General features: G+C 49.4%; 11 protein-coding genes and 1 pseudogene across 17 annotated transcripts; 9 read left to right on the plus strand and 3 right to left on the minus strand.

Annotated features, from left to right (window-relative positions):
* Positions 1-22,858: 22,858 nt before the first annotated feature.
* LOC308426151 (macrophage migration inhibitory factor-like) lies at positions 22,859-23,178 on the plus strand (annotated as a pseudogene). The gene has a single exon. The product of its transcript is annotated as a macrophage migration inhibitory factor-like (transcript).
* A 16,112-nt stretch (positions 23,179-39,290) lies between these two features.
* On the plus strand, positions 39,291-39,689 carry LOC308425062 (small ribosomal subunit protein eS12-like; the record flags this gene model as incomplete). The annotated part of the gene is made up of 1 exon (XM_080922261.1): positions 39,291-39,689. One exon carries the CDS (start codon positions 39,291-39,293, stop codon positions 39,687-39,689), a length of 399 nt encoding a protein of 132 aa, XP_080778387.1.
* A 13,952-nt stretch (positions 39,690-53,641) lies between these two features.
* TNRC6C (trinucleotide repeat containing adaptor 6C) lies at positions 53,642-145,658 on the plus strand. Of its 2 annotated transcripts, XM_080924356.1 has the most exons (22): positions 53,642-53,776; positions 91,213-91,312; positions 92,226-92,247; positions 101,651-101,977; positions 105,854-108,454; positions 116,743-116,955; positions 118,022-118,188; positions 120,069-120,149; positions 122,235-122,292; positions 123,496-123,638; positions 124,704-124,853; positions 125,655-125,792; positions 129,254-129,373; positions 131,190-131,273; positions 131,530-131,770; positions 135,465-135,632; positions 138,038-138,229; positions 138,665-138,808; positions 142,296-142,490; positions 143,183-143,253; positions 143,829-143,968; positions 144,517-145,658. In XM_080924356.1, exons 2-22 carry the CDS (start codon positions 91,250-91,252, stop codon positions 144,875-144,877), a joined length of 5,679 nt encoding a protein of 1,892 aa, XP_080780482.1. In that variant the 5' UTR covers positions 53,642-53,776; positions 91,213-91,249; the 3' UTR covers positions 144,878-145,658. The 2 variants fall into 2 exon arrangements, with proteins under 2 accessions (XP_080780482.1, XP_080780483.1); XM_080924357.1 differs by lacking the exons at positions 138,038-138,229; positions 138,665-138,808.
* Positions 145,659-149,967: 4,309 nt separating this feature from the next.
* TMC6 (transmembrane channel like 6) lies at positions 149,968-165,010 on the minus strand. 3 transcript variants are annotated; one of them, XM_080922592.1, is made up of 20 exons: positions 164,925-165,010; positions 163,592-163,713; positions 163,366-163,481; positions 163,142-163,237; positions 162,728-162,886; positions 160,635-160,740; positions 160,421-160,514; positions 159,990-160,247; positions 159,239-159,429; positions 157,860-158,004; positions 157,033-157,188; positions 156,602-156,753; positions 156,330-156,509; positions 154,182-154,277; positions 153,945-154,020; positions 153,011-153,144; positions 152,741-152,917; positions 152,559-152,637; positions 151,445-151,509; positions 149,968-150,247 (listed from the first exon to the last, which is right to left on the minus strand). In XM_080922592.1, the coding sequence occupies exons 2-20, from the start codon at positions 163,645-163,647 to the stop codon at positions 150,103-150,105; spliced, it is 2,481 nt and encodes an 826-aa protein (XP_080778718.1). In that variant the 5' UTR covers positions 163,648-163,713; positions 164,925-165,010; the 3' UTR covers positions 149,968-150,102. The 3 variants fall into 3 exon arrangements, with proteins under 3 accessions (XP_080778718.1, XP_080778717.1, XP_080778719.1); XM_080922591.1 differs by having other exon boundaries at positions 163,366-163,484; XM_080922593.1 differs by lacking the exons at positions 149,968-150,247; positions 151,445-151,509 and having other exon boundaries at positions 152,553-152,612; positions 163,366-163,484.
* Positions 165,011-167,353: 2,343 nt separating this feature from the next.
* TMC8 (transmembrane channel like 8) lies at positions 167,354-175,627 on the plus strand (the record flags this gene model as incomplete). Of its 2 annotated transcripts, none has more annotated exons than XM_080923007.1 (15): positions 167,354-167,541; positions 167,657-167,805; positions 168,009-168,158; positions 168,343-168,428; positions 169,008-169,144; positions 169,300-169,447; positions 170,186-170,356; positions 170,529-170,668; positions 173,055-173,178; positions 173,520-173,617; positions 173,739-173,922; positions 174,045-174,175; positions 174,265-174,423; positions 174,896-174,974; positions 175,373-175,627. In XM_080923007.1, the coding sequence occupies 15 exons, from the start codon at positions 167,393-167,395 to the stop codon at positions 175,625-175,627; spliced, it is 2,160 nt and encodes a 719-aa protein (XP_080779133.1). The 2 variants fall into 2 exon arrangements, with proteins under 2 accessions (XP_080779133.1, XP_080779132.1); XM_080923006.1 differs by having other exon boundaries at positions 167,393-167,541; positions 168,346-168,428.
* A 4,170-nt stretch (positions 175,628-179,797) lies between these two features.
* On the plus strand, positions 179,798-190,508 carry LOC308425267 (protein IL-40; the record flags this gene model as incomplete). The annotated part of the gene is made up of 6 exons (XM_080922484.1): positions 179,798-179,834; positions 180,558-180,587; positions 184,455-184,742; positions 186,764-187,033; positions 187,169-187,289; positions 190,496-190,508. 6 exons carry the CDS (start codon positions 179,798-179,800, stop codon positions 190,506-190,508), a joined length of 759 nt encoding a protein of 252 aa, XP_080778610.1.
* SYNGR2 (synaptogyrin 2) lies at positions 189,966-195,071 on the plus strand. 2 transcript variants are annotated; one of them, XM_080923832.1, is made up of 4 exons: positions 190,437-190,768; positions 193,202-193,439; positions 193,786-193,925; positions 194,020-195,071. In XM_080923832.1, exons 1-4 carry the CDS (start codon positions 190,670-190,672, stop codon positions 194,215-194,217), a joined length of 675 nt encoding a protein of 224 aa, XP_080779958.1. In that variant the 5' UTR covers positions 190,437-190,669; the 3' UTR covers positions 194,218-195,071. The 2 variants fall into 2 exon arrangements, with proteins under 2 accessions (XP_080779959.1, XP_080779958.1); XM_080923833.1 differs by lacking the exon at positions 193,786-193,925 and having other exon boundaries at positions 189,966-190,768.
* Positions 195,072-196,171: 1,100 nt separating this feature from the next.
* TK1 (thymidine kinase 1) lies at positions 196,172-204,368 on the minus strand (the record flags this gene model as incomplete). Its single annotated transcript, XM_080922793.1, has 7 exons — positions 196,172-196,663; positions 196,749-196,868; positions 197,382-197,471; positions 200,249-200,342; positions 203,251-203,361; positions 204,191-204,222; positions 204,303-204,368. The coding sequence occupies 7 exons, from the start codon at positions 204,366-204,368 to the stop codon at positions 196,478-196,480; spliced, it is 699 nt and encodes a 232-aa protein (XP_080778919.1). The 3' UTR covers positions 196,172-196,477.
* A 6,551-nt stretch (positions 204,369-210,919) lies between these two features.
* Positions 210,920-216,450, plus strand: AFMID (arylformamidase; the record flags this gene model as incomplete). Its single annotated transcript, XM_080923429.1, is given in 10 exon segments — positions 210,920-211,045; positions 211,049-211,190; positions 211,270-211,318; positions 213,642-213,727; positions 213,828-213,900; positions 213,995-214,092; positions 214,333-214,411; positions 214,501-214,642; positions 215,097-215,201; positions 216,384-216,450. Coding segments are annotated over 10 exon segments (933 nt in total). The 3' UTR covers positions 216,417-216,450.
* Positions 216,451-226,145: 9,695 nt separating this feature from the next.
* BIRC5 (baculoviral IAP repeat containing 5) lies at positions 226,146-232,523 on the plus strand. The gene is made up of 4 exons (XM_080924415.1): positions 226,146-226,281; positions 226,646-226,755; positions 229,588-229,705; positions 232,288-232,523. The coding sequence occupies exons 1-4, from the start codon at positions 226,171-226,173 to the stop codon at positions 232,375-232,377; spliced, it is 429 nt and encodes a 142-aa protein (XP_080780541.1). The 5' UTR covers positions 226,146-226,170; the 3' UTR covers positions 232,378-232,523.
* Positions 232,524-237,099: 4,576 nt separating this feature from the next.
* Positions 237,100-240,915, plus strand: TMEM235 (transmembrane protein 235; the record flags this gene model as incomplete). Its single annotated transcript, XM_080924431.1, has 4 exons — positions 237,100-237,271; positions 238,581-238,661; positions 239,160-239,297; positions 240,674-240,915. 4 exons carry the CDS (start codon positions 237,100-237,102, stop codon positions 240,913-240,915), a joined length of 633 nt encoding a protein of 210 aa, XP_080780557.1.
* Positions 240,916-244,079: 3,164 nt separating this feature from the next.
* Positions 244,080-249,003, minus strand: LOC308426401 (uncharacterized protein). Its single transcript, XM_080924142.1, has 7 exons — positions 248,797-249,003; positions 247,227-247,310; positions 246,451-246,539; positions 245,880-246,065; positions 245,510-245,647; positions 245,190-245,382; positions 244,080-244,771 (listed from the first exon to the last, which is right to left on the minus strand). The coding sequence occupies exons 1-7, from the start codon at positions 248,996-248,998 to the stop codon at positions 244,488-244,490; spliced, it is 1,176 nt and encodes a 391-aa protein (XP_080780268.1). The 5' UTR covers positions 248,999-249,003; the 3' UTR covers positions 244,080-244,487.
* Positions 249,004-283,007: the final 34,004 nt, after the last annotated feature.

Genomic DNA, 283,007 nt, shown 5'->3' on the forward strand with positions numbered 1-283,007 from the left:
GTGCTAACCAGAGAGGGGGAGGGGAGTAGAAAGGGAGGAAGGAGGGAGAGGAAGGGAGAGAAAAAGCTGGATATTTTCACTCCCTGCACCCTCTAAGGTCTCCTATGTCCCTCCTGATGGTCCTTTATGAGACTCTAGGTCACAGAGAGGAGAAAGTTGAAAACAAGCAGGAGGAGCTGCTGTAACTAGCCCCCCCCCCTCCATCCATCACAAAGACAGAGCCCTGGCCTCAAGAGTCCAGGGGGCTCCCCAGCAGGACAAAAGCCAACAAAGATGTCAGCAAGCACCATGAGTCTGTCTGTCACCACTTCCTGGGGTTGCTGTTGCTGCTGTTGCTGTGGTCTCTGATGGCTGGCCTTTTAAAGCAAAAAAAAAAAAAAAAAAAAAGGCCGGCAAGGGATGGGTGGTGACATCATTCCTTCGAGGCCCCTTACACACAGTCACACCGCCAAATTGCAAAGCTCACAACTTGGGAACAAACCGAGAGTAGAAAGGAGAAATACGCGGCCATGTGTGATTCCTGGAGACCCTGACATGTGTCTGACCCTAAGAGAATCTGACGGGAAAGGACCGCATTCGGGTGGGTTGACATAAGCCACAGGATGGGCGGGAGGCACTGTGGAGCCCTGAGGGAAAGGAGAGGGCTATTGAGCTTTTAGTGGAGGCTTTGCCACCTGTCCACGGTGTTAATTCAACAGACAAAATAGTGGAGAGGTACAGAAAAGGGAAGTTGATTTTGTTTTTCCCTGTGGCCAGCGAGATGATCCAGTAAGTCCAGCTTGGCAACCTGAGATGGATCCCCAGAACCCACAAATCTTTCCAGCTGTCCTCTGATCCCCTCCACACACACACCACTCTCCCTGGCCGGAAATAAATAAATGTAAGTTAGAAATAGAATCATATGAAAGGAACAGGTAAAGATCTAGTGACTCTCCCCCAAGTCCACCTTAAGGTCTGACATGAAATGTAGGTTTAAGTACAGGGCAAGAGGTCTGCAGAGTAACCGAAGGATTCTGGCTGAGGGATGGCTCCGTTCGGGTCAGAACCATCTCAGCTCTAGTGGGTCCGGCAAAGTGATCTGACCAAGTGTCAGAATCGTACGAAATCCCTTTCTGGGAAGCAAGTCTCTCCTCTGGGTGGCACCAGGGCTTCTGGTCCTCCCCCGACACGAGATTCTGAGGAATGCTAACTCTTTGGTGGTCCTTTGTTTCTACCGTCCATCTGGTAGGTAGCATGTTTGTCTCTCTTAGGGTACTCCCTCTGGACAACAGCCACATTTGACCTTGTGAGAGTAGGAGACATCCACACAGAGGCAACCTGAATGGATTAGTTAGGAGATGGGGCCAAGGCTGGAATCCTGGCCTCCTGGAAGGATCGTTGAGGTCAGGTTCAAGGAGCTGTTACATGCTCTGGACACTGAGTTTTGGTGACGGTAATGCCACTTTTTCCTGGCATCAGGCTCTGGGTGCTGAGAGGTACTCGGCCCACTGTCAGACCCTCCCCTAAGTGGCCACAGCTAAGGCGTAAATGGAAGGTGGGTCAGCCACACTGTCTGGGCCAGCCGGGACAGCACCCGTGGCTACCCGCCTCCCCTCCTCTCCGGCTTCTTTCCCTCCTCCTGTTCTTTGCTATCCACCCCCCACCCCAGGCTCCTTCTGCCCCACCAGAAGCCAAACCTGCAACCCTCTGGAAAGAGTGAAGGGAAGACCCCATCCAGAAATAATCTCACTCCAGATGAGAAACTAACTCTCCAATGACTGGAAACACGAAGAAGTTCTAATTTCACTATAAAGGCTTACTCAGCTTCTAACAGGAGCTCCCCTACAGAGATCAGCGGGATCCGAGACCTCCTGGGGAGCTGCTCACCACACTGAGTTTCCCTCAGCTCACAGTTCCTAAACTAGGACGCAGCATATTTAGGATGATACCACCCGGGCAGAGAGGGAGCGTCCTAAAGAAGGTCTGTGCTTGAGAATCGAGAATAACATGTATGGCTTTGGTGACAGCACTTGCAGCCATGGTGACACACAAGACCCCTTCTAGGACAGGACGTGGGGTAAGGCACAGAATGGAGCTCAGCACATCTCCAAATCTCCTCTGAGAAAGCCATCTAGCTACAGAGAGCAGGGTGTGGGGGACACTGGAGAGGTGGCTGAGAGGTCAGGTCCCAGTCCCCACGTGAGGTAGTTCATAACCACGTGTACGGTCAGCTCCTCTGCCCTGCGCTCACACTTACACAGAGACACACAATTTAAAAAGTGAAAATAAGCCAGGCCGTGGTGGCACACTCCTCTAACCCCAGCACTTGGGAGATAAAATGTCAAACATCACAGAGATTTGACTTTGAACAGCAGCTGTTCCCCCTGCTTGCCCCCCCCCCCCACCATAGCAAAGAGACCAACCGAGTCACTCAAAGCATATGGCCCCTCCCCGCCTCCTAGGTCCCTGACTGGGAAGTTCTAGTCGGGAGACAACTCATTTGCACACTCCCTCTCCCAGGCCCATTTCCACCTACTTTCCAGAAGCATCCTCAGGTGGAGAACTCCTCTGGTGCCTGGTGCTAGCTTGGGTTGTGTGGAAGATTGTGCCTGTCTGCTTGTTGATTGCTAGGGAGCTCAGTTGCTAGGGATTTGTCGAATAACGCCATGGTGTATTATTCACTAGTTCTGACCTGCCTGGAGGCATCATTTGCAGCTTGGCAAGAGAGGCTTTCTATCCTGTGGCCCTCTGACGTGCCTGGCAGTGTGAGAACACCTCGCAGAGTCCGGTAAGCCAGCAAGGCTGGCTGACTCCTATATCAGTGACCAGTCGAGCATGCATTTTTCCTCTTCCTTTGCCTTATGGGACTCCACAGTACTGAAGGGGGAGGGGAGGCCCTAGAGGAGTCTCAGGATGAGGTGAAACCTGCAGAAACCTGTCCCTCAGGTGAACCCAGTACCCAGAGCATCTTGGAGAACACAGCATGATGCTATCCTTCTGGCTGACAAAGAGGCGGAACCCTCAGAGACAGCAGAAACCTGTAGCATCTTACCTCATGTGATCCCACTGACCCCTGAGAGAAGGTCATGGGGAAGCCTGGAAAATAATGGGGACAGGCAGGAAGATGGGGTGCCATACCAAGGAGAGCCTGGGATTGGATTGAAGAGGAACAACCCTCCCCTTCCTGTGGCAAGTGGCTTGTGGGCAGGTTTGTGTGCGCCCCCCCACTACTGTAGAAGACAGCCATTGGCCTGGACAAGGAGGGGAACCCCAGCAGGACTCCCACCCAGAATGGAGCTTGTTTACCCCAGAGCTTTAAGCCAGGTACCAAACCAGATTTCCATCCCAAAGGACCAGCCAAGAGAACCAGCAAAGGCCACGGTAGGAAAGTCAAGAGCAGAGCTCAGGAATTGTGTCCCATCCGTCCAGAGCCAGTCAGGGCTCGGCCTTTGCCACTGCCATACCATCTTGCAAACAGCTTAGGTGGCATGTCCTGTGAGAGTGTTTATAAAGATCTCTGCCTAGCTCCACCCTCCTAGTCTCCAGCTAAGAGTTGGGCCCCCATGGCTTATTGACCTTTGACCTGGGATCACAGCTGGGGTCAAGTTCTCTATTTGTCTGCTTTATCTGACTTAATCTGACTCACTGTAAATGAGGAAAATAATTAATGATGGATATCTCACTGAACAAAATATCTTTCCCAGAGCTGGGAGTGGGGCGGGGTGGGGGGCAGACTTAGCTGTGTAAGTGCAAGGACCCAAGTTTAAATCCCTAGGACCTATGGAAAGCCAAGCATGGTTTTGTGCACTTGAAGCTCCAGTGTGGTGGCGAACAGGGAAGTGGATCCCCGAGGTTTGCTGGTGGTCAGGCAAGCTCCAGGGCCAGTGAGACACCTGGTCTCAAGGGAACAATGTGGAGACAATGGGCAGGACACTCAGCATCCTCCTCTCTGGCTTCTGCATGCACTTGTGAACCATGCACAACTACACGTGTGTTTGCATGCATATGCCACACATGAACACCAGAGAGAGAAAGAGGGGAGAGAGGAAGAATGTTTTCAAAAGACTCTATTCTCCCCCCCCCCCCCAATGAGTCTGTTAGCTGTGTATAGATTCTGGTGGGGATGAGCAAAGGCTCTTTCCACAGCAGGGCAGCTGGTCCGGTTGTGTGCAGATGTTGTGCAGGTAGCCACAGCTGCTATGCATTTAAAAGTACAGCGGCCACATCACGCCTGAAGCCACTGTCCCATGCATCTATTCTTTTCATTACCAGGGACAACTTTGGACCCTGCAACACATGGGCGTGGGAAAAACACGAGCCCTTTCTCTCTAACACTTGAACAGAGCCACGCCTGCTCAGGGTAGCTAGTGACCCCAGCTCTGAGAAGCTAGAGATGAGAATGTGGGAGTTCGCCAAGCCTGGCAACTCCAGACTTCCTTCCCCTGGGAGCGGTGGCAGAGCTCCCACCCTCCTGCCACCCCAAGCCCTGGCACGCCCAACCCTGGAGCTGGTGGACTGAGGACAGCCGCGTTCAAATTCACTGCCAATGATCCTTCCTAGGAAAGGTGAAGTACCTGGGGCCATGCCTGGGTGCCTGCAGTGCCTTCCATGGGCCTTGTCTCATCCCGAGAGGTATGCATGGGTAAAAAAATTGCCTCCCGGGCCCAAACCATTGGGAGAATTGCAGCCTGATTGGTCCATCCTGCCCATCTGTGACTCCTTGCCAAAGCAGCTACGTGCCCACTTCCAAGACTCTGCCCCAGCCTCTTCTTGCCTCCACACCTGCCCTCCCCTGAGCCTTAGCTCTTAGTGACTGTTAGGAAAAAGATAAAGAGAGTGGAGGGATATGTTCTATGGAGGGGTGGTGAGGTATGGGGAGTAGAAGGGGGTGCCTCTGGACGACCCATGTTGGGCATCCCTTCCCCCTGAGGGATGGTATAGTATAGAGTTTATTCAGGGCATGGGAAGAGTAGTAGAGGCAGACAGAAAGAGAAAGAGAGAGAGAGAGAGAAGTAGAGAAGTAGAGGCAGGCCATGAGCATGTGGGAGAGAGGAGGGACAAAGGGCAAGAGCAAAAAGGCAAGAGAGAGAGGTGGGGGCAAGCAGCCCCTTTTATAGTGCCAGGTAACTGTGGGGTGGAGCATATCTAGCTGTTGCCAGGTAACTGTGGGGCGGAGCATATCTAGCTGTTGCCAGGTAACTGTGGGGCGGAGCATATCTAGCTGTTGCCAGGTAACTGTGGGGCGGAGCATATCTAGCTGTTGCCAGGTAACTGTGGGGCGGAGCATATCTAGCTGTTGCCAGGTAACTGTGGGGCGGAGCATATCTAGCTGTTGCCAGGTAACTGTGGGGTGGAGCATATCTAGCTGTTGCCAGGTAACTGTGGGGCGGAGCATATCTAGCTGTTGCCAGGTAACTGTGGGGCGGAGTTTGAAAGAATCCTAACAGTGACCAAGGGAAGTTATCCGAAGGCATCTGAGTCCCACCCTGCTCTCTAGTCACTATTCACGTCCCCATCTTGTTCCAGGCACAAGGGCAGACTGGCTTGCTGTCACTGTGGACCATAGTGCAAAAACACAATAAAATACAGTGAGTGTTTTCTCAGGGGAAAAAAAATCCATTAGATGAGTTACTGTTGTAATTTAATAATGGGATGGGAAACTACAGCAAATTACCAAAGTATATAATTAAAGTAAATCTATTTTAAAGTCCTTTATTGCTTGATATTTCTCTTTCATCTCTCCTCCACACTGTAGCCCCACCCCTTCCCTTTCCTGCGCAGGAGGGGGATGGGAGTGATGGATGCTCATGGCACTTTACGCCTCAGCTGCAAGTTCCACTCTCATCTCGATTCTCACAGATGGACTGGGTGTGTGTGGTACCCCTGAGGTCAGTGCGGCTCCCTTCCAGGATGAGCTGGGATCTGCCACCCACAAGCACCCAGGACCGTCATTCCTGAAACCTAGAGGCTAGGGGCTGACTTTAGAACGAGGCATGAGCTGGAGAAATGGCTTAGTGCTTGCCTTACAATCATGAGGACCTGAGTTGGGATCCTCCGAATTCACAGGAAGAGCTGGGTGTGGCGTCCACACCCACCATTCCAGTGTTGGGACGAATCCCGGAGCTGCCTAGTCAGACAATCCACCCAAGTCAGTGGGCTGCAGGTTCAGTGAGAGACCCTGTCTCCTCAAATAATGCAAAGCGAAGCATCACTTAAGATGTGCAGTATTGGCACGTGCGCGTGCACGCGCACACACACACACACACTCACACACACACACATACACTCACACACACATACTCACACACACACATGAAAGGAATACCCTTCACACAGGGTAGATAGAAGCCGTTGACCTGCAGGCCTCAGATTTGCCAAAACTCTCCCATCTCCAAATGTTTTGTTTACACAGAGCAAGCAAATATGAGATACAGAAAGGTGAGAACTTACCCAGGATCTCACAGCAAAAAGGGGGGGAATGGGGTTAGGATTTGATCTCAAACACCCGACATCTGATCAGCTGAGTTCAGGAAGTGCCTCTGGGGTTGGAGTCTGGAGTTCTGGAGTCTGGGGTTGCAAGCAGAGGCTGGTCGGGTGTTACCATCTAGAATTCGGTGTGAGTAGGAGGGAGCCAGGCTGCATGGCACATGTGAAATTAAATCAGCGAGCTTGACATGTTAGCTGGTGACTGTAATTCCCGCACTCGGGAGGCTAAGGTGGAGTTTGGGGAAAGAGAGTTACTCTAGGTGTGACATTCGTCTGGATTACATGATAAAATCCAGTCTTAAAATAAAGAGGGGATGAATTACCTTCATCAGAAGTCCTGGGATATGTCACCGAAGGTCTCAGACTTTAAGATTAGAAAGGGGAGACTTCACAGCCCAGACTTCTGGGGACAGGAAGGACAGGAGGGGGGTCACCTAAGTATACACCACTTTAAGTAATCTCAGTGAAAAAAAAAAAAAAACAACAAAAAACATGGTTTTTTTGTTTTGTTTTTGTATACATCTCTTGTAGCCCAGGCTAGCCACAAACTCACTATGTAGCTGAGGATGGCCTTGTGCTTTTAGTTCCTCCTGTCTCTACCTCCCTAGCCCTGGGATTATGGGGCATGTCACCCTACCCAGTTTTATATGAAGATGAGATTGTAACTTAGAGCTTTTTGCACATGCTTACATCCCCAACCCAAAGAAAGAATGTTTATGGACCCCTCAAACTTAGAAAGATAAGTTTCCAGAGCCCCCAGATTGTCTACAAGAACCAAGTGGCCTGAACAGAGACAAAGTCTCATGCTACTGTGTTAGTATAGTGAGCAATTAGCCTTAGAGACAAAATAAAAAGTCCCCAAACTGCCAGCAAGTCTTGAGAAAGACCAGATGTTACCCAGAACCATCTCCCACATCAGCCAGCAGAGGTCCTGCCCTCCTGGCTGAGCACAGAACTGGACTTCTATGGAGAGGACCCAAGGAGCACCAGCCACTGCAAGAGGAAGGGAGAGAGTGGTTGCTTTAATAAGCTGAAGGCCTATGCAAATTAGATGTAAATTGCACCTTATGAGTTCCTGGATCTCTAGTCTTTCCTGGGCTGAGCCTCTGCAGCCTCCTCTGATTTCTAAGGACCATCTTCTCCTTCCAGCCCTTGTACATCAAAGACAGAACTCCAAGTACAACTCTGCCTCCTCCACAGCCTGCAGCCTGCGGCCCCACCCACCACGCCACTGGTACATTTTCCACTCCAGGACATGCCCAGTGCACAAAGGCCCCAGGAATGCTTGAGAACAGTGAGGGCAGGCACACACAAGTCCTTGAGACTCTTTGCTGTGTCAGGACGCTCTGGTGAACCCGGATGCTGTAATATATGTGGCATTCTCCACTGAGACATCCAAGGAACGGTGTAGGGCTGTTTCCGTGATGGAGAAAGAGAGCAGGATATGGAGCCAGAGGGAAGGAAGGAGAAGATTCATGGCTATGCTCAGGGGCAGGGATAAGACAAAATCAGGACAGGAGGGACCTGGAGTTCATGCCCAGACTCAAAGGTGTGACCCTTAGAGGAAAAGATGTGGAAGGTGAGGGAAAACAGGAAGGATCATGGGGAACATTCTCCTGCCCTAACCCCACAGCATGGCCGAGTCCAGCTGTCCTGGCCTTTGACCTAGTGAGGGCCTAGACGTCTCAAAAAGCCTTAGGTGGCCCCAGTTCTCTTCTGGGGGTCCTTAAAGTTGGTCAAGGATTCTCAAAAAGTGCTCCACACTCTTCACCCTTTACTGGGTCCCTTCCCCAGGCGCCTCTGTCACTTCTTTGTCTAAGAACAATGGGGGTTGGGGGAAGAGAATAAAGCAATCAGGTCAGGTGATTCTCGCCTCCCTTCTCGCCTTCTGACAACCTCCTAGCGGAGCCCAAAGTGACATCAGAGACCTGGGGGTTGGGGAGAAGGTGATGCTGCCACAGATAGCCCCTCCCCCAGGCTGGTGTCATCATCCTTACACCTGCTCTGTTGGTCTTTCCTCTCCAGAACAGCTCAGCAGCTGCAGCCCCACCAAGCTCTGAACAGACTCGATCATCAGGACCACCCAGATCACATGGACTTTCCTAAGGTGGCGGTGGGGGTGAGGGGTGGGGGGGGAGTGGGAAGCAGAGGCAGCCCACAGGGGGGACTGTGAGATATATCCCCTCTCCCTTCCCTGCCTGCCCACACCAGATCGGAGCTTGCTGCTGTTCTGTCTATTCTAAGGCCCGCCTCCCCATTTCTCCTTTGTGGGAGCCACCCTCCAGAGAGGGTGACCTTTGGCAGAAGCAAAGCCCTGAGCTACAAAAAAAGCTGACACCCTGTGGCCGAAAACTTCACACCAGCGATGTCCCTAGCTATACTGACCTCCGGTCAGCCCCTCTGAACAATGCAGGCCCTAGGAAAATGTTACGGACTGAACCATGTCTTCCCGAAACCCCGAAAGTCACAGTCTTACCTCACAGTGAGGCTGTGTGTAGAGGCAAACTCTTTAGATCATTAAAGCAGTACAGGAAGTCTTGAGGGCGGGGCTCTGTCTTTGGTACTATTCCTGGCCAATTTGACCGCATCTAGAGTTACCCAGGGTACCGACCTCAGCGCTTGTCTGTGAGAGGGCTTTGAGATTGGGTTACCTGAGGTAGGAAGACTGTCCCTGGATGTGGGCGGCACCGTTCCACAGGCTGCAGACCTGTGCTGGATAACAGGAGAAAGTAAGCTGAGTGCCTAGACTTATCTCTGCTTCCTGCCCACAGATGCTACATGAGCCCTTGCCTTGGGCTCGTCACCATGCCCGGACTGCACTCTCAAACTACGCACCAGAATAAATCCTTACTCCCTTAGGTTGTCTTGTAATCTCAACAGGAGAGGAGACAACAGGCAACCCCCGCCCCCGTTCCTCCCTCCTCCCTCTCCGCCATGAGATATCAATCGGCATCTGTGATTTCAGCCCCTAGCCTGTAGTATGTGATCAGGCAACCAATCAGATTAAAACCTACACCTTACATGCTTTTAGAACTAATTAACACAGACGTGGAAATGAGGATGACCCACTAGCCACAAATGAAGACTCCCAAGAAGATCATAGAAACTAGAGTCTGCTCATCCAAAGCCTGCAGGTCAAGGAAGGTCCTGATTGGTGGCTCAAGCACACATTTCCTGCAATTCTCCTGCCCACAGCTCACTTCTGGTGGGTCCACCTGGGCCAGAAGCTGCCAATATAGCTCCTGTTGTGTACACAGCCTAAGATGCATGCCTTTGGCCTATGAGGGGATAGAGTCAGAGAATGAAATGGATAATTTTGTCAACTTGACAGAATGGAGAATCAGCTACCAGACAATCCCCTGCAGCTGGGGTCCTGGACTGAACAAAATGGAGGAACAAAGCTAGGAACCAGCATTCCTCTCTCTGTTTCCTCACCGAGGACACCATGTGACCACCTGTCTCACACTCTGGCTTTCACACCATCCCCTGATGTCCTTGAACTGTGAACCAAACAACCCTTTCCCTCCCTAGGCTACTGGATCTTATCAGGAACAGGAAAATTATTTAATACAGAAAAGGTCACTTCCCAGGCTAGACCAGTTCTGAGCTACGCAAATCCACTGAAGAAGCACAAAGTTGGGCTGGAGAGATGGTTCAGTGGTTAAGAGCACTGACTAGAGACTCTTCTAGAAGTCCTGAGTTCAATTCCCAGCAACCACATAGTGGCTCACAACCATCTGTAATGAGATCTGATGCCCTCTTCAGATCTGTGTGTCTGAAGACAGCTATAGTGTACTAATATAAATAAAAAAATTAATAAATCTAAAAAGGCACCAAAGTCCCCAGGCTTTAGGAGGATGCCCCACCAGGGATCGCCTGGAAACCCTGCCCACTCCACATGCTGCAGGATGCTCGGACCTCATAAACAAGCAGATTGCAGAAATCTGCCCTATAGATCACACACCTATTAGAAGTAGGGATATGGGAGCTTAGTCAAGCTGGCCCTCTGGTTAGCTATTTGGTCTTATGCTTCCGCTTAATTTCTATGGGCTTCCATTTTTTTCCTCTGCAAAACACACAAAACCATGCCTTCCAGCTGGACCTTGCAGATGCCTTACGAGCTGTCCTAAAAGCTGGGGTCTCTCTGGAACCACAGGTTGAATATTTAGTTGGGTGGCTGCCTTATTCCTTTTATGAGCTACAGGGGGACCAGCACCAATTCCATCCTGTAAGTGGGAAACTTGGCCATGTGGTAGTTAGACCTTTACCCATCATCACCCAGCAAAGATGATAACTCTGGAGTCTTCTCCAGGAACCTGCTTCAGATCCTGTATCTCAGACATTGTTTCCCAGAGAGAGAGAGAGAGAGAGAGAGAGAGAGAGAGAGAGAGAGAGAGAGAAAGGGGGGGGGACCAGGGTGATTTCTGTCTTTTCACCATAGCTCACCACTTTGTGATCAACCTCCCACTACAGCTTAGGAGCTGCCAGATACTTTGTAACAAATGACCCTAAGACAATCAGCTTAAAACAAAATTCCCAGACACTTTGTAACAAATGACTCAGAGACCATGAGCTTAAAACGAAATAGGGTTCAGGGCTCAGGCATCCCACCAGATCTTCCACTTTGGGCTCTTAGGAAGCTGCCATCCTAGTCTGGATGGCTAATCATCTGAAAGGAAGATGTCTGTGGGTTCCTTGTGGACTGTGAGGCTGGCACTTTGTGGACTGTTGGGGCTGTTTCTTCGCTCAGATGGAGACCACCCTCTACTTCTAGCTGAATAGCCCCCTCCATCAGCAACTCAGAGCTTCTCCAGCCATTTTGTGAAAGCCAGCATGGAGTGGGGACCAGGAATGGCTACCATGTCCATTTGGTCAGGCACAGCCCCACCTCGAAACACAAAGGTGGCAGAAGTCATGGAGAATGAACTGCTGGCCACAGTGTGGTAATCACACAAGCATATCCCCAATTTCCAGATGCAGAAGGATGTCAAGAACAGGTGAAGGACCCACCCAGGCTCAACAGCTTTGATGTCCCTGAGCTGCATGGAGGTGGCTTGGTACCTGGCTAGCTGCAGCAGATCCAGAGGAGAAACCATATAACCTATAAATGCCCTGGAAGTCAGCCCTGGGCTACCGACTGTGGGAACCGTGAGGATGAAGCTTCCCTTACTACTGTAGTCCTGGAACCTGGTGTTGGCAGCTCTACGTAGTGAGGGGTGCAGACCAGCTGAGGATGTGCACATCAGTTGACAAGGACAGTGCTGTTGCTCCTGCCTCTACCCAAGTGGTCGTTGTGAGAAGGGAGGTGGTCAGGCCTCAGCTATACACCGCTGCGTCTTTCACACCTGGTTTCTTTTCCTTTTTTAAAAAAGTCTTTTTGTTGCTTCAAATTTGTTTTTAGTTATGTGTGTAAATGTGTGGTTGTGTACAGGCTTGTTTACCTGGGTACAGTGTCTGTGGTACTTTGACTTCGGTGTTGCTACCCCCGGAGCAGGAAAGTTGTTGCAAGCATCCTGACATGGGTGCTGGAGCTCAAGACCTCTGCAAGAACAGTATGTATTTTCAACCACTGAGCCATCTCCCTAGGCATCCCCTCCTGTGTGTGTGTGTGTGTGTGTGTGTGTGTTCTGTGTCTGTGCTAGAGGATGACCTTAGTTACTCTTCTTTGGGCCTAAAAACTCATGCACTGTCACCCCTGCCTTGGTCTTTGCTGCTGTTATTGTTTTCGATTGTGTACTGGCTGGTTTTGTGTCAACTTGACACAAGCTACAGTTATCAGAGAGAAAGGAGCCTCAGTTGAGGAAATGCCTCCATGAGATCCAGCTGTAAGGCATTTTCTCAACTAGTGATCAAGGGGGGAGGGCCCAGGCCATTGTGGGTGGTGCCATCCCTGGGGCTGGTAGACCTGGGTTCTATAAGAAAGCAAGCTGAGAAAGCCAGGGGAAGCAAGCCAGTAAGTAACATCCCTCCATGGCCTCTGCATCAGCTCCTGCTTCCTGACCTGTTTGAGTTCCAGTCCTGACTTCCTCTGGTGATGAACAGCAATGTGGAAGTGTAAGCTGAATAAACCCTTTCCTCCCCAACTTGCTTCTTGGTTGTGATTTTTGTGCAGGAATAGAAACCCTGACTAAAATAGCTGGGTTGTGAGCATGGAACTCAGGTCCCTGGGTTTGCAGGCAAGCACTTTACCAACTGAGTCATGTCTACAGCCACATTGTGAGTTTCTTCCTCACAAATGGCTGAGAATAAGGCCTCCAAGAAGACAGATCTGTTTCCTTGCCCACCTCACCTGGTTGGCCTCTCTGTTCTAGAATAGTTAAGTCCACTTGAAAGCTACAGGGGGCAGGTCAAATGTTGAAACTGCCTGGAGCCCAGACAAGCTCCCAAACTGAGCCTTAGAGGGTGGGAGGTAGAGAGGGTCTTTTGTTGGGAGAGACTCTGCAGTGGGAGAGGGGCAGTCTCCTTCCCTGAATAGAAAGTCTGCTGGTAGTGATATCTAATGAAGACTTTTATGATAGAAATGTAATTGTTAAAAAAAAAAACAAAACACTTTTTTTTTTTTTTTTTTTTTTTTTTTTTTTTTTTACATTCGGCTCAGAGCTTTCAATCCAAGAGCTCCTTCATTCCTCCATTCATGCCCTAAATAAGCCCTAATTAATCTCGAAGCTGGAAGAAAGGAGGCTAGATTGCAGCTTTCTCAGTAAGGACACACTTCATATTTTGGGGGAGTTTGAAGAGGCTCTCAAGCATTTCCCTCAGCGGTATTTTATCAGCGCTTCAGAGCGTCTTCATTAGGCTGCCGAGGTTGCTAATTGCATTACCATATTTTTAAGCCTCATAGGTGCGAGTCAGGCTTGACATCTCCCAAATTCTCCCAACTGTTTTCAAGTTTGGCTTCTCAGAGGCTCCTTGCACGGTTTGCCTCAGGCGCAAGGGAAGGCAACTGGTACCAATGGGGTGGGGGTGGGGTGCCGACTGGTGCCGATCAGCCTCTCACTTGTCAGAGAGAATGTGGCTACAGAATCAACCTGGTGGTGAGGCTGTGGCTCCAGTATTCAACAGAGGAAAGCCCCATGGTAGGAAAAATATATTTTCACCTACACTTTTTGGAGGTTTCAGTTTATGAATGATTATCTTTTTTGAAAGAATTATTTATTTTATGTATATGAATACACTGTCGCTGTCTTCAGACACACCAGAAGAGGGCATCGGATCCCATTACAGATGGTTGTGAGCCACCATGTGGTTGCTGGGAATTGAACTCAGGACCTCTGGAAGAGCAGCCAGTGCTCCTAACCATTGAGCCATCTCTCTCCAAACCCAGTAGGAAAGAATTAAAGGGGAAAGAAAGCATAGCTTTAAAAGTTAATGTCATCCTATGGAGGAAAAATATTTCCTTCAATACCCTCACCAAGGAGGAGGAAACAAAATGAGCCCATGTGTGCATGCATGCATGATTGTGGATAGAAAGAAACATATGTGCACACGTGTATTTACACAGACATAAATATCTGTGTGTGTGTATTTAGACAGATATAAAAATGTAGGCATATAGAAGATAGCTGTGCATATGTGTGTAGGTAGATTAAATACATATACATATATATGACTGTATTTAGGTGGATGTAAATATATGTGCATATATAAATACTTTATGTTTATATAGATATAACTATATGCATATATATGGATATCTATATATTGCGTATCTGTGAATGTAGATATATAGCAGAATATAAATGTGTATATATATTTATATAGATTTGAATATATGTAGATTCTGTATTAGTCATTTCTCTCATTGTTGTTACTAAATACTTGACAAGCATCAAATTAAGGGGCTGGTGAGGAGGCTCAGCAGCTAAGAGCACTTGCTTCTCTTGCAGAGGACCCAAGTTGGTCACACAAACCAAGCTACTCACAGCCTCCTATTAGCCAAGCTCCAAGGGACCTGACACCCTCTGGAGCCTTCACAGGTGCCCATGGAGCAGACACTAATGTTATAAGTACATAAAAACAAGTTTTTTTTTAGAAGATTCTTACAGGGGCTGGAGAGGTGGCTCAGCAGTTAAGAGGACTGATTGCTCTTCCAGAGGTCCTGAGTTCAACTCCCAACACCCACATGGTGGCTCACAACTGTCTGTAACTCCAGTTCCAGAGAATCCAATGCCCTCTTCTGGCTTCTGTAGATGCCGGGCATGAAAATGGTATACATATATACGCACATAGGCAAAACACCCGTACACTTAAACTTTTAAAAAGCAATGAAACTTTGAAGAGCAAAGAAAGGATAGAAAATGACTCTGGGCTATACATCTCAAGATCTGATACCCCAGAGAGCCACTTCCTCAGCTGGGCCCCACCTCATAAAGGTTTTTACAACCTCCCAAAACAGGACCAGCAGCTAGGATCTGAGTGGGAAGCTAGGCCAAGTCAGGTGACCTTCTGTGAGAGGTCAGGAGCCCCAACTCAGCTGCACAGTCCCAGACAGCTTCACCCCTCCAAGCATGCTTTGCCTATCCATCTGTAGGGTAGGGAGGTGATGTCTGCCCTACTGAGACAAGATGGTGAGATCATGTGGAAAACAGTAACTCCGTCCTGACCATTGGCCTCTCATAGGGCCCCCAGCCCCAGCGGTGGGGACCCCTCAGGGCCAGAAGCCCCTGCCAACACACAAAGCTGGGTCCTGCTGACCAGCACCATGGTGAGACAGAGACTGGTACAACCATTGCTACTCCCCAGAGTCACCCCAGAGTCTAAACACACCCTGTGGAGGTCAGCTCCCCACAGCACATCCATGTTGTCCTGGCCTCACCCTGGATCCCTGACCTACTAACAGCCACGAGGAGGCACCTGGCCGCCTACATTACTGAAGGGTCACCGGAGGTTCTGGTGCAGTTTCATGAGAACCCCTGAGAGCAGAGATTGAAGGGGTGCCCATGGCTGGACCAGGGGAGACAGACAAGCTGCCAACTTTGACTCTGGGAGAGTGAAAAGCCAGGTTTGCAGTGATTTAGAACAGAACAGACAATCCTTAGAATGAGAGGTCCCCCGACCTGAGAAGACAGCCAATACCCGTGGTAGAAGCTACTACCCCCCCCCCCCTGAGACTTACAGCCTAGGGTAGGACTCAGGCTTATGCTTTGAAATCCCGTTCTCTAAGGGACACCTGAGAGCTGAGCACTTCCTAGCCATGCCTTCTCTCACATCGGTTGCAAGGCCTCAGTGGACTAAATGCACAAGGCTTCTTGCATCTGCACAGCCCATGTCTGTGCCAAGGAACACCACTGGGTAGGTACCAGGTGAAAGGAAAGAGAGATGTCCGGTCGTGAGGAAATCTAACCTCCTCACACAGGGCACCAATGATGTGTATACAAGAAAGAAAAGATGACGTCCTGGGTTTCAGCACCAATGTTAGGAAAAAGATTGGGGGGGGGGGTAGGGAATATGGCCCATGGAGCTGTGGCAAGGCCTGGGAGCAAGGGAGATGCCTCTGGGGGACCCATGTTGGGAATCCCTTCACCCTGAAGGACCAGCCAGTTTATTCAGGTCATGGGAGGAGTTTAGAGGGTAGTGGAGAGAGAAGAGAGTAGAGAAGCAGAGGCCACCCATGAGCACGTGGAGAGAGGGGGGGAATCGGGAGAGGAGGGACAAGGTGGGGAGAGCAAGAGCGGGAGAGCAAAGAGCAGGAACACAAGAGAGAGAGGAGGGGGCAAGTAGCCCCCTTTTACAGTGTCAGGTCACTGGGACAGAGCATACCTGGCCATTGCCAGGTAACTGTGGGGTGGGTTTTACAGAATCCCAACACCAGGATCTCTCTTTTGAATTCACTGTCCCTGTAGTACAGTTTTCCTCAGCTCCTCCTTCCCTTCTCCCATGTGTTCCTGCTGAGTCCCAGCACCTCCCCTGGGTGGGCACCGCTCAGAGTTGGTGCTTGATAACTGTTTGGAACAATGAAATAAACATCTTCTCACAGGGACATGCACCAGTGGCCAACCAGGCTCCATCTCCCATCCCTTCCTGTCTCAAGGCAGGGGCACTCATCCTGCTCTGACCATACTACCCTCTTGCTCCTCTCTGCAGCTGCCCAGCCCCCAGGCTGCCCTCCAGAGTGAACCCCCCAGCCTACCCTCCACAGTGGAGGCAGCCATTAGACCTGTTGACAGACTTATGAATGGGACTTTCAAAAATGACAATTTGCATGCTTCTAAGATGACAGGCTTTTTAAAGGACATTCTGGAACTTTCCCTTTCTCAGGGTCTCTGGGTGCTGCCAATCCAGCAGTCTGCCTCTAGGTTCCAGGGAAACCGAGGATCAAATTTCATACCCCACTCAGAATGTATGATTTCTGTGATGGTCATCTGCTTTGGGGACCTCCAGAGACCACCCCAGTTTCATCTGTGAAATGAGAGAGTGATAACCCCAGCAGGCTGCTTCTCATGAAGAGTCACCTGCGCTCACCGTCGTGAAGGATTTGGAGCGAAGCTCGCCTGTGGCCTCAGTCATGATCGTCGTCGTCATTTTATGTGAGCAGGAAAAGAGATGCTGAGAGTCAGACACGGGAGAAGGTGGAGACAGACAGACAGATTCCCCAGAGCTCACTATTGGCCAGCTGGTCTAGACAAGTCTGCAAGTTCTGGGTCCGAGAGAGACCCTGCCTCAAACACTAAGCTGGAAATCAACTAGAGATGACACCTGATGTCACCTCTGGTCTGCACACGTGCACTTGCATGCTTATGTATGTGAGCACATAAATTAGTACACATACATATGTGTGTGTGTGTGTGTGAGAGAGAGAGAGAGAGAGACAGAGAGAGAGAGAGAGAGAGAGAGAGAGAGAGAGGAAGGAAGAGAGACAGAGAGAGAGAGAGAGAGACAGAGAGAGAGGAAGAAAGAAAGAAAGAAAGACAAGGAAATGCTGTTAGGAAATGCAATTCTGCATTGTAGCCAATCACAGTCCCTTAGCTCCTTCATGTAACCCCTCTAGGGGCTCACACTGTCCTTCAGCAAAGTCTTTCCAACCACTGCTGACTGGAGGTTTGCACTCCTGACTCCCACTGAGCCATTCATCCAACACCAACGGAGGGGAAGAGGGAAGAGGGAAGAGAGTCAACACAACTACTCCACCCCCCCCCAAAAAAGTGGCCCCAAATCAATTCAATTTGGCAGGACCAGTTTACACCTGCGTCCGGCAGCAGGTAGCCTGGGGTTTCAGGGCAAAATCTGAATGATAAATTCTGGAATTCGCCGCACTGGAGCTGACTTGCAGAGCTCGCTGTAGGGGCAGCCGCTGTGCTGGCGAGTGCCCTCGACTGGGGCCGCGTTACTGCAGACGTCTTACCCCATTCAACATTATTATCTCTTGAGGATCAAACAGCAGAGCAAGCACTGGAGCCCCTCCAGTGAGGCTGCCCGCACTTCGTACTCACAGCAGAGGAGAAAAGCCTTCTAGGACTTGTGAAAGCAACCAGAGCTGTGGGGTGGGGACAGGTACTTTAAAAAAGGGAACCAGCCAGCATGGGAGCCAAGGAAGAAAATATTTCATTTAGTGTGCGGTTAAGGGAGGAACCAATGCCTTCTCTCTCCCCCTCTTTCTCTCCTTCTCTCTCTCCTCTCCCAATATCCTCCACCACCACCCCCACACACACACACAAATCGTGTTTCTGTGTTTCGTGATGACTGAAATTATTCCTTACGGCTTTCAGAGCAAGAGAAGCCACCAGGGCTTCATCTGTTATGTTTATTCCGACGGAAATAAATCTCAGTCTTCACTGGGCCCAGGCCGGCTGGGGAATCCGGCTGGCCACACCCCTTACCACCAGTCACACCCCACCGCCACCCCAGCCCCTCCCTGTAAAATAGACCAAGACACACTTTGGCCTTATTGATCACCAGGCTGCTTCATTACCTCTGTGGGCCATAGATCAATAAGCTCTCGGCAACATAATAGACTTTTTAAGAAAATCAATTAGGCAGAATATTTTTTTTATTAGAATTGAGTGTGCATGGCCCTTGTGTGAGTGTGCTTTAACGGGTACAGCCCAGCTCCCTCCAAGAGCTGTCTTATAATGAGCGGGGCCAAGGCCAGGCTGAAAAGCACACAAGCAGTAATAGAAATGGGCTGAACTTGAGGCTGAAGCGAAGTCTCGGGGAAAGGATGGACCACTTACCACATTGTCTCGCTAGAGATCTGTGAGTAACCCCGCCTGATCCCTGCACATCCTTCTGTGGGCAAAAATCTGTGAGCATGGTCCGTTCATCTTGATTTTAAGAGCATGGAACTGAAGCTTCTTAGAAAGCTCAGACCAATGTCTGAATTTCCCATTCAGAAGGCAGAAGGAAGCTGGGCGGGCATAAACATGAAATACGACCAGGCTGTGGCTATCCAGATTTGGCACCGTGCCTCACTCGCATGCCTCTTCCCTGAGCCTGTGGAGAAGCACCTGGGGCTCTGGCAAGCCAGGCCCAGGCTCTGGGTGGAGAGGGGGAGGCTTCTGACACCTGCGGCACCCAGCCACTGGCTGCAAACATTTGGAAGTAGATGCAAATTAATAAACATGGGAGGGTTGCTTGTGTGTGCAAGTGCACACAAGCATGTGTCAATGCAGGACATCCCGACCCCCGGTGTCGTTCCTCGGGCACCTTCCACTTTTTGTTCGAGGCAAGGTCTCTCACGCATCTGGAAATCTGCTAAGTATATTGTGCTCCTAGTCAGCAAGGCGCAGGAATCCTCCTGTCTCCACCTCACCCACCCTGGGATTTCAAGTGCGAGGCACCCCAGTTGCCTTTTTACCTGGGTTCTCGTGGTCCTCACTCAGGTCCTCCTGTTTGCAAGGCAAGCCCTGACCTGGCAGAGCTGCCTCCCCCATCCCGTGGTTGGCAGCTCAGACCAGAAATCAAACCCAAAGGGTTTGAGCATCCACAGGGATGCCCAGAGGTTCTCAGCCGGCGGGCCCGACCCACCCACAGTTTCCTCTGCTGCCGCCCCCTCTCTGCTTTCTTCCTGGTCTACGGACAGTGCACATTTTAAAGGAGGGAGAGAAAGACAGATTCTCTTCTCCCTTCTAACAAGTCTGAGATAAACTACTCAAACAGCCGTTTTGACGCGGTATGAAGCCCAGCAGGAGGGGGGCCAGAAGTCCACAGCTCTGCCAAACTCAGGGAACCACGTGTCCCCGCCCGTGTAGAATAAATAACAAAGTCGTAAACTGCACAGGGGAGCCGAGCGCTGACATTTAAAATTCTCTCTCCGCTTTGTTCTCCTGGTTCATGTCATCAGAATACCGGGGCGGAATCATAGCTGTAATTTATGTCCGTTTCGAGGTGGATCTTATTGGCCGGCATTTCCTCCCGTCTGTGTCTGACTGTCTTAGGCCTGTGCTTAGGTAGCTCAGGCTCTTTTTCTGAGACTCCCTTCCTGCCTCAACCCTGGGCAATACAGAGAGTTTGATTGTGTGTTTGTCTGTGTATATATATATTTATGTGGTGTGTGTGTGTGTGTGTGTGTGTGTGGTGTGTGTATATGTATGGTATGTGTATATGGTGTGTGGTATGTGTGTATATATGTGTGTGGTGTGTATGTATATATGTGTGTGGTGTGTGTATGTGTGTATATATGTGTGTGTGGTATGTGTGTCTCTATGTGTGTACTGTGTGTATGTGTATATGTGGAGTGTGTGGTGTGTGTGTGGTATGTGTGGGTGTATATATGGTATGTGTGTATATGTGTGGTGTGTGTATGAGTATATATGTGTGTGTTTATAAGTATGTGTGTGTAGTGTGTAGATGAGTGGTGTATCCATGTGTATGGTGTATGTATTTGTGTGTGTATGTGTATTTGAGCTGTGTGTGTGTTGTATGTATGTCTCTATGTGTGTGTATGTATATATGTGAACTGTGTGTGTATGTATATTTGTGGAGTGTGTGTGTGTGTGTGTGGAGTATGTGTATGGGTGTGCCTCTAACATGTGGAGGTCAGAGGTCAACCCCACCCTCCGCTGTCACTCTTAGAGTGCTGTTCACCTTGTGTTTTGAAAAAGGGTCTCACTCTAGACTAGAACTCATCAGATGGGCTAGGCTAGGTAGTGAGTAAGATCCAGGGACCGGGCTATCTCAGCCTTTCCATTTCTGGGACTGTAAGTGCCACTACGCCTGGCATCTTTGCACTGGTACTGGGGACTCAACCCTAGTCCTTGGGCTTGCAGTTGAGCAAGCCCATCCTGCTGCTGTGGGCGTGGCCTGCAGTCACTGAGCCTGTGCTTTGGATTTTCTCTCATAAGCTCTCCCTTCTTTTCCTACCACACGTGTTTGTGTTTGTTTACCTTGGAGTTGGGAAGTTTGTAATTCAAAACCTGGATTGCAGTGAGAAGCTTAATTTCTCCCTGAAAGGTTAATAATAATAATAATAATAATAATCTGAAAGATTATCAGACAATTCTCAGGCCCAGGTGGAACTGCCTGGAGACCAGGATTTGTCTGAAATTGAGAGAATACCCCATCACTCTCTGCTGGTGTGACAGACAAACGGCTGTCTGCCTTGGCCTCCCTCCAGAGGGCAGTGTGAGGGAGCCTCCTGGGATGCTGGGATACATGCCCATTTTAGGGAAAGGAAAACAAGACCGTTAGAAAAACAGATAAGTGGAGGTCTCCTAGGTCCAGTGATTTGGGGGTGACCATCTCTAAGTTGCATGTATGAATTACATTTCTTCTGCTGTGGTCAAACACTCTGAACGAGACACCTAATAAAAGAAGCAGTTGGGTTCCCTGTTTCAGAGGGTTAGAGTCCATGATGGAGGAACAAAGGCAGGACAGTGGGAACAGCTGAGAGATCACATCCTGATCCGTAAGAAGAATGAGGCAAAGAGCATCCTGGGAGAAACCCCAAACCTTGCCTCAATGATACACATCCCCAACAAGGCCACACCCCCGATTCTTCCCAAACAGTTCCAACAACTGGAGACCATGTATTCAAATATCTGAGCCCAGGGGAAACACTATCATTCAAACCACCAGAGTCTTTAGTCCCAACAGACCTTATCGTAACTAGAAAGGATCTCAGCTACACACTGAACAAACCATCCAAAGAACCTTTTGCACTGAACCAAATTTAATGCCAGCCACACGGACCCTAGGTTCTGAGACTCTGTGGAACCCCACAAAGGAAGAAAACATCAGCCTTCCCTAATAAGCAAGGTAGAAATAAAACGTCCCTCTGTGTGTCCTGCTGGTACAGTCCTCCCTAGAGAACTCTAAAATTTTGTTTTGACAGGGCCTTACTAGGTATCCGTGGCTGATCTAGAGCTCACTGTGCTGACCAGGATAACATCAAACTCACAAAGATATGCCTGCCTCTACCTCTTGGGTGCCAGGATTAAAGACAAGCACTATACCTGGTGAGAACTCTTAATACTTACCTCTCAGAGAAGGGCTCTAGTAGACAGAGCATCATTCATTAAATGTACAAAGGGAGCTTCTATGTGCCTTGAGTCCCTCCAAGAAAATATCCCCAAGTTAGCCAGGACAAAGGTCTGTCTTCCAGGGGCCGGTGTTCAGTGAATGAGACTAACAAATACCTCCAAGACACAGGCTCCCAGCAAAGTGTGTCTAACTCACTGCTCAATCCCACCCCAGCCAGAAAACTCCCCTGAGTGTAACTTGCTTCAGCGAGTTTTCTGTTACTGTAACAAAATTTCTGCTACAAGGTAACTCTATAGAGAAATTTACTTAGCTCACAAATTTGGTTTTCTTTCAGGGTGCTGTTTGTTTATTGTTTGAGATGAGACTCTCCCTGTACTCCAGGCTGGTCTTGGAGTCAGCCCTGTCTCAGCCTCCCAAGTACTGAGAGACTGAGAGGCCAATAGTCCTTTCAGCTGTCCTGGGAAGGACTTCTGGGCTACATGACCTCATGGCAGAGCCCATCATGGTGGGCTGTGTATAAGAAGAGGTTCCATGTGGAGAGAGGGCCAAAGCATGGGAAACACACACACATACCAAGCCCCACCTCCCCACATCATCAGAGTGAGGACCAAGCTTCCAACACATGAGCCATTGGAGGGCACCTTCAAACCATGTCCAAACCATAGCCCGCTCCAGAACTTATATCATCCTCTATCGGGTTCAAAGAGATGCCTGTGTGGCACGCGTAGGGAATGACTTAGTTGGTAAAGCATGAGAGTCTGAGTTCTGATCCTCAGCACCCCATGCAAAAGGCCAGACATAGTGGTATATATCTATTATCCCAGTGTCTGGAAGACAGACAAATCTCAAAGATCAGTGGCCTCGCTGAATCAGTGTGCTCCAGGTTCAACGAGACACTACGTCTTAAAAAAAATAAAGGTGTAGTCGCCATGCTTTGCATGGTCCTCCAGAGCTCTCCCGCAGACTCTCCGCCACTATGCCTCTGTTCGTCGTGGACACCAATGTTCCCCGCGCCTCCGTGCCAGAGGTGCCGAGCTCACCCAGCAGCTGGCACAGGCCACCAGCAAACCCGCACTGCGCATTGCAGCGCACGTGGTCCCCGACCAGCTCATGACTTTTAGCCGCAGGAACGACCCCTGCGCCCTCTGCAGCCTGCACAGCATCGGCTAGATGGGTGGTGCCTAGAACCACAACTACAGCGAGCTGCAGTACGATCGCCTGCGCATCAGCCCGGTCTGGGTCTTCATCAACTATTACGACGTCAACGTGAGCTGGAACGGTTCCACCTTCGCTTGAATCCTGGCTTCACTTACCTGCACTGCTGTTCTTCCGGCCTTGCTGCGTCCTTCCTTCCGGTCGGGAGAAATAAATGGTTTAAGAGACAAAAAAAAGTGTGGCTTGTGAAGGTTTGAATGAGGAATGTCCTTCATTGGCTCATGTATTTATCTACTTGGTCTCTAGCAGGTGGCACTGCTTAGAGGAGGTTCTAGAACCTTCAGAATGTGGGCCCTTGTTGGAGATGGAGTTGGGCTTTGAGAGTGTATAACCTTGCCCTCCTGTCAATTCTCTCTCTCTCTCTCTCTCTCTCTCTCTCTCTCTCTCTCTCTCTCTCTCTCTCTCTCTCTCTCTCTCCACTAGTACTGGATATAACCTCACAGTCTCCTGCTCTGACATCAGAAGCCATGCCTCCCCAGCTTTGCAAACTCTCCTTCTGGAACCATAACAGAAGAAACTGGATTAAAGGGTGGAACACTTTAGATTAGAAAGGTTGAGAACCGCTGGCCTAGACTGTGTTTTGTCTTCTGTTGCACAACCATTTCTTTCCTCTGAGCTGGAAACAGTCTATCCTGCAGAGCAGATCTTAAACAGGGAGGTAAACAATTCAAAACAGATTCAGGAAGCCCCTGAAATTAACAAGATTCACTAGGCCCCTGCTTGTCAGAGTAAGCAATAAAAGCTCAGAGGAAGGCAAGCTAAACTGGAAAGAAGACTTTTGTGACCAGACTAGCAACATGGAAGAAGCAGAAACCAGCCAAGCTGCGAGGAAGAGGTTTAGACTGGACTCGGTCACTTAGGAAGGACTTCAATCTGCTGAGCTGCCTACAGGCTGTGCAGTGTGCTCCAGGTACTCAGCGTTTGGGAGCTGTCACCCCTCCTGGGGTGGGACTTGGTGACCCAGCTGTCTTTGAGTCAGCTCTGCTCCCGTAAGTAACCCCAATAAAACCTATTGGCTTACCAAGATGGACTTTTGTGGTATCCATACTTCAGTGTGTCATGAGATCTCTATCTGGGGTGAGCAGATATGTGTGCTACATCTCCCCAAGATAGGCTGTGTCCAACAACAACCTCCTCTTTACGCACAAGATGATTGGCGGGCTGAGCAAAGGTCCCAAAGGAATACACAGAACCTATTTCTACAGCCCTAAACTAAGCTGCTGCTCATATGGAAAAGAGAACCTTGCATACGTGATTAAAGTTGAAGATTCGGGCTTGAGGAAATGGCCCAGGAATTAAGAGTGCATACTGTTCTTACAGAGGACCTGAGTTTAGTTTGCAGCACCCGAGTTGGGCAGCTCACAATGACCTGTCACTCTAGCTCCAGGGGATCAAACACCCGCTTCTGAAACTTCAGGGCACCTGCCTGTACTCATGCACGTGTGCACACAATCAAAACTAAATTTAAAAAAAAAGTTGGGGATCACGAAAAGACTCTTGTGAAAAGGGCACACAGGGAACCTTAAGAGCAGACTCGGTGTCATCAAAAACTGAGATCTTAGCACAGAGAGAGAGGATGCAGCCATGAGCCGAGGAAGGCAGGCAAAGAGAGATGGGATTCGCCCCCAGGGAGGATAAAACCTGATTTTCTTCTGGGCAGCCAGGCAGTGGTTTAGCAGTGAGGTTCTCACCCAGCATGCACAAGTGTCAAGTTAAAATCCTAGCCCACTTCCAAGAGGCGCCCTTGCCTTTAGGACTAGAAGATGATACATTTTATTATCTCAGCAAGCAAGCTTTCAGTGACTTGATACATCAGCTGTAGTGAGCTCCTGTAGCAGTAAAGCAGGCCACACTCACCCTTCCCTTGATTTGCAATTTTTAACAATGATTTTAATAGAAGAATAAATTCTCATTTAAAGAATCAAATTCAATAAAACATTTCACGCGTGCACTAAAATTCGCATCTACGAAACATAAATATCTCTTGCCAGTCTGTGCTGTTTCATTGTTTTGAAGTTGAAACAGAAATAAAAGCTATGTGCATTCCTACAGATTGATGGGATCAGAGCCAAGCTCTGCTTCTTGGATGATGCCAGCCAGCACTGTTGTAGCTCACTTCCAACCCACATGGCTGCCTAAAGGTAGGGGAATGGGAGTCTGCAGGGGGGTTACACAGAGACACCCGGGGACTGAGGGGAGCCTCTAGCTACATAGACTGCAGGTCCTGAGTCCAATCCCTGGAACCATGTACAAAGGATGCAGAGGTACATCTGTAATCCCAGCACATCTACAGCAAGATAAGAGACAGACAAACAGAACCGCCAGACATCTCTAGGGCCAGCCCAGGGCACACAGCACACTGGCAGAAACAAAACGACACACACATACACACACAGCATGTGCAAACACACAAACATGCACGCATGCACGCACACACGCACAGGTGTCAAATGCACACACAAATAAATACATAATTATTTTTAAACATGTATTTGGTTTTGTTTTGGGGGAAAGGATCTCACTGTGTATCCCTGGTCAGCCTAGTATAGACTAATCTATACTGTCTATTAGTATAGACTAATCTATACTATTCTACTGTATAGACCAATCTGACCTGAACTCATAGAGCTCCACCTGCCTCTGCCTCCCCATGCTGAGATCAAAGGAATGAGCCACCATGCCTGGCTATTTTATTTTATTTTTTGTGTGTGTGTTTATGAATTTGTATATGTATGTCTTTGCGTGAATGTGTGTTTTTCTGTGTGTTTGTGCCTGTGTGTGTGCACATGTGTGAAGATGAATGTGTGCACATGTGTGTGAATGTGTGTTTTTCTGTGTATATGTGTATGCACATGTGTGTGAACATGAGTGTGTGTGTGTGTGTATGTGTGTGTGTGCATGAGTGCTCATGGAGCCCAGAAGAGAGTGTCAGATCCTTTAGGGCTGGGATTAGCTTGCAGCTTTGATTTGCCCAGGAGGAGTGCTGGGAACCAAATTCTGGTCCTCTGCAAAAGCGACAAGTGCTTGTAACCATTGAGCCATCTTTCCAACCTCAACAAATATTTTTTAGAGGCAAGCAGGGCAACCCCAACAGTCTCAAACCATGAGAACCTGCTTTCTAGAGGAACACAGGCAGCCATTCTGGTGTTAGGGGCCAAGATACATCATTTTAAAGTGTGCTAATTTGAAGCTTACATGTACACTAGACCTCCCGGAGGACATAACACTTTTTAGTGTGTAAACAACTGGTGTCCATCAGACGTGCTCTGATGTGTGTGGTGTTTAAGACAGAGCAGACCAGCGTTCCAAGCTTTTACTGTTGTTTTCAAACTTGCTCTGGGTACTGGGTGTTCACTTTGCTGACATGCGGTGTGGACAGCTCCCATGCCTGCCCCAGTACCACACAGGTTTCTCCCTATCCAGGAAGAAGGAAGGGCAGTCTCTTGGCTCAGAAGCTAAGCTTTCCTCTGGGAAAAAAGGTTGCCAGGGGCCCAGGGGGAACATTCAGGGGGCAGTGGTCTCTGGGGGGGTCATGGTGAGTGAACGTGTGGGCACCGGGCCAGGGGAAGAGGGAATTCCATGAAAAACCCCAAGCTTTTCATGAGAAGAGAACAGTGGGGATCCCTCCTCTACCCTACATAGAGCAACTTGCAAGGGAGTGATCGAAGGATCAGCTGATCTCCCAGTGGCAGATGGGTCCCCTTCTTCCTGGAACACCCAGCCTGCCGAGCCCGGCCTTCCTGATATCCCTGCTGAGGTTACCAATTCTCAGATCGACACACAGGCCTCCCCCCTATAGGAACAGGCCTCAGCCGGGGCTCCTGTCATGGGACACTTGCCTCTGACTGACCCTGCACACAGGACTGTCTGCCGTCTCCGGGCCTGTGCCTGAGCTGTGGAAAGATGAAGTCACCAGGAAGCGGAAACAGTAGACAGCAGGCCGCTCTGCTCAGCTTGGGCACCTGGCTTTTCCCTCTGAAGAATGCACATCACATCATCATAGTCACAACCTGCTCCCCCTCATCCCCAGTGCTCCAGGCTGCAGGAGAAAGTGTCTGTGGGCTCCCTGAGCAGGGCTACAAGGGGACATGGGTAAGGCACACCGTGTGTGCCCAGGGAAGCCAGTTATGATACTAAGTCTTCAACACACACACACACACACACACACACACACACACACACACACACACCACTAAGACAAAGGCTTTTAAATACAATCAAATGGCTTCCCACCTCGACATTATCTTGAACCCCTTTCCCAACCCAGTCCCACCCCTCAATCAGGAAGGGTTTTTACATACCCTTTGTGTTTTTAAATTTACATTTATTCACCTCTCTCTCTCTCTCTCTCTCTCTCTCTCTCTCTCTCTCTCTCTCTATGTATGTATGTATGTGTGTATGTATGTATGTGTGTGTGTGTGTGTGTGTTGTGTATCCTGACTTTGATCCTCTGGCTTCACCCACTGAGTTACCTTGACAATCTTTGACCTCTTCAGTTTGATTTAAGGAAAAGGGTCTCCAGATATAAATCAGGCTGCCCTGGAACTCACTAAGTAGACAGGCCTCAAACTCAGCGATCATCTCTCCCCAGCCTCCCCAGTGCTGAAATCATAGGCAAGAGCTGCCTCTCTGGGTGAAACTTGGGCCTTTTACTAAAGCTTTCTGGAAGGGTACTTTTTTCAGCCCCTTGGGGAGTTACTTATGGGCCTTAGGGAATACTTCAAGCGTCACCTGGGCCAGCACCTCATTCTGAATTGGACTGAAGTAAACTGGGTGGGATTGGGGAGCAGTGGGCAGAGGCACCTCCCACCCTGTCTGAATGCGAATCACCAGCAGCTCAAATGGGTGATCCTGCAGGACAGCAGGCAGGGTTCCCAGTGGGAGACGTTTGTCATTTCCACTCTTCAGATCGCGGCCTCTGTCATCTCTCCTCCCCTCCCTCCCATCCAGGTAGCTCCACTGGGCACAGGTGCCTTAGACAAACAAAGGCGGCTCCCTGCCCCCACCTCCTCCCGTCTGAAGCAATGATGTCTGGCCTGGTGCCACCGTAGACGTGGGCTGCCCAAGCTGTGCACAGCCTCTCTCAGGCACCAGGCAATGGCCCTTTGTCTCCCGCAGGGATAATTCGAAACCTCATACCTCTTTCCTCTGTGGGCTTCCTTGCTAATTGGCAAGTGTGCGCTCTGCGGCCATGCAGCTAAGATTTTCCATGATGTCAGCAGAGCGCCAAGAAGCCTGGATTCACTAGAGCGGGGAACTGTCAGCCCGGTTGTGTTCCTGCGAGAATCAGCATACCGCTTGGCCCCCACCCGCTGCCGTAGAAATGGCTGGTGTAGGGAGAATCTCTCCGTTTGTGTCATCGCCAGAAATTCAACACAAACCATCCTGCCCTCTCCTCCTTCCTGGGGCCCCTCGCATTCCGTGCACAGGACAGAGAGCATCGCACAGGGAACAGGACTCAAGTGTTCCAGACTCGGTGCCAGGAAGTCACAATCTACAAAGACGGAATGGGAACCCTTCAGTCCTGGGGAGCAGCTCTGCCTGCCCGGCTGCTTTCCCGTGCTTGGATCAGATTCTCCAGTGATGGTGGACTGAGCTGGTGCACCTCGCCTCCCTTCCCTGCCCACAGCCTGCTCCAAGAGCATTTCCCCGTTGCATTAAGAAGTTCCTTGTGGGATTGAGGCAGGGCAGAAAGAGAAAGTAAATAAAGGGGACACGGGGAGAGAAGAAGCCCTGGGGAACTAGTCTTTCCTGCTGAATGAAAGTCAAGAAATTCCTATGTGTACCTCAGCAGGTAAAGATGCTGTCCTCCAAGCCTGAAGGCCTAAGCTTGATCTCTGGGACCCACAGAGTGTCCGGGAGAAGACTGGATCCCACAAAGTAGCCTCTGACCTCCACATGTATGCTGTGGCACATGTGCACAGACACACAAATTAATAAATCAATAAATGTAATTTTTAAACGAGAAAAGAAGCTTCACCATAACTGATAAAGCCAAAATTACCTAAAGAGAGAAGCCCAAAGACTTCGCAACCACAGATGTTAAGAATAACAAATGGGGACGGGAGAGATAACTCAGTGGGTATAACCCATGGGCTGCTCTTCCAGAGAACCTGGGTACAATGTCCAACACGAACATGGCAGCTCACAACTGTCTGTAACTTCAAGATCTGAAATCCTCACACAGACATACAGGCAGGCAGAACACCAATATATACATTAAAAAAGAAGAGGAGGAGGAAGAGAAAAGAGAAGGAGGAAGAAAAAAAGAAGGAAGGGGAGGAGAAGAAGAAGAGGAGGAGGAGGAGGAGGAAGAAGAAGAAAAAGAAGAAGAAGAAGAAGAAGAAGAAGAAGAAGAAGAAGAAGAAGAAGAAGAAGAAGAAGAAGAAGAAGAAGAAGAAGAAGAAATAAGGACCAAAAAGTTGTCCTCTGACTGCCAAGCCATGACATACCCACACCCAGTACACACAGCAACAAATACAATTTAAAAACTGTTCAGTTTAAAAAATGAACTATGCCTACTTAGGGCCACAGAGTTTAGTTTAACATGTCTTCAGTTTAACATGTCAGGGTGTTTTCAACATGTGTGTGTGAGCGTTTTCATGCAGATGACCAAAAAAGCCAGACCAGAGAGTGTTGGATTCCCTGAAGCGGCCAAAATTAAGCCACCTTGGGGATGTTGGGAGCTCAGGTCCTCTGCAAAGGCAGCGAGTGTGTGCTCTTAACCTTTGAGCCAGCACACCAGCCCTCCAAAAGTAAATCTTTAAGATAAAAGAAGTAAGTCACCGTGTGTGTGTGTGTGTGTGTGTGTGTGTGTGTGTGTGTGTGTGTGTGTGCGTGTGTTTGACTTAATTTTTAAGTGTTGTATTTGTTGTTGTTGTTTGTTTGTTTGTTTTCCAGACAGGGTATCTCTGTGTAGCCCTGGCTGTCCTGGAACTCTCTCTAGACCAGGCTGGCCTCCAACTCAGAGATCTGCCTGCCTCTGCCTTCTGAGTGGGATTAAAGGTGTGTAACACCACTGCTGGCGTATAAGGCCCTTTTAAAGATACATGCCATGAGGAATCTTTTGAGATGCATACACTCATGGTGTGGAGCTCTGCTGTGCCCTTAAATCTAAGGCATAGGTCAGTCTTTAACTCTGCTTAATCAACTGACTTTACTCCCCGTTGGCTTCTCCCCAACTACTTCTCTGCGGCATAAGCAAGGATCTGGCTTTATCTTCCTGGTGTCCCTAAGGGTGAAGGAAACTACCCAGGCTGCTGGCAGACCTGCTAAGATGTGTGTCCCTGCTACCCCGACAAAACCAACACAAAAATTTAAGTCTTTCAGTTCTGGAAAGACTTAAAATTCTTTGGCAGTGTTGGGGTTGAACTGCCATCTTGGTGTTGAAAACATTATTTCCCTCACATGGTTGCCTCTGTTGGCTGTTAGCTCTTACCTAGAGCTCCCAGATACAAAACTCCACGTTTAGTCAGCGGTATCCACATGAAAGCTGGTTCGGAGGTGTGTGCCTGTAATCCCAGCCTCTCTGGATCCATGTAGCCAAACTGCTGAGCTCTAGGCTCAGTGACGGACTCTGTCTCAAAAAGTAAGGTGGAAAGTTATTGAGAAAGACATGCAATGTTGACATGTGCAAGTGCATACATACATCTACATATACACACACACACACACACACATGAATATATATATATGCATGTGAGGGGAGGAGAGAAAAGGAAGGCTTCAGACCCACCCTCATGTTCTAACTCCTGCCTTCTTCCAGCCTTCAACCTAAGCAGAGGCGATGGCCAGGGAAAGCATTAACCCCTTCTTGCCTGCATCTCCCCTTTCATCAATAAACTATCCCAAGTCCCTAAATCAAGGAAGACTCTGAGTTTATTCACTTCTTTCTAGGTTTTTCTCCTCCCAACATGGGGCTCCTCTGCTGGGAAGAAGGCCTGCCCCACCCCTTCCTGTCACTTCTCCTACCAGACCCAGCTCTCTCTGGTCCACCCCAGGTTCGTCTCCAACCTGATAAGTCTCACTCTGCTAACATCCCATAGTTTTGGTCCTACACTCTCTCCCATGACAACTGCATCATCTCAGTGGCCCAAAAAGAGATGGGCTAGGGTGTGCCCTGTGACCAGGGACAAGGAGAGCATCAGTAAATGCAGGTGTTTAAAAGTCACTGTAATTAACTGAGATGCATTTCGTGAATTGGAAACATAAAATCTGAATGGGTTTTAACTCTTTGTCGGATGCTTAAAGGGGTCATTAGAGAATAGAACACAGCACATGCTCTTGCTTTCTTCAGGGTTTCTACCTGGTAAGTACTTTCTTGGTTATGTGTATATGTGCATGCATATATATATACACACACACACATACACTCACACACATACTTATAAAGTCACACATACTCACATAAACACACTCACATACACACTTACACAGTCACACACACACACACAAAGTCACACACAACATACTCACACACAGTCACATATACCATATTGGCCCCCACACACCAAATGCACACACTCACACACATTCACACACAATCACAAACACTCACATACAGACACAAACACACCACATTCACACACATACAGCCACACTCACACACACAAACACACACTCACCACACTCATACATAAATACACAGTCACGCACACAGTCTCACACACATACACACACATGCACACATAGTCACACACTCACACACATTCACACACAATTCCTGTCTCACATTTCATGTACAAACACTCAGCACACACACTCACACACCCCTCTGCTGTCTGCAATGTCTGTCTGTCACACTAAGGGCCACCCTGAAGCAGTCTTGGCTACAAAGGAGAAATGGGGTGCTACAAGCACAGGCTGGAAGAGTTTGGCTTTTACCTTCTTGAAAATTTTGCTCACATTTTGCCTTAGGGTCCTTCTGTTCCAGAGGTATATGGGGAGAGAGGGTTTGGAGGGGAACATGGCTTTTCGGGGGACATACCCATCCAGGCATGGCTGCTTGCCTCTGACCACTTCAGTGACAGGCATATCCATAGACTTACCATCCCAACACAGTCTTTGGCCGACTAGAAGGGTGGGGGAGGTGCAGCCCATTTGGGTCAGGCGCCATAAAATGCCCAGGCATTTTGTGCTTAGACCTGCTCCTTCCCCAGGTCTGGGAGCAAAAAGGAGTCTGGGTCAGCCATGGCCTGGGGGGCTTTGAGAGGCTTTGTAAAATCCCTCTGGCCAAGTACCTCCTCACACCTCCCTCTTAGACCCTGAGGCGCAGGGGAGGCAGCAGGAGAGGCAGCAGGGGAGGCAGCAGGGGAGGCAGCAGGGGAGGCAGCAGTGGAGGCAGGGTCTGTGAAAGCAGTGAAGTGGGGGAGGGGCCAGATAGCTCAGAGCCACTCTTTGCCTCGAGCCCTCCCAGAGAAAGAAAAGACAGAATAGAACTTTTCTGGGAGCACCCAGTGTGGTCTTGACATTAGTAGTTCCATTTTAGGATGAGGCTAGGAGTCTGGGGGTGTCTGACTGGCCTACCCTGAGCCCACACAGTGTCATGCACAGCCGAGACTGTCCTCTTATGCTCTCTGCTTCTCTCTTTTCTCACACCCTCTCACTGGGCCCAAGCCTTGGAAACACAAGAGAGTCAGGGAGGAAGTCAAGGGCAAGACGGCTTAAATGTTCTTGGAATGCCTGCTAGACCAGAAACCTGCTTCTCTTGTTTGCCACAGGGCTAGCAAGGGCCTCTGCCTCTCCAGTCCTGCATTAAAGATGGTAGCGACGTCTGAGTCAGGTTGAGATCCCAGGGCTTGGAGAATCAGGCTTTGGTAGAAAATAAGTCCTCCTCACAGTCCTCCTCACAGTCCTCCTCACAGTCTTCCTCACAGTCCAGCCTAGACAGACTCAGAACCTGAAAGCTTAAGCTCCTGACCTTGTCTTTCAGCATGACCAAGGGAGAGTATACCAATACTCAGCCCCAGTAACCTACGGTTTCCTCCCTCCCTTAATCTCCACAGCATCTTTGGAGCACAACTTTCAGTCAAGAGCAAGATCCACAGAGGTAAACGTGTCACAGAAGAGCTTACCCTTCTTCTCATTCTATCCTGGTCTTTTTTCTTCATTTACTTTGTGCATGTGAATGTGCACACTCATGTGTGTACAGGTGCATGTGCTGGGGGTGTGCATGTGCACACGTGTGTCTGTGGAGGATCGCCTCAGGCGCTACCCTCAGAAGCATTATCCAGCTCCTTTGAGACAGAGTCTCTTATTGGCCTGGAGCTCACTGATTAGGAAAGTCTGACTGGCCAGTGAGCATCAGGATTCTGTCTTCTGTCTGTCTTCTGTCCATCATCTCTGAGATCACAAGTAGAAACTACCACCCAACGTGTTGACGCGTGTTCCGGGTTCAAACTCGGGTCCTCGTGATTTTAATTATAGTTGTTTGTTTTTTATTTTGTGTGTATGAATGTTTACCTGCATTTATGAATGAGAACCACATGTGGGCGGTAGGTGTGGAAGCTGGAAAAGGACATGGGAACTCTTAGAATTGGAGCTATAAATGATTGTGAGTGCTGGGCCCTCTGCAAGGGCTCTCCAGCCCTAAAACATGGCTGAGAGTCAATCCCAGCAAGCTCCACACCAGCACGCTGCAGCCCAAGACGCAGCTTCCTGTCCTTTATCCTCTCACTGACGTCCCAGAGAGTCCAGGACAGATGGATAAGGTCCTTTGACGAGCGTCAGTTTAGGCTGGAAAAATATCTGAGGTTTGGGTTCTCTGTTAGGTTCATCTGGATGTCGGCTAAATTCACAGATCCAAATCGACATCTAGGAGCGAACCCTGCCTCGGCTCTGGTGCTTCTCAAATGCCCTGTCCCCAAGCCTAGCTTCTTCTCAGGTCTTGCTTGCACCCTTCCTGTCTCTCACACTTCCATGAGCTTGTCACATGATGCACACACCAGATTTCTACCACCTTGAGTGACACTGGGAAGAAACTCAATTCTCTCTGTATTTGGGCAATCCATTTGCCCATCCCTACCCCACCCAAAACACCACATAGCTCTGGTCCCAGCCAGCCAGATACTCTCAGTTTGTAGCCAAAGGCTTTGCAGATAAGAGAGGAGCTGAAGCCAAATGCGGTCTACAGAGAATTCCAGGACAGCCAGGGCTCTAAACACACACACACACACACACACAAAGAGAGAGAGAGAGAGAGAGAGAGAGAGAGAGAGAGAGAGAGAGAGAGAGAGAGAGGCAGGCAGGGAGGCAGACAGACAGACAGACAGAGACAGAAAGGGACAGAGAGGGAGAGAGAGGGAGAAGGAGAGAGAGAGAGAGAAACAGACAGACAGAAGGGACAGAGAGACAGAGAGAGGAAGAGAAAGAGACAGAGACAGAAAGGAACAGAGAGAGGGAGACACACAGAGAGGGAAAGAGAGAGAGGAAACATACAGAGAGAAACAGATGGAGGGGCAGTAGGTTTTCTTCTTTAATGTTCTGTGTGAGTGCTCTGCCTGCATGAGCCTGTCTGGGCACCACATGCCTGAAGAGGCCAGAAGTCATTGGATGTCTGTAACTGCAATTGCAAATGGTTATGGGCTGCCATGGGATGCTGGGAGTTAACTTCTGGTCTTCTGGAAGAATAGCTGGTAGGCCTTAACCACTGAGCCATCTCTCCAAGCCCCAAAGCTGAAGGTCTAGCAGGTAGGTGGTCACCATGCAGCCCGTGCTGTGGCACTCTCTTGCGCAGTAACCCCAGTGAGGTAGCTCTTTCACTGCTCGAAAATGCCTTAGTAGAATTTTATCATCACCATCCTGGGAGAGGGAAGGGAAGGCAGCTACTCTAGACTTCTGAAGGCCACTGGTGGGGTGGGGTTGTGAGAGAGCGAGGAGGATCACAGGCGGGATCCCAGGATATCAAAGTTAAGTTGTCTGCTGAGGCTGCTGCTCCCCAGGGGTGGGTGAGCAGACAGGATGTGCCTGCAGGAAACAGGGATTACTCTGCTAGATGAATGGGAACCGCTGTTTCCTAAGGGTTCTCAGCATCCCTTGGAGCTTAAGTCAAGTGTTCCTACTGTATTCCAAAACTGTGAGGAACGGGAGGGAGAAAGAGAGACAAAGCCAAGGATCAGGAGACAAAGCCAAGACAAGGGGCAGGAGAGAGGTGGGGGACACTCATTTTCACTCTGTAAATGAGGGAGCTTCTTTACTGTCAAAACAGGTTTATCAGGGGCTAAAGAGTTGGCTCTATTTATAAAGCCCCTTCAGAGAAGCAAGAGACCTGCATCTGGGTCTCCAGAACTTTCATTATCAAGGGGGATGGAGGGACGACTCAGGGGTTAAGAGCACTGGCTGTTCTTGCAGAGAACCGGGATTCAGTTCCTAGCTTCGTGAGGCAGCTCACAATGGTCTGTAACTAGTTCTAGTGGATTTGATGGTTCTGCTGACCTATGGGCAGGTGGTGCACAGATGTACCCACCCAGGGACACACACATACAAATATATATATATATTTAAGCCAGATGCTGCAAAGCTCACCCATAGTCCCACAGCTTGGGACAAGGGAAACAGGCAGATTCCTGGACAGCCTAGCCAAGGAGATGAGCTCCGGGTTCAGTGAGACACCCTGACACAAAAGAATAAGGCCCCATGAGGGGCCAGGTGAGTCTCCTCCTTCACTGCCACTCTCCCAGCGCTTGGATCACTGGGGCTACAGTACAGAACCCAGCTTGCCCCACAGGCTCCTGGGATGTGAGCTCCGTCATCAGCCAAGCGCCTTTACACCACGGAGCCTACCAGCCTAGTTTCTACACCTTGATTCATGGAAAGCAAGACTTGTTGTCACGATCTTAATTTATTTGCAGCGTTTCCCTGTCTGTCCATTCGTTCGTTTGTTTTTTTGAGAGAGGCTTTCGTTGTGTAACCCTGTCGACCCAGTCCTGGAACTCGTTCTATAGACCAGGCTGGCCTGGAACTCAGAGATCCTCCTGTCTCTGCTGGGATTCAAGGCACACGTTCCCACCGCCTGGCCAGTGCATTGCAGTTTTGTGTATCTAATCCAGTAAGATGGCTCAGCGGGGAAAATACAGATGTTTTCTGTCAACTTGACTTCAATCCCAAGAATTCACATGGTGGAAAGAAAAAAGTGACACCCTGTAAATTGCCCTTTGACTTCTACACTCAAACCTTGGCATGCCTCTGTCTGTCTCTCTGTGTCTGTCTCTGTCTGTCTCTCTGTGTCTGTGTCTGTCTCTGTCTGTCTCTCTGTGTCTGTCTGTCTGTCTCTCTCTCTCTCTCTCTCTCACACACACACACACACAAAGCACACACATTTTTCACAGTTATTTTTATCATCTGATGTGTCTGTTTCCCAGTGTATCCCCAGCAGGTCGGTGGGTTGTTTTATTTTATCATTATCATTTCTTTCTCCACTAGCGATTAACCTGACAAACCTCTGCTCCCTTGCTCTCCATGTAGATGAGCCACTTCAGACATCGCCAGAGAAGCTTGGTGCTTTGCATTTCCGAGCCTTCTGAGAGAAGACTGCCTTTTCAGAGACGGGCAGAACAATGGGGCTCGTTTTAACTGCACAATCTTAGTAATTAGAGAGAAGAGGTCCCCCAGGTAACCGCTGAGAAAGGTCCCTTAATTTGACCCTCTTTCACACAGTCCAATTTTTAATAAAACCAGACACTTCACCTCATCCCTCAGGAGACGACTCTGAATCTGTAAAGATCTTGCTGGGGCTCAGTCAGTTGGAAGGCCTCCCTCCCGATCCCCTCACATCAAGCCAGTCCTCCCAGCCTCTGCTGGGACCAGACCCCATTGCTGTAACAGTCAAATGCAGCCTCCTCTTCCTTCCTCCCACGGCACCGCCATTATTATTTTTGATGATCTGCTCAAACCTTCTATACCTACTGTCAGAGGGAACTCGAGGCAGCAGCTAACAGTTTATTTATTATTTACTTATTTATTGACTGGCGTTTCTATTGCAATTACTGTTGTACTGGCAACAACAAAAGAAATATAGACACACTTCTCACTCCAGAACACCTCTCTATTTAAACCTAAATGGTAATGTCATCTTGCCGGTGACAGACTTTCCACACTCGCTGTGATGGGTTGCTCCCTGTGTACAATGTGGTCTACTTTGCTTTGGGCCTCAGCTCCCTCCACCCCCACTTTTGATGTTTGCCCCAACAGTTCAGGATGGAGACGGCCACTGTGTTCACATGCAAGCTTCCCTCAGGCAGGGATTTTCAGTTCCAGCACCCAGGAGGCATTTCTGGGAACCCTTGTCCACTTCTGGGTGTTTGTTTCTATGCACCAGGCTTCTGCATCTGAACCTTCTGCACCTTTGGGTCTCGGCACTAAGGACATATCTGGGGACCGGGACTGTCCATGGGTGTGACAACACTTAGCACAGCATGGCCTTCAGGTTAACCGGGCAGGCGGGGTCCTGGGAGAAGAAAAGCCTGACATTTCCCTTCCTCCCTGGTTTCTCTCAGCACTGGTCCACTCTTTCAGCCACCCCTGCGCACTGCTCCTTCATTCGTTTTGTTTTGGTTCCTTGTCTTTATTTTTACTTTTTTTTTTCTTTTTTTTTTTAGCATTTTTATCCAAGTGTGGGCTGTGCCTGCTCCTGCCCTCCTTCAAGACAGGATTTCTCTGTGTAGCCCTGGCTGTTCTGGAACTCACTCTATAGACCAGGCTGGCCTTCTACTCAGAGATCCTCCTGCCTCTGCCTCCTGAGTGCTGGGACTAAGGTGTGTACCATCACCGCCTGCATTTTTAATTCGATTTGTAAGTTTTGTACATGTGGGTAGATGATTTCAGTCATACCACAACACATATGTGGGGGTCAGAGGACAATTTGTGAGAGTTGGTTCTCTCCTTACACCATGTGGGTCCTGGGCATCAAACTCAGATTGTCAACTTGGCTATAAGTGCCTTTACCCAGTGAATGATCTCGCCGGCCCATTGTTTGTTTGTTTGTTTAAGACAGGATCTCACTATGTAGCACTGGCTGGCCTAGAACTCACCATCTGTACAAGATTAGCCTTGAACTCAGAAGCAGAAGCTGGCAGATGTCTGAGTTTAAGGCCAGCCAGGGCTTCACAGTTAAACCATGTCTCAGAACAAAACAAAGAAGCAAAAAAAGCAACCATTCAAAATACAAGGCTTATGAAATTAAAGGAGCTTTTGGCAAACAAAGACTGAATCATTCTGGTGTGATAAGGTTTGGGCAGGGGAAGTGGGGAAGCTGAGGGGGTGCTGTGTGTATGTGTGTGTATGTGTGTGTGTGTGTGTGTGTGTGTGTGCGCGCGCGCGCGTGTGCACGTGCGTGTGTAGTATAGTGAATACAAGTATTCACATATGAACATGCAGAACTGTGTGTCCCTATGCATTGTTGAGGCCAGAGGTCAATGTTAAATGTCTTTCTCAATGGCTCGACACCTTACTTTTTGAAACAGGGTCTGCCGCCGAGCCTGGAGCTCACTGATTGGCTGGACTGATTGGGCAAGGAGCACCCAGGAGTCTCTGCTTTCCCAGGGTTGGGATTACAGGCACTCACTGCCAGACCTGGGTTGTACTTGGGTGCTGGGGATTAGCAGTCAGGTTCTCATACTTGAGCTGCAAGTGTTCTATCAGCTGAGCCATCTCTCCGGTACCCAGATTTGGCCTTTTGACATAGGATCTTACGTATCCAGGCCAACCCTGAAATCCATGTGCTGCCGAGGATGTCCTCAAACTTCCAGTCCTCCTACCTTCCGTCCCCGGAGGCTAATTACAGATGTGCGTCACCACAGCTAATTTCCAACCCAGGCCTCTGCACACGGCAGACTGGCACTCTATCCACTGGACTACATCCGCAGCCCAATCATTCTGTGAGAGAGAGGAAAACCCCTGTATTCTCAGGCTCTGTTGGGCCGTGCCTTTCTCTCTACATCTCTGGGGAGTGGGTTTGAGCTGGAGAAGTGCAAAGCTTTTTGTCTATTTGCTTAAACCCTAGGCTTTTTCTGAGCCTCCCTCAGGGAGTCTTACCATCACAGGTATCCTCAAAGCCTTCTCTAGCACCAACACTTAGCTCTGTCATCGTAAGCTATGACCCACCATGCTCACAGATGTCACCATTAAATCTCTCTAGTGCTTTTCCCCTGCCAAGTTGCGGTGTGTTCAAGATTCGGTGTCAACCGCCATCCACCGCCATGGCCGAGGCAGGCATAGCTGCTAGAGTTGTAATGGCCGTCAACACGGCTCTACAGGAGATGCTGAAGAGTGCCCTCGTCCACGACGGCCTGGCACGTGGCATACACGAAGCTGCCAAAGCCTCAGACGAGCGCCAAGCCCATCTCTGTGTGTTTGCATCTAACCATGACGAGCCCACGTATGTCACGCTGTTGGAGGCGCTGTGTGTCGAGCACCAAATCCACCTGATAAAAGTTGACGACAACAAGAAACTAGGGGAATGGGTCGGCCTCTGTAAAATCTATCGAGAGGGGAAACCAAGGAAAGTTGTTGGTTGCAGTTGCATAATGGTTAAGGACTATGGCAAAGAGTCTCAGGCTAAGGATGTCATCGGGGAGTACTTCAAATGGAAGAAATGAATAAATAAAATTTTGGCTCATGTAATAATAATAATAATAATAATAATAATAATAATAATAATCTCTCTAGTGATGGTCACCCCCAAGCCTTACTACTTACTTAATCCAACCAACAACAACCCCACCCCCCAGCCCTTTTTATCACAGAGCATGAAGTTGATTTTATGACTCAGTTCTGGAATGTTCTCTGTCCTTGCTTCCTGGGCACAGTTGCCTGTTCCTCTCCCACCCTTCCCCTTGATGGTTCCCTCCTCTTCCTGCTCATCTTAGTTTATTTTCCCATAGCCATGGTAAAGTCCTCTGACAAAGAGCAACGTGGATAAAGGGGGTTTGTCCTGGTTCTCAGAGGAAGTGTGGGGTCCTCCACGGCAGGAAGCCAAGGCTGCAAGAGCCTTGGAGTGACTGGCCACATCACCCCCACCATCGGGAGGAAAAAAGCCACAAAGGCTGGTGCATAGCTTTGTTTTACCATTTTGTACAGGTCAAAATTCGCATCCAGGAATTGTCTCACCCACAGTTGGGATGAATCTCCCACCTCAATTAACTTAACCACGATAGAAAATAAATCCCTGAAAGGCAAGGCCAGAATCCCATCTCTCAGGTCTTTCCAAACCTCATCAGATTTGACAGTTGTGATCAACCATCACACGGCACATTTAACATCATAGCCCTGGCCCCAGACATGGTTGTTCCATAGCTTTCCTTGAGGATCAGTTTAGTCATTGTTCTAGAACCTCTGTAGGGATGGCATTCAAACCCGCAGAGCTTATTTGAACCTACTCGCAGATGTGTCTGTCTCACTTGGAAGACTCTCCACTAGTGAGCTTTCCAACGATGTCTAGATGTCTAGATAATCAGCTTCAACAGAGGGGGGAGGGTTGCTCACAGCTTTGGAGCACACACAATCATAATAACACGCGTGTTAAAAATATTATGATAAGAATAGTTACAAATAATCTCACTACACAGGGACAACAGCTAGCATTTGGAGAGTGTGGTGGTTTGAAGATGCTTGGCCCAGGGAGTGGCACTATTAGGAGGTGTGGCCCTGTTGAAGGAAGTGTGTTACTTTGGGGGTGGGCTTTGAGACCCTTGTCCTAGCTGCCTGGAGACTGTGTTCTCCTGTTAGCCTTTGGAACAAGATGCAGAACTCTCAGCTCTTTCTCTAGCACCATGTCTGCCTGGATGCTGCCGTGTTTCCCACAATACAGTAATGGACTGAACCTCTGAACCTGTAAGCCACCTCCAATTAAATGTTGTCCTTTATAAGAGTTGCCTTGGTCATGGTGTCTGTTCACAGCAATGGGAATCCTGAGACAGGGAGGCTCTTCTTTTAGCTTCTTCTATATGTTTAGATATAATTAATGTGCATATAGGCAGAACACTCAGGCACATAAAATAAATTTAAAAATTAAAACAAATAGTAAAATTACATATATATCAAACAATTGTTTCAAATGCACTTATTTAGGTTTATTTCAAGTAGACATTTGGTTTGTATAGCTATTTTATTTATATAATTTTTTAAGGTTGTGTGTGTGTTTGTACATGCGTGCATTTGCCTGCGTCTATGACTGTATACCATGCCCATCCAGTGCCCTTGAAAGCTGGAAGAGGGTATCTGATCCCCTGGAACTGGAGGTACAGACAGTTGTGAGCTACCTTATAGGTGCTGGGAACTGAACCAGGGTCCCCTGCAAGAATAGCAAGTGTTCTTAACCAGCGAGCCACCTCACCAGCCCTATTGTATACCTATGTTATATACCTGAGGTTGCAGGTATATCTAGATCTAGATATATATGTGGGTATATGTAGGCATATATAGGTATAGATATAGATTAGATAGATAGACACAGACATATAATGTCTTGGGTAAACAGGGCTTGCAAATGCCTAAGAAGCCCTACTACGTATGTTTCCTGTATTCTTTGTTATTCTATGTGTGCGTGCGCCCGTGCACAGGTACACACCATAGCAAGCCTTCTCTCCTACCATGCGACCATTAGAACAAGTGCCTTTACCCGCTGAGCCCTCCACCTTTGTTTGTGCTTTCTCTCTTTCTCTCCTTGCCTACGGCTTTGTAAACAGTAAGTGGCTGTGTAATGATGCATTGGGAAGGTGTGCATTAACCTGCCTAATTGTTTTGCGAAAGGCTATTCTAAAACACATTATTATGCTGAGTGTATTGTTTATGTTATTATTTAATCTTTATGTGCATAGCAGGTTTATACAGGTTTAGCTATCTCCCTAGCTCCAAAATGTGCTATTCCAAAAAATGTAACCTGAAAAAGTTCGAATTGGGAGACTAGAGAGCTGGCTCTGAGGTTAAGACTGCTTGCTGCTCTTCCGAAGGACCCACATTTAGGTCTCAGTGCCAACACTGGGCAGTTCACAACTACTCTCCAAGGGATCCAACACCATCTTCTGGCCTCTAAGGGTACCCCACACACGTGTGTGCATGCACACATATTCTCATGTACTCTCTGTCTTTGTCTTTCTCTCTCTCATACACACACAAAAATACTCACATATGCATGCTTGTACACATTCATGCACACACACGCGTGCACACACACAAAAAAAAAAAAAACGATAAATTTAAAAACATTGTAAAAACCCAAATTGAAATGAAGATGTCAGGGCCCCCTTTGTGGTGACCTCACACCCTAGGACTTCCTCAGTGGCCTTCTTTCTTATTCTTCCAGAAGCTACGTGAGGGAGAAGATGTTTAGCCTCGTCTTTCAGAAGGCTTCCAGCTTCAGTGGGAAGCTGCAGGGATAAGCTCATCCTCCTCACTCCCGCCCCCTGACACCCCCTCACTGGGTTGGGATGACAGCTCCCTGAGACACCGGACACGATTGATTGAGCTACAATAGAGGAAAGCCTCAATATCCTCTGACTTCTATTACTTTAATCTCTCTCCAAACAGTCATCTAATGAATCTAAGTTAATATAAAAACTCCGGGAACAGTGGGTGGGTGTCCATAAATCACTCAGAACCACAAGAGGTCCTGCCCTCTACCTGATTTAGGGAGATGTGCAGAGACCCAGGCCCAGGACAGAGAGAGACCGACAGAAATGTGTAAGGAGCACAAGGTCTGCCCACCGTGTAGGGACAGGCAGTGTGGACCGCCTCAGAACCACTGGTATACACTTTCTCCTGTGGAGAGCAATTAGACGGACCGATTTGTTCCATCACTTAGCACTTTATGGAGCCGGTAGGTTTGTGCCAGGCACCAGGGAATCCGGCTAACTGGAATGGCCCCAGACTTCCAGCAAGTGTCATGGCTGCTGTGTGGGAGGAAAAGTCCGCAACACAACAATGGCCGTAGTGATTAAAGAGCTCTTGAGATGATGTCAGCGAGCAGGGCCAGCTCTGTGTGCCAGCGGGCTTGGGACCTGCGCCATCTCACGCCGCTTCACACGTGGAAGCGCCTCCCGAGTGGTTTCAGGCTCTGCCTGTGGATATTGCTCTCTTTCCTATTCATCCCTTTCCCCTGAGACTTACTGAGTACCTACGATGTGAGAGGCTCTTGTCCAGGCCCTGGAAACAAAGCAGCCAAAACACAGATTAAAGCACACAGGACTCCAGCTAGAGTAGACGTCACCGAAAAGGCAGATGTTCATCATCTGTGGCGTTCCCAAACAGTGAGTGACCCATCCAGAGATGGCCTATGCAGGCCTTTGGCACTATGGAGGTTGCCCTGGTTAGTTTTATGTGACTGTGACTTGGCTAATAGATGGCATTTAGTTGTTTGGTTAAACACCACTCACAGATTATACTCACTGTGTAGCCAAGGGTGGCTTTGAACTTCTGATCTTTCTGCCTCCAGCTTCCTAGGGCTGAGGTCAAGGGCACGTACAACCATGCACAGTTTGCTTATGGGGTGCCAGGGAGCAAACCCAGGTTCTTGTGTATGCTAAGCAAGCACTGCACCAGCTGAGCTGTATCCCTGCCCGGATGGGAGGAGCGTGGAAGTCAGTGGGTTCTGAATAAAGCTCATACTCCATGTGGTGCAGCATCAGACCTCAGCCATTCAGTTGAAGGCCTTAAAAAAAAGAAAAAAGAAAGAAAAAACCGCTCAAGATTCTCCAATAAAGAATGAACTCTGACCGAACCTTTGCATTCAATATTCAACATCAACTCATCCCTGGCCTCCAGTTAACAGGCCTGTCCTGATTCTTACCAGCCTCACAATCACTAGAGTTGGCTTTACTTGTTAATCTCTATCTCTCTCTGTCTGTCTCATTGTCTGTGTCTGTCTCTGTCTATCTCTCTGTCTCTCTGTCTCTGATTTAGAAATGACAAGGCACAGTCACTGACTCAGCCACCCTCTCTGCTTTCCGCTGATGGGCAGAATCAAGATGCAAATGGAAGGGTTGCTGGAACCCTGACTATGCCTGAAACCTTCATGCATCCACATTCCTATCACAAGTAGGTGAGAATCTTCTCTTTGCAGGTCCTTTATCAATAGCTCCGGGAACCTCCTTGTGATCTTTCTACGCTTTGCAAAGCCTGCTCCCGGCTGGGCACATGTAGAGTGGATGCCTCTTCCCTGGTAGCTCTTGCACTTGGAGTCCCAGTTGGACTCCAGGCACTTGGTAGCCGACCAGCCCAGAGAAAGCACCTATGCTGATAGTCACTTCCTATATCCTTGGTTTGCCTCTAGTCTGCAGTGCATCCTGGCAGGCTACAAAAGGGACAACAGCCTTCCAGGTGGTGAAAAGATGCCACCACAGCCCTGAGGACAAATGTATAACAAGGTCTTTTAGTGATAAGTACATGATGCTCCAGAAAGAACTCTGCTGACATCTTAGGTCTGGTGCTTTGGGGAAAAAAAACAAACAAACATTAAAGCATGTGTCATTGCTATAGATCTATGCTGTCTTCTGGGGACAAACACAGAGGCCCATTGTATGGGCTGCCAGTCAAGGGACATGTTTGAAACCAGCACACAAAGATCTGCTTGTGCCCCAATGGATCTTTCCATGTAAGTCTTGGGGCAAAGGAGTCTGAGTTGATCCCTCGAGATCTGAAGAGATATTTTTTCCTGCTCTGCTGGCTAGTGAACAGCAGAGCTGGCACAGGGGGATCTCTGAGTTCTGTGCCGTCATTCTGCGGACAGTAAGTACCCTGTCAGGTGGAGCTGTCAAAAGGCTCTGCTCTCCTCTTCCTGTGGGGAACTGCTTCTAACGTGGTGTGTTATGTCTTCTCTGCAGAGCTGGATCAATGGTGTGTGTGTGTGTGTGTGTGTGTGTGTGTGTGTGTGTTCCAGAGGTTGACATCAGGATTGTTGTTCTCCACCTTATATTTTTTAGGCAGGGCCTCTCACTGAAACTGGAGCTGGCCTGATCTGGCTATCCACTCCTTTCCCCTGAGATTTATTGAGCACCTTCTCTAGGCCCTGGAAACAAAGCAGCCAGATCACAGATTAAGGCACACAGGACTCCAGCCAAAGCAGACATCACAGAAAAAGCGTCACTTGCAGACTCCCCAGACACTGAGTGACCGCCTGTGATGTGCCAGTCATTATGGGTGCTGCCCTTTAAAGATTTATTTATTTTATGTGTGTATTCACTCGTGTGAGTTTATGTGCATCGTGCGTGCTGGAGCCTACAAAATCCAGAAGGCACTAGATCCCCTGGAACTGGAGTTCCAGGCACTTGTGAGCTGCCATGGAGGTACCGGGAACCAAACCCTGGTCCTCTGCGACAGCACTAACTGCTCTTAACTGCTCAGTCATCTCTCCAACCCATGAAATAGTCCTTATTCTTAGACTAAACAAGCTTCTCTTCCCCACAGTGCTCAAAACAACGTGTGCTGTATTTGCCTCTTTCGAGGTTTGTGTGTATGACACACATATGTGGGTGTGTGAGGACCCAAGGTCAATGGCATGGTCTCTGCCTACTGAAGCAGGTCTCTCACCGAACCCAGTGAATACTGCTTGAGCTATTCTGGTTAGCCAGCTTCTTGGGATCCCTGTCTCTGTCTCCCGAGGGTTGGGATTATAAGTGGGCTGGCATTCCCAGCAAGCATTTATGTGGGGTCCGGGAATCCAAACTCTAGTCCTCAGAATTGACTGGCAAACATTTATCTACTGAGCCATTGCCTCTGCCTCATTTCAACGGTTTCTAAAACCTATGCCAAGACAGGAGTCTGGAAGGTGACCATGTTAGGTAGTCCTGCCTAGCCTGGAACTCACTATGTAGATCAACTAGCCTCAGACTCAGAAATCTGCCTTCTCCTGGTTCCTGAGTAATGGAATCAGAGATGTATACCACCAGCAGCTGCTTGTTTGCTTTTAGAGACAGGTTTTCATATGGCCCAGTCTGAAGTAAGCTTTATATATAGCTGAGGCTTGCCTTTAACTCCCGACCTCCTCCCTCCACCACACACACACACACACACACACACACACACACACATCACCACACCCAACTGGAAATACTCTTGTGAACATAGCCATCTTTCAGAGCCAGAGACAATGGAGCATTGTTCGTCTTCCCAACTTTCTATATTTTCATTATTTTCTATTTGGAAAGAATAAACTCAAATAAACAGACAAGTGGTCACTATGGTGAGAAGATGGGGTGGGAACTTCATTATCTAGCCTCCCCCTTGGTCTAGTGTCATGTTATACCCGTGGTCTGACAACTAGCCACTGGGAACCCTGCCCAGGCTGTTTGAGACGAATGCAGAGGACCGCTGGCTGACTCCAGATCACACCAGATTCCAAATTTAGATGCCTGGCAACCTCTGAATGTCACTGGGCTTATATTTTTCTTCTCCTTTCCTCTGGCTCTAGCCACATGTGCATGAACACTTGCATGAACACTCAGCAGAATATACATGTCTGAGCTATTGGGATGCACACAGCGAGGAGCAAATGTGTGGGGGACTCAGCCCTGCCTCCTGAGAGGCAGACTGAGCCTTCAGCAAATCTCCATCTCTTCTTTAAAGGATACTGGCTCTTGAAGCCTGGCTCCTACCGGGCAGATATCAGTAATGGTTCCAAAACAAAGACTGCATTTGTGATGGTTTGTATATGCTTGTCCTAGGAGGTGGCATTATTAGAAGGTGGGGCCTTGTTGGAATAGGTGTGGCCATGTTGGTGTAGGTGTGTCACTGTGGGTGTGGGCTTTAAGACCCCCATCCCAGCTGCCTGGAAGGCAGTATTCTGTTAGCAGCCTTCTGATGAAGATGTAAAACTCTCAGCTCCTCCTGCACCATGCCTGCCTGGATGCTGTCATGATCCCACCTTGATGTTAACGGACTGAACCTCTGAACCTGTAAGCCAGCCCTGATTAAATGTTGTCCTTATAAGAGTTGCCTTGGTCATGGTATCTGTTCTCAGCAGTAAAACCCTAACTAAGGGTCAAGGTATCTAATCACAGCAGTAAGACCCTAACTAAGACTGTGTTCTAGAAGGGACATGGGTGGCCTAATGACCAGCAAGACCTGTCCCTGGTGGTGATGCAGCATGCACACCCAGAAGACTGGCACACAGTGTGATGACCCCGTACCCAGACCACCAACTGACTGAAGGTAGAGCCTGGGCAGCTCCAACAAGCCAGTGAGGTTTCTGGTCCTCTCAGCACACTGGTTCCAGCAGGAAGTATCTGAAGCTCTGAGTGTCTGAGGTCAAACAGGTATCATTCTGCAAACTGCTTCAGAAATCTACTTGTCACCCAAACTGCCATCTTTGGAGCCCAGTACCTCACTCCTGCCCTGCTGCCTAACATATGCCCCTTCCCTTCCAACACATTTGTTTGGCTATCTGTTTTGGTTACCTTTTATTACATGATGTGTGTCAAGTTTTGCCTGAAAATTTGCGGGCTGTGTGTGTTCTGGTGCCTATGGAGGCCAGAAGAAGGCATGGAATCCTCTGCAAATGAAGTTACAGATGGCTGAAAACCATCATGTGGATGCTGAGATCAGTCCTAGGTCCTCCCTCTGGAAGAGCAGCCATTGCTGTTAACTGCTGAGCCATCTGTCCGGCACGGTGTTTAGTTTATTGAGACAGTCTCGCACATAGCCTACAGGCTGGCCAAGGACTCACTGTGTAGCTGAGGTTGAATCTGAATTCCTGATTCTCTTTCCCCCACCTCCCCATTTCTGGGACTACAGAAGAGTTCCAGTATGCCCAGCTTCTGAGGTCATTTTGGCAGATTCCACCTCAATACCATATGCATGGGTGAGCCTATGGTTTTCGAACACCTGGAGTGTGCCACACACTGGAGATTCCACAGCACACCACTCAGATACTGTTCTGCTCCCATAGAATCGACCAGACACTTCCTAGAACAGCAGAGGGGAAGCCGGCAGGACTCCAGCCCCGCCAGAGCTCAGCAAGCACTGGAGTTGGCGTCACACCACCGGGAACAACCAAAGGGAAACTCTGTGTTCCTTTGCATTTATTGAGCAGATATTTATGGGAAATAAAAACATCAGCCCTCTGCCTGGGCATATGCAATAGTTTTAAAGTTTTAGTTTTGAAATTGTATTTAATTATCTCATGCATTTTTGTGTTGTGGTGGGGAGTATGTTTCTGACATGGCTTTCTGGAGTTGATACTCCCCTGCCACCATCAGTGGGGCCTGGGGATCAGATACAGGTCTTCAGGCTCGGTGACGTGTGCCTTTATTGACCAAGCCATCTTGCTGGTTCTTATATTTTTTACATTACATTTACGTGTGTGTGTGTGTGTGTGCCACAACACTCATGTGGAGGTCAGGGAACAAGTTGGGACACTTGGCTCTCTCCAACATGAGACTGTATTCAGGTTGTCAAGCCTCTTTTGGCACCATTTAAAACACTTTAGGAGGGGGCTGAAGAGTTGCTGTTCTTGCAAATGAACCAAGTCTAGTTCCCAGTCCCCACAGAGCAGATCACAACCTTCTGGAACTCTGGTTCTGACAGCCTCTCCTGGCTTCTGAGGGTACCAAGCAAACGTGTAAGGCACATTCATACACACAGACAAAGCACACACAAAGTCAGTCAATCACAGCGAGGGACTAGCATTGCACTTCTGGTTGTATAATCACTCCAGAAGCTACAGGAGCTGCCACGGGCAAGAAGGGATGTACACTGAAGGCTGACCCCCCCCCCCCCCGCATGTGTGTTAGTAACAGAGGCACAGTGGTAGGCACCAGGAGGAACATCAAGCACTTCCCACCAAGCCCACCAAGTGCTGCTCCCAGAACCCTCGTGGGAACCCATCGCCTGGTGTAAAGATAGTGGCCTAGCTCTCCGGCTCTCCGGAATGCTTCCATTTGTGCTATGGTGGCTTCTGTGCAACTCTAGCTTCCCCTTGTTCTTCCTTCAACAAGTAGCTATTAAATACCTACTGTGTGCCCATGCTGGTATAGAAGGGCAGTCAGGAGAGGGAGGCTGAAGCAGGAGAGGGAGGGAGAGACACAAGCAGTCACCAGGGCTTGGACGGAAACGGGAGGAAACTCAGGACAAATGGAGGACAAGTGGGTGAAGATGATTGTCTGAACAGCCATGTGGTCCTCGCTCTGATCCTCTACCACATCCAGCCTAGGAAGCCATTGCCTAGAGCAGCTTTAAGCACTTAGTCTTCTTGCTGCCCCAACCAGCCCCATGGCGCTCTCCTTTCTGTTTCTGTGATGTTAGGGATGGAACCTGAAGGGCTCTGAGCTGTCCCTCAGCTCAGCCTTCTGGCTCTGCTTCCTGCTTAGCTCTTATCATCGAGGGACAAAAACACTAGAGGCTGAGGGAGGTGGCACACATGAAACGCATCAACTCTGTCCTCCACAACTTGCTTTAGGTCATGGTGTTTCATCACAGCCACCAGGACCCTGGCGTGACAAGAACCACCCCACGGAAGCACTGAAGAGAGAAGTTGTGACAGTGGGTCAGAAAAGTCCTGAAGGGAGAATGTGACATTATTTACAAATGCAACAGTGGGGATGGACATGGAAGCATTCTTCTGTAACACCAGCACTCAAAGGCTGAGGCAGGAGGATGGAGGGATTAAAGCCAGCTTGAGTTAAAGATAAAGGTTTTATCTTCCCACCAACACCAAAACAAAGCTGAGGAAGGAAGTGAATAACCAACAACAAACCCCACACAGGCATGGCAGCTCCCCCTATAACCCCAGCACTCAGAGGGGTGAGGCAAAAAGATTGCCACACAGTGAGCTCACAGTGACCTACACAGTGACCAGAACCTGGCTCATCTGCGCAGCCTGAGTTTACATTAAGACTCGGACAGGGAAAGGGGGAAGGGGCAACGGAAAAGGGCCAAGGAAGAAATGGAGAACAAAGAGGCAAAATTGTTTTTATATTCACCACACCCTGTCTGATGCAGACTGTCATCAGTTCAGGCGGGCAGACGGCCGAGCTTGAGATGTCTATTTGGTTTTGGTCTGTGTGAGTTCTTGCAAATATTGGCTCAGCGTGAGTATTAAGATGGAAGAGGCTGGCCTGGAGTGAGTTCAGACAGCAACACTGGGAGTTCCCAGCTGTGACATGAAGGCCCATCCTTGAGCACCCTAGCTGCAAAGAAGCCACTGGAAGCCTACCAGCCTGCCAGCAAATCTCTCTCCTTCCTCTAAGAGAAAGCCTGAAACCTGAATCTCCTTATCTCTCTCCTGGGTATACTAGATCACCAGTTTGGTGGAACTGAACCAGAGAGATGGCAGCACCCCTAAGCCACTTGCCTGTCATCACAGGGCTCAGACAAGTGGGCTCTGTAAAGTGCTCAGGATCCTGTGGGGATGACCTGCTCGTTGTGACTTGCCAATCATCTTACACTGAGTCTCTGAGGTAGACCTGAGCAAACCCAAGGCTTCAGTTTCAACATGACCCTTGCCTCAGCCTTTACCCACCACCTGCTAAGACCATATGCAGCCTCGTCTCCGTTGCCCACAGGTCCGTCCTTCAGCACACCACAGTCATCTTCAAGTGCATCCTCTCTGACTTCCACTGACATTCTCATATGCTCCTGGCCAGCGCCAGGGCCATCTACATGGCCTTGCTATCCAGGTCACCTGCCTTACTTTCTAGGAAGGTTCACAGCAATTCAGAGCTGCACTGTCTTCAGCAGCATGAGTTGCTCTCTGAGACTTGCCCCCACCAGTCAGCTATTCCTGAGCTGTTGCAGACCCTGATAACACAGTGCTCCAGGTTCCCGTGTCTCCCGGCTGCTTGCTGTTGTTTCTCTCTTCAGTGTCCTTCCATGAGCTTCATGGAAGGTAATCGTATTTTTTTTTTTTTTTTTTTTTGTATATTGTGTGCTCGTACATGTGTGTGGAGGTCAGAGAACCTCAGACATCGTCTGCCTTGGTTTTCGGTTTTGTCTCACTGTGTAGCCTTGCCTGGCCTGGAGCTTACACAAAACCAGACTAGCCTTGATTTCACGTCATTGTCTGGAGTGCTGAGGTTAAAGGTGTGCATCGCAACGACCAGCCTTTGTTCTTTTGAGTCAGGATCTCTCACTGGCCTGGAACTTAATTAAACTAGGCAGAATGGAGAATGAGCCAGTGGAATCTGTTTCTGCTTTCTTAGCACTGAAATTACTAACTAGTACGTAATTAAATTTTGTGTGTGTGTGTGCGCGAGTGTACACGAATGTGCTTTGAACATGCTTGACAAACACTAATGCTGACCCACACTTCCCGCTCCTCAAATATTCTTTCTACCACCACAGGTCCATATACCAAACTATGAGTCTAATTTTCATTTCAAATGATATGGCCCACCTTTTCTGCTGGTGTTTGGATATCTAAGGTAGGAAAAGATCCTTACTGTGTCAGGCTAAGCTCTAGGGGAGGGGATGATAACAAAGCAAGCAGGAAGAGAGGAAAGGTTATGGTCACAAAGTCAATGGCAAGGACAAATGCTAAATGATGTCATTTTGGTTCAATATCCTAATAACTGAAGTTTAGTCTTGTTCCACCCAGACCCTGGGCCCCTCATGGATTTAGCAATCTACCTAGTGCATGCTGTGTATCTGCGGGATGTTATCTGTGCTCCTTCCTGGATCATGTGATAATATCTGTACTTTTGAGACACACAAAAGATTCAGGCTCGCAGCAGTCAAGAATTAAACTAAAGTCAATAAAATGCTGAATAGAAAAGGCAGAAGTCTCTGTGTGAGCCACGTTTGCCATCAGATCTTTCTAGAGGATGTGGGTTTTCAGGATGAAAAATACACAACAGACGTTTGAAAACGACTTCGGGAGTAAGTGAATCTGACGATCCGAAGGCTTAAATATAAAAGAAAGAGGTGTACGGAGCTCACGGGACCCTGAAGGGAAGCGAGAGCAGGAAGTCTGTTGTGTCCCTTTCCTCCACAAACATTTCAAAGCATGACACTGGCTGCAGCAAAACCGCATCTCGGAGGTACCAGAGCGTTGTCTCTTCTTCCAGACGGGAACACATAGACAGGGAATGGCCTCTTACAGCACCGACAACTTTCAGAAGCATCACGGATCTTTCAGAACAGCAGGGTCGGGGGTGGTGGTGATGGAGAGGAACTAGGCTCCTTCCATCACCTTCTATGAATATGGAGAAAAATTCGAGCTTTCAAGATCTTCCGGCGGCTAGAACCGAAACTTGAAAAGGACTCTACAGGGAGCACAGGGCTTCGGACGTTACCCTTCGCGAATTATTATGTATATGTATATCGAGGAGGAGTCAAGGAATGGAGGATCACCGCGGGCTACCGAGAGCCAGGAAGGAAAAGCGGGGTGTGTAGTCGTAGCTCAGGGCTTGGGATGGGCAGGTTGTGCTGTGAGGTGGGGGAGCTGCGGGGAAAGCTGACCTCCCGGGGGGCTGTTTCTGCAGCCCGGATTGTTTGGCTCACAGCGGGGCAATCCCCAGGGAGCCGCAGTGCGAAGGAGGGGGCCGGGAGGCTAAAGCCAGGAGCGCGCAGCGAGCTTCTAGGCCGCGGCCCGCGCACGTACGTGTGTGCACCGTGGGGAGGTACAGGGCGTGTGCACGGCACGGGCCGGAGGCGCGCCGGTGCGTGCGCCAGGTTCAGGGTGCCGCTGCGCAGAGGGCCAGCGCCGCCGGGCGAAAACGCCAAGCAAACCCGGGACACGGAGGGGCGCAGAACCGGAGAACAGAGGCGGCTACACAGAACTGAGTCTGCGGCCCTTTGGTGCGCACGCTAACGCGGAGTCACGGTGCCCAGAAGCGGGAAGGCAAGCGGCCACGGGAGAATTCCGCGCGGCTCTCCGCACTGGTCAGGAAGAAGCGCCAGCTCCGAGGAAAGGCGCGCGTCCGAGGCGCGTGAAGAACGCGCAACTCCCACCCCGCGCGCTCCCCGCGCGGTCTGGGCGACCACAGCGCGGGCGGGTATTAAGGGAGGAAGAAGGAGGCGTGGTCTTTTCGGGACGAACCAATGGGATCGGGAGTACTGTCTGGAGGCGGAGCTCAGGATCAGGGCGCTGATTGGCCATCCAGCCCTCCGGTATGCAGATGCGGTGGGAGTCACGTGCCGGGGGCCGGTACGACTTCCTGTTGGAGGCCCACGCGGGGCGGGGCCGGGGGCGCGAGCGCCGCGTCTGGCTGGAGCGGGGGGAGGGGGGGTTCTTGTCAGTTAGAGCAACAAGATGGCCGCGGTGGCAGCTCCGCACCTCAGCGCGACGGCCCCGGGAGCCGCAGCCGCCGTCGCCGTCCGTGTCGCCGTGCAGCCCTGAGAGCCGCCGGGTCACCCCGGCCGCCCCCGTGACAGGCCGTCCCCGCGCCGTCGCGCTCCGTCCGCAGCCGCCGCGGGCCCGCTCGAGCCGGAGCCTGAGGCGGAGAGAGTGGAGCGGCCCCGCGCCCAGCCGCCCGCCGCCGTCGCCGCCTCAGACCCGGGCTGCGTCCGAGCCGCGGCCCGCCGAGACTGAGGAGCAGGGCGCGTCGCGGCGTCGCGGGCACTGGACCTGGACCTGCCGGGACGTGCCGCCGCCCACCCGCCGCCCGCGCCCGGACTCGATCCCGCGGCGCCGGCATTGAGCGGGCCCCAGTCGCCGGAGCGCCCCCGAGGGCCCCGGGCGGCCGAGAGCGACCTCTCCACCGCCAGGCCCGCGCCGCCGGAGCCCCGCGGAGCAGCCGCCGGGGACGGAGCCCAGGTGAGAGCGCTGCCTCCGCTGTGCCCGGAGGTCTTCGGGCCCTTTGTTCGGCCGAGCCGGAGCGCGGCGGCCCCGAGCGACCCGCGTGCAGCGCCGGTCGGTGCTGACGGGCGGGAGGAGAGGCACCGGACTGCGAGCGCCTGGCCGGGCGTGTGGCATCGGGATGGGGGACCCAGGGGTCGGACGCTTAGCCGTCCCCCCCGCGCTCGCTCGCTCTCCTCTTAAAACTAATGCAGTGTATGAGACCCGCTCTCCTTGCACGGTCCCCTGTAGACTGTGCGTTTCCAAAGGGTGGCATACACCGATCCGCAGTGTGGCGTTGTTTGGTGAGCCATGGGCGACCCCAAGGGCCCCCTGCAGTTGTGAAAGGAGGTGGATTTATTTGTAACGGTGTTGCAAACGGACTGCGGAGTGCTGCGTGCTAGGAGGACGCGCCGCCACTGCAGCTACCCTGACCCGGGTAACAGATAAGGAAACCCGAGCGCCCCGACACCGCCTCTGCTTTTAGGGTCCCTTGGTCCGCGGCTTCGCCAAGTAGGTGAGATGTAGCGAATGTCTCCGTAGCAGTTAAAAACCTGCAGATGTGAACCTGAAGCTGTCCCCCACCCCCACTCCCTGTGCGTTGGCCGGGCGAGGAGACGGTTGGCGCGCGCGCTGCGCGTCGCTGGAGGAATCCTGATGAAGGATGGTGCTGGGATGCTGTGCGGGAGCCCGGGGAGGAGGAGCCGGCGGAGCTCGGCTGCACCTATGGCGCTCCGAGACTTCTGACAGTGCTGATGCTTCCGTGTGTAATTAGTTGAGTTGTCTCCAACCTTTGCCTTCGCCAGATGAAACATCCATTTGAATGGTCTGCTTGTTGGCTTCTGGGCGTGAAGCATAGGTTCAAAACTCAAAATGGTGCTCCGTTGATGGCCAACTTGGGCATCTTGAAGGAGTTGCACGTCGGAGTCTCCTGGCTCTTTTGATCCATTGTGCTGCTCAGGTTCCAGTGGTAGTGGTTGTTTTCTGGGTATCTGGTGTGCACATTAAACTAACTACCTTGAGCTAATATAGATAGTCGGTCCGTTCATTACCACATCTCTGAATGACACCTGATATATGTAACAGTATATGCTGTTATTTTATGTAAATTCCTGTCTTTGGACTGGGTTAACTGTCAATCAGTTGAGACCTTAAATATGTGACAGGAATGACTTCAGAGGAAAGTTTGGACTGTGTGGGGGTGCTGACAATTATATTCCTGGATTGCAGACTTCCTTCCCTATGAAATGAGAGGCGGAGTTAGGTAAGACAGCCCAAGCTAGTTGAACTTGGCTGGCAGAGGACACCTTGAAGAAAATTACTTTTTTCCAGGACAGAAGAGGTGAGCCTTGCTTTGGACATTTGGCACTCTTTAAGATGCTTTTATTGAGGAAATAAAGCATCTAAAATAAATACAGGGTTCTGTTATATTGATGGAATTTACTTTAATTCCTGGGGGGGGGGGGGTTCTGAATAGTTGGGACTTTATTTACCTATACTGAAAAGACTTTTCCCCAACAAAATATTTCAGTACTTGTGTTTTCATAAGATTCTTAGAGCCTGTTTTTATTTCATATTTTGAGTAATGAGAAATTAATAGCTCAGAAAGCAATAGTTAAATTGTGCATCCTTATACATAAGATTTAATTATATGGATCTGATTTTACAACTGAATTCAAACTCATGCTCCTTGTCCAAAGCATTCTGACAGTGACCTCCCATGTGCTAGTAAGCTGTCATAGTTTAGTCTCTGAGATTGGCAAAATTACACTTTGAATTCTGGTGTTTGTAAATGTTTTGGATGTTATTGGGACTCTAGTAAATGCTTATCTTCCTCTTTATGTTTTATGTTCCTCTTATGTTCCTCTTTATGTTTAGTGTTGTATTGTCATAAGGAGCAGATATAGGATTAATAAAAGGTTATTTTGTAACAGGTTTATATTTATATCTAATTGACTTGACATTTTGGAATAAGTAGTTGAGTGCTGGTTACTGGAGTAAGGTTCATTGTTTCATTTGATATTCTTGGCTAAAAAGTAGCCAAGCCATTTGGAGATAGATTATTGGAAACTTTACAGGACAGTTTTCTTCATTGCTCCACCTTTTGGTAAGCAGTGGCCTTTACTGAAGTAATTGTGTGTTCTTCCAAAACTAAGCCTGGAGGGAGTCAGAACTGGGGTGAGGGGCAGCTTTTCCTCATTGAAGGGAGTTTTATGTGGAAGATAAATTTTCTATAACGCTGGCTAAGAATCTAGTGTCTGTATATTCCCACATACTCATAGCCACCAGCTAAGGAGAAGGCAGTCCTGCCTGTGAACTTACTCTTGCTGGACCCAAATTGACATTGGTGGAGGCAGGCAGGTGTGTGTGTGGGGGGGGGGGTGCGTGGGGAGTGAGAGAGGGGATTGGCAAGGTGAGTAGCATTACTTTTTGTGTGATTTGGTTTGAGTGTTTTTGGCATCATAAATAGCACCATTACAACCTAAAATGTTGAGGTTAAAGAGCTATTTTGTAAACTGCCACCTTCTCCAGTATGAATTAAAATCCATGAAGGGAGTGTGTGTGTGTTTATTTTTATTTTGTGCTTTGGTGTTTTGCCTACATGTATGCCTGTATTAGGGTTTGGATTCTCTGGAATTGGAGTTACAGACAGCTTTGAGCTGCCATGTAGTTGTTGGGAATTGAATCCAGGTCCTCTGGAAGAGCAGCTAGTTAGTGCTCTTAACTACTGGGCCATTTCTCCAGCCCCTGAGGATATTTTACAAGAAAGGAAATTGGTGATTTGGGATTGAAGGTGCAAAGACTTTGTTTGGAGAAAGCATGAAGAAGAGATGAGGCAGGATTAAAGTGGTTTTTGGGGCCCAGAGAGTTGTGTGCTGGGGGAGCAGGAGGCAGAGCCCTGGTAGGGCTAGGAAGGTTCCACATGAGCCTAGAAAAGACAGGCGGCAGGCAGTTTTTGTGTGGTTGGGTTTGGATTCCTTTGACTGAAATTGCTTTGAGGCAATCAGATCAACTTTACCTCTCATTCAGGCCTCTTTCAGAATGTGCAGGTGAGAGGATGGAAGGCTGGAGAGACAGGGTGACAGAGTCCTCTGTTAGGGTAGATGCTTCAGTGAAGGGCACTTACAGATACTAACCAATCACCACATTTGAAGACACAGCTTTGAGTAAAGAGAGTGGAGCATCGTTTGTGAACTAGTCAACATTTAGGGAGTAGATTTTTTACAGATTTACTTTCTTTTAAGCCAGCTTGATTACACAAATTAAATTTTTTACAAATTGGCTTTTAAATACTTGTGCTGTTGTGAGGAGAGTGTTTCTTACAAAATAATATACCTTTTAAAATAAGACTTTAATACATAGATGTATTACTGTTAAAATAGACTTTAACACATAAATGTATTCCCATTGATACATTTTCAGACAATATACAATTTTTCAGAAATATAATTACGTACAAATAATGATTACTTGCTAGAAATGAATGTGTAATCTTACAGAGAATGAATGCAAGTGATGTGATATGAAACAGATAAAAATGATAACCTCTGTCCAGAGCGTGTTTGGTTTATTTTCATCCTCTACTTTGACATAATAAGGTTTTGCATGTTCAGAGTGCTTTGCCATTCCATACATTTTGGGCCATTTTTGGAATTGCACTAAAAGTGACTTTTTGGCGGCCTCACAGGCTTTCAGAGGATGAAGAGGCTATGTAGGGATGGAGAGCTGTTTGTTAATTTAAGAATGCATTCCTCCCCTGTAGCCCTCAAAACACTATAGAGTTGTGTGCAGAGCTAGACAATCTGGGCACCCAGCCATGAAACATCCCTGAGGCAGTGCAGACAGTGTGCACACTCTCCTGAGCCCGCCTTCCACAGCTGCACACCACCACAGCAGGGTCAGCCCTATGAAAGCAGCCTTCATACTCCTGAGAATTTTGTGGCTCTCAGAGTCTCAGCTAAGATATAGTTGTGATTAAGAGTACCTAAGAATCTGGCTTCCGGAGTGTATGTCTTTTACAGACCAATGAATTTAAATGCTTTCTCTAGGAATTAGAATGTGGAGTTGTCACCATCACACACACTCCTCCCTCGGCCTATTTGTTGCAACACATCTTTGCTGTTACAAACACATGAGATCACCTGGCCATGTATAGTACAAGGCTAAGGAGTCCTTTGGGAGATGCTTCCCCAGAGAGCAGGCTGGATCGGTCTTTCCATTTTGCTTCTTCATAAGCCTTTCTGCCACAACAAACAGATTTTTAAATTGTCAGTTCTCTGTTATTGAAGCTGGTAGCCATCACCTTTTGTATAGACCTCTGGCAGACAATATTCTTTATATCAGAAGGCTCGAGCTGTGGACCTACAGTATCACAGCATCAAGTCAGGTTATTCTCCGAAGTCAGAAAAGTATCCCTGGTGAAGTCCTTTGCCATCATGCACAGTCTTTTGACAAGACTGACACCAAACACACATTGATGGCAAAGTGGTTTTTGGGAATGGGTCTCATTCTGTGTACTGTCTAGATGAGTAAGACTGAAATCTTTCCAGCAAAACTCACTTGTTTGGCTTGAGCCTGGCAAAGATAGTGTGTACCTTTTATTCCCCAAAATTATTTCTTTTTAATTACTCTTTGAACTAAGCAAGAGAATCCAAGTTAAATTAGCAAGCAGGAATTAAGCTAGATCAGGCCCTGTAGATTACCTTCTACCTAAGATCAACAACAGAGTTGTTCGGAAGCTGTGGGAGAGGGGTGCAGGAGTATTCATTCCTGTTTCCTCATAGTCCACATAAAATATGAAATACCGAAAAAGAGGAAGAGTGCAAGGAACAGGCCTGGTAAGCTTTGGAGCAAAGCCTCTTCTGTCAGGGAACACCGAGGAAAGAAAGTAGTTCTGTGCACCTAGTCCACTGGATCTTTGAGGACAGCTGTGAGGTAGGAATGGTGGACAGTGTTCTGTCACTCAGATCCCCATTTAAGCGAAGTTTTTTTTTTTGTATAGAATTATTTATTTTATTTTATGTGAGTACATTGTCGCTGTCTTCAGACACACCAGAAGAGGGCATCAGATCCTATTACAGATGGTTGTGAGCCACCATGTCTTTGCTGGGAATTGAACTCAGGACCTCTGGAAGAGCAGTCAGTGCTCTAACCACTGAGCCAACTCTCTGGCACTTAAGCAAAGTCTTAGAAAGTATGTAACTAACATTTACTTGGCTCCTCATCAAGACAATAATATATATTTAATATTTACAATACTCCTTAAAGTGGTTGCCTTTATTATTGCTTCCGTTTCATAGGTGAGCAAGTGGAAAACTGAGAAAGAAGTAATTTCCATTATATCCTACAGTTTGTAGGAGATCTCAGATTTCAGATTTAGTGTACCTGAAAGCCCTCACATATAGAAATAGTGTAGGTATTAAAATAGACTTTAATCTCACTTCCTTTTCATGGTGTTCCACCCTTCCTCCTGCTGGTATTGACAGCATTCTTTCCAAGACTTTCTTTGTATTGAGCTAATAAGTGTGGATCTTGTGGTCATGTATAGATGTGAGGAACCTTGGCTGGTGTAGATTGACTTGCCAGCTATTAAGTCGGCTGAGTTTGTGCCTCAGGTCCTCTAATGTCAGGCCCTTTTGTTCCCTGCTGCTGCTTTCTGTGTACACAGGCACAGTGCAAGAAGGGACTTCAAGACTTCCTAGAGTTGACCTGCTGATGTTGCTGTGTAAAGAGAGCGTAATCAAGAAAGGTTTAAAGGAAACCTCATAGTCACACAGGAATTTGGCAAAAATCCATGATGGTGTATACTTACATAGTCATATATTTATCCTATCCTCTTTGTATGAGTGAGTTTCAAATCATGCCTGGAGAAGTCCAGTCCAGTATTTCCCATTCTTCCATGACCACCAAGCAGTTTCCCACCAGACTAACTTGTAGTTGAGAACTGTCCTTGGGAAATGCTGCAGGTATGCCCAACAACTCAGAACAGAAAGTGGCTGGGTAGGGTAGTGGTGTGGATACACAAAACTTACCTTGAAAAGTCTTGGTCCCGAAAGATGAAATCTCCTTGGAAGAAAGTGATAGCTCTCTGCAAGGCTACAGTGAGCAAACCAATTTTGGAGGAACACCACCGCGGATACACAGAGGGACTCAGTGTGCCTTATAACGCATATGAGCACTGGGACCTAGATTTGTAGTATTAGTGGCTTTTGTGTTAGTTTGTGTTGGTAGTGAGGCTTACTTATAGGGACAAGATTGGGTGGAGCCATAATTGTTTACGTGCTTGGACACTGTTGGTGGTTGTCGGTGTGCCTGACTAAACAGTGGTGGATGAGGACCATTTCCTGACCAGATGTAGTGTTCAAGTTGTAGGCAGTGTGACTTGCTGTGCGAGGCGGTGGCCCAGCTAGCTCAAAATGGGGAGCAACTGAGAGATGTTAAGAATTTAAAGGACAGAATACACAATGATGTGGGTTGTTAGAAGGAAGAAATTCTCAAAGGTGAGACCCTTGGCTTGCTACTCTGTGTAGGGTGTGCCTGGGGGGCTTAAAATTAAGTCCCCAAGAAGCTATGTTGAAATGTCCTGTAAATACAGTGCATCCTTGGTAGATATGGTTGGGGCAAGAGAGCTTATTGTGTGAGGTCTTGTCCTGGGGTAGAAATTTGGATCACAGCAAAACCCAATCATGCAGTCAGTCAGGTGAGGGTGGGATTCTGCTGCTAAGTATGGCGACTACTATCAGGGAAAGCAAGTTAAGAAACTGACAACTTGCAAAGCACCCCAAGATGTACTTTTAACTCTATGGAGATGGACTTTTGATCAAAAGGAAGAAAAAACCAAATACTTTCAAAGTTGCACAGAACCAAAACATTATCACATAAATTTTACAGTATAGGAGCTTCTGCTTCAGGGGATCCGATGCTCTCTTCTGGTCTCCACAGCCACCTGGACACATCATATGCTCACACAGATACATTAATAAACAAATGATTGCTATAGTTGGTTACTAGAGAAGTTTTTCTGACTGTATAGAGAATAAATAAATAATAATTTCAGTCCTGTGTCATCTATTTCTTCACTGATGCTGCCTACACAGATGAGCATGAGGGAAAGGGGAGTTGAAAATTGATATTTTTTCCCCCTCAGGTTGCCTTATAAGATAGTGACTGAGTTCTCAACTAGTCAGCCTGGCTGGGAGGAAGGTCAAAGTGTAGTGAGTCTATTTTAGTGGACAGCATGGAGATCCTTGCATTACTCTTGTGTGGGTGCCTGGAGGAATGGGTACTTCTTTTTCCCTGGCACTGCCAATGAATGTCTCCAGTAAAACTGAGAAAGAACAGCACATATTTCTCACAGACATTAAACTTAAAGATTTGAAAATATGAGCACAATCCAAGGTTGGCACACATGTTAAGTTCATTGTTTACTTAGTAAAGTACTTACTTTTAAAAAGTGTCAAATTTTACTTCTTGAAATCACTTTTTATTAATTAACTAGTTTTATCAAGGAGCTGGAGAGATGGCTCAGTGGTTAAGAGCACTTACTGCTCTTCCAGAGATCCTGAGTTCAATTCCCAGCAGCCACATGGTGGCTCACAGCCATCTGAATGGGATCTGATGCCCTCTTCTGGTGTGTCTGAGGACAGCGACAGTGTACTCACATATATGAAATAAATCCTTTCTTTAAAAAATCATTTAAAAAATCTAATTAAAAATTTCACGTGTAGTTATTCAATCATGTTTGTGGTTCCAAGAACCCAAAGAGTCTCATGCATGCTAATAACAAACAAGGGCGTTCCCACATAGCCGCTCTTCTAGTCCCCAGTTAGAGTTCTTCCAATAGCCTGCATGTGTCTGTTTAGTTAAGCTTGGATGGGTAGCACAACTTTGATTTGGTAAATCCTAAGACCAAATAGTTTAAATTAGTCTTAACACTCATTTTCAGAATCTACCTTCAGATATATTCTGCATTATAAAAAGATACATATATATGAAAAGATAAAGGGGGGGATATGTTCTATGGAGTTTGATGAGGTATTGGGGAAAGAGGAGCCTCTGAGGGCCTATCCTGAGGCATTTCTTCCCCCTGAGGGACTAGCCACACAAAAATATAGTATAGAATAGAGTTTTTTTCAGGGCATGGAGATGGGAGTCAAGAAGGTAGTAGAGGCAGAGGGGGGGAGGGGAGTAGAGAAGTAGAGGCTGGCCATGAGGTGTTGAGAAAGAGGAGAAGGGAATGGGGAGAGAGTGGGAGCAGGAAGGCAAGAGAGCAAGAAAGAGAGGAGGGGGCAAGCAGCCCCTTTTGTAGTGTCAGGCATACCTGGCTATTGCCAGTTAACTGTGGGGTGGAGCTTAGACAGAATGCTAACACCCGGAATTCTCACTGGGTCCTCCTGCAAAACTTACTGTTCCCACTCTTCTTTCCCTTTTGCTGTCCTGAAGTTCTGTACATCAGAGATGGAGTAAAGAAAGCCTGGATGCAGGGGTGGTGTGCAGGCTATCTTAGACCATGAAAGGATTCTGCGTGTCACACTAGCACTAGCTAACGGGTGCTCCTCAGTGCCACTAAGTGAATCTCTACTGAGATTCTCTCTACCCTCAGAGCTTTGTTACATTTTCTTATTTAGACCAGGTGATTTTTTAGCAAGTTTAACATCTAGGGGATGCTTGGTACCCCACATTTGATCGGAAGTATCTGGCCTATTCATAAAAGATCTCTTAACCAGTGGTACATGTGTCTGTTTCAAATGAGGTGGGAAGTTGACCACCTTAGTCAGTGTCATTTGGGTTCTAATTGGAATAACTTTACTTTGATGTGTATAGAAGAAACATTATTCATGTGTGAAAACCTTAGGTAAATCTTTCCCCAGATTCCTGACTGTGGCATCAAGATGGCTCAGGCAGGAGTGTGCTGGTCCCTAACGATAGAGCTTGTGGCTTATTTTTTATTATGCCACAGCAGCAGGTTTTTCTCAGGGCATTATTTGAAAATTTAAAAATTACTGAAAATTTTAAGTCTGTTTAAGGATTCTAGTTTTATATAACTTATAAAAGGGGGGAGACATTTCTTTGAAGGAGGAGGAAGAGTCTGTGTCGCCTTGAAACTGGAATGCTTTAGTTAATGCGCTAAGTGCAAAGGAAGTGTATGTAGCCTTTGATATACAAAAGCCAAGTATGAATGGGTGATGCTGCCTTTCTTCTGTCTAATTCAGCCACTTCCCATTCAATCTCACATCCCGGCAGGAAAGCAATTTCCCTCACTTGACCCATTTCTTTTCTACAGTGTATCAGGAATAGAGTATTGGCAGCCTCCAAGTCTTACCTAGTAGAGAGACTCATACTGCTGACTTTGGGATAAGCATATTATCTTTTGTTTGTTTATTTGGCTAGGTTTTACTTTTTTAGTTTCTTAGTCAGGGTTTCAATTCCTGCACAAACATCATGACCAAGAAGCAAGTTGGGGAGGAAAGGGTTTATTCAGCTCACACTTCCACATTGCTGTTCATCACCAAAGGAGGTCAGGACTGGAACTCAAGCAGGTCAGGAAGCAGGAGCTGATACAGAGGCCATGGGGGGATGTTACTGACTTGCTTCCCATGGCTTGTTCAGCCTGCTTTCTCATAGAACCAGCCCAGGGATGGCACCACCCACAATGGGCTGGGCCCTCCCCTCTTGATCACTAGTTGAGAAAATGCCTTTTCTAAGAGTTTTCATGGAGGCATTTCTCAACTGAGGCTCCTTTCTCTGTGATAACTCCAGCTTGTGTCAAGTTGACACACACAACTAACCTGTACAGTTTTTGATTGTGATTTTTAGGAGAGACATGTGGTAAGCAACTGAAATTTGTAGAAAAGCAGGACGATTACTTGAGCTCAGGAGTCAGAGACCAGCCTGGGCAAAATAGTAAGATCTCATGATGCAGACCTGACTGACCTTGAACTCACAGAGATCTGCCTATCTCTGCCTCTCAAGTGCTAGGATTAAAGACATGTTTCCTGCCCGGGAGAGAAAACAAAACAAACCATCCTAAGTTAGTAGTCAAATAGAGATTTCAGCAGACATTTCATCAGGAGGCTGGCATGGGTTACCATTGGGGAAATGATGGAAAGTGCAGTGAAGTGTGTAACGTACTTCAGAACACTGCTCAGTCAGAAGTAATGGAGCCGGTGTGGTGAGTTGTGGTGTGCTGTAGTGTGGTGAGGTGTGTGTGCTATGGTGTGGTATGGTATGGTATGGCCTGCCTTTAATCCCAGTACAGTTATATAGCTAGTCCCAGGTCAGGCATGGCTCTCTCCTTCAGAGCAGTGGTAATAGTAGTAATGTGATGCAACCCTAAAACAAGTTGAGTCTTAGAAAAACACTAGCTGGGGTGTGGTGTTCTCTCAGAAAGTCCTTGCCCTGATATCTATCCCATCACTGTTTAGCAAATCAGACACACATATATACCAAGTAAAGACAGTAGAATTCACACCTAGGATGGTTTCAGAAAGGGCAAATCTTCAGGAACCAGAGTATGTCAGTGATATCTGAGGCTAACATGAGAAGGTGCTGACTGAAAATGGGCAGAAGGGATCTTTGGGGATAGTTCCCTGAAGTTTTCTAAGTGGCAGAGGGAGGGAGAGCTGGTCTTGTGCCTCAAAGCTTTGGTGCACACTAAGATTGATGGTGCTTTATGTTGTTTCGGATGCGTCTGGTTTTTAGCTAAAAGTGTGAAGGATTTTGTGTCTAGTTTTTATGTCTGCGTTAGCATTGCTCTTTGATGTTCTGTGTGATCAGGGCCATGATGCTTCACAGTGGCAGTGTTAAGCAAGCGGTGAGCACCAGCTCTTGCTTACCTGCTGTGTTTCCAACCGTCAGTTTAATTAATGTGAACAATTTAAAACTATAGTTCTAGGCAGTGGTACAGTGCTTTCCTAGCTTGCAGTAGGCTTTCTTTTCCATCCCCAGCACTGAGGCAGGCAGGAAGGAAAAGAAGGGAAGGGAAGGAAGGAGGGAAGAGAACAGGAAGAAGGAAGAAATTACAAAGCTCTGCAGAGAAAACCCAGAAACAAGAAGTGGTCTGATTGCTAGGGCAAACAGTCACTCGATCCCAGACCTGGGGAAACTAGTTCTATGCCTTTACACATAGGTAACTGTCAAATGTGTAAAGAAGAAAAGGGGGAAAGCATATTAGTTGACAATCATTCTTTAAAGGGTAGTCTTCTTGCTATAACCAAAGAAAAGCTAAAGAAAAATTAATCGGGACTTGAAAAATTACTAAGTTGGCAAAATGTAAACACAAGTGTAAGGAAGGTGAGCAAGTGTGATTGTTGAGTAGTTGCTGATGGTGCAGCAGGGACAGCTGAGACCCTAGGGTAAGAATGACACCTGGAAAGGCTGAAACCTTCTTCCCTCAAGAGGTTTTCTTTTCTCTTTTACCTTTTTCCCCCTCTCGAAACAGGGTTTCTCTGTGTATCCCTGGCTGTCCTGGAACTCATTCTGTAGACCAAGCTGGCCCCAAATCAGAAGGATCCACATGCCTCTGCCTCCCAAGTGCTGAGATTAAAGGTGTGCACCACCATTGCACCCTCCCCCCACCAAGTTTTCTCTCTCCTTTTTTAACTATATGTACTAAGGATTTTTCTTTATAAATTAGTCTGTACATGTTTAAAATATGCCTGGCAGTATATTTTGATTAAGTATGTACTTTAAAAACCCTCTCCATAATCAGTAATAGCTGTCTGTTGAGGTGAAGTTTCGGATTGTGTGGGTAGAAGGAAAAAGCAATGTCTTAAAATTTGGGTTTCTCTGGAAAGACAGTGGAAGAGGGCTCTCTTCATGAACAGACCTGATAGAATGTGTGATTGATATATAGTATAAAAGAGGGTTTATTAGAATGCCTACAACCAACAGGGCCTGTGCAGTTCAACAGTGGCCATCTGTACTCTGGAGACGCTGAGAACCTGGTAGCTCTAGAGTTCCAAAGATAGTTCGTTGTCTTAGAAGTGTCCCAGTCTGGAGCTTAAGATCTGGAAGCTTCCTGAGGCACTGCCATTGTACAACTAGAGAAGTGAAGTCTGTTTTCGTGAAGGATAGCAGCTGCAGAGCAAAGTACACACCCAGCAAGCCGTGAAGGTGGACAAGCAGCACCCAATCCCCCGGGACCTCTGGGCCTGGCATTCTCTGGAAAAGGGTCTCCTCTGTGACCACCCCAAGGTGGTTGTCTTTTAGTTGATTCTTTATCCAATTAGAGTGACAGGATTGGTCATCGTAGCAGTCCTGTGATTTTTACCTTATAAAAGCATCTGTGCATGGCTGAAATATTAAAATAATTTATTTTTCTAGAAAAGAAATCTCAAATATTATTTCATCTTTTATGAGCAAAATGTTTTCTGTGTTTTTGTGATAGGATCTTGTTTAATCCAGGCTGACCATTAACTCCTAATTCATATATCCTTAGCCTACCACCATGCACAATTGAAATGTTCTTTTGAAAATACAAATCCACATGTGGTGGTTCACCCCGGTACTGCCAAAAATTTGGAGGGGTGAGGCCAAAGGATTGCCATATGTTTGAAGCTAGCCTAGGGTATAAAGAAAAGGAAGGAAGGAGAAAGGAAGAATATGAGAATATAGGGAAGACTTGTAATTGTAAGACATCGAGGCTTTGTACACAAGTAAAATTTCCACAAAAATGGCAGCTAGTATGGTGGCTTCCTTTTGTTTGTTTTTGTTTGTATTTCAAGATGGGTCTCGCTGTGTTGCTCTGGCTGTCCTGCGTAGACCAGGCTGGCCTCAGACCCACAGAGGTCTGTCTGCCTCTGCCTCCCAAGTGCTGGGATTAAAGCAAGGGCCACTATACCAGCTCTTGACAGCTGTCTTTTAGTCTTGGCCGGAAAGTCATGGATAGAAACCACATCCACTCTTACCATTCCTTGTAAAAACACAATACTGCCAATAGCAGACTACCACTGGGATAGCAGACTGGTTACCTTTCTTGTTGCTGTGACACAAGCAAATAAGGAGAAAAGGGGTTATTAATAGTTCAACATGGCAAAGAAGGCATGGCAATGGGAACATGAGGCTCTGGTTGGGTACATTGTATTCTCAGTTGGCCAGAATGCTGCTGCTCAGCTGGCTTCCTCCTCTTCCTTCAGTCCAGGACCCCAGCCTGTTAGATGACCTCTCTCCCCATGAAGGGACACACACACAGAGTCTTTTTCAGCTAAACTTGCTCGAAAACACCATACAGGTATCCCGGGAGTCTGTCTCCCAGGTGACTCTAGATCTTGTCAGGATGACAGTCAAGGTTGAGTATTTTAGATACCTCTGCCAGCATAGTCCTTTATGTTACAAAGAACAGCTATGAAAACCCCTTATCCTTATAGCTTTTTCTAAACAATTGATACTAGTTTCTACTGATACTGCTGTCAAGTATGCTCTTGAAAGTCATTTCTGGTTTGTATTCCTAGATCTGTCACTTGTGAGGTGATGTTAGCTTAATTTCCGGTGCCTTTGCTGTCTCAGCTGGAGGAGGTACTTAATAATGGACCCTGTGCAGTGTGCACGTGCTTCCCACACAGCACAAAGATACTGCAAGTGTGCTTCTCAGTCACACCTCTGTTCCATAATTACCTACTTGTGTGTGCATTACTTGTAATTTCAAAGAAGCACTTCAGTTCTACAGAGTAGTATTATTTTAACCCTATCATGAACATGCCATAGTAATTGATTGGTATAATTCGTAAAGTGGGGTAGGAAGTTTTTTTTTACCCTGAAAGCATCCACAAATACTGATATTTAAAATTACTTTCAAGCAAGTAATGTGGACTAGACATTGTAGTCTTTGTTAGACTATTAGGGTGTTTTCTGCAATATTAGTAAGTTTGACTCTCTGCATTAAAAAGAAAACTCAGTTAGGGTTTGAGAAATACTTATAAACCTGCCTCTTAAACTCAGTTTCTGTGATGTGGTGGTTGGGTACTTGAACAGTGAATAAGATACCTGAAAATTCATAGTCACTGTGTATGTGTATGCATGTATGTGTATCCATATGTATGTACATGTATATATGTGTGTGTGTATAGCTTAGTTTTCTCCATTTTAGAGGTTTGTGAACAGTAAGAATAAGAATAGAATGCTTATCAGGTGTTGACACAATGCATACAATGGAGGAATTGTTAGTAGCAGATATTTCAGGGTCTTCTTTGGATGCCTTGACTTTCTATTCCTTTTTCTTTTTTTAAAGGGTTTATTTATTTTATTGTCTTCAGCCACACCAGAAGAGGGCATCAGATCCCATTACAGATGGTTGTGAGCCACCATGTGGTTGCTGGGAACTGAACTCAGGACCTCTAGAAGAGCAGTCAGTGCTCTTAACCGCTGAACCATCTCTCTAGCCCATATTCCACCTTCTTGAAGGCCTGCTCTTCTGGCTTTTTTCTCCTTCCCTACCCTCATCTTCCCTCTCTGTGGGTGTGAACTGTGAGCATTAGAACAAACAACTTTAAGCTTTTTTCCCCAGAACTGCCTACCTGTGTGTGTGTGTGTGTGTGTGTGTAAGCCACCTGAAAACTTAGAAAGGATTTCATGTCTAACTTATTTTTATGAAACTAGTTCAGTTATGAACAAAGAATGAAAAATGATAGCCAAAATACTTTATAGTTTTTAAGCTTAGTTAGTTAGGGTTCTCTAAAGGAAAAGAACTTCTAGAATGAATCCCCCCCACCCCCGTCTTAGGGAGAAAGGTTTATTAGAATAACTTATAAAATGTGGTCCAGCTGATCCAACAGTGGCTGCCTACAAACCAGAAGGTCCAAGAATCCAATAATTGGTCAGTCCATGAGGTCAGTATCTCAGCTCTTTATACATATGCCAGAATCCTGAAAAGGAGAGCCAGTGAGGGGATGGACTTGCTAATGAAAGCAAAAAGAGATGCTTCCTTCTTAAGAGTTGTTTATATAGGCAGGTGTGGTGCAGATTCAAGGTGGATCTTCTCACCTCAGAAGATGAGAATTAAAGGTTTATTTTCACACTGAAAGATCTGGATTAGAGGTGTGTCTTCCACTTGAAATTATTTAATTAAGAAAAAGAAAGTCTGTCACAGGTGTGCCCAGTCATTTGGGTTTTCGATAATTTTAGGTGTAGTTAAGTTGACAACCAAGAATAGCTATCATAGTTAATCAGAAATAACTCAACAATATTGGTCAGTGTCTCTTCCTCCCCACGCCCCACCTCTCTCTGCTTCTGTGTGGAGCTTGGTGTCCGAGCACCACACCACGTAAATGTAGGCCACAATGGTATAGAGTCTGGTATTAGGCATTTGTATCAAGTGCTTTTACTCCTGAACCATTGCACTGGCTCTAGTAATGGTATTTCTTTCTTTCCTCTTTTGTTTTTCAAGATAGGGTTTTTCTGTCCCTGGCTGTCCTGAAACTTACTTTGTAGACCAGGCTAGTCTCGAACTTACAAAGATGTGCCTGCCTCTGCCTCCTGAGTGCTTGAATTAAAGGTGCACACTATCACTGTCTGGCCTGGTGTTTCTTTAAAATATGATACTTGAAGAGAATTTGAGAAATGCTATCCTACCACACTAAAACAGATTGTGACATATCTTAGTGGTAGAAACACTGGCCTAGCGTGTATGAGAACCCTGAGTTACATCCACAGCCCAGAAGAAAAAAAACAAAAGAATATTAAAATAAAGAATAATTTGCCCCTGGGCTACAAAGAATTCTAATAATGTCCCACACTGTAGCAGGTCAAGTGAGAGAATCTGTTAAGATTATCCCTGTTACTTGCTGGAGAGAATTGCCATAAAAATCAGTTTCCTTTTGAACTTCTGCTTCCTCTGGGTTGAGCAGACCAACCTTCTGCCAAAGACTGGAAGGCAGGCACATGGTTGTCCCAATGTCTGAGGTATTGAAGTTGCCAGCATGTTTGTGTACTTATGAGAAGCTTGTTCTAAGGAGAGAGAAACTCATAGCACCTTTCAAAGGCAATTGCATGCTCTGACTGAAGGCAAAATTAAGACATTGAAGAGAGTTATAGGAGACACACAAACCTGAGGCTTATAGACTGTTTGAGGACTCCAGAGAAGGGAGGACCCTGCAAACAACCCAGTTTCTGTTGGAAACTATCTGAGGGTGTGTGTGACAGTTCTTACATTCAGAGTCAGAGTAAGGTAAACTTGAACATTTTGATCAGCTGGAGTTAAGTGATTTGCCCTAGTCTTAAATGCATGTCAAGGCAAAAATTACACCCTGTCTAAAGGAAGGTAACGTCCATAATCTATAGCTTTTCACACATAAGACCAATAGTTAGCCAAACAGGAGATGTATAAGATGACCATCAAGAGTAAAGATGGGAAGGCAGTTATGTCACACACTGGAGACCCAAAGTTAGACACTTGTCAGGTGGGGACCTCAAGGTGGTGTCAGTTAAATGGTTGGTGAGTGTTAGTGCACTTTTAAAAGTGATATTTTTTTTCTTTATTCCAATCAGCTCTCAAATAAACGAGACAGAGACCATATGATTTATTTCATCAAGCTTTATGGCACAATAATTGAGCAGATATTATTCTTTGTTGATCCTCTAAGCTAATCTGGCTACCTCCCAGCTGGCTCTCTGCTCCAGATGTGTTCTCATGGTGGCTCCTGGACCCTTTCCTTGTGGCCAAATCCTCTCTCTCCTTCCCCTGGCTGGGATTGGATGTTCAGCCCTATTCTCTCTCCTCTGCTCAGCCATTGTCTGGTTAGCTTTTATTGACAAATCAGAATAAATGGGGAGCAGTGTTTACACAGCATTGACGCTGGAGATTTTTAGAATAAGCATTATAATGTCATGTCTGGATTACTGGGGCAGAGATAGTAGCATCTGAATAAAAGGATAGTCTTTACACTGTGCAATAGCATTATGCCTACAGGGGACTTAGATGACAGATGGATCATTCAGCAGAAAACTGGACACTATGAGGTATTTATGTAGAAATTCTAGGATTGAAACATACAGCCACTCAAGTTAGAAAATTTGCAGTTAGAACTTGAGTTAGTGAAATCTTCAGCTTCCCAGCCATGAGATAGAGAAGGCTGGAAAGTAAAAAGAAAAGAAAAGCAAAATACCCCAGTAGTAAATGGGACACTGTTAAAACTCTAAAATACTTACAATTGAAACCTCAGAAAGACAAGTGAAAGAATAAATTAGGTGTTGTGCTTTAAAAAAAGAAAAAAAGTTTCCAAGACTGGCAAGGTGGCTCCGTGGTTAAGTGGTTAAGCTGTTCTTCTAGAGGACCCAGGTTCAAGTCCCAGCACTCACATGTTGCCTCACAACCATGTGTAACTCTAGATCCAAGAAATCTGAAGTCCTCTTGTGGCCTCCACAGGAACTGCATGTATGTAGGGCACGAGCCTATATAAATATATTTTTAAAAATCATTAAGGTCTTTGTCAGCCAAAAATTTAAAGATTTAAAATCACTATAGATCTGTGCAGAATGAGGGAGAGAGGTGGGCAGAAGGAAGAGGAGGAAGATGGCTAAAACAAAAACCCAAACCTTGACATGGTTATCATTCAGGGGAGCAAACCCTGTGTGGTGGGACACACCTGTACTTTCAGGAGGGAGAGGCCAAAGGATACTTGAGCCCTGGAGTTCAGATCAACCTGGGTAACACAGTGAGACCCTGTCTTAGTCAGCCAAAAGACCAGAAGACATGTTACCATCAAAGGAGCAATAATAAAGATTGAAGATTTACTTTGTAGAACAAATAGAAATCAGAGGACAGTGGAACGGAAAGCATCTTGAGGAAATAGCTGCCAATCAAATCTCTGTCAGAATGCTTTTCAGATGTGAAGATGGAATACAAGTGCTTCCATACAGGCTCTCGAGAAAAGCTTGAGAGGCTGTCGCCAACAGACCCGTGTTGACAGAATTGTGAAGAAGTTTCTTTGTCTAGAAGGAAAGTTTTTGCTCAGTGGAGGCATACAAAAACAGAAGAGTGAAGAGCACTGGAGAGGCTAAGTGAGCCAGTCTGAAGTGCTACCATCTGAAGGACAGGAAAACAGCAGACAGCATCCCAGAGCCCTGGGGACAGTTTGTGTTGTGTGCTCCCTGTAGTTTGTGTTAGACTTTGGTGATGCCACATTCTAGGCAGTCTTTCCTACACTGTTAGTGAGAATCACACTCTAGTGTCCAGGGATTGATTGGATCAGCTCCAGCCGGATGACCTTAGTGAACAGGGCTGTTGGAGTTCAGTAAGCTCATGGTTCCCATGCTGTCTATTTGAACCTGTGGTCTGCATGTCCTTGTTAAGAAGGGTCATAAAACAACTTGCTTCTTTCTCTCCATTCTCTGCCTGTGAGCACATCTGAAAGCCATGAAGAGACCCCTTACCATAGTCCAGTCATGTTTGCCTTGATCTTGGTCACCTCTACCTCTAAAACAGACATGTTATTATTTAAACTACCCGTTCCGTGATGACTAAAAGCTCTGTGCTAAGTCATCTGTTGTCTATGATAGATTAACTTCCTTGCATCTGGAATGGTAGAAGCCATGTACCATACTCATAGGAAATGAAAAGGAAGATTTTCTACAGGCCATGATTTTTTAAATGGAGCTTCAAGTTTGAGAAAAGCCAGAAAGAACATTTATTGGCTATCAAGCTAATGGTGGAGAGAGGAGACTGGAATAATAGTAACTGTTGAGAAGATCGAGAAAAGAGAAAAAAACAGACTAGCTAGGGCAAGTGTAGAAGGAGCAAGACGATCAGCTTAAGCTGTTACAGACTCCTCCTTTCCTACAAGTCACCAGTGTCAAAGGAGGAAGGAGTATGTTCTGTGTCCTCCTGGGCACAAATTCAGTCCTGTTTTCAGTATACTTAATGGAGTTTGTGGGGTACTCATTCTGGCACTTACAGAGCAGCCCCATCCATGAAGTCTCTGCCTACCTAGAAAGCTCTTATGTTGGGGAGTCTTGTCTTATTTTTCAGACAGGGTCATACTATGTAATCCCTGGCTGGCCTATATCTAGATCTACAGAGCAGGCCGTTCCAACTCAGACCCGAACCCTCAGCTGGAATGCTTCATCACTGGCTCACTGTAGAGAGCTATGTGCTCTCTTGGGCACATCCTTTTCAGCCCTGAAGAAGGAGAGATGTTCTTTGCAGTTCTTAGCCCTTTCCTGGTTTATAGACAAGTGTTCATCTTGTAGGTAGTAAATATCTGACCCTTCAGATCTTCTTTAGCCCCCTTAAAGTATATCCACTTTTGAATCGTTAACAAATCTTTTTAGTAAATCTACTGAGCTGTAATTACTGGGATAATGTCTGACTCCTGGCTGTTCTGAATTAAAACTCCTGAACAGGACTGGGTGTGGTGATGCATGCCTTTAATCCTAGCAAGAGGATCTCAGTTTGAGACCAGCTGTGTGTGTGTGCGATAGCCAGGAGCTACACAGTGAGACCCTGTCTCAAAAAACAAGACAAGACTCCTGAACAGTGTTTCTACTTAGGCCTCAGCAATGCCTTCAAGTCCAGGGCATGTAAATGAGGCAATTGTGTTGGTTTTCTGTTGTAGTATAGCAAGTAACCACAACTTAGAGCTGAAAAGATGGGGCGGGAGAGAAGACTCAGTGGTTAAGAGCACTGACTGCTTTTCCAGAGGTCCTGAGTTCAAATCCTAGCAACCATATGGTGGCTCACAACCATCTGTAATGAAATCTGATGCCCTCTTCTAGTGTGTCTGAAGACAGCTAAAGGATTCCGATTATTAATTTTGTTTGTTCATTCAATTCATCCATTCATTTCATTTATTGTTTTTTTTTTTTTTTTTTTTTTTTTTTTTGCGGGGGGGGGGGGATGTTTTTGAGACAGGGTTTCTCTGTATCCCTGGCTGTCCTGGAACTCTGTAGACCAGGCCGGCCCTCAAATCAGAAGGAACTGCATGCCTCTGCCTCCCAAGTGCTGGGATCAAAGGCATGCATCACCACTGCCCAGCTCATTTATTTGTTTTGAGATTGGGTCTCATTAGGTAGCCTTTATTGGTGCAGAACTCTCTGTAGACCAAGCTAGTGATGAAATCAGAGGCATACCTGCCTCTGTCTCCTGAGGGTTAGGACTGAAGGCATGTGCCACTGCACCTGGTTCAATTCATAATGTAAAAAATTATCTACAACATTTAAAATGTATTATGTGTACAAGAAAGCAGGTGTGTGTGAGTGAGTCAGTCAGAAGACAACTTTTGGAAGTTGTTTCTCTTCTTTCACTGTATGTTTTCCTGATTGAACTCAGGTTTAAGTAACAAGGACATTTATTTGCTGATCCAGCCCTACATAATATTTTTCTCTTCAAAATATAACAAAATGATTGTAAATTTCGCTTGAAAGGATGAAAGAATAAAGAATTTTTAAAAGGGAAGTAATAGCAGTAACTGCAATTTTATGAAACTGGAACGTTAGTGCAGCTGCCACAGAGGTGTGCAGGGTTAGCAGAGGTTCGAGTGCCGCATAGGTTCAGTAGAGGAGAGTCTACGATGCATGGAGAAAGGATTTATAGTCCTGGACACTAAGTGATGTCCATTGCTCTCAACTGCTTAAGAAAGAAATGTAGAGCCCAGTGTCAAGAATTTTAAACTTCTAAAGGTAAAGAAAATAAAAAGTAAATATAAAATGCAGAAAATGTAGCAATACTTTTTTTTTTTTGTTTTTAAGATTTATTTATGTATGTGAGTATACTGTCACTCTCTTCTGGTTGTGAGCCACCATATGGTTGCTGGGAATTGAACTCAGGACCTCTGGAAGAACAGTCAGTGCTCTAACCACTGAGCCATCTCTCCAGCCTGTAGCAATTCTTTTAAATTCATAAATCCCACTGTGGGTTCGATACCCACCTCAGTGGTTTGTGTTCCCAAATGAAAGACACACACAATCTTTATATTTTGATATACCTTAATCAATACAATAGTAGGGCTATTGCCTAACCTCCACTACTAATAGAATCTACTTCTCACTGATTGTTCCGAGTTACAACTTACTGAATTCTGTGTTCTGTCTCGGCTGCTATGGACCAAGAGGGCTGCCCAACTGGGCTGCTCTTTGGGCCGTGTTCTCCTGACTCCTAAACCTGGGAGCCATACCTCTCTGTCCTCCACTCTTCTCAGGCATGCAGGCTCCTACCTTTGATGCTATCAGTGGGACCGGTCTCTCCTTTCTGGTCCCAAGCCCAGGTCACACCGCAGTCTGCCCTGCTCAGTCATTGGCTGCCAGCAACTTTATTTACTAATCAGAACCAACTGAGGGCAGGCTCCCAGAACCTATGTGCAGACATTCATGTTAGTGGTTTGGGGAACCCAAATTACCAAATTAACATTAGGCTACAAGAAGCATTAGGTCAAACCCACTACAGGTGAATTCTTAATACATATATAAACCCATAGAAATTGATGAAGAAAAAATCAACAGGCCATGGTAGGGTCTACATGGTCTGTGGTAGCCAAAGATACAGAGTTAAAAAGAAGAGAAGCTCTCAGGAAATTAATAGCAAATACAGGAGGTATGCCATTCATAATCACAAATTGTGAAGTAAAGCCATTGAGATAGTTTTTCTATCAGAATTAGCAAAGATGAATTATATTGTGTATATGTGAGGAAGTTTTGAAATAAGCACATTGGTGCTTAGCTAGGAAAAGCATTATTAATGTGACCAGTACTTTATAACAGCAGTTGAATGTGCTGCTGAGCCCTTCAGGTGTCATCTCTGAGGCATCCCTTGAGACAATGATGAAAGCACAGAAGAGGCTCCACTTTGAGTGCTGGTAGAGACCGTGTGGAACAGAAACACAGACCAGACCAGGGGTCTGAGTACACTGTAGAGCATCCATAAAAATTCTGTGTCATCTTTAATCATTGAATTTGTGAGGTGTGGTTAGGAGCATTTACATGAAAATTGTGACAGTCATAGGCTTTGTTTTTTGTTTTTAAAATATTCCCTAAAGCAAATGAAGCATTGTCTCTGAAGAAAAAGAAAATTTTAAGTCTAATGTGGTGTGTACATCTTAAATTCCAGTACTTAGAAAGCAGAGGCAGACAGATTTGTGTCTGTGAGTTTGAGGTCGACCTGGTCTACATAGCAAGTTCTAGACTAGCCAGGTTAGTTAGTGAGATTCTGTCTCAGAAGACAGACAGAGAGAGAAAAAGGGAGACAGACAGACAGACTGTATCTGTGTGTTTGTTCTTCCCAAGGACCCAGGTTTGATTCTAAGCACCCATATGACTGTTTAGAACCACCTTTAAACTCCAGTCCTAAGAAATTTGATACCCTCTTCTGGCCTCTGTGGGTACTGCAGTAATGAAGTGCACAGACACACATACACACAAAGTACCCACATACATAAAAATAATAAATAACATAAAGACACTTAATTTGTATCTTTAGTTATATGTTTGAGTGCAGGTGCCCCTGTAGCTAGCATTACAAGCATCTGTGAGCCTCCTGAGGTAGTTGCTGGGAACTGAACCTCTGTCCTCTGTAAGAACAGCACATGTTCTTAATCACTGAGCCTTCTCTCCAGCCCAGTGACCATAGCATTCTTGAGAATGTAAGTTAGGGTGGTGGTCTCCTGTGTCTGTGTCTGTGTCTGTGTCTGTCACCCCATGCCAGGTAGAAGTATCTAACAGCTGTTCATTCTCTCACTGTATCGTTGAGCCTGTATGTCCCGTATCCACTGTCACTGCCCACCACAGCCTTTGCTTTGTTTTGAGCTTGTCCAGCTATTTGTAGAGCTCAAGATTCAGTAATAATTAGCATTGTATTCAGTCATACCTAGTGCACAGTTTACACACTGGGACCGACTTCTCAGTGGGCTCACACCATTCCCCGTGGTTTTGCACCTCGCTTGTTGGGTGCTTCAGATTTAAACTTGTTTAATGGTCCACATGGGTGGAGAGAAATAACAGTGAGGGAATGACATTTTTTGAGGAAAAATGTAATTGTGTTTTAATGTATTTTGTATGTGTCTGGGCATACTACAGCATGTAGGTGGAGGTCAGAGGATGGTTTGGCTTTCAAGAGTCAGTTCCCTTCCTCCACCAGGTGAGTTTCTGGGACTGAATGTGGTCATGTACTTTGCAGTAGTCCACTTGTCACCTGCTGAGCCATCTGCTGGCCCAGGACATTTTTCATAATTTTTTTCTCTAGACATAATCATATACTCCAGACAGGCCTTGGACTCACTATGTATGTAGCAAAGGACAACTTTGATTTCTTTCTTTCTTTTTTTTAAATTCTCCTCTCTCTCTACCTCTGAGGTTCTGGGATTATAGGCATGTGCTGCCATATCCAGGATTATAAAGTGCTAGCAATTCACCCTGGGGCTTTCTGCATTCTAGGCAACTGCATTCTAACCAACTGAGGTACGGCTTCAGCCCAAGTTTTTATACTTTACCTCAGAGACATGAAGCTGTATAGATCTAGAACATTAAGTTCTCATGCAGGACCCCATTGTTGAATGGCTTTGCTGACAAAGGCGGTCTCTGCCAGTCAGCCTGAGGACCATCTTTGCACCTCTAGAAGCTGCTTCCACTGGAGTTCTTCCCACAGAGACGGCAGCATTCCTGGTTTTTGGCATCTGTTTCTTTAACACAGTAGCACTAGGGAGTGTGGAGCTGTGTGGACACTAGGGAGTGTAAAACTGTGTGGGCACTAGGGAGTGTGGAACTGTGTGGGCACTAGGGAGTGTGGAACTGTGTGGGCACTAGGGAGTGTGGAACTGTGTGGGCACTAGGGATCGTGGATCTGTGGGCACTAGGGAGTGTGGAACTGCATGGCTGGAGCTGGGCACAGTGCTGTTACTGACCAGCAGGATCTGAGGCCCTGGGTGCTGTGTGCAATCCAAACCAGTTCGGGGAAGACTGTTATGTTTTAAGGGTTTTGAAAATCCTGGATATCTATGTGAGAAACCTGAAATTTGACTCCTGTACTGACTAGTTTTGTGTCAACTTGACACAAGCTGGAGTTACCACAGAGAAAGGAGCCTCAGTTGAGGAAATGCCTCCATGAGATCCAGCTGTAAGGCATTTTCTCAACTAGTGATCAAGGGGGGAGGGCCCAGGCCATTGTGGGTGGTGCCATCCCTGGGCTGGTGGACCTGGGTTCTATAAGAAAGCAGGCTGAGCAAGCCAGGGGAAGCAAGTCAGTAACATCCCTCCATGGCCTCTGCATCAGCTCCGGCTTCCTGACCTGCTTGAGTTCCAGTCCTGACTTCCTTTGGTGATGAACAGCAATGTGGAAGTGTAAGCTGAATAAACCCTTTCCTCCCCAACTTGCTTCTTGGTCATGTTTTTGTGTAGGAACAGAAACCCTGACTAGGACGATTCCTGTTCATGCTTGTGTCTGATACATGTCTCCCTCTCCAGGAGAGTAACATCTTGCATCTACAGAGATTATACTTTTGTCTGGACTTTCCTAAAGCTCATCTCTTACACAGGGCCACTTAGGACATTTCAATCACAACGACAGTTTAAACTTCTTAACTGCACTTAGGCTTTGATCACTGTGTGCTGCTGGAGAAGGGGAATGAGCAGCTCAAGTGTAGTCATTGCTTCCTTGTGGACATGATGTGAGCAGCTTGTAACAGGGAACATTTGCTTTTTTGTGTTGGTGTCAAGTCACAGGGTCCTTGTAGGTTCCCATATTCCATCCAGTATTAAAGTTGTCGCTTTAAAGCAAGACTGTTGATAGACATTTGATTTGTTGGGTGATGAAAGATACTGAGATATTGAGGAGCAGGAAACTCTGTACAAAGTGGGAGGGTCTCTGTCTTGTCTGTTTGGTCCAGTAAAGAGTAGATGGCTTTGTATTTGTAAGCAAATGATTAAAGGCCAAATTTAATTTTGCTAATTTCTTGAGGCCAGTGGTTCTCAACTTTCCTGATGCTGTGACTTTTTAATACAGCTCCCCATGTTATGGTGATCCCCCAACCATAAAATTATTTTCATTGCTATTTCATAACTGTAATTTTGCTACTGTTATGAATCATAATGTAAATTATTTGGTATGCATGCAGGACATCTGATATATGACCCCTGTGATAGGGTCACTTGAACCCCAAAGGGGTCTCGATCCACAGGTTGAGAATCACTGCTCTAGATTGATATTTAAACTTCATTTTCTCTCTGACCTAAATCTGATGTGGAATTGAAAATAAAATTTAAAAAATACTTTAGGATTTTTCAAATATTTTCTGAAATATAGTTTTTACATTACATGTTATCTATGGAAACTACCAGTAAGTGTGTTTGATAATGTTTTATTTTAACTGTAGTTACAATTACTGGGATTCTAGGCATGTGCTGCCATACCCAGGGTTATAAAGTGCTAAAGGTCAAAGAAAGCTTTTCTATTGCTAAGTTTTATTATAGAAATTGGGCAAATATCTATCAGCTGTGCTGGAGCATATAACTTTGCTTATTTTTAAGGCAAGCCCTTAGCTTTAAATGTTTGTAGATGAAGGGACAGGTTGGAGGATATTATCACCTCTTTTTATATTTGATTTTTTCCTTTGCATATATTGTCATCAAGCTATTTCTAACCAGGTCTTGTCTGCCCCCTTCCTGCCTCTCCCAAATTAGAACCCAGCTTGAGCAAAAGTTAGCTTAATGACTTCTGAAGCTGAATGTGTGTGAACAGCCTTTCTTGTTCACAGAGTTGCAGGGACTTTGAGTAGGCATGTCCCCTGGAGATGCCATGTTGATGGCTTGCTGCAGGGTTGCTTCATCACTTCAGTGACTGGCCCGAGGCTGTGGCACTGGGCTTGGTCCTTTTTCTTTCACAGTGGTGAAGGGAGAGCCCTTCCTGAGGCCACCTGTGTACCAGGAGTTCTGGTAATGACGTGGTGCTGCTTACACTCTGCCTGCTGGTCTGAGATTCCAGTTTTATGTGTTGATAGTTAAATTCAGTTTATAGTTTTATACTCTGACTTAATTTATCCATCGTTTAAACACATCTGTGAATTTGTTTATTGGTGTGATAGTATTTTTAAACTTTCCGGTTTATTGGCAGGCTTTGAAATAAGCTGTCATTTGAAGGTTTCTCTATCAGTTAAGAGAAAACAAACATGTAATGTGTGAACAAGCCTGAGAGTCAGTGTAGCAAGGGTTAGAGTGGGAAGATGAGCCCCTGTAAGAGGCCACATCACTGAGAAGAGCTGGCAAAAGGTCACTGAGGTGTCTGTCTGCCATGTGGACTCAACCTGCCAGAAAGTTACAGTTCACTATGAAAGCAGTTCATATGAGCCCCACAGTGTGTGCTTGCAGGAGCTGCCTTGGAGCACCCAGCTGGGAGTTGTAAATTTGCCCCTCTGTGTCTCTCCAGCGCCCTCTGCCAGCTGGTGAGGGAAAGTAGTTAAATTGCACAGGTCCAGAGGCAGAAGTTAGTGCAGTAGGGTAGTAAATGAATAACCAGCTAGTTTCCACCTCAACAGCAGGAAGTGCCGGTCGTGGGGATTTAGTACATGTTGTCAGATTGCCCAGCAAGCAGTGAGACCCTGTCATTGTTAATAACTGAACGCTGTAGCAAGATGAGCCAGCAGGTGCTACTGGGTCTCAAAAATTAGTTGGGATTTCTCTTATATTACCAATATTGTGTGCTATGCACAATCACTTAGGAGGCAGAGACAGGAGCTCTCTGATCTTCTTTAGGATTCATAAGTTACATGTGATAGAAAATAACAGTAATTTAGGGAAAAACAAAAACAAACTTTGGTTAGAGGTTACCCAGATAAGAAAACAGCAACAACCCAGAGAACCTGAACAACACTACCCCTAGTCGGCAGGGGACAGCTAACAGTGCAGATGTGTTCCCTGCAGACTGCTACCTCTCTTGCCACCTTAACAGCCTGGTGTAGCTCAAGCTTTCTTCTAGCTTAGAGAGCAGACTTTGTGCACTAGGCTCAAGACTGAGTTCTCTGGACTTAGGCCATGCATGCCCCTGCAGGCAGAGTTCAACCTTTTGCTTCTTGGTTTCTCTTCCTCCGTGTTGCCTTCATTTTTGGGATCTCTGGCTGAGAGCAGAGCTTCCAGTCGGTAGTTCTAGATATTCACTGTGTCAAGCCTTCCCTGAGTCGAAGCACTGCAGTCCAGGTGATGTGCTGCCTGCACATTAGCCACACACAAAATGCTTTCCCGAAGCAACTGCCCTTCAAGGACTTTGAATGTAAGCCTCTCTCTACAGGAAATTGAGGTGCAGTTACCAGTGCGGAAGGAAAGGGTGTGATAGGTGATCGACCATAGTTTACAGAGGAAAGCCTGCAAAACTGAAAGACAGATCTGTGGTTTAAAAAAAAAAAAAGTGATACAGCAGATCACCTAGAACACAGGAGTCCTGTGGGACCAATCGGTGTCCAGGAGACAAGCCTCAGAAAGGCTTGTGTCTAAGATAGGCAGCAGGAGGCATTATTTCTAAAGTCAGATAAACCGAGAGTTGCTGCTGGGATCCATCTTGCTTTGTTTGGGCCATTGTGGTAAATCTTAACAAGTGAATCTTGGCTCTGAAGCCATCTTAACACCAAATGGCAGCAAGCCAGGGTTTCTTCAGAAAGCCGGAGGCCACTGTTCAGATTTCTGACTCCTCTCCATGTTCCAAAGTAAAAGTCATAGTTGTCTCCAGACATTCCATTCTGTGGGCATAGGCTCCTGGGTCAGCCCTGCACTCCTGGCCTCTGGTCTAGCTAGGGCTGGCTGATACGGCACTGAGAGTGGTGTGACCCTTGGAGGGTGTTGACCTTACACTGCACATCTCACACTTTGCTGTTTGTGTCTGCTCTGTGCAGTGGGACCAGAGCTGGGAGAATCTCTCTCCCTGGCCGATTCCTCCCAGGTACACACCATCCCAACTAGTTCCTGGGAGCCCCTTCTACTGAGAAAACTGGTTTCTGTCCATTTTAGCTGCCTGGGCTTTACCACAACACAACTCTGAGGGCAACTAGACCCTGGTCAAAACTTGAGAGGAGACGAGAAAGCCGCCTTCACACAAGTTGAGTTCCTAAATCTCAGCTGCTATTCAGAGAGTCCACATTAATTGTGCTAACTCATGCTTGTATTCTGTATTTCATTGCCCTATGTCTAGTGTCATTGTAAGTCAGCAAGAGAGTCTATAGTGGGTGCTGTCCCTTTTTGGTCAGCATCAGAAGTACTAACATTGTATTTTTTGTAACAGGTTGTGAGCTTGGTTTACCTGTTTACTGTTTCACACCTTCTGAGATTAGGGGGTTACCATCAGGGTAGGGTTGGGCTTTTCCCTGAAGGCTCTTTTGGGGAAGAGTCAGTCCTCAGTCTTCCACAGGCCTTGGATGGACAAAACTCAGTTCCACTAGTACTGTAATAAGATTTACAGTAAGTTGTGACTTCAAAGCCCCATAACCAATAGGGAGAGCAAAGTGTCTGTCACATAGTATGTTATGGAAGTGACATAGGAAGTGTGGTCTTTTGATGGTTAGAGGTGAGTCACAGGTTGTCCCTCTCACAGTGGAGAGGTCTGTCAACTTGTTACCCTTTAATCCTCAGAGGGCATGCTTCTCCACTTCATGTCCTGTCCTTCAGAATCACTCAGTGCATGGGCCCCCACTGTTGATATGTGTCCTTCAAGGTGACCCAAAGAGTTCTAAGCACTTACTCCAGGATCAAGTACTAAATGGTACTCAGACCATGCTGCGCCTTTCCAATCCAGTTCCCCTTAAGGTCTTTGCCCTGCTCTGTTGTCCAGCCCTCAAGATTCCAGCACATACTTTTCGAGTACAGCAGGTAGCAGAAGTTGAATAAAGTAAGGCTTAAAATATCTGTGATGATTGGACAAGATACTGTGTCCCCCCCTTCCTTCTTTTAGTTTGTTTGATAACATTTACCAGTCCTTCCTAACTAACTTACCAACACTGCAAGGAAAATCTTCCTCAATTAGCCAGATTTTCTAAATGATGGTAGCAGCCTGTGCCCTTTGTCGCTAAAGAGTGAGCTGGATAGTGCTTTGAGGAGAAGAGCTGGGAGCAGAGCCAGGTTAACCTAGATTGTGGAGTCCTGTGTTTCTTGCAGAGGAAACTCAGGATGAGAAACAGTTTTGATTTCAGGTAACTAGTCCCCAGAGGCACAGACAAGCCCCAGTCCTTTTATTGATTCCTGTTTTATAAATACAAGGAATAATCAACTAACAAGAGTTTGAAAACAAAAGAAACAAGTGTATTAGAAAACTAGCTCACCAGACACTCCCACCCCATTCCCTCCCAGCAAAAACGTCTCACAAGCGCTTCATGTCCAGCCTGCTCCCACCTTAGAGCTCATATCACATCCTCCTTCCTCAGTTCCCACTGCTACAGAAACAGAAGCTGCACTGCCAATCAAAGCAAGCCTGTTTTCTTTAACAGAAGCTGGGCGGGAGAGCGGGAGCTTCTTTGTAGTAACAGTAAGCTGAAAATAAAGTGAGCAGTGAGCGAGTATGAATGGAGGAATGACTGAGTGTTAGGAGAGGAGTCAGAAGAGATGGGTTGTCAGCTGGGGGTGGGGGATTCCTTCATCATAGGAGTACAATAAGAAAAGCAAGATGCAAAACGAAATATGTGGCAGGGTCTCAGCTTTACAAAACAACAATTAAATAGCACCCTTTGTGGGAAACACAGATATATAGAGACTTTGTAGTTGGCATGGGCTGTCTGGAGGTGCGGAAAGTATACAAGAGGATGAAAGATATGGACAGAGTAAAAAGAATGAGTCAAAGTCACAGAAATTAGAAACTCCAGGAAAAAAAAGCTAGGCATGGTGGCTCATGCCTTTCATCCTTGTACTAGGGAGGTGGAAGCAGACTACTTTTGATCCCTGAGTTCAAGGCTAGCCTGGTCTCCATAGCAAGTTTCCATAAATAAATGAAATTCTAAGACTTTGGAGATCGCTCAGTGCAGGAAGCGGACAGAGACCTGCCTGTAATTCTAATACAGGAGAGAGAGGGCAACAGAAAATTTCTGAAACAAGAGCAATCTGGATAGCCAGACTAGCCAAAGCAGTGAGCTCCAGGTTCAGCCAGAACCTTGCTTCAATATAGAAAATGGAGAAGACCTTCATCTTCAGCCTCTCGAAATGTGTACACACATGCACATGTGCATCTACACACAAACATGAGCCCACACACATTACAAAAAGAACACTGACTTACTTCTCATGTAATCAGTAGGTGCTGGCTTTTTACAACTGTCCCAAAAGTCCAGAAATCTTTCCCCACAAGAGAGATAGTAACTTAACTAATTATTACTTGATCAGAAAAAATGTGTACTCTTAGAAGAGCCTGTCCTTTGTAAGCATTAGCTTTGATTAGATACCAGAAGTGGGAGGTGAGACAAAAAAGCTTTAAATGGTTCTAGATTTTTCTGGAGGCCAGAGAAGCAGAAGAGGAGTCTGCCACCAGGGTACCAACAGCCCAGAAGACAGAAGAAGCTATTTTAAAGCCAGGAACATAAAGTTCCCCTAGCTGTTCTGAAGGCCTGCATCCAGATGCATTCTCAGTCACCCCTTACTGTGGTGAAGAGCAGTGCTGATGACAGCAGCTTGCTGGTGTCCTTTAGATGTGTGTCCTCTGCCTTATGCTGTGATTTCAGAGGACATGCAAAGAAAGCTATTGGCTGGAATTGTGTGTTGAATGAATCAGTCCTCCCTCCTTAAGTCTGCTGCCTTCCCTAACAAATAGCATGTTTTTTATCAGTCATCCTGTGAGATGGTCCTGAGATTTTCATCTCTTTAAGAAGGCAAGTAATGACAACAGGTTGTCAGGGCATGGAAGACTCAGAGAATAGAAGTTTCAGTGAGGGTCAAGAACAGATATAGCAGAAATAGGAGGAATAAGGACAGAAAGTTAGGGTCAGGATCCAGGATTGTCCGGGACAACTCCAGCAGAAGGCTGTCTGGGTGGCTAAGATCTAGTACCTAATGCAAGATCACATGCACAATAACCAGGAGTTTGATGCTGCATGGTAGACAGCTCCTTGGCTGATCTAAGACAGGAATCCATGGACACAAAGCTCCTCCGATTAGGGATGATTAAGGGAAGAACAGAACAGACAGAGAAACATGATTCTGTAGGTAACAGAGACTGGCTTTCATTTCTAGCTGAAATAGAGCAGGCTTTCCATCTCTACAACAGTGACAAGGTTGTATAAACAGGCAGTCAGGAGGGAGGGAAAGGTACCTAAGCAAAGAACTGAAAGTAGATTTACTGGCTTGAAAAATCTATAAGCCAAACACTAAGCATGAATGGTGGCCCAAAACCTCACTGAGATACATACTCATAAACATATGGCTCTACTGGGGGGAAAAGGCATGTGACCTGAAAAGAATTTAGTACTTAGTGGCATGGTCCTTCTGACAAGGATGGTGTGCTGAAATGCAGCCGCATGGTGCCTTCAAACCACTTCTCAGACTGGCATGTCAGCCACCAGTTTAACGAGAAGGAAACTTGCACAGTTTCAAGAAATTCACTTCTGCAACCCTTTCTCTTTTCCTTATTAAAATTTTTCTTTCACCTTTTTTTTAAATGTGTATAGGTGTTTTGCCTGTACTGTGTACCATGTACATGCAGTGACAGCAGAGACCAGAAGTATCAGATTGCCTGGTGGTAGTTACACAAAGTTATGTAGTGATGGATACTGGGAATCAGACCTGAGCCATTGCAAGGACAGTTAGTGCTTTTAACTAGTGAGCCATCTCTCCATCCCCTTTCTCCCCACCCCAACCCTGATCTGACAGGATTTCACTATGTAGCTCTTGCCATCCCCAAATTCATGATATAGACCAGGGTGGCCTGAAACTTACAGAGAACTGCCTGCTTCTGTCCCTGACCCTAACCCTGCCTATGCAGGTATTAAAGGCCTGCGCCACCGTGCCAGGCTTCTTAAAGAGACACTTATTTTCCAGCAAAATGAGATGACAGTTGCAAGAGGGCAAGTCATGGAATAACTGAATTCAGACATTGAAGTGAACAGTAAAGATGTCAGTGGTTCCTTATGATCTGTCTGTGTCCTCTTCCCTCCCTGTCAGTCTGAATCAACTCACAATGAATGAATGAATGAGTCAGAGGTCTGGGATAAAGCTCAGCTGTTTAGGACACTTGTTCTTAGAGAGGACCTGGGTTCAGCTCAGCATCTCACACAGTGGCTCACAACTACCTGTAACCCCAGTTCCTGGGCATGAGACATACCTCTTGTGACCTCCACTAGCTTATGTATGCAAATGGTGCAAATACACACATGCAGGCAGAATAGACACAGAATGAATATTTCTTATTTAAATGTTTGAAAATAGAAGTTGAATGTAGACCTTGACAAAGAGTGACCATAGACTCCTGGGAAGATGCACAAAATGCCAGTGACCTATGAGAGTGTGCCCAGCATTGCTGAGGCCATGGGAGGGTTTGGACCACAACCGAGTGAGCTGGTTAGTGTCGTCAGATCCACAGAAGAGGAATGGAGAGGCAGGAAGACAAGAGAAATGGGCAGTTTCTGTTTTGAAAGAGGAAGCATGCTAGTTATATGGCACTGGGAATAATAACACTAAGACATTGTTGCAGTAAATTTTTTTTATTTTAATGATAAAGAATATGTCACTTATTTGAGCAAACTGACCTGCAAGTCTTTCTGCCCCAGTGTCCTGTGTTAGCTTTTTACATTTGTTTTGAGAACATTATACATGAGCACTGCATCTGCATCATGCTCACCTTCCTCTAATTCTTCCATGCTCTCTCCTTCCCAAATGTTTAATTATTACTGTTACATATATATCCCTATATATGTGTGTGTATATACCCACATTATACACACCTTCATGCAATCTGCTGAGTTCATTCAGCATTGCCAGTTTGTATATGTGTTCAGGGTTGACCTCCTGGAATTGGACAGTTTATGTGAGTTTGTCCATGGAGGAAAGTGAGTCTCCCTCTCTGAGCGACCGTTGACCGTCTGTAGCCCTTCATTTAGGGGTAGAACCTTGTGTAGTTTCCCGTGTCCGTGTTGGCATGTGTGCTGGTCTTGTTCAGGCAGTGGATGATGTTGAGAGTCCAGAGTGCGTTTCCTGTCATGACTAAGCAGCACTAGCTGCAGGTGTCCCAGTCTGCTCCCCTTTCCATGATGCTCCCGGAGCTTAGGAGTTGCGGTTGTGCTGCAGGTCTGTCCACTGGGACTGGGCACTCCACTGTCACTGTCTCTGCATGTGGCCAGTTGTGGATCTCTGTAGTAAACCTTTGTCTACTGCAGAAAGACTGGTCTTCAGTAAGGGGGGAAACTATACTTACTCGGTGGGGCTGAGGCTTGTGGACTGCACAGATAGACCTGGGCTATACATACTTAAAACTGCAGCATACACTTCAGCAGAAGTTTTAATTTTTTAAAACTAGTATACCTGTCATGTTCTAGCAAGGACAGCTCCCAGCCGAAAGGAACTAGACAGAAAACTCTGGAAATAGCAGCACTTGGGAGGTAAATGTACCTGGATCAGGAGTTGATGGTCATTCTCTGCTACATATGGTTCAACACAGTGCCGGCCTAGATACATGGGGCCCTGGTTTTTGTTTGTTTTAAACTTTAGGTGAGGAGAGAAGTATAAAATGCAACCACACACAGGAAGAATTAAAAACTTCAAACCAGAGATGGCTAATCTGTTTTGAGTACTGTCTGTTCTTTCTGTGGATCCAGGTTCAATTCCCAGCACCCACATAACAGCTCACAGCTGTCTGCTATTTCAGCTCCAGGAGTTTTGACACCCTCAAACAGACTGGCAAAACACTAATACACATACAAATTTTAAAAATCATTAAAAAATAAAAGATTTCAAACAGCAGTTGAGCCTGGTGGTGTACATCTTCCATCCTAGTGCTTGGGAAGCAGAAGCAGGTGATTCTCTGAGTTCAAGCCTGGTCTGATCTACATACAGAGGGAGCTCCAGGCTAGGCAGGGGACTTCATAGTGAGACCCTGCCTCTAAGGAATGAAGAAAAGGTTCTACAAAAAAGTTAAAATGTGACCTCCAGTGCCAGATGTTGTTTGCCTGTTGGAAGAAACCACAGAGCCAGGCTACAAGGTAAAAGATCAGATTCCACCCTAGAAGTCACCACCTTGAAACCTCCCCTTGAGGAGTCCCCCTCCCCCAAGAAATCCTATGTAAAGCCTGACTTCTGGTCAGTTCCCTGCTGCTTCTTGCCCTGTTAGGGGCAGCCACCCTCTTAGGTCTCTCCCACCAAGTCTCCAGTGTGAGGTTTGTTGTGTGGTGTGACTTTATGGAATTCCTTGGCTCTCCACTGCTAGGATGTCTTTCCCTTTAGAGCTGTAACACCTTCATTGGGAAAGCACTTCCACAGGTCCCAGCCGCCATTACAAAACCAAAAAAGAAACAAGTCCCGTATCCACTGGTGTGAATCAGTAACACAGATGAAGGGGGATATAATAAGTACACCTCATTTGTTGCTTTTAAAAAAGCATATGGCAGGGCAGTGGTGGTGCTCAGTAGGCAGCGGGCCTTTGTGAGTTCAAGGCCAGATTGGTCTGAAGAGCCATTCCAGGACTGCCAGAGCTGTTACACAGAGATACTCTTATCTCAAGGAGAGAGGGAGAAGAGAAGAAAGAAAAGAAAGAACAAAACACACATGAAGAATTTTTTGGTTTGATTCAATTCCAAGGCACTCCTGCTTCCTGGGATTTGCATGTGTACACCACCCAGACACCAGCTAGAGCCGCTGCAGCTTTGTATTTTGGAGGGGGGTGACCCAGGGCCATAGGTGTGCTGGAGCAAGTGCTTTGCCCCCAGTCCCTTAAAGAGTATATTCTTGGATACCCACGAATCTTTGAGCTTACTTTCCTCTAAGATGATGCAGTTGGCACAGGGAAGGAGTCTTTGCTCTCATCTTTGTGCTATTTACCACAGGCATGTGCTGTTATAAAACCGTGATTAGATGTTGGTTTTTAAATTAATAATGAAAAGTGGCAGATGTACGGTAAGAGTTGGGGAGTAGGAATGTTTGCTGCTGGGGTGCTTTGTCATGTAAACAAGGAGCTGAAGAGTAGCTGGCCTTAGTTACTTTAATTTGCAGATGAATAGAATTAAACTGAAGACATTTTATTCCTCCTCCAGTTGAATACCTTTGTAACCATAACAAGCCCCTACCTCCCTACCTGCCTTCTTACATTTCCTTTCTGAGGGTAATTTAAGGTCTCTGTGCTGTAGATTAAGAAAGCCTGACTGCAGCTGGCAGCCACTGCTGAAATGGTTTTTTTCGAGAAGAGTGACTGAAGCTGCTTGGTTGCAACATAGAGGTCACATCAGAAGTGCTTGCAGCTAGTTCTGTGCATGCAAATGGCTCAGTGTGGACACAACTTTGACCATGACAACATTCCTGGAGACTGTCTCTAAGGTCTGGAATAGTAATTTTCAAAGTCCATAATGTGTAGAGAGTCTGGAGCCACCTGAAAGCTTTAAACACCGCTAATGCCAAGTCCCACCCACAAAGATGTCCTCCAGATGCTTGCAGCAGTCTTGGTTTTGGAAGTTTTTAGGCTTCTCAAGATAATTCTGATCAGAAGCTACAGACTGAGTAGTCGCTGTTTTGAAGGAAGAATATTCACAAATAACCCCATCATATCTATTTAAATTGGTTTTATTATGATAATATTTTGTTATGAACAATCTGCCTCTAGTTTGAAATTCTTTATATGGATAGTTGCATGTAAAATACACTGATAAGTATAAAATTATTGAATACAAAGCAACATCTATGCATGGGTGAGTGATGCTTGGCTGAGGCTTTGGGGCACATTATTCTTCTAGTGTAGGTGTGGAATATTTCTGGCCACCTGTATTAGTCTGGGTTCGGTAGGGACATAAAAGCCTTATCAATGGGTATATTTCATTCAAGGAATAAGTCATGATAATAGGATTAACTGTAAACTGGGCATGGTGACACATGCCTTTTATTCTAGTGCTCAGGAGTAAGAAGAGGCAAGGAAAATCTCTGAGTCTGAGGCCAGTCTGGTCTATATACTGAATTCCAGGCCAGCCAGGTCCACATACTGAGACCCAGTCACAACAAACAAACGAACGAAGAATTAACTATAGAAAGTGGCATGAATCCTATGCTGATAAAGCCCAGGCTAAGGGTGGCCCCACTGGAAAGCTGGCACACTCAAAGAGCAGTGCACAGATTTGCTGAATGAACATCAGGAAGCACTTTAAGCTAGCTACCTGTTCTTCAACTAGAGCACACGCAAGATGCAAGCCAGTCACAACGGGGAGCCCTGGGCATATTGATGGCTAGGTATGTGTGTGCGCTATTGGTACAGCAGGCAGGAGTTCAGTGTTTGTGTCAGGAGGGCTACTTTATCAGGAGTCCCATGAGAGACAAATGGCTAGGTGGCTAGTAGGAGGAGGAGTGGCATTAGTTCAGTGTTAAGAGTGCCATTGGATGGGATGCTAGACTGCCAGAGTTAAAGTTGCCTGTGTTAAGCTTAGGTCTGTAGCCACCATCAGGGCTTCATACCCACATGCTGGCCTTACAGTGCACAGTATCAGGTGTCAGAGGCCCTTCTTCCTGCAGTTCCCCACGGAGCTGACCGAAAGAAGCGGGGCCAGAGCCTGTGTTATTCGGAGAGTATGGAGCTATTAGTAGATAGACAGTGACCACTGACACACACCACTTGGGCTAGCTATAGCTCTGTAGCCTAGCTACTGGCTGTCTTGACTTTTTAAAGCAGAATTCTTCATGTTGTGTATCTTGTATTAGCTCTCCAGCTGAACAGGGTTCTATATAAAAAGATAGTCCTTCTGTCAAACAAACACAAAATTGGAGCATACATGGGAATCACCTCCAAAGAGCCCGATTTGTTGGGTAAGGTAGATAGAAATAACAAATGTTCATTTCTAGTAGGTAACACCCAGTGGTGGCAGTCTCTGAGACAACACTTTGATTGTACCTTACTCTGTAGACCGCCAAACAAAGCCCCACACTAATCTATTTTTCTACCATTGTGAGCAGAACAAATGAGACAGCTAAGCCACTTGACAAAAGGCAGGGCAACTGCTATAGTAGTGGAGGTGAACCTCCATTTCTGACACCCTCTCAACACGGCGCTATCCTATTTATGACTTGGTCTATCTCGAGACTTTCTGTACAAATAATAACCCTATGCTGTGTCTTGAGTGTTGAGTTTCAAACCCAGAGTCTTTCACATGCAAGTAGCAGCACCTCCTACATACAGAACATACAGATTGGTCTCGGATTTAACCCGTGGGCCACTCCATCCTTAAACTTGTGATTCTCCTGCCTCAGCCTCCCAAACAGCTGGGATTACACCTGTGCTACCAGTCCTGTTGTTTTTTACTTCTCCATTGGCTTTGAAGTAGTCACCATACCAACACTGCTTCTTAAATATTTAATAGGGTAAAAGAACAGGAAACACAAGAAGAGGAACGTTTGATGGAAGAAAAGAAAAAGAAAAAGCAGGAAGACAAGAAAAAGAAGGAAGGTGCTCAGAAAAAGGTTTGCTAGAATTCCTTTTTCCATGTCCTTCCATGTCGTGTCTGCATTAACAGCTACCTCATGACCTTAATAAGTATAGATACTTGGCCAGTGAAGTGAGTACAGAGTGCCAGCGACAGAGCCAGGTGTGCTGAAGCTGTGTGTCCAGGGCTGTAGAGTTAATGTGTAAAGAACATTCATGCTGCCTCCTGAGAGTGGACTGTGGCCAGCCCACAACAGCCCTATCTGAGAGGTCACAGAGAACCAGGAAACTGACAGTATTAGAAAAGCTAGAAATAATTCTTTGTAGTCTAAGTTCTATAAACCATTCTGGAGAGATGACTCAACAGTTGAAAACAGTCTTTTTAAAGAATCTGGGGATTTAGCTCAGTGGTAGAGGAAGCCCTGGGTTTGGTCCTCAGCTGGGTGGGGGGGGGGGTCTGTTTTTTAGAGTTTTTTAAACCTTATAGTCACATTTTTATTTTGTTGCATGTAAAATAACCTTGAGGTTGGAAGGATCCCTTCTGGACTGGCACATAGGGAGTTCAGGTTGTGTTCACAGATGTTTCCAGTAACTAACGCAGCACTGTCATGTGGTCAGAGCAGGATTTTTCTTAGTAGAAAATTCGCAGAATAAAAGGCTTGCTTTTAAATTTTTAAGAATTAAAAGTCGTAGTTCCAATACTCATACTTGCTCCACTTGCTCCCCTTCCCAAATTAAAATAAAGGGGGGAAAAAAGAGGCAGGCAGATCTCTAGAAGTTTGAGGCCAACCTGGTCTGTGCCTAGTGAATTCCAGTACAGTCAAGGTTCCATGACTCAAAGAAACTAAGAAAAAAAAAAAACCTAAAATGATTAAAAGTCTGCTTATCAACCTTTATCAGTGTGGACATTACGTATAATAGTTTCTAAAAAGTTTCTGATCTTTTTTTCAGGCTGCTGATCAAAAAACCAAAGGTAAGTTTATTTGTTTGTTTTTTTAATAATATATTTTGTGAGGGGCATACTTTTTATAGTAGTTTCAAACTTTGCAATGGTGTGACCTTTGTAAAATTGTTTTATGCTGATGGGTATTTTGCCTGCATGTTTGTCTGTGCACTGAGTGTGTATAATATCCACAAAGGCCAGAAAAGAGCCTTGGATCTCTTAGAACTAGAATTAAGATAGTTGTGAGCAACCATGTGGGTACTCAAAATTGAACTCGGGTCCTTTGCAAGAGTATCAAGCCTTGAAGGTGACTTTAACTGATAATTGGTGGATAAAAAAAAAGGCTCTAACTGTCTTTGCCTTTACAACATTTAGTGTACATTGGCTCTTCATTTATGACTGATATATACATATATATAATTTATTTATTTCATTGTCATTAGGTTCATATAAAACTGCCTAAAAATGTTGTGTTTTAAACAACATTTTAAAATTTCCTTTTGATTTGATTCCCACGAAATAAGGATCAAATTCAGGAATATGAAGACCCAAAGAAAGCTGAATATTTGTAAAGGTTGAAAGTCCTTACTGCCAGCTACTTCTGCAGCATAGCTTGCTTCTGTCTTACTGACAGGTCAGGGGCTTCTTTCTTCCCCAAGGTTGCTTGCCTGTTGGTAGAAGTACAGGCAGCTCTCAGTGTATATGGCTCAGGCATGCTAAGCTCAGGGAAGCTTCACTCCAGGCCCCCACTTCATAGCTGACACCATAGGGACTTATAGTTGGAGAAGCACACACTTGAGGGTCACAGAGACCAGCTCTGTTCCCTCTTGACAAGGTGCTTCTGTTATCTTCAGGTATCATATCTTTAAAATGGGAAAGAGGTGGATTGTTATTGCCTGGTTGAGTTGCCGTAAAGACAAATGAGCTCACACAGGAAGGGGTAGCAGCTAGAGTATAGCTCATGTCCAGTGAAGGGTTGCTGTACCTGACTGTTACTTCTTTTTGTCTTCCCTTGGACACATGTAGATGCTTGCATTGTAAGGATTTTTTTTTAAGTTCTGTCAGCTGCGGTCTGTGCTAATACTTCACGTCTAGTTGGTATCTTGTAGTTTTAAAGTCAAAATTATGTGTGGAATTTGAACTCATAATTGAGCAGGACTTAGATTAAGTTCTTGGTTTTATTATTAGTAAATGCATCGCTGGTGAAACTATGGCTTTTGACCTGCGTGTCAGTCCTTGGTCCTTATTACTAAAGTCACATCAAGAACTTTGACTGTGTGTGTGTGTGTGTGTGTGTGTGTGTGTGTGTGTGTGTTTGTGTGTGTGTACGCCCATATGTGCCATAGCTTTATTGAGTTATAATTGAAATGCAATAAATTGAACATATTAAAAGAGAACAGTTTGCCACATGTTGGAATGTCCTTGTGAAACCATCAATACCATCAAAGTAACACCAAGCAATCTCCAAGAATTTCTCTATTCCTCTTCACCCCCATTTCTTTGGTCTCTTCCTCAGTCATCTGTCCCGAGCAGACATTGGCCTGCTTCTGCTGAAGAAGTAACTCTCTCGCATAATGTGTGATGAATGGACTCATATACCATTGTCTTGCTCAGCAGAACACATGGGGATTGATCCATGTGTGTACCACTGCTTCCTCCCTTTCTCTTGCTGGGCACTGTTCCATTGTTCATGCCTGCCACTAGCTTGCACATCCATTCACCCATTCCTGGGCATTTGATTTTTTTTTTTCCTCAAACTTTTGTGAGCATTCGTGTCCAGGTCTTAGAATGGTGTATACCTGGATTTTCTTGAGTAAATACATAGAAGAAAATAGCTATAATAATTTTCTCTAGAGGCCGCAAAGTGATTTCCAAAGTGATTGTACTGTTTTACAATTCCACCTTCCACCAGCATGTGTTTTGGGCCTTGTTATGATTCCTGATAGTTAATGGTGTTTGCCTTCGTCAGGGTTTTTATTGCCTTGATGAGACACCGTGACCAAAAAGTAAGACGGAGAGGAAAGGTTTATGTTGCTTTCATATCATTGTTCATCATTGAAGGAAGTCAATTTAGGAACTCAAACAAACAGGGCAGGAACCTGGACACAGGATCTGAAGCAGAGGCCATGGCAGGGTGCTGCTTATTGGCTTGTTCCCCATGATGCACTCAGACTGCTTTCTAACAGAACCCCGAATCACCAGCCCAGGAGTGCACCCACAATGGTCTAAGCACTCCCTCATCAGTCACTACTGAAGAGTGTGCTCTACACTCTTAACTGCAGCCTGATCTTATGGGGAATTTTCTTTATTGAGATTCCTCCTCTCAGATGACTTTAGCCTATGTCAAGTTGACATAAAACTGTCCAGCACAGTGTTGAACATTGTCATGTCCTTATTTTCGATCTGTGTATCTTGTTTGAGGTATGTCTGTTCCCATTAGCTGCCTGTCTTCACACTGTTTACTTGTGGTCCTCAGCTGTCCTCTTGAGCTGCACAGAAAGGCTCAGCACTCTCTTCTCTGTTAGCCTCATGTCTCTGTCACTGTCCCCTTTCTGAACATGTGTGACTTGATAACCTTGGAAGACAAAGGCCTTCCTGCAAGCTTGTGTTGCTCACACGCTGCTACTGGAGTTTACCAGCCAGCTCATTTGCTAACCTGACAGGTTAAGAAAGACTGTCGAGTGCTCTGGATTAGTTCTTGTTCTCCTAAACACTGTGCTAGAGAGTTAGATACATAAGCAAGCAAGTACAGTAAAATTCTGATGAGTTTACTTATGTCACACTTTCTACCTGAAAAGATTTACAGTTAGTTATCTTTTCATTAAGTATTTCTGTCCTTTTAAGGACTGGAAGATGATTTGCGTTCAAAAATAAAGGAGAAAAAAAATAATAAAGGAGAGTGGGGCATGGTGGCACACATATTTAATCCTAGCTTGGGGGGAGGCAGGAGGGTCTCTGTGTAGTTCAGGGCCAATCCTGGTCCACAGAGTGAGTTTTAGGTCAGCCAAAAAAACCATATAGAGAAACCCAGGCTCTGGGAGAAGAGATAGAAAAACACTTTGTCCTTGTCTTACGGAGGATGGATGTAGATCACAACCATGTACTCCACGTGTCTTTGGTAACTGCAGTGGCTGCTGGGCAACCCAGTGACTTGGTTGATGAGGACAGGGGGCAGGGGAAAATGAAGTAGGCAAGGAATTTGTGGACAGTGCTGTACTGAGATCTGAAAGGTGACCAGAATTTCATAAGCCTGGATGAGAGACAGGAGAGAGTTAGACCCCCACAGAGGGAGCAAGCTTTGCTGGACTTGTGGTTGGGTGGTAGGACATTTTTCAGAACTAAAAAGAAGATTGGTGTAGCGCTTGAGGAGCTGGCAAGGAGAGTGTGATCAAGGCTACTTGGTGCTCTCCTGCCAGAGGGAACTCTGAGCCTGCTGCATTGAGTGGCCTCTCTCTCACTGCTCTCACTGGTTGCATGATTGAATGTGGGCTCCCTCTTCTGGCAGTTTGCTACATTCTACATTTGCTGGGAAGTAGACCAAGATTTTAGCTTTTTCACAATTGACTAGTTTATTAAAGATAATGCATACAGCCCTGTGGAAGGTGTATTCAGCATATTTGAGTCCCAGAACACCGGAGACCAAAGTGTGCTCAGACCTCTTTCTGAGATGGAGGCAGCCCTGTCTGTCCTGGAGCTTGCACACTGGAGGGCAGTAGACTGAAAGGGAGAACAGGAGAACATGTGTGAGCTCTGTACGTCCTAGGTCGTCTGTCTGTCCAGTGTGTTGCCGTGGTGGAAATTGACATGGATGAGTTCAGAAAGGTCAGCGGGGATTAATGCTGAATTGCTCACCAGGCTTAATCCAACACAACTTTCAACCTTATCTGCTTTTGAAGAAAATTATCCTTATTGTTAGTAGCTACTATCAAAATAACTTTACATTTAACAATGTTATCTAGGGCACTAATTGAAAGTAGTACTTAATTTAATTTTAATACCTTTCAGAGTAACTGGCACTATGTACTGGTACAGAACATGCCTACAAATGTTGGTTCTCAGGCACACTAGATCACGTAGATGGCCCCTAGTTGCCATCTTCCCTACAGCCCCAGGCCAACAACTGGACAAATAAATTCATAAGGCTGTTGAACGAACTAATGAGCACCTTCTTCCTCAGAAGACCATAGGCAAAAAAAGGCACAGGAGAGGTGATTTGAGTTACTAAGGCTTGTGTCTTAAGCAGCGACAGGAGTTTGACCATGCACACTGCCTTGAGAACTCTGTAGCAGCAGAGCATAGGAAGGAATGGGTAGGCAGCAGGTATCATCCTGTCTCTGAGGCCAGAGCAGTGCCAGGAAACTGGAAGCAAGGCTGAAAGTCAGACTCAAAGCACAGAGGTCCAGCAGTGCAGCAGAGAGAAGGCCAGGAGTGTAAGAGCATGGTCACCACTATGGCTGGGAGAGGTCTGCCCAAGAGGGCCCAGGACTCAAGGCACAGTTGTTGTTCTTTAGAGATGCTGAGCCTGGAAGGCCAGAAAAGTTTCCCAACTGACAATCTGATCTTCTGGAGCCTGGTCTGTCGAGAGCGTGGTGCTGCTGGGCTGGTTGGGACCATGCTGCTGAAGTCCTTAACAGAAAGCAGAAAATGACTACTTAGAATAGAGCTTTCAGAGATGGTCACTTCCTTAAATAACCTGTCTGTCTTTTGCCAGCAGGTGTCGCCCTCATTTCAGAAAAACATGAAATGCATATTAGGCAGTGAAACTAAGAATTTATAGCTTGCTAAAAGCTTTAAAAAAAACTGTTCCTTTGTAATGTGGCTTTAGATGTATTAGTCTGAAGAAGAGGATGGCAGAGTGATCTTGATACCCTATGTCTTAGGGCAGGAACAGAATCAGAATTTAGATCTGAAAAAAGCGGAAAGCCAAAAAATACTGGCTTAAATCAGAAGTTTTATTAGCACATTATGTACAGAGGCCCAGCAGAGCAGCTCAGTCTGCTCAGGATTATTGGCTGGCTACCTCCCTGCTTTGCTTGTCCAGCCATCTCTTCTTTCTTTGAGTCCCAAAGGACCAGCCCAAGGTGTTAACTCTTCTGGCAGTGGGAAACAGTCTTTGAAAAGAAACATGTAGATCAAAAACTGAGCATGGACATATTACTCTCCGGGACCCCCATTGTCTTTGTTAGCATAATATATAGTAAATTATGTTTCTCCATTTGAGAGACAGTGTACTCCCCATCAGTGTAGAGCACAGAGCTATAAGTGAAACCTGCCACCTGAAACAGCCTGTGACCTCACAGGACTGCTAGGCTCCTATTGTTTTAGTTTCAACCTTTAGGAAAACAATATATACTTTTTTATGTGCTCAGATCTCTCTCTCTCTCTCTCTCTCTCTCTATATATATATATATATATATATATATATATATATATATATATATATAATTTGCATTGGTGTTTTGACTGCAGGTATGTCTGTGTGTGAATGTCATATCTCCTGACACCTTAGTTACAGGCAGTTGTTAGCTACCATGTGGGTGCTGGCAATTGAACCCAGGTCGTCTAGAAAAATAGCCAGTGCTCTTAACCACTGAAGCATCTCTCTAGCACCAAGGAAACAAATTCTTAAATGTAATCTATTTCTGAGAAATTTTCTCAAACCCTTTTTCCCTTAAGAAGAGCACACTGCCATTTTCTGGAAAAGTACTGTCCATCAGAAACATAATGCAAAGGGCGAAGCATGTACCTCAGTGATAGAGTATATGTTTAGTATATGTGAGGCCCTATATGTGATCACAAAAGAAGAGAAGACAAGGCAGGAGGAGGGATGGAGAGACAGCGGAGGAGAAACTCCATTTCGATGACAATGAGGACATGTGCCTGTGGCCATACAGGTGGCTAAAGCAGAGATCACTTGAGCCCAGGTGTGTGAGGCCAGCCTGGGCTTTATGTTTTGTTTTGTTTGAGATACAGTTTCTTGTAGTTTGGGCTAGCCTTAAACTTGCAGTGTAGCTGAGGTTACTTTGACTCCTCATTCTGCCTTTACTGTCCAGGGGCTGAGATGACAGGTTCATGCCACTATGGTTGGTCACAGGGACTGTCTTTGTCTTACACTCACAGCACATCACGGTAGCCTCATATGGTTACAGTTTTTATTTTCCAAGTTGTTGAAAAATATCCCTTGGGTAAGAAGTCTTGGGTTGTGCTTCATTGCTGTCCTACAGAAAGAGACATTTGGCTCATCCCCAGGGACCTGTTGCTCCACTCTTGGGCATCTTCATTTGGAAGCGAAATGACTTCCAAGTGGCCCTGCCCAGTAACAGCTGAAGATAAAGTCTGGACCTTCTAGAGGCAGCACTGGGCTGTATTGGCTTCAAAGACGAGGCTGTGTGATGGGCACACACTCTTGAATAGCCCGGAGCACTGTTGAGAACAAAATTTGGAGTCCATTGGTGTGAAGGACCCAAAAAGCAGTAAGAGATAGGCAGATGCTCCCGACTGGCTTGCTGAGTGTGGCTCTCTTGTACTTGGAGCTCACTGCTGGGGTGGAGAGGAGGTGCTGATGCCTCTGAACATGGTATTTTCTGTGCCTTCCTCTGCTAAAAGTGTCCCCTCCCCTTTTCATTCTGGGATGATGAACAAGATCCTCACAGCAAAGAACATGGTAGGGGGTGGCATTCATATTTGTTCAGAATCATCTACGTGCTTTGAAGTAATATGTGCAGGAGATATGAAGATACATGACTGCAGTCTTTTCCTGGGGGACTTGTGTGTCCAGTGTTCTAATAATACAGATAGTTTCTGATTCTCTACTAGCAAGCAGCAAACTGTTCCTGTAACGGGCTGGATGGTGACCATTACAGTTAGGAGCCCATAACTGATTTCTGTCATGCATTCTTTGCTTTCTTTCTCTCGTCTTTTAAAGTCATGAGACGCACTCTTCTGAATTTCTGCCAGTCTTTCTTCTCTCCTGGTAGCAGTTATCAAGAGGAAAGGGAGGTTTTGTGGGTATCAGACATGCCTAATATGCCAGATAAGCAACATGGGACAAGGAACTGAATACTCTGTACTCATATGTCTTAGACTTCGGTGGCTTAGATGGAAAATAAAGTAACTGGCTTACAGCATTTGCTTACTTAATGTGAATTTTTAAAAAAAGATTTATTTCTTTTATGTATATGAGTACACTGAAGCTGTCTTCAGACACACCAAAGGGGACATCAGATCTCATTACAGATGGTTGTGAGCCACCATGTGGTTGCTAGGATTTGAACTTATGACCTCTGGAAGAGCAGTTGGTGCTCTTAACTGCTGAGCTATTTCTCCAGCCCCATAAATTTCTTTTTCTGAAATGGGTTTAGCAGCAACAACAACAACAAATAGCCCTGAATTTGTCCTTTTGTCTAGTTAGGCGATATTGCCTAGGACAGGAGGGTGTGCTCTACATAGCCACAGGTGGAGGTCAGAGAACAATGTGCGATCAATTCTCTCCTTCCACTCAGGTCTCCAGGTTTATGTGACAACTACCTCTGTGTGGTGAGCTGTCTTCCTTTCTCTTTCAGTCTTTTGTAAAAATACAAGTGGCATAGTAGAAGAGACCTGGACTGGTGGTTAAATGTGTGGCTGCTTTGTCATTGGCTTAGTCGTCTTTGTAGCTTGGGCAGAAGGAACGAAAACTAGGAAGGCAGGAGACTAGAAGTAAGAACAGAACATAGGGTCAGGCTGTGGCATTGGACTTAAGCACCAGGATGTCTTCACCACCTTGCACACTCGGCTTTTATGGGCAAACAAAAACACTATAAACAGAAGAGGAGGACAGGGAGGAATGGGAAATGAGGAGCATACAGACTCAGACATCTGGCTTTCACAGAAGAGGGACCATAGAAGGAGGCTGGAGAACAGGGCCTGGTGGTTATCTAAGGCTGTCGAAGAAGGGTACATTTCTCCACCCGCCATAGCAACGAGTGTCTATTACATTTTTTTCTCTTGATAGAACAGTATTTACCATGTTGAAGCCAGAAAAGATGTGAACATCTATAAAACAAGTTAACCTAAGATCCAATCTTTAGGTCTTCATCACTGTTCTGGAGAATCATGAGTGAAGAATCACATGTAGACTCCATCCATCCATCCATCCATCCATCCATCCATCCATCCATCCATCCATCCATCCTCTCTCCCTGAGACCTGCCAGTACATGTGCCACTAGAAAAGAAGGAAAACACACAAACAAAACCAGCACCTCTGTGATGTTAGCATTTGAGAAAGTGCCACATGATGAAAGACAGCAGTCTTATTTATTCTTAGAGGAGCGTTAGCACATATGTAACACAGAGAATAGTGTGTTGATTGCATTTCTGTTGTGGCAGGCACTTGGGAAGGTTTTGCCTAATTGCTTTTATTTTTTCTGCAGAGTAAAGTCAAATCTATCTTCTGGGAATGAGAAGCTAAAAGAAGGTAGTAACGCAGTAGAGGTTTGGAAGCAAAAGGCCTTTGGATGGATTGTTGGCACAGAAACACAGCGTTATTATAGCCTTACTCTAGAAAGACACCCTGAGTCTTAGAGTCACTGTAGGGTGAGGATCTTTGGCGTTCTTGACAGAGATAAGTGGTAGGAAGATAGAGAGGCCCTGAGGTACCGACAGTGTGAATAGAGTCTGTGCTGAAAGACGGAGACAGGACCAAATGGATCTGCCAATAAAAGGAACGAAGAAATAGCTTATAGACCCTGGTGTCGTCTTACAATAATTGTAACTCGGAAGGGGTTTTCTTGTACCTAAGAGAGATACCTGAAGTGGCTGGAGAGATATCTCAACAGTCAACCACACTGCCTTTTCTTCCAAAGGACCCAGGTTCCATACCCAACGCCCACCTAGCAGTACACAACCACCTGTAACTCAAGTTCCAGGGGATCCTATACCCTCTACTGGTCTCCATGGGTACCAGGCATACATTTGTGGGCAGAATACTTCAGCACATAAAATAAAATACCTGGACTTGTTTCTTAACTCATTTGTATAAATCTTTTATTCAGCCATAAAAGGAAAGACATTTACAAATTAACTAGGTAGAGACTTTCCCCTCTCTATTTTGGATAATGGCTCACACTCAGGATGAAGGTGGGTCTGAGTATTAAAGGGTCAGATCTTTTGCACCTGACACAAATTGTTGTGCTGACACACTTGTGTTTGTAAAGCAGGCTTCCCGCATCCTTGTTCACTCATCTGTGACAGCACAGCAGTGTTGCAGGTCTGTTGTTGCCATCGCCCCATGTGCAGAGGACTGTTGTTTCTGTAGAAGGTCGTGACTACACTCAGCAGGCAGATGTGTATGAATTAAACAAGCAATGCCTCCTCAAGTGCTGTGTATGTTTTATTTGAATTTTAAGGTGTTACCGAAGCTTTGGGTCATTTTTTCTTTTTGGTCTTTTTAGTGCCAGAACTTACTAAGACCTGTTCAAGCCAGCCCCAACCTGCCGGTACCAGTCCCAGTACTTCCACCAGCACTATTTCTAGTGGCAGCAATGGCAAACGTGCATCTGCCTGTGGCCAGCAGCCAGCTGCATCCCGTTACCTGCCTCGGGAGGTGCCTCCACGCTTTCGCCAGCAAGAACAGAAGCAGCTGTTAAAGAGAGGCCAGCCATTGCCCACAGGGAGTCTGACCAGTGTGAGCCCAGCACAGGCTGCTGGACCTGCAGGGGCCAGCCCTCCTCCTCTCCCTGGAGCTGGGGCACAGCAACATCCCAGCAAACTCCAACCAGGTAAGAGCCATGAGGAATGGGACTTGTTTGGTGTTAGGGATAGGACAGGCAGGACCTGGTACTTGCTAGGCAGGTGCCTGGCCATTGCACTGCTCCCTCAGTCCCGAGGCTTTCTTTCCATGTGCCTATGTCCTCACTACTCGGGCTGAGGTGAGAAGATCTTTTGTGTCCTACCTGGAGTTTGAGGCTAGCCTGTGCACCATAGTGGGACCCTGTCTTGAAAAAGCTATAGATACATAGGTTTACACATACATACAGCCTGGGCAGAAAGCATATCTAGATACTTGCATGATCACCATAGCACACACACGTACACGTTATGTAGAATAGAACTCTAAGCATAAAAAAAGTCTGAGAATTAAATGAATCGATATGGAGTGTAAATGAGAAATTGATTCTTGACTCCCAGACAGCTTCGTTTTGCACTGTCTCTCTTGCCAGCTGGATGTTCTATCACCTTGATGATCCAGTGGCCCCTCAGATACCTGCCATATTCCTAATGTGCAAACTCAGTTTTCCTGTGTGTCTGCGTGGCCTCAGAGTGATGACAGTGTTTAGTTTCCCTAGAGGTCCGTGTGAAGGGCTGCCCTGCACTGCCTCTGTTCAGATATTCCTGTGCTTGCCCCGTCAGCTTCTTTTTTGGAGCTCTTCATTTGCTGAGTTTATTAGAGACCCACCTCTCAGCCTGCGGGGTGTCAGAGCTTGCAGTGTGTGGCTGACTCAGTGCAGTGGAAGTCTCTACTGGCTCTGCCTCCTCTAGCGCTACCCTCTTCATCTAAAAGGAGAGGCCTGCCCTTCAGAATTCATTTCCTTTCCTTTCCGACTCAAATACTGTTCCACAGAGGTTGAGTTGTCCGTGGTAGGCACTGCTGGAATGACAGTGTTGTAGACTAACCACGGACGTCTATGTGAGCGGCTGTGACAGAGCCAGGTTAGACTGTCCTTCCAGACTGCAGCTGCCATGTGACCTGAGCCACTTATAGTTCTGGCACTTGGGACTTGTATCATGTAGAAAGGGTCCTCCTTTTCATGTTGCATCACCTTCCCTGTAACAGGCGTCTGGCAAAGGGAAAAGACTCTTGGTAGCGAGCGGTACTATGGAGGCCGAGGTGTCCGTCTATGGAGGCAGGCAGCTCTTTACCTCTCCTGCCTTTGACTCCTCTGCCGCACCGTCCAGTCACGTGTTCTACCTGTGACTTGTATGCAGCATACTGTGACTTAGGCTTTCTGCCGTCCTCCTGGAGTTGACTATGTAGGAGCTTCTCCTTTTCACGTTTCAGATGCTTTACTAAAAGCAAACCTAGGTTCAGTTCTGTTAGTACGTTTCCATGTGTTCCACAGGGATCCTAAGCTTTCTGCTGGCATCAAGACTTAATTCCTTTTCTTTTTTCACCTCTACCTTCTGCCGACTGACCCACTCCTTATCAGAACTCTAATGATCTTGTTTCCTGTTAGGACAACAGTAGTCACAGTATTTCTTGGGTGCTTTTTTAACATTTGCAGATCTAAATGCCAAGTACTAATTCTTCAGTCCTCTCCAGACTCAGAAACCACCACAGGCATAGATGCAGACTCTCAGTAAATACCCGAAGCTCACTGCTACAGTGTGGGAGTGTTCGCTTCCTGCAGGCTCCTGCTCAGTGGACACCCTCTGTTCCACAGCACCAGAACTAACGGGCAAGCAGAAGTGTGTCGTGCACAGGGACTTGATCATGGCCTCTTTGAAACTTTGCTATTTTTACTTTCAATGTTGGGAATGGAACCCCCAACCTTGTATGTACTAAGTGAACACTCTTCCATTGACCACATGCCCAGGCCTGGGAAACCTGTGGCTGAGAGCCAGTTACATGCCTGCTAGGCCACGGGTCTCTGGAGAAGACACCCAGGTTCTGTCCTTCCCCTCTGTGTTGATTCAGTATAGTTGGTATGTTGTCACATGAAACTCACTGATGTCAACATAGCCCATGTTGTAGGGTTGTAGGATGACCAAGATTTCTGATATTTGCATGCAAAAATAAGTTCTAGCCAGGAATGGCAGTGGGTGTTTTTAATCCCAGCACTGTGTTAGAGTTAGAAGCAGTTGGATCCCAGTGCGTTCAAGACCAACCTACTTTATATAACAAGTTCCAGTCAGGGCTTAATAGTAGAACCCAGTCTCAAAAGTAGTAATTATTATTATCATCCCTGGGTATTTGTGATGGTCAGTAATATGAGATGACAATGAACTGTAGTCAGGTTTAAAGCAGAAACAGATTTTTGATATGATCTACCAATTCAAAGTTATATTTTCAGGAACCAAGCTTATAATAGTTAGTTCTGTGCCTGCAGTTTACATATAACTTCGTGGGTAACTTTCCTCATGGAAACTGGGTTCTCGAATAAGTGTGCCCAGTGACAAGTGACAGAAGCCTAGAAACACTTCTACTTTACTGAAGCAACTGAGGGGAGACCTCCTGGCAGCCTAAGCCAGAGCCATGGGTATGGAAAAGGTAGGGTTACTAACTGGAAGGCATGGGCCACACTCTCTTCCTTACCTAGACGGGGTGGGCTCTGGGAGGGTCTGCTCCTTCCCAGCCACAATCCAGGCTGCTGTCAGTGACTGAGACTTGGCTTTCTCCCAGAAGAGCCCAACAGGAAGTTGACTGGGAGGGAGAAGAGCTTGTTTAACCAACGGGAGGAGAACCTGCCCTGCCCTGATGACATGGAAATCCGTGCATACACAGAAGAACTCACACAGTGCTCCTTTCTGAAGAAGTGTTCTTCCTCTGTTGTGTTGTCTTCTCTACAGACCCTAGCTTTGCAAGGGTTCAGGGAAACTCCAGCTGAGGCTCTTGACTTCTCTTTTTTTTTTTTTTTTTTTTTTTTTGCTTTTCTCTCCCTCCCTTCCTTCCTTCCTTATTGCCTTCCTTCCTTTCGTCCTTCCTTCCTTATTGCCTTCCTTCCTTTCTTTCTTCCTTCCTTATTGCCTTCCTTCATTTTTTCCTCCCAAGTGCTGGGATTAAAGGTGTGCACCAGCACTGCCCAACTAGAGCATTTTTCTTTTAAAACATTTTTATCATTTTTTTCTTCTCCCTAAATGTATTGCATTTGTGTCTGCTTTGTACATTTATTAAACAGACACTCTGACTAGTATATGCTTCTTACACCCATTTTGGATTGAGGCAAGAAAATAATTAAGAAGTTGGACTCATGCCAGTTTACATGTGGACCTTCCATAGAATATTCCATTGCTGGTGTGCAGGTGTTGAGAGGTTATGTAGAGAAAGGCAAGGAGGAGTGCAAAACAAGGGGAAATGAATGCCAGGGTTTTTGCATTCAGCTAATAGGCAACATGCCGTTATTATTTTGTCTAGTTTTAAAAAATAAGAAAGGGTGGAGGAAAGGCGGCTGTGTATGAATTGTCACTGGGTCCTGAAGTAAACGTTTTGAGAATTGAGAAAATTTACTGTCAGCTATGACCAAACCCCTTAAAGCCCCACTCCAATCATTATGATACCACCAAAGAAATGTGGGGTTTTAAGGGGTTTGGTTAGCTGGTTGGTTTTGTTTTGGGTTTGGGGTTTTTTTTTTTGTTTTTTGTTTTTTGTTTTTTTTTTTTTTTTTGTTTTTTTTTGTTTTTTTTTTGGTTTTGGTTTATTGTTTGTTTTTTGTTTGTTTTTGTTCTAGAATGGAACACAGGACCTTAGATGTGCTAGGCAAGTGCTCTACCGCTGAGCCACACCTCAGCCCCTGTTTAGGCTTTTTTTTTTTTTGCACTTTTTGTTTAGAATTGAGAACTTTATCAAAGCTAGTTTTCTCCCTGAAACTAGTTCTTAATTAATTCATTGGCAAATGGAAGGAGAATCTAATTTTGAGTTTTGTTTCATCTTTTTCCAGATCTTGGTCACAGTGGATTGGCAGATCATTATGAGAATTCCCACTGGGGACAGCATCTCTCTTACAGAAGTGAAGCCAACTGCAGCTGGGATAAAGTGATAATAGACAGGACTGACCAGGAGGTGTGGCCGTCCACCCCAGTACCAGAGACTGAATCCGCGTCAGAATGTGCTGCCGACACTGACTCTGCCTCCAACTGCGGCTCAGAGAACACTAGCATGGCTACAGGCAGCGGCCAGAGCAGCTTCCCTGGCCACCCGAAGAAGGCAAACGGCAGTCACGGCACCAATGGAGCACTCGTCCAAAGCCCTTCTAACCAGAGTGCCCTTGGGGCAGGAGCAGCCAATGGGAACGGGGGCATGGCCAGAGTGTGGGGTGTAGCCACAGGCTCCAGCTCTGGCCTGGCTCACTGCTCTCTTGGTGGTGGAGATGGGAAAATAGACAACATGATTGGAGATGGGAGGAGTCAGAATTGTTGGGGTGCTTCCAACTCCAATGCAGGCATTAATCTCAACCTTAACCCTAATGCCAACCCAGCTGCCTGGCCTGTACTTGGACATGAAGGAGCTGTGGCCACAGGCAACCCTTCCAGTATTTGCAGTCCAGTCAGTGCCATAGGTCAGAACATGGGCAGCCAGAATGGGAACCCAGTAGGCACCCTAGGTGCCTGGGGAAACTTGCTGCCCCAAGAGAGCACAGAACCACAGACATCTACTTCTCAGAATGTGTCTTTCAGCGTACAACCTCAGAACCTTAACACTGATGGACCAAATAACACTAACCCCATGAACTCTTCACCAAACCCTATCAATGCAATGCAGACAAACGGACTGCCAAACTGGGGCATGGCTGTTGGTATGGGGGCCATCATCCCACCCCACCTGCAAGGCCTTCCTGGTGCTAACGGATCATCAGTCTCTCAAGGCAGTGGCAGTGGTGGGGAAGGAATGGGCAGTTCTGTGTGGGGACTGTCCCCTGGTAACCCTGCCACAGGAAGTACCAATTGTGGGTTTAGTCAGGGGAATGGAGACACTGTGAACACAGCATTAAGTGCTAAACAGAATGGATCCAGCAGTGCTGTGCAGAAGGAAGGGAATGGAGGGAACGCCTGGGACTCAGGGCCTCCTGCAGGGCCTGGCATCCTTGCCTGGGGAAGGGGCAATGGCAGCAGTGGCATTGGTAATATCCATTCGGGAGCTTGGGGTCACCCCAGCCGAAGCTCTTCTAATGGTGTGAATGGGGAGTGGGGAAAGCCCCCAAACCAGCATTCCAGTAGTGACATCAGTGGGAAAGGATCAACAGGGTGGGACAGTGCCAGTGCTGCCAGCCAGACCCCTGCCCTGCAGCCTGGCAGTGAACACATGAATTCGTGGGCCAAAGCCACATCTTCTGGAACTACAGCAAGTGAAGGAAGCAGTGATGGGTCCGGCACTCACAATGAAGGAAGCACTGGGAGGGAAGGAGCAGGAGAGGGCCGGAGACGAGACAAAGGGGTTCTAGACCAAGGGCACATCCAGTTGCCAAGGAATGATCTTGACCCAAGAGTTCTGTCTAATAGTGGTTGGGGACAGACTCCCGTAAAGCAAAACACTGCCTGGGAATTTGAAGAGTCCCCTAGGTCTGAAAGGAAAAATGACAATGGGACAGAGGCCTGGGGTAGTGTAGCTACTCAGCCTTCAAACTCAGGGGGGAAGACTGATGGGTCCATCATGAACAGTACAAATACCTCTTCAGTATCGGGGTGGGTCAGCTCGCCACCTGCTGCCGTGCCAGCAAACACAAGCTGGGGAGACAGCAACAACAAAGCGCCAAGTGGCCCAGGAGTTTGGGGGGACTCAATAAACTCTACTGCTGTTAACAATGCTGCTGCCACCAAGAGTGGCCATGCTTGGAGTGGGACTGTAAACCAAGAGGACAAATCACCTACCTGGGGTGAGCCTCAGAAACCCAAATCCCAAAACTGGGGAGATGGACAAAGAGCAAACCCAGCCTGGAGCACAGGAGCAGGAGACTGGGCAGATTCATCGTCTGTCCTTGGACATCTAGGGGATGGAAAGAAAAACGGATCTGGATGGGATGCTGATGGTAATAGGTCAGGGTCTGGTTGGAATGATGCCACAAGATGTGGGACCAGTGGCTGGGGCAGTGGCCCAAACGCTAAGGTGAATCCAGGTACAAACTGGGGGGAGTCTCTCAAGCCTGGTCCTCAGCAGAACTGGGCTCACAAGCCCCAAGACAACAATGTGAGTAACTGGGGAGGAGCTGCTTCTGTTAAGCAGACAGGGACAGGGTGGATTGGGGGGCCACTGCCAGTCAAGCAGAAGGACAGCGGTGAGGCAACTGGCTGGGAGGAGCCTTCCCCACCCTCCATCCGACGCAAAATGGAAGTTGATGATGGTACCTCAGCTTGGGGGGACCCAAGCACCTACAACAATAAAACTGTAAACATGTGGGACAGAAACAATCCGGTCATCCAGAGCAGTACCACAGCCCCTGCCACCCCCACGACCCCCACCTCGAGCAGCACCACACACCGGGCCGAGACGCCGCCTTCACACCAGGCTGGCCCTCAGCTGAATCGGTCACCACTGCTCGGGCCAGGTATGCTGGGGGCCCTCTGGTCATACCATTGGAGTGTACTCCATGTCTGTGTGAATTCTTGGACTGTTACTCTCATAACGAATGACTAAGTAGTGTAGCTGTTTTCCAAGGGAAGAAACAAAGCAAATTCTTCTAGTGCTTTTCCAGGGGGAAAGTGTTCTGGGTGGTATGCTTAGTACTGCCAGGGTTCCAGCCAGTGTGTTCCTTTTCATCACGCTTCCAACAACAGTCTAGTTCTAATCTTTTAAGTTTTACTGTGTTGTACTCTGCTTCTCTGGGCTCCTTGTCAGTTATGGAGCTGTTGAGCAATTGGCATTCTTTTATAGGAGCCACTCTGAAGCCTTTCTGCCATGTGGCTAGTGGCTCTTGCATTTTCTTGGCCTTTGCCCAGTTGATGAAGCTTTACTTGATCATAGTCACCACCTAGTCGAGTACAAGCAAGCTCACTTTTCTGCCCTACACTGTGCATGTACTCTGGGTCTGCCCCATACCATAACCTATCCAGCCTTTGCATGGCAGACCCAGGACTGTGAGGAAAGGAGCATCACCTTCTTCAGGGAGGCCTGGGACCTCCTCCTAACTGTTGTGCCCTTTTGCAAGGTGTCTTCATTACTAGGTAAAGCAAGTGGTTCTCAGCCCTGGCTTTTCCTTAAGTTGCCTTGGCACTGTCATCCCCAGAGACTGTGGTGAATCTGTAGCACAGCTGTAGTTTTAAAGTTCCACCCTGGAAATGGAACAATGTTTCAGGTAAAACCATATTATACAAGTCATGTTTTTATTTCTGTTGCAAGTCAAATGCAAAGTCAGACTAAGACTTGTGTTTGGGGTATGTGCTCTGTAAAAGTAGAAAAGAAGATGTGGGATAATCCAGCCGGAACCATGGGAAGCTTAAGTAGCTGTGAGAGAACAGGGACCTGTGTTAGTGTGCAACACGGGTGGACTGCAGGTGGACTTTGGAGAAGCAGCAGGAGCCCTAGGCTTCTCACTGGAATATTGTACAAAGTGCTGTGCTCCAAGCACAAAGTAAGCCTGATTCTTGAGACTTGTACTCATCAAATGAAAGCACTCATGTGTTCAAGGGAATGCTGTCTAATTCACAGCATAGCTGTATTCTAAAATCGGATACAAGCAAGGAACTAAAAGAAGCTTCGAGAGACCTTGTCCCACAGATTGGCTTCCTGGCCTCCTGCTCTTCCTTACTGTCAGGCCCCAGTGAGCCTTGTCTGTGTAGTAGCACTTAGAACTCTGTCCTTGAGGCAGTATTGCAGAACTTGAGCAATGACTGAGGTCACTGTGTCTGTGTGCCCTTTGCAGGAGCTCACGGGACAGCAGTTTCCGTCACATGCAGTCATACGCCCCGGTGGGCTTAGTGGTCTTCTGGAAAGTGTCAAGCTTACGGATGCTATGCCAGAGCTGATGGCCTTGCTGTAAGCGTGCCACGCTGTGCGCTGAGCAAACTGCAGCCCTTACTGCAGAACTTCACTCTGAGCCGTGTCGCATGCGCCTCTCAGATCAGGCTTAAAGTCGGGTTGCTTCTTGGTAACGCTGTTCTCTCCTGAGACCGCTCTGCTCCCCGGTTGTCAGAGTCCCGGGCCTAGAGCTCTGCTTGTGGTTTTAGCTTTTACTTCCTGCTTTGGGGGTTTGTGGGGGGTAGTTTTTTTTGGGGGGGGAGGTATATGTGTAGTGTGTTTATGTGTCTGCATGTTCACATGTATGTGGACATGAGAGTGAGCGGGTGTACACGTATATTATTACTTGCAGAGGTCAGAGGTTGGTATCAGGGGCCTTTAGTCATGTTCCACCTTATATACTGAGGCTCAAGTAGTCCATCTAGATAGCCTGCTCCTTGGATCCTTTCTCTAGCTCCTGAGCACTGGGATCGCAGGAAGGCCTCAAGTATAGTCCTCTTGTTTATATGGCAGCCCCTTTACCTACTGACCCATCTCCAGGGTTCCCCTGAGTTTAAATGTACCATGAAAGACAAGAGGATGAAGTCTTCCCACCTAGGCATCTTAAGGTTTCTTCACAGTCATCCTGAGCCCAGTGTGCAAGGGAGTCACTTCCACGAGAGGCCTTGTTAGAGGCTTAGAGAGGCCGTTAGAGTCAGTGTGAGTGCTGATTGACTTTCACATGTAAACAGCTCAACTGGTGCAAGGTGCATGCCTCTCAGCCTTGGCATGCATGTAGTTTCTGGGCCCACATAGTGGGGGAAGAACCAACTCCTACAGGCTGTTCTCCTCAAAAATAAGGAATTTTAAAATAATTTAAAAGAAAAAACATGTAAAGAAGTTAGCTTAAAACATTATCCTGGCCAGTCAGACTTCTGAACAGGGGCTAAGTGGACAGTAGCAGCAACCTTGCTCCATACCATTACCAGAAACAGTTGCAAGTTCTTTATGTCTTTTGCTCCCATTCCATGATATATACAGGGACAAATGGGAAGAACAGGTAGGCATCCTGAGTGGTTGGACATCATGAAGAAGGTCTCACAGCAATAAGCAACCTATGGAGAGGCCCAAGGGCAAGTGAGGACTTTGTGGGCATCTAAACAGTGTCTAGAGGCCCCATGAGCTACAAACCATCTGAGCAGAGTTGGGAAGCTTAGGCTTTAAACTGGTCCTTCTGATGCAGACATCTGCACAGGGAAGCAAGGAGGCCTGTGATGGCAATCTGGGGGGATAGCCGTGGGCTGAAATGGGGTGGTGGGGCACTTAAAAAGGAACAGTGCCCAGGAAAGCAAACAAGTGGCTCAGAGTTGGGGCATGGGATTCTGGAAAGAGGGGTGACACCTAAATATGTACTTGGAAGTTGAGATCTCAGCATAGTTAGCTGAAGAGTCTGAGGTGGGAAAGTAACTGAATAAGTAATTGTGGTCAACATAAATAATCTAGAGAGGGTAGGTTTACTTAGCTAGACCTCAGTGAAAAGCGCTTTGTTAGCATGCTGAAGGCCACAGAAAGAATGCTTAAGTAGCAGAGCTGGACACATGTAAAAGCTGAATCAGCATGTAGGAAGCATGGATGTAAATGGAAAGGTCCCTCTGTTTATCAGATAAGGGACCCACACTCCAACCTGTAGGTGAGATAAAGGACAAGTATCCACCCAGCCAGGCCATCTTAGTGGCCAAGGGCTTGAGGTCACCAACACTCGCTATGAGTAAAAGGGTATGAGAGAGCAGAGATGTGATGTCTGACTGTGCCCAGAGGGCTGCCTGGCAATGACATACCCAGTAATGAGTGAAATGGTCCTCATTTAGCCATGTGTGGCTTACAGGCCAGTGAGAGAGCTAAACCAGGTGAAGTCTATGTGGCAGGAGGGAGGATGACAAGAGCCCAGGGAGGTCATGCATGGTTATGGGTCAAGCCTGGGCGCTGAACAGCTCCTGGACTCTGATGGTAAGACTTGGCAGCTGGGGTGGGAAGCGTGTTCCTTCTGTGTACATTTGTATGTTGCTACCCCACACAACCTCCCCAGGTTTGTTTGCTGTGCTCCCAGCTCGCTGCACCCTCTAGTATCACACACATAGGATTCTGGATGGGTCTTCTGTACCTCTTTGTCCCTGGATACAAATTCTAAGTTAAGGATTGTACCTAAACCTGCAGACGTTCCTGCTTGGTACACAGTTTTTGGTGAGTCGGCATTTTTAGTAAGAAAGCCAGAGTTCTGTTAGAAGTGAAACTTAGGACTCAATGACATCATGTGGCAGCATTCCACTAGAGTGAAGGGCTGTGCTTCCAGTTACACATTTGCACCAGGCCAGAGGGCCCAAGCACTGGGACTTTTAGCACTAGCCAAAAGTTCTGGGCCCAGTTTCTTCTACTGAACTCAGTTCTATTAGCTGGCTGCTGCTTCAGCATGTGCATTTGGTCCCTGGTTTGATTATGTGTAGCTGTATATCTGATATGGTACATGCCCACATGAGTAGAAGTGCCCTCAAAGGCCAGAGTTATTGGATTCCTTGGAGAAGTTACAGATCAGTTGTAAGGTGCTTGGCATGGGTGCTGGGAACTGAGCTCCACTCCCTTGGAAGAACTGCAAGAGTCTTAACTGCTGAGCCATCTCTCAGGTCCCAGTTCCTGGTTTTGTGACTGATGACTGTGCTAAGCATTCCAGTCTCAAGGACTTGAAAGAATGAAGAAAATGAGGAAAAGTAACTGATGGGTGAAAGAAATAAAGAAAGCTAGACATAGTGGTACATACTTTTAATCTCAGCATTTAAGAAGCAGAGACAGATTTCTGTGAGTTCAAGACCAATCTGATTTATATAGCAAGGTCTAGGAAAGCCAGAGGAAGCAGAATTTGAGAATTAAAACTCGGTGTATGGAGTATGTTGTATAATGCACACCCTTGCATCTCAGCCCTCAGGAAGCAAAGGCAGATCAGAAGTTTGAAGCTACACTAGACTGTAAGTTCTAGGCCAGCCAGAGCTGCCAGTGAGAGACGGGCTAGAAACAGTAATGATAGCAGAAGAGGCCAGTGCTGTGTCTGTATATAGTGAGAATGGCCACCCCAAGCTGGGGGTGGTGCCTCATCGCTTTAATCCCAGGGTTTGGGAAGCAGATGCAGGAGAATCTCAGATTTTGGATTAAACCTGGTCCACATAGCAAGCTCCAGGGCAGCTAGAGTTTCATAGTGAGACCCTGTCTCAAAAAAAACAAAACAAAAATAAAAACAAAAAAAAAAAAAAAAAACGGCCCTCATAGCATGATGAGTAGTCCCACCATATTTGTGCATCCAGTTGTATGTAAATATGTGCACATATGAAGACTGGTGGGCAACCAGTTGTCGTCCTAAAGAACACCTAAGAGCTTACCAGTTCATACATGACTTCCTCCAAATGTAAAACTTGGCTTCCCAGTCCCTGTGTCTCCCTCAAGCTTCTGGAGTGTGCATATTATTAAAGGTATAGCAGTATCATAGAAGCCTCTGTGAATTTAGATACCATTAACAAAGACAAAATAATGGATTTTTTTCTATCTGGTCAGCCCCTGCATAGAAACTGGTCAGGTTCAGTGTGTGGTATAGCCAATGATGGTGTCAACGTGTTTTCTTACTGTGTTTGTCTCTCCTTCCACACGGACAGAGTGCCACACTTTGCCCCACACTGCCTATGGTATTCAAATCTCAGACCCAAAAATTCAGGCTACCTCAGAATTGCAAGTAACTAGAGCCTTTGATTTTGCAAGCTTGTTAAGTGAAGCTGTTCTTTGACCCCAGAGAAGTAGCCAGCAGGATTCCACACAGACTGCTGGATCAGACGGGCTGAAGCACAGGCACAGGCTTTTCATGGCTCTACTCAGATCCTTCATTTCAGCAAAAGCAGCCATCACTTTTAGTGGTTAACCAGGTTTTTGCTGTTAATAAACTTGGTATTTTGTAGTAATTCTGCTTTGTTTTTTACCTGTGCTGGGTTTATGTCAGAAAATATGGCTTTTCCATGAACATAATTTTGTGTATTCACTCTGACAGGGGTAAATGCTACAAGACAGTTTTGCCCTGTTAAGTATATTGATACTGAGTTTCCGGGAGTCTACGTAAAACCCATGTGTGTTAGAAAATTCTCTGTAGTTTGACTAACTGGCTTGTTTGAACCTGAGCCAGCCTCACTTTGGGGTAGAACAGTGGTAATGGCCTGAAGAAATGTCCCTGTACCTACCATTGATCAGATTCCCAACTGCTTGTAAAGCACTCACAGGCTATGCTGACACCGAAACAGTCACTACACTTCACAGTCCTCCTGGTTGCTTATTGTGAGTCTGGCTGTCTGGCTGTTACATTATCTTGCAACCAAGCTGCTATTTTGACTTCTAATGGGAAATGGCTGAGAACAAGAAAGAGTAAAGACAAGTTATTTGTTTCTAAGGAGTTAAAGCTGATTCTGAAAAATCCCAGGCAGCCTGATTATCTAGTATACTTGGAGGTGGGTATTCCTTAGCACTTGATTAGCTTGCAAGCACACAAGAAGCAGTAAATATTGATAAAAACAGAACAATAGTACTGTTCAGAGTACTGTCCTCACTGATAGCTGGGTCTCGAAACTGCTACTGTGGGGTTTGGATTGGATTAGGATCATTTTGTTGCTAGAGGGGTGGGTTTCTGTTTGCTGTGCCCGCTGGCCTCAAACCTGCAAGTTACTCTCTGGGCTATTTCATCCCTAAGCACTGTCGTTTCACCTAAAGGCTCTCATCGTTTTTAGAGGGATTGGTGCTGGGGAAAGATATGTGCAGAGGGTAGCATATGGCTGACCCAAGCAAGACCAGTGACCTCCCCCACCTCCTGTTGGCTCATGGAGACTAAGCTGTTGTCCAACTGAGTGAAGCCTCAATTTGTCATGTTCTGCAGCCTGTAGACAATGTACCAAGGTGGAAGAGTAGCTCCATATGAGAGTCTTGAAGCCTGAACAAGGGAAGATTGCTCTTGAGAAGCTGATTCAAGAGTCCTGCACTCTATCTGAGGCAGCTGAGACAGGTTTGAGGCTGCTCACCAGAGTGCTATGGCTTTCCAGCTGACTTTGCATTTGGGTCCACTGCTCCTTGTTTCAAAGCTTGCTTTACAGACACAAGTAATAGGTTTTATACACTGAGCTTATGTGAGTTAACCACAGAAATCACTAATCACTACAAAATCCCACTCACTACACTGAAGCTTGGGAAAGCTAGAGAACAGTATCCTTGCTTCAAGACCACTATCCAAAGAACCTTCCTCTTCTGTGAGGAGCAGCAAGAGGCTGACAGCTGCTGTTTTGACACAGGAACTCTAAAATTAGCCTCCCGTCACGGCCAGAGGGAGTCCATTTTCAGCAACACTAATAGTTTTAACAGAAGAGAGGTCTGAGTGGTCTGTGCTTTGTGTAGCCCTTGGGCAGGGAGGGGATTTTGCTTCCCTGTGTTTTGTAGGGCGATGGGGATCAGTGGATCAGCTACACAATTGGGGAAGGTGCCTAAATAGGAAAGCCTGTGAACCTCATGCACAGGCTTCCACTGAAGGGCCTTCTTTTAAAATTAATCAATGGATAGCAGTTGGAAATTCAGTGTGGTCCCCTGAAATTCTATAAAGTGAGTACACACCAAAAAAAAAAAAAAAAAAAAGTTCTGGCAAAATAAAGAGAAGCAGCAGCAAGTATTTATAAATACTTGTTTGCTTGGGTCTTGTTGGTCAGGGGGCACCGATGCTTAGGGTGAAACGGCCTCGTGGGTGTTGTGTGCTCTCCTACTAAGCTTCATCCTCCAGCCCCATCAGTGTGCCTGATTCATCCAACTTTTTTACCAAAGAGTCGTTTACTCTAGTGACAACATTTAAGCATTGGACATTATTTTAATGCTGTTTATCTAAAACTATTATCTATAAACTGAAAATGCTCACTTTGTACCAGAATTATTTAATATATTTCCGTTTGTCACATCTCTTCTAGAGACTAGACCCGGGTCTGTATGAATCTTGCCAGAGATGAGCTTAGCCCAGGAAGACAGTTTGCTGGGTGGTTCTTCCCCTTCTCCCCAAGGCTTTGAGATGCAAATCCTCTGCTACATACATAGGGTTTTCTATTGGTTCTTAACCGGAACCAAAACTTTCTACAAAAAAAAAAAATGGATTAACTAATTACTATGGTCTGACTGTTTATTCTTAATTTTAACTTAATTATTTGATTACTTAATTATTCTGTTCATATCTTGTAACCTGGCCTTGAAAGACATGGACATGGAGAAATGCCAGATGAGGAAAATCATGATCCTGCTCTCAGCGGCTGCCTCTGCGCTTTTCTGCTGATTGGTCATAGTAACACATTATCAGCTGTGGGATTCTTCATTTAATTGCCCCCTTAAATTCGAAAAACTGAATTTGAAAATTTCAGTTTTGTTTACTGCTTTCTGTGTAATTACTGGTAGTGTTGTGACTGATTGGGGTAACTTACCAGTTATTGTTAACAGTTTGCTTAAACTGTTACTCAGCAAAGAGCTTGAAATTTAAAATGATTCATAGCTACTCATCCTTTTTGTTGTTAATCAGGGTTACTGCATTTTGTTAGAATAAATAGCGTTGTGGGAACCAGTTTCATACTATGATTGTAAGAAAGCTAACAAATTTCACAATTGAAATAATAACATTCGTGTTGAGACCAAACAATTCCGTGCTTGCCACATGCACCCTGTGCTGTCTCCTTCAGCCTCTGAGCTGATACAGCCAGTGACACCGCCCTTGTCACTGACTACAGAGTGACAAGCTAGTGCAGAGTGATTGGAATGGCACAGCTTGACTTCTTGGTCTCACTTGCATTCCCACTTTCCCAGTTTCCTCTGGCTGGGGAGAGATGCCCAATGTTCACGCCAAGGCCGAGAACTCCTGGGGAGAGCCATCTTCTCCTTCTACCCTGGTCGACAATGGCACAGCAGCGTGGGGGAAGCCTCCCAGCAGTGGCAGTGGATGGGATCATCCTGCTGAGCCAGTGGTGCCATTTGGAAGAGCCAGCGCTCCTGCTACTGCCCCAGCCCTGTGCAAACCAGGTAAGCCAACATGCCCGGACCTAGCACTTAAGAATTGGATCAGTAAGGAAGGTTATTTGCTGTCAAGTATAAGGACCCGAGTTCAAATCTCTTGCACCTACATAAGAAGCCAGACATGGCTACATGTGCCTGAAACCCCAACATTGAAGGGCAGAGACAAGTGCATCCTGAGAGCTCCCGGCCAACTAGCATAGTCAAAATAGCTAGCTTCAGATCTGTTGGGAGACCGTGCCTTAGGGGAATAGGGTGAAAGTGATAGAAGAAGACACCACATGGGAAATTCCTTTGCCTTTTATGTGCACAGACCTGTACCATATACACCATCGACATATATCATACACATGAGAAAAACTGGACCTGTGGATTCTATTTGTAGAGGTTTTTGGTTTTTTTTTTTCCACTGAATTTTAGAGGTTATTTATTTATTTATTTATTTCTGAGGCAGTTTCTCTGTCCATCCCTGGCTGTCCTGTTTTCTGGTAGAGGTCTTGCTCAGCATGTTGCAATGCCCTGGAATACATCCCTCTCTTGAAAAAAAAAAAAACATGAATAGAAACAGTAGATAACTATTCCATGACTGCAGAATTGTTTTGTTTTCTTAGCTTGTCAATAGATGTGTGTCCTAGCTTGGTTGATTGATTTGAGGCAGAGTCTCACTATGTAGCCCTGGCTGGTCTGGAACTTTGTAGATTGAGTTGGTCTCAGACTCACAGAGATCCTGCCTCTGCCTCCCACAAGCTGGGATTAAAGGTGAAACTAAGACCTAAAAGAAAGACACTGACATTTTCAGGAGCCCACATTTGAGTTGCATTTTCATCTGTGAAGAGACTCCTGTTCCCTGTAATCTGGGATGTAGTTTGAGATGCCTGTATGCAGATGGAGGTACAGTTGATTGACAAGAGTGGAGTGTACAGCTGGAGTTACAGACATCCTGTACCTGCCTAAGAGAAAAGAAATAGATAAAAGATAACAATAGTTCCTGTTTCCCCACCCCTCCTGAGTTCTGGTGACACAGCTTTCTTCTCAGAACAGGTGAGTCTGACACGTCCTCACTGCTTTCTTCCAGCTTCCAAATCTATGCAAGAAGGCTGGGGCAGTGGTGCGGACGAAATGACCCTGGGCACCAGCCAGTGGGAGGATGAGGATGGGGACATGTGGAACAATGCTGCCTCCCAAGAAAGCAGCTCATCCTGCAGCTCCTGGGGCAATGCCTCAAAAAAAGGACTTCAGAAGGTAGGTGCTGCTGGGGAGACCGAGAGGCTGGGAAGCCTGTCCTGCAGTCTAGGAAGTCTAGGGACTCTTAATCTCTCTCTACATTGACAAGATTTCTGGTGCTGTTTTCAGGGCTGGGCTTAGTTCAAGGGCAGCCTTGTCTACACAGTGAGGTTTAGGACAGCAAGGTCTACACAAAGAAACCCTGTCTTGAAAGAGACAAAAACAAAAGGCTATTTTCTTATTAATAGAATTTTGTCTTTTCCAATGAGTTTTTTTTTGGGGGGGTGAGGTTGTGTATGGACTGCAACAAATCATAAAACCTGTATATAACAGGTAATATGCTAATTAAAGCCAAAGGATTGGGAGGGAAAATGTGTGAGGGGGGGGTGTGGATATTCTTTCCATCGGAAAAAAAAGCTGATATCCCTGATGTATATAAGCATCCAACAGGAAAATGAACAAAGAATGTAAAACTGATCAGATCAAAGGGAATACAAGTGACCATCCAGCGTGTAAAAGGTTGGCCGTCCCAACTCACATTTTCATATTACTATTTATGAAAGTGCCATTGAAAATCATTCACAAAACAAAGACTGACTTCAGGTCAGCCTGTCTGTTGACAAGGAGTAGAAATGACTCCAGACCCGAAGAGAAGTTGTTTACAGTGGGGCTGGGCAATCCAGTTGCTGTAAGACCAGAGACCCTACAATAGTAAATCGAAGTAATAGGATCTGGCCCTGGCAGCATGCTGTTCACTTGAGCTGCCTGCTAGGGGTCAGAATGCCTTCCAGCTGCTCCAGCACCATGAGCTCTGCTGTGGTTAGCGCCCACCTGTAACCCCAGCACTTGGGCAGTGAAGATGAGGATCAGAAGTTCAAGGTCACCCTCAGCCACAAAGCAATTTTAAAGCCAGCCTGTGCTACATGAGAAGACCCTGTCTCAAAAGGAAGAAAGGAGGAAAGGAAGTGGGAAAGGGGGGAAAGCAAGCACATTGCAGCAGATGCTTTGCGAAAGGGCGAGGTTTTAGTTTGGTTTGTTGACTGTTAGTGAGAATGTGTAGACACCGTTCCACATTGTGTACCTGGTTCTCAGGCCTCCTATGCCCTGCCCCTGGGCTGCCCTTTCTCTGGTCAGCCTCACTCCTCCTCTGCTTTAACATCTCACTTCATGTGCCTTTCCTCTCGCCTGAGTGAGAGCCAGACTGTGGATAAAGATGCATGGTTAATAAGACCAGCAGGTTGTTGTTCCTCTCTCATGTGGCTCTTTCCAAAGGGCTCTGCATTTTGTCGTTGTTTAGAATAAGTCGTATGTGAAGGTAAAAAACATGAAATGTTTAGGAAACTTGACAGTGCTGAGAGCTTCCAAGGCATTCCTGTGACAGTGGGAATAATGTACATTTGCTCAAACACGTACTTTTTATAAGAAGAGGATTATACTGTTTTTGTTATTGCATAAATGACAGACATAACCAGCCTTCAGATGCTCCCTGCAGTTTCCCACAGTGTTAACCACATAATGATGTCCGCTCTGAGGAAGAACACACAGTGTTAACTCACAAATTCTGTAGCTGCAGTCACTGAGTTTGGGTGATCACCCACTGTTGTTGTTGGGTTTTGTTTTGTTTTATTTTGGTTTTTGTTTGTCTGTTTTGTTTTTTGGGCTTTTTTTTGTTTTGTTTTGTTTTGTTTTGTTTTGTTTCTTTGAAACAAGGTTTCTCTGCATAGAGCCCCTGTCCTGTGTCTTGGAACTTGCACTATTAACTAGTATTAACTAGGCTGCCTCCGCCTCCCAAGTACTGGGTTTAAAGGCATGCACCACCACCACCCAGGTGCTGTCACCGATTTCTAAAACACATTAAAAGTAATTCCTGGACTTTTCCTTTGCCCGCTCTGTTCCAGGGCATGAAGACACCTGGAAAACAGGATGAGGCCTGGATCATGAGCCGGCTGATCAAACAACTCACAGACATGGGCTTCCCGGTAACTGACATTCTGATGCTCCTGCCCCACGATTCCAGTGGACAGCCTGAAAGCATTCCCTAGCCAGTCTGTTGTGTGTGGTGAGGCACAGATGCTCTGTGGATGATGTCACTGTCTAATTATTTGTTGAGTTCCCTTTGGCCGGGGCATAAACAAAGAATTACTCCGTTTCCATCAAGAATATCTCTTCCTAAATAAAAGACAGTGTGCGATTTGTAATTTCCATAGACTTAGACAATTCCATATTTTCTGTGATTTTTAATTACAAGTGAGTTTCATTCCTTATGTAGTAAGTGAAAATTCACAGCAAGAAGCTGAGTAAAATTAGGCATCAACCTCTCCTCCCCACGGCAGTCTAACAAGTCAGCCTCATTCCTGTGTCCCTGGTGTCCCCCAGAGAAGCCCCTCAGTTTTCTCAGCGCTTAGGTCAGGTCCTTGTCCCAATGTGCATGTGTTACTCAGTTACTGTGCCTGTATCTGAGGAGCCCAGAACGGCCTCGTGCCTTACACTGATGCTATAATGAGCAGGCCGCTGCCTATAGAACAGCCCAGCAAGTCCTCCTGTCCCAGCAACTTTGGATTTCTTTCCAAACACTTACATTATTCTGTAATCTATGTGCGTGTGTGTGAGCCTGTTTGCATTTATGCACCTACAGAGTCTCTGAAACTAGAGTTAGCGATGGTTGGGAGCCACCTTGTGGGTGTTGGAAACTAAACCAGAGTCCTCTGCAAGGCAGTAAGCTATCTTAACCTCTGAGCCATCTCTTCAGCTCTTATTTTTGTATTTCAGCTCACTAATTTGTTTATGTGAGTGGTATTCTGTCTGCTTTGTGCCTGTAACACACATGTGTACCTGCTGCCCTCGGGAGCCAGAGGAAGGCATTGGATCTCCTATAGCTAGAGTTACAGATTGTTGTGAGCTACTTTGTGGGGGCTAGGAATCTAACCCAAGTCCCCTGAAAGAGCATCCAGTACTCTCCATACACATATGTGTGCCTGCTTATGAATCTGTATGTATGAGTGGCTCCTGCAGATGCCAGAAAAGACTCAGGACTGCAGTTGTTCTAGGCATCTGTGAGTCCAGGTGGTGCTGGGAACTGAATCATGGTCCTTTGTAAGAATGGGATGTGATGTTAACTGTTGAGCCATCCCACCAGCCCCTAGCAAACAACTTTGATTTTCTTCAGGAATCAGTCTGTTCTGGTTAAAAAAAAAAAAAAACAAAAAAACAAAAAACAAAAAACAGTTACCAGCATGAATCTGATCTGATTGCTTTTTTGTTTTTTGGCCAAAAAGTTTGGGAGATGGAGACTGGTGTTGATAACATACAGAAGGTTGATGTTATGGATGTACCTCCTGACACTCAGAGTGACAGATAAAACAGAGACCTATGTGTAAAGAGTCCAGAGCCCTGCAGTTCTACTGAATTGTCATTGTTCAGTGCAGTGCAGAAACAAGTGTAGGCATGTTCACAAGCTTCCTACAGCCCCACCCTTTAGAGATGCATCCATTTGTGACACACTGTTGCTCTCTTCAGACAGATGAGAACAGGGCCTGGGATCCCATTACAGATGGTTGTGAGCCACCATGTGGTTGCTGGGAATTGAACTCAGGACCTCTGGAAGACCAGACAGTGCTCTTAACTGATGAGCCATTTTTCCAACCCCCAAATTCTATATTTTTATTTTTGAAGTTAAATACAAGTTTTCTTCCTTTGTTTTTGAGATAAGATCTCACTGTATAGCCCAGACTGGCCTCAAATGCATAGAAATCTGTCTGTTGAGATTAAAGGTGTGAGCTTCAATATCCATGAGTTCTTGTTCCTCCATTCTAGACTCAGTAAATTAGTTTTAGCTACAAGTGTTTCCTATTGCAAGGCATCATCTCTCTAGCACCCAGGAGCAGAGGCAGAGTGTGCATGTAGACACGCCACTGCCTGTCCTCAACAAAGAGAAGGACATTTCCAGTCCCAAAAGCTAGTGGTGGTTGCTGCTTTTCCCCTGGAGTGCTGAGATGTTCAGGTTCTCTGATGTTCTCTGGTTGTCTTGTGTGGATTGCTGATAAGAGTTCCGCTTCTCCCCACAGAGAGAGCCAGCTGAAGAGGCCTTGAAGAGCAACAGTATGAACCTTGACCAGGCCATGAGTAAGTGACAGGGCATCTGTTCCCAGGTGCCTCTTGGGAAGTTTTGCTTTGTAAAAACTATTTGCTTTTAGCCATTATCAAATCTGAAGAGGTGGGTCGACAATCTGGAGCTCAGGGGAAGAACAACCACAGAACACCCCAGTCATATGGCAAGTGCCTCTTCTGGGATAACCCCATGAAGGCTCCCACAAGCCTGTTAGCCACACATATGCTTGTTTTATGTATGTTAGTGTTTCAGAATACTGTATTTAACATGTTTTCTATAATCAAATGTGAGTTGATCAGGATATAATGTCTCCTGACCCTGGGTAATGTGGTTGTAATTTTTTTCACCCAGACAGCCAGCTGTCCTATTCATTATGCATCTTTTTATGCTGTATATGTGTAAAGTGTTTGTGGGTACACGTGCTATGGTACATGTGTATTAAGTGTGTGGGCACACATGCAGTGGTACATGTATGTAAAGTGTGTGATACATGTGTGCAGGTCAGAGGACATTCTGTAGAGTCAGTTCTCTACAACTTTTCCATGGCTTTGGGGGATCAAATTCAGGTCAGCAGGCTTGACTAGTAAGCACCTCTACTCTTGAGCCACACTGCCAGTTTACTACACAGACCTGTTTGTTGACCTTCTGGTCTCTCTAGGCGTGCTGTGGATGTCAACCTCAGTGTTTCCTGAGGAGCCTCACCCGTGAAATTTCTTCCTCTTCCTTGATTTCTCTTCTGGGGTTTGTTAGCACCCAACTAACAAACCACATTGCTGCAGCTCATGCCTGAAAGAAACTGACCTGGCACGTGTTAGCTTTCTTGCATTAGGAATACCACATAGCACACTACTCTAGGGAACATTCCAGGATCAACAGAAAACACACAGCTGTGAAGAATGTCGCAGACTCTTCAGTAAGGTCCAGCTAGAGTGCATGGATGATGGGGACAGACAGTAGTATGTGATTGTAAAAATACCAAAGCATGCTGTGTACACTCTGAGGCAGGGAAAACCAGGCAAGTGGAAGCAGTGACATCCAAACACAGTTTAGTGGGCAAAAGCTGTTATCTCAGGTTACATCAGTGGGAAGGCCTGAGGCTGTGGCTGGAAGGAAGGAAGACCTAGGGAGCAGAGGATGATGATGAGCTTCCCCGGGTGCATCGCTGCCTCGTGACCTGCGCTCCTTTGTTCTCAGTGTTGCCCTCATGTTGTACCCAGGTGCTCTGCTGGAAAAGAAGGTGGACATGGACAAACGTGGACTGGGAATGACCGACTACAATGGAATGGTCACCAAACCCCTCGGCTGCCGCCCACCAATCTCCAAAGAGTCTTCCATGGACCGCCCCACCTTTCTTGACAAGGTATGGATCTAGGCAGCTATCTTAGTTCTGCCCTCAACAATTATCTGAGCTGTGTCCTTAAAGCAAGTTAGATGGGAAGTTCGGACATTTAGGTGGCTTTTACGTCAATTTCCCTAACATGTAAGAATGGATGACTCAGGATGTTGCATTACACATGGTACCGTAAGGAGTGGAAAGTGCTGGACTCGGGAACTGACTCCTTAGAAAGGACTAGTAGGCTAGGCAGTCGAGGCACAGCCTATTAATCCCAGCACTTGGAAACTTCTGGGGATGTTAGCGTAAGTAAAGTCCTTGCCTTACAAACACTGGAACCCAGGTCCCATTCAAGTTCTGTTCCCAGAAGGGCCCTTGATCCTCGGACAGGACTCTATTCCCGGAGTCTCTACGTGTTCCACGCGGACAGATGAGCTGTGGCACACATGGTCAGGAGCACTTGATCCTAAAAGATATTTATCTGAAATTCCAAATTACTGTCTGGTGTCATATTCCTCCTCCTGCCCCAGCGTCTAGAGCTCAGACTGAAGTTGTGCACTGCTCTGTCTGTATTTATTTGTGGAATCTGGAAGTGGAATTGGGACCTGAGCTCCTTCTCTAAAGTATAGTAATCTGCAGGTGGACATTAGGTTTGCAGAGCTTGGCGGTTAGGTGACCTTAGTGTTTTCTGTTCCTGTCGCTCTCAGAGTCAGCCAAGTGCTGTATGGAGGTGGAGGCCAGCCTCCCCAGGAAGCTGTGCTCCTGGAGCCTACAGATTAGACTTGCTGATGTGTCTGTCCCTCCCCACGGTAGCTAGGCCAGGGCAGTAAGTGGGAACAATGCTGGAAGCTAAAGTGTATGCTTGTGGGGTCGTAACAAAGCAGCATCTTAATCCTCTTTCTCTCTTTCTCTTCTCCTCTTCCTGTTGCCCTTGCCCTCCATTACCTCATTATCCACACATGTTTTATTGTCAATTCTTTATCCACCCACCCCACCCCTACCCCATTATTTCCATTACCCCATGGGAAACTGTTTGGTGCACTGCGTGCTGGCGGGCACCGCACACAGCTCACCCTTTCTTTCTCCAATCAGGATGGCGGCCTCGTGGAAGAGCCCACGACTTCACCGTTTTTGCCTTCCCCAAGCCTGAAGCTCCCCCTTTCCAACAGTGCACTCCCTAATCAGGCCCTGGGTGGGATTGCCTCAGGGCTGGGCATGCAAAACTTGAACTCTTCTAGACAGGTAAGGCTGTTGGGAAAGAGCTGGGAGTGGTCTACATTCCTTCTCCTGACTTTTCTAACCTGGTAGAGGGGGAAAAAAAACATTTTTAGTTGATACTTGGATCTTAAAATAGGAAAGCTTCAGAGTTGTTTTTATGCGGAACTGAAATGTATTTGAGCTCCTCTTTGTACTCCAAACTCCAACTTACTGCTTCTGATTGGAATAGTTACCAACTGTTTTTCCGGGGTGGGGGGGAGGGGTCCCTCTCCAAAAGCAGAGGGGACTTCTATGACATTTGCAGAGCCTTTCATGCTCTGTGTAAGAGGTTCCCAGAAAAAAACTGTGAGGCCTGAGTGTCTGTGGCCACTGTGAGTCAGATAGATCATCATGGACCTGTCAGCTCTTAGCAGCTTCTTGGTCAAGTTGAGTGGAAAGATTGAACCCTAGAAATGCAGTGTGTTGCCTACAGCACAGGCAAGGCAGGCTCTGCTGTCAGGAGAGCCACCGTACTCCAGTCCATTGGAGAGGTTGCTCATGCCACAGTGTGGAGAATGCAGAGTAACTGTGACAGCTGTGTTTGGGGACACTTGAAAATGCAGTCTTGTGTGTATCCTGTGATTTAAAATTATACGCAGTTCCCTAAGCTGGTTCTTCATCCTCTGTAACCTGTACAAGTAACATTTGTCCAAAGTGCACTTAGGGACCAGGTTGAAGGAGGAGGAAACAGAAGAAACATTGGCATTCATAGTGTGAAACCTATCACTTGGCCCTCCCCCAAACTGCCTACCCCCACGTCTTAAATAGCTGTTCTGTCTTCTGCAGATCCCAAGTGGCAATCTTGGTGTGTTTGGCAATAGTGGAGCAGCACAAGCCAGGACCATGCAGCAGCCGCCAGTGCAGCCTCTTAATTCCTCCCAGCCCAGCCTCCGAGCTCAAGTGCCTCAGTTTCTATCCCCTCAGGTCTGACCAATAAGCCTTGCACAGTGTGCTTGTGTGGTTTTGATCTGGATCTGGCTGGATCCAGGAAATGACTGTGATAAACCTGACGGAAGTATCCGGGTTATTTGGAATAAAACAAGCAGACTGCTGTTGGCATAGAATATCATTAAGGTCACCAGGACACCAAGACAAGGGATGTCAATGAAATCGTAGTTGGAGTTATATGAGAGAGTGCGTGTTTACAGAGCGAGTGTGTGTGTCAGAGTGTGTCACTGTGAGATAGTATACATGCAACAAGCCTGGTGACAGTGTGAGAGTGTGTATGCACAGAGCGTGGTGACCTTGCCTTTAACCCCAGCATGCAGGAGGTAGAGACAGTTGGAGCTCTGTGAGTTTGAGGCTAACCTGGTCTACAGAAAAGTTCCAGAACAGCCAGGGCTACACAGACAAACCCTGTAGTGGGGGAGTATGTGCTACAGACTGGGAATTATGTTTAGTAGATACTAACTGATCATTGCCGTATGATATTGATGGGGAGGTTGTAGTGTTCGCTTATTGTTTTCATGGTGTGTGTCCTAGTTAGGGTTGTTATTACTGTGAGAAAAGACAACCAAAAGCAAGTTGGGGAGGAGAGCTCTACTTGGCTTTTGCTTCTGAATCACTGTTGATCGCAGAATGAAAGCAGGACAGGACCCTGGAGTCAGGAGCTGATGCAGAGGCCATGGAGGGGGCTGCTTACTTGGCATTCTCAATCTTCTCTTCCAGGACCACATACAATAGGTTGGGCCCTTTCTCCCCAATCAATCACTAATTTAGAAAATGCCCTCCAGGTTTGCCTATATAGCCCAGTCTTATGGAGGAATATTATTAATTAAGTCTTCCTCCTCTCTGATGACTCTAGTTTGTGTCAACTTAACAAACAAACAAAAAACAGCACCATGTGCTTGTTTTCTTTCTTCAAATTTTATTTTCCTTTTTGAGATGGGGTCTCTATGTAGACCAGACTGGCCTGACAGGGATCCATGTACTTTTGCCTTCACCTTCCAAGTATTAGGATTAATGGTGTGCACCACAATACCCACGGATTTACAGATTTTTTTCATGTCTGTACACCACGTGCACGACAGGTGCCCCTTAAGGACTAAAGAAAGTGTCTTAGTCAGGGTTCCTGTTCCTGCACACACATCATGACCAAGAAGCAAGTTGGGGAGGAAAGGGTTTATTCAGCTTACACTTCCACATTGCTGTTCATCACCAAAGGAAGTCAGGACTGGAACCCAAGCAGGTCAGGAAGCAGGAGCTGATGCAGAGGCCATGGAGGGATGTTGGTTACTGGCTTGTTTCTCCTGGCTTGCTCAGCCTGCTTTCTTATAGAACCCAGGTCTACCTGGGTGGGCTGGAACCTCCCCTCTTGATCACTAGTTGAGAAAATGCCTTACAGCTGGATCTCATGGAGGCATTTCCTCAAGGGAGGTTCCTTTCTCTGTGATAACTGTAGCTTGGGTTAAGTTGACAAAAACCAGCCAGTACAGAGAGTATCAGATCCCCTAGAAGTGGAATAACAGAAAGTTATAAACCACTATGTGGGTGCTTGGAATCAAACCCAGGTCCTCTGCAAGAGCAGCCAGTGCTCTTAACTGCTGAGCTATCACTCTGGGCCAGACCCATAGGCAATTACGTGTCTCTCTGTGTGTAATTCATTCATATATATTTATTCATATATATGTATGCATTTTTTAGATATTTCCCACTCCCCTTTCCTCAACATTTCTTGTGTGTATGTTTTCAGGGCTAACAATTTGGTATTAGATAACCAATTGGTCTGTCTCTCCCTGGTCAAGACTATTTCTCTCTCTCAGTATTCCTTTTGTTGCCTGCAATTGTCTAGAATTGCCTCACGAGCTTTCCCCTGCCACATTACCACACCTGTCCAGATCATATTTAGGCAGCCATGTTGGTGAGACTTCACAGATATAGGTTCTCTGACATTCTAGGAAGCTGTCTCATACTCAAAGCAAACTTCCTGTTTTTCTGGTTCTTAACAACCTTCAACCTCCTTCTGCACTAATGCCTGAGCCTTGTACATACTCATTGGGACTGAACTGCACAACTCTGTATATTGAGCACTTACACTTTTCTATAATGGCCTCTGCTGAAAACAAGTTTTTTGGGTGGAGGACTATGTGTATCTGGGGCCTAAGGACAGACATTTATAGTTGGCTGGTGGATGGGGGCACTATATGTATTGGGGTAAGAACAGATATTTATAGTTGGCTGGTGCTGGTGTAGTGAGGTGGTTGTAGGCTCTCCTTCAGAACCCATGACCTGACTAGCTCTGGGCAGTTGGCTAGTTTCCAGTACCAAGCATGATTTTCCTCTTGCTGAAGAGACCTTAAATCCAATGGGAGATTTATTTCTTGGTCTCTGCTAAGGCATGTTTGCCACCTTGAGGCTGTCATGTCATTCTGAAGACTTAGAGTCGTAACGTCCAGCACAAGTAAAGAGCCTTTTTGTTTTTTTTTTTAATACAGCATCAGCACTGTTCACTTTTAGAACATTAGTAATTTTCGCCTTTGGACTATTCTTAATTACAGAATGGCATTATTCTTTATCCCTTGTTAAGAACATTAGAATTATGTTTCATTCATCCTAGGAGTTTTGGGAAGACAGTGTTGACATGTGGGAAAGAACAGGTCTGTACCGTGACTTGAAATGGCTAGAGCTCGGTAGAAAAAGAGGTAAATGTATTAATGAGGATGTAGCAAGCTCTATGGAGACTAGCTGGAGGCCTGTATAAGACAGTACACCTTCCTCCTACTGAGGCAGCAGCTAGCTGGATTAATATCTTCTCCAGACCTTAAAGGTTCCCTTTGGCAGAACATGAACTAACCTCTGATAGGAATGGCCTCACACCATGGAAAGCAAATGTACAGCTAAAATATTTAGAGAAAGAAATCTAGAAGCTGGCTTGGCAAGGTGGTCCTTTCCGATAGTCCCAGGATTCAGCAGGTAGAGAGGCAAAAGGATCCGGAGGAATTCTGGTCTATCCACTACATAGCCACTTTAAAGGCTAGTCTGAGCTACATGAGACCCTGTCTCAAGAAAGTAAGAAAAAAAAAGTATCTATTTGTCAGGACAGGGTTTTCTGTGTAGTCCTGAGTATCCTGGGAACTCACTCTGTAGACCAGGCTGGCCTCAAACTCACAGAGATCTGCCTGTCTCCACCTCCCTAATACTCGGAGTAAAAGCATGTGGTACCACACCCAGCTGAAAAAAATACATTAGTTTTAAAATATTTTTGTATTCTGAACGTGTTAAATACTAATGTTTAAAAGTTCCTAAAATGTTCTAACGGCCTCTCCAGTTCAGCTGTCAAACAAATATAATTGTCAGTTAGCCAGTTTGAACCCAAAAACAAAGCTACACAGACAAGTGAATGTTGCCATGGAGATGGTCGTTAATGGTATGTTTCTGTTAAACAGGTTCAAGCACAGCTTTTGCAGTTTGCAGCAAAAAACATTGGTCTCAGCCCTGCACTATTAACCTCGCCAATTAACCCTCAGCATATGACGATGTTGAACCAGCTCTATCAGCTGCAGCTGGTAAGTGGAATGGACCCAGTGTAGAGGTAAGAGCTCCGTCAGCAGGCAGTGGAGACGTCCTGACACGCCACACCAGTGAGCTGTCACTGTTTTCACAGCCAACTCTGGTTCATGACTGTTAGGAATTAGGAAAGTTTTTACTCAAGGATATTGTCCTTGCACTTTGCAAATAAATATCTTAGCCCCTTCCTGTCCATGGTCTCGCTGATCTATAACCTGGCCTGTCTATTCCTTGGGTCTCTCAGAGATGCTCCTCTGAGGGAAAGAACACAAACACCACGTGGCTGAATATTTTCTCACTCCTCTCAAGGATGGTAAACCAAACACTATCTTGGAACTATAGAGGAGAGAAGTTGCTGCCATACCTGGAACAATTTGCTGTGGCCTGTTCAGACTCGGGATCACAGAACCTCAGTAGAGAGCAGCTAAGACCCAGGAGTCCTTAAAAGTTGTGTGATTTAGCATATGTGAATTCTTAATTTTAAGTTGTCTTCTTGTTTTCACTATTATATGGCAATCATTGTTTCCCTGGCCACTTAGTGAATCTCTCTCTCCTGGTGCACCAAATGTGCTCATTTCTTGTCCAGTATCTAGCCTCCTGATCTTCTTACAAGTCTTACCTTGGAACTTCGTGGCCTGGAAAATGAGTCTTGAAGGAAGCAAAGCAAATGAGGAACAGCAGACAGGAGGTGCAGGGGCAGACTAACTGAAGAGCTTTGTTTCTGAAAGCAGACAGCCCCAAACTGTTCATCTTTTTAGCCAAATGTCTGAAAATGTAAGGCTCTGAGATTTCAGTAGGTAGCAGGGGAACAGGACAAAGGCAAGTGTCCCAGAGATACGTGTGTCCTTCCTGTCCTAGTCCTGTGCCTGTTGCCTGAAGGGAGGCCTCCTGCACTAATGACAGCAGCAGGAGGCAGGGCCACCCAGGACAGGAAGGGGCATTGGAGGCTGCACAGCTCATGTCTGGGGATATGCAGAGCCTGCTGCACTGTCCCAACCAGAGCTTGTGGGGGAGGGGGCCTCACACATACAGTATGTTCTCCAGCAGGCTTTCCTTTTGTTGTGAGCAGAGGAAAACAGCTGTTGGGTGCCTAATGTATTGAAGTGAACCCTTGATCTACAGTTACTGATGGGTTTTAACAGTGTAGCACAACTCTGTTTCTGTTGTAACTAAGTCTTCTGCATAGGATCAAATGGGCACTAACAACAGGCAAAGGAAACCGTGTGCCTGGGTCTTGGTTGGAGTCTAGTGAGTTGATTTGAGTTACACACAGGCGTGTGGCAGACCTGAGCAGCTGTAGTAGTGAAAAACCTCCCCCAGCATGGCTGGCAGCTCACAAGCTGCATCTTGAGCTCCCTGAAAAACTGTCAGCAGCTGCACATGGCGTTCTCTTCACAGCAACTGTTCACTGCTTATCTGACCTCACTGAGGGGCTCTGTGAATCCAAGGTTGTTTCATTTGGAAGTAACTACAGGAGTCCTCCAGCCAAGAAATCTCCCAAAATTTGTGTTGTACAGAAAGTTAATCAGTATTCAACCAACATTTTGAAATAATCAAATTAAAAGACTTTGTATATCAGCACACAGAGCACAGAGCTGATTTTGCTATTTGCCCAGGAGACATGCTCCAAGTGCTTCGGGTCTGGTTCATGCGTTTATTGGATAGAGCATCACCATCTTCTGCCACATTGTCTAGCCAGTCAAGCCAGTAGTCTAGATCATCCTAAAATATTTTTTTCTATTTTCTGAGTGTAAAGAAGATCGAATCACTTGTTTGAACAGCTTTCTTACGGTTTTACAACTTTTCTATCAATAGGCATACCAACGTTTACAAATCCAGCAGCAGATGTTACAGGCCCAGCGGAATGTTTCTGGACCCATGAGGCAACAGGAACAGCAAGTAAGCGTCCCTTAGACTGGCTTTTGCCACTTCCTCTCATTCTAGTAGAAGAAACCCCAGTGCATCAACTCCTAGCTTGGTGTTGGCTTTTCTCTGGTTGAACTCCCTATTTGGAAAGTCCCAGGGCTAGGTTTGGGACAAGGCTGGCCCAGCTGGTAGAAGCTGAGGTATGAACATTCTCAGTCTGTAGATGAGCTATGTGCTCTGCTCAACCCTGCCTAATATGTGTGGGTATATATGTGTTTCCACCTGCCAGGTTGCGCGCACAATCACTAATCTGCAGCAGCAGATCCAGCAGCACCAGCGCCAGCTGGCCCAGGCCCTGCTTGTAAAGCAGCCTCCACCTCCACCACCCCCGCCGCACCTGTCTCTGCACCCCTCTGCAGGCAAATCGGGCATGGATAGCTTCCCCCCTCACCCCCAGGCTCCCGGCCTTCCCGACCTGCAGACCAAAGAGCAGCAGTCTTCACCCAACACCTTTGCTCCTTACCCTCTTGGTGAGTCTTCTGTGGATTTCAGATGTACACCAGGTAGAGGAGTCCCTCCTGTGCTGACCAAGAGGCTGTACAGTGGGCAGAATGTACAGTATGGAACCAGCTCCTCAGAGGCAGAATCAGACAGTGAACCTCTCGATGCTTTGTCTCTAGGGAGCAACACTGACTTGAGCATAACACAAGTTTCACTAGTACCACAGGTAATTAGTAGTACCTGGGTGGTCCTACATGGTCACCTATAACTCACTCAGGCACTTGAGAGGCAGAGATAGGACAACTATGAGTTCAAGAGTAGCCTGAATTCTATAATGAGCCTACTGGGAGTAGTACTTCTGAAACCCCTTTGTTGCACCAACTTTCAGTTCATTCTGGTTTACCATCTTTATTGTTTTGATTTTTGTGGGGTATTTGGGGTGGGAGTGAGAAACCACCTCAAACTATAGTTCAGGCTAACTAAATCTCTCAGCAATTCTCCTGCCTCTACCTCTCAGGTACTAAAATTACAGGTCTCTGCCATTCTTGTCTGGGCTCTGTCTTCCAGCCCTTAGCTGGAGAGGTGTTTGTCTTATCCGGCCAGTGATACTCAGACTGGGAACAGAGACCCTCCATAAGGTTTGTGGCTGGCCTGCACTCCTCTAGTACAGGGGTGTGGGAACAGCCCAGTGAACAGAACCCAATCTGTCAGAACAAGCTCAATGCTGGAGACTTTATGGTACCAGCTAGGGAGATATGTCACCAGGAACTAGGAGAATGTTCTAGAGCTGTGCTAATAGCTGGCAGAATCTGTGAACTTGGGCCAAGGGGAATAAGGAGCTTCAAATACATTTTCTCCAAGAGGGCAAAGGCCATCTGAATAGCAGTGAATTAGCTGCCAGTGGCTTGCCTCCCTCCTTAGAATGCTAATACATACTTGTACAGAGAATGCTATATCTTGTTATGTAATTAGCACTTAATATGTAATGAGTATATTATGCCCTTATACTGAAGCTGAAGATTAGATAGGGGCTTCATTGTATCCTTCACTAGCGTCCTGGCCATTAGTGTTCCTTTACTGATAGAAGCACAGCTGTCCCTTGGCAAGACCTAATTTAGGACTTAGACCTCCTGGACACCAGTTTCAACCTACTGCTAACTTGTACAGTTTGAGTGGTTGCCTCAATTTTTCTGTCTATATAGAAATATTTATCACACAGTTTTTTTTTAAAGTTACATGAAGCTGGGGCAGTGGTGGCAAATGCCTTTGATCCTAACACTCCGGAGACAGAGGTGGGTGGATCTCTTGAGTTTGGGACCAGACTGGTCTACAGAGTGAATTCCAGGACAGCCAGGGATACCCTATGTTAAAAGCAAGCAGACATTCAGACAGACAAAAAGCTCTCTAGAATGAAAGGTTTGCTGCCCCATGATAGGCTAAAAGGTAAATAAACCTGTGGTCTCAGCATTAAGGAGCAGATGAAGGAGGATTGCTGCCAGTATAAAATTAGCCTGGGCTATAGAGCAAATACCAGATGAACCAGATTATGTTCCAAGACCCTCTCCAAACAAAAGAACAAAAAATATATTTGGTTAAAATTTAGAATCAAGACCCAGACAAACAGGTAAAAATTCTGTGGGTGATGAGGAAATCTTTTCAGATTACAGGATACAGCAGAGAGAAGCCCTGGTGTGTTTGGAGTGGGGGGGTGGCCCACTAGAGCACCTTGGATTGCTCTGACTTCCAGATTGTTACTGCTTTACCTGGTAGATCTGTATATAGAGGAAATAGAGGCTGGAAAGCAGAGGCTGTGGAGGAGGCAGCTCCTGGGCAGATGTACACAGCTGTTCTACTCACAAGTGTGTGACTGTGTCTAAACACTTGAAATGTTGAGCAGAAACAGAATGCATGCCAAGTGTCATGGCACACATCTTTAATCCCAGTACTTGGGAGGAAGAGGCAGACAGAGCTCTAAGAGTTCCAGGGTGATGAGTTCCAGCCTGGTCTATGTAATGTGTTCTTCAACAGGCACATGGAGAGACTTTGACAATCTCAAAAACAAAACAAAAAGGAAAAACAACAGCTGGGTGCATGGAGCCTGCTTCCCATGGCAGGACAGAGCCTGCTTCATTTACCCTAGGCAGGCCCTTAGGTCCACTGGCTTCCTTGCCCTTGGTCTGCATGGCTCAACCACATACACCTATGGATGTGTGACTCCACTTGAGAGCCAGTGTTCCCTCTGCCGTAACATTTGAATTGTGGAATGGGTTATGGTGGTGTCCAGTGTCTGTGCAGGACTCACTATTGGAAGGGGGTGGTGTTTGTGAACAGAATCTCAGTCATTCAGTGTTACCAGGGAATGCTCAGGAGCCAGATGCTGATTGATTTTATTTAATGTTCAAACAGGAAGCTCTTGGATTAAAGGTGTAGGCTAAAGCTGCACCACACCACAACTAAAAACAGGTTGTTCTGGTGAATAACACAATCTCAGGATTCACAGTGTGATCAAATATCCTGCAACATTTCCCCCTTTTTGTCTAAATAAAAATTATTTACAATAATGAGGGTGTTTCTGCCAAGCTTTCCACAGTGTCCAGCTTGGTTGTATTTTTGCAGTCTTAGGAGTAAGTGTTTTTTGAATAAGTCAACTATTAGTCAAGAAGCAACAACCAGTTAATAGGAAGTAAACATAGGATTATTAAGGAAAAAGCCATAGAGAGTAAGAGGGAGTCAGGAGGATGGATAGGAAGATGCACAGGAAGTAGAAGGGAGGGACATTCAGCTTGAAGGAAGTTGTTTGAGAGGTGTGAGAGGGGGCATTCCAGATGAAACATCTATCAGCTGAATTTTTCCTCTGCCTCTCTAAGCTACCAGGATTTCCTTGCAACGTCTGGCTCCAGGGTCTTATTGATAAAACCAAATGATTGAGATTTTGTTTAAAAAATAGCACCAGCCTAGTCTACATAGTGAATTCTAGGCCAGTTTGGGGTGACATACTGAGACCTTGTCTCCAGATAAAAAGCAGAACCAAAGGCTAGCAAGGCGGTGCACCCCTGGAACTCCAGCCCTCAGGGTTCAGAGGCAGGCAGAGCTCCTCGTATTTTAGGATAGCTGGGGCTACATAGTGAGACCTTATCTCCAGGAAGCTGTAGAGGCAGGGGATGGAATTACAGTGGAAGTGTGTAACTGTGCCTGAGGTTGGAGGCTAGGTCTCCCAAGAGGGACTTTTTTTTTTTTTTTATTTTACTTATTTACATTTAGAATGTTATCCGTTTTCCAGTTTCCCCTATGCAAACTCCCTGCCCCATCCCCCTTACCCTGCTTCTATGAGGGTACACCCCCACCCACTCCCACCTCACCGTCCGAGCATTCCTCTACACTAGGGGATCAAGCCTTCACAGGACCAAGGGCCTCCCCTCCCATTAATGCCGGAGAAGACCCCTTCAACTCTTCCAGTCCTTCCCCCAACTCCTCCATTGGGGTCCCTGGGATCAGTCCAGTGGTTGGCTTCGAGCATCTGCGTCTGTATTGGTCAGGATCTGACAGAACCTCCAGGACACAGCTGTATCAGGCCTGTCAGCAAGCACTTCTTGGCATCAGCAATAGTGTCTGGGCTTGGTATCTGCATGTGGGATGGATCCCCAGGTGGGGCAGTCCCAAGAGGGCTTTCATGGTGGAATCTTTCAGAGAAGAGGGAAATACTAGCAGTGTCTGTGTTTTCAGCTGGATTGAACCCAAACATGAATGTCAACAGCATAGACATGAGCAGTGGTTTGTCTGTAAAGGACCCATCTCAGTCCCAGTCACGCCTGCCTCAGTGGACACATCCCAACTCTATGGGTAACTTATCTAGTGCTGCTTCTCCCCTGGACCAGAATCCTAGCAAGCATGGTACGTATGCCCTTGCCCTTCACAGAAGGCTTCACTTCACTAATTGACGGGTGGCCTGAAATACTACTTTTCTTTCTATGCATGTCTATGAATGCAGCTCCAAAAAGGAGAGGAGTCTGCCATTTCACAGCACCTGCAAGCTAACCATCAGACCTTAGCTCCAAACAAGCATTGAAAATGCCCCAAAACAGAAAGAGCCCAGCACTCTTTAGTTAGAGAGCCCTAAAGCCTAGAGAGATGGCTCAGCAGAAAGAGCAGGCACTTTTCTTGTAGAAGGCCTGAGTTGAATTCTGTCACCCATACTGGGTGGTTCACAGCTACTTCTAACAAGTCCTATGGCCTCTATGGGGACCTGCACTCATATGTTTACATCCACACACAGACACACAAACACATAATTGAGAAATTTTTAAATTTTCTTAATGTCAAAAAAAGAGTACTAAAAAGAATCGCCTTTCAAAACGGTCACAAAGTATCAAATAGGAGAAATAAAACTGCTAATCATCATATTAGCCTGGAGTGGGCTAGGATATGGCTCAGAGACAGGGACACTAACATGGCCTCCAGTGACCTCCTTTCAGTGTGAGGTCCTGAGTTCTGTCCCTGAACCAGAAAGAAACAAAAGAAGTGTAATAGGGCATAGAGTTTTCTCTTCAAATAAAGTGATCTAAAAGGGAAATTCCCCAAATGGATAATTGAGCAAGAAAATCTCCATGTGGCACCTGGTCCCTTTGAATTGTTGGTTTTCTCTTTCTAAGTCAGTGCCCACTTTGTTCTTGCATAGCAAGGGACATAGAGATACCTACAAATGTGACCACTAACCAGGAAGACTCATAGTTTGTTCCCAGAAAGACACGGTGGGCAGCTTACCAGTGCATAAAGATTTCCAGCTTCATATGGTTGGGAAATGATCTGTAATCCCAGCAGCAGTTATGAGGTAGAGGTAGGAGGCCTAGGAGGAGTTCAGGATCATCCTACAAGTTGGAGGCCAGCCTTTAATCCTAGCTCTTAGAGGCAGAGGCAGGCAGATCTCTGAGTTTGAGGCCAGCTAGTCTACAGAATGAAGTTTCAGCCAGGGCAGCGTACTCACTAGCTATGTGTCATGAATTTAGCTGCGTAAGAGGTTTGAAAAGGTAAGGAGGGAGCCAGAGAGATGAGTCAGAGGTGAAGAGCACTGGCTGCTCTTGCAGAGGAACTGGGTTTGAGTCCCAGCACCTACATAGTGGAACACAGCTGCCCTTCACTCCTGTTCCAGGGGATCTTGTGCCCTCTTCTGACCTCCTCAGGGACCAGGCACACACATGGTGAATGGACATATATGCAGGCAACAGTCATACAATAAAAATAAAGATAAAGAATTTTATGAATAATAAGGTCAAGGAGAATGTCATTGGGCAGACAGCGCAGCAGATCAGAGCACTTAGTCGTACAAGTTCAGTCAAGTGTGGCCACATGTGCCTGTAACCGCAGTGTGTCCAGAGCAGATGGGAGGCTCACTGGGACTTGCTGGCTCCAGCCTAGCTCCAGGTTCAGTGAGAGACCCTGTCCTCCATACACATGGGCACACACATAAACCAAACTGTCTCGCGTGTCTGGGGCATTAGCTCAGTTACAGTGCTTGCCTGGGAGGCAGGAAGCCTAGACTGAAATAAAACATGCTGCACCAGTAAAGCAGGCTTGGTGGAACGTGCCTGTAATCTCAGCACTAGAGGGTAGAGTCTGGAAGATCCAGAAATTCAAGGGCATCTTTAAATACACAGCAAGTAAGGTACATAAGACCCTACCTATCTCAAAAAAATAAATAAATAAATAAATAAAATAAGCCTTTCAACTTGACAAACCAAAATAGTTTATAGTGGCACACATCATTTGAGCATTTGAGAAGGTGGGGGCTGGGAGAGCAGGGGTTTAGAGTTGTTCTTGGCTATTAAGAAGCTCAAGGTCATTTCAGACTATATGATACCATCTCAAAAAACATAATAGTGATGATACTAACAGCCAGGTGGTCGTGGCACATGCCTATGATCCCAGCACTCGGGACAGAGGAAGGTAGATTTTTCTGAATTTGAGGCCAGTCTGGTCTACAGAGTGAGTTCCAGGACAGACAGGGATACACAGAGAAACCCTGTCTTGGGGGGAAAAAATCTGAACAATAACAATATTGTGTGTAATTGGTAATGCTTGGGTTCGTCAGTGTCTCTCAGGTGAGAAGCGTGGCCTAGCGTACACAGGGCCCTGAGTTCTATGCCTAGCACCACGAAAGAATGTGTAAGTCATCTAAAGACCGTTCTTAGAGAACCCTAGATGGCAAGGTGTACGATCCTGGACCTAGAAGAGAAGGTTGTACTGTATTCCTGGGTTTCTTTGGTAGAGAATTCACTCTGTTCCTGGTTCCTGTTCTGTAGGTGCTATCCCTGGAGGTCTAAGCCTCGGACCTCCAGGTAAGTCCTCCATTGATGACTCTTACGGCCGGTACGATTTAATTCAGAACAGTGAGTCACCAGCCAGTCCTCCCATAGCTGTTCCCCATAGCTGGTCACGTGCCAAATCTGACAGTGATAAAATCTCAAATGGCTCCAGCATCAGCTGGCCCCCAGGTAAGACTGCATGGCGCTTGTGGGAAACAATAGATTCAAGCATGCCCAAAGCCTAGGTTGGAGCTGAGGGAGCCTGGTCTGCACTGTGAGTCCTGCAGCCGTCAAGTCTAGCTTTGGGGTTTCCATTAAGACAACATGGGGTATGATGGTGTTGAGCATTGTTCTGTAGCTTCCCAATTCAATGTAAGAGAAGGTCACTGGCAGGGGACAGTAGGGAAGAAACGCCAGCTCCCACCTGAGAAAGGCATTCATATCTAAAATGTAGTTGCTGTTCCTGGTGTGTTCCAAAAGAATGGACTGTAAGCAAGGAGTGCCTCTAGGCCCAATTGTTAGATTTAGAAACTTCTACAAATATAGAAAAATGAATTTTAAGTTTTATATGATATAATGTGAAGATGTTCTAATATGCAGCCCCATTTTGGTTTCCATGAACAGAATTCCATCCTGGAGTTCCATGGAAAGGACTTCAGAATATTGATCCTGAGAATGACCCTGATGTCACTCCTGGAAGTGTCCCTACTGGGCCCACCATCAACACCACCATCCAGGATGTCAACCGCTACCTCCTCAAGAGTGGAGGTAAGGAGGGCTGCACCCCTGCCTTCTATGGGCTGTGAGCTAGGTGTGGCATCAGAAGATGCCAGGCAAAGCCTGTGGGAAGACTGACAAGGTATGGCCTTGTGTTGAGTGTCCCTTAGCCAGTGTCCTCAGAACAGCACATGCTTCAGATTTTGGAAGTTTCAAGATGCTGTCCCTGATCCACAAACACCAAGCCCAACATGACTGTCTTCATTAGGGTTTTATTGCTGCGAAGAGACACCATGACTATGACGGCTCTTTTTTTTTTTTTTTTTTTTTAAGATATATTCATTTTATATATGAGTCGTATGAGTCCTCTGTAGCTGTCTTCAGACACCAGAAGAGGGCATCTGATCTCATTACAGATGGCTGTGAGCCACCATGTGGTTGCTGGGAATTGAACTCAGGTCCTCTTGAAGAGCAGCCAATACTCTTAACCACTGAGCCACCTCTCCAGCCCATCCTACCTGATTGTTTATGCTGTTTTTTGGGATAGCCTCTAACAAACATGAGAATGTGGGAGCCATGCTAGGCCACACTGTAGGTTGTAAGTATAGGACTTAGACACACTTCTTAAGGGCTCAAACCAAAACAGCTCCCATCTGTGATCTTACACTGCAGATGTTGATGGCCAAGTAAGTGGCTTAGGCCTATTGGTAGAGCAGACATCTTTTAAAACTCAAGGTCACAGCCTAGCAGTTACAATCAGCTGTCAAGTGACAATAGGAGATGCCAGAGCATGTACAGTGGTGCAGCTGACTGATAGAGAGTGACCGTGGCTTTTCAGAAGTCATTGACGCTCTGCATATTGCTGGGCACAACAGCCAGGCTGTGCCTGGGTGTCCCCTGGAGGAGCTCTTCTGCCCTGCTTCCAACAGATCTGCCACCATCCCCATCCCATAGTGTCTTGGTTTTCTTGGTTTTTTGTTTTTTTAATTTTTATTTTCAGGCTTAAGAAACCGATTTGGCCAGATCCAAACCAAGCTATGAGGAACCCAGGTGTCTCAGGAGTTGCCCAAATGCCACATACCCTCTAGGTGCAGGGAGAGAGTCTCTGTGAATAGAGCGCAGTAACTCTGGGTGAGCACAGTGACTGGGGCAGGTGCCTCTATTACTCCAGGTCCCTGAGGGAACTGGAGTTAAGATCTAGGATCAGAAAAGTTCTCTTGTTTTCATGTATACCAAGGTTTATATTGAGAAGTTTGTATTTTTAATTTTGTGTCTTATTTAATTCTGTATTTTTAATTTTGGTTGAGCTTAAAAAGAACAAGAATTGCCCTATATTTAAATTCTTCTCCTCTAGGGAGGGAAAGGCCCTGTGATCTTCAGCATCTTGGCATGGTGTTTTAGCTACCTTATTAGTGTTCTCTTCCTTGTGACTTTCTCACCTCAGGTAGTTCCTATCCATGTCTCCTTGGTTTTCTGGAACTTTCCAGAAGGTCTGTTATAAGCTTTCCCAGGAGCTGGGAGACACAGCTCTGTCTTCTTTTCTACTCTGTCACACCACAGTGCGCATGCCCATCCACACTGCTCACTGGACACCTCCCAGGCCCCGTCTTAGTGCACGTTTGGGTCTTCAGGTTTCCTCCCATCATTTCTCAGAATGCCTTGACCACTCAATGCCTCTGGCTGCAGTGGCTCTTTCAGCAGCATTGCCTCACCGTCCTATGCTGAGGTCCTATGCTATTGGCCTCTAGGCCTACAGGTAGTTTTTCCTTTGTCTCCCTAAACAGAACCTGAGTAGGCCCAGCTTTTCCTGTAAGTCCAAGGCTAATCATTGACAGGGAGGCCCTGGTGATGAACCAGGCATTGCCTTGACCAGCTCAGCAGTAGGAACTTGTGTCCTCACATGCAGAATGGGGGTGATAATGTCTCTTCCTGGGGCAGTGAAGACCATGTAATATGTAGATCCCACCTGAGTAGAACAGCTTCCCCTTCTCCCCACAGCAGTAAGAAAGGGGCTTGTGAGACAGGCAAGGCAGGCAGCAGCTAGAAGCTGTGTGCTTCCTAGGTGTGAAGTGGGTTAGAGGACACTGGCAAGTCCCACTGTGAGCCCATGTTCTACTGTCCTGTCATATGTGTCTGAGGCATTCATATGATACTGAAGACAGGCCACAACTCCTTCACATAAAATATGTCTTCTAAAATAAAATAGAGAACCGCTTATTATTAAAAACAGGAGTTTTTTAGACAGGGTTTCTATATGTAGCCCTAAGAGATTGATCTGATCTGTATCTCCCTAGTTGGGATTAAAGGCGTGCACTACTCACACTAGGCCTTATAAAAACTCTCTTAAGTGGTGTGGTGCACCTTGCTGCATGGAGCTCCCACAGGAAGATGGTTCCAAAGCCTCTCTTTCTTGGAATTCTTGTAACCTTCATACCTGGGGAAGAACACAGGTTCAGCATCATGTTAAAAATACAAAGCTGGTGCTGCTGGATTGTTTCCACTCCTACTAATGTTGACAGCGAAATGTGTTTAAACTTTTCTACCTCCACTGGAGAGTGGCTAAAGAAAAAAAGGCAGAATAAAAATCACCTTTCTTGATAGCATTTGGTTTACAGTGTGTCTGGTGTGTGTTCACTGAAGGTGTAGCCCTCCTATTGGCCAAGCTGGCAGGAGAGTGGGTAGGTTGCTCCTGTAATGTGCTGTGTCTCAGGAACACATGGGGCTGATGGTGACCATTGCTTTGTGTTTTTCCCAATGAGTTTTAATTACTATATCCCCAGCTAGCATGCCTGAGCAGCATCTCAGTCAAGAATCAGTGAAGTTTCTGTGTCTACAGCTACATAGAAAAGGGCCCTAGATCCTTGGGAGATGATAATGCTCTAAGGATGTATCTGTCAGAAGCATTCCTCTGATGGGGCTAATGCCTCTAGTCATTGCTGAGGCCTGTGTGCAGGCCATTCCTCTAACCACGGTCATCCAGCACAGATACTGATGATAAGCTAAAGACTGCATTTCAAAGGCTAAGAATGTGGCCTTGGATTGAGAGGGCTTGCCCAGGAGTCACTGAGCCCTGGAGTCCATTCCCAATAGCAAGTAAGTCAGGTCTAGTGACATGTGCCTATAATTCTAGCACATGGGAGGCAGAAGCAGGAAAATTACCACAGGTTCAAGGCCAATGTTGGCAGTCCTGTCTCAATCAAACTTCAGAACTACTGTTTTCCCCACAGTCGGTGTTAGCAAGCTGATGAAGTATCAGTAGTCTGCTAAGTCCACAGCACACATGGAATCTTTGAGCAGAAGTTAGAAGCAATAGCAAAGTCACCAGTCCATCAACCCAGGAGGCTGAGGCAGAAAAGTCACCTGAACCCAGCAGTTGGAGGCCATCTTGGGCACAGAGTGACAGGGACAGCATGAGACAGAATGTACCATGGTGCTTTGTCGCTCACTGTTGATCTTTCCTGTCTGTGGCGCCAGTATCCTGCTAGCTTCCGGGGCTGCAGTCACTCTCTCCATACATGTTATATGCCGTCTCTTCTAGGTAAGCTGTCCGACATTAAATCAACATGGTCCTCAGGCCCAGCCTCTCACACGCAAGCCTCTCTGTCTCATGAGCTGTGGAAGGTACCCAGAAACACTACTGCACCCACCAGGCCGCCTCCAGGCTTAGCCAACCCCAAGCCTTCCTCTACCTGGGGCACCAGCCCCCTCGGCTGGACCAGCTCCTACTCCTCGGGTAAGCACTACTCAGGTAACTACTAGTGACAAGCACAGGGCACTTGTCACTACTCCACATATGCCTGGGAGGTTAAGAAAGAGATGGAGCACCTTATATGGCAGGGCTTAGACACATGGACTACATGGGCTGTTTTGTCCTCAAAAAGACCATTTGGCCAGCACAGAGGTCTTTGTTTCTTCACAAGGTTCCATGGAAATGTCCGGGTTTTCCACACCAAAAAGTAAGGCACCTTTGAAGTGTTATGTTGCATGGTAGGTTCCTCCCACTAAGCTCCTGCGTCACGTGTGCGGTCAGTGTTTCCTTTGGCTACACAGAACAGCTGCACGTCCTTCTAGCAGCACCCAGCCTCTGACGGTAGCCCTGCCCTGCACTCGCCTCATTTCACTAAGCAAAGTTCTACGTGTGTTGATTCCAAGTGAAGGCTGGGGCACAGCAAGGCAGAGACTAGAACTGCAGGGCACTTTCGGGGACCTGTCAAATCTTACCTCCTCCCAGTACAGGAAGGACAAGCCTCCTGGTGGCAAGCATATTTGGAAGGTCAGGATTTTCATGGCCCATGGAAGGAATCTGCAGTAATTATGTGATAGGGCTTCCACAGGATTGAAAGACTAAAGCTTGTTGCATGGTTTAGTTCAGACTAAAAATATGGCCTGTCGATTGAGTTCTTGTCCCATGAACTTGTCTCACAGGTTCTGCATGGAGTACTGACACCTCAGGAAGAACAAGCAGCTGGCTCGTTCTGCGCAATCTCACACCCCAGGTACAGGTGCTGCCATGTAGCAGGGCTGTCATGTCACACCCACAGGTACCTGCATAGTATGGCCAAGAAGGTACCTACTCTGCCCCAGAGCAGATAACTGTCTGTGTCGGGCATCTTCCCTCAGAGCCCAGCGTGGCAGAGGCGAGTGGGAGTGCAGGCCAGGGTGGGTAAACACGGGGAGTCTCTCAGCCATGTTCCAGAGCTGACAAATACCCTCTTACAAAGAGAACCATCCATCTTATAAACACATCCCAGCTGTATTGTCAGCCTGTAGTCGCCATTCTTCGACACAGAGCTGGCCTCTCACTGCAGCACTACCAGCCTGCTGCTATACCTTTTGCAAACAGCAGAACCCAGAATGGGACTTCGGCTTTTTCCTCTGACTAATGTATCTGAAGTAGCCCATACTACAGCTGCCTGGCCACAGAGATGTCTTCAGTGTCAGTTAATAGTGGTGAGCCTATCAAAGGAAATGTGTTCTTACATACAGTGCTTGCATCCAAAGTTCGCTACTCCAGAACATAGCAAGCTTGGACTTGGAGGAAGTCCTGTCCTACCCTGTGCTTCTCTCTCAGATTGATGGTTCTACACTGCGGACGCTGTGTTTGCAGCATGGGCCTCTCATCACATTCCACCTGAACCTGACCCAAGGCAATGCTGTGGTCCGCTACAGTTCCAAGGAAGAAGCCGCCAAGGCCCAGAAGTCTCTGCACATGTATGTGTCCCTCAGCCCCCTCATACTGCCAGGTAGCCACAAGTGGCCTTAGTGTTAGGAGGGAGAGGGTAAGTGCTGTGGCTTCTCACACGGCACCCCAGGTAGTGCTAACCCTACTCAGTGGAACTGTGCCTCTCCCAGCCCAAAGTGTGGGCAAACCTGACTTCTGAGGCCCAGTTCCTGTGCTTGAGGAGGCCCACGTTCTCTCCCTGTGTCTTTGTGTGGTCAATGTTGGCTTGTGTCTATCTGTGTGTCCTCTAGGAAGGGACCAAAAGGAGCCCCTACCCTCCCAGATTGCAGGGTTGCTGACAGCAGCCCACAGTACTTACAGATGTGGGACACTGGTGCCAGCTGCTCCCCACTGCACAGCACATTTAAACATGCCTCCACATTAGCCCTCGATGGCCATGGGGAGTCTAGAGTGAGGGGAAAACAGACACAGGCTAGGTAATGGTAGCCTGTGACATCGTCATTCTTGTGTCTGTCTTTCCTGGTAGTACAGACTCAGGGCTAGGGGTGACACACTTACCCAGCCCCTTGCCTTATAGGTGTGTACTTGGAAACACCACCATCTTGGCTGAGTTTGCTGGTGAAGAAGAAGTGAACCGGTTCCTGGCCCAAGGCCAAGCGCTCCCACCCACCTCCAGCTGGCAGTCCAGCAGCGGGGGCAGCCAGCCCAGGCTGGGCACCTCCGGCAGCACCCATGGCCTAGTGCGCAGCGACACTGCCCACTGGAACACCCCATGCCTGAGTGGCAAAGGCAGCAGTGAGCTGCTGTGGGGTGGGGTTCCCCAGTACTCAAGCAGCCTGTGGGGCCCACCCAGTGCCGACGACGCCAGAGTGATCGGCAGCCCCACACCTCTCAACACTCTGCTGCCTGGGGACCTGCTCAGTGGCGAGTCCATCTAGGGGTCACAGTCACGGGGAGAAGAGCTGACCATGCCAGGCCTGGCTCTGAAGCTCCGCCTGATGGACAAGCTGCCCTTTCGAGTACCTCTGTCCAGTTCTGAAGATGAACCTTGGCCTCGGCCCTTGCGAACTGTTGGAGACAGTGCGGGCTGAGCTCGGCCAGTGTCGTGTGCTAATGACAGGACGCTCCTCATAGCTTTTCATTTTATGTCGTCTCACGTTTGTACAGCGTGCTGTCGTCTTGATTTTAAGTATAAAAGCTGCTTAGACTAGTTCTATCATGAAGGGCACTTTTCAGACTGTGGGCTGGAAAGGGTTATTTTATGGTGGGGTGGGGGGAGACTTGAAGCCTATTTAAAGTGAGCCTGTGACGATTATGCACATTACCAGAGGCGTCGGGCGGGACAGGTGGCTGCGTTGTGCGGGCACAGAGCTGAGGCACGTGGCCAGTGCTCTGTCCCCCGGATCGCCTGCGCACATTACCCTTGTTTCGTTACCTTTTCATGTCATTTTTTTTTTATCCCCCCAAAAAAATATTTTTTAAAAGTTTAAAAAAAAAAAAAAAAAGACATATCAAACATGCAAATACTTGAACCCAGCAGGCCAATACCGAAATGTGAACACTTCCACGTCGGCATCTGTGCACAGAAACAGGCTCTAGGAAATGTCTACGTTCATAGCCTACGTGTGCGTGCGTGCGTGTGTGTGTGAGCGTGCTCTTGCACAGTCAATGCTCATTGTGTGTGTGTGTTTGTGAGTGTGTGAGGGATTGGGTTTTCTTCTATTCAGTACATGCTTTTTCTTTCTTTTTTTTTTTTTTTCTTTTTTTTTTTTTTTTTTTTTTTTTTTTTTTTTGGCATTGGTCAGATGTTCTCACTGTTGTTCTTTGCTTCTGACTTTGCACTGAGGTGTCCCTGCCCTTCCTTAGCTAACCCTAAACAGTAAAGAACTCTGACAGGGCTGGTGACAATTCATGTGTAAATGTTTACTCAAGGACTCTGTTGTTGCATTTAAAGTTACAGTGTGTATCTCTGGAGGAATAATATGTCTATCTACCTTTAGCAGCTTTTCATGTGGACTAATGCAAGAAGATTATTACCAGAGTATTGCACCACTTCCCATCTGGAATATAAGGTTAAAGAGAAAAACAAAAAACTGTTGTTGAACTGTGGCCATAGATACTTGTAGAGATGGAGTTCCGCAGGGAGCGGACCAAGCACTTGGACGTGGGCTGTGACTGCTTTTGGAGGGGCTGTCTTTGGGCTCCCACTGTTTACAGACGTTTTTTTCTCCTTCAGAGTTTAAAATAAAATTGGAAAAAAAAATTTTAAAATGTTAAAAAGAATTAAAAAAAAAAAGACTTCCATCATTAAAAAAACAAGCAAACAGAAACCTATTTTCAGAATACAGATGTGTTGCTTCAGAGCTCTGGGGTGGGACATGCTGTTCCCTCCAGCCATCGCGGACTCTGTTGACTGTCCTCACCCCTCCTCAAGGTGACGAGGCCTCATGGTCTCTGTCTTGCACACGCCAGCTCGCTCTCAGGAACGCCAGGGCTCCCGAGGGCGGCTCCACACCACTTCATGTATTTTTAAACCCAACTCCTAGCACTGAAGATGTTATTTAAAAAAAAAAAAAAAAGGAAAAGAAAAAAAAAAAAGAAAAAGGAAAAAAACAAAAAAAAAAAAAAACCACACACACACACAAAGAAGAAAAATACCTAATCTCTAATGTGTAGCAGTTACATATTTACCAAATAATGGACTCAAAAGAAATAGATGTTTGAAGAGTGCTTTATATATTAAAAATTGCTTTATGTTTTAAAGATGATCAATGTTTTGATTGTTTTACAAGGAAGAAAGACAATGAAATAACACCCTCAAGTATGTTTTAGAAAAATATATGAACATTGTACTCCCTGCCTATGTGGTCAGGAAACTTGTGCATTACATTTTTTAATTAGCTTTTTAATGGTTTTATCAAAACAGAAAGAAAGCAAGTCCTGCAAGGCTGCAGAAAAGCACTGTTTTCTAAAGGATCAGGAACTATGCACAACTGGGCTCAAAACTTGTTGGAGTTTTGTCACGTACCCCACGGAACGGCCCTCCTCAGAGTGACTGCGTTTCGTCGCCATTATGTGCGTCCTAGATATTTGATGTATGTATGCCTAAGTATGTATATCAAATATGTGCGTGTGTGCGCATGCGCACTCCCCGACGCCGAGCTTGCCATGCTGCCATTAGCACTGAGTTGTAGAAAAACTGTTTTAAAACTGGGGATGGAAGTAAAGGATGTTTTCCGTTTTGTGGGCTTCCCCCCCCCCCTTTTTTTTATTTTTTTCCTTTTTGAAGCTTTTGAATTTAAAATGTCTCTGACTCTGAGATTAAAAGAAAAAGGGTTGTGGCGTTTAATGCCCTCCTCTTGGAATGTGATGGTTGGATGCACACCAGAGGTTGCTTTCAAAAAATACAGCGCTTTGTTGGGTCTTAATAAACCGCAGTGTTTCTTGGCTGTTGACATAATTGCTGGGTCTTCATCTGTGAAGGGCAGGCACTTCCTGTTCGTGTGTCTGCTGAGTCTCACTCCGGGCTGTCTGACGTGTGTAGATTTGCTCTCTAGTTCTGCTGTGAATATGTGGAAGGCGTCTCAGCTTCCACGTCCTTCCAGGACCACCACTCCACACACTCGTGTGCCCAGTGATGACAGCGGAGAGGATGGGGTGTAGCTCGGTGGTCTGTGCAGGCACTAGGCCCTGAGTTCCATCCCCAGTGCTATCTGGAAAAACAGAGGTACCTCCCTGTAGTCCCAGCACAGGAAGCCGAGGAGCGGCATTGCCCAAGTCCACGAGCTCAAGATCAAACCAGACAATGCAACAAGACCCCAACTCGGCAAAGACGACAGTGTGCTTCCTAAATGTTCTATTGATCTCTTTCCCCTAAAACCATAGTGGCTCATGTGCGTAAAATGACACCACTACCAGCAGGACACAAGTGGAAACACTAGGTCAGCTTTCGCCCTCTGTTAACCCCCCTTCTGCTGAGGATGAGCCCTGGCCGACCACAGAACTCACAGGAAAGAACAGGAGCTGCTAGTTCTGCCAAGGAAGTCACTGAAGGGGCCCTGGCCTTGGGGAACCCAAACACCAGAACAAGAATGAGACTCAATGTTACGCTGCCCTTGGCCTTCCAGGAACTTCAGCGCTGCTGGCCGGATTGTCTGCAGAAGAGCAAACAAGGCCAGACTAGTGCTTTCGTCCCCTGTGGTAAAGAAGCAGTGGCTTGTGTCTGTGAAATGCTATGCCTGGAAGACTTCTAGGAAGTAGACATTTGTTTGTGGCGGAGGTGGCATGTGCCCTGGCCACTGAGGCCATGTTGGATTTGAAGGGCAACGGAAAAGGCTCCTTGTGACTGGATCAGATGAAGTAGGCCTGATGTCAGGGATCCAGGAAGTGGGAGGGTTGGACCTGCCCTATCGCTACACTGTTCTCACAAGATTGGCACAGCAGCGATGGCCGAAGGCAAGGTCCCTAGCCAAGATGGTGAGATGGCAGAGGAGAGCCCTGCAGAGGTCGGCAAGCCCCTGGCTTGGGCATGAGCTAGGGCAGGAACTGCTGTAGGCTGGCTTAGACTGGAGCAGGAGGAAGACATTGGAGGCCAGGGGTTCTCAGGAAGCCCCTTTGCAGCCACAGGACTTTGAAAAGACCAGAAGGCTGTGGTGGGGTGTACCCTTGGGTGCCAGCACTTCTCAGGGTGTCCCTACTGATGAAGGCATCCTCACGGGCTCATCTGAATCCTGTCAATTCCATGCTTGGGAATAACCTTCAGCTTAGGTCTGTATCACAGATGGTGCCAGATTGCAGCCAGAGCAGTTCTCTGCCTTGGCCTCTTAGAATCATGGTCTAAGGTCTGTGTACTTAGGAAGGATCTCTGGGTAGGTCCAGGTTCCAAACCTCATGTGGCTCCCCTGTGCAGCCAAGACCAAGCAAGAATCAGTAGGAATGATGACCCCAGCATGGAGTGTGGGGTAGAGTTCTACATTCAGTGTGATTGCAAGTGGACAGCTAATTCGTCCTCCCCCCCATGCCTGTGACACTGGTGAAGGTGGCTCTGCTGTAGCATCCTGTCCCAAGGTACAGTATGGCAATCAGGAGAGAGAAGGCATGGGCTCCAGGCTGCTCTGCACTGCAGCTCTCCAGCAGTGCCTGGATCCTTGTCCGGAGTCACTCCACACCTGGGCTGATAGAAACCAGTGCTAATGATTCTATAAAACACCCTGGGCAGTCTTCCTTTCGTAGTGCTATGTCCTGACCTCGTGAGGCAGAGCTGAGCTCCAGAGGTCTTTAGTGATGACAACCATAAAGGTGGCCATCCACTGTTGCCGTACTCAGTGCAGACCCCAGGTTGGTTAGGAAGTCTGGAGTGCCCACAGGTATGTGCTCATTACTCATGCCCCGAGACAAAAGCACCATCCAGCCTGGATCAGCTACAGACTGAGATAACAGTGGCTTAGCTTTTCATGTGCCTGGCCTTAAGGGGGACACTGGGTCAGCTGGGGAGTGGCTGGTGGCCAGCAGGTAAACAAATGGAGAAGGGAGGGTCCAGTGCTGTTGGCATGTCCCACCCAACCCAAGGTAATGCCCCAGCACATGGAGCTAGTGAAGGCTCATCCAGACTTGGAGGGCACTGTGGCTGCAGTACTAGTCTCAGCCCACCCTGGACACCTCGCCGAAAGAAAAATGGTCTGCCTGGTAGCCAGGGTGCTGGCAGTCCCTCTTCTGCGGGGCTTCCCCACCTGAAGCATCAGGTCATCCCTCATGAGCCCTCCCCCGAATCTGCACTCCACACTCTTCCACAGGACATCAATTGATTGGTTTCTCCACCAGGCACAGACCTTTCCATTTTATCCAGGAGAATCTGGCCACTTCCTCTCTACCAGTAGAGGGCGACCTTCACTTAAGCCAATGCCTGAGCTTCCCATGGAAGGCCTAGTGGGTCCAGAGCAATAAGCACGGGGCAGGTGCAGGTCCCAAGCTCAGCCCAAAATGCAAACTCATACTGCAAAACTCATTTAATGAATTTTAAAAGGGGTGCACACCTTTGGTTCCAGCACTTGGAAGGGGGAAGCAGGCGAATCTGACTTCAAGGCCAGCCTGGTCTACAGAGCGCCAGGACACCCAGGGCTGTGTAGATATACCCTGCCTCAAAAGGAAAGCCAGCCAGGGGAAGTCACTCTACTGCCATGTCCTGTGGGGATCTCAGGTCCAAGTCTCTGCCTGTGGGGTCATGGTGACTGAGGGTACAGGGTTCCTTTCTGTCCCCTCCATCCTCAGGCAGGGCAGATGGTATGGTAGCTTCATGGGTTCTGCCAGGCCTGCCAGAAACAAAAATTAGGGTGACCCAGAAAACATCAGAGCGCCTCTAACCTGCATGAGTGGTAAGTCAGTGGGTGCCCTGAAGCCCAGAGAACTCAAGTTAGGCCCCCCACACAGCAGTGAAGACAAGGCTGGCATGGGGTGTGAAGAACGCCGTGGATCACTGTCCAGGAATTTCCTGGGAGAGCTGCTGACCTGTGTGAACTGGCTACTTTGTAGGCCAAAGCTTTGGAGTATCAGCAGCCTTGTGGGGAACAGATTGCAGTAACAGCCCCCTCCATGAAGGCCTGTCATCAACACAGAGGCTCAAGGAACACAGCGTGCATACCAGCTGTGAGCAACCAATGGACCCAAGACCACCACTAACCGCCCCGCCCTGTGCCGCCTTCCTAAGGAAAACGCCAGTCTCTACAAGGCATGAGGGCAGGGCTGGGTGTCAGCCCAAGATGACTGTATGTTCTAAGATGCCTTCAGTGCAGGCCATGAGCCTCAGTGTGAGGAGCCCTCGTGGTTGCAGCTGAGGACCTGCAGACGTGGCCAGAGGGAACAAGCCTCAGCTTGCTGGAGGGCCAGGGGACCTCAGTGGGGGTGCAGTGCAACACAATGTCTGCGCCCCACTCAGCAGAGATTGTTTTCGGGGTCACTATAAAACCTGTCTGAGCGTGCTCTTCCCGCAAACCCAGGTTCCATTTGTAGCATCCACACAGCAGCTTAACTCCAGTTCCAGGGGATCGGATGCCCTCCAACCTCCACAGGCACACATGCAAGCAAAACACTACCCATACACAGAAATCCTTTCCTTTTTTGCTTTTTTCAAGACAGGTTTTCTCTGTATGTGTGCCCTAGCTATCCTGAACTCACTTTTATAGGTCAGGCTGGCCTCAAACTCACTGAGATCCAGCATAATATTTTTTTAATGTTTATATAAAAAATAATAAAGCTGGCCTGCCTCAGTGGTGCCTGAATGTGGCTCTTCATCCCAAGGGTGCCTTGATTACACAAACCCGTTCATCTCAGCTGCTGCCATCCCAGCTTTGAGGCAACAGGGATGTTGAAGGCAGGGGGCGAGGGAAGTCAGGAGCTGACTCCTGGAGCCCAGAGATGCCTCAGCAAGGGAGTACCACTGAAGCAGGAGGGCCGCTCCCCCGTGTACCCTCTTCCCTCCCCAACCCGCTCACACAGGCCTCCTCCATCACCTGCTCCTTCCCTCCTCGTAAACAGAGTGAAGCTTGTTGATGAGGAAGATCTTGTCCTCTCCCTCCTAGAACAGTCAGAACACAAGCATGAGAAACATCCAGCCCTCCACCCCAGAGTTGGCCTGTTCCAGGCTTCCTGTGGATCTCACCTGGGAAACACAACACAGTCACAAAGAACAGTCTAAAAGGGGCCAGGCCTAGTGGCCCACACCTGGTACCACTGCAGGAGGCAAAGGCAGGCAGATCTCTGTGAGGGTGGCCCCATCTCCATAGCACACTCTAGGCCGCTAAGGAAAAAACTCTGAAGTGAGCATATGTGTGGATCTAAACCTAGTCTCCAAGGTAGAAATGGAAGCCAGCCCAATACAGTTTCAAACTGGCCCTGCCTCTGCCCTAGACAAGCCTGTCCCACTTCTATTACATCCCCTCTCAAGAAAGGGCATCCTGAAGCCCAGGCTGGTCTCGTTACATAATGGATGACCCTGAACCAGCTCTCAGTTTCTGGGATTATAGGTCTACAGCACATCTGTCTCCTTAATAAAAATGTTTTTTCAGTCCTGACCCCGCTGACAGCCTATGTGCATGGCCCAGGGACACCTAGCACCTCACAGTAACATCTGCGCCCTCGCTACACACACCTAAACCACACAGCAGCCTCCTTGCCCACTCCATCCCAAGACCTGGCCACTCCACGCCTGTTCTCTGCTTAACCCCGGTGACAGCACAGCACCCCACACTAATCCCAGTGCTCAGGCAGCCGAGACAGGAGTCATTAAAGTCAGCCTGAGCTACAGAGTAAGACCCTATCTCAAAAACAAAGGCTGTCAGATCCCCAGAAACCATAAAGAAGTGGGAGAAACAACTACACACACTATCACTAAATTTAAAATTTGAAAATAAAAAAATTTTAAATTAAAAAAATAAATGTGTTGAAAGTGTAGCTGGGCTGGCAGAGTGTGCCTGGCACAAAGGCGGCCCTGGGTACAGCACCCAGAACTACAGTCCTAACCCAACAGGGCTGCCTAGGCTACCGAGTAAACATCTCTCCAAAAATAAAGACAGATATGCCAAGGGGAACCCCACAAGCCCGGCGCACAGGTAGGCTACCACTCACATTCCGGATCTGTTCCTTGAGCAGGCAGATGACCTTCCGTTGTCCTTTCACCACCTGGATGTTGAGGTAGATGACAGCCCTGAGGAGATGGGAGCTCAGGCTGGAGGCTAACGACAGGGCCGGACAACCCAGGACACTAGCTCAGGCCGGCCTCTTCCTGCCACCCCCACCTTAGAACTCACAGCAGCAGGGCTGACAGCAGGAAGAGGAAGAAAGTGTTCTCCACCAGGAAGTGATGCAGCCAGGGCAGCCAGGAGGCCCCAGAGCCTCTGTGCTCCAGGCGACGCACCCAGACTGTGCCTGCTTCATACATGGTGTTCAGAGTCCGGAAGGGGCCACAAGTACTCGAGGGCCTCACCCTGGGAAAGAGAGACCAGGCCCAGAGTCCCGCTCTCAGCTAGGACAAAACACTTCCTGTGTCACCCCAAGCCAAAGGGCAGGCTTCCACTCACTGCCAGACAGCATAGCAGAGGAAAACGGCTGCACCCAGGAATGACGGGAAGCAGAGCAGGGTGAGGAAGACAGTGCTCATGTGTGAGGCCAGCCAGGGTCGTCGAGGTGCCTGGCAGTTGGCCATCAGGCTTGCCTGGGGACAAAGGCTGGGGTTTGCATTCTGCTGAGGCCACCGTGCCCTGCCCTCAAAACTCTATTCCCTGGTGCTCTAAGAGTAGGATTAACACTGCTTACCCACCCAACAAACCTCTGAACATCCCTGTGAGTGTTTCTAGATTCATTTAACTGTGGGGGGTGGGGGGGGGGCTAAATTCTGGGAGCACCACCCCACCAGGTGGGGTCCTTGACTGCATATAGAACGAGGAAGCAAGCTGAGGAGCGCCTCATGCTCCTACTGCCGTGCCTTCCTCCAGGGGCTGTACCCTCTAAATGAGCCAAAATAACCCTCTTTTCCCTTAAGCTCCATTCGTCAGGTCACAGTAACAATAAATACAGAACTCAGGACAGGACAGGACCCTCACTACTCCCACCCTCGCCTTCACAGTGACCAGCACTACTCTGAACCTCAGCTTCCCACAAGGCAACAGCCCAGAGAGACTATCACCCAAAGTGGGCAGCTGAGGACCAGCATGGGGCCTAGGGCCCAGAGCCATACACCAACTGGGGAGAGAGACCCAGAGTCGCTCCAAAGAGATGTGGGCACCAGCAGATCTCTCCAGCAGATGCTTCACTCAGGAATACCAGGGAGGAACAACCCAGTGCCACAGGCACACTCTGCTACCAAGGTAGCATCTTTTGTGGGGGAGGGGAGGAGAGTCCCATTATGTAGCCCCAATCGCCCTAGAACTTGTATAGAGCAGGCTGGCCTTGAACTCAGCAAACGCCTGCCTCAGCCTCTCGACTGCAGGAATGAGCACACCCAGATCGTGTTACCTTCTTGATGTGGAAAAGGAGGAGCAGCCGGAGAATCTGCACCAAAGGCAGGAGCGGTGAGAACAGGACGCCCAGCCTGGGGAGGGCAGGAGGCAGGCTGCTGAGCATCCTCCCAACCCCACCCAGAGAGCCACCCACCCTTACCCTCTGCCCACCCAGAGCTGAAGGAAGGCTGCCGTGGCTCAGGAAAGAAGGCACTGGCTGGCGGACAGTGGGAAGCAGGTGGGGGACCCTCACCAGGTCAGTGTCTGTCCATAAATCAGGTCCAGAACATTCCTGGCAATGTCAAACTCAGGCTTCTGCCCCCTCTTGAGCTTCTTCTCTGAGATGAGCCTGGACAGAGGAGCCCCTGAGAGATGAGCAGGGGAGATTCTCATCCCCAGAGCACCAGGCAGAGCCACCTAGCACCCAACAGATGTCAGGAAAGATTGTAGACACCCAGGGTTAGGAGCTATCACTGCAGAAACCCATCTGAGCCTCTCCCCAAATGGAGACAACAATCTCAACACACAGCATTTGGAGTTGTACTGCAGGGCTGGAGAGATGGCTCAGCGGTTAAGAGCACTGACTGCTCTTCCAGAGTTCAATTCCCAGCAACCACATGGTGGCTCACAACCATCTGTAATGGGATTCTATGCCTTCTTCTGGTGTTTCTGAAGACAGCTACAATGCACTCGTGTAAATAAAGATTAATTAAAAACTTTTTTTAAAAAAGGAAGAAAGAAACAGTTGTACTGCTTGGGGCTACAGAAATGGCTCAGCAACTGAGAGCACTGACTGCTCTTTCAGAGACCTGGGTTCAAATCCCAGCAACCACATGGCGGCTCACAGCTGTCTACAACTTCAAGATCTGACACCCTCTTACAGACATGCATGCAGGCAAAACACCAGGACACATAAAATAACAATAAATTAGTTTTCGAGTTGAACTGCTCAAATAAAACCAAACAAAACAAACAAGAGGGGGGTGGGTGCTGGAGAGATAGCTCAGTGGTTAAGAGCATCTGCTATTCTTCCAAAGGACCTGGATTCAGTTTCCAGCACCCAGGTAGCTCAAAACTGCCTGTAACAGCAGTGTGGCTGGGGAGGGACATCTGACTCCCTCTCACACACCCCCACCACACACACACACACACACACACACACAAGGCAAGTACACAAATGAGAAAATAATAAAAATGGAATGGGTAAGGTTGTGCATGTCTAAAAAACAACACACCCAAGAGGCCAAGGCCAGCGTATACTGCAAGGTGAGACCGTGTTAAGAAACCAAGAGATCGCCCGGCACGGTTTACTCTCAGCACTTGGAGGCGAAGGCCGGCAGAGATGCATGAGTTCCAGGCCAGCTAGGACTACATGGAGACCTTGTCTCAAAACAAGACAAAAAACAAGGACTTCTGGGTCGGGTGGCATAGGTCTGTAATCTCGGCTCCTCAGAAGGACAAAGTAGGAGGAAATTTGAGATAAGTCTAGCCACTTGTCAAGATTTACCTCAAATGGAAGAAAAGCGGGGGGCCTGGTAAGATGGCTCAGTGGATATGTTTACCCAACCTAATGGCCTGAATTCAATCCCCAGGAACTCACACACACACACACACACACACACACACACACACACACACACACACACCTTTAACCCCAGCACTCACAGAGATTCCCCCCAGAGGCATGTGAATCTCTGTGAGTTCAAGGCCAGCCTGGTGCCAGAGTGAGTTCAGGACAGCCAGGGCTACACTTGAAAAACCCTGTCTTAAAAAACCAAAAAGGCTTTTGGACGGGAAAGAGGATGGAGACAAAATGTAGGTAGGGAAGGGCCCTGGTTCAGCTGGCAGATTCGTTGGGATCAGCTATGTGGGGAATTATAACTTAGAATGGCTTATAAATTAGAATACTAGTTTGTAGCTAAAACTATAAGAGGACAGGCCTGTCACTGGACGAGAAGGAAAGATAGTTGGGAACAAAGTTTTAGAAAGAGGAAGAGGGAGAGAAGGAGCAGTGGTAACGTGGAGGCAGACTTCTTCTCTGCATGTCTGTATAGATACAGGTTCTTATGAATATTTTACAAGGGAAACAAGTGTACAGGATGATTTCACTTGTGGGCAAATTATATCAATTGGATCAGAAAAAAAGAAAAGAAAAACCAAAAAGAATCCATGTGATCTCAAAGGAGACAGAGTCCAAGACTGCTCAGAAAGCTAGAAGCCACGCCCCACCCCCAGGACATTTTAAAGAGGATGCTTCTCTTCCTCTGTCTGCTGAACCCCCACTTTCCTTCCCATCTGAAGCTACCCCACATCCTGCCTCCCACCAACCTCCTGTCTAAGAATGTCTCACAGGCTGGTGCCCGGAGCCCGGAGGACAGGGTGGGAAGGCCTCCATCCTCACCTCCACACCAGCTCGCCGAAAAGAGAGTCCAACAGCATGAAGATGAAATCCACGACCATGAAGCGGTACAGTTCCTGGCCCACAAAGTTCTCCCAGCACTGGCCCTGCAGGGCGGCCACCCTGCGGCCCAGCCAGTGGTAACAAAGCATGCCCAGCACAGCCATCTTCAGGATGAGGTTCCTGAACAGGGGGATGTTTTAGAGGCTAAGGGGGACGCCAGCCAACAGTCGCTCCAAGGAGCCCTACCCTTGCCCGTGCTCCCAGCCAAACACCTGCAGACGGCCGTGTAGACCTCCAACACAGGGGAGTCCTGTCGCTCCAGAGCAGCCAGACCACGGAACAGGTAGGAGGCACCCAGGTTAAGGACACTGACGACCAGGGGCAGGGCCAACATCTCCACCCCCTGGCCGCCAGAAGTAGGTCTCTATGAGAACAGAGAGGGTTCCCTTGAAAAAGCTGCACCACCCACAGGGACATGCCACCCTGTGGGGAGCAGGCACTACAGGAAGGGTCTGGCTGGAAAATGGGGAACAACAAGGCAAGTGGTAACTCCCTCTCCTAACACACACAACCTGCTCCAGGGCTTGGTTCTAACCACACAGGAAGCAAGGGAGAATGTTCTGTAAGCACCATGGGGGAGGGGAGGTGACCCAGGCCTGATTGGGTTATGGGATTGCAGCCATGGCACTGTCCCTTGCCTTACCTGAATCATTACCTCTGAGAAGGCGAGGACAGCCACTGTGCAGCCCACTGTGGAGCCCAGACACAGCAGCCACCCCAGACCTAGAGCGACAACCTGCCTCAGCTGCCCACATGCACTCCGAGGGCGTTTTCGCAGTTGCCACTCAGCCAGCAGTTCCTGCAGGTGACAGTATGTCTGTCACTGGACAGCCTGACACATGAGCAAGCCACGCCAACCGTTCCCTTCCCTAATCAGGCTCAGGCCACACATCTAGAACACAGGCAGTACCGGATGAACGCCACCTTGAGACCTGGCTCTCCTCATTCCTTCCCCATAGAGTGTCTCTAGGAAGCCCGGTGCCCGGCCTGTGGCCTTTGCCCCATTCTATGCGGATGGGCAGCCCCTAGTCATCCAGAGCCCCTGGGGGGTGGACACCTGTCTCCAAGAGGAACTCTCACAAAACCCCAGAGCAGAGAATTCCCACAAGGCCCAGCAGGACCTTGAAAAGAAGATTTGACCTCTGTGCCTCCGTTTCCCCTGCAGTCCTTAGCCCCTGGCTACTACAGTCACTAGTGACTATAAAGGGAGCTGGTTACAGCTGACAGGTTCAGTGTAGGAAGTAACTCTGATTCCTTCATGTCCCTGGAGCTCAGGGATAATACCAAAGAGGCAACCCAACTGAAGTGATCATCAGACCTCCGGGCCACTGTTAGGAAAAGACCACAACCCAGAACCTCAAGGCCAGCTTGCAGCCCTACACCACTTCCACACAGATCTGGCTATTTGTTCCTAAGAGGATAAGGTCTGCAGAACCTGGGTGGCCATGTGTGGGACAGGTAGCTGTTTACCTTCAGCTGAGTGCAGATGCTGTCCTGCTGGACACGGGAAGCCCTCTTCTGTGTCACTTTGTAGTCCCAGGAGCAGAAGACGGTAAGAGCATGGATACCCTTGGTACTGCCAACCCGGTAGCTCTCCCCAAAGGAGTGGGACATGCTAGAGAGCAGGAGAGACAAGCAGTTAACAACGAGAGGGATGGGTAGACAGGAAGATGAGTAGGTGGATGGATGGGTGGGTGGGTGGGTGGATGGATGGATGTGTGGATGGATGGATGTGTGGGTGAATGAGTGAATGGATGGATGGGTGGATGGTGGGTGGATGGATCGATGGATGAATGGATGGATGGATGGGTGGATGGATGGATGGATGGATGGATGGATGGATGGATGTGGGTGAATGAGTGAATGGATGGATGGGTGGATGGTGGGTGGATGGATCGATGGATGAATGGATGGATGGATGGGTGGATGGATGGATGGATGGATCGATGGATGGATGGATGGATGGATGGATGGATGGATGGATGTGGGTGAATGAGTGAATGGATGGATGGGTGAATGGTGGGTGGATGGATGGATGGATGGATGGGTGGATGGATGGATGGATGGTGGGTGGATGGATGAATGGATGGATGGATGGATGGATGGGTGGATGGATGGATGGATGGATGGATGGATGGGTGGATGTGTGGGTGAATGAGTGAATGGATGGATGGGTGGATGGTGGGTGGATGGATCGATGGATGAATGGATGGATGGATGGATGGATGGATGGATGGATGTGGGTGAATGAGTGAATGGATGGATGGGTGAATGGTGGGTGGATGGATGGATGGATGGATGGGTGGATGGATGGATGGATGGTGGGTGGATGGATGAATGGATGGATGGATGGATGGATGGGTGGATGGATGGATGGATGGATGGATGGATGGGTGGATGTGTGGGTGAATGAGTGAATGGATGGATGGATGGATGGTGGGTGGATGGTGGGTAGATGGATGGGAAATATGGGTTAGCAGGTAGGTGGGCAGATGGGAAGATGGACAAACGGATGGATGAACTGACAGAAGAAAGCACAATAAGGGATACAGGGATGGTGAGATGGATAAGTGGGTGGACAGATGGACAGGTGGACAAGCAGGTAGATGGAGAGATGGATGGATGGGTGTGAATGGGAGAACAAACAGATTATGCACAGAAGACTTAATCAGGATAAAGAGATGGACGGGTAAGTGGATGGGTGGGTAGATGGATGGCTCGACAGGAACATGGGGATATGAGGGAACGGATAAGGGGGTGGGCGAACAAAGAGCTGGATAGACAGAAGGGAGGGCCCACGGGTGAGAGGATGGTGCTCAGAGAAATCACCCCACGGTCAAAATGCCTACCTGTATACCAGAACGATGCAGGTCATGAAGAAGGCAGCCCCCACTGTAAAGAGGTAGGCCAACGGCATGTTATAGGGCAGGCTGCCCGGCCTGGGACTGCACTGGCCACCTTCCTGAGGGGAGGCACATGACTGGCTCAGCGTGCTGTTGCTGTAGTAACCATAGTACATAACGGTGTGTGTGAACCGGCCCTGGCGGGAAGCAAAGCACAATCAGAAATCCTCTTTCCCTCGCCGTAACCCAGGGGTTCTCAACCTTCGCAATGCTGCGGCCCTTTAATACAGCGCCTCATGTAAGATGATTTCTTTTTAAGTATTTATTTATGTAGTTCATGTGACTACACTGCATCTATCTTCAGACACACCAGAAGAGGGCATCGGATCCCATTACAGATGGTTGTGAGCCACCGTGTGGTTGCCGGGAATTGAACTCAGGAAGGGCAGTCAGTGCTCTTAGCCACTAAGCCATCTCTCCAGCCCCATAAGATGATTTTGTTGCTACTTCATAACTGTAATTTTGCTACTGTTATGAGTCATAGTGTGAATATCTAATACACGGGATACTTAATATTCGGACCCCAAATGGGCTGCTGGAACCCACAATTTAAGAACCACTGTCCCAGCCCATCCTTGGACCTCCAGAAAAAGGAAAAGCCACCCACAGGGACACCTAGGAACCGGCAAGAGCCCACCAGGAAAACTGAGACAAGACCGGCGGCACAGGAAGCCAAAACAGGAGCTGAAGGCCTCACCCCGCCTGTGAGGAGCTCCAGACCAGAGAAGGCGGGCACAGGGCTTGCCGGGTCCGGGGGGAAGGCAGCCTGCACACCCACGAGGAAGGCCAGCAGAGGCAGCAACATCAGTGTGTTGAAGGCCAACAGGGTCTTGAGGAAGAGGAAGTAGGAGAGGACGCTGGAGCCAAACTGACCACCGATCTGCTTCAGAGCGTAGCGCCACGGCCTGGCAGCATACAGTCCTGACAGCAGTGCCAGCCCCAGGCTGTGAAGAGCCTGTAGGAACAGACCAAGGACAGTCCTGAGGGTGGGGATACCAGAACAGATGATGAATGGCCCCAGGAAAAGGCTTGGGGTTAGGAGTCCCTTGATAGGACAGCAATGGGGTAGGTCCCCAACCTCAGCCACCCACCTCCACAGAAGGTAACCTCACAGCTCAGAGCTCATACCAGCATGCAGTTGTATCTGAGCCGGCTACAGCAGGAGAAGGCCCCACGGCGGCCCTGCTCCCTCCGCTTTCCCTTTGAGCTCCAACTTTTCTCTCTGGGGACAGAGACAGTGCCCAGACCATAAATGCCTAAACCACAGAGCGATGTTGCACCACCATTACACACCCCACTCCACCCGGCTCAGGAAGGCCAGCTGAGGCCACGGAGCACTCACCGAAGCCAGCGCTTCTCCCCCAGACTCAAGGGCATGTTCCGGACCATGTGGTCTCTCTGGGCCACCGACAGACCCTGAAGCTCCTTCACTAACAGGCTCCGCTTCTCTGCCAGAGGAAGAAGACCCCTCAGTACCCAGCATCCGTCCCGTCGCACTCTGACCAGGGCCAGGGCAGCTTCCAGCCCCACACAACCCCCTAAGACCACCCAGATGGCTCCCCTCTGCTCTTAAAACCAAAGCCTGACCCAAGCAACAGTCTAGATGATCCTGACAGTCGCCTCCAATCTTCTACCTCTCAAGCCCGGAGCCCATTCTCCATCAGATCCCCACATCCTTGAGGCCCAGGGAACCCAGCACTTCCCAGCAGTGATATCCCTGTAGATCGGAGGAGGCTGCTACCCATCCACCCTCGCTTCACACCCTGAGACTCAGCATAAAGACTTGGGGGGGGGGGCTGGAGAGATGGCTCAGTGATTAAGAGCACCAACTGCTCTTCCAGAGGTCCTGAGTTCAAATCCCAGCAACCACATGGTGGCTCACAGCCATCTGTAATGGGATCCGATGCCCTCTTTTGGTGTGTCTGAAGATAGCTATTTTTTTACTTATATATAATAAATAAATAAATCTTTAAAAAAAAAAAAAAAAAGCTTGGCCTTGCTCTCTCCCTCCTCCACTCCACGTGTTCATGGCCGGTCACTACTTCTCTCTTCTCTCTCTCTGCTCTTACTACCCTCTTAACTCCCCTCCCTATGCCCTGAATAAACGCTTCTGTACTATAAAAAAAAAAAAAAAAAAAAAAAAAAAAAAAAAAAGACTTCAGGGGCCAGTGGTATGTTCTCCCCCATTTTATTGGTCCCAAGCCTGTCAGGACAGATTCTCAAAGCAGCAAGGGAATGGGGAGGGGTCCGAACTGCCTCCTGGAGGCCACTGTGAGGTTAGTGTTACCACCTTGACAGACTCTAGAGTCAAGACTTCAGACACACCTGAAGATGGGTCCCTGCACATGCCTGGGAGGGGTTATGTTGATTATTTTAATCAGCGTGGGAAGACCCACCATGACACAGGACGGGGGCTCCTGCACAATATAACGTGGAGGAGGTGTTCTGAGTCCCAGCGTTCATTCATTCACCCTGACTGGACCCCCTGTCACCTTGACAACCTGGACACACTGGGCTGTAGTTTGGACGTGAGCCAGAGTTGACCCTGTGCCCCGCATGTTGCTTTTAGCAGAGCATTAAACCGCAGCATCAGGAAGAGAGGTTTACCACACTTCCGGCCCTCGTCTTTATAATCACCCCGTGGAGGGAACTTCATAACTCCCAATTTACAGAGGCAGAAGGACCAGAGTCCAAAGCCAACCTCAGCTGGCCTTGGCCCTGTCTTCCGTCACAGGAACGTGAAGACACAGACCAGCGGTAGTGTTTGCTGTAATGCTCACAAATGGGGGTCAGGAAGGAGAAAGAAGCTAGGTGAGCAAGCCTTCAAGAAGGTGGAACATGGGGCTGAAGAGATGGCTCACTAGCTACCACATAGTGGCTCACAGCCATCTGTAATGGTATCTGATGCCCTCTCTGGTATGTCTGAAACAACAACATACTCATATACATAAAATATAAAAAAAGGTGCAACATGGCCAGGTGGCAGAGTAAAACCCACGCCACTCCAACCCACATGGCTTCCACTATCAGTAGCGACGGGCTTGCCTCTGTCCCCAAGCCTCTTCACACTGGCTGTGAAGGAAACCAGGTTCGTTCCAGCCTGTGGGCCTTGGCACCTGCCTTCTCCACCCCATCACCTCCTCCAGGAAGCCTCCCAGGATTCCTGGGCTGGGCAGCTCCCAGGTCGTCCTCCTGAAGTCTTTCACAGCTGTGCCATGTCTCAGCCGCAGGCTCCTGTTCCTCTCACCCAAGAAGTAAGCTAAGACTGTGACTGGGGCTACTGACCGCCATCACATGCCGGAAGCCTCCCCAGCACTCAGTGATGGTGGTGGGGGGAGGTTTAAATTCCGGCCATGGAGAGACCTTTGCAGCGCATGTCTGGGATGCACAGGCAGCAGTAGGAAGAGGCTTGCTGACTCCTACCCTTCAACTCACCATCCTCCTCCAGGACTGTGGAATCCAGCTCCAGGTCATAGAGGCGAAGGCTGGGCCGGGCGGAGCGCACCACGCTCCCCAGCGGGGGCCGGCTGCTCCTGCGCCGCAGCCTCACCGTGCGATTGTAGTATTGGGAGATGATAGCGCCACGGCTGCGACCTTGGAAAGGTGCCAGGGTATTAGAGAGGAGGAACAAGGCTAGCCTCACACCCCTCTGGGAAGTTCTCGGCACCAGACCCCCACCTGTCCCTCAGCCCATCCCCCAGGGGCCAGGGGAAATCCCTTTACCAGGAGAAACCCAAGCGGTCATGTTTAGAACCCAGCAAGGGTAATAAGGGTCCAGAGACAGGCTGAGCCCAGAACTGACCCCCGGCTGGGGTGAAGGCCAGCACAAGGACAGAGGATCCCACTCACCGATGGTACGACTGGGCATGCTGGCCAAGATTCGGAGAGTGGCCGTGCTAAGGGCAGGGGCACGCTCAGGTCCAGGGAGGGTCTGGTCACCTCTGCCTAGGGATGACAAGATGCTGCAGTTCAGCTGCCCCACCCAGCCCCCACCCCGCCAATCCTGCAACAACATAAAAGCAGATATTCCCAGGTCCTGCCCATGCCTCGTCAGAGGGCAAGCCTGGGCTTACCTGGAACCAGGGACATTAGCTCCAGCCCCTCCTCCGCCACTCGAAGACTCTGCTCTTGAATGAGCCGATGGAAGGAGTCGTGGACTTCACTCTCTTCATAGGGGCTGGGCTCCAGGCTACTAGGGAGAAGTGTGGGAATCCATGCTCAGGCCCCTCCCACTTGCAGAAGGCTTCACACCGGACCAGGAAACAGATACAACCAGACCACCAGCACCATGGTACTTACTCTTCGTCCCCTGTGGTGTCCGGGACATCGAGGGCTAAAGCCAGTGGCTGAGCCATGGTTGTGGCATACACCCTGCAGACCTAGGGGAGCCCAGAAACTATATGCAGCTCATGGAAGCCCATCTGTTGAGACAAAACCAGCTTCGATGAGGACAGACACACACCACAGGAATCCCCGCCCTGTCTTCCATCCACAGCTAAACACACGGTTAAACGAGGGAGCCCAAAGAACATTCCCACCATGAAGAAAACAGGAAGGAAGGTGAGGCCGCGGCTCCCCCCATTGGTTTCCTAGATGTAGCCAGTACCCGGAGAAAAAGGAGAGGCCTCTGAACACTACCGGTTTCTGGTCTGTTCCCAGGCAGGGCACTAGAGCTTTTAGAGCAGGGGTTGGGAGGACTTCTCTGTGCCCGCCCTATGACCCCAAAGTGCTTTCTCTAGCAGGAAGTGCGGCCAGACAGTTGCAAAGCCCTGCCCCCAGCACCGGAGGCCGCGTCCACACACTGGGCTCCTTGAAACCCACCCCAGCACTCGGGTGCTCCAAGGTCCTCATGTTCTCGGGAGGCTGACTCCCTACATTCCCAACTCAGCCGAGCGCTGCAGGGAGAAGCTGAGCTGACAACAGCTCCCTTTGTCCAGCTCTGTCACCGGACACAGTTGCAACCAGAGCGTTGTTAGGGGCTTATTGTCCTAAGGGACAGCGCGGCGGAAAGAGCAGCCAATCACTTGATTCCTACAGGATCGGCCCCCAGAAGCCAAGCCCCGTCGTGTGGGCCCATCTTCCCTGCCTTCGCCTAGAGAACTCGCAGTTTTCTGGAGCTCCCCCGACGGCCGAGAGTCCCCACGCAACCCGGATTGGCGCCCGGCACGCCCCCGCCTGAGCGGCAGTGGAGGAACACAGCAGGGAGAGGCCCGCCTGGAGCCGGCGGGAGGCGGCACCGCCCGGGTGGAAAGCAGCCAGGAGAGGTGGTGCCCTTACTTCCAGGGTCCCCTCCATGGCCACAGTACTTCTCAGGCTCAAGGGCCCAGGCTGGCCCACACCTCTTTCCACAGGAGGCTGGGGGTGCTCCCGAGATTACGGGCTGGGACTCCAGATCTGCCTGGGTTCCTGGTCTTCAGTCCTCCTGCAGCCCGCCAGATGTGCGCTGTTCCAGGGCGCACCATCCTGCGCCCTGAGCCAAATGGGGAGAGGCCAGGAGCCGCAGTTTCCAGAAACCCGTACCAAGCTGTCAACCGCCTAGCGGAGCAACCGCCCTTACACCGCAGCTGCGACCCTGCACCCGGGTCCCCGCGCCCAGCTGGATGGAGGAGCCCCGCTCCCCCGAGTGGCTCACCTGTGCGCGCACCCGCCGCGGCGAACCGCGGTCTCAGCCCCACCAGCAATAGTCAGCAGACAGTAATTAAAGGTACAGAAGGTAACCTTTGATAGTTTCCAGACTGGCAGCCGGAGGTAGCCTCACCACCCGCCCACGTGGCAGCGGGCCCCGAAGGTCACGTGATTTGTTCCTGCCTGCCTGTAGGCCCCCATCCAAAACAGTGCCCTGTGCGGGCCAGCCTTCGACTCCACCCCAGCACTCCGCCCTCAAGTCTGAGTAAAGTAGGCGCGTCCCAGTATTTGAATGTATATATCCCCTAGGTGGAGTCCCTAGTATCTTTCAGAGTTTCTAAAGGGGGAAGGTATTTTACGTCCCGGGGTCACTTACCAGTCCCTAGCGTTCCCACGCGGGATTGAGTAATCCCCTCCTCCCAGACTGGTTAACTGTTCCCTATCTGGGACGGAGGAAAGGAGTTACCGCCCACTCCGCCCTGGGCGCGGTGTCTGTTTCTAAAGCTAGAGTGAAAGCGCTTCCGGTAGCCATTGCCCCAATGCTGTGCCAAGACAGACAATAACCTTTCTATTTCACAGATGAGGAAATTAAACCTGATAAAGTGTCACCAGCCTCCAGGTGTCACCAGCTGAAGCAGGGGACTTGGCCACCAAGAGGCTCCATAAAACCCCTCCCCCCACGTTACAGACAGGGTGCCAGTGAGATGCAGAAGGGAAAGACGAGCCCCTCCCACCCAACACACTAAGGTTAACAGACACCACGAAGCGTGTGGGGTACGGAAATGAAAAGAAGCCTGAGGGGAAGGGAGGGGAGCGCCTTCGCAGCTATCTCTCAGTGCCTGGGTGGGTTTGCCAAGTTGCGTCTTGGCACCAGGAGTCATGGCCGGCCCACCCAGTCCTTCTCAGCCCCTCACTGACTCCTTACTCTTACTCTGAATTTTTCATGACTTTGGCCCAATTTGAAAGCCATTTTCTGGAAAGCCTTCCTGTGTGAACTTGTTGGGAGTCCAAAGCCTGGGGGCAGGGACACACACGGGGAGACTCAGAAGCCAGAGCTGCGTGCGATGACAAGGTTTTAAAAGAGGTGAACAGGGAGGCACGGCTAGCGCTCCCAGGACTGGGAATTGGCCAAGATGACTCCTGAAGGTCTAGTCAGTGAGTTACGAGTGACGTGCACAGAGCTGCTTCCTCAGCACTTAGGCTGGGCTTGGTGCCAGACCCTGGCCAGGGCATGGAAACCGGGAGGGCAGTGCCTGTGACCAAGGCGGGAAATTCAGAAATAACCTGCCAGCCAGCCGTCGTGACACAGGCCTTTAATCCAAGCCTTGGGCAAGTATCTCTGTGAGTTCAAGGCCAGCCTGGTCTACATGATGAATTCAAGACAGAGTTACAGAGGGAGACGTTCCTGTCTTGAAATAACACACACACAAAAAAGAAAGAAAGAGAAAGAAAGAAAGAAAGAAAGAAAGAAAGAAAGAAAGAAAGAAAGAAAGAAAGAAAGAAAACTCCAGCGTTCCCGAGAGCCGGCAGCTCAAGTGCTGGGACCCTCCACCTATCTCTATCCTGCTCCCTCCGACGACTGCGGACGACAGATAAGGGTTCCTGCACCGTTGACACATCTAAGGACTGGCAGCCAGGAAGGGGGCTTGCAGGAACCGGCCTGGGGCGGGTCCTCCGCGCGCCTCTCACCTGTGCCTGTGACCCTCCAGTGCAGGAAGGGCGCGAAGGGGGAGAGGAAACTGTGCGGAAGGCGGGAGTGGGTGGAAGGGAGGAGACGCAGTGGGCCCCCACCCCCGCGGTTCCTGTCACGTGACCCCACCCCACTCTCTCACCACCCTGTCTGTTTGGTGTGTCGAGAGCTGGTCATAGGAGGGGGTTCCTCGGGGAGTTTGGTCCCTTGCCACGTGAGGACAAGACGGTGAGAGGGGGAAGAAGGCCAGGGCTACTGCTTCCTTCCGGATAGTTGGGGGGGGTCCCTACTTTTCTCATGGCTGGGGATATAGCCACGCCTCCTATTCTGGGTCCCTTAACGCTAGAGCAGACCCAGCCTGGACAAAACACACAGAACGGACCCCTAGTACATCCAGAGCTGGAGTGTTGCAGGAAGCTGAATTCTAGGAGCTGTCAGGGTTTGGAACAGGGGTGACTTCCCAAAAAAAGCCAATCAGCACATGGAAAGAGTGGGGATTGTGTTTTTCCCAAAGCTTAAGGTTTAGGACAGCCAGCCTTTGTTTTGCCCGTGGCTTCTCTCTCCTTACATCCTGGAGGCCTTTCATCGCACTTGACAGGCGGGAGTCTAAGCCCTTGGTCGGTGGGTCTGTTTGAGAGGTGGAGTGGGGCAGCCCCGGCTCCGGCCCCAGCAGGCTTCTTTTCACATGTGGACATTGGCAGGGCCAAGGTGGAGCTCCCCACCCGGCTCCCCTTGTTACTCCTGCGAGCAAGGATCTTGCCTGTCTGTCCCGCGCGCCCGTCGGGATGTTTCGCCAGTGGTCGGTACAGTCAGGACCAGCTCCACAAAGATCTGAATCCCAAGATCTGTGGGAGCAAGAAGTGGAGCGGCTATGCGCCTCCCGGACGCCTGTGCGGATGCTGCCCTACGCCATGGCAGACAAGCGCTTCATCCGGTGGGTGCCGCTCGGCTACACTGGCCTGGCCGAGCCGCTGGGGTCAGGGGGGCGCCCGAGGACGCACCTGTCAGATGGATGACACAAGAGCGCCCCCGTCACCACGGTCCTGCAGGGTACTGCGGGAGCCCGAGGGGGTGAAGACTTCCCGTTGCCAGAGGTGGCATCGCTGGAGGCAGGTGGCACGACAGCACCTGGGGGAGGCAGCGCGACGGCTGGCCCACGGCTTCGGGCTCTGGGAGGGAGCCCTCTACGAGATTGGGGGTAGGATCCCATGCCGACCCTCACTTCCCACCTCCCTAGTCAGCCCATCCATCCCTGTACACCCCTCTGATTCCTCCTGTGCACACTTGAGTGATCGCCTTCCAGGGGCTGGGAGATTCTGCCCTGGGCTGGTCCACATTGGCACACACCACACGGCCCTGGGATTCTCATCGTGGTTGACAGTCCCTGCTTGTCTCCCACAGGCCTCTTCGGGACCGGGATCCAGTCCTACTTCACTTTCCTTCGCTTCCTGCTGCTGCTCAACCTGCTGACCATGCTGCTGACTGCCTGCTTTGTGTTGCTGCCCCTCCTCTGGCTCCGCCCCCCTGAGCCAGGCCCTGCCCTGAAACTGAGTGAGTGCTGACCCTGTGGGCCTGTCTGGCCGTGCTGCGTGGGCTAGCTTTAGACTCTCCTCAACTCGATCTTCTTTCCAGATGCCTCAAACAGTCTGAGCATTAAGGTAGAGACGGTGGAGTTGGAAGATAGAGTGTCACATGTTTGAGGGACCCTATCTTGATGCCTTTCTCTTCTCCTCAGCAGGCCTCCAGTGCTCTGGCAGCCCCCTGCCTCAGGGTGGCATTCCAAGGTTCCACAACCCACTTTGGAATGTTTTAACTGGCAGGGTAAGTGGGGTATCTCTGACAATGCTCTGGGACATCCAGTCTAAAAGGACCCTGCTCCCTCAAGAGAGATTTTGGCTTTTAAGGGAGACTCTTCCACAAGCCAGCCAGGCCAGATACGGGGACATAGGGACATGTCCCCATGACCCATAGAACCCAGCTTGGAGGAAGAGACACAGACCTCCAGGTGTGGCCGTGCCTTTAATCCCAGGACCTGGGAAGCAGAGGCTGGCACATTCCTGGGTTTGAAGCTAGCCTCGTCTACAGAGTGAGTTCCAAGACAGCCAAGGCTACCTAGAGAAACCCTGTCTGGGGTCTGTGGGGGAGTACCTCCCAATTTCTGGAGGCCACTGAGCCAGTATCTTGAGCCTCGGGCAAGTCACCTGGCTTCTCTGAGTGTAAAACACTCAAAGGGGTATTCTTGGGCCAGGCAGTGACACACACGTGCGAGCACAGCCCTGTGGAGGATTGCAAGTTCAAGGACTGCCTGGGACACACAGGAAGCTCTTGTCCTTCCAGGACAAGCACTTAGAACAGGGTCCTGCACACAGCTTCATTCGGATACCCTCACTGTATCCCCAGGCCTTCAACAACACCTACCTCTTCTACGGTGCCTACCGAGCAGGGCCAGAGAGCAGCTCGGCGTACAGCATCCGCCTGGCCTACCTCCTTAGCCCGATAGCCTGCCTGCTGCTCTGCTTCTTCGGAACACTGCAGAGGTGAGGGGAGGTCCCATCCTCTGCTGGCAGACAGATCACTGCGCAGTGAGCCTCATCCTGGTCCCCCAGCCCGCCTACTGTACGGGCGAGCCTGCCCCAGCTTTCTGAGGTGGGGGTGATGGAACCCCCACAGAAGTCCTTGCCCCTGTCTTCAGGATGGCAGAAGGCCTACCCCAGCAGCCACTCTTGGGCCAGCGCTACAGGACACCCCTCAGCGCCAAAGTGTTCTCGTCCTGGGACTTCTGCATTCGGGTGCGGGAAGCCGCCACCATCAAGATGCACGAGATCAGTAATGAACTGAAGGTGCGTGCGGCAGAGCGCGTGGCAGAGTGCACGTGTGCGGTGATGAAAGTGGAGGTGAGGGGCTGCGTGAGTGTGCACGCGTGTGCCGGGTGTGAAAACACTAGCAGTGCATGTTTAGATGAGGACAGGCATGACTGTGAACAAGAGTGACTGTCGCATGGCAGTGTGAACCAGCTGTGTCTGCGAATGTGCAAATGTTCACAGCACTTTGCGGGGCAGAGGCAGGAGGATTCCCAAGTCAGCCAGGGCTACATAGTGAGACCCTGTCTTAAACTAAACATGTGAATGTGTCTAGGTATTACATGCGTGTCTGATCCCAGCACTGGGATCCCGAGCTGAGGCAGGAGGATCGCCCTGAGTTTGCAACTAACCTAGATTACAATGACAGAAGTGCCAGGCCAGCCAAGACCCTGTCTCCACAAGGAGGGGTTGGCAGGATGGCTCTTCAGGTAAAGGGCCTTGCTGTGGAGACTGCCAACCTGAAGTACATCTCTGGGTCCCACATGGTGGGAGGAAAGAACCAGCTCCTACAAGCTGTACTCTGACCTCCATGTGTGAACAATGGCGCACGCAAAAATAAAATAAAAAAACCAACAACAAAAGGCATGTGCTCACACGCATGTATGAACGTGTGCATGTGTGTGTAACCGAGTCGGAGAGTATCTGATCAGAGCTGGCCAGTGATTGGGGGAGATGGATGTGGTGTGAGCTTCAAGGCTCCTTCCTGCTGCCCATCAGGTGGAGCTGGAAGAAGGCCGCCGCATGGAGCTGGCTCACCAGCAGACCCGGGCGCAGAAGGCCTGCGGCCTGCTCACCTATCTGCGGACCAACATCCTCATTGTACTCCTGGTGGTCGGCGCCATCAGCGCCATCTTCTGGGCCACCAAGTACTCACAGGACAACAAGGAGGTACCGGACGTTGTATTCCTCTCTCTCTTTATGGTTTGTTTGCTTTTCTGGTGTGAACTGTGGGGGAAGGTGAGCAATCCTACCCGGTAGATGAGAAAATGGAGACTAAGGTCAAGGCTCTGCGTGGGAGCTGCATCTTCAGAACCTTGACCTCCCCACCTTCTCCCCACAGGAGTCCCTTTTTCTGGTGCTCCAGTACCTGCCTCCTGGAGTCATCGCCCTGGTCAACTTCCTGGGTCCCCAACTGTTCACAGTCCTGATTCAGCTGGAAAACTACCCTCCGAGCACTGAAGTTAATCTCACCCTATTCTGGTGAGCATTTGGGGGCGAGCGTGTGGGGGTGTGGCATTGTGGCCCTCAACCGGAACTGGGAGACTGGTATTCCCCACTCCACCAAAGGGGAGTGAACAGTGCTTCTAGAACGTTCAATCTTAGGGACCCAAATCTGAGGCTTCTCCTGACGGGAGCCATCCACCTGCACTAAGCAGAAGGCCATTCAAGAGGGTTGGGGTTCTCTTTGGCTTTGGGGAGTCAAGAACCATCTGTGAACACTTGGAGAAATCCAGCAGCTTTCTGGGGGTTGGGAAGGTGGTTTTGGGGGTGACATTGCACGCCTTGAACCCCAGCACTCAAGAGATGGAGGCAGGCAGACCCCTGTGAATTCGAAGCCAGTCTGATCTACATAGTGGGTTTCAGGACAGCCAGGGCTACACAGAGAAGCCCTGTCTCAAACAAAAACAAGTTTTTTTGAAAGACCCATCATTTTGAGACGCAACTCCTGCAGTGCATGAGGGCCAGGCACCTGACCCTCAGCCTAGAAATGCTGGACCAGTTTCCTGCCTGTATACCACCCCAGCTTCAGAAGTGTCTGTCTCCCCTCACCTTTCTAGGTCTGGCCTTCTCTCCCTCTCTGCATCCCTCATGAGCAGTTCTGATTTGCTTTTGAGACACGCATGAGAAACAACTCACACCGTGCCAGGCACAGTGGCATAACCCTAGCACTCGAGATGCAGAGGGAGGGAGTCACAAGTTCAAGGCTAGCCTGGGCTACATGGCAAGATGGTGTCAAAAACTATCAAAAACATCTGTCGAGAAGGCTCAGAGGATATAAGCCCATGCCATGCAAGCTCGACAGCCTGAGCTAGGATCCCCGGAATACACGTAAAAAGCCAGATGTGGTAGTGCACATCTGTAACCCAGCACCCTGTGTCGAAATGGGAGAGAGACAGGGAATCACCCGGGAGCACCCAGGCCAGTGAGCCCTGGAGTACACAGTGTTTGCTGTTTGTTTTTGAGACAGGGTCTCGCTCTGTAGACCAGGCTGGCCTTGAACTCACAGAGACCTGCCTGCCTCTGCCTCCCAGTGCTGGGAACAGCGCCATCCCTGCCTCTCAGCCCCTGCTGAAATGGAGACCAAGCCTGGGTTGCCAGCCATCCTAGTCATGAAGACACCGTTCTGTCCAGGTTACAGGCGTGTCACAGACTCAGGCAATGAGCCTGGGAGTTAGCTAGTGGGGCAGGGGTGTAGCTCAGCCATACTGTGAGTGCTTAGCATGGAAGAAGACCTGAGGTCAAATCCCAGCAGCCATGTAAAGCTGGGTATGGTGCCCTGTGTTTCTAACACTCCACCCCACACAGCAGTGCTGGGGTTGGGAACATGGCTGGCTCCCAAGAGTTCAGTATCCTGTGTAACTTCAAATTTACAAAGATTTAGTGGGAGACCATGTCTCAAAATTAAAAATGTAAATAATAATATAAAAAAGTCACTTGAAACGTGACTCAGCAGTTATAAATGGGCACAGCACAGGACCCAAATTACCTAACCTGTACCCACATCGGGCAGCTCCTTCAGGGAGGTCCAATCCCTCCGGCCTTAACTGACAACTACATTTACGGGCACATGCCCCCACACAGATATATAACTCAAAATTTTAAAAATAGCATTTGGGAGTCAAAGACAGGCAGGCAGAGTTGGAGGCCATCTTGGTTCACAGGCCAGCCTGAGCTACATAGTGAGACATTGTCTCAAACAAAAATAGATTTTAAAAATGTAAGTAGAGGGGGTTGGGGATTTAGCTCAATGGTAGAGTGCTTGCCTAGCAAGCTCAAGGCCCCGGGTTCGGTCCTCAGCTCTGAAAAAAAAATGTAAATAGAGAACTATAAAGAAGGGCCAAAGTCAACCTCTAGTCTCATGCATAGTGTACCCAGCACACGTGCACGCACGCGCACACACACACTCAGAAGGTGACAACACATGGTGATGCTCACCTTTAACACCAGTCCTCAGATGCATAGGCAGACAGATCTCCGTAAGTTTGAGGCTAGCCTGGCCTACATAGTGAGTTCCGGGCCAGCCAGGGCTACATAGAGAATAAAAAAGGAGGAAGGTGTTATCTGACCTGAGGCTCGGAGGACCCAGGAAGGTGTGGAGTTTCTCTTGCGGGGACTCATCCAAATAAACTGTAATGCTGGCATCAAGGAGGTTAGCTGGATGTCGCAGTGTTTCCCAAACTGGTTTAGAAACGGGACCCATTCCCTGAGAATCGTGTAGAGTCAAACCTGAGGAACGCGTTTTGAGAAACACTGGCGGGACATAAAGCAAGCTGGAAATAGGCTGAGCTCTGAGAGAGGGGCCACAGCATCTCAGGCACATCTGGAAAGGGCTGGGCCTGACCTTCGGACGCTGCCCCACCCGCAGGTGCGTGGTGCTGAAACTGGCCAGTTTGGGGATGTTCTCCTTCTCCCTGGGTCAGACGGTGCTGTGCATAGGCAGAAACAAGACCAGCTGCGAGTCCTACGGCTACAACGCTTGCGACTACCAGGTGGCTGGAAGTCCCATCCTTCCCCACAAAGCCCCACCTCAAACTCCAGAGCTGGGTCCATTTTTGTCCTTGCCCTTTCCCTGGGTCTCACTTTTGTGAGTAGCTTGAGGCAGAGCTGCCATACCACGGCAAGCGCCAAGGGGGCGCCCTGCACCCAGTTGTAGCTCTATTGGCGTGGGAGTCCTCTGCTCTAGTCTATCCCCGAGGTCATGTCTGACTGCGAACGGGCACTGAGACCCACCCCAGCCGCCAACCCACTCCCACCCCCAACTCCGGCAAGCAATGGGTGAGGGAAGGGAATCTGAGGTAGTGATAGGTTCCCCCCTCTCTCTGCACCGCAGTGCTGGGAGAACTCGGTGGGTGAAGAATTATATAAACTAACCATCTTCAACTTCCTGCTCACCGTGGCCTTCGCCTTCCTGGTCAGCCTGCCTCGGAGGTGAGCTACATGGGGACACCCCAGGATTTAACTCGAGGCCACAGCCAAGTGTGTCCCCATGAGTGAGGGTGTGGTGGCTCTCATACTTGCCTGGAGTGTACCCAGATCCTCCCTACCCCAGGTTGTTGGTGGAGCGTTTCTCGGGCTCCTTCTGGACGTGGCTGGGCCGGGAGGAGTTCCTGGTGCCCAAGAATGTGCTGGACATTGTGGCCGCACAGACTGTCACCTGGATGGGCCTCTTCTACTGCCCCCTGCTGCCACTACTCAACAGTGTCTTCCTCTTTCTCACCTTTTACATCAAGAAGGTGAGGGGGCTGGGGGGAGGCGACCCAGAAGCTGCAATCCGTGTCTGCCCTCCCTTCTCTTCGACCTCATACTCCATGGTATACGAAGCACCCTGGTAAGTCCCCTTATCGCCCACCTCCAGTATACCCTCCTGAGGAACTCCAGGGCGTCCCCGCGGCTTTTCCGAGCCTCCAGCTCCACCTTCTTCTTCCAACTGGTGCTGCAGCTTGGACTGCTTTTGGCTGCAGTGCCTCTGGCCTACGTGATCAGCAGGTGACCAAGACTGGTGACTGGGAGGCTGCCCAGCAACCCCTACCCCAGATTCTGACAAGCCTCTCTCTCCATCTACCCCATCTCGCCAGCACCCACTCCTCCTGGGACTGCGGCCTCTTCACAAACTATTCGGCCCCCTGGCAGGTGGTACCGGAGCTGGTGGCCCTCCAGCTCTCGCTTCCTGGCCAGCGGGCCCTCCGTTACCTCAGCTCCCACGCCTTCAGCTTCCCGCTACTCATCTTGCTCAGGTGACTCTGCAGCAGGATGGAGGGAGAAACTGCAGGGGGTTCGTTCCTTCCCCGGCATCTCTAGACAGTGTCCTGGAGTGCAGGGGCCAGGGAAATGGGGGCTCAAAGATAGGTACCTGAGGATACTGTAGGCACCTCTGGCCTCCTGGGATGCTGTGGCCACCAAAGAAACACAGCCCCAGGTGAACCAACTTGCCATGCTAGAGGACTCGAGGGCTGTGGGAAGAAGAGGGGTCTTCGATAAAGCAGTGTGCACAGCGATCTAACATGAGGTGGGTAGAGCTAGTGTGGTAGTGCTCACCTGTAACCCCAGCACTCGGGAGGCTGAGGCAGGAGGATTGCTGTGAATTTGAGGCCTCCCTACCTACAGAGTGAGTTTCAGGCCAGCCTGGAGCCTGGGGGAAGGGCAAGGGCCGGATGAGGATGACTGTGTTCTGAGAGGTGACTGAACTGGAGTCCTATCTGTCTTAAGCCTTGTCCTGACCGTTTGCATCTCCCAGTCCCGGGCGAATACCAGGGCCATCCATGAGCTGAGGAAGCAACTGGTGTGGGTGAGTGTGCGTGCGTGGCTCTGCGGCCAGACCCTTGAGTGTGTAGCTACTCTGAAGGACCGAGATGGGAGGGTGGGGTTCTTTATTCGTGGTGGTGGGGGTACCTCCAGGTTAGGAAGGAATTCCTGGCTCCTGTGACAGGCTGCACATTTTGGTGGAGGCGTGGCCTTGTGTTGAAGCAAAACCTTACGTTATGGGCGTGGTCTGGGTAGGGACTGGGACGCGTCGGAGGCGGGGCCATGGTGCTTCCTGGTCTTAGGTTAGGGGCGGGGCCTCTAGTGGCCTGCTGCATTGAGAACTGGTCCTGGCGGGGACGTGGCCTCAGGTTGCCTTGTGGGGCGTGACTTCTGGCTACAGCTTGTTTCTAATTAAGGTCTGGTCTCTTGTTCCCCCTGCAGCAGGTCCAGGAGAAGTGGCACCTGGTGGATGACCTGTCGCGGCTGCTGCCAGAGCTGAGCCCAGAGCCCGAGTCCCCTCACTCTCGAGCTTCGCGTCCACGATCTTTCTGCCCCGGATTCCCATGCCCAGGCTCGCCCGGCCCCAGGACACCCCGGCTGGGACCCTCCACCAGGCTGAGTTCCTCGAGCCTTGGAACCCCCAGTACCTCGGTTCCCACCTCCAGATTTCACTTCCTTTGCCGCACAGAGCTCTAGCACAGACCCCACTGCCTCTACTTCCTCCAGCGCCTCCTCCACTCCCGGACGTTCCACCTCCTTATGCCCACAATCTCTGCCCCCCACCCCTACCCCCGGAACCTCTGCCTACAGATGGCTCCTGGGCCTCTGGCAAGGTTCTCCAAAGTGAGCCACACACTGAGGTCAGCAGGAAGAACATGAGAATTTCTACCTCTTATTTTATTTTATCTCATTTCTTCAAGTGTACATAACAGTATGGATATAAACTCACGGATACAATTTATAAATATATATATATTTGGAAACACTGGAATTTCTTAAAGTTGATCTCAGAAACGTTTGTATATTTCCCTCCATGAGGCTGCAAGAGCTGGTCTGGAACAAACCTGCTCATCTATGCCCCTACAAAGGTGAAGCCATGCTCTGCAAGAATCAGGGCTGGGGCTTGAGGCAAATGCGTGGGCTCCAAAGGCAAACTAAACCAGAGTGAGGCTCGGAAACGACTCCAGAGCCTGGGAATGGCTTGCTGAAATTCAGTGATGTCTGGGTCCCTTGGGGGAAAGCAGATCAGGGTCCATGGCGGCTGTGATTTATAAATAGAGAGGGCAGGGATATGTTTGGTGGAGGCAAGGTATGGTGTGGGGCAAGGGGGCCTCTTCAGGCCCATGCTGAGGCATCGCTTCCCCCTGAGGTACCAACCACACTATGGTATAGTATAGAATAGAGTTTATTTAAGGCATGGGGAAGGGAGTTAAGGGGTAGTAGAAACAGAGAAAGGCAGAGAGAGAGAAGAGCAGAGTAGTAGAGGCTGGATATGAACCCATGGAGAGGGGGAGGAGAATGAGGAGAGGAGGGTCAGAAGCAAGAAGAGAGAGCAAGAAAGCAATGGGTGCCGGGTGAGGCAAGCAGCCCCTTTTATAGTGAGTCAGGCACACCTGGCTGTTGCCAGGTAACCGTGGGGCAGAGCCTAGACTAAATGCCAACAATGGCCACACCTCTGCAGAACACTGTTCTCTCGGCCTTCCTTGGTGACACTGAACCTCTGAGGGGTGAAGGTTCACATCTGACAGGTTCTACAGTGCCCGCACCCTGAGAGCTGTAATGTATGCTGTGGAAGGGGCTGTGCTCATGGGCCTGCAAAGGCAGGGCAGGGGTGAAGCCTGGGATTCCTTCTCTCCTTCCCACCCTGCAGTGGTTACTATTAGAAATCTGAAATGCCACCCCACCCCCACCCCCGGCGCCAGCACCGGGGCCACATGGCATCTGCCAGGTATTTTTATCTCATTCTGCAAACTGTCTCCACTCCACTCACTAAATTCCCAATTTCCATCCCGGGCTGGGGCTACCAGCTACTCTCTGGTCCCAGCCTGGGGACAGTTTCTGTTTCTCTTTTGTTTTTTTTTTTTTTGTTTGTTTGTTTTGTTTCGTTTTCTTTGTTGTTGTGTGTTGGTTTTGAGACAGGATCTCTCAACACAGTCCTGGCTGTCCTCGAAGTCACTGTGTAGACCAGGTCTGCCTCAAACTCACAGAGATCCTCCTGCCTCTGCCTCCCAAGTTCGGGATTAAAGTCTTGCTCCCATGAGGACATTTTAAAGCGCCCAGGTGCAAGCCTAGGGTGCAGAGCTGCTGTCTGGGAAGCAAAGGGCCCCTCGGGAGATACTTGGAACTCTTGCAACAGGAAACATAGCCTGTTCTGGCCTGGAGCTCCTGAGCCTCCTGCCTCTACTTGACTAACACTTCACAGGCCCCTCCACCCAGCTGAGACATTTGCAGCAACTGCCTTGATTTCTGCCACAGATGCTGCAGTCTTCTCGGGTGACCTCTGAAGACTTGGCCACTTCAGGCCCCCAGGAGACTTTCCTTGCTTCAGTTGCCTGGCCACCACATGACCAAACATCAATTAAGTAAGTGCTTTCTAAACGCCAGGGTTTCCCTGGCAGATACAGATCTACTCTTTGAGACACATGGAAAATGGTAGGAGGTAGCCCTGGAAGGTGGTGTCCTCAATCCCTGGACCACAAAGACAGGGCAGGGGTACAGGGTCCTGTTCCTGGAGCAGTGAGACCTGGAGGGGCACAGGTAGGCTCTGGTGCTTGGTAGGAGGAAGGTCACGAACCATCCAGGTGAAAACCTGCCGTTTGTAGGGCAGCAAGCAGCTACAGCCACAAAGTCACTTGGGAGCAGCTTGGGAACATTCCTGGCCCTGAGCTTCTAAACCATGAGCTCTAAGGCCAGGCCGTAGTGGAATCTTTTTGGGTTATTTGTGGGGTTTTGTTCATTTGATTTTTTTTTTTTTTAACACCAGCCTAATGGCTCACACCTGTAATTCCAACACATGGGAAGCTGAGGCAGGAGGATTATGAGGTTGAGGTCAGTGTAGACTACACAGCAAGACCTTGTCTCAAAAACAAAACCAGGGGCTGGGGAGATGGCTCAGCGATTAAGAGCACTGACTGCTCTTCCAGAGGTCCTGAGTTCAATTCCCAGCAACTACATGGTGGCTCCCAACCATCTGTCATGGGATCCAATACCCTCTTCCAGTGTATCAGAAGACAACTACACATACTCACATACATGAGATAAATAAAATAAGTCTTTTTAAAAAAAAAATATCTTAAAGAACAGGAATTTTGTGGAGAACTAAGTCAGAGTATTCTCCCTTGCCCTCAGTTCCCACTGGAGAAAATTAACAGAGTGGGCATGGACCAGGTGTGGGCATGGACCAGGTGTGGGCATGGGCCAGGTGTGGGCATGGACCAGGTGTGGGCATGGGCCAGGTGTGGGCATGGGCCAGGTGTGGGCATGAACCAGGTGTGGGCGTGGGCCAGGTGTGGGCATGGACCAGGTGTGGGCGTGGGCCAGGTGTGGGCATGGACCAGGTGTGGGCATGGGCCAGGTGTGGGCATGGACCAGGTGCATACTGCTGAGGATTAGAGCTCAAGGAACACAGCAGGTGTCCAGGTGACCTACCTCCTTTGCTGGCTCTTCCCAGGGTTTTTCCTGGGCTCACTGGCTGTGGGGCTGCAGTGCAGACGGCTTCCTAATAAGACAAGGCCCGAGTAGATCCTCCAGGAGGTGCAAGAGGGGACCAGGTTAGAGTGGCCTTCTGAGAGAACAGGGCTAGACCAGGGGCTTGAGTGCAGTGGCCAGTCCAGCTCTGTGGAGCATCTACATATGACACTGGCTGTGTGACCTGGCAGCAGGAGAGCCTCTGCTGTAAAGAAACTGCCAAAACGGCGTCTCCTGAGCAGTCACTGAGCCTGCTCAGAAAGCCACAGGCTAGTCTGCAGGCCCACACTGGGCGGGCAGGTATGCATGGCCTCCCATGAAGCAGCGTGTTCCAGTGACTATCTAAGCTGCTTCTTTGATTCGCTGTCCCTCAGACCCTGTGGGTCTGGCTTTGGTGTAGCCTTAGACTTGGAAGGGACAGCACTGCCCAGGCCACACCAATGCTGGTAGCATGGCCCACTTTCCTTTGTCCAGGTTACCCTGGATCTAGGTCCCTAAGGGACGAGCTTACCTTTCTCTGGACTTCTTTATTTTATTTTTTTTAAGATTTGTTTATTTTATTTGAGTACTCTGTAGCTATTTTCAGACACACCAGAAGAGGGCATCCGATCCCATTACAGATGGCTGTGAGCCACTATGTGGTTGCTGGGAATTGAACTCAGAACCTCTGGAAGAGCAGTCAGTGCTCTAACCACTGAGCCATCTCTCCAGCCCCCTTCTCTGGACTTCTTTAAGGACAAGACTAAAGCGCAGGGCTCCACACTCTCAGGTGACAGTCTCATCCCACCTGAGGTCTCACTTGGAGACAGAATGCACCAGCTATAGCAGATGCCCAGTCTGTGGTGCTCAGATGGAGATCAATACTGGTTCGCCAGAACCCCTTGATAAAGAGAGCCCTTGTATTAACCTTAGCCCCACGAGGGTGCCCCAGGATAATTACCCATCCCACACACAGTAGGCACAGGCTAGCCCCCCCCTCCTCCCTCTGCAGGTAACCAGGGGAGGACACAATTCCTCTAAGGTATTGGGGGCCCCTGGAGAGCCACAACCTTCAAGTTATCTCCTAGGTGCAGGCAGCCACTCAGGGAGCGTCCCGGGGCCTTAGGGTGGAGAGGCCAGACCAGGAAGCTTTTGACAGAGGACAGCCTTAGCTCCCCTTAGCCCCAGTCCCACAGAACCATGAGACTCCTTCAGCTGCTCTTCTTTGCCGTGCTGGGTGAGCCTCCTGCGGATATCAGGGGAAGGGCCTTGAGAGAGGAGGCTCAGGGAAGGGAGTGTTAAGAGAGTCCAAGAGAGAGAGACCCAAAGGCAGGAAAAGGGAGAGAGGGAGACTGTGGGAAGGTCTGAGCAGAATATTGACACCAGACAGCCCATGCATATCTGACTTTGTCAGGGTGTCTGTCGTTTGGATTCCACTAGAATGTGCATTGAGTGTGGTGTGTATGTGGGTATGGTGTGATGTGTTTGTGTGTCTGTGTGTGTCTCTTTGTGTGTTTGTGTGTCTGTATGTGTATGTCTGTGTGTGTGGTGTATGTATATGTGTGTATGGTATGGTGTGTGGTTTGTGTGTGTGTATGTGTGTGTGTGTGTCTGAGTGTGTCTGTGTGTGTGCATCAGTGTCTGTATGTCTGTGTGTGTATGTGTGTGGGGTATGTGTGGTGTGTGTGTGTGTGGTATGTGGTGTGTGTGTGTATCTACCACTCAGGAACTAGAGACAGGAAGATTAGGAGTCCAAGGCCACCCTCAGGTACAAATTGAGTTCAAAGCCAGCCTGGAGTGCAGGAGAGACCCCCGTGTGAAGTAAGATAAGATAAAAACTCATCATCAGAGATGCTAACGGGTCTCAGGCCCTCACTGTGAGACACCAGTCTGGGCAGGAAGCTGTCTGGACAGTCTCCCTCCTCTCCCAGACTTCCCTTACCACTCTCCTCTTTTATAGCTGCCTGTGGCTTCTCAGAGAAGACAGAAGGTGAGTAGCCCCCATACTGCAGGGAGAAGGATCTAGCTGGGGGACACCTGGCTCACAGCTGCATACTTGTGGCAGGTGCCTTGGCTGGAAAGATGTTATTGATGTTGAGGACCTGGTTTGAGAGCACCCAGAGGAAGAAGGATCCCCAGCAGCTGCAGTCACAGTGTCCAGGGAAACAAAATTCACCCACTCCAAGCAAGCCCCCAGCTCTTACCTAATGGGTGGAATCCAAAGAAGGCTGGGGAACTCTAGTGTGCACTATGGGAAAGGAGGGGTTTGGTGAGGGAGATGAGGACCTTCAGGGAACTTTGAAATGAAGCTGCTTTGCTGTGGAAGCAGCTAAGCATGTTATTTATCTGTCTATTGATCGATTGATCAATCTATTGATCTATTTATCTATACACATATATGTATAAATATATCACACACACACATATATGTATAGATAGATCTCTCCTTTTTTCCCTTTCTATTTGTCTCCTGCTCCTTCCTTTCTTCTTCCCTTATCCTCTCCTCTGTCCTCTTTTCCTCCCCAGTAGTCCTGGTGCAGAACCAGGAGGAGGGGACTCAGGGCCAGATCACAGCCCTTGCCTACTTTGTCTGTGGCCTGCTCCATCTTCCTCTCTGCTTCTCACCTCCTTCCCCTAGATGGACCCCTCCCTTGGCCCTGGTCTCCAGCTCCTGTGCCCCTCAAGGCAGAGGCAGGTGGTCTCCTCCCCTCCCTGTCTAGTCATCCATCTTACATCCCTGGGCATCCCCTTCATTTCTGCTTAAGGGTGGTGCTGACGCAGATCTCACTCGGATGAGGCACAGACCAAACTACCATTTCCTCATTTTCTGTAAAAAAGAAAACGTTTATTATTGTAACCACTAAAAAAAGAGCTGGTGGCTGGGTCTCAGGAAAGTACCCGGGCAGAGGCGGCCGTTCCTTGCTGTCCTCTCAGCCCATGGCTGCAGCTCTGCTAATGAAACCCCGGTCTCTGAAAAGCTGGCTGGCCCCTTGCTCCCTCACAACCCCTGGAGGATGCTGTGTGGCTCTTAGCAATGTTTCAGGACCAAGTACAGAAAGAAAACCCAAGCTTCCTTCAGGGGCAGAGCGAGTGGAGGGAGCAGTGAGTATGAGGAGTAAGAGAGTCCCTGGGTGTGACGGCTCACACCTACAGTCCCTGCACTGGAGGGGCAGAAGCAGGAGGAGCTCCTCTGTGAGTTCGAGGTCAGCCTGGTCCACATAGTAAGTTCCAGGACAGACAGGGCTACACAGAGAAACCCCGTCTCAAAAAACAAAAACAGGCTGGAGAGATGGCTCAGCGGTTAAGAGCACTGACTGCTCTTCCAGAGGTCCTGAGTTCAAATCCCAGCAACCACATGGTGGCTCACAACCATCTGTAATGGGATCTGGTGCCCTCTTCTGGTGTGTCTGAAGATGGCTACAGTGTGCTCACATATATAAAATAAATAATTCTATAAAACAAAACAAACAAACAACAAAAGCCCAACAGCTGTCCCCATTCTTGTTCTCCCCTCTGGGAGCAAACTGTACTTCCTCAGTGCTCACAGACAGCACATATGCAAACCGAGCTTCTATTCCCGGCCCCCCCCCCAAATGGAAGTGAGAGGGACTGGTTTTCTTCTAACTTTCACAAGTCAAGTTCGTTGTCTCTCATGAAGGAAGGAGAGAAAAACAAACAAACATGTAACCACAGTGTCACCTTGAACTCATTTCTTCAGTGAAACAGAGTCTAGCCCCAAACACTGACCCCCAAGAGACCTGTTATCCCTAAAGATTAAGGTGGCAAAAGTCTTGTCAGAATTCTACCAGACAGTGCCCAGAGAGAGGATCCAATTTTAGTATTAGGTCCACTGTCCACTACCTCAAATTGGAAAAAAAAAAAATCCTCCCAAAGAGGGGTGGCTAACAAAGTTTTCAAAAAGCCACAGAAGTGGGATCGGTTGGTGTTGGGAAGCAAGCACCTAGACGGGGACGGGGCATCCGCTGCTCTGGGGTGTGGAGTGGGTCCCTCACCTTAGTTCTCGGCTGTAATGCCAGCAGACACAAAGTTTCCCTGAAACGCTCATGGGAATTAGGATCTGAGAGAAAGTATGCATAGCGGTGGGATTCCAGAAAATGTCTGCAGGAGCCTGGGGACGCCTCCACCATGGGGGTCTTCGGCCCAATAGAGCAAGTGCAGTGTGTACAGTCTGGGAAGTTAGCTACCTCCTCCTCCTCCTCCCCCTCCTCCTCCTCCCCCTCCTCCTCTTCATCTTCTTTGAGACAGGGTTTCATGTCGTAGTCTTGGCTGTCCTGGAATATATAGATCAGGCTAGCCTTAAACTCACGGAGATCTGCCTACCTCTGTCTCCCAAAGGCTAAGATTAAAGATGATCACATGTTCTCCCTCTCTCTCTCTCTCTCCCTCTCTCCCTCTCTTCCCCTCTCTCTCTCTCAGAGTATGGTGTGTGTGTGTGTGTGTGTGTGTGTGTGTGTGTGTGTGTGTGTGTGTGTGTGTGTGTCTGTGAACCACATTCAGGCAGTACCCACAGAAGACAGGAGATAACTTGGTTTCCCTCTGGAAGTGGCATTGTGTGAGCGAATGTGTGACAGACATTCTCTTAACTGTGGAGCCATCTCTCTAGCCCCTGCTTGTATTTTTTAAAAATATATATTTATTTATTTTGTACATGAGTACACTGTAGCTGTCCTCAGACACACCAGAAGAGGGCATTGGATCCCATTATAGGTGGTTGTGAGTCACCATGTGGTTGCTGGAATTTGAACTCAGGACCTCTGGAAGAGCGATTAGTGCTCTTAACCACTGAGCCATCTCTCCAACCCTGTATTTTTTAAAAAAGAATTATTTTTGTTATTTTTATTTATATGTATGTTTGTTCTGTGTCTATGTGACTGAATACCACCTGTACAGCCATGCCCCAAGAGGGCCAGAAAAGGAATCAGGTCCTCTGGAACTGGACTTAGAGGGAGTTATGAGCTGCCTGGTATAGGACCTGGCAACCCAACTCTGGTCCTCTGCAAGAGTGGAAAGTGCTCTAACCACTGAGACATCTCTCCAGCTCCTCTGAACACAACAAAACAAAGCGTCTACTTATCCAGCCTCTCCCTTGTGTCGGGCTTCTCAGACGTGGAGTCATTGTACATTGGTACTACGGCATCTGTTGAACACACTTCTTTCTTTTGACCTCACCGGAAATCAAACCCAGAGGATTGCACATGCCAAACACAGGCTCTGCCGAGGCGGCGTACCGCCACATTAGTCCCTAAGGCCAAAGCATAGTCCTTGCAGGAATCTTGTTCCAGTGTTAGGTTCTGAAGCTGTTTCCACCTCTTGGTAGCAATGACCACAGTTGCCCTGACAGGTGTGTATGGACCTGTCTGAGGCTGTCTTTGATTCTGTTGAGATATATCTAGGACTACAAATGCTAATTTTTTTAGACTAGGAATAATAATTATTTTACCCCACTCCCACCTCGCTTTCATGGTGCTGGGGACAGAACCGAGGGACTTGGGATTGATAGACTTATATTCTATCCCTGAGATACACCCTCAACCCTTAGGTTTACACTTCTTTCAAAAACAGATTTGCTTGTGTGTTTATGTATCTGCATGAGTTCACGTGAACCACCCTCCAGCTGTCCTCTGAGGGCCAGGAGAACCTGTCGATCCCCGAGACCTGGAGTTACAGTTGGTTGTGAACTGACCGAGTTGGGAACCAAACCCCAAGTCTTCTGGAAGTGTTCTTGGCCACTGAGCCTTCTGTCCGGCTCCAGCCACTTAAGTCTTTGGAGAATTGTCATCCTTCAGGTGTCTGATCACCTTGGCGTCTTTCGTTCTCCCACCGTTTCTCCTCCCAGGCATCACCATCGCCTACAAAGTACTGGAAGTTTATCCCCAAAGCCGGAGAGTGCTTATAACCTGCAACATCCCCGAGGCGCCGCGACCCGTCACCTACTCTCTCATGGCTAGCCGAGGTGTCCTGGTGGCACAAAAGGTTGTCCATGACTACATCCCAGCCTCCTTCAACATCAATATTACGCTCAAGTCCAGCCCTGACCTGCTTACCTACTCCTGCCGGGCAGCCTCGAACTCGGGCACCTATGGGCCCAGCAGCAGGCTGCTGATGTACTGGGAACTGTGGACTAGTGAGTACAGGGGGATATGGGCTGCTGAGGATGGTGGGATGCAGATCATTGGAGGGTCTGGGGAACAGGGAGGTTAGAGGAGACCTAGGAAGAAGCCAGCAGAGTGGGGACAGGGGAGACTGCCTGCCCCCAGGGCTGTACTCGATCCATGATGACAGAGGACACAGTCTCCAGGCAGGAGCCAGAAGGCACAGTAGGGCCTTCCATGGGGCTGATAATCAGGGGATTGCTGTTAATTACCTCAGCCACCCCCACCACTGCCGCTGTGCAAACTGAAGTTCTCTGAGGTTGATGGCTTGCTTAGACAGACCTGCAAGTGGCCACATCTGGTTTCATTCCCAACACTACCCACTCCAGACCTTTCTTTCTTCCCTTTCCAGCAGAGAGGTCACTTCCTCGTTAATAGGAACAGGGAAGTATTGCTAGCCTCCATGAGCCCAGCATCCCTAGCCCTTAAAAACACCACAGTGCATGCACAGGGTCGGACAGTGGTGGGCACACCTTTAATTCCAGTGCTTGAGAGACAGAGGCAAGTGGATTCTGAGTTCGAGGCCAGCCTGGTCTACAGAGTAAGTTTCAGGACAGTCAGGGCTACACAGGGAAACCCTGTCTCGAAAAAACAAAAACAAAACCAACACCCTCTCCCCCAAAAATAGGTCATGTAGGGCCTGAAGCCCAGCAAGTAGAAGGTCAAGGTCTCTTCTGAGCTGGCTGTGGGGTGTGGACAAGTCTCTCAACATCTGGACCTTAGTGGCTTTGCCTATGAAACAAACTGATAACAAGGAACTTACGGGTTTAAGAGAGAAGAGATTGTGTTCTGACCTAATGAGGCTGAGACCAGGCATGGAACAGGTAGCTACTGGTCAGTAGGGAGTCTCAGAGCACCTGACTGAATTCTCCAGCACCTGATTCTTCTGGTCCTGAAGGAGGTCCTTGGCTTAGCTTAAAGATTTATTTTTCTTTTATGTGCATGAGTGTTTTGACTGTATGTGTGTGCACCAGATACCAGAGCCCCAGGAACTGGGGTCACAGATCACTGTGAACTGCTGTGTGGGTGCTAAGAAGCAAATTGGGGTCCCTGGAGAACAAAAGGTAGCTATGTTTTGTTTTTCAAGCCAGAGTTTCTTTGTGTAGCTCTGGCTGTCCTGGAACTCACTATATAGACCAGGTTGGCTTTGAACACAGAAATCCACCTGCCTCTGACTCCCAGTTAGAAGCATGTGATGCCGCTGCCTGGTCCGTTTATTTATTTAGAATTATATATAAATAGAGTCATAACATTTCCCGGAGTTAGAGTTACAGGTGATTTTGAGCCTGGACATGGGTATTGGAAATCTGTTAGGTCCTCTGCAAAATCAATAAGCACCCTTTGGCTGAGCCATCTCTCCAGCCCCCTGTTTATCTCGGTGGTTTGTTTGTTATTTTTCTGCCCCAGACTCTTGAGAGCTCGGATTTCAGGCATGTGGGACCATGTCTGGCCAGCACTTGTCCTATTTAGGAACTTAAATTGAAATCCAGCCACCTGGGAAACCTGACTGTTCTCTCTACCTTCTCAGATAAACTGCTTGGTGATGTGGGACTTAGTTCTTGTGACTCCATCTTTTTAACATTTTTAGCATGGTTCTCACAAGAGCTTAGCCCAAAACAAGTTTCAAAATTACTTGAAAAACGTCAGGCAGTATGGTGGTGCGCACCATTAATCCCAGTACTTGGGAGGCAGAAGCAGGCAGATCTCTGTGACCAAGGCCAGCCTGGGCTACTGAGTGAGTTCCAGGATAGAAAGACTCTGTTTCAAGAACAACAAGAGAATTTCTTTGGAGTACATGTTAAAGATAAAATTGTATAGCGTATCCTACAAATAGTCTACAAGCCTAGGCCTTCAGTGAAGAGGGCATTCTGGCTGGGGGAGAAGGAAGCAGTCACACTACGTCTCTGAGTTCACTTGACACACCAGGAAGATTTATTTCGGATGTGACAAGCTTCTCCACCACATCTAATGCTACCCTATTCCACCCTGTCAGAGCCAGTGTCTCAGCTGCAGGCTGACTTCGTCCTACATGATGGGGATCCAGGCCCCACTGTGGAGCTGTCCTGCCTGGCAGCCTCAGGCAGCCCACCTATCACTTACCGCCTGGTGGGGAATGATGGGCGTGTGCTTGCTCAGCGAAGGCCGCCCCACGGAAAACCTGCCAACTTCTCCCTCCCGCTGTCCCAGACCTCTGGCTGGTTCCAGTGCGAAGCTGAAAACAGTGTCAGTGTGGGCAGCAGTGCCCGCATCCCACTGCCCCAAGGTGAGCAGGTCCCCCGGGCCTGGAGCGGGGAGCTATAGCTGTGTCCGGGAAGCCGGCTGGGGCACAGCTGAACCTGGCCACTGTGCAGGGCAGGACAGGCCTAATGGTTTGCCTCTCTTGCCCCTTTCATGGCAGAGGCCCGATCGAAGCCTGTAACCACCTCACAGGATGAGCTGCCCCTGACACCTACCTGCATCCTGGCTGGCAGCCTCATCTCCATTGCAGTTATCACTTCCAAGATGCTGAGCTCAACCAGGTAAGCCATGGGAGCTTAGTGTGGGAGAGCGGCTGACCACCTCTGTGACCAGCCAGTGTCCTGAGTGGGAACAGCAGGTTAGTCTTGTGAGACAGGGTTTGTAAAACAAGGCCCAACCTGAAGCTTATTAAAGCCAAAGGCCTATGGTATCCAGCAAGTTCCTTCCGCACTCCACCCTAACCATGGCTCATCTGGTGAGGGATTTCCCTATGGGTCTCATGGGACCTTCAGGGACCAGGGTGGGCTAGGAATTCTGTCCACTACACAGTCCTTTCTGCACAGGTAAGGCTTCTCAGGTTCCCCTCTCCCAAACCCTCACACCTCTGACATGTACCGTGGCCATGGCACTTGTGTCTCTGGCTCCAAGCACCAGACTACTGTGACTACTTCTGTTTTCTTGAACATCTCAACTTGGCACTTGCTGGACCTTATGGTTCATTTGCTCAAGACCATCTTCTCCAGAGGCCAGACTCATAGGAGAGCATGTCACCTCTCCGAGACTCATTGCTTCCCTCTATAAAATGGCTACAGAGACCTAACTCCTACTGACATGTGATCAGGGACCAGTGAGTGACCTCTTGGTGATTCGGTGCACTTAATGGGGTGACTGGTGCAACCGACATCATACGATCGGGTGAGTCTGTCTGACCTGGATTAACTCCCTTGTCACCAGGTTGTGACCAGAAGACAGAGCCATGGGCTTGCCTCCCTGCCCTATACAAGAATTTGCCAATGGAGCAAAAGAGATCCTGGGAAGTGGAGGTCGAAAGGGGGGTGCAGGACTGAAGAGATTGCTCAGTAGTTAGAGCACCTCTGCTCTCCCAGAGGTCCTGAGCTCGATTCCCAGCAACCACATGGTGGCTCACAACCATCTGTCATGGGATCCGATGCCCTCTTCTGAAGGCAGCTACAGTGTACTCATAAAAATAAAATAATTCTTTTAAAAAATAAGCCTTAAAAAAATAAAGGGGGTGGGGGATCAGGGCGCCAAAAGTATTGTACCCGAGAAGGGGCCCAGAAATCCAGAACATTAGTGTGATGGAGGCCAGAGGGAATGAAATTGTATCATGAGTGGGGTTCCTGCTGAGTGTGTGGTGACTGCTGTAAGAAAGCACAGATGGGTGGGTGTGTGCGCCTGCTCTCTGATATGCTGAAGCCCAGCTTCTTGCATTTCTGGTCATGACCCCATATAAGGGTCACATAACTGAAGGGGGTGCTCATCAACAATTTGGCAACAGTAGTAAAAGGTTTCTCTGTGTGGTGTCTCAAACCTGTAATCCCAGAACTTGAGGAGTGGAGGGAGGAGGGTCAGGAGTTCAAGGTCAATCTTGGTACTTGGGTCTGGTCCCAAGGAACTGGACAAACAAAAAGATAAATGAAAATTGAGGTGCTGGCACACACCTTTGGTTCCAGTACCTGGGAGGCAGAGGCAGAAGGATCCCTGTGAGCTAGAGGCCAACCTGGTCTACACAGCGAATTCCCAGCCATCTGGCTGCATAGCGAGACTGTTTCAAAACTAAAACCAAAATCCGAAAAAGGGCCTGTGAGATGGGTAAAGGCTTTGCTGCCAAGTCTGGAATCATGAGGTCAATCCCAGGGGCCCACACTGTGAAGAGAGCACTGTCCTTACAAGGTCTCCTTTTTATGACATGTGTCATCTCCTGTGCTCCACCCACCCACTCCGGCACAAACCAATTAAATGTAAGCGGGGAAATGTGGTTTGGGCTTTGGTGTTTTTTGAGACAGGGTTTCTCTGTGTAGGAGAGAGAAAGAAAGAAGAAAAGAAGGAAGGGAGACAGAGACAAAGAGAGACAGAGAGAGACAGAGAGAGACTGAGAGAAAGGTAGGGTAGGTGAGAGGGTCCTGCCAGCTAGGACTCCTTCATCAAACACTCATGGCTTATATGGGCAGATTTTAGGATGGCAAGGAGTAGCCCTGGGCTCTCTACCAGGGGTCTGTCACAGGCTCTGTGAGTGTGGGAGGTGAGGATAGACTATTAGAAGGCACAGACCCTCTTCTACCTCCTCTCATCTTCTCCCCAATAGCACCCCTTCTATTGGGGCAGGTTTCTGCCTCAACTCCCTTGTTGTCCAGCCCCCCTCGTTGCTGAGGCGAGTCTGCCTCATTCTTCTTTACCCATTGAACTGACGGTGGTGACGCCATCTTGTTGACTCCATTCCGTGTCTAACCTCCTCACTTCTCAGCCCTCTAGACCCCTCAACAGCCATGGTTTCCTCGGCAACAAATTTATGTTGTCAACAGAAGGGTGTCTGGAGGCCTCTTGCCAGTTAGTATGTGGCCCTGGGTTGACATACAACCCCTTCAGAGTAAGCACCTGGTTCCCTTTGTATATTTGGGGAAGCGGGGGTGGGAGATGGGGACTTGGGGGATGGGAGGGGGTAGCTGGGTTCTATGAACTAGTGATCTTATTTGTTTTAATTTTTAAAATTACACTCTGTGTGTGTGTGTGCACGCTTGTTTTGAGGCAGATCTCAGAGAGCTCAGTCCGATCTTGAACTCCTTATTTTCCTGCCTTCTTTCTCCTCCCGAGACAACCACCAGGTGCTGTGCAGCATGTGATCTTTTTAAAAATCTTTTGAATATTTATTTATTATATATAAGTACACTGTAGTTGTCTTCAGACACACCAGAAGAAGGCATCAGATCTCATTACAGATGGTTGTGAGCCACCATGTGGTTGCCGAGATTTGAACTCAGGACCTCTGGAAGAGCAGTCAGTGCTCTTAACCGCTGAGCCATCTCTCCAGCCCTGCAGCATGTGATCTTCATGTTTAGAGATGTGCATGTACTCTGTCCTTCAGAACCTTTTCCTTGGCAGGTCCAGGAAGAGTGGGTTAAAGACGGTCCTTCACGCACTTTCAGACTTAGCTCCAGAGGGAAGAGCAACCTTAATGGTGGGGGGCATAGTTATTACTAGGGTAGTCCAGAGGCTGGAACCCGGGAGCCTCTGACATGCTAGGCCCTTTGGTATGGAGCAGAATGGTGACGTCCAGGTATTTATGAGCCTGGGTTCTGGATTGGTGAGATTTGGTGTCTGGAGGGCTTCACTAAGTAGTCCTTACCACCGTGTAAGTAAAGTGGGGGCTGCCTAGAATGTCTCTCCTGGGGACTCTGTTCTTTTCTGGTAGAACTTGGTAGTACTCACTTCCCAGAGGTGAACTTTTCCTCCCTCTTCCGCACCTCAGGCGCAAATCCTAGTTCTTGCCAACTTCCACAAGTACAGAGAGATACTCTGTCCCGACTTCCCGGCGGTTGGCCACGCCCCGTCGACGGCAGGGCACGCCCTCGTGGGCGGGGCGGGCTGGGGCGGGGCAATCCGGCTGGTTCTGGGCCATCCGCGGCTCGGCGGCGACGGCGACATGGAGAGCGGGGCCTACGGCGCGGCCAATGCGGGCGGCTCCTTCGACCTGCGGCGCTTCGTGTCGCAGCCTCAGGTGGTGACGCGCCTCGTGAGCATGGTGAGTCGGTCAGAGAGGACCCGGAGCCGCGCGTCCCGGGTATCGGCCCCTGGGCCGCCGGCCGCGGAGCGCGACAGGTGGCGGCGGCCGCGCGTCCTGGGCCTGGAGGAGAGCGCGGAGCGTCCCTCTGCGTCTCTGTCCCCTCCAGCCCGTGCGTCCTGTCGCCTGTTCCACTGCGCGGCTCCGGACCTTGTCTGCCCCACTCACGCTGGGCCTCGCCGTACCCTCGACCACTCGTCCCGGCCGCTCTGGTGCGGGACGTCCCCAAGGTACTCTGGGGAGGCAGGCCTGTCGCCCCGCTGGCAGTGGGAGGGGCCGGAGAGGGGCACTTCACAGCAGGTGGCCGGCACGCCGCGGCTCCCAGCCTCGGGAATTCACCTGGAAGGGACTTTCTGAAGCCACGTGGGGTGCAAAGAGGGGGATTGGCCCGGCGCCATGAAGGAGGGTTTCCTTCCCTCTCAGAGGCTAGCAATAGGTCTGCTCACCCACCAGAATGCACTCCCTCCCCAGAAGCAGGGCGAGCTCTCTTGTACCAGGCGTTCAGGACAGCTTTCCATATCTTGGGACGAAAACACGGAACGTCCAGGCTTTAGCTGCCAGATTGAGAGTTGGTCCTACTGCACCCAGGGGGTCTGGACCTGGAGCCTTGGAGGTGCCCTGGTTCCCCGGAGCCTCCCAGCCTAGCGGTGGAGTCTAGTGACTATGTCCTGGGTTGTACCCTGTCAGTCAGGATGGCAGTGCCAGGAGTCCTGACCTAGACTCTGCACCCAGTCCCGGAGTTCCGGCTTCATCCGCAGCTGGGGGCGGGGCTTGTGACTGCCAGTTCCACAGCCCTATTAAGAGCCTCCCGGCAGGATGGCTCTGGCTCTGCGAGTCTGGAGGCAGCCAGGTGCCCACAGACTCAGTTGCATCTGCCGCGTCGACGTGGGCTTGGCAGTGGCCTTAGGGTGTGGGGAGGAGGCGAAATGATCAGGACGATTCCAAAGGGGCTGCTTACCAAACTCTTGACAGTCTCTGCTAGTAAGTTTCCCTCCTCTGCCCCCACACCTGAGTGGCCTGAGCATGGCTCACAGATCTGTGCATCTGACCACCCAAGAACCTTGTTCTGAGGGGGACCAATGTAGGGCTGGAGACTTGTAGTTCTCTGCAGGGGAAGGGCCGATGTGCCAAAGAAGCGGAAGTCCTTGTAGGGAGAAGGTTGGCCAGCTGGGGAGTCTCTTGCCTAGGGGAGTCTAGGAGGAGAGCAGGAGATGTTGAAGGGTGTTCTGGGAGATGTTGGTTGATGCTGTAGTGTTGACTCGGGTCAGGGTGCTGGGGTGAGCCTTGAGTTTCGCCTCCATGATTTTGTGGCCCATTTTGTTTAAAAGGCATTCAAATGGGATGTGGTGGCTCACCTCAACACTGAAGAGGCTGAGGCAGGACTGTCATGAACTTCAGGACAGCCTGAACCAGAATGAGATCCTGTCTTTTTTATTTTTATTTCATGTGTATGGGTGTATGCCTGTGTGTGTGACGTGTGTTCACAGAGTCGGAAGGTGGCTATCTTGTCCCCTGGAATTGGAGTCACAGGTAGCTATGACCTAACATGTGGGTGTCCAGGTCCTCTGCAAGAGCAGTCAGTGCTCTTAACCGATGAGCCATCTCTCTAGCCTGAGATTCTATCTTAAAACAACCAAAAAGGACAGGTGTGGTGATACAGGCGTTTATTAATCCCAGCATTCTATTCTGGAGGCAGAGGCAGGTTCTCTGAATTCCAGGACAGCCATTGCTACCTAATGAGACCCTGTCTCCAACAAACAAAAACAAAATGAAACTTACAAGCACACTCAACCCCAAGGGCTAAAATCTTGGGTCGGTGGTGGTGCACTTACATTTGCCTAGCATGTGTGAAGCCCTGGGTTAAAACTGCCAGCCATCAGGGTGGGGTGGGATGGGGGGAGCCCAAGCAGGCATGCTGGCACAAGACTATCCCAGCATTGGGAGGTGGGGGCAGGAGGATCAGGGGGTAGGGTCATTCTGAGTTACACAGCTAAATGAAACCCTTAACCCCAAACAAACAAAAAAACCCAAACCAACCCCTCACACCCTCCCCACAAAAACCCCAAATCTCATTCAAAATGGAGAGGGTGGATTCTACTTTGTTCGAAGTCACAACCCTAAGTGAGACTGCTCTACAGTCAGACAGCTGGGAATTGCCCCTTTTCAGAATAAACAGCCCATTCTGTCCCCAGCCCCTAGTGGTCAGGACCCGCTTTGATGATGCTCTGGCCACAGTCTGCCTGTCACCTCAGTCCCACGAGTCCAGGAGTTGAAACACCAGTCTCAGACGGGGACATCAGCAGAGAGATAAGAGACATTCTGGGATTCTGCTAGGGTCCTCCTCTCTAGGCCCACAGGGGTCTGCCACTTCCAATGGACTCTCCTCTCCCCCAGGTCTTGGCCTTGATCGTGTTCTCCTGCATCTTCGGCGAGGGCTACATCAACAATCACAAAACTGATCAGTTATACTGTGTGTTCAACAAGAATGAGGATGCTTGCCGTTACGGCAGTGCCATCGGCGTGCTGGCCTTCCTGGCCTCAGCCTTCTTCCTTGTGATCGATGCCTATTTCTCTCAGATAAGCAATGCCACTGACCGCAAGTATCTGGTCATTGGTGACCTGCTCTTCTCAGGTATGCCTGTGGCACTGTTACACTGAGGGCCTTGGTGCTGTCGGGTGGGATGCTGTCAGCAGCTGAGGGTCATAAACCTCACCTGAGGCTTCTCCTAGGTCCCCCTGTACCCTGGGGTAGCACACAAGGCTTTCAGACTTCAGAAACTTCAGGGCGTTAGGGCATAAGGATGAGGCATAGCATCAGGTTTCCAGACTCATTAACCCCACTTAGTGGCCCTCATGTCCCTCTGCTTCTATAGGTTACACAGCCCAAGGCCCTGGGAGAGTCCTTCTCTGTGTCCCTCCTGGACCCTGGAGATCCGGTCTGTCCCTGGGGCCAACTCTCCCCCTTGTTATTCCCCTAGCTCTCTGGACCTTCCTGTGGTTTGTTGGTTTCTGCTTCCTGACCAACCAGTGGGCAGCCACCAAACCTGGTGATGTGCTGGTGGGAGCAGACTCAGCCCGGGCAGCCATCACCTTCAGCTTCTTCTCCATCTTTTCCTGGGTAGGTGGGCCGGGGAGGGCAGTTTGGAGGCTTGGGTGAAGATTGAGGTCCCCTTGCCCTGCCCACATCTTGGGTCTCTCCCATCCACCCACAGGGTGTGCTGGCTTCCCTGGCCTACCAGCGCTACAAGGCTGGAGTGGATGCCTTCATTCAGAACTACGTGGACCCCACCCCGGATTCCAACACAGCCTACGCCTCCTACCCTAGTGCCTCTGTGGAAAACTACCAGCAGCCGCCGTTCACCCAGAATGTGGAGGCTACTGAGGGCTACCAGCCTCCCCCAGTGTACTGAGCAGCCAGGGACAAAGAGGCAGGAAGGGTGCTTGGGGGAGCCACCCCCTCTACCCTGGACTTCTCTCAAGGTTTGCTGCCCAGAACTGTAGTCCCTTGCTTGTTACGGCTGACAGCCAGAGCCCACACCTTTCTGCAACGTGGCTGCAGCCAGACAGAGCACACACCTGAAGTGCCTGTGCCCTAAGGGGCTTCACCGCCACCCACCCAATCCTCAAGGGCATTTTTGAGACGGTTTCTAGCCAATCTTTTTATCCCCCACCCCAAGTACTGTAGCTGGAACCCAGGGCCTTGAATCTGCTTAACCAGTGCTGCCATCTGTGTGCTCAGCTCCTTGTTGCTTTTAATAACCCTGAACCCCGGCTCAGAGAGCCAGAAGCAGGTGCCTGCTACAGTTTTGACACATGCCAGTTTCCCCACAGCTGGAGGCCACAGGAGCCCCAACATTTTTTCTCTCCAAAGACAAGTTTGGGGACCCTTGTGCCTGTCTCTCAGTGCTCGGCTCCCCACTCCCTCACTCAGGTTCAGGACCCAGCTTCGTCTGGGCTCTATGCTCACTGCTGTGTCTTCTGGGGCGACCACTGTGCCAACCGTCCCCGGGCTGCCTGCCTGACAGCTGTGGGGCAGGCAGAGGGACTACACACCACTTCCTTCTCGCTCCCAGCCCTGGCAGAAGGGGCAGGGTTTGCCTGGAGATAACACCCAGCTTTATGTAAATATTCCCAAGCGGCTGTTAGGTAGTAGTGGGGAGGGCAGGAACCCCTGCACTGAATGTATTAGAGACCTGGTGGGGACACCCCTGCCCTCGGGTCCTGTAGACTAGTTTGGAGATGGAATAAACAAACATTTTTCTCAGTGTGTTGTTCTTGGTGGTACCACAGGCTAGGGTTAGAGAGACACTTTGGATATATTGCTTTGAGACAAGCCTCAAATGTATACAGCCAAGGCTGACCTCTGACCTCCAAGTGCTTGGTTTCAAACCCTGGACTTCATGCTAGGCAACTGAGCCAGCTCCTACCCTTTCAGGTTGGGCTATGCATATATACATATATATGCCCAGGCTTAATCCCCCTGCCTCAGCCTGGTTCTAGTTCTACACCATGTTTTTTGTTGTTTTAAACGGTCTGTCTGTGTGGCTCTGCCTCTTGAGTGCTAGATAAAGCTGCAGACCATCCAGACCATGTGGGGTAGCAGCTTCCCTTTCCCTAGTGGGGTCTCATTCTTCACACCACCTCCACTGCTTCCTAAAATAGCCACCATGTCAGCTTGTAAGATGGATTGTTTCAGACAGCTTGCCAGGGTTCTGCTGTCTGCCAGGGGCCCCTGGGTGCTGCCCCTCTGAGGTTGACCCTGGCCGCTCTTTATGCCTTCCAGGGATTTGGCATGAACTGGACCCATGTCTGTCAGGAAGCAGCCTTGCCCCTGAGGTAACTCTTGTGCAATGAGGCTGTCGAGAGCGGCTGGCAGGGTCTTTCAAAATCTGAAGTCTAATCTAACAGCCCAGGCAGGCTCTGAGCTGTGGACCTCCTCTGTAGGGCATGCCTTAAGCAGTTAGAGCAAGATGGCAGTGGACGGCCCGGCAGCAGGTCAGCCACACACTAGTGCCGCCCTGCCCACTTTCCAAGGCCCATCTGAGCTGTTTTCTCAACTCAGGGTATCAAGTGTCTGTCTCACAAAACCCGACCTCCTGTGCCAGCTAGAAACACCATCTCCTGATTCTCCTGGCAGGCTCCTCTGCCATTTTTGTCTTGAAACCAACCAGATAGAAATGTGGGTGATTGTTCCTCTTGGGCTGTGGTGGAGACCACTGTTATTACAGAAGAAATTTCTACCAAGTCATGTGGGCGCCAGTTGCAAAATTTAGGGAAACCCAGGCTAAGGGAAAACACATTCTTATTAAGTAGTAAGCTTTAATATTGTTTACTTTAATGGAGCACAAAAAACATACTCTCTTGGCTCACTGAGAGCGGAGGTTATAGTCACTTAGAGCCTTGGTAAGGGGTGGGGCGGCTCTGAGACTGAAACCCAGCCGTGAAAGCCACCAACGAGGAAGAAGCCAGCACCAATGTCACAATGCTGGGTGGCTCTGTCCTCACCTTTGTGAATGTGAGACCCTTAGCCACCAGGCAGGGTGTGGCTCTAGAGGACAAAAAAGGCTGCAACAAGCAGATGCGTCTGTCCATTAGGAGTGGCGGGCCCTGCAGCTTCCCCTGCTCTCCAGAGTCCAACCTGGGGTAGGAGCTGGCAGGCCCCAGGTCCTCTCAGTTAGCAGAGTTGTACTGTAGGACTTGCTGAGGGGCAAAGAGCTTCCTGACAACCAAGGCCTCTCCAGGCTGCCCCAGCACTGGGCAGTTCTCTTTGTTGTCTGCAGTCTGGGCTGAAGGCTTCTTAAAGTAACACAGGCGGCACACAGAGTGATACTTGTCCGCTCCGCCAATCACCTCCACCTGGTGGGAGGGACATGTGAGGGCAGGACTTGGAAGCCTAAGCCTAAGCCCACCCCACTCCTCGGGCAGGAGCATATAGAGATACCTCTTTCTCTAGGCCCAGCCTCTTGGTGTAGGCAGCCTCTCGGAAGCATTCCATGCACACAGCGGTGAGCTTTACCACACTCTCAGCCAAGGGCACCAGGTTCAAGATACTGCCAAAAGCCTACACAGAGGACAGCAGGCGTGTCCAGTCAGATAGCCAGGCACTTCCCCCGCTGCCGGTGCTCACATGGTTGTGTGTGTAGACCACAGAGCAACCTCGGGTGCTGTTCCTCTGGCACTACCCACCTTGGTTCTTTTGGAAACAGGGTCTCTCACGGCTTGGAGCTTGCAGTGAGCTAAGATCTGCCTGTCTCTGTCTCCCAGTGATGGCATTTATAAGAGTTCTGAGGGTCTGACGCAAGCCCGTTTGCAAGGCAAGCATGTCACAGCCTGAACTCTCCCCAGCCCCAACACTTCTCTTTTAAACCCCATGATTCAGGCTACATCACACTTTACTGATCCCACTTTTCTGGAGAGCCACGCCCTCCTGCCCTCTGCCCCTCCTCCAGTTCAGAGCATCCACCTGCCAAGCCAATAGTTTCTATTCTGGATTATTCTACTTCTGGGGAGACCTAGTATGCTGTCTCCCCTCTTAGGCGGGACCTGCTGCCAAGTCTGGGTCACACAAGTTTACCTTCCTCTGGAAGGTTCCATCCAGCGCCGCCACAATCACCGTCTTGCCCTCATTGGCCATTGTTTCACAGAAATCCACGATGTCAGGGAACTGGAGATGTTCAGAGAGAATGACATGAGCTGCCCTGAGCAGGGCCTCATGAAGACCAAGAGGGATCTGAGCACTCAGGCAAGCCCAGAGTCGGAGACCGGACCGCCTGCCATTCCTGTGACCTATCCTGCCTGCGTGCCCACTACTACCCAGGAAGGCTGGGTGGAGAGCGTAAGTGAAAATCCAGAGGATCAGCACCACGAGGTTTACACTAGTATTTCCAGAGAGGGGGAGGGAGAGGGAAAGAGTGGCTTCTGGTAATGAGATGCACAGGGCACGACCAGGTTGGCAGGAACAGCTACCTCCCCCACCCCCAACGTCTCTCAGGCCTGCCACCCTTCAACAGCATAGGCGTCTCTCTAGGATTGAAGCCAGGCTCCCCTACCCTGCCACAGGTATCTGCCAGGCTCACCATTTCTCTGCTCGGAGCCAGCCACAGCTCTCCTGAAACAGCTGAGCCTGGGCCCTGCCCTGCTCCCAATCCTGCTGCCTCCTGCTCTCTGGGCCCTTATGTGTTTAGTAGACATGTCGTGTCCAAGAATACGTGTGCACCTGTTTAGGCCAATACCAACACTGGGCATTTTCCTTCAGAGTTCTTTACCTTCCTTGTTTCTTTCGAGACAGGGTCCCACTTAGTATTATCCCTGGCTGGCTTGGAAATTACTATGTAGACCAGGTTAGCCTTGAACTCAAGAGATCTACTTGCCTCTCAAGTTCTAAGATTAAAGGCATATGCTATGAGCCCAGCCTTTCCATCTTGTTTCTGAGATGGGTCTCTCACTGCATCTGGAGCACCGCCATTTGGCTGCGTAGACAGGGAACTCCAGGGACCTGCCTGCTTCTGCCTTCCTAGTACTGGGATTATAGATGCGCAGCTGTACCCGGAATTTTCCACAGTGCTAGGGACCCACTCATGCCTGCAGAGCCAGGGCCTCACTGACAGAATTTCTTCTGTCTTTTGCTTTTGATTGGTTATTACCGTGCAGCCCAGGCTGGCCCGGGACTCACAACAATCTCCTGCCTCAGCCTTCACAGAGCTGAGTTTACAGGTCTGCCACCATGCCTGGTTCTCAGACCTTTTCTTGAACATATTCCCCGCCCCACACCTTAATGTTCTAGCCTCTCTCTTTCTCCCCAGTCCCTCCCAGTTTCAGTCTATCAACAGAGGTGAGCTGGAAGTTCCAGATTTGTCTCCAGACCTAGAATGCCACAGCCAAAGGGCAGAAACTTGGAATGGATGTGATTGGTCCCTGGACCCAGTCATTCCCACAATAGTCACAGCATGTGACATGATCTGCTCTATAAAAACACACGTGTATAATTAGAAGCGTCCAGGCTGGGCTGGCACTCATCAGAGCCCTGGCACGGCTGAACATAATCTCCGGGGCCAACACCAGACAAGGCACCCTTAACCGTAACCCTAACCCTGGCCAGCATGAAGACCCCTTCCCCAGTCTCACCTGAACATCGACAAAACAGGTGGTTTTTGTCAGAAGCAATCAGACAAGCACCACCCTTCTGCCAAAAGACCAAAGGGGCCTCTCCCCTGTCTCTGAGGGCCACTGTTCCATGACTAGTGTTTGCCCGTGGCAGGCTTTAGAACCCACATGTTGGACTTGCAGGGCATTCCTAGTAGTTTCTGGTTCAGACACTGATGTGGCAAGCCTCCTTTCTGGTGTGCTCCTATTGTGCCCTACAGTGAGCCTGTCATCACTGTGTCAAAGAGATAGAACACAAAAGCTTCTTCTCTTGCCCAGAGGCCCGTGGGCCCTGGCTCTAGTGAATGAACACATGGGAAGTTCTCTATCCTCAGCTGTGGCTTCAGGGACCCTACAGGACCCTCTATCCACTGTCCGAGGCAAGGACACAGGAAGGAAGGGCAGTCCCCTAGTTTTTTGATGGGGAGATCCTGAACTTAGTAAAGAGCAGGGTCTAGAGGCTGGGGTAGAAGCAAGCGAGAATTGTGTTGTTTACATGGTGTGTACACCGAATACCCACCAAAGCTTGTGTGAGGGCCCATGACTACCACAATCCCAGCACTTGGGACTGAGTCCTAATCCAGTCCGGACCGCAAAGCAAGACCCCATCTCAAATACTTCTGAAAACATCTATGATGTTAAGTTTTAGAATGTGGTGTATGTTTGTTAGGCCTCTGTCCTCGCTCTCCCTGGGGGACTGGAGACAGCCTTATACTGGCAAAGAAGTGGCGCTTCTTGTTTACAGCCTTCCTGGAACCCAGGCTGACTCCTAACTGGTTATATACAACCAACGGTACTTAGAACCTCCATCTCTGGTGCTAGACTTATAAGCACCCCAGCATGTCCAGCTCATGTCATGCTGGGCTGGCCCCGGGCCCTGTGCTCATCTTGGCTGGGCTCTGCCAGCCCAGCCCAGCCCAGTCCGGGCCAGGCCCTCACAGAAGGGCTTCTACTGCCAGCCATGGCCACAACTTCCAAAGCACGGGAGGGAAATTAAGCACATAAAAGACACAATTCCCACCCCAGTCAGAGGATGCCCTGGAAACAAACACCACCCAAAGAAGACTAAAACCCCACAATGCAAACCCCAAAACCAAAGCAAGGCTGGGGTCAAAGGACTGGAGGCCCAGTGACTGATGAGCTCTCCCCCACATGACAGTACCCACACAGGCAAGGGATCCACACACCAATGAAGACAAGTTCATAACCCATCTTTCCCAAAAGATGAAAGCAACTTGTGAGCCTGCAGGACATGCAAAGGTCAGGGGTGGGTGTGGGTTGTGCTGCAAGCTAACTTACAAACTGCCCTTCATCGATGCCAATGACAGCCACGCTCAAGGCCTCATGGGCCACATCCCGGAGCTGGCAGGCCGGCAGTGCGTCCATGGTGTTCCTGGGAAGAGAAGGCCAGAGGATGAGCAAGACCAGAGGCTAAGTGCCCTTAGGCCCCGGATGCTGGGACGAGGGTGCTACTGTGGTCCTGCAGAACAGCCTGAGATGTTCCATCAGTTTCTATGGGGGAGGCATGGGGAATACAGGGCCTTGTACTGAAAACCAGTTATGACCGGTTACCTCCCTTAACTGAAAATGAACAGTGTCTGCTACTCCAAAGTTCTCATTCAACAGGACTCATGGCACCTAACAGATCATCAGGTTCCTGGTCCTGGGGTGATCAGGAAAGACCCAAGGCCTCTGAGGTTTCACGGTGAGTATGGGACACGCACTGTGACAGAAGCACTTGGGAGCTCAAAGCAAGTAAGTTCCAAGTCAGCCTGGGCTATGAAGTGCTTCGAAAACAAACACACCAAAAAACAAAACAAAAACAGAACAAATGACCTTCTCCCCAAGAAACACTCCAAAAACTTACCTTCCAGACAATTCCATATGTATACTATATAAGCCCTCAACTCCTGGGCCATAGCGTTAACCCAGGTCTTTTACGAGGGACAGTCCTCAGGTACACAGTACTGAGCAGCAAAAACCAAGCAAAGAAAATTCAAAATAAATAAACCAAGATGATATTAACGTATGTCACTGCCATCATAAAGTATAATTTGTGGCGGCAGAGCACCTGGTGGCTTATGCCCAGGGTTCTACCCCCCAGTGCTAAAATAACTCATTTCAGACAGGGTCTCTCCGTAGACCAGGCTGGCCTCATATTCTGTCTGCCTCTGCCCACCAAGTGCTAGAAATAAACCACACCTGGGAAAAGTTAAATAATTTAGTTACATGTATTAGCAGTTTCTCTGCATGTGGATCTGGGTATCATGTGTATACCTGGTGCCCCCAGAGGTCAGAAGAGGGCATTAGATCCCCTAGAACTGGAGTCACTCATGGTTGTGAGCCATCAGGTGTGTGCTGGGAACAGAACCCAGGTCCTTGACAGAGCAAGCGCTCTTACTAGCCACCTCTCCAGCCCACAGAAGCAAGCAGCATCCAGGAGGCCTGTGGGTTTGCCGCAAACAGCCCAAGATAGAAGTGTCCTGTTCTCAATGTCCGGAATGGTAGGTGACCCTGGACACCAGAAGCAGTGACCCTCTGGAACCCCTTCCACTCACTGCTCTCCAGATTGGAGGACTCTCCACACCATGTGCCTGTCTGCTGGCGGAGCCAGGCTGTGACGCCTCTGCTTACAGGCTTTACAGTGGACGGCTTCCCAGCAAGGAAGAACCCACCCAGACCTCTGAGGGCCAGTTTGGATGCGCTCCAGAACACCATTAAAGGAGCCTCTCTGCTCTCTAAGGAGTGGAATGCTGGGCTGCACCCAGCGCCTTCTCCCTGTGGTTTCCGCCCCATTTTCACAAACTCAGAAAAAGCCGTTTCCCAAAACACAGACAAGCAGCGTGCAGTGGCATCCTTCAGAGAAGAGCACCTCCTGGCCTGCTTTCTACCTCACAATCTTAAAATCCGGGAAGCGGGCGTGGCCAAAGGTCTGTACTCCTTGTATTTATATAGAGCTGAAGAGGGTGTGGGATTGTTTGCCAGTAAGTTCAGGAGGAAGAGGAGGGAAGGTCACAGCTTACAACCCACCTACACTACAAGAGACCAGTCTCACGGCTGGAGAGATAGGATCATGTTATTCTTGCAGAGGACCTAGGTTCCATCCTCAGGAACCACATGGCGGTTTATAACTATAATTCCTGGTCCAGGGGATCTGATGCCCTTTTCTGGCCTCCCAGGGCACCAGGCAAGCAAGCAGTTTGCAGATCTACATGCAAGCAGAATACCCATATGCAAGATTTAAAAACCCTAATAAAACAAACCAAAAATAGGATTGAGATATCTGAATGCATAAAAGGCTTGCTGTGAGAGCACACTGAGCCAGGTGTGGGAGCCACACCTTTGGTCCCAGCATTTGACAGGCAGAGGCAGGCAGGTCTCTGTGAGTTCAAGGTCAACCAGGTCTACAGAGTGAATCCCAGGGCAATCAGGGGTCTGCAGAGATCCTGTCTCGAAAAATAAATAAATAAATAAATAAATAAATAAATAGTTAAACAAAAAAGTATGAACAATGAGTTTGGAACCCAAAACTTACAACCCGGGGCCTTCCTCTGAACTCATGTGTGCGGGCACACGTGTGCCAATGTACCAACCAAAGAGCACAACTCACGGATCTCAAGTTCTCTCTTCCCTCCCCTAGCAGAGCAGACCAGAGGGAGGACAGGCAACAAGCCGGCTGTGGCCCATCTTCCAGGCACTGTGCAACACTGTTGCCACCTCTGCTTTCCGTCCTCATCCTCCTGGGTGCTCACCCCAACCTGTGTCTGGACCCCATGGTTACAAAGGCAGGGAAGTAAAGATTCTCTGCTCCACTTCCTGTTCTGCTTCAGAAACCTGCTCTACATCAGGGCTCCTCAACCTTGGCCCAGCCTCCAGCAACCCTGAGGGGCAGCTCCAGCCTCAGGGTCAGGCTTTGACTCTGGGTTGAGCCCAGGATACTCGGGAAAGAGTGCCTCGGGCTCAGAACTCATACCCCTGGGCTCAGAGGGACGTGCCCAGTGCTGGTGGATACAATTCAGAGTGATGAAGGCTGTTTGATGTCAGAGAGCCAACTAAAGAGGGAAAAAAAATCTCTGGGGGCAAGATGGCTTCAGCCTCTACCCAAGTGGAACCCTGGGTCTCCCAGCCTCAGTGGGTACAATGGACACTTGGAGACAGGCTATTCCATGTTTTGAGCACTTATTCCTATCTGTTAGAGACCAGGAGCAGCCTATTCCTTTTCTGCACGACAAAGACTCCAGCCCCATGTGCCCCGTGCCTTAGGGGTTTCCAAAGAACAGGATCAAGGAGGCAGGACTGACCGATCGTGTGTGGAGAAGCTGCTGCTGTAGCGCGTGTCTTTGGCATACTTGATGACCAGGCACTTGTACTGGGCGATCTGGAAGCGCCGGACTCTCCTCATCAGCTCTGTGCTGCAAAAGTAGGAATAGAGTAGCAAAACGCGGGCTGTCACCGCCATCTAGCGGCGGGCAGCCCAAACCGCAGGCGCTCGCCAAGGCTTAACCACATGCTGTTCTGAACAAACTTCAGTTTTAATGAATGAACTTCAAAGTCTTTGATAGAAGCGCCAAAGAAGAAATTGTTTCTGGGCCCCAAATCTCGAGCTTGGGCCTCACCCTCGGGGCAAGGGACAGAAGTGAGGTGACAGCAGGCCACTCAGGAATAATGGGGTGCCTGGTGGGGTGGTGCACCCCTAAAACCCCAGCAGTCGGGAGGCAGAAGGCAAGCGGATCTCTGGAGGTCGAGAACAGCTTGGGCCACATAAAAAGACTCTAAGTTGAAAACAAAATAAAATACCCCCCAAAAGCAAAGAAACCCTGAGTAGTGTGGGGGGGGTGTTACCCCGGTGGAACCCCCAGGACCCTCATCTCAGAGTTAATTGGGCTCCAAGGCTTTATTTAGGAAAACTCGCAGGCGGAAACTCTCAGAAAAGGTTCCCAAATCCCAGGGGACATATATGGGAGTCTGGTGGGCTCCTGGGGACGTAGGCTGGGGGTTTTCAATTGTAGCCGATGCGATCCGATTCAGCAAAGATAGGGCTCTCCGAAAGAGGAGGCTTGGGCGGGCGGGAGGGAGGCAGCAATTCAGGAAACAGGATTTTGGCGGGAAGGTGCGTACTGAGGTCGAGCGGCGCTTGCGGCCTACTCCGGGGCTTCTGGGAAGATGGGGGAGGTGGGAGAGTAGAGCCGGGGTCCGCAGAGAGAGGGAGCCCACCGCCCCGAAGACCCTTTCACTCATTACCTTTTCCCTGAGAACATGGGTCCGAGAATCACCTAGAAGAGAAGTCATCTTAAGGGGTTCCCCCTTGCACACCCCGCACCAACCACCACCCGACCCCAACCGGACCCCGCACCTGGATCTGCCCCCGCGTCTTGCTGGGGGAGCTGGGAAGCACGGTGGGCAGATTGATGTAACTCATGGCGGCTGTGAAACTCTTAGCTCTGGGTCCGTGGGTGAGGAGCGTCCGCAGTGCAGCCCGGGTTCCTTTGCGCGGCAACCAATCGCGGCAGACAGGGCGGGCCAGAGCAGGGGGCGGACGGGACACGCCCCTCTCTCAGTCCCGTGAAAAGCCAGGAGCTCGCCCAGCGCCCTCGGGATCCGGCCATGGGGCTTCCTTCACCTCCTTCGCCTCAGGCTCCCTGGAGGACCTGGTCTTCAGAGGTAGGTGTGGTGCAGCCGCCCAGAGCCGGGACTGGAATTTTAGGATGCCCATAAACCAGATTTCTAAGCCTTGAGCGCCAGATTTCTTTATTTTTATCGTTTACAGGGTAGGTTTAGCCTGTTAGCCTGCTTTTATAAACAGTGAAAACTAAAGTCCAGCAGAACTGAGGGGTTGAAGTTTGGAACTTTTTCTGAGGTTGTGCAGTGTGGGGTTCTATGTTTCTGTAACCACAGTCTGAAAGATGCCAAGGCCGGGGGTCCCTGCAGTGAGTCGCTAAGCAAGGCAGACACCTTCAGGGACAGACAGTATTGAGCGTCTTCAGAATTTGGTTTAGGAACTTGTCTCCTCCTTTGCTTGCTGTGTTAAGTGTGGGCATCTTACACTTTCCCCTCGTGATGCTGGAGCTCGAACCCAGCACCTGCTAGCCACCTCACACCAGACAATCGGATCCCATTACAGATGGTTGTGAGCCACCACGCGGTTGCTGGGAATTGAACTCAGGACCTTTCAACTCCCCACACCTTCCACTGGCTGCCCTCATTAGGTATTTCAGCAGAACATCTAAGGTGCCCTCAAAAAGGTGCCAAAGGGGTTCCCTAGCGGCAACCATGCCTTTAGCCAGCTAACAGCCTTCAAAGGACATGAGGTTTGTAAATGGCATTGGGGGTACATTGCTACAGGAACTGAGACCACAGGAGGCAAGGCAGCTGTGTGGCCATTAGTGGTCAAGTGGCATGGGCTGTTTTCCTGGGAGAACAGTATTCTGACCTTGGGCACATTACAGGGTCACAGGGACAGAGGTAAGGAAGAAGTCAAAGGTCAGTTTACAAACAGTGCTCAGCCAGATGCAGCAGAGACTGGTGAAGAACAGCTGTAATTCCAGTACTCTGTGGAGGCAGAGTCTGAGGCAGGAGGATAGCCTAGAACACAGCAAGTTTCTGAACAGCCAGACCTAGAGAGTCGGTGAGACTCTATGAGTAAACTAAGTAGGGCTGGATTGAAGGCTCAGCGGTTAAGAGCACTGACTGCTCTTCCAGAGGTCCTGAGTTCAATTCCCAGCACCCACATGGTGGCTCACAACCATCTGTAATGGGATCCGATGCCCTCCTCTGGTGTGTCTGAAGAGAGTGACAGTGTGCTCACATAATAAATAAATCTTGAAAGAAAGGGCTTGTAGAAAGCTGCATGCATTAGAGGGTCTTCTCGGGGCAGAGAAGTAAAGAGGATCAGCCATCACGAGCGGCCCCCTGAGAGGGAGTCTCACAGGGCTGTGTCTTGCCCCCAGGAGCTGGAGAAGCAGTACTCACCCAGCAGATGGGTCATCCGCATGAAACCAGAGGACGTCGTCGGGAACTTCGTGCAGATAGGAAGCCAGGGTACTGTGGGACTCTCTCCGATACTGGGGCTGGAGAGGGGAATGCACCCCTGAGTGGAAGGGCAATAGTCATATATCAGGCACATGGGTGAGCCTCTGCTGGGTGGAAGGTGAAGGTGTAGCTGGAGGCAGAAGAGGCTTGCTCTAAAGCCACGGTTCTCAACGCGTAGATGGAGACCCCTTTGGAGACTGAACGATCCTTTTACAGGGGTTGCCTAAGACTATTGGCAATATCAGATAATTATATTACCATTCATAGCAGTAGTAAAACTTAAAGTTATGAAATAGCAATAAAATAAATTTATGTTTGGGGACTGTATTTAAGGAACGTGAGGAGCTGTATTAATGGGGTCGCTCTGAAGGGACATGCTATAGTTGTGAACTGAAAAAAGCAAAGAAAGCAGGGTACTGTTACTATTTTTTTTAAGTTTTTTTTTTTTTTCAGTGTGTTCTCTGTGTAGCCCTGGTTGTCATAGAACTCACTCTGTAGACCCGACTGGCCTTGAACTCAGAGATTCTCCAGCCTCTGCCTCCCAAGTTTTTGGACTAAAGGTGCACCTCCCCCACCTGTCTCACCCAGCTGTTTTTAATTTAATTTGATTTGGTTTGATTCTGAGACAGCGTCTTTCTGAGTAACTTAGGCTGGCCTCAGATTTACTGTGTAACCCAGGCTGGCCTTGAACTCATTAACTTCCTGCCTCAGGCTCCTGAGTGCTGTGATTACAGTTGCCAGTCACTGTGCCCAGGAGGATGATGGGTGGGATTCTTCTCAGTATGCACAGCCCTGGGTTACTCTCTGCGGCATAGACTGCTAGCACCAGTGAGGTAGAGCAGAAGTTCAGGGTTATCCTCAATTACGTAGTGAATTCTGAGCCAGACTGGGATACATGAGACTATGATGAGAGGGGACGGGGGATCAAACCTTGGTTTCCTTTAAAGGAATCAGAATTTGGGACTGTGTGCATGTGAGGTCCCTGCCCCAGAGTGCTGAGGTGCCGTGGTGGCTGCAGTCCTTGGTGAGGCATCCATGCTGGGTGGGAAGCTGCTTTGAGGTGGAAGCAGGTTGTGGGAGTTGGATGCTGGCCAAGTGCCTGGTCTCAGCTGACTGACCAAACCTTGCCCTGGGGAGTTTCCTCACTAGGGACAGCCAGGGGGAGGATCAGGCTTTGGGGGTGTCAACCCACACATTCTCCTTGGCCTCTCAGTGTGGGTTGGAGCTATCTCCTGGGCTCTGGAGGGTCCTCACTGTGGAGATGTGTGGGCTTGGTGTGAGCACTTTCCTCTTTCTTGTCTGGAGAGATAAAAAGCCAGCCCAGTATGGGAAGGAACTCACCAGCCAAAGCCCAGAGCTGAAACTAGGCCACTGCTCCCTCAGCTGTGGTCAGCTCTCAGGAAGTGCGAGGAAGGCTGGTGCGCCCCCTAATCTCAGCACCCAGACAGACCTCCCCAATGTCTGTCCCTCCCTGCTCACATGCTTGCCTTTCTGTGTGATCCCTGTATTTGACTGAACTCCAAGACTGAGCCTCTTTCTCTACCCTAGCCTTACCCCGACCTCCTCGCCTTGTGGAGGAAGACGATGATGTACTTCTGATCCTCCTGCCTCCACCTTCCTGTCACTACAGGTGACGTGTTTTGACTATTTGTTCCAGAGTCTGTAACAAGGCTGGTGGGACGGCACCTGCCTTGTGCTCAAATCCCAGGGTTCCTTCCCCAGCCCTCAAAACAAACAAGATAGAGGCTGGTACTCACATGGCTGACGCTCACATTAAAACCTATTTTCGGGAGCTGGGGAGATGGCTGGACGGAGTGGTTAAGCTCTGACCGCTCTCTTCCAGAGGACCTGTGTTTGATTCCTAGCGCCTCCATGGCAGCCCACAGTTGTAACTCCAGTTCCAGAGGATCTGATATGACTTTCTGGCCTCCTCAGGCACCAGGCATGTATATGACACACAGACGTACCTTCAGGCAAAGTGCTCATACACACTAAATAAATTAATTAATTTTAAAAGAAAAGCATGTTTGCTAAGTGAAGTAAAAAATCAAAACACACCAGAACTCAAAGGCTGGGGAGATAGTTCAATGGTTAAGGGCATACACTGCTCTTGAAGAGGATCAGAATTCAGTTCCCAGCTTCCATGTTAGGTGGTTCACAACTGCCTGTAACTCCAGCTCCAGGGGATCTGAAGCCGTCCTCTGACTTCCACAGAGAACTGCACACGTGCACATGTACTCATACAGGTGCGCATTTACACACATAAATAAAGATAAAACAAGTCTTTAAAAAACTCTACAAAAATAGAATCGTATCATTTCAAGAGACTGAAGCAGGGGGTTCAAGGCCAGCCTGGGTTTCATAGCGGTTCTAGGTCGTCCTGGATAAATGTGTCTCAAAAATGCAAAAGCAAACAGTATATATACAAGCTGATGATCCCGGTTGTCACCTTGTCTAGGTAGGGCTCTGATCCAGCTGAGGTTGCGTGAGATCCTGTCTCAGACCGAAGGTTCCAGAGACAGCATGCTTGAGTCCATGTCTACAATCCACACTGAGTTCTGGTTTCTGCTTCCTGCTGACCAGTCCCCCCACATGCTTGAGTTCAACAGCGTGGCTTCTGGCCTCTGCTTTCACTGTTTGCAGACTGCCAGCACAGCATTCTGGCTGGCTTCGGGCCATGACTTGTAGAGTCTGGGGTTTTGGCTGTAAGAGTTTTGGCGCTTTGGGTTATGAATAGCTAAAGTCCAATTCTCTCTTTGTTATAAAGTTTGTTTTGAGGTATCTCATGAGAGCCCTCCTTTGTTCCTACCTAGGGGGTTCAGAGCCTGGAGGTAGGAGGTATCCACACTCTGGGGGAGGCTGTGTCACCTCTTTTTGTGTCACCCAGTGAGCCTCATCCCAGCCAGACACACTGGTCCTTGTTCTGTCAGACCCAGGGTGCTTAGAGTGTCTGTGGTCTGTAGCTGTACCTCCTATAGAGGCCTTGTCTCTGCTTTCTTCAACCAAGAACAAAAGTGTGGGGTTAGCACCAAGTAAGTTTAATTCAGCCAGGCAAGCTGTCAGGACTCTTAAAGCCACTAGCTTTTGATTGACCCCTGTGCTTCTCCCTTGTTGGAAGTTCCTGTGGAGGACACCGTCAGTGCCCTCCTATTGGCAAACATGGTCACCCTCTGGCCCAGAAATGACACTTCCTGAAAGTTCTTGTTCCCAGGGTCAGCACAGTGTAGACAGGGCTGGTGTCAGCAGGGTGGTTTGGATACCCTAAGATAACCCATATGTGGCCGTGGTTGGATCTCAGCCAGGGAGTGGCCCCAAGGGATGCTCGTTGTAAAAGATGCTGATGCCAGTTACAGGGGTCCAGAGAGGAGCGGAAGAATAAAGAGGGTCTCAGAGAGTCTCAGTGTTGGTGGGAGAAGGACCTTGATTCATGATAGGATGTGAAGGCAGAGTCCTGAGTAACTGGTGTGGCTGGGAGGGAGAATGACTGACCGTTGTTTGGGAACTGTGCAACCCATGCTCCGTAGATGAGGAAATACTTTTTTGTTTGTCTTGGGACAGTCTTGCTGTGTAGCACAGGCCGCCTTAAGACCCTCCTGCCTCAACCTCCCAGGTGCTGGCAGGTCACAGCTGAACCTCTTCTGAACATTATTCCTGGGGTCCTGGGTATGTGTGGTCTCCGCAGGTGTGTCAGGACAACTTTCGAGAATTGTTTCTCTCCTTGCACCGTGTGGGTCTGGGAGATTGAACTCAGTCAGATCTTCAGGCTTGGCGGCAAGCCTCTTTTCCTTTAAGCCATATCGCTGCCTCCGAAGGCGCTTTCTCGAAGTCCGGTTTACAGTTAACATATCAGGAGTTGATCTTTGTGGTGTGAGTTAGGGATCATTTGGATTTTTAACTCTCCTTGTACTGTTGCTCTTAGCTGCCAAGACACCACCTCTCCACAGCCAGGTTTTGTTTAAAACAATAAAATAAATCTGTTTTAGAAGGCACTGTTTCCAAATCAAATCCCTGTCCCTAATTGGATGGTCCCAAGATCTCATCTCAGGGTGACAAAGGTGGCTCAGTGGGTAACAGATGCTTGCCATGGGAGCCCCGGGTGACCTGAGTTTTTTTGAGACCTTTTTGAGACCCTCTGTATTAGTCAGGGTTGTATTGCTGTGATCAGACTCCATGGCCAAAGCAACTCCTTAAAAGAACATTTAATTGGGGCTGGCTCACAGGCTCAGAGGTTCAGTTCATTATCATCAAGGCAATAGCATGGCAGTGTCCAGGCAGACATGCAGGAGGAGCTGAGAGTTCTACATCTTCCTCTGAAGGCTGTTAGCAAAATACTGATCTCCAGGCAACTAGGATGAGCGTCTTAAAGCCCACACCCACAGTGACACTCCTACTCCACCAGGCCACACCTATTCCAGTAGTGCCACTCCCTGGGCCAAAGATATTCAAACCATCAAACCCTGTCTCAAAAAATAAAGCAGGGAGCTAGGTTCTGTGTGCACACCTTTGATCCCAGCTCTCGGGAGGCAGAGGCCGGCAGATCCCAGAGTTCAAGGCCAGCCTGGTCCACAGAGCACATTTTAGGATAGCCAGGGCTACACAGAGAAACCCTGTCTTGAAACACACCCATGCAACACTTTTTTAAATGGATAAATAAAACAGTTGATGCCGTGCTCTGGTTGAATGTGAAGACCTGTGTTCAGACTTGGTGGCGGTCACAGCCCCACCACCACACACAAGATCTCCTCCAGTGACCTCTGTGAAAGGAAAGAATAAATTCTAAGTTGTCCTCTGACCTGCACAAGCATACCACGACACGTTCACACTCTAACACATACACAAAAGCACACCGAATGAATAAAAATGTAATTTTAAAAATACGCCAGTTTTCCTAACACCTAGTGGTGAATGTAATCAGAATGCAGTGAAGTAGCGGCAATCGCAATGCCTTCTGGGTACACAGGTCACTTGTCCGCAGAGATCAGGCTGGGGGCAGGGCTCCAGGCAGAAGCTGCTTCAGCTGACCACTTATCACTGAGGAGGGTGCTGCAAACTGCCCAGAACTTGCTGTGACTGAGCTTAACTGTCAGCGACTCATCTGCCTCTGCAGCCACCCAGAAGGCCCGGGCCACCAGGAGGAACCAGCTGGATGTCCCCTATGGAGATGGTGTAGGGGAGAAAATGGATATCTACTTTCCTGATGAGGATTCCAAGGGTGAGATGGGCGGGGCCCACGGTCTCCATGGAGGCAGCCGGGTGTTGGGCTTACCAGCACCCCCTGTCGTTTGTTGCAGCTTTTCCTGTCTTCCTGTTCTTGCACGGAGGATACTGGCAGAGTGGAAGGTGAGTTGGGGGATGTTGGTGACGAGTGAGCATGAGTCACCTTTCCCCAGTTCGGCGTTCCGGAGCTGCCGTGACACATTACCAAGCGGTCCAGCCTTCAAGAAGAGACACTCGACCTCTCACATCCTTGTGGCAGGAAGTCAGCATCGAGGTGCTGAGGGGGCGGCGTGCTCTGGCTGGGTGTTCCTCAGCTTGTGGCTGTGTCTCCTGCTTCTGTGTTTCTCCTCACGTGGTCGCTGATGCCTGTGTTCCAGAGCTTTCTCTCATAAAGACACCACCTCAGGGTTGGACACATGGCTCGGGAGTTAAGAGCGCTTGCTGCTCTTCCAAAGGACTTGAGTTTGGTTCCCAACACCCCACAGCTTCAGGGATCTGACTCTCTTCTGGCTTCCACAGAAACTTCACCCATGTGCACCGACATCTATATTTAAAATATGTAATAATTTAGGGGGAGGGTTGAGACTGCTTTCTCTGTGTACCCCTGCCTGCCCTTGAGCTTGTTCCATAGACCAGGCTGGCCTCAAACTCAACTGCCTGCCTCTGCCTCCCAAGTGCTGGGATTAAAGGATTATGCCACCATCTTCTTTTTAAGAAATAAATTGTTTTTAAAAGGCACTGTCTTAGATTTAGATGCCCTTGTCCCTATTTAGATCTCAAGATTATCCATTTATAATTTGCAAGAAGGCTCAGTGGGTAAAGGTGCTTGTCATGTGTAGCGGTAAATATTGGAAACACAGACAGTTCCAGTGTACCACGCCATGCTACCCCCAGCTACTCTCTGCCCCTGGTGACCACCCTCCTGTGACTTTCAACCACAAACTCAGCTCACATTCCCAGCATCTGCTCCTTGTAATTGTCACAATTCCCAGTATCATGACAAAATCATAACTCTAGAGACTTGTAAGTCATCAATCAAATTTATATCAGTAAATTCTCACCCCACAAAAGTCCACACAATAAACTCACAGCCAATTAATATTGATATAAACTGCCCACCTAGATAAGACAAATTGTCCTATAATAATCCATCCCTTATAAGATATTCATAGCTACCTGTGGCTATTGAAAGCCACACAAAGGTGAATCTTTCTCCTCTCCTATCTCTCTGCCTTTCCAAAACTCTGTCCCTACCTTACCTTTTCTCTGTCCAATCACAGTCTTGCCTTACCTTGTGCCTGCCCTCACCAGCATATTAATCACAGTCATGTAGGCTTTGTTTGGGACTAAGAGGTCATGGCGTGTTTGGTGCCTTGGAAATAAGAGCAGGGAAGCTGAGGCAGGAGGATTACCGCAAGTTTGAGACCAGCCTTGTCTCAGAAGACACAAAGCAGAAAGGGCGGGAGTGTCGCAGGTCAGTAGGGCCTGTGGTCTGCAGCAAACCCTGGGTTACGTTGCTGGCACTGAATAAAACTCAGGTAATGACAGGTACCTGTGATTCTAGCCCTCAGGAGCTGGAGGTTGGGGATTGGGGTTATCCTTGGCTACATAGGGAGTTTGAGGCCAGGCTGGGATACATGAAACAGGAGGTTTGAGTTTACACACGTGTGCTGCATGCATACTAAATAGATAGAGTTGGTGTCCCTGCATTGCGAAGAAGGGTGTTTGGGGTTTCAGAGGGCACCCTGTTCTGAGGACCGTCTTGAGATGCCTGTCATCAGAAGCCTCCCATCCCCCCAGCATGCTCATCTGACTTTTTCGTCTTATTCGACTGCTGTGTTTTATTCCATTTAACGCTCCGATTTTCATCTTCAACTCTCTCAACTTGGCCAAGAGAGGGAACATAGTTGTCTCTGTTTTCCAAGGGAGGGAGCCAGCCTGGAGATTAAAGTCCACACTGAGGACAGCTTGTTCCTTTCCCTCAGCACAGTGCCCTGTGCACATGGGGTATCTGCTGAGAGGCCTGTGTGTCCGGACCTTAGGACAAGTTGTCCTAATGTCATGGTCAAGTTGTCACATCTTTATTTTTCATTTTATGTTGTTTGGGTTTTGTTTTTTTTTTTTGTTTGTTTGTTTTTTGTTTTGTTTTATTTTGTTTTGCTTTTTTTGAGACTGGGTCTCATAGCTGAGGCTAGCCTCAAACTCACTAAGTAGCTGAGGGTGGCCCTGGACTCCTGATCCTTCTGCCCCTGCTTCCTGAGTCTGTATTATAAGCATCATCATCATCTGATGTGCACCACGGACCTGCCTGGTTCCTGTAGAGCTAAGACAGCAACTAGAGTCCCACATGCTCATGAGCTGCCACGTGGGAACTGAGGGTTGAACCTTTGCGCTCTTAACCCACGGGCCAGCCTCCAGCCCCCTGCCTGCTTTTGTCTTTCCACAGTAAAGATGACTCGGCGTTCATGGTAAACCCACTGACAGCACGGGGAATCGTGGTGGCGATAGTGGCATATGACATTGCACCCAAAGGTAATAAGGGTGGCCCCTGAAGATTTGGGGACCAGAGCCTTGTGTGGATAGAGGCCCCCATCCCGGGGTGGATACTAACCCAGCATTTTGCTCTGTTCAGGCACACTGGACCAGATGGTGGACCAGGTGAGCCGCAGCGTTGTGTTTCTGCAGAGGCGCTATCCGAGCAATGAGTAGGTGTCTCACAGATGCTTAGTGGACCAAGGGAGGGATAGGGACTTCTGACGCCTTAGGGAAGTAGCCGTAATCAGCTCCTGTCTCTCCCAGGGGAATCTACATCTGTGGACACTCTGCCGGAGCTCACCTGGCCGCCATGACGCTCCTGGCCAGCTGGACCGAGCACGGTGTCACACCCAACCTCCAAGGTTTCTTACTGTTTGTCAAAGCAAGTGGCCTGGCTGGTTTCTGTGGGAACAGGAAGCACTGGACAGGCAGCTCTTAACCCTCTCTGGAGCAGTGGAGGGTTGAACTGGTTGTGAAGGCTGTCAACTTGAATAGAGACCCTTTGCCCTCTGCCCACAGTCCCGGTCTTCCTCTCTGGCCTGGAGGGTGGGCAGGGCCATCTTCTAGGCCTGGCCCTTGTCCTGAGCTCCTCACCTCCACAGGCTTTCTCCTGGTGAGTGGGATCTACGACCTAGAGCCCCTCATATCTACCTCCCAGAATGACCCTCTGCGCATGACCCTGTGAGTTGTCTGCCCTTCCTCTCTCCCCATCCCCCCCCCAAGGCCTGACTCCCCTCTGTTCTGACCCCCCCCCCACTGTCCTATCCCAGAGAAGATGCTCAGAGAAACAGCCCACAGCGACACTTGGAGGTGGCTCCAACGCGGCCTGTGGTTCCAGCCTGCCCTGCGTTGGTGCTTGTGGGTCAGCACGACTCCCCAGAGTTCCACCGACAGTCCAAGGAGTTCTACGAGGTACTGCTAACTGCCAGCTCATGGCCCCAGGTTCAGCAGCATGTGGTCTCATCTCCCTCCTTACTCTGCCCAAAGGAGCCGGACCTGGCGATGTACACGCATACTTCCAGCTACTCTGGAGGCTGAGGGAAGAGGTTCATGTGGTCAGAGTGTGCTGTAAAGAGAGCTCAAGGCTAGCCTAAGGAACTTAGTAAGAGCTTGTTTCAAAATTTAAGAGAGAGAGAGAGAGGGGGTTAGGGTGTATAACTCGTTGGGAAAGGGCTTGGTAAACATAAATAAGGCTCTGGTGGGATCCCCAAGGACTGTAATAAATCCATATATTCTGTGTAGCCGGACCCTGGGATGGTCATTCTCTCATTCAGTAAAGTCATTCAGATACACCTGCCAGGCACCAGACACTGAGAGCTACCTCCCCAGCCGCACTCTTACGCCTGCCCCCCTCATTTCTATCCAGACACTGCGCCTCGGAGGATGGAAGGCCTCTTTCCAGGAGCTGTGTGGTGTGGATCATTTTGACATCATAGAGAATCTGACCAAGGAGGATGACATGCTCACCCAGGTAGGGTCACCCCGTTCTAAGTGGACAGTGTGGTTCTCACACCTTGATACACGGCCGTGGCCAGGACAGCAAGAATAGAGCAGAAACATTTGCCAGTGTCTAGATGCCAAAGCCAGCTCCACAGAAGTACTTGTGGCTGTTGTTTACTATTTATTATTATTGTTGTTGTTGTTATTGACACGGTGTCTCACTATATAGCCCTGGCTGGATGGGACCTTCTATATTGATGAGGCCTCAAACTTGTAGTGATCCTCCTGCCTCAGTCTCCTGGGCACTGAGATTAGGGGTGTATGCAACCATGTCAGGCTTGTTACAGCTTTGACACAGAGAATACCATAAGCAATTCAGAGAAGACAGCAGAATGGCTCACTAGGTAAAGAAAGGCACTTGCCGTCATACCTGAGAACCTGAGTTTGATCCCCAGGACCCACGTGGTGGATAGAGAGAACCAACTCTTGCATGTTGTCCTCTGATCTCCGCATGTGTGTCATGGTGTGTAAACATAAACTAAATAGATAGTTCTCTTTAGAAGTCAAAGGATAAAGCTGGGTGTGGTATTGTATGCTTTTAGTCCCAGCACTTGAGAGGCAGAGGCAGGAGGTTTCTCTGAGTTTTTAGGCCAGTCTGATCTACAGAGGGAGTTCCAGGACACCAGGGAGACCGTCTGAGGGGAGAGGGGCAAGGGATAAATAGAAAATTGTTGCCACAGATCTGACAGGAAATAATCTTTTTCTTTTTTTCTCACTTTGGTTATAGAATTGACTAGCTTGATTTTATTTTCAGGTGCTGGGAATTAAATTAAATGCTGTGTGTGTGTGTGTGTGTGTGTGTGTCAGAGGTTCACTTGCTGGAGTTGGTTCAACAGTTCTGGGATCAAACTCAGGAACTCAGCTTGGGCAAGCACCTTTACTCACTGAGCGTCTCATTTAGGTTTTGAACTTGTGATCCTTCTGCCTCGTATCCTGTGGATGACAGGACTAGCTCAGACGTTCTATTTACTCGTTTGTCTATTTGTTGTGAAACAGGGTCTCACTCTGTAGCCTGGCTGGCCTGGAACTTGGAGATCCACCCGCCTCTGTCTCCCAAGCGTTGGGACCAGTGGTGTGTGCAGCACCTCCAACCGTCTCCTTATTCAGGTAGCCATCCATTCCTGGGCTTTCCTGTTTTCTCATCCCCCTGTAGATCATTTTGAAGACAATCTTCCAGAAGCTGTGAGGACACCCAGTCTCCAGCTTGTATGGACCTCCAGAATGATGTGACTGTTCCACCTCACGCTGGCTTGCCTGTCAACCCCGTACAGTCTCCCTGCCGTGGACGCAGTCTCCTCTCCTGCCATTCTTCACCCCAACGGGATGAAGCTCCAGGGAAAGCCTGCAGATTGTCACTGGGAGATGCTCACAGCCACTGCCTGGACAAGTCTGTCCCCACCCACCCACTCCCCTGCCTGCTACGGGGCGTGGCAGTCCACTTGTTTGGTTTTCTATGCCAGTTAGCAGTATCAGTGTGGACTGGCTGGGGCTGAGGCTGTAGCAGAATGCTGGAGTTCTCCTTATCTCCTACTGCAAGAGATGGTGGGGTGGGGAGAAGGAATGAAGACAGACAGACAGACCAACCAACCAACCACTGGGAGACATAGCTCACTTGTAGAATGCCTGAGTTTTAACAACGGACCTGGTATTAACAACAAAAAAGAAAGAAGTGGGGGGAGGGGACAGAATGCCCAGTGTACACCTGAATCCCAGCACTGAGCCAGGAGGATTGCTTGTGAGTTCAAGACCAGCCTGGACTACATGGCTAGACCCTGTCTCAAAAAGAAAAAGGGCGGGAGAGATGGCTCAGCAGGTCAGAATGCCTGGCACTGAGCCTGAAAACCGGTGTTTGGTTCTGGGGAACCCATAGGGAAGGAAACAACCAATTCCCCCAAACTGTCCTTTGGCTGCCATGTGCATGTGTACATTATTAGCACACATATCCACACATACATGACGACAGTGATAGAAAGAGCCCACGTCTGTGCCTGCAGTATGAACTAACAAGGATTTACTCAGAACTGCACCATCCCAGAGCAGCCACCCGTACAAAGACCTGCGTGTAGCAGGCTCCACCAGACCTAACACCCACTCCTACAGCACACCCGGGAGCCACTGGTCCTTCTGAAACAGCTGGTGGAAACTGTAGCCATACTTTTTGCCTACTTTATTGGGTTCTTATGGCTACTGCCCTTTCCACCCCAGTACCTTCCAACCCCCAACACTAGGAAGGTTAGAGGGGAAAGGGGGAAGTAGATCTCTTTAGATGCCCTGCTGATTAGGGGCATTGAGGTCCTTGGGGCAAGTCCAGCCAGCAAGTCATCAAACAGCAAAAGCAGCCGCCTCCTCTTGGGGCTCTGGTGTTTTTATACTTTCTCAAGAGTCCCCAGAATGGGCTGGAGAGATGGCTCAGTGGTTAAGGGCATTGACTACTCTTCCAGACGTCCTGACAAATCCCAGCAACCACATGGTGGCTCACAACCATCTGTCATGGGATCTGATGCCCTCTTCTGGTGTGTCTGGAGACTGACAGTGTGCTCACATACATGAAATAAGTTAATGAATGATCCCCAGAATTCCAAATGTAAACTGTCTTCAGCTGGCTGAATCATGCCCTTCCCAGAGCATAAGACAAATCATAGTTGCTGTGGACAGTCTGAAGCAGCCCCATAACCCACATCTGGGATCAAAACAAAAGCATGTTCACACAACTGGGTTTTTAAAGAAACCAAAATTCTCACTGTAGTGGGGCATGCTGGCAGTCCCGGCACTTGTGGTAGAAGGGTTTTGGGACCCAGAAAGGGCTCTTTAGCACACATCTAATTTGTGATATGGTCTAGTTTGCTCTTATGTTTCTGTGGTAAATACCATGACCACATTTTGGAAGGAAAAAGTTCATTTCATCCCACACAGTTCAGTCTGTTGTCCACGGAAGCCAAGGCAGGACCTTGAGGCAGAAACGACCAGAGGAAGGCTGTGTACTCACTGTCTTGCTCCCGGCCTCAAGCTCAGCCACCTAATTAACACAGAGTTCCAAAGACATGGCAGCCATTATTCATGAGCAGTTTCTCAGCTGATAGTTTCTCTACCTGGATGTGTGTTCGGGTTTGACTTCTTCAGGTGACATCTTACATCCTGACAGTTGTAAGAAGCAGAAAGGCCACATTTCCATACCTTCCCTTTTCCCATTCTTCCCTGCCAAATTGGAGGCTCGTGCAGAGCAGAGAATTCATGTGGAACAGAGTGTCTGCGTGGTCTTTTATTATTACTCCCTGTGAGCCCTTTCTGGGCAGACAAGCCCCAGTTGCGTCTTATCCACGGGGACTCACTGGGGACCGTGCAACCACATGACTTCCTGAGGGGATGTGAACAAGGCATTTACTCACCCCAGAAAGGGCACCAGCAGCAGCCCAAAGGAATGGTTCCATGGAGTCTGGTTCACTGAGTCTATTACTGACGGGGGCACGGTTAGCTCAAGGCAGCTGTGTCCCTGAAAAGCCCTTGCAGCATGGGTGGCAGCTCACAGACCTTTGTCCCTGGAGCTACTACTGCATGTGGTCAGCTCAGGCCTTTGAGCGTTTATGTACTGATCTCACAAGCTTGAAGCTAGGCCTTGTAGCTGCCATGCGGTCCAGAGCTGAGCGTTCCTGAGCCTTCAGACTCCCTACGGGAGCGAAGTTTCCATCTAGAAGAGATAGAAACACCACCAATCTAGAAAGACTCACAGATCAGGGCTGGAGAGATGGCTTAACGGTTCAAGGGCACATTATGCACTTGCAGGCTTGGGTTCTAATTCTGACGTTCACATCTGGCAGTCTCAGACTGTCATATGAAGACACAAAATTCATGGGCTTCTGTCCTGTCTCTATGTATATGTACAAATGTGTGCATGTGTGTCTTTTTGTTGTGTGTGTCTGTATATGTATGTATTATGTATGTATGTGTGCATTTTTGTTTGTTTTTGAGCCCTGGCTCATGTATCCCTGGCTGGCCTGCACCTCACAGGTAGACCAGGATGACCTTGAACTTAGAGATCAACTTGCCTCTGCCTCCTTGGGATTAGAAAAGCACACTACCCCCACGAGTGTCTGTGTGCACACGCAACAATGGATATAAAGGGAGAAGTCTGGAAAGATCCACGCTGAAGGTCTCTGTGTCCCTCTGTGGAGGGTCTGGTGCCAGGAAGACTTGGAGGGGGTTTGCTTTCTCTGGATTCTTTGGATCTTTACATCAGAGTTAAACGAGGACTGAGGACTTCAGGGTTCTCTGAATTAGCAACATTAAGAGTCTCAGAAACCTCATTGGAAGCTGGGAGATGGGAATGTTATAGTTGTGGCCAGAATCCACTCTGGACTTACAAAGGAAGTTACGGCCATAGGACTTCAGTGAATGCTTGTGACAAACTCCTGGGATGTCTCTTACCCGAGTTGCTCCCTAGGCTGTACCTAAAATAGGCGTGAGCAAAAGGAACTGAATACACAAACATATAGGTATACGCCCTGCTATATGTAAATGTATAGAGAAAGGGGCTGGGAGCCCGTCTGGCAGTAATACCAGCACTGAACAGGCAGAGGCAAGTTCAACACAGTGAGTTTTAAGCTACTCGGGTCCCTAGCTAGACTCTCAAAAGCCAAAGACAGTGTCAAGATGGCTCAGCAGGTGAAATCCCTTGCAGATCTAGCCTGACCGTGTCCTTGGATCCCAAGATGGATCTCAAAAACCGTCCTGACCCCTCCACACAGGAGCTATATTATGTGCACGCACTCTCTCACACACACTCACAAACGTGTGTATACATAGATCACACATACACAAACAATAAAAAAAAATCAGTAGGGTTTTTAAAATATATTTATTTAAAAAACAGTACACTGTAGCTGTCTTCAGACACACCAGAAGAGGGCATCTGATCCCATTACAGATGGCTGTGAGCCACCATGTGGTTGCTGGGAATTGAACTCAGGACCTTTGGAAGAGCAGTCAGTGCTCTTAACCGCTGAGCCACCTCTCCAGACCTATTCTTATTATTCTTAACTATATAAATAGGAAGGTATGTTCACATGAATGCAAATGCCCACAAAGGTCCAAGGTCCCCCTAGAGCTGGGGTTACAGGCAGTATGGTTGTTGGGAATTGAACTCAGTTCCTTAGGAAGAGCAGCATCATGTGCTCTTAACTGCTGAGACATCTCTCCAGCCCCCAGAATCAACACTTTTTAAAGATTAAAGATGCTACTTTTAAAACGTAAAACGTTATCCCTCCCTCCACAAAATAGAAGTTATCGGTTGAAGGAAGCCAGTGGCCTGGTGTGGGGCTGAGAACTAAAGGCCTCTTACCTTCCTCCTGTACCTCAGAGGGTGGGAGACACATTGTCCTACAACTCTCCACAGCGGTTGAAGCAGGCAAGGCAACAATTACTTTATCTTTTTCTGTAGATTTCTATGCGATTATAGACAGACTAAAGGGTTTGCCATTACTTGGCCTCCTTGCTCTGGAAATGCTGGAGAGCTGGCCCAGTGACCAGGCCCCTATTGGAGGATGATCTTTTCCTGATCCCCTGTGGCCCTGGCCCAGACTACAGGAGATGGTTCTCTCAAGTATGCAGACACCTTGCTTTGGCCCTTTGTATGTGTGTGGAGATGAAGGGGGAGGGGTTGTTTGTTTGGTTTGGGTTTTTAGAGATAAGGACCTATTAAGTTGCTCTCTGATTCTTGCTGAGAAATCAGGGCCTGCCTCACACCTCTCTAGTTGCTCACAGGTTAACTCCAGGATATGATTTCACCAGGACTCAGGAACCTTCCAGATTTTCCCTGGGAGCTCTGAGTTTCCACATGCCCATCAATAACCTGGCTAGAGCAGGAACAGGCGAGTCAACAGACAGGGCTGTGGGCAAAGGGTTGTGGACAGGTCCCATTACATAAGCAACCTTAGCTGGCAAAGGCTGGGGTGCTCAGAGTTGGTTACTGAATAATCGGGGTGGGGAGGGGATGCAATGAACATGCAGGTCCGTGCAGAAGAAATCAGGGGCTGGAGAGATGGCTCAGTGGTTAAGAGCACTGACTACTCTTCCAGAGGACCTAGGTTCAAATCCCAGCACCCACATGGCAGTTCACAGCTGTTTGTTCTCCAGTTCCAGGGAATCCGACATCCTTAACACAGACCTACTTCACACAGATGCACATGCAGGCAAACGCCAATGCACATATGATTGAAATGAATCATTTAAAAGGGGAGAGAGAGAGAAGAGAACAGTCACTTAACTGTAGAAGAGGTGAGGAGCCACTTTTAGGTAGATACAAATCACAAGTCACTTGGTTGTTTCACACTTTCAGATGGACGAGGACCCAAATGCTTTGGCCTCAAACCGCTGTGACATTGCGTGACACTGCAGTGTTTCTTAGCAAATCAGGACTCTCAGGACATCGAACCATGGCCGCACTGACAGTGCCAAGCCAACCTTGGCCTTTAAACTAACCCCTGCTGTCCCTTTGCCAATCCCAGCTCTGGTAAGCAGAATTCCTCGTAGTTACTCTTTATGATCAAGCTGAGAAATAAATCCAAAGATGGTGGTCTCACTGGTAAAGGTGAACATAAGTTATTAGATAACAGTAACATTGCATATAGCAAATGTTTTTGCTAATATAAATACAAATCCAAGAAATCTACATACTAAATTGTGATGCTGAGAAATGTTTGCCTCTGGCTGGAGAGATGGGTTGTGGATTTGGTCTAAGACTTGAATTATGTTAATTGGGTCCCCCAAATTGCAAGAGAATCCACACTAAGACACAGAGGGTTTGTGTCCTCAGTTGGTTTTGATTGATAAAGTTGCCAGTGACCAATGGCTGGGCAGGGAGACAGATGTGGGACTTAAGGATTCCCAGGGAAGGGACAGAGGAAGGAGGAGAAAACCACCAAGGGCGTGCATGGAAAGGAGTAAAGACCAGACCTGAGGAGTCAGAATAGAGAGACAGCCTACATGTAACAGCCTGGGAAGAGGGCCCCCCACTACACACACCCCAGTCTAGGACAACAAAGATGGAATACAGTAAGCAATAACTCAGGAACTGTAGGTTTATGTTAAGGCAATACATGATTAGACAGTGGAGAGGTCAGAGGGGAAAGTGGCTGGAGGAGCAGAAGAGAGGGACAGACAAGTGGAAGAGATCTCTAGTTTGATGAGGTTGTTGTGATTAGCCACCCTAGCTCAAGGCTCAGTGAGAGACTTTGTCGAAAGGGAATAAGGCAGAGAGTATTAGAGTATGACACACATTGTACTCCTCTGGCCTCCACGTGCATGTTTAGGAGTGTGTGCATTTACATACACGTGCATACCTCTCCTTCCCCCTCCCCTCCCTTGCTCTCTCTCCCACCTGGGCTAGGAGGCTAGCTCTGTTGTCAGAGTGCTGGCCTAGCATGCATGAAGCCCTGTGTTTAATCTCAAGACTGCATACCCAGGTGTGTTATGTGTGTCTATAACCCCAGCATGTGAAAGATGGAGGCAGGAGGATCAGAAGTTTAGTTTTAAATGCGTTCAAGGTTAGCCTGGGCCACACTAGACCCTGACTAGGACTTTTTTCCTTTTTGTTCTGACTCCAGCTGGGCATGGTAATGGCTAGGGAGTATTGGATGGTTTTTGTGCTGCTTGATTGGGTTCTTAAACTTCTACTTCCCTGCCACCCGCTCATGCTAGGAAAGAGAGAAAGGAGGTAAGAGGGGAGAGGGGCATAGACCTCTTTAGGCTACTTCCTGCTGATTAGGGACGTTGGGTTCCTTGGGGCCAGTCCAATCTTCATCATCAGAATGTCCAACTTCTGCTCTCTGCTCATGAACACTTGACAAACTGCAACAGCAGCAACCAGGAGCAGCAGGGGGGCAGCAGCAGTGGGGGGAGCAGCTGCAGTGGGGGGAGCAGCAGCAGCAATGGGGGAACAGCAGTGGGGGGAGCAGCAGCAGCAGTGGGGGGAGCAGCAGCAGCAATGGGGAAAGCAGCAGCAGCAGTGGGGGGAGCAGCAGCAGCAGTGGGGGGAGCAGCAGTGGGGGAAGCAGCAGCAGCAGTGGGGGGAGCAGCAGCATTAGAGTGGAGGGGGGAGAAATAGCAGCAAGTGGAGGTGGGGGAGGAGCAGAGGGAGCAGCAGCCTCCTTCTTCAGAGCACCCCTGCTTCTCTCAGGGCTCAGATAATTATATATACCCTCTAGACTTCCCAGAATTTCAAACTCTCTGCAGTTGGCAAAGTCACACCCCTGCTAGTGCAAAAGGCAAACCATAATCACCTGCTGTGAGGCAACCTTTCATCCCACACCTGAGATTAAAAAAGAAACACATTCACATAACATAACTGGGCTTTTCAAGAAACCAAAATTTCCACTGCAGGGAAGGCTAAGCAGGAAGACAGAATTTGAGGCCAGCCTAGGCTACACAGCAAGCCTCTGTGTCAACCTGCCCTCCTCCAAAAAGGAAAGAAAATGGGGGAAAGCCGGTAGCTGATCTGTGAATTAAACCTGTCTTAGTTAAGTACGGCAGGATTTCATGTAAAAGGGGTCAGTGTTCAGTAAGACGGAGTTTCAGGAGACGGCAACAGCTGTATAACAACAATCCGGTGTGCTCAGTGCCTTCAGCCATTGCTGTTTAAAATATTCCTGACAGAGGTATATAGTTTACCATATAAAACTCCCTCTGGACAGGTGCAGTGGCGTGTAGCGGTAAATAATAAAAATGTAAATGGGCACCAAGCCACAATGCTGCGGCTACTCTCTGTCCCTGGTGGGTCTCTTCAGGGTTGCTGGGCCTCCATGGCTAGCCCATGCAGAGACCGTTTATCTGACAGCTCTCAATCAAAACTCTAGATAAATCTTATCAATCAGATTTATATCAGTAAATTCTCACCCCATCCACACAACAGACTCAGAACCAATTGGTATTGCTATAAACTGCCCACCTACATAAGAAAAAAATGTCCTGTAATAATCCATCCCTTATAAGACATTCATAGCTACCTGTGGCTAGTTAAAGCCACACAGATCTGGGTCATCCTTCTCTTCCTCCATCTTGGTTTTTTTCTCCTCTTCTCCTATCTCCCCTGCCTCTCAAAAACTCACGGTACATACCTGGTTCTATTTCAAACGTTTTATTTATTTATACTTATTTACTTTCATCTCGCTGTCCCCGTCCTGGTCACTCCCACCCACAATCCTTTCTCCTTCCCCTTCTCCTCTGAAAGGATGGGCTCTCCCTGGATATACCCCACCCTGGTACATCAAGTCTCTATGGGACCAGGCCCATCCTCTCCCCCTGACTCCAGACAAGGCAGCCCAGCTGGAAGAACAAATCCTACATACAGGCAAAAGCTTTTGGGACAGCCCCTGCTCCAGTTGTTTGGGACCCACATGAAGACCAAGCTGCACATCTGCTACATATGTGGAGGGAAACCTAGGTCCAGCCCATGTATGCTCTTTGGCTGGTGGTTCAGGCTCTAAGAGCCCCAAGGGTCCAGGCTAGTTGACACTGTTAGTCTAAGAGTCCCCAAGCTCTATCCAGTGTTTGGCTGTGGGTGTCTGCATCCATCTGAGACAGCTGCTGGGTGGGGCCTCTCAGAGGATAAACATCCCCAAGACCTTTAAAAATGAATGAATGAATGAAATGAGGACATGCTCACTCCAAGGTATGGTGGTAGAGGAGGGTTAGATGGTAGAAATGAGGTAAAGTACAGCCATGGGCATCTGGAAGGTTCCTGTCTGAACCAGGCCATGAGAAGAAAGAGATGAGAGAGGGCAAGAGAGGGAAACGGACCAAGAGAGGAGTGGAGAATCTGGGACCAAGTGATAGGAATGGCCAGACTATACAGGGAAGAGAAGCTCACCCCTATACTGGAGAGGTTTAGTGTAGTGGGAGGGTGAGAAGAACTGGAAGGAACCACAGGAACTTGACCCATGTTTCTTTGGGACATGACAAAACCCCTCTTGTTCCAGCTGCCTAGTCATACCTATGTGGTATGATCTGTTCTTCCTCACAATCTGTGAGGTGACCTGGCCCACAGTGGAGGTCCACTGGCAGGGAGCCTACTGAGGTAAACTGAAGAGGAAACCAAACTACTGGACACTCGTTTGCCACGTCAACCAGGGCTGTGCTCCGGGACACAGCCCAGCCTGCTGTCTGCAGTGTAGAGTTCTATAGAAGCCCGACAGGGACACTGTAAACCAGCCCACTGCAAGGCTGCCTCATCTTCATCAGACTCAGCCAACAATATCTCCAGGTAGCAATATCTCGCTTGAGGTGTATGGCTGTTTCCCTTTAGTCTGAGCTAGGCAGATGGTCTCAGAAATATACACCCACCGACTTTCTTTTCAGTTTTGAGACATACACACCCCGTCTCCGTCCTAGGGTGTCTACAGGAAGGATGGTAGCTGCAGGGAAGAGGGTCTCCTGTCTTCCTAAGGGCGTCACTCCAACAGCCTGTGGGTGGGTTCGAGGCATTTCCATTCTGTTATCACCTGTGTGGGACAGTGGTCCCATCTAGCTGGCCAGAGCCTGCAAACCCTGAAGCAGGAAGAACCCGCAGAGTACATGGGAATTGCAGCAGACAGGCTTTACGTAGGCGCCCAAGGCCAGCCCGCTATCCTCGGCCACTCTCTGCCTCCTCTGGGAGGCAGCTGAGGAGCTGCGGGTGATTTAGACAGAAGAAAGAACAGAAGCAGAAGAGACAACTCCCTGCGCCCGCCACTCCCAGAAGGCCATGCGCGGATGCTCATGGGGCGGGACTTTCCCGACATTTTTTTAGAGGGCGTGGCCTGCGGGGGCCCTACTGAGGTCGCCTGTTCCCAGAAGGCTGCGGGCGAGGTCATGGGGGCGGGGCGCTCCCGGCATGCTCTGCGGCGCGCCTCCGCCCGCGGGATTTGAATCGGGCTCGGCGCCGTCTCGGCGGGGCTTGAGGCGGCGTTATCATGGGTGCTCCTTCGCTGCCCCCGACCTGGCAGCTGTACCTCAAGGACCACCGCATCTCCACCTTCAAGAACTGGCCCTTCTTGGAGGACTGTTCCTGCACCCCGGAGCGGGTGAGTCGGCCCCTACTCCACTTCAGCGTCCACATAGACATTTCCGTCCCAGCTTCAAGCGACTCCATCCTGGGCCTGACGGTGCCTTAGTGGTGGGAGCCGGGATCAGAACCCCACTCCCCACCCCCGCTTCTCTGTTAGCCAGGCTACTTTGTTCTGCTCTGTCCTCCACAAGGCCACCCCGCTCTCCCATTCTCTGCCTGAACCACTAAGGCTGTTGTTCTATCCCTACCGTTAGGCCCCATAGACCCCGGCCTCTTCCCACTGTCCACAGAGGCAGCCTCGGCTCTCGGCCCGGAGCGATTTCTAGGATGATAGGATACGGTCAGACTGTTGATCCTTCCTCACGAGCTGTCATTTTCAGATGGCGGAGGCTGGCTTCATCCACTGTCCTACGGAGAATGAGCCTGACTTGGCCCAGTGTTTTTTCTGCTTTAAGGAATTGGAAGGCTGGGAACCGGATGACAACCCTTTGTAAGTCCCGCAAGCTGTTCTCCGTGGGTTTCCTAGTGCCCCCTTCCGTTGGGAGTCTTTGGGGTTGAACGAAGTGGGATAAACCATTTGTATTTAATAGAAATGCATGATTCTTGCTCAAGTGTTCCAGGCTGGTCTTGAGCTCGTTATACAGCTCAGACTGGTCTTGAGCTCAGTTTCTGCCTCGGTTTCCTGAGTGCTGACGACATGCATGGTTTGCCTGAGACTTTTTTGTTGTGTTTATTTTTTGAGACAGGTTTTTTTTTTTCCCTGTGTAGCCTTGGCTGTCCTGAAACTCCTTCTGTAGACCAAGCAGGCCTCAAACTCAGATCCACCTGCCTGTACATACCAAGCGCTGGCATTAAAGGTGTGCACCACCATTGCCTGACCTGCCTGGAGATTTGTTGTTGTTGTTAATATGCACACGTATGTCTATTTCTGCTTAGGAGCTGGAGTTATAGTTAGTTTGAAACCCCTGATGTGGGGTGCTGGGAACTGAAGTTCTCTGGAAAAGCATCAACTCCTAACCACTGTGCCATGTTTCTGTTTTTTGTGTGTTTGGATGTATTATGGTGGTTGGGAGCAGAGTATGGGGGGGGGGACGACAACACAACTGAGGAATGCTGGGAGAACCTGGAGGCCTGGTCTGCTTTTGGTATGTAAAATATGCACCTTGGTCCCTTGTCCTGGGGTTTGAAATCAAACCGGGTTTTAAATGGCCCAGCAGGTGAGGATGCTTGCTGCCAAACCTGCTCACCTGAGTTCAATCCCAGGGACGCACACAATAGGAGAGAATTTACTCCCTGGACTTTCCTTCCCCCAGAGGCTCCTCCCTATAAAATCCAGACATTTTGGTCTTCTTTCTTTTTCTCCTCCCCTTTTTTCTCTTCCCATTGCCACCCCTGGCCTCAGTACTTGGGGCCAGTGAACTCACCTGTGAGCAGCCTTAATAACCTGCATTTGATGTACTTTAATCTGGCTGAATTGGTTCACCAGCGGAGAAATAATTGATCAGTCCCTGATCGTGATTCTTCAAAAACAGTTCTATTGAAATAATATAGTCCACATGATGCAAAAATCACTTTTTAAGGTCTTTGCTTCATCATTAACTTAGATTTTGTTCATATAGATACCTGTTCTTTTACTTGCTCATCACATCTCTAGCCCTTGCCTTTTTAAAAATTTTATTTGTTTATGTATACAGCGTTCTGCCTGCAGGCAAGAAGAGGCCATCAGATCTCATTATAGCCACCGGATGGCTGAACTAAGAACCTCGGCCAGAGCAGTCAGTGTTCTTAACTGCTGAGCCATCTCTCCAGCCCTGTGTTTTCTTTTACCTGTTTGTTTAGGATTAGGCGTCTTGCTGGGCATTGAGGCCCTGTGTCAAAAAAGTGAAAGTCTGGGGCTGGAGAGATGGCTCAGAGGTTAAGAGCATTTGTTGCTTTTGTAGAAGACCTAGGTTTTATTTCTAGCATCCACCTGGTGGCTCACAGCCAACTACAACTCTCAGAGAATCTGGTGCTCCCTTCTGGCTTCTGCGGACACAAGCACACATGGGACACATATGCACAGAACACTCATACATGCAAAGTAAAATTTAAAAAGGAAAAGACTTGGTGTTGCCTTTCTTTGGGGCTTGTATGGCTGTGTTCTCACTGCTGTCCTGGGCTGAGGGCTGTGACATACCATATCCTGGAATAGTCATTTCGCACAGGTGTGGGAGTTAGTAGAGTCCCCTGAACCATCTGTCTAGTTGTGCCCCATTCAGAATCTGTGCTAACGTTATAGAAACATTCCTATAAAATGAAATGATTTCTAGCAGGTCTTTGGGGATTCAAACAATTTTGTGTGTGTGTGTGTGCGCGTGTGCATGTACATATATGCACAAGGTACATATGTGGTGATGTGCAGAGGTTGAGGGACAGTTTATAGACATTAGATCTCTGTCCTACTATATGGATCCTAGGATGGAACTCAAGCTGTCAGGCGTAGTGGATTTTATTTAAAATTTTTTATGTGGGTATGTCTTAGGGTTGTCTGTCTGTTTTGTTGGTTTTTTTGAGACAGGGTTTTTCTGTGTAGCCCTGACATCCTGGAACTATGTAAACCAGAGTGGCTTGAACTTGACCTCCTGAGTGTTGAGATTAAAGGCTGTCACCACCACTGCCTGGTCTTCAGGTTTCTGCTGTGAAGAGACACCATGGCCACAGCATTATAAAGGAGAGCATTTAACTGGGGCTGGCTTAGAGTTCAGGGCTTAGCCCACCATCATGGTGGGAAGTATGGCCGTGTGCAGGCAGACACGGTGCTGGAGAGGGAGCTGAGAGTGCTACACTGGGCCTGGCTTGAGCATCTGAACCACAGTGACACTCTTCATCCAGCAAGGCCACAACTCTTAATGGTGCCACTACCTATTAGCCTGTGGGGCCATTTTCATTAAAACCACCACAGGGTTAGGTGGTGTCTCTGGTGGAGCATGCCTTTAGTCCCAACACGGAGGGGGCAGAGGCAGGTGGATCTCTGAGTTGGAGACTAGCCTGATCTACAAAGCAAAATTCCAGACAGCCAGGGCTACACAGAGAAACTGTTTTGAAAAACAAAACAAAAATCATGTAGCCTTCCCATTGATCATAGAGAATCCAGAAAATATTCTAACCATAAGGATGGGAAAGATAACAGAGAAGAGAGGCTGTGTGGGATGTTCTGGGACATGTTTGGGGCTCATACATTGCCCTTGAAGCAGATCAGGGTGCACCAAGAGACAGCCGTGGAGATGGGCATAGGTTGTGAGTGGCCGTGGCGCTTTTGACTTGTAGGTCTTGATTTTTCTAGAGAGGAGCATAGAAAGCACTCACCTGGCTGTGCCTTCCTCACTGTCAAGAAGCAGATGGAAGAACTAACCGTCAGTGAATTTTTGAAACTGGACAAACAGAGAGCCAAGAACAAAATTGTATGTATAATTGAAAATAAGGACCGAGCAAATTCTGTCCCCAGAAGCCCTGGGGGGTCTGCCTCAGCACAGGGGAGCTTGTGGGTAAAGAGGAGACAAACAGGACTGACCTGCAGTGTGGCTTGGAGCTGTGTGCACAGCAGCAGACCTATCCTGTCAGGAAGGGAGCTTCAAAGGGTCACCTTCCCAATGGAGTGGCAAGCATTGTCAGAAGCCCTTGTCACAGGCTGACCCCCCAGTGGTGGCAGCAGTATGGGTACAGGTTTGGGAACATGGAATAGAAAGTATTGGCTGAAGGGGACACTGAAGCAGACAGGTAAGCTGAGCTTTACCTCCTGTCACATGTAGTTAATTGGGAAGCAGTTGTCACAGGTGAGTCCACAGTGAGGTGACTCCCATGCAGTCAGGCATGAAGAGTCAGGGTGGCCAGAGTCCAGAGCTCATAGTCAACCTGAGTCCATTTTGACTGGAAGCACCCCATGTTTTGCATGAGTTATTCACTGCAATTGTTTATCTGAAGTTCAAATTTAAGCAGGCAGCCTGCATTCCCATCTGTTACCCTCAAGCTGTGTTAAGGGGAGGTTTGGGGAGGAGTTTACTGCCAAACTCCTTATGCTGGAAGGATGACCCCCAGCTGACCCTGGCCGAGGCTGCGGCCTGCTGTCTTGGTTACCACAGTTTTACTTCACTATAAGGTGCGTTCCTCAGAGGGCATTGTGAAGTCACTGACTCACACTCCACATCGAGGATGGTTTGCTGTCAGGAGGGAGAACTGAAGGCAGTGTTGGGTCAGAACATGCTCAGACACTCTGGGGAGTCAAGTGAAGTCAGTCTTGCTGCTCAAAGTCCCTATTACATAGTATTGCTGATTTTTTTTTTTTAAACAGTTGGGGGTTCAATAAACATATTTAATACAAGCTAGGACACAGTCAAAAGAACCATCTCTCCAGACTCAAACCCCTCTCCCAAAATTTCTTTTTAAGATAGAGTTTCATCATATAGTCTTGGCTGCCATAGAACTCATGAACTCACTATGTAGATCAGCATACAGAGATCCACCCACCTCTGCTTCCTAAGTGTTAGGATTAAAGGCATGTACTCCCATGCCTGGCCCAAATGTGGTTTTAAATATTTATTTATACTTTATTTTATGTATATGGGTGTTTTGCTTGCCTGTCAAAAGAGGGCATTGCATCGTCTGGAACTGGAACTGTCTGGTTGCAAACCACCATATGGGTGCTGGGAATTGAACCCAGGTCCTCTGGAAGACCAGCCAGTGCTCTTAACTGCTGTGCCCCGCAAGACCCCTGAATGTTCTTTGCTGTTGTTTGTTTTCTGAGTTAGGGTTTCTTTGTGTAGCCTTGGCTGTCCTGGAACTCACTCTGTAGTCCAGCCTGGCCTCAAATTCAAGAGACTCACCTACCTTTGCCTCCTGAGTGCTGGGATTAAAGGTGTGCCCCACCTCTGCCAGGCTTCCCTCCCTGTTTAAGGTTGTAGCTCACTGGGTCTGTGGAGGTACCATAAGGAACACAGCCATTTTTCAGTCTTTTTTTTTTTTTTCTTGTCAATTTATTTTTAAATTAAGTTTCCCTAATCTGTGAAAGTAACTTTATTCTTCTGTAATAGTTGTCATCTCCCAGGCTTAACAGCCCCCACCTGCTAACCTAGGCCTGGTTCTGGAAACTTCTAACTTCTGTACAATCTTATCTAGGCCTAGAACGTTTTCAGCCTCTGAGACACTGCCAAATAAACTCATTCTTTCTGGCTCTAGCTGGCTGGTCAGCTCAGCTGTTCTGACTCAAACTTTTCTCCAAGCTGACTGATTCAAGCTGGCTTCTCTCCCTCAGCCTCTCCTGAGTTGTTCTGCTTGGCCTCATAGAACCTTTGGCAGTCTGTTCTACTCTTCTCGTTCTCTGGCTTGTTCTGTCTTCAACCTATCTCTGTAAAACTCTCCCGGTACAACTGCCTCCTCTCTTTTCTCTGCACTGCTCCTTAAAGCTTCCTCTCCCTTCTCATGAGAGTGGGCAGATCCTCTTCTGTCAAATCTCTCTCTGATTCGTCACTTTGTCTGCCATTCAATTAAACACCACTCTTGAACATGGGTGCTTCCTTCTACAAACTAACTTTGCCGTCTTTGTTTGGGATTCAGGGCATGTCTTTGTTCCAGGGAGATTAAAGGTGTGTGCTGAGGGCTGAACTACACCACCACTAGACACAGGTGTTTCCAGTAAACAGCTCAGTAAAAAACTTGAGGTTCACAGTGTGATCAAATATCTATAATACTAATCCTGGCTTGGAGCCACAGAGTACAGTCCTGGGGTGCAATTCCAAATCATTTGGTTGGGAGGATTAAAAATTAAAAGCTATCCTGGACCACATGAATCCTGTTTTATATATATATATATATATCAGGGAAGACAAGTTGGGGTTGTAGCTCAGTAAGTATTTGTTATGCAACACTTTTCTTTTAATAATTTGTTATTTTGTCTCGATGGCAATGAAACTAGTGTCTCAGCCTTGCTAGGCAAGCCCCTCCCTCTGGGCCCGCACTCCAGCCCCATTGTGTGTGTTCTTCATTCCAGGCCAAGGAAACCAGCAACAAGCAGAAAGAATTTGAGGAGACTGCGAAGAATGTCCGTCAGTCCATTGAGCAGCTGGCTGCCTTGCGCTGAGCCTTTGCTGGAACAACTTGGACCTGAGTGACCGCCACAGCTAAGCCACTCATCCCAGCTTCCCCAGCCTGGGCCTCCTCAGCAGTATCTTAGAGAAGGAGACAGTGGTGTTTTGAAACTGGATATCAAATCTTTTTGGTTTTGCTTTAAAGTGGCTCAGCCTATGTGGCTACCTCTCCTTGGTTTTGTGGCTTTGCTCTATTGTGACCTGGGCTTGAGCAGTGAGGACGAGTGGGTGAGGTGACAGTGTTCTCTGACAGGACCTATGGGAGTCGGAGTGCCTGTGCAAGGTCTTTCCCATCTTGACGTTTCCTTACCTGGCAGCTGTCGCAGTCCATGTGTAGATGTGGTTATATGTTTGCGCTGATAATTCTTCTGACCTTCTGGTGAGTCTTCCTACCACAGGGTAATGGAATAAAATCACTTAAAAAGTGGACATAGGCTCGCTCTTTCTGTCTTGGGGAAATGGTTTGGTTTTTTGAGATGGGTCTCATGTGGTCCAGGCTGACCTGGAACTATATAGCCAAGGCTGGCCTTGAACTCGATCCTGCTGCCCTGACCTCCCAGGTGCTGGCCTGTGCCGCTGCCAGTCCCAGTACTGTTTGTTTTGTGTTAAGAAGTCACAGATTCAGTGGCATCTTCAGCCCCAGCATGAGCTGCAGAAGTGAACAGAAATGAAAGGCACTGGGATCACATGACTCGTGGAACAGGACTTCCTTTTCCTAAGGAGACCTCTGCAAGGTGTGATGGTCAGTGCTGTCAGTCACCTGCGAGGTGGGGGTTTTGATGGCATCACTGAGGTGGATCCTGCGCTGAATGATGCGGAGCTGAGCATCGGCAATGCTGAGCACCAGGGTGCGCTCATTGCTCTGCTTCCTGACAGAGCTGCTCCCTTGATCCTGACTTCCCCATAGGGAACTGTACCTTGAGCTGTGAGCCCTGGGTAACTGCTCCTCTCAGGTGCTTTTGTCAGTATTTTATCCCATCAAGAGGAACTAAGACACCAGCTGAGGTGCCACATACTGATAAGCCCAGAACTTTGGAAGCAGAGGCTGAAGGATTCCAAGTTGTCCTAAGCTTTGGAGGTTGAGGTCAGCCTGGGCTAATTTGTGTGTGCTCAAACCATGTGACTACTCTCCAAGCATGTGGGGAAAAGCAGAGCCCACTGTGACTGACATGGTAGAAGAAGTAAGGCAGGCAGGGGTGCAGATTTCACAGCGTGCTAGTCTCTGCAGCCATGCTGATAGACTGAGGCTTAAGCAGCTTTCGCCAGAGTCCAGGTCTGCTCTGTTCCTGTCCTGCAGGGGTTCCCAGTCTCACTGACTCCAGGAGGACCTACACAGGAAGCCAGTAAGACCTTCAGAACCCAGGAGGCATGAAGTAGAGATAGAAATGACAGCTCAGGTGACCTTAGGCTTCCAGCGGGGCTGAGTGACCTGCCTGCAGCTTAACTCGAAGAACACTGCGAAACCAAACCGACCATCTCACGTCAGGCTTTGGTTGTGCAGCGGCCCAGCGAGACGCAGGCTCAGGGCATGTGTGAAGGATTCAGGCCACTGTACTTCCACAGCGGCAGTGGTGTTGTACTCACTTGAATGACTTCTGGGAGGACACTTCTGGACATCTGGGGCCTGGTTGTCTCCAGAGCTACCTAAGACATTCTGGTATCCTCCCTGAGGGCTAAGGACAGCTCTGTGCAACATTAACTAGATCAAAATAAGGGAACCACTGTCTAACAACAGGAGCTGGGGCCATTCCCACCTTACCACAGGAATTCTAGAGCAGAGGGGTTAGAGGAGAGCAGAGCTAAGCAGTACAGGTGTGAGAAAAGGGCCTATGTCTAGATGACTGGACAAAGCCACAGGCAAGCACCCAGTCAGGGATGACAAGACGTGCAAACAGTCCAGCCTGGGGGGAGGCCAGCGTCATTAGTCTCCACACTGGGGACCTTCCTGCCTCAACATAAGCAAAAATCACCCTGAATAAGGTCAGGAACCAGCACAGCTTCGAGTTTCCTGTCTACCAGCTCAGTCTGTGGGACTTGTCAGGTTTCAGCAGGAAGGGACCAATCTGGGTCTCAGCCCACAGAGCTGTGTGCCCATATTTGGGGACATTCTGAGTGTTTGAGTGCATTCTGAACCAGGACTGTGCCCTGAACTTGCCTCCTGCCGTCAGCTTATGGGACTTCTGCTTGGTTTCTGAACATCAAAGAGGTAAAGTCCAGTGTACCAGAGCACCGCGGTACAGAAGAGGCACTGTTGCTGGGTTTGTCATCCAAGTTCCTGTCAAAAGATGTCAGCTGGACTGACGGGTCCAGGAGAGAGGTGTGTCTTCTGGTCACTGCAGGTGCAGTCTGGTTGTGTGTGTGTGTTTGTGAATATGGCAATAGGAGCATCTTTTCCACAGCCAAGCCCTAGCTGGTTAGTCAGCTCTGCAAGTGGAGCCTCACAGACTTGTGGGTTCCACTTGGTTTGGTACTACCTGCTAGTCGGGTTAGTGCCACGATCACATCTCCTAGTGGCCGTCGAGTGATTCCTCAGCTTGTGTGAACAGAGCCTTGGCTGTAGCCGTGTTTCATCCAAGTAAGATGACTTTTTTTTTTTTTGTCTTGCATCTGCTGGACTTTCCAGCTTCATCGTGCATGCTGGGTGGATGAATGGGCCCGTTGGACAGTAATTTGTGTGAGGTTCATCTCTGGGAGGATGTTTACCATGCTCAGTAAAATTTGCTGGCAGATAGCTGATGCCCAGCTGCTGGGCAATGATTTAGCTGACAGTTCCAGCTGCTTCCTCAGACTCAGGCTGAAGGCAACATCCAGACTTAGCCCAGAGCAGGAAGTTCATCAGCCACCCGCTGGCACTAGAAACTGTCCAGCAGATGTGACCTATTTAAAGACAGGCTTGGATGCAGACCTCTCTGTCACTCAAGATTGGGCCATCTTCCTCTAGAAGCCCACCTGTCTTTGATGTCTGTGGTGATGAGTTATGCTGACTTTGAAGATCCCCTGCAGCAGGCCAGAGGCCAGCACACAGCCTGCCTCTTTCAGTTCACACACTGAGACAGCAAGTAATGAACGTGGGGTGGGGTAATTCTAAGATAGCACCTGTCTTTGGGGACCATTCAGGGAAGAACACTGGCAGAATTCATTAGGGCAACGGCCCAGGGACCAGCACCTGCCACCTAGAGGACAATGTTGTAAGTGGCTTTGGCACAGGGTTGAAAATGAAGTGGGAGGGAGATGGGGCTAGACCCGCATGTCAATTTAAATTTCTGTGAAAGGAACCTTTGACACTGGAGTAACTGCTAGCTGACCTGAAGTTCGCAGGATTCATGGTCATTCAGCTGTAATCAGTTTAGGATGAGAGTCTCCCTTTCATCCTGCCTTGGGAGGGCTGCCGCTCTCTGAACACCCATTGGGTTCTTATCTTTCCCAGATCATTGGGCCACTGGCTACCACCTGGCTCCAGCACAGGGCTGTCTGTGGGTCCATGCCAGATCTGTCACACAGCAGATGCTGCCGCGGATGGTTTGGTGCACATGTGAAGAGACAGTCTCGCAGCGTACGGGAAGACTTCTGTGCTTGCTTCAGTTCTTGTCTCAGTGGCTGAATTCCACTTGAAATATTGTTTTAATAACTTCACTAAAATTGCTTTTTATCTCTAGGCCACATTCCTCAAGCCAAGAGCTTAGCAGAGAGAAATATATATATTACAGGGAGACCCAAATAATCCAAGAAAGGGCTTAGCTGACTGCAGTGTCAAAGCTCTGGTGTCCAAGAAAGACTACCTCTGGCCCTCCTCTGTAGGTTCTGACCATCCCATGGGCAGTGATCCAGGGGCCCTTCCGTTCTCCAAAATGTGACTCAGCTCATCCAGCTTCAGCTGCCTGGATTCCTCCTGGGCGAGGCCTCTTCCTGCTCCTTTGCCTCTCCTACCATTAGCATCTGACTCCTGTCCTCCAGGGGTCTGTATGTGTGCCCTGAAAATGAGTTACACAGAAGCAGTGCTATTTCTCCCTGCTGTGGGGAGCTTATCCCACTGGCCTTCAGGACTAATGGAAACCAGAGCCCCAGGCTGAGATGTGTCACACCCTGAGTCTTTTCTAAATGTGCGCGGAGGGCTCTGTCTACCACCCATCCCCCTCCACAAACCTCCATTCTTCTAGGAGCTATTGGTGCAGTGGTCCAGCTGCTGACTGCTGCTGCACATCCTTGGGGGAAGGAGGAGGAGCATCTTAGACTCACCTCTGATCATCTTCCCAAACACCGCACAGCACCATGCCTAGTTTGTGACATAATTGGGATTTGAGCCCAAATCTACTGTCTCCAGCTCTGCCATGACCTGAGATTTACCCCTCTTCCCTTGCTGCGTGACCAGCACAGAAAGGTAATAGATACATTTCTTTGCAAACTTGGCCACTCACATGGTGGCAGAAATGCAGTGGTGGCAAAAGAACCTAGGGCAGTGTCTCTCCCATGCCCCTACCCTCCACCTACCTCGGCTTCCTACCAGCCTGCTCCACGACACCCCTCCCATGCCCTCTCCTGCTGATGCTCCCGCCCTCCCATCGCCTAAACCCTTCCTAGCCTGCTTCATTTCAGTCCCAAACCCTGACTGTTCCCAGCCCACAGTTCTTCATCTCCCTGCCGCCCTGCGCAGCCAGTCCCTAGCTCCTCTTCCCACTCGGCCCTGCATCCGGAGCGCTTCTGCCCGACTTCCTCACATGGCCCTGCTAGCCGCGTTGCTCCTGAGCGCAGCCCTGGGCGCCTTACTCAGTTTCGCGCTGCTCGCTGCTGCGGTCGCCAGCGACTACTGGTACATCCTGGAGGTGGCGGCCGCTGGCCCGGACGGCGCGCAGCTCTCCTCGCATTCCGGGCTCTGGCGCACCTGTGAAGGTGAGCGACACCCAGAGACCCCTTGGTCCCGCTTCCCTTCCACCTTGTCTATTTCAACTCCCGCTTTCCTATCTGCTCCCCAGGGAGTCTCTCAGTTCCCTCCTCTCAAGTTGCTGGGGTGTGGAGGTTTTGGGGAAGAGGGATCCTGCTAAGGGACAGGCTGCTGCCATCGTGCCATTGCTGGAAAGTGGGGGGCTGACACCATACTTCCTTACATTCTGAAGAGCTTTTCTTTAAGGCCTGGCTGAGAAAAGTTAGGGTGTCATTGAGAGACGACAGGTCCGGTGAGCCATGAACCTGCTCCTTGTTTCTGAGTCACTTGATAGTTTGTACCTCCTTAGCATTTCTAGGTCTAGGTGTCTCCATGGGGGTCAGAGGAACAAGAGCACCAGAGGCTGGGTCCCAGCTGCCAGGACTCAGTCACTGCTTTCTGCCCCTCCTGCACACGTGACTCCTTCCTGGAGGAGGGGCTACGGGCTGAGGAGGGGTAGGAAGCACAGGCGTGGATCGAGGATCGCTAGGACCCCAAAAAAGTCCGAAGGCCCTTATCCAGGTGACCGGGGCTGGTGTCTCCTAAGTCAGGCTCCCTGCTGCCCCTCAAGGCCTCCTTCTCACCAACCACAGCCTGATGCTTCCCTTGCAGCAGGGTGTCAAGAGTGTGACAGGGTGTGAACGCATGGTACTTAGGTGTGAGGAACTATAAAGTCATGTGAATATGAGTGGCAAAAATGAAGACATGATTGTGTGAATGTGTGTGTGTGTGGTTGTGACTGTGTGCATATGTGCATGCACAGCTGTGAGCAAACTTGTGTGTGTAAGCAAATGTGTGGTATGATGGTGGCTTCCTCTGTGTGCTGAGGAGGAATGATCAAGCTGTTCCTCTACCTGATAAAGACTTCTTACCTGTGTGTCTTTGACATGCACACATGCATGTGTAGGTGCTTATGTGTGTGTCCTTGGCATACATGCATGTGTATGTGTACACGTGTGTGTGCTTGGCATACATGCATGTGTAGGTGTTTATTTATGTGTGTGGTTATGTGTAAGGACCAGAGAGCCCATATAACACGAGTCAGGAAGGCTCCAGAATGTAGCATCTCCTATTTTGGAGACTCAATCTGGGCATTTCTGAATGTTTGAGATTTTAAACTCACTTTCCCGTAGGTATGGCCTTCTGTGGCCCTTAACTAAATAAGGTCTAGTCTCTAGTCCCATTTGGAGCCATAACCCTGAGTTTCAAGAGTTAAACTGGGTCCCAAGGCTGTGGTACCCATGTTTGCCCAGCCCCCATTTGTGTCTTGGCTTTCAGGGCAGAACAGCTGTGTGCCCCTGATTGACCCGTTTGCCGGTGCCAGCCCGGAAGCTTCTCCCTCGATACAGCACCTGCTCTGTGAGTCTTGGGGCAGTGCCATCTCTGATTCTTCAGGCAGGTCTGGGACCCAACCAGCCCAACACAGCCCACAAATTGCTTCTGAAGCTCGGGCCCAGGGGAGTTTCCATCGTAGCCCCATGACCACATATGCCAGAGCCCCAGCCTGCTCCATCCTCCCCGTACCTCCGTTCCTTCTCAGTGGAGCCTACCTCTGCCTTTGAGGATGTGAACCACTTCAGAGCATGACCGGATCTCCTGGGGCCCACCAAGTCCCCTTCTGGACTCGCCAACTTTCAAGTTGGATGACGATCGACAACCAACTCTCCCTGAGGCCTGAGGGTGGAGAGGGAGGACATTGACGTCCTCCCTCATCCTGGCTTCAGGAAGCCTGTACCAGAAAGGGGTGGCCACCGGGAGGGCCTAGTAGTCCCTGGGGAGATAGATATTGGCTTGAACCTCTGCTCCTGTGACCGGAGCAGGTGACGGCATGGCTATCTTTGGCCCTTCTTCCCACAGCCCTGCATCGCGCCGTCATGGTAGTCTTGCCTCTGAGCCTCGTCCTCATCGTGTGTGGTTGGGTCTGTGGCTTGCTCAGCTCCCTGTCCCAGAGTGTCCCTCTGCTGCTGGCCACTGGCTGCTACTTCTTGCTAGGGGGTGAGTTGGAGGAAGGGTCACCCTAAAGTGGGGACCTCATTCATATGATCCCACCCTGGTCCCTAGTCCCCTCTGAGCAATGGACAGCTCACCACCTACCCCCAAGGCTGACCCAGTGCCAGGGCTTCTGGCTGGGGTCCGGATACACAGGAGCACCAGAGTGGGGCTTGTTGGCCTGGGACCAGGTTCTCCATGCAAGAATGGTTCTGTGGACAGATGTTTGTTAAAAGAAGACAGAACAGGGCAACCAGGGCCATAATGTCCTTGGCCCCTTACCTCTCTAACCCTCGGCTAAAACCAGCCACATACCAGACCGAGCTCCCTTTAGGGTCACTTTAGCAGGCTAGAGACCCAAGACTTCCAGAGCCGGAAGGACACTGGTGCTGGGGTCCCCTTGAGTAACTTGGTACTGTCTGTCCCAGCCACCTAGGCTAGCTGTCATCAAAGGTGTGCAGGTGGCTGCACAGGGGTCAGTCCTCAGCAGCTTTTATCTCTGGGGCTAGGTTTGTGCTGGTCTGTCACTCAGGCCCGTTGACTCTCCTGGCTGTGACCACAATGATGAGATTTCCCAGGGCAACCCCTTCCCAGGCAAGCCTGCTTCCCTACAGGGGGTGCTGCGCTCTTCAAGAGACCTTTGTTAGGAGTGGAATGCATCTGAGATGGGGAACTCACAGCTATGAACTAATGAAGCAGACATTCAGACCCAGGTCTCTAGAGAAGGAAACCAGGGTAACCAAAGTATCTGCCACCCGGGACACTGTGAGTGAGAGATCCAATTAAGAAGCCACGGGAAACCACCACAGGGAGCCACTGACAGCCACAGTGGGCTAGGATTATAACTGAGGAACTTCATGGAGACTCTATGCATTTCTTTCATTGTGAAGACACCACACAGATAGAGAGTCAGAAGGTAACTTCTGGGTGAGGCTGACCCCGCCTTCCCGGGCAGAGGGAAGTGAGGTGAGAGACTGGGGCCAAGATGTCAGGAGAGGCAGGTGGGTGCTGAGCCAGCCCTACCTCTCCCGGAGAACATGCACTGCGATGCTTCACACCCTTCTCCAGATTAAACCTGTGGCTTCTGCTGCAGGCAGTTAGAAATGCACCCCACCTCACCCCAACACTGCCCAAAGGCCGGGGTGGATGGAGGCCAGATAGTGCAGGCTGCAGGGCTGTGCCTTTTTCTGACTTAACTGAGTCCTGGGGCTGTTGGCAGGGGGTTTGGTTGGGTGAGGTCTTGGGGTGGAGGCTGTATCGGAACCCCCAACACCACCCTCAGTGCCTGTCCTAGGCCAAAGGTGGTATTTGGGAGGGGAGAGGAGACCTAAAGCTGAGTCTCCGGGTGGCACTGAGCAGTCTCGCCACCCTTCTCTCCCCAGGTGCCCTGACCCTGGCGGGGCTCAGCATCTACATCAGCTACTCGCACCTGGCATTTGTGGAGGCCACCCGCCTGTATGGCTTACAGCATGTGCAGAGCGTGCGCATCAGCTTCGGCTGGTCACTGGCCCTGGCTTGGGGCTCCTGCGCCTCCGAGGCGCTCAGTGGCGCCTTCATGCTCGCAGCCGCCCGACTCCTCTACCTGAGCCGGCGCCCAGGAACGCCCCACTCTGTGATCCTCTGAGTCCCAGTGTGAAGGGTGGTGGGGAGAAGGCAGCCTTGGGCACCCTTGACATTTGCCGGGGTCCTGGCTGGGAAGGGGCCCTGGGGATGGCCTGTGGCGGAGGTGCTCATTCCCACTCCATGTGGACACGGGAAAGGCAGGTGGGCAGCCGGAGCCTCTGGTCACGAGCTCTCGATGGTGCAGTGTGGTGGGGGTGCTTTGGGGTTCTGTGTGTCCAGGAGGTGCTCTTGCTCTGAGGGATGTAGCCCATTCCAGCCTAGGGAGTTGAGACCGTTCTCTTCTGTGCTAGGTGCTGGCTAAGTCTAGGCAATAGTTACCACTCACCCAATGCCACAGAGTGGGAGACTGAGGCCAGAAGACCCAAGGACAGATGGCAGGTCTAGGTGTTTGGCTGGACCCCCGGGTTCAGTTTTGTTTCCTTTCCCAAGGGGAGGTTGGTAGGGAGGAGGCTCAAGGCTGGATGGGAGGGCACACCTTCCAGGCAAGGTGGACGTTTGGGTCTTCGTCCTTGTGCTCAACAGGCTGCTGCCCAGGCTGGCAACAACCAGGGGGAAGTCTGAGACTGGCCAGCCCCCTGGGATACCTGGATAGAGGGAGGCAGAAGCCTGGCCTGGAGCCTCGGCTGCAGATGTGGATGGGTCAGCTCACAGGCCCAGGCCTGCAGTTCACATCCTGTCTGGGACAGCGCAGATGAGAACTGAATCAGTTCCGGCCACATTCGAGGGGACACACCTGTGTTTATGTATCTGGACAATGGGCAGCTGTAAGCTAGGGGTTGTTCAGTACCCCAAAGCCACAGAGAGCCCTGATCCAGGTCTGGGCTCTTCCTGAGTTTGGGATATGTACTAGGGAAGGTGGTATTTCTCAAGGCTTGGTCCCAGCAGTGTCCCCAAGCCCCTCTCGATTGCTTCTTAGGGTCTGAGGAGCTTCTGGGGATCCGGTTTAGTGGGATCCACAGAGGGCTGGAGCTGATAGAGACCCTGCCTTCCAATGTGTGTCCAAACCTTTGCCATTCCATGTGTGAGCACTTCCAAGTGTCTGAATAAACCAGCTGTGATGTATGTTTCTGGGGATTTTTTTGTTTTTGTTTTTGCGGGGAGGTTATAGGGGCAGAGCCTCACTGTGTGGCACCAGGGCCAGCCTGGGATTCTTTAAACTAGGTAATGACACTCCTTTCTCCTATGGGTGAACATAGCCCGGTACATGTGTCTCTGGCCACCAGTGATGTGCCCGTCACCGATGGATGTCCTTTATGTGTGTGTGCTCTGTCCTGTCCTGCTGCTACAGGACTTGCCTTCTTCCTGGGTTAAGAGACTAAGAGGAACTTTGGGCCTCAGCAGGATCGGGGTTGGCTCATGGGGAGCCAGAGGAAATTTACAGCCTCTCCCTGTCCGGCTTTGTAAACATTTGCTGAGCTGTCTGCCTGCTAGACGCTGTGGATTTAACTCCAGTCCCACGGAATGTGGGTGGCTTTAGGTGGGATTCCTGGCTGCGCTGGGGGAGACCTGCACAGCGGCTGTGAAGACCTCCACAATTGCCTAAGGGAATATGTCTGTGTATGTGGGTATGTGGCCAGACATGGGACTTTCTGAAGCCAGCTGAGGCCTTTGCTCTCCTTAGCAATGGTCATGGTTTCATCTTGTTTCACGCTTCACTGGGTAGCTGAGCTTAAGGCCAGTGTGGCCCAGGGAAGAGTTAGCGCCTCAGGGCTGATGGGAAGAGACATGGGGGGAAGATTTCCCACACATCCAACTACCAGCCTCCGTGCAAGCAGGCCTTACAGACAGGAGCCTCACCCTTCCATTCGTGTGGGCCTCAGTTCCTGCAGCCAAATGCAGGCCCATAGCAGCACAGGGCTCACTGGCTCTGAGCTCACTTGCCTGCAGACGTTCTGCTCTTCCCTTTCCTCTGCCATAGCATGGTTGCCTCTGGTCATTTATCCTCTGATGTCACCAGTGACCCATGAGGCTTCAGTGTCTCCTGGACATGGACTTCAACCCAGCCAGTTACAGCAGCAGCCTCTAGGTGGTGGGGAGGTCCCCTTGAGGTCCCTTTCTGACACACTGAGTCTGGACTGACTGACCAGGGGATACATAGGAAGAGGCAGATGGAACCTACCTCACTGAGGTTGGGCACACAGGTAAATAAAGCCAGGCGTGCAGACCAGTCACTGTGGAGGCTGATGACCCTCACAGAGCAACCATTGCTTAGGAAAGGTCAAACCGAGCTTCTGCTGGCTCTCCAGTTTCTAAGGCTAGAATCAGAGCCAGTGAGGGGCTCCTGCCTGGTTAAGACACTAGCTCGCCTAGGAAGGCTTATTCCCCATCGGTGCCGGCACAATGCCTATGCATTGCCTGTCTCCAGAAGGCAGCATGGGAGAACAAAAGGGAAGGCACTGGCTTCATGTTCTACCTCCTGAGGCACAGGAGAAACACGCCGGGGCCCTGGGGATCCCCGAACACTAGACCCCAGACAGAGCTTTCTGCAGGTGCAGGGCACACAGCCCTTTGCCGCAGGCAGGCTCTGGCTTGCACTAGCTGCGGCCCAGACTGTCCACCACACTGATGTCCCCCGCCTGTGCCTTTGACCGTCCCACACACCGTGCCCACTCTCTCTAGCAGCTTCCTAGTCCCTTCACGTTGACATTCTGTCTCTTCTTGGGTTCCTACTAAACGGTGAAAGCTGAAGTGACAACTATTGCTAGTTTAGATCCTGACATCCCCCAAAGGTCCCTGTGGCAAGTGCTTTACCTCCATGTGGACCCAGCTACAGGGATCACTAGTCACACCAACACCTCCAAGCAAAAAGACAAAAGCCACCTTTGCTCTAGTAAGTCCAGTGACATGCAACTGACTGGGGGGTGCTTCCCTTTCTGCAGGTTTGTATGCACATCCGGAATGAAATGTCCGTGAGTGTGTCTTTGCAAGTTTCCCCTGCATGTGTGTCTGTGTGGACTTTGTACCTGGTGCCAGTGGAGGCCACAAGAGGGCATCAGAGCCCCTGGATTTGGAGTTACAAGTGGTTGTAAGCCACTGTGTGGGTGCTGGGAACTGAACCTGTTGCTCCTTGTCGAGTATTTCACCGGGACATAAAAGCTGTCAGTACAGTGCCTTCAATATTTTATTTTACAACCCACCTCTAATAATTCCACAGTGGCTGTGGAATAATAAATCTCTAAGGAGCTATTTGCTTAAAGGCTCCCATGTAGCCCAGGCTTGCACCAAACTCTGTGTCGCCGAGAATGGCCTTGAACTTACAGCTGTGAGCCAACACAACTGCTGCGGATCAAACCCACGGTGCTGGGGACTGAATGCAGGCTTTATGCTCACTAGGTGACCAGGCTACACCTCCCAGCCCCGGGATCTGCCTCCTTTCTACTTCCTTCTCCAGATATTCACACATAGCTTTTCCCACTTTATGCCTGGTTATTCCTGACTGCACGAGGCTGTCATGGGAGAGTCACTGGAACAAACCAGAGGCTGAGTGATGTCATCATCCCCTCGGAGAGGATGAGCCTTCACCGGGCTCTCGGCTTGAGGCATGTCACTTCAATCGTAGCACGGGGTCCCCCCTCAGGGCCTCAACTGTCTCAGCACAAACTCCCACTTCCTCAGCGCCAGTTCCGTGTCCTGAGCAGACACGTCTCGGTGCCACACGGTCCTCACAGACTGTTCTGTCCAGGGAAACAGCAGCACGCTCACGGCATGGCCAGTCTGAGCCACCTCCTCTGCACTCACAGCCTGTAGACGCTGGCACAGCTCCAAGGGAGGCAGCCCAGCCACCTGCACCAGCACCATGTTGGTCTCCACGGTGGCAGGATCCACAGAGCAAATGGGTGAAGCCAAGTTTCGGAGTCCTGGAGGCAGAAATGGTGGTGAGTATACCCAAACCCCAGGGCACAACCATGGACCACTGCCAGAACTACCCCACGGGGAAGGCAGAAGGACACCCCAATTATCGTGTGGGGAAAGGGTCACAATAAACACATCAGATGTGGGAACGTCAATAGGATCATTATCAAGATTTAGAATATGCACAAAAGACCCAAGTCGAGGTTCCACTCTGGTCTGGTTCCTGACTCTGCTGATTGCATCCGGTGTGGAATGCTTCTTGGAGTAGGACGTGGTGAGGCAAGAGGACCCAGGTCCCATCCTAGAGGCTAAATGTCAACTCTCAAAATGCTAGACTCTTGGGATGCAGATCCTGCTGCTGGGGACATCTAGGCCCAGGTAGGAGGGAGCAAAAGGGAGGGAGGGTGGGGGTGGTCCAGGCACCTTTAGCGAATCTCTGGGCATTCCCATGGTCCCTTAGCAGCACCTCCTCTGCCTCAGCTAGTCCCACCAGGGCAGCGGCAGCCAGCACTCCAGCCTGACGCATGCCTCCACCCAGGGCCTTGCGGAGGCGCCAAGCTTCTTCAACGAAGTCCTTGGATCCCCCAACCAGAGCCCCGACTGGTGCACCTAGGCCCTAAGGGAAGAGAGGAGAGAGTCCTGGAGCCTATCCTGCAAAGCCTGCCCGTGAGATGGGGAGGGGTGAGGGCTGCAGCCTCTGCGCCAGGTAAGAAGGTCTGGCATGCACAGGAAGGCACATCTACCTTAGAGAAGCAGAAGGATACAGAGTCACAGTGCTCTACAAGGCGGGCTGGGGGCACACCCAGAGCCACGGCTGCATTCATCAGCCGAGCTCCATCCAAGTGGACCCTTGCCCCGTGGGTATGAGCCAGAAGACGCACCTGAAAGCAAAGGTCGGGGAGTGTTCAGAGGCAAAATTTCCAAGAGGCCACTGGGCTTGGAATCTTTTCTTTCTCTCTCTCTCTCTCTCTCTCTCTCTCTCTCTCTCTCTCTCTCTCTCTCTCTCTCTTTTAAAGCCATCTCTCCAGTCTGACAGAGAGAGGATTTTCCCAGGGATAGGGACTGTTCAGGGGACACAGGGCGCTGGCATTGGGGCCCAGCTGTGTGGGCTACCTGTCGGAGGTAGTCGATGGAGAGCACCCGGCCTCCTGCGCTGCTGTGCGTGTTCTCCAGGCACACGAGCTCGCAGACTGGATGGTAGGCGCTCCCGAAGCCGCGGGTTAGTGCCCTCTCCAGTTCATTCAGGTCCAAGGTGCCATGGGGCAGGTCTGGGAGGGGGTGGGAATGCACCCCAGCGATCTGCAGGTGGGAGAGGACATTGGATCAAGTGGGTCCGGTGGTACCTCCAGGTAGGAAGGTTCCTGTGTAGTAAGAGCCAACTCTGAAACCCAGGGTCTTTCTTCTGAGCATGTGTACACAGCATCAGAGCTGGGAAGGCTGCTGGTTCCTTCCTGCTTTTCTGTACAGAAGCAGCCCTTTCGCTTCTTTCTGGAGTGCCAGTGCGTCACCAGTCCACTAGGGGGCAGTAAGGCATTGCAGCAGATGAGCAAATCTGGGCCCAGGCAGTCCCTTCCATCTCCCCTCTGCCTGTTCCAGCCTGGCGCCTGGGAAACAGGGGCCTCCCTTGACAATTTAGGTGGCTGGAGAATGTCCAAAACCCAGGGGAGTGTTGTCTGGTCCTTACCTGAGCCACCCCGCCCTGCTCATAGACGTGGAGGTGGCATTCCTGCCCAAGGAGGACTTGGGAACCCCGGCGCCGGCAGTGACCCATCACTGAGACAGACAGGAGGAGGGCAGGACTTGGAACTGGGTCCAGAGGTTCTCTCTGCCCTCCTTAGCTTGGCCAGGCTGAGCTAGGGACCCCAGTGAGCTAAGATGGCCTCTGCCAATCAGGAGCCAGCACCCCTCGAAACACTTCGCTGCCACATGTTGAAAAAACTGGTGTGGGGCTGGAGAGATGGCTCAGTGGTTAAGAGCACTGACTGCTTTTCCAGAGGTCCTGAGTTCAATGCCCAGCAACTACATGGTGGCTCACAACCATTTGTAACGAGATCTGATGCATTCTTCTGGAGTGTCTGACAACAGCTATGGTGTACTTAAATAATAAATAAATAAATAAATAAATAAATCATTAAAAAAGTACTGGTGTGCTACACAATTCTAGGCTGGTATTACTGTGAAACCTGGACACTAACAACCTGCATCAGACCCCTGGGGCCAGCAAGGAAGAGCGCCAGGATGCTGTCTCCAGGAACAGGCAGCCCAGGGTACCAAGAGCAGTCAGGCCAAGGCTGCAAGGTAAGCATCCAGGAGGAGCAGCTAGGGAGTGGCAGAGACTCACAGACCTCAGTCTTCCCACTGCTGAGTGCAGGGTGCTCCACCAGCTATACCCAAAAGAAACCCGGGTGTGTTCTCACCAGTGCCACAGAACCCAGCTTAGAGGGGCAACTAGACACTCACCAGAGATGAGGTTGGCCATGGTGTTGGTGGGCACAAACAGAGTCCTCTCTACCCCAAGCATCTTTGCAGCCTTTTCCTGCAGTTCTGAGAAGGGAGGGGTGGGTAGGGCAAGAATCATCAATTTCTCTGCCACTGTGCTGTGAACAGTTCCGTGTGTGTCACGGGGTCTGATAGTATAGACCTGGGATCCCACTACTCTGCCAAAGCAGGAGGATAACTGAGTTGGAGGACAGCCTGGGCTACATAGCCAGACCTTGTCTTAAGCACTTCTCTCCCCAAAAGTATATTTGTTCAGATGAGAACCGAGGCTCCCATGGGCGGGGCTTGAAGCCCACCTGCCATCCCTGTAGTCTGTGATCTTGGTAACCACGAGCCGTGCTCAGAGGCCCCTCTGTCAATCCTCCTGGGCCACAGTCCCCGCCCCTGGCCACTGAAACTCTCTTGTGGTTTGCACCCCCTTTCCCACCCAGACCTCACACCTGTTTTTCTTCCTTTCCCAGCAGCCCGGGCAGGTGAGGCCTTGTGGTTCCCCTGAAGACTTCCTCTGTACATCACCACGGAGGAAGAGCCTCTGGGGAGCTGCCAGGGCACTAAGAGTATCACTGGCGGCTGAGTGAATGACCTGTGTAACACCCACGGTGGCTTTCCTGGCATTACGCTCAGTGCCGACGTGATCTAGATTCTGTCCACAGAGGACACACAGCGGTGTCTCCCTGAGTCCTGTCCGGGACCCTGCTGGCTGCTCACTCTTTAAGAGTTCTGCTCCCTCTGGTCCACCCTCCTCAGACTCCAGGTCAGGGCAGTACCTCCCAGCCTTGATGTGGTGACCTGTTTACATCAGGTTCCTGCTGAGCAGTGTACCTCAGCGTCTTTGAAGTTCCTGGTAACAGCTTTGTCATCAGAGATTCTAGATCAGCCCCAGTGACCCCTCCAGGGGTCAAGTGGTGATCTGCGGTTTATCTCTGGACCAGCTGAAGCTGTACACACCCAGCAGCACTAGAGGTCCACTTCAGCAGCGACTATTGACCCCGGGTGGGCTTTGGCTTCCTGTCTCCTTAAAGTACTCCCTAGGTTACGAAATTCTACCCCCTGGGAAGGCGCGTCAAGCACTTTCTTTGCTAGATTGGTTTTGTCTTTGTGAAGTGGACTGGTGAATGAACGAAGGAGAGTGGTTCCGCTTCATTGCAGTCAGACCTGCCTCACGCCCTGGTTCTTCCCCGTTTCTGACGTGGGTCCTTGAGCTCATCTCTTGGCCACCTCTGGCTTTGCTTTGCAAGCATGGACAACGTCCATCTGGGCAATTGGGTGGCAGTGGACAGAAATTACCCAGTGGTCCTGTTAAAATGCAGGTTCTGGTTTCCTTAAGCCCAGTGTGGAGCTCAAGAGCCTGCATTATTAAGGCTCTCCCTGAGAACGAACAAGAACGCAGAGTGCACCACTTAGCCTGTGGGTGTGTCCTCAAATGCCAGGCGAGGCACCCCTCTGCGTCTGTGCTGTCCTGTCAGCACCGCGGACAGCGTCCCGGGGTCACCACAACGACCCCTACCCCGGGCCTGTTCGCCCGGCTCACCGTGGACCGTAGGGTCTTCGCCGTAATCATCGTCTCCTACAGCTGCTTCGGCCATGGCGCGCCTCATGGCCGGCCCTGGCCGAGTCACCGTGTCGCTGCGCAGGTCCACCACGTGGGCTGGCATCCCCGCCCAATTCCTAGACCACCGAGCCCAGGGCACCCTGAGCCCCGGGACCGCGGCCCGGGCCAGGCTGCGTAGCATGGCTGTGGCACTCGCCTTCCCCGCCCGCAGGAGCGGAGGACGGTCTGTCTCTTCCGTGCCAGCGGGGAACCCGTGCCAAAGGACACTTCTGACCCGGAGCGGACCTGAATTGAGCTGAGCTGGGCAGGCCCGGGGCACTGTGGGAATTGTAGTTCTTTCTGGAATTTCATGCACTTGGCGAGCCCCTAAGCATTCTGGGAGTTGTAGTTTGTGTTCCGTCCCTTCACAGACTAGGAGAATTTGGGAATGACAGTTCCTTGCTTTGCTGAGTGGGAAAGGTAGCTGACATAAGGGTGATTTTGGCATGTATCTGATACTGCTCTCGACACTGAAGATTTAACTTAGTTAAGCGTCCCAGCCACTCTGGGAAACAACCTGGATGTTTGGGAATGGAATTCAGGTTCTCGTAATCAGTATCAGTACCATCTTAACCTCTGAGCCATCTCTCCAGTCCCTCACAGTCCTCGTTTTACACCGGATGAAACAGGCTGCAGACGCTGATGTGAAGTCCAGGAATCATATGTGGGACCGTTGCCTGTAAACAGTAGCTTTCAACCACTGGAGTCTTTTTAATTTTTCTCTTTTGAAACATGTATCCCTGGCTAGTTCTGAACTCACTGGGTAGCTTAGTTGACTTTGAACGTCTGACCGTCACCCCGCTTCGGATTTCAGGTGTGTGCCACCATGCCCAGTTTACTCTGTGCTGGGAACATGAAATAAATCTCTTAAAAAATAAATTTAAATCTGGACAGTGGTGGCTCACACCAGCACTGGGGAGGCAGAGGTAGGTGGATCTCTGAATTCGAGGCCAGGCTGGTTCACAGAGTTTTTTAAATTATGTGTGTGGGGGAGGGAGGGAGATGCACATGACTGTAGTTACCTAATGGGGCCAGAAGAGGGCGCTGGACACCCTGCAGAGTGGACCGTGCGTCTCAGTGTCAGGCCCCCTCTCTAGTACCCTTTTGGGGATCGTTTTTTGAAACAGTCTCACACTGTAGCCCACACCAGCCTGGGACTCATTCTGCCTCCGCCACAGAAATCCTTCCGCAGCTCCCCGAGGGTTGGGATTGAGGAATGAGTTGCCACGCTCAGCTTTTCTTCTAAGACTTATTTATTTATCATATATAAGTACACTGTAGCTGTCTTCAGACACACCAGAAGAGGGCATCAGATCCCATTACAGATGGCTGTGAGCCACCATGTGGTTGCTGGGAATTGAACTCAGGGCCTCTGGAAGAGCAGTCAGTGCTCTTAACCACTGAGCCACCTCTCAGGCCTGCTTTTTCATGTTTATGTTAATTTTTTTTGAGACAATCTCACTCTAGTGCAAACTGGCCTGAAAGTCTCAGCCACCTTCATGCCCCAGCACCTCCCCTCCAAAGGACTGGGATTACAGGCATGAGCCACCATGTCTACTTTCTGCAGCACTGGGGAATCAATCTGAGAATCTCATACTTGCTAGTGAGGTGCTTTGTCCAGTGTCTTGGGCAGGACTTCCATGGAAGCATCTTGTCTCTCAAATGATGTAGGAAGGAGGAAATCTCTAGATACCTCCAAGACTCAGTTTCCCATATGTCATACCTCCAGCCCCAGTTGAAGACATTCCTGTGTCTCCTGCCTAACACCGTACTCTGCAAAAACATATCGAAATGCTGAGCATGGGGCTGCAGAGATGGCTCAGTGGTTAGAGCACTGACTGCTCTTCCAGAGGTCCTGAGTTCAAATCCCAGCAGCCACCTGGTGGTTCACAACCATTGTAATGGGATCTGATGCCCTCTTCTGGTGTGTCTGAAGACAGCTACAGTGTTCTCACATACATAAAATAAATGTTTTTTTTTAATAACACAAAAAATCAAGGAAAACAAGATTCGCCCACTCCTACCTGTGTGGCCACAGACAAGTTGTGCTCAGAGTCCCTACCTAATTCTAATGAAGATGGGAGGCTGTACTTGTCCCACCTGGCTCATGGGAAGTGCTGCTGTTTATCCTCACACTGGAACTTCGAAGCCCTGGAATTTGGTACTTCTATTGTGGGATACACTCTGACTTACCAGGACCAAGAGGTGACCTTTCCTCATACAAGGAGGTTGGCAACTCAGCCCTGCTCAACAGCTGTTTCCAAAGCATGGGCCTCGCTGTCTGTCTGTGGTGTCTATTGGGAGCTGATCTGAGCGGGGCACGATGGCAGCCGAGGCCCCGGTCTAACAAGGCATCTCCCAGATGCAGACTGTGCCACCTCTCCCTCAGTTTGCCTTCCTCCTGCGGTGTCTGCCAGTGGTGTGTTGGGAAGGAGCAGCCAGCCAGGCTTCCTGGAGGAAGCGTCAGTCTTTGGTGACAGGCGATGGAGGAGGAGAGACTGACTGGGGTAGGGGACAGCATGGGCCAGGAAGATGGTGTTTCTGTTGGAAGTTCAGGGAGCTGGGGAAGTAAGGAGGAGAGGCAGCCCAGAGGCCACCTGTAGGGACAGAGCCAGTTCTAAGAGACTCTTCTCTCCCAAACACCTAGAAGAGCCATCCTTAAAGCGTACAGAGGTCAAGTGTGGTGGGCCTGGGACCCCAGGGACCTCCAGCTAATAGAAAACCCCCTGCTTCACCAGAGGGGGGTGCTCTGGCCCTGACCCACAGGCTCTGCCTGATTCCCGAATTCCAGTCCTTAGAAAACAAACCCTTATCTCATTGTCTGGCTCCAGCTTCTGCTGGGAAATGGGGGCGGGAGCGAAGGCTCCATGGGAGGGGGGTGGATGGGTTGGGAGCAGCCAAGGGAGCTCTCTGGAGAGAGAGGGGACAAAAGAGCAGGTCACCTCCCTTCCATGGCAGGAGCAGAGATTAGCCACCTGCTTGTAACCCTCTCAGAGACTGCAAGGCCTTCCTGAGGGAGCGCCCTGTCAGCCCACAAGCAGTGGTGAGAAGAACAGGCTTGAGAACTCCCTCCAGGTGACATAGCTGGACCCCTAGCTTTTGTCCTTCTCAAGTGACCTGTCTCCCCACAGGCACACTCTCCCTGGGGGCGGTAGAACAGTCTCTGTTGCTAGGTCTTCCAGCCTGGTGCTTGGGGACCAGTTCTAACTTGGCCCCAGGATTGTGGCGGAACAGGCAGGAGTGGGGATGTGTACAACCAGGAGACCATACCAGAGCTCAGCCTGAACCTGTCTGTCTGTCTGTCTTGTGTGTGTGTGTGCCTGTGTACATGTGTGCATGCGTATATGCTTGTGTTCATGCACATGTGTGTGTATCTGTATGGGCTGTGTTCATGCAGGGGTGTATAGTATGTGCATATAAATGTGTGCATGTTTGTGTACTGCCTTAGCTATACCTGAGGTTTGAGTCATCCTGGAGAGAGAACTAGAGTTGTACAGACTCCACGGTAGGCAGGCAGAGAGGGAGAAGGCCCATGGCTAGGTAAGAAAATCGGAGACTTTTGGAGAAGGCTGTCTTCTTCCTCGAGCTCCTGACTTGAGACAAAAGCCTGCCTCCCACCATTTGGCCCCCTGCTGATGGACAAGTTTTGAGCCTGGATCAGGACAAGTCACAACAGTTCTGGGCCAACCAACCAAACTAGCTCTTTTCATCCCTCAATAGAAGAGAACCCTTCAGAGACAGCAAACCCTGCAGGCCTTGGGGAGAGTGGATTTTTGGCTTTCCAAGTTCTCCCTGTGTTGGCTGTGTGCGCTGTCCTTCAGCTGCTGGCTCTGTTTCTGTGGGGCTGAGATCCCCCTGCAGCTACCTGCTCTGCTCCAAACTGCTCCTACCTCCTAATCCTTTCACCCTATTTCTCAACTGTATCACTAGTGACAGTTGGGGACAAGTCACCCTCCCTAGGGCAAGCAGTCTCCTATAGAGTTGTCTTCTTTAGTCCTCTGCCTTTGCCCTGGCCCCCAGACTGGCCCCGTCCTTCTTCCTCTCTGAGTATGGCACTGTGAGCATCAAAGAGTTTACAGGGTCACTTCCCCCTGCCCGTCTCTCCTCTCATCACGGCCACTATGCTGGGCAGGACGACCAGAGAGTCCGCCATGGTTGAGCCTTTTATTTGGTGTTTATGTGCAGGAACACACGTGCATGCATGTGCACACACACACACACACACACACGGAGGCCAGAGGTCACCCTCAGGTATTGTTCCAGTGTCTACCCTATTTTTGAGACTGAGTCTCTTACTGGGCCGTGGGACCCACTGATTAAGGTAGGCTGGTTACTCATTAAGCCTTAGGACTGTGCCTGTTTATGTCATCAGAGTGGGGACCTTGAGTCCCAGGCACCTTTACCGGTTTCTCTATGGGTGCTGGGGGTGGCACACAGGCCTTCAGGGATACAAGACTAACACTTTAGCAACTGAGCCATCTCTCCAGCCTCTCGACGTAGCTCTTTGTCTGGGGATTTTCACCAGCACTTTAGCCTTGTGATATCTGCTTCCCCCTGTAGTCCCAGCATCTCCTGCCTGGGCCTTTCCCCATCCCAGCCATCAGCAAATGGTCTTGGTTCTCACCTTCCCTGTCTTTGGGTCTCAGCTGAAACATTCCTCTAGCCCAGCCTGACAAGGAGAGGACCGAGTCCTCTTCCTGGGTGACACAGTAATCCTTCTTCCCACTGTCTACGGGCCACACGTGCACATTTGTGTCACCTGCTCTGTGCAGCTGATCCTTGGAACAAGGGCCAGCCCTGTGCCCTGTGCACTTAACCAAGTGCCTGATTCTGGGACGTGTTGAACGATGGCTGAGTGGCTGATGGGGGAGGGGCAGTCTGTGTGTCTCTGAGTGGCTGACACAGGGAGAGTCACTTGGTCTAGTGCCCCTTGATCTCGGGCCACTGGCTGTGCAGACGGAAAGCAGGTGTTGTGTGCGTCCAGGACGGTCTAAAAAAGATCAACCCCACCCTCTCCATCTCTTGCCACTTGAGTGAGGATCTTACAAGACTCAGGCCAGGGTTTCTGGGGGGAGAGCTGTCTTTGGGGTTTTGTTTGACTCCCTGGCACTGGGCCAGGCTGGTGCAGGCTCTTGGATGTGGGCACATGTGCGCACAGACGCTCACATGCTGAGGTGGTTCAGTGTGCTGCGTGTGTGTATTCCTGTAAAGCTGGGCCGCTGGCAGGAAGTGCGCTGTGGGGAGGCTGCTGGGAACCCTGCGGTCCCTCAGCGATAAGGAGAGGCAGCAGATTGGAGTTGTCGATAGCAGCTGGCCCCAGTAAACAGGGAGAATGTCCTTCCCAGCCACTCAGCCCACCCCTCCATAGGGCACCGGTCCAAAGAAGACCAGGGGCATCACTGTTCCAGCCTCGGGGAGGGGTAAAGGAGGGTGGTAGGAGAATGTGGGGTGCTGCCTTAGCAGTGGGCAAATACTTGGACCACATAGCTTCCCCACCATGTTGGGAAAGGGAAAGCGGTCCCCCAAAGTCCCTGCATGTCCCCTATGTGGAGAGCCCACTGGTTTTGTCCTGCTACATATGAGGAAACTTGGCACTGTGCCCTGAGGGTGAGGTGTGAGTTCAATAGGGATCACAGTAGGCAGGTTCGGTGTGCAAACAGACACAGCAGCTTCAGTTCTGTAAGGCAGATTCCCTCTGCATCTGCTCACCTCACCTCTGCATCACCCCCTCTGCATCACCTCACCTCTGCATCCCTCACCTCTCCATCCCTCACCTCTCCATCCCTCACCTCTCCATCCCTCACCTCTGCATCCCTCACCTCTGCATTCACTCACCTCACCTCTACATCAGTATCACCTCTACATCCCTCACCCCTGCATCCCTCACCCCTGAATCCCTCACCTCTGCATCCCTCACCTCTGCATCCCTCACCTCTGCATCCCTCACCTCTCCATCCCTCACCTCTCCATCCCTCACCTCTGCATCCCTCACCTCTGCATTCACTCACCTCACCTCTACATCAGTATCACCTCTACATCCCTCACCCCTGCATCCCTCACCCCTGAATCCCTCACCCCTGAATCCCTCACCCCTGCATCCCTCACCTCTGCATCCCTCACCTCTGCATCCCTCACCCCTGAATCCCTCACCTCTGCATCCCTCACCTCTGTATCACCTCACCTCTCCATCCCTCACCTCTGCATCCCTCACCTCTCCATCCCTCACCTCTGCATCCCTCACCTCTCCATCCCTCACCTCTGCATCCCTCACCTCTGCATTCACTCACCCCTGAATCCCTCACCTCTGCATCCCTCACCTCTGCATCCCTCACCTCTGCATCCCTCACCTCTGCATCCCTCACCCCTGCATCCCTCACCTCTGCATCCCTCACCTCTGTATCACCTCACCTCTGCATCCGTCACCTCTGCATCCCTCACCTCTGCATCCCTCACCTCTGCATCCCTCACCTCTGCATCCCTCACCTCAACACAGTTGGGAGGGATCTGACATGGCTCTGTACAGAGCCTCATGTTTTCCTGTCTCCGGGATGAGCTTTGACTCCCTTACTGAAAAGCACACAAGGTATATCTGTGCCGAGTAACAGACAAAGGTGAATAGCAAATGAGCTCCCATGTTGTGGCCACTCCCATCAAGAAGGGGACCATAAAGCTATGGTGCTCAGTGGCTGATGGCACAAACCTGCCTTCCCTGCACTGGGTCAGTGGCTGAGGCAGCAGGATTGTCATGAGTCTGAGGTCAGCATGGGTTACAGAGCAAAACTCTGTCTTTAAAGGGGGTTAGAAAAAAATACATCCTGGTCAAGGTTCCAGAAACTTCCCCTTGCCCTCCCTCCCCCTGCCTGCCTGATCATCACCTGCTTCCCTGGCTGACGGGCCACCTGTGTCCGTCTCTCTAGACAGTCAACTGTGGCTGGATTTTGAATCATTGTGTAAGTGGAATTCTTGAGGTTAGGAACCGTTTTTCCTGAGAGCCTTCAGTCAGCTGTCCTTCCTGTTCTGTGGAGGCCTTGTAACTTTCTAGTCTAGACCTAAGCTTTACCGTGTCACTTGTCACCTGCCAGCCTTGGGCCCTGGGGCTTGGCAGCAAGACACCTGCTGAAACATCTCGAAGGCCCGAGGACACAGTTCCAGTCAGGAACCGTCAGCCATGTCCGGGAGCATCTTTGTTCCTGGCTCTGCCCCTCTGCTTCTGTGGCCTGGGGTGGAACCAGTGAGTCACAGCAGGCTACCTCGAAATCCCTCTCCCCAAGGGATGGAAGTGTACTCTCCTGCTTCCCATCGGGATGACTCGTGCGTCATCAGACTTACTCCAGCCCTCTGGGCAGGCAGGCATGTGGTATGTGTGTCCTTGGGACGTGCAGGACCTTGCTTTGTGTTTGGGTCATTGACACTCCTCTTAAGCAAAGGGTCTGTCTTCCCGAGGACCAGCCAGACAGTGGTTAGCTTACGTATGTTGCAACCTCCTCCAGCTGGGAAATGTATGCCCAACCCTCGCTCTCCGGGTTTGATCTTCCTGTGTACGGCATGTATTTATCTATTTTGGTTTATGTGTATATGTGTGTATTTGTGTGTGTGTGTGTGTGTATACACTCACCACCTCCTGTGTGTGCATCTGAGCTCATGTAAACTCACCATCTACTCTGAGTGAGTCTGAGCATGTGTGAACTCACTACCTGCTATCTGTGCATCTGAGCGTGCCAAGGAAGCCACAGAGACCGGGGACAACAAAAGCAGCGCAGGGGAGTTGAGGTGACAGGTGGCCAGAGAACTAACAGCCATCATGGTGATTCTAAAAGGTACTGCAGACTCCCTTGGCCACTCGTGAGCTAGGGTGCTGCACAAGTCAGTCACCAAAACTGCTACAAGCCGGTGGCTCCTGGGTGCACTGTCACACATCCAGGAAGATGAATGGCTGGTGGATGAGGAATGAGGGGTCACGTGGAGACTTCACAAGGGATAGTAGGCTATGGGAGGGAGGGGCTCCGAGGGAGCAGAGCCTCAGGGCTGGTCTGCCTGGTGGTCCTGTGACAGGAACTTACTGAGACAGACCACCTTTGAGCATTTTTGCCAGCCAAAGCATGAGGAGACCACACACCCGGGCGTGCTCCCTCTGCCCATCTGGAGAGACAGTCATGTGTTGCTCTTGCAGTCATGGGACTGGTCACATGTTACAGTCATGACCAGCTCATGATCTGTTTTTTTCCTTTGCTTCCGGCAGAGAGCCAGCTCCATCCTACCCCCATGTCCCTTCTGGCCGGGCTGAAACGACCCTCACCACCTCCTGCACCATCCCCTCCCCAGATCGCACAAATGGAAGGCTACGTGGACCTGCAGTGTCTGGCTTATGTACCCACATTTTGAGGTCCCTTTTGGGGTAGCGCCGCCAGGATCTGCCTTATGGGGAATTTGAGGGATATCTTTGGAGTATGGGAGCCCAACAGAGACGGCTTGGAGGAGCAGAGAGGGTGTCCTGGGGAATCCTGGGGAACTATTGCCCCTGGGTGTGTTTGGCAAGCAGTTAGCCTACAGGAATTAGGTGGGGCAGGGAAGAGCATGGGCTACTTGAGATAGCATAGTTCCCACTTGAGGGCCGCCCTGAGAGGCTGGAGGTTGTAGCTGTTGAGGGCAGCAGCCTCAGGCTCCCCAGAAGAGTTTGGGAGAAGCCCTACCAGTTGTGCTTAGAGACTTCCCAGGAGCCCCAAGTTCTAGCGGGCAGCAGGATAGACTATTGTATATTCCGAGCCATCTGTCCCTTCCCAGACCCCACACCTCACTCCTGATCCCTGCCCCTTCCTCCAAGACAGCTCACAAGTCACACGTCCCCCCCACCCCTAGCTCCCTGTTCCCAGCCTGGCTCATGCTCCCAACTCCTAGCTCACAGGACAGCCTGGCTCCTGGGCCGTGCTGTGTTTGACATTATTTACTGGGCAACTTCCTTCTTCTTCCAGGAACTTGTCTCTAACTTCAGGCGGCTTCTGATCAGGCAGCAAGACCTCTAATCTCTCGAATCTCATTTACTGGCACCAAGCCTCACAAGCTTCCTGCTACTGAGCCTGGGCTGAGGTGCCGGGTCAGCACCCTGCCTGCCGAGATTCTCACAGCTCTGGGAACCCCGGCTCTGTCCTTTCAGATTTTCAGGCAGGAGGACAAAGGGGTCAGATTCTGGGGCAGGATGGCCAGCTGCTGGGTGGGTTCATCTCAACAGCCCCTGGGATCCTGAGTAGGGTGTGCCTTGGGGCTCAGGATCTAGCCCACAAAGACAGTGTCCCTCCTTCTGCCCTGTGGATTTAGCAGAGGCCCCAGAGGGCATGCATCTCTTGAGACTGTCCCCCGTGTTTCCTAAATTCCCTGCAGCCTGGGGTCAGAGCCCACTGGGAAAGCCTGGGAAGGTTTGGAAGACCAGCAGGGATTGCGGGTGTGGTCAGTGTTCCAGGCTTTGGGCTGGCTAGACTGCCAGGCTTGGCTTGATTGTCAAACCTAGTATGCTTCCCAAGTCCCCTATCATAGTCTGACATCTGCCTGGCCCCCTTCTAGGTCCTGGGTCTTTGACAGGCAGGTCTGCCTTACTCAGGAGCAATGTTCTTGAAGATGTCCCTGACTTAGGACTGTTCTGGACTTTGCTGTTGTGTGAAGAAAAATCATCAGTAGAAACCTTGTCCTAATTTTTTTCTAGACTATTAACATGTGACATGAGACCATTTTAGTGGCTGGGAAGTGACTGGACCCCATACCTCCTCAGCCCGGAGACCATTAGGAAAAACATAGGTCCTACTGTGACTGTTTCTTCTGCTGAGATTCACATCTGCCATTCTCAATTTATGATGTAAATTGTAGCTACTGTGAGTGAAGGGCATATAAAGTGCCTTCCAAATACCTACTGTGTGCCCAATACCTACTGTATACTGAGTACCGTGCCCCCACACCTACTGTGCACCAACACCTACTGTGTGTTAAATACCTACTGAGCACTAGATGCCTACTGTGTACTGATCACCCACTATGTGATCTTATCCATGAGTTCACCATTTAGTTATTTCTCCCAGAGCCAGAATTGGAACTTCATAGCTCGGATTGCTGTATGTTGCCCTTTTACCCTTTGGGGAGGAAGTTTGGTGCCAGGAAGAGCCAACCCTTTGTTATCTGTCTCCACAGAGCCTATTTCAGTACTGTTCGTTCTCCACTGACAAGCCTCGCCTCTCTTCCCCTGGCAGTCTGGCAGAGGATAGAGAATGGTCATTGTTGGACCACTTAGGCATCCCTCTTGGTCCCTAGTTAGCTCAGTGGGACATTTTTGTCTCCATGGCAGGGTCTGAGGAACATGGGGAAGAAGGAAGATAGTTTGATCTGGCACATGGGCTCATACAGAAGGCACCAAGGACTCACCCCGGAGTCCCGGGACATCTGCTAGGCCATCTTCAGAATGAAATGTGAGAACCAGGGGCTGGGGTGGATGCTGCACTCAGCAGTTAGAGCATATGCTCGACGGACGAGCCGTCTCCCCAGCCCAATCGTATTTCTCCTTAGTGCTAATATTCGATGGCTTTTATTCATATTTATATTATCTTTATTATTATAATTCTGCTCTTGGATCCATGAAGACAGGGTTTTACAGACCCCAAGGCAGCCTTGAATTTGCCATGTAGCTAAGGATCTTAACATGCCCGCTCTCCTGTCCTCCCTCCCACACATGCAGTGCTTGGCTGTAGATGCCAGTCAAGTGGATATGTATTTTTAACATGTACAGCTGTATCAAGGACCAATGCCTCAGTCCCAACGGAGTGGCCAGACCCCAAAGTGCTAACTAAGGTTACAGGCAAGAGATGCCACACCCAATTTTGGTGGATTTTTATATGCAGTAATGTACCCATGCCCCGCAGAGACCCACAATCTGTAAACTCCTGTGTGTGTGAGTTTTATTGGCAGGTAGGCACATAGTCCTAATAATGTCAGGCTTCCATGAAGGCCGTTGTTTCCTGGGTCTGATACTTTCTCGTTCTGGTACCTGCTTGCCGAGTCCAGGCTGGGAGAAGGCCCCTCTTTGGGGTATCTGGAGGGCTGTGTGCAGAGCAGAGTCCCAAGCTGGTTTGCTGAAGACAGGAGGTGGAGCAGGTGACCTGTGGGTGATATGGTCACAGAGAGGCTCACACCCCTCTGGAGTGGGGACAAGCCTCAGTGACTCTCACCCTGAGGTGTGGGACCCCATGACCATACCCTAAGACCTGTTCACTCAGCATAGGACAGCATGCAGAAGCCAAACCTCCTGTGATGAGGACCTTGGGACCTCAGGCAAAGCTGCTTCTGGGCACAGCAGAATTCTACAGGCAAGCTGGACCAATCGAGAGGTGCCAGCAACCCTGAGGCTTGGGTACATTCCCAACAGTGGTGTGACAGAGGTGAGCTGCCATCTGGGGGAGGGAGATTCTGGGAGAAAACTTCAGGGTTCTCAGTGGATCTAGCAGTTTGCCAGCGACTCCCACTGGTGACAAAGCAGGCTCAGGAGGCTCCTGTAATTACTGTGGGCAGAACTGGAGACTGGGCATCCAGTGTTCAAGTCTCATGAACCACAGTAGGTGGCCAGAGTGCATGGGGGCAGCAGAGGACCGTGCTGAGCGGGTGGGGAGCACGGTTCAGTTCTCATTCCCTTCTGTACCTGGATGAGTCACTACTGTTTTAAAGCCCGTCTCTTCCTCCAGGGAGTCTCCTATGATAGCCCCATCTCTGCCAAGGCCATAGCCTCATTCTTCCATCTCTCCTGCACCTGGCTTACCTCGAGGCTGCTTCTGTCCTTGTCACTGTTTGTCCCATGTTCCTCACTGGGCTGTAGGAGCCTTTACTGGTTCTTATTCCAGGATCCCCATCATGAGGTTGGGCGTCAGTGAGCACTGAGGAAGTATGTGAGGACTGAGAGGGGGGCTGGGGAGGCTTTCTTTAGAAGACGGGGCCTGGAGAAATAAGGGGACAGACATGAGCTGGGGGACAGACATGAGCCGGGGGACAGGACATGTCCATCAAAGGCAGGGAGCTCTGCTGGCCCTGGGACAGACCAGGGCGATCAGCTCCTATTGTCAGTGGGGGTCCCTCTGAGCTTTTGGTTTTCTGAGATAGCATCTCACTGAGCAGCATGAGCTAGCCTTGAACAGCTCGAACTAGCCTTGAACTCACAGGGATCTGCTGACCTCTGCTGGGACGTAGCAGGTTCCTAACCAGGAACACCACAGAAGCAATCCTTCCGTCCAGGCTGTGCGGACCCTCCTGCAACAGAGGGGGCGCAAAGGGCAGCTGACTCTCTCTGAACGTTCACTCAGACTTCCTGCCTAGGCCACACAGTTCAAGCGAGACAGTCCCTTGGAATCTGGAGGTCATGTGTTCAATTTGTTCATGTCCTGTGTGTTTACTGGGAACCAAAAGCCTTCCAGGCACCAGGCTTGGGAAGCCTTGACCAGAGGCTGGGTTCAGGCTGCCCAGCTACCTCATGGTATGCTAGGGCTCTGACCCCACTCCTGGACACCAGCGCCTTCTGTGCTTCGACTGGCTGGCCCCTGGGCTTTGGGGAGAGACCTAAAAGGCTCCTCCCTGTTTGGTTCATTGGGGATGGGTCGGAACAGCCTGCCTAGAGCCCCCTATGGGCAGCTGTTCCCAGAATGGGGGGTTAATTTTTGTTGTTGTTGGCAAACATTCATAGGGTCTTAATTATTTAGACACTGGCACTTATCTCCCCAAAAGTTTCATCGGGACTCTGTGAACAATCATGGCAGGTGGCAAGATGGAAGCCCACAGAAGCACAGACCCAGGTAGCACCCAAATCGTCCTGGCCCAGTGGTCAAGATGGAGGGACCCCATCAATGGAGGCACTGACCCTCCCATACACTCGTGTGTGAGAAGCTGCTCATGTGTTGTGCCCATGGGAGTCTAGAGCTGGCAGGTTTACCCACTGCTTTGCCTTGGCTGCAGCGGGGCATTCCCACCAAAGCCCAGTTCTTCTAGTATTTGGTTGGTAGGTGGAACAGCATAGGGAGTTAGTCGCCCATGAGGCCCAAAGAAGGACCCTAAACTGGCCATGGCAGAGGCAAGAGTTTAAGCCTAGCCTGGACTACACAGTGTGCTCTAGGCTAGCTTGGGCAAAATGAAATCCTGTCTCCAAAAGCTCAGCCAGGAGTTGGAAAGATGGCTTGCGGTTAAGAAGAGCGGCTGCTCTTGCAGCCAAGACAAGGTTTAGTTCCCAGCACCCAGCCGCAGCTCACAAGCATCTGCTACTCCAGTTCTGGGGAACCCAACGCCCTGGGCATCAGGCACGCGTGAGGTGAATGTAGGCCAGACAGGTAAAACACAAATAAAATTTACGCAAAATAAAAATTAAAAATTAGCCGGGCATGGTCCAACCTTGCAAAGGTGGTGGTGATGTCGCACGCCTTGGTCCCAGCACTCCAGAGGCAGAGGCAAGTGGCTCTCTTGAGAGTTCAAGACCAACCTGGTCTACAGAGTTCCAGGACAGCTGGGGCTACAAACCCTATCTTGAAAAAAAAAAAAAAACAAACAAACAAAAAACAAACAAAAAAAAAAAAAAACCACAATACAAAGCAACAATAACAACAACAACAAAAATCCCAAAAAAACAACAACAAAAACCTTTTTTTCCCCTTACAATTTTATTTTTTAAAAAACGGAGATACATGTACAGATTTTTAAAGGTATTTTTGGCATAAAACTATATGAATATATTTTTGTCAGTACTTGTTTTTTTTTTAAGGTTGGTAGTGTGCATTGAAATCCCAGCTTCTGAGAAAGCAGCTCTCTGTGAGAGTGACTTTCAGGCGAACTTGGTCCCTACAGGGAGAGCTACAGTTTGTCTCAAACTGAGGCAAGGTGGGACGGGAGACCTTGGCATTCCAACCCTCCAGCTCGGGAAAAACGGGGTGGTCTTACAGCGTTTATTTTGCAGATGAGCCTCGGACTCAGGACACTCTGGGGTTGGTACCGTGTCATTCCATTTACAATCAGCGGCCCTAGGGATCTGGACTAATGGAACGTAGTGGGTGTGGTTCACCCCTCCCTGCTAGGTCCCAGCTTTCGCAGCCACACAAGAGATTCCTGGAGTGACTTTGCCCCAACCTGCCCCGAACTTGGAGGGTTGTTGAGGCTTCAGAGGCCAGCCTTCCCACACAGGGTCAGCTTCAAAGTGCTTCACCAACGCACCCATAGCCAGACCGTCGGGTCTGTGCGCCCACAGCCAGCAGGCCTCAGGAACCTGCATCGCGTTGGTCTGGGTGGGAGGACCAGTGTGCCCCCACCCTCCGGGAAAGGAAGCAGGACAGCATCCATTCCACTAGCTACTCATAAACCCAAAGGAGTGAGCGCGAGAGGAGCAGGACGGGAGTGGGAGCTGCCCCTGGGGACACCTGTCCCTGCTCGTACCCATCTTGGGGCTTTCGTTTGTGATGTGAGGGTGGAAAGCCAACTAGGACCAGAGCAGGGCGAGCTCCTGCCAGGGTCCCACTGGCCTCCGGGACCGGTGTGTGGGGGTCAGGGTAGAATTCTTCTCTGAAATCGAGCATCGTCCCCGTTCCTGCAGCCTGGGAGAGGTGCTCTCGGAGAGGAGGACTCTTCCAGGCGGGAGATTCCCTGCGGCTCCCGGCGTGGGGGCTGTGGGCTTGGTAATTGGTGCCTCGATTCGCAGCTGGGGTGTAGGGCTCTCAGATGGGGGCAGGAGGCCTAGTCTCGGGCAGGCCCTGGGGAGATATTGCAGGAGGGAGGCGGGTAGACCGGTGGTGCCAGGTTCGGGAGGGCCTCCGTGCCTCACTGAGCTGCAGGGAAGGGGGACGGGTAGGATCCCTGGGGTAGCCAGGACCGCCCGGGCCCCCTTGGGCCCCTGGAAGAATTGGTTCCCACCAGCCAACCTGTTCCCACAGCCAGAAGTTGCCATGGTGACCCCCTCCCACCTTCAGCTACAGCTTTTCCAGTAAAACCACTGCCGAGATCCATACTTCCCGACAGGCACGCCTGCGGGCCCCCACCCCCCTCGTGGCAGCCGGGAGCAGCTGGAAGTTAACCCTGCATATGCCGGGGAGCTGTTGTTGGGGGGGTGGGGTGAGGAAATCAGGAGCCAGTAGTGGGGGCCGTGGGTAGGAGTGAAGGTAGGGAGGAGCAAGATCCTGACCAGCGACTTGAGCAAGTCTGGAACTTGGAGCAAGGAAGCCAAGCTTAGCCAAGCCCCCTGGGCCTCTGGGAGGCCTTGCCTTGCTGGGGCCCACTGGAAGCCAAGCTCCGGCCTCCGGAGGGCCCCAGCTGTAGGTGGGACAGGGTTCTGTCTAGCTTGGACTGAGCTGCAGCCCCCGCCTGGGTTTCTCCCTTGACCCACAGGCACAAATTCTTTCCCTGGAGGCCGAGAGAGCCCTACAGCCTGGGGTTTGGCTTTCCTGTGGGCTGTGGTACCCCAGAGGTCCCAGCCCCTCCTGCGTCAGTGTCCTGCCTTGAGAAGTGGGAAGAACAACACTAGCTGCTTACCCGTCTGAGGAGGAAGATGGTGCTTCTTGAACGACACCACCTTGCTAGGCCCCAGGGACCCGTGGCTAGGCCTCTGTTAGGGAAGGGGCCCCTTGGGGACACTGAGGCTGCAGGCCCAGGGGGGTCCATCTGCGGCTCTGGCGGGCCTCACTTCCACTGTGGGCTGCTGGCTGCTGCGAGCTCTAATTGTTTTCTGTAGCCGGATGAGTAATTGAGAGGTCTTTGAAGGGAATTAATTAGGCCGCTTATTGACTGTAAATGCTTGCCGTGGATGATAAAGGGAAGACTGGCCGCCTGTGTGGGCCCGACTCGGGCACAATCGGACATTTCAGCCACAGTCTGGGGTCAGCTGCTCAGCTTGGCAAGGACCTGACCCTCTTGTCTGTCCTGCCCCCTCCTCCAGGAAGGGACCAAGCACGCTGAGTCCTGCTTAGTCTATTACCTGCATCCACACCCTGCTTCCGGTATAGGAGGCAGCACTGTCTCTGCCATAAGTCTTCCCAAAGGTGAGCTGGGGTTTCTTCCCACAGGAGGAATGAAGGTTTGTTTGACCAGCCCTAAGTTGGGAGCAATTCCCTAGAATATTAGGGTCAAGTCCAGAGACAGGCTGGGGGCAGGTTCTTACCCTGAACTCTTGGAGAGAGGTACCTAGCCTGGGACCTGCTTGGCTGTCCCTGGGCTCCAGCTGTCCAGTCCATCCCCCACTCCCACCCCTCCCACCCCCTCTTTAGCCCCCACCCCTACCCCAGTCCCAGCCCTTTTCTGGGAAGAAGGGAGAAACTGGAAATCTAGCAAGCATTCCTGCCCTCCTAGCTGGGGTCAGAGTGTAAACAGCCCTGCAGTTGGACACAGTTGGGGTGGGTGAGGAGGGCAGGGCTGTGTTGGGGTGGCGCCTGGCTGGCTTGCCAGGAGGTGGCACTGATAGCCCCAACAGAGAAGTAGCCATGGTGACTCCCCTTTCATATGGCCTCTGCTCCCTGCTGGCAGGTTCTAAGCTAGGTCAGTGCTGACCGATTTGCTGATTTTATTTTTGCAGCAGCTCTCCATAGATCAGGTCCACACAGCCGGTACTGAGGTCGGGGATGGGGGGGATAGTCTACTTCCTAGAGATTCCGGGAGCCCTGGCTTCCTTAAGGACTGGCTGAAAGATGGGCTGAGTGCATCTTAACCCCCTTTATCCAGCCAGAGGACCCACAGGGTGAGGCTCTGCCAGGACCTGGGAATGTCAATGTTGATGTCTTGAGGTGAAATACAGACTCCAGCGACTGGGGGACAGCTCCAGGTGCGGCCCCTGAGCGCTCAGGAGTCAGCCCTTGATTCTACTAGAGCTGCTACAATGTTACTGGGTCCCGTAGGGACTCAGAGACGCTCAAGGTGCTGAGCTGGTGCAGGAGGTGTGGCCACGCTCCAGACAGACAGGCAGTAGCAGCTCTGAGGTAGCTGGGAGGGAGAAGACTGTGGAACCAGGTTGCAAGATCTGAAGTTAGGGACCAGAAGGAGATGGCAGCTGTCATCTTAGGGACACAGCGACTTACTGGCAGGAGGGAAGATATTCTGAGGAGACTCTTATGCACCTCCCTTTGGCCACTAGACTATTAAGAGGATTAACCTCAAGAAATTGGAGTCTCACTAGAGACATTTGGAGAAGGGAAGGGCTGAGGTCTGGTGTCAGCCAGAGGGGATCTCCTCTCCCAGGACAAGATGTCACACCGTTCTGACAACCTGTTAGGCCTCCTACAGGAGGGATGAGCAAGGCCAGCCAGTCCCCACCTTGACCAGGACTACTTAGCTCCTTGTGTCTCTTGCCCTCTGTTTAAACACAAACCTCCTGCTAGGACCCTCAGATGGACTTAGGGGGATGCTAGGACCCTCAGATGGACTTAGGGGGATGCCAGGACCCTCAGATGGACTTGGGGGGGATGCCACTGGATGTCTTGTGTCTCTTCCCAATGTGCCCACAACAAATAAATCTTTTTTCTCTGCTTTCAATATAGCTTGTCTCTTCCATTGGCCTAGTGGGGTCTGGAAGCTGAGCCTGCTTCGTTAGTGCTTCCAGGGTCCAGCCAGGAACCTAACAACTTGGATAACTGGATGCCCCTGGTGTTTCCACACGTCCTCCTCACCCTGTGCTGGAAGACGCTCCCATGGGGCCTTGTGAGCTGTCCTCTGTTTTCTCTTGGGGTCAGTCATTGGGAGCACTTGCAGAAGACTGGGGTGGGGGGTAGACCTGTGCTTAAACCCTCTGGATCTGTGGGTCTTTCTCCTCTTCTTCCTCTCCTCTTAAGGAACAGCCCTCTCTCTTCTGCTTCCCCAGCCCCAGATACTCCACACACGACCTCTAACTGTCCTTGAACTCCTGTGTGATGAGTTATTGCACGTGGACTTACAGTTCACATCTGCCTTGGCTGAGCCACCAAGTTAGTAAACAGGAAGACTTGAACGTGTGCCTGCCAGACCCCAGACTGTCTGGCTCTCACCTCCCCCTCTCGCCTCTAGGACCGCTCATCACTGCCCGCGCCACCCCACCCCCACCTGTGTGGTAACTGGAATTGTCTCAGAAACCACAGATGGCACTGAGAAAGAAAAGCCTGTCTTCCCCAAGGTGGCTGAAGCTAGGCACCTGGAACCTGAGGACAGTTGGTAACCCCGGGAATGCACGGGCAAGAGTCGAGGGAGCAGACTTGTGTGCTCAGGCCTGGCTGGAGCCCACTCTTTACTTCTGAGAGGCCCCCTTCTCCTCGGCTCCTTCCAGCCCAGGGTTGTCCATATGCCCCGTCTACTCAGCAGAGAGCAAAGGAAGGAGTGAGACTGCGCTCCACGGCAAAATGACCAATCAAATGCCTTCCTGGGGCCTGGGGGAGGAGCATGCAACAGGAATCCACCTATGACATCCAGGCAGAGTATGGCGCCATTCTGCTAACCAATCATTAATTCTGTGTTCAGACACTCGATACACCTGAGGGCAAATTTGAATTTTTGGTCTTCCATCCTCTTCCAAGTGCCGGACTACTGCCGTGTTCAAAGGCTACGGATGCCGGGCTGTGCACGTGGAGCGTGCAGAGCGGTTGCCTAGCCCACGCGAAGCTCCGGGTTCCATGTCTACACCCCGTGGTGGTACTCGCCTCACACTGCGTACCCTCAGCCGTCAGAGGGTAGAGAGGTGCGGGGATCAGAAGTTTAGGGCCGTGGTTGGCTACACAGCAAGTTTTAGGAGAGCCTGAGACTAAGCTTCTTAAAGAAGGTGGCTGGGGGCGGGGCTGACTGCTCCGAGCATAAGGAGTTGAATTTGGAGCCCAAGTGCAAGGCAAGGGTCCGTGACCCTACTGCTTAGAGGGTGGAACTCGCTGGATAGACAGTCTGGCCAAGTGGGCAGCTCCTGGTCTCCAAAAATAAGGTCGAGGGTCTTAAAGGTAGATTCATGATGTATGATGTCAGCCTCTGGCCTCCACACACGCACACGTGTGCATGCATACCCACATACCCACATATATATCATACGCTAAAACGTGAAAGGACATTTCAAAGGAAGGGCAGTCAGTAAGCCAACTCCCGTTCTAGTCTAACTTCGATCACTAATGTCTACGTGTTTGACGAGTGTGCGTGCACCCAAGCAACCATACACACATGGAGGTCAGGGGACCGACCGCTCTGTAGAATTGGTTCTCTCCACCTTTATGTGGGTTCTAGGGACCGAACTCAGGGCACCAGGTTTGTACAACAGACATCTTTGCCTACTGCCTCTGAGACATCTCACCAACTAGATCTCTCTCTCTCTCTCCATATATGTGTGTGTTGTCTGTTTGTTTTTGTTCTTAAGACAGGGTTTCTCTATGTATCCCTGATTGTCTGGAACTCACTGTGTAGACCAGGCTGGCCCCAAACTCTCACAGAGACCCACCTGCCTCTGCCTCGTGATTGTCAGTAATAAAGGCATTCACCACCATGTCTGGCTCCAGCCCTATTTTTAATTCCACTGTGAAAGCACTCTCGAGTCTCTTTCTGTTACTCTGATAAGATAAAACACCCCAACGAAGGACTTACAAAAGGGACGGTGTCTTTTGGCTTATGGTCCCCGAGAGATCGGAGTCCATAACAGCCATGACAGGGAAGGTGACAACCGGCCGGTATGGCAGCCGGAGCATCTGAGAGCTCACAGCCTCAAACAGGAAGTAGAGTGAACGGGAATGGTGGAGTCTTTTATTCCTAAAGTCCGCTCCCGGTGACACACTTCCTCAGACCACACTGACTGAACTGTCCACACAGCACCAGCAACTGGGGACTGAGCATTCAAATGCCAAGGCTACAGGGGGACTGTTTTCTTAAACCTCCACAAATGTTTTGAATTGTCAGCAGGCTTGAGGAACACCCCCCACTTGGGCTCCACGGTTTTAATGTCCCCCATATTTGTCTAATCGCCTTTTATTTCCTGGTAAAGTAATTTTTAAGCCTTTTTTTTCCAATTGTGGTAAAACATGCCATCTTAACCATTTTTAAGTGTCCAATTCCACGGTGTTGAGTAATTTGGATTGTGTAACTGCCACCATCTCCTGACCCTTTCATCTTCTCTGTCCCCCATGAAACACAGCTCCCCACTTTGTGCACTCCCAGACCCCACTGTTCAAGTTTGTCAGTCCAACTCCTGCAGGACAGCATATGGGAGGTGCCACATAGACTGGGGATGTGGTTCCATGGCTAGAGCCATTGTCTAGCCCAGAGCACTGAGTTGGAGCCCAGTACCCCCCACAGCCGTCTGCAAGGACGCACACCACTGTCCCAGCACTCAGGATGCTGAGGTGCGAGGTCCAGAAGTTCAAAGCCAGCCTCAGCTACACATCAATTGGAAGTCAACCTGGGCTTCTCAAGTCTCTAAGGGAGAGAGAGAGAGAGAGAGAGAGAGAGAGAGAGAGAGAGAGAGAGAGAGAGAACATACATTTGTCCTGTCAGAACTGGCTGAAGTGTTTAAAATTTTTATTTGTCTCATTTTATATGCATTTGTCTTTTCCCTGCCAGTATGAACGTGTGCCGTGTGTGCTGGGTGCCTGAGATCAGAAGAGGAAGTCAGAATTCCAGACGATTATAAGCCACCGTGTGGGTGTGGGTACATCAGCCAAAAGTGGTCTTAAGGGCGGAGCTACCCTTAGGTCCCCAACTGGCTTACTTTGAACATAGTATCTTCTGGGTCTCCTGAGCTTACTGCCATGTGTTGGAATTCCCCTCCCCTTTAAGGAAGGAGGACATATCCCATTGCAGGACTACCATATTTCCTATGTGCATTACTGGGTTGGTGAACACCTTCCAACTCCAGACGGCTGATGTGGAGCCTGTATTAAATGCCCTGAGTCCGGCCATATTGTTTCCATGGCGCTAACAACAGCAGGTGCACAAGGTCCCTGGCCTGGCCGCTTCCTTGCCAACACTTGTTTTCTGTGACTTTAGAGGTTTTGTTTGTTTTTGCTTTGGTCTTAAGCTGTCCTCTAACTATTTAGGCAAGAATGACCTTAAATTCCTGATCCTTCTGTCTCCACCTCTCAAGAGCTGGGATTGCAAGTGTGCAGCAACACACCCAGTTTATGTGGTGTTCGGGATCAAAGTTAGGTTTCATGTATACGAGGCAAGCACTTGCCAACTGAGCCACATCCCTTACTCTTGTTTCCTTCCTTCCTTCCTTCCTTCCTTTCTTTTGTTACATTCATGTTTATTATATATTTGTGTATATATGTAGGGGGCACATGTACACCACACTGAGTGTGTGTGTGTGTGTGTGTGTGTGTGTGTGTGTGTGTGTGTGTGGACAGCTTGTGGAAGTCATGAAGTCAGCTCTCTCCTTCCACTGTGTGGGTCCTGGGGCTGTAACTCGGGTGCTTAGGCTTGACCACGGTGCCTTACCTGCTGAGCTGTCTCTCCATGCTACCCGTGAGTTGTTCAGGGCGGGGAGGCCCGAGTAGATGAAGGTACCTCGGCTTTGGCTGTGCATGTGAGCCTCCTTTAGGCTGAAGCTGGTGTGAGATGGGTTTCCCTTCCTTGGGACCCGTGCTGACAAGGGTGGTTTTAATGTCCTGAGCACAGTAGCTGTGCCCGTGAGAAGGTTCTTCTCTGCAATGGCTCAGGTAGGGGCTTCCCTGCCTTTTGCCTTCAAGGAGCAGGTGCAGGCCATGCTGGCGCCTCAGTGTGGAGTCTGTTATTCAGGTCACTGCCTTATCCCTTGAGAGGAGGAAAGATGCAGGGGGTGGGGTAAGAAAGAGATTTGATCTGGATTTCCAAAGGGGGGAATTTATTTTATGGCCACTCTGCAGGGGTGGGGGGCTGGGAACTTGGTTCCTGGTAGGAAGGAAGCATCACCTTCTTCACTTTCTAAGGAGGGGATAGTTTTTGGTGGTGGTCAGCAGTTCTCAGGCAGTGCGACAGATCTTAACTGACTAGGTCACTGTGCCTCAGTTCTCTCTAGTTCCCCTGGAGACTTGGGAACCAGTTGCTCACTCTGAGCGCCCTGCCTGCCCACAGGACCAGAGTGTGCTCCAGTGAACCATGGACTCCCCCATCCCCAGTACCTGTCACCACAGCACCAAGGTTGAATGTTGGTCCCAGAAGACCTTGTTCGAATCTTCAGTCTCCTTTGTCAAAGGCCTGGGACTCTGTATGGTGCTCTTGGGAGCTACCTGAATCATCCAGAGCTGGGGCCATAGCGAAGGGTTTGAGGCTGTTGGGGACACGCCTTTGAAGGAAATGTGGGGACCATCCAGCTCTCTTTCTCTCCCTTCTTTCTTCTCTCCTTCCTCTCTCCCTCCTCCCTCCCTCATTCCTTCCTCCATCTTTCCTTCTTCTCTCTTCCCCTCCCTCCTCCCTCTCTCCTCCCCTTCCTCCTTCCCGCTATTGCTTCCTCCTCCTTCCTCTCCCCCCTCTCTTCTCCCCTTCCTCCCTCTCTCCTCCCCTCCTCCCCTCCCTCCTCCTTCTTTTCTCCCTCCTTCCCTCCCTCCACTCTTCCCTCCTGCCTCCCCTCCCTCCTCCCTCTTCCCTTACTCCTCCCTCTTTCCTCCCTCCTCCCTCCTCTCCTCCTTCCTCCTTCTTCCTTCCCTTCTCCCCTCCCTCCTCCCTCTTTTCTTACTCCTCCCTCCTCCCTCCCTCCTCCCTCCTTCCCTTCCTCCTCCTTCTTCCCTCCCTTCTGCCCTTACTCCTCCCTCTTCCCTCCCTCCTCCCTCCTCCCCTCTCTCTTCCTTCTTCCCTCCCTTCTCCCCTCCCTCCTCCCTCTTCCCTTACTCCTCCCTCTTCCCTCCCTCCTCCCTCCTCTCCTCCCTCCTCCTTCTTCCCTCCCTTCTCCCCTCCCTCCTCCCTCTTTCCTTCTCCCCTCCCTCCTCCCCTCCCTCCTCCTTCTTCCCTCCCTCCTCCCCTCCCTCCTCCCTCTTCCCTCCCTCCTCTCCTTCCTCCTCCCTCTTTCCTCCCTCCTTCCCTCCCTCTTCCCTCTCTCCTTCCCTCCCTCCTCCCTTTCTTCTTCCCTCCCCCCCACCTTCCTTCCTCTTCCTTTTGTTTTCTTCAGTTGCTATTTATAAATATCTGACCCGACCTAGTTGAACTTGTGTGCGATCCCCACCTGCTGTGCTGTGTTGAGCCCTGGCTTTGAAGCACAGCTCTCCCACTTGCCCCAGTGCTCTGGGTGCCTCACCACAGGGTGAGGATTCCTGGGCTGTGGTCAGTGAGGAGGGATTGGCTCCCAGTGACTGGCTCTCCTATCCGGCCTGACATAATGTCCTCTAATGGTTTATACAGCCTTGCACTTGAAGCTGCCAGCTCCACTAGAGGCTGCCCACTTCCTAAACCTCAGTTCCCAGCTTCAAGAGGGAGCTGCCCTTGTCCTCAATTCACCCCGCTAGGTCTCACTCTGTGAAGAGAAGGGCCAGATGCTGGGGACAGCAGGGGCAAAGGTGTACCCCAAACACCTCTGGGTCCTCTTTGCCCCACAGATGCTTCCAGCCCTGGATGGATAAATGTATGTAGTAGCATGGGCCCCGGGGTGCAGCTAGCTTCCTGTTGATGGGGGTCTTAGACTGGGGGCAGAAATAGGGCTGAGGAACAGTTCAGTGGGTAGGAGCTCTCGCTGAGTTCCAGAGTTCAAGTCCCCAGCACACACGCAAAAAAACTAAGGAAATAGATACATACATACAAACAAACATACACATACATACACACATACATACATGCACACATGCATACATACATATATGCATATACTTACATGCACACACATACATATAGACATACATACATGAATACATATGCATGCATACACTTACATATATACATATACAGGCACACATACATACAGACACACATACATGCATACAGACATACACACATATGCATACATACATGAATATACATACAGACACATACAGACACACATACATGCATACACATACACACATACACATGAATACACACATACACATATGTACATACACACATACATATGTACATACACACATACATATGTACATACACACATAAGTGCTGTGCCTGTAACCCCAGTGCTTTAGGGTGAGAGAGTTGATCTTCAGTGAGAGACTGTGTGTCTCAAGAAATAAGATGAGAAAGGACTGAGAACCACACCCTTTGTCCTCCTCTGGACTCCAAGGGCACATACATGGGTACATACAACCAAACACACATGTGTACAGATACCCTTGCCCCTGGTCTCTGGAAGAACCTGACTCCTATCTGTTCCCTTGGGTGACACTCAGGAATCCTGGCTTCCATCACTGGGCTCCACGCTCAGGACAAGCTGACCCAGACAGCTTCCTGGGCCCTGCTTGGCATAGAACTCCCCAGATCTGGACACCTGGTCCCCTGCATTATCTCTGGGGGATGCTGGAAGCCTGCTGTGAGTCCAGCACGCCTCACACTGCTTCACTTATTCATGCATGCATTCATTCACTCATTCATTCATTCACCTCCCGAGGCCCACTGCAGGGCCAGGATCTGAAGGACTGGTCTATAGGTGCCCTCTAGGGTCAGATGGATATTTCCAGGTTACTACTTGACCCTTCCTCCTTCACAAAACTTGGAAAGTTCACACTGAGGGGAAGACTTCAGAATCTGGATAGATGGGAAGGAATAGGGCTGCAGCAGCACCTAAAACTGAGCTTCCTCCCTTCTGGGAAGAGATGAGAGGAAACTTGTCCCCACCTCCCCCAGCCCACACACCCTTCTGTTTGTGGTCCCTCTTCCCCAGGAAGCCCCTGACATCAGAAAGGCAGAGACTGCTGGCCTGGGTACCCCTTTGCCCTCAGGAAGCCACCTGCAGCAGGGACTGGGCATGGGGGCCCGGGCTGGGGCTGCCAGCACAACGGGCCCCTGGGAGTTGCTGAAGAGCCACCGGGGAAGGGACTTACCAGCAATCAGCTCTAAGAGACCCCAGGAGGTTTCCTCATTTCCAGTAATGGCAGAACTGTGGGGGAGGGGCGGCCCAAGGTGCCAACTCTTGCCTGCAGCCAGGGCTGGCCCCGTGTGGTCTCCCACCTGCTTCCCCGCCCCACTCCTGTCCCACAATAGTCAAGAAAGGGCTACAGGGCTGGGCTGATCTGAAAGTGCAGAGTCTTTGTTGGCAGCCACAGGGAAGAGACTCAGCTCAAGCCAGGACTGGTGTGTTTCCGAGAAGGGACTGGGAGAACCCAGTGCCCTCTGAACCTTACCCGAACATGGGCCTATCTCCAGCCTGACCAGCCTGGGTCTAGCCTGCTGACTGTTCTTCACCTACCTGAGGTGGAGCATCTCTGGAGATCCCACTCCAGTGGTCTGCGGCTGTGAGGGTCAAGTCCACCTTCTCCTGACAAGAAGACTTCTCCAGTCTCCCATGAACCTGCTCTGTTTGGACAGCCTTCCCCTCCATTCAGGGGCTGGGGGACAAGGGTGCCCTCTGTGATGGTGTTCCTGTTTCTCACTCTTCTCGAGGGGGTGGATTGCTCAGCCCAGGAGGTTGTTGGGACTCAGGTGCAGACTGACTTGAGGGCCTGCAGGAAGCCCCCTCTTCCAGAAGGAGGGGCAGAGAACAGCAGGGCGTACCCAGACTTGATCCCTGATGTCCCCAGGAAGATGTCTATCCAGAGGATCAGCCCCACAAGGCTGCCAGGTCAGGCTTTATACCCCACCCTCGTTGGCCCAATCCAGCTTCTCTCCAGGGGCTTCCTAGTGGCTATTGCTAGGGGCATAGGCCTTGGCTCTAGGTATTCTTGGCAGGCCAAGACCCAAGCCCACTCTGTCCCTGACTCACACTGAAAAAAAATCCTCTCTCGAAGCTCCAAGTTCCAGCAGCACTAAAGGCAGAGATGCCACTAGTGAGACCTGGGAACACAGCCCAGAGTCTGCAGTTTCTCCCTAACTATGTAGCCAGAAGTAGCAAAGCACATGCAGATTGAGTCCTACCCCAGCCAGTCACACTTCTAGAGAGAAGACCACTCATTCACTGAAGTCACCACAATACTATCATCACCACCACCACCATCACCACCATCACCACCATGATCACCATGATCACCACCATCATCATCACCATGATTACCACCATCACCACCATCACCACCATGATCACCACCATCATCATCACCATGATTACCACCATCACCACCACCACCATCACCAAACCACCATCATCACTCTCACCATCACCACCATCATCACCCTCACCACGATCACCATTACCATCACCATCATCATGATCACTACCACCATCACCGAACCAACTTCATCACTATCACCATCATCACTACCATCACCATCATCTTCATCACAATCACCACTACCACCATTACCACTACCACCACTACCACCACCACCACCACCACCATCACCATCATTATCATCACCACCATCATGATCATCACCACTATCACCATCATCTTCATCACAATCACCACAATCACCACTACCACCATTACCACTACCATCACCATCATCACCACGATCACCACCACTATCACCATCATCACCATCATTATCATTACCACCATCATGATCATCACCATCATCACCAACTTCATTACCACCACACACCACCTCTATACCACCATCACTACCATCATCTGGGATTCAGGGCATCTGCGGCAAGCACGGAGCCCAGCCCAGGTCTCAGGGCCAAGGTGGGAAAGACAGAAGTCAGTTCTTAGAGGACAAACCCCTATGGGGAGGTGCAGCTGGCAGAGGAGACAAGCCACCGCAGGAGGATGGATGGAGACACCGAGAGTGGCAGGCACACCTACGGACTTGCTCGCTCCTCCCTGCATTTATTTGGCAGACATTTTGGGGCTGGGGAGATAGTTCATCTGGTAAAAGTGTCACTGTGAAAGGCTGATCTCCAGAGCCCACAGAAGGATGCGGCTTACAGATGTTCCACCTCTGTATTGCCAGTAGTTCTCTTACAGCAGACGATGAGGCAGAGATGGGGCCACCCAGAGCAGCAGGACTGGCTAGCCTGGGGCAGGAAGAACCCGGCCTCAACAAGACAGATGCAGGGAACCAACTCCAGCAGCAAGCATCCCCCAACACACAGCCAAGTAAGATATAAATGCACGAGCTATCCTGGCGCCAAGGAGAACGGTGCCTGTGGTGTCTGTACTTCTGCAGGAGGCATCAGGAAGGACTTCAGAGTGAGGAGGAGTCGGCCCCTGGTGCCACCTTGGAGAATGAAACATGATAAGTTCAAGGCCAACTTGGACAAGTTAGCCACATCCTGTCTCATTCCTGCCCCTTCCCCAAAGAGCCTCCAACCTGTAGTCTAAATCTGGAACATTCCCAAAGGCTTGCCCCTCAGCTGCTGCTTGGTGCCACTGGAAGAGAGGGGCCCTCAGAAGATGGGAGCTGGCAGGTCTTCTGGCCACTGTGGGTGCATCCTCAAAGGGAACCATGGGACCCCAGCCTCTTCCTCACCTTCTCTCTCTAGCCTTCTAGCCACAATATGAATGCTCGTTGACTGTTAATTAACTGGTGGTTTTTGAAATGGAGTTTTACATAGTCCAGGCTGGCCTAGAACTTGCTCCATGGCTGAGGATGACCCTGAACTGCTGCTGGTCCTCCTGACTCCCTGCCGAATACTGGAGTTACAGGTGTATACCCGAATTTTAATGGGCTGCTGGGACTTGGGCCAGGCAACTCCTCCCCACCCGTGGTGTCTCACAAATGCTACAGGTCTGCCCTATTACTGCACCACATTACCAGTTCCAGGAAGGGTGTGGCCCAGGCTGACCTCACGCAGGATGCTCCTATCTCCCCCTCTTAAACACATCCTATAATCGGTTCCAGACAAATACTTGACCAACTACTATTCCCGTAGCCCCTGTTTTAGGATTTCTTTAGTTGGACATGGCATCACATTCTTTAATCTCAGACTTGGGGGACAGAGGCAGGTGGGTCTGTATGGACCTCAGCCCAGTCATAGCTACGTAGCGAGAGCCTGCCTCAAAACAACAAGACTGGTTTGTGTGTGACTGTTTCTGTTTACACTCCAGTGTCTGATGAGCAGGCACAGAGACCAGAAGGGTGCTGGGTGTCTCCCATGGCTGCCCAACTTTTCCTTTGAGGCAGGGTTATTCCCAGAACCCGAGGCTGGTACTGGAAGCCTGCAGGCCCTAGTGATCTCCACTGCTGTCTTCCTCAGAGCTGGAGTTCAGCTCTGTGCAGATGCTCTGCTTGGTCCGTGGGATCTGAATTCCAGGCTTCCTGATTGTGCGGCAAGCCCTGCGAACCGCTAAGCATCTCTCTAGCATCCCATCTTGGATTTGTGAAGCTTTTGGCTTGTCAGTTTGGGCATTGTTGTTGTTTTGAGACAGATACCAGGCAGTCCTGGATGGACTTATAATCTTCCATTTACCTCCTTCCACACTGGGTAATGTGAGCAGCTACTCTGCCATGTGCTCCTCCTACCAAGTTCCCCTTCCCACAAAACCAAAAGCAGCAGGACCAAAGAAAGGACCATGGACTGAAGATTCTGGGTCCAGGAACCAAAGGAAACCTTTTCCACAGCGAGTTTTTCTCATTCTGACATAAGCCAGAGGCGTTTGGGAAAAGAGAAACTCCACTGACAAAAAACCTGTGACAGGGTGCAGCCAAGCCTGGGGGAGCGTTTCCTTGATGGATGATTGATGTGGGAGGGCCCAGCCCACTGTGACTGGTGTGACCTCTGGGCTGGTGTGCTGGGTTCTATAAGAAAGCTGACTGAGCAAGCGATAGGAAGCAAGCCAGTGAGCAGCACCCACCATGGTCTCTGCATCAGCTCCTGCTCTAGGTTCCTGCCCTGTCTGAGTTCCTGTCCTGGCTGCCGGAAGTGTAAGACAAACCTGCAGGCTGTGGTGTTTTAGCAGAACAGTGGGAACCCTAACTAAGCCACCTTACCTCTCTTGAGTAAGTGCTTGACTGCCTCAGACATTTGTCACAGGAGAACAAACTGCTGAGCTCACCTGGGGAGACCTAAGCTAGACCCTGTCTTGTCTCCTACACCTGTGAATGTCCCCAGGGTCCTAGCAGGGCCACTGCAAGAGTTCCCAAGAGGTTGAGCCTTCTTTCTTAGGCCTTAAGTCACCAAGCCTAATAAGTCAGACCAACCAAACCCAGAACTCCAGGTGAAATCTGAATTTCAGACAATGCTGTTGTCACCTTTAGATCTTCCTTGTTGCCTGAAGTTCCCATGTAACTGCCCTGGATTCTCTGTGGGCTCTTCCTCCCACCCTCTCTGGTTCCCAGCCTGATAGCCCTTCTTATTACTGTCTCTCTTGAGCCAACAAGGGGTTGGGGTCTATCTCAGGGGTAGGGTGCTTACCTCACATGCAAGAGGCCCTGGGTTCTAACCCCAGTATTGCTAAAGACAGACAAGATAGAAAGAAGAGCCAGGCGTGGTGTGCGTGGTGTGCGTGGTGTGCAGCTCACTCCTGTAATCCCAGCACTAGGAAGTTAAGGCAGGAAGATTGGCAGGAGGAGTTACAGGCCAGCCTAGTCTATCTAATGAGTCTAGGATAGCCTGGGCTACAGCATAAGAACTTGTTTCAATAAGAGCGTCAAGATGCTAGGCACAATAGCTCATGCATTAGTCTAAGAGCTTTAGAGGCGGGATGAGAAGGTCAGGAGATGAGGGCCAGCCTTAGCTTTGTAGTCAATTTGAGGCTAGCCTGAGCTACATGATATCCTGTCCAAACAAAACAAAACAAGACTGGGGAGATTGATCAGTGCTTGTCTTGCAAGCACAAGGACCAGAGTTTGAGTCTCAGGATCCATATAAAAGGAGCCAGGCATGGCGACACGTGCTTGTAGTCTCAGCAGGGGTAGCAGGGGAGAGGCTGGAGATGGAGGCAGGAGGATTGCTGGGGTTCACTGGCTGGCTAGACTGTCTTACTTGGTGAGTTCCAAATCAGAATACAGATCCCATCTAAGGAAAAAAAATGTGGTTGCCTGAGCAACAACAACCAAGGTTGTGCTTTGCCCTTGACACATAGGTGCATATATGTGCACACATACACACACACACACACACACACACACATATATACACACACATATACACACACACACACACACACACATATATACACACACACATATACACACATGCACACACATGCACACACGTGCACACACATATATGCACATATACACACATGCACACACGCACACACACACACACACATGCACACACAGCCTAAAGCACAGAGAAAGCAACAATGACCAGATAAGTGGAGAAGGGAATTGTTTATTGGCGAGTGCTCGGGTTTCTGGTCCTCTCAGCTGACCTGTCACTCACAGAGCCAGCCTCGGGCCCTCTGCAACTGGGAAGGGACCAGTCATTTGTTCTTTGGGTCTAGCAGTCACTTTCCAGCAATCTTGCTGCAACAGGTTCTTGGTATTTCACAGTTGTTATTACGGGGAAATTTACGTTCTACAGAATTACGACAACCTTCGGCTGCTAATGGAATTATTATTCTTGCTTTTGTGTGTTTTAAAGCCATGGAAATAAAATTTACTTCCAACAATACAGCTGCAATTTCATGTTCCTAAAACTGACCGTAAATAATAAACGAAATAACGGAGTGTGCCTGTAAGCACATTAAACATCTTTCTCGGAAAATGTGGCCTCTCTCTTTCCATCCTGCCGGGATGGTGGCGGGGTAGCTGGGAAAGTGGGGTTCCTGGGACGGCTTCAAAGGGGTGAAGCAACTTCACAGGCCCCAGTTACTTAACCCTGCATAGCCCAGCAGCCAGTGGACTGGTCAGAAGAACCCCACTTGGAAAGCTCCTCTCTAGCACTGGGGAGCTGTGTTTAAGTGGGGGCTCTCAGTGCTCTGGGTGAGCCCTGTGTCCAGCCTCTGTGGATCCTGGAACCATGGCAGGCAGAAAGAGGTTATAGGACAGTCCTGGAGACCATAGGCCTGAAGCCCAGGCCCCCTTCCTGCTCCTCCAGCAGCTGACGGGTGCTGTGCTCAGATTGTGGTGACGTTTGCTTTTGTAGACCCATTGTGCACCTCGCTGAGCCTGTCATCGACCTCTTTTGCCTCTCTATTGAAAAACATTTCATTTTTTTACGTGCATGTGCATGTATCTGTGTGCGTGTCATTGTGTGTCTGTGTGTCAGCATATGTGCAAGTGACTGTGAACGCCTGTAAAAGCCACACTAGAGAGTCACAGCCCCTGGTGTGAGCCACCTGATGTGTGTGCTTATAACCCAACTCTGGTCCTTTGGAAAGTAGCAAGCACTTTTATTTGTTTATTATTTATGTTTGTTTGTTTGTTTGAGGACACAGATTCTCTGGGTAACCCTTGACATCCTGGACCTCACTCTGTAGACCAGGCTAGCCTCATACTAGCAGAAATCCACCTGCCTCTGCTTCATACAGACTGGGACCAACAAGCACTTTAAAAAGAAAACTTACCCTTGGGTTTAGGGCTCACTTCTAATCCCTCAGGCTCTGACTTTAAAATCCTTAATCTGGGCTGGGCGTGGTGACACACACCTTTAATCCCAGCCCGGGGATGTAGAGGCCGGAGAATCTCTGAGTTCAAGGCCAGCCAGGGATACATGGAGAAACCAAACCTTGTCTTAAAAAATAAAACAAAATGAAGAGAAAAGGTTTGTAACCTATCTGTAAAGAGCTTTTTGCCAAATAAGATCATTTTCACTGTCCAAGGTAACAAATCTTTTGGAGAGTCAGTTCAACCCACTGTAATGCCTCCACCATTACCACCACCACCACCATCACCACCACCACCACCACCACCATCACCACCACCACCATGACCACCATCACCATGACCACCATCACCATGACCACCATCACCATCACTACCTTCACCATCACCTCCATTACTACCACCATCATCACCACCATCAGTACTATCACCACCACCACCATCACCACCATCAGTACCATCACCACCACCACCACTACCACCACCATCATCACCACCATCACCTCCATTACTACCACCATCACCACCACCACCACCTCCATCACCACCACCACCACCACCACCACCATCACCACCACCTCCATCACCACCACCACCACTACCACCACCATCATCACCACCATCACCTCCATTACTACCACCATCACCACCACCACCACCACCACCACCACCACCACCTCCACCACCACCACCACCACCACCACCACCATCACCACCACCATCACCACCACCATCACCACCACCACCATCACCACCACCATCACCACCACCACCACCACCACCACCATCACCACCACCACCACCACCACCACCATCACCACCACCACCACCACCATCACCACCACCACCACCACCACCACCACCACCACCACCACCACCATCACCACCATCTAGTACCATCACCACCATCTAGTACCATCACCACCATCACCACCACCATCACTGAGATCCATGAAGATGATTCTCACTACCTGGTCCCTGACCTACCAGCTGTTGGACTGAAAGAGCTGCTCCCGTATGCAACTTGACAGGGACCTCCTTTAAAAAACAAGAGGACAGAGAAAGTGGTGGGCAGAGCAGGGACCCGAGTCAGTTGGACTTGTAAAAAACAGGCTCATAGGATCTGTGACAGATGCAGAGCTGAATGGTGCACTTGTGGAAATTTCCACACACAGCAGGCTGGAGATTGGCAGGGCTGGGATGCGGGGGCAGGAGTGGTAGATAAAGGTGCTTTCCTTTCAGGGATGACAAGGATGTTATACCCTGGACTGCAGTGATGGTTGCCCAACTCTGTAGACGCATGAAAAGCCCTCAGACCATGCATGAGGGATTGTGAACCGGATCAAAACAAAACCACGAACATCAGAGAGGAACATTAGCTGGCCCAGGGGTCTGTCCTCAGTTTGGTGGGTCCAGCTGCCGCTTCCTGGCAGTGCGCAGAGCTGATGACTATGACAGGGGCCAAGCAACTCCAAGGGAGAGGCATGAGGCACCCTCGGGGCGGCTGCTGCCAGCCATGCAAGGTTAGACACTCTGGAAAGCAGGAGGTGGTAACTTAACTCCGAAGGATGAGACCAGGGCTGGCTTGGGCCTGTCTCTGTACACAGCTCCGCCACTGCTGCTTGTGAGGCCTGTCCTTGGATTCCATAGCATCTCTTTGGGTATTTATCTGTGTGGCTGGGCTTGCTGCTGGTTGGGGAGGGTCAGGAGACCCTCAAGTACTCTTCCTAACACCCAGGAGGGTGGAGGGTATATAGGCTGGGGAAGTCTAGGGAGGAGGCTTCTATCTATTCGATGGGAAAGTTTTCCCTGCTGGGTAGGGGATTGTAATCAATCAACCAACCAATCAATCAATCACCTATGCTTTGTAAGAAAGTTTGATAAAGCCACTGGTTCCCCGGAGTGAACGTTAGTGGAATTATCCTGGGTTTGTCCTTAGGGCCTTAGGAGGAAGGGTAGATATTGTTTATGCTCTGCCCCCAAACCACAGAATAGAATTTTAGTGACACTGTTTATGGACAGAACTGTGTCCACCCCCCCCCAAAAAAAAACCTCATATGTTGAGATTTTAGTCCCCAGTGAGATGGTATTCAAAGACAAACCTGAAGACAGAAACCGGGTCTCAACAAAATCCTAAGAAGGGATCGAAGCCTTCACAAGGCAGCATGTACTGGGGTGCGGTGCAGCTGTGGAGTACTAGGTTAGACCACTACACTGCATAAACTGGGCATGACAGTGGACACCTGTAATCCCAGCACATGGAAAGTCCGGGCAAGAGGACCAGCCCGGGCTACATGAGACCCTGTCTGAAAACACCAGCAACAAACAACTGCAGCATTCAAACAGTCAGCACAGCTAATTCCTGAGTTTGAGGTTAGCCTGGGCTACATAGATCTCAAAACAAACAATAAAGAGCTGGAATATAACTCAGCGAAAGAGGCCTAGAGAGATGGCTCAGTGGTTAAGAGCACTGACTGCTCTTCCAGAGGTCCTGAGCTCAATTCCCAGCAACCACATGGCAGCTCACAACCATCTGTAATGGGATCTGATGCCCTCTGCTGGTGTGTCTGAAGACAGCTGCAGTGTGCTCATGTACCTAGAATAAATAAATAATTCTTAAAAAAATAACTCCGGAGCTGCAGAAAGGATGTGTGTTTTTATACATTCCCCCAAGTCCGCAGACACAGCCGCCA

Source organism: Micromys minutus (genome assembly GCF_963924665.1).
Source record: "Micromys minutus genome assembly, chromosome: 10".
In the NCBI taxonomy this organism is placed as follows: domain Eukaryota; kingdom Metazoa; phylum Chordata; class Mammalia; order Rodentia; family Muridae; genus Micromys; species Micromys minutus.

Bases quoted from the DNA above. Each gene is read 5' to 3' on its own strand.
- BIRC5 (XM_080924415.1), top strand. From the start codon at position 226,171: ATGGGTGCTCCTTCGCTGCCCCCGACCTGGCAGCTGTACCTCAAGGAC. The intron at 226,282-226,645 runs GTGAGTCGGCCC...TGTCATTTTCAG, and splicing joins GTTCCTGCACCCCGGAGCGG to ATGGCGGAGGCTGGCTTCAT. The intron at 229,706-232,287 runs GTATGTATAATT...TCTTCATTCCAG, and splicing joins AGAGAGCCAAGAACAAAATT to GCCAAGGAAACCAGCAACAA.
- TMC6 (XM_080922591.1), bottom strand. From the start codon at position 163,647: ATGGCTCAGCCACTGGCTTTAGCCCTCGATGTCCCGGACACCACAGGG. The intron at 163,485-163,591 runs GTAAGTACCATG...ACTTCTCCCTAG, and splicing joins GACACCACAGGGGACGAAGA to TAGCCTGGAGCCCAGCCCCT. The intron at 157,189-157,859 runs GTAAACAGCTAC...TGTCACCTGCAG, and splicing joins GCATCTGCACTCAGCTGAAG to GAACTGCTGGCTGAGTGGCA.
- LOC308426401 (XM_080924142.1), bottom strand. From the start codon at position 248,998: ATGCTACGCAGCCTGGCCCGGGCCGCGGTCCCGGGGCTCAGGGTGCCC. The intron at 246,540-247,226 runs GTGAGTGTCTAG...TGTCTGTCTCAG, and splicing joins CATGGCCAACCTCATCTCTG to TGATGGGTCACTGCCGGCGC. The intron at 246,066-246,450 runs GTAAGGACCAGA...TCCCACCTGCAG, and splicing joins AGCAGGGCGGGGTGGCTCAG to ATCGCTGGGGTGCATTCCCA.
- SYNGR2 (XM_080923832.1), top strand. From the start codon at position 190,670: ATGGAGAGCGGGGCCTACGGCGCGGCCAATGCGGGCGGCTCCTTCGAC. The intron at 190,769-193,201 runs GTGAGTCGGTCA...CCTCTCCCCCAG, and splicing joins TGACGCGCCTCGTGAGCATG to GTCTTGGCCTTGATCGTGTT. The intron at 193,440-193,785 runs GTATGCCTGTGG...TTATTCCCCTAG, and splicing joins TGGTGACCTGCTCTTCTCAG to CTCTCTGGACCTTCCTGTGG.
- TNRC6C (XM_080924356.1), top strand. From the start codon at position 91,250: ATGGAAGAAAAGAAAAAGAAAAAGCAGGAAGACAAGAAAAAGAAGGAA. The intron at 108,455-116,742 runs GTATGCTGGGGG...CCACTTTCCCAG, and splicing joins GTCACCACTGCTCGGGCCAG to TTTCCTCTGGCTGGGGAGAG. The intron at 135,633-138,037 runs GTACGTATGCCC...CCTGTTCTGTAG, and splicing joins CCAGAATCCTAGCAAGCATG to GTGCTATCCCTGGAGGTCTA.